Source organism: Vigna unguiculata, chromosome 7 (assembly GCF_037176805.1).
Source record: "Vigna unguiculata cultivar grain cowpea cultivar isolate G323 ecotype 2 chromosome 7, ASM3717680v1, whole genome shotgun sequence".
Lineage (NCBI taxonomy): Eukaryota > Viridiplantae > Streptophyta > Magnoliopsida > Fabales > Fabaceae > Vigna > Vigna unguiculata.
The window spans coordinates 39,611,585-39,878,215 of NC_140798.1; the positions used below are offsets into that span (position 1 = coordinate 39,611,585).

The 266,631-nt window shown below is 30.5% G+C and overlaps 17 protein-coding genes and 2 pseudogenes across 24 annotated transcripts in view; 10 read left to right on the forward strand and 9 right to left on the reverse strand.

The window, feature by feature from the left end:
* LOC114190125 (phenylalanine ammonia-lyase 2 pseudogene) overlaps positions 1-754 on the reverse strand; it is a 3,374-nt pseudogene extending 2,620 nt beyond the window's left edge. The window contains exon 1 of the transcript XR_014996728.1: positions 524-754. The product of XR_014996728.1 is annotated as a phenylalanine ammonia-lyase 2 pseudogene (transcript). The remainder of the gene's footprint in view (positions 1-523) is intronic.
* Positions 755-28,721: 27,967 nt separating this feature from the next.
* On the forward strand, positions 28,722-33,543 carry SYTC (Calcium-dependent lipid-binding (CaLB domain) family protein). The gene is made up of 12 exons (XM_028078697.2): positions 28,722-29,062; positions 29,230-29,328; positions 29,442-29,492; positions 29,578-29,701; positions 30,409-30,527; positions 30,634-30,735; positions 30,841-30,915; positions 31,288-31,364; positions 31,694-31,943; positions 32,465-32,836; positions 32,919-33,047; positions 33,167-33,543. The coding sequence occupies exons 1-12, from the start codon at positions 28,952-28,954 to the stop codon at positions 33,296-33,298; spliced, it is 1,641 nt and encodes a 546-aa protein (XP_027934498.1). The 5' UTR covers positions 28,722-28,951; the 3' UTR covers positions 33,299-33,543.
* A 12,121-nt stretch (positions 33,544-45,664) lies between these two features.
* Positions 45,665-50,273, forward strand: LOC114191759 (E3 ubiquitin-protein ligase WAV3-like). Its single transcript, XM_028081136.2, has 2 exons — positions 45,665-46,322; positions 47,876-50,273. The coding sequence occupies exons 1-2, from the start codon at positions 46,092-46,094 to the stop codon at positions 49,832-49,834; spliced, it is 2,190 nt and encodes a 729-aa protein (XP_027936937.1). The 5' UTR covers positions 45,665-46,091; the 3' UTR covers positions 49,835-50,273.
* Positions 50,274-52,369: 2,096 nt separating this feature from the next.
* LOC114191761 (uncharacterized) lies at positions 52,370-55,922 on the reverse strand. The gene is made up of 4 exons (XM_028081137.2): positions 55,722-55,922; positions 53,334-53,524; positions 52,901-53,027; positions 52,370-52,824 (listed from the first exon to the last, which is right to left on the reverse strand). The coding sequence occupies exons 2-4, from the start codon at positions 53,492-53,494 to the stop codon at positions 52,747-52,749; spliced, it is 366 nt and encodes a 121-aa protein (XP_027936938.1). The 5' UTR covers positions 53,495-53,524; positions 55,722-55,922; the 3' UTR covers positions 52,370-52,746.
* Positions 55,923-57,293: 1,371 nt separating this feature from the next.
* On the reverse strand, positions 57,294-60,106 carry LOC114191399 (BTB/POZ domain-containing protein At5g03250-like). The gene is made up of 4 exons (XM_028080570.2): positions 60,048-60,106; positions 59,469-59,538; positions 58,094-59,311; positions 57,294-58,012 (listed from the first exon to the last, which is right to left on the reverse strand). Exons 1-4 carry the CDS (start codon positions 60,104-60,106, stop codon positions 57,503-57,505), a joined length of 1,857 nt encoding a protein of 618 aa, XP_027936371.1. The 3' UTR covers positions 57,294-57,502.
* A 4,144-nt stretch (positions 60,107-64,250) lies between these two features.
* LOC114192259 (Ribophorin I) lies at positions 64,251-70,543 on the forward strand. The gene is made up of 9 exons (XM_028081920.2): positions 64,251-64,484; positions 64,973-65,017; positions 65,854-66,485; positions 67,403-67,550; positions 68,085-68,264; positions 68,369-68,437; positions 69,198-69,287; positions 70,045-70,193; positions 70,282-70,543. Exons 1-8 carry the CDS (start codon positions 64,263-64,265, stop codon positions 70,165-70,167), a joined length of 1,509 nt encoding a protein of 502 aa, XP_027937721.1. The 5' UTR covers positions 64,251-64,262; the 3' UTR covers positions 70,168-70,193; positions 70,282-70,543.
* Positions 70,544-75,322: 4,779 nt separating this feature from the next.
* LOC114190785 (protein ENHANCED DISEASE RESISTANCE 2-like) lies at positions 75,323-81,808 on the forward strand. The gene is made up of 22 exons (XM_028079818.2): positions 75,323-75,493; positions 75,578-75,748; positions 76,148-76,222; positions 76,355-76,408; positions 76,498-76,563; positions 76,638-76,699; positions 76,953-77,080; positions 77,152-77,198; positions 77,284-77,384; positions 77,492-77,587; positions 77,718-77,782; positions 77,883-77,954; positions 78,601-78,747; positions 78,846-79,132; positions 79,485-79,548; positions 79,633-79,808; positions 80,316-80,417; positions 80,529-80,579; positions 80,666-80,809; positions 80,912-81,007; positions 81,119-81,220; positions 81,475-81,808. Exons 2-22 carry the CDS (start codon positions 75,593-75,595, stop codon positions 81,565-81,567), a joined length of 2,184 nt encoding a protein of 727 aa, XP_027935619.1. The 5' UTR covers positions 75,323-75,493; positions 75,578-75,592; the 3' UTR covers positions 81,568-81,808.
* A 22,303-nt stretch (positions 81,809-104,111) lies between these two features.
* LOC114191074 (GATA transcription factor 8-like) lies at positions 104,112-107,845 on the forward strand. Of its 3 annotated transcripts, none has more exons than XM_028080233.2 (3): positions 104,112-104,258; positions 105,438-105,711; positions 106,587-107,845. In XM_028080233.2, exons 2-3 carry the CDS (start codon positions 105,460-105,462, stop codon positions 107,406-107,408), a joined length of 1,074 nt encoding a protein of 357 aa, XP_027936034.1. In that variant the 5' UTR covers positions 104,112-104,258; positions 105,438-105,459; the 3' UTR covers positions 107,409-107,845. The 3 variants fall into 3 exon arrangements, with proteins under 3 accessions (XP_027936034.1, XP_027936032.1, XP_027936033.1); XM_028080231.2 differs by lacking the exon at positions 104,112-104,258 and adding an exon at positions 104,519-104,788; XM_028080232.2 differs by lacking the exon at positions 104,112-104,258 and adding an exon at positions 104,821-104,951.
* Positions 107,846-124,545: 16,700 nt separating this feature from the next.
* On the forward strand, positions 124,546-127,875 carry LOC114191999 (auxin response factor 18-like). The gene is made up of 2 exons (XM_028081496.2): positions 124,546-125,966; positions 126,735-127,875. The coding sequence occupies exons 1-2, from the start codon at positions 124,893-124,895 to the stop codon at positions 127,485-127,487; spliced, it is 1,827 nt and encodes a 608-aa protein (XP_027937297.2). The 5' UTR covers positions 124,546-124,892; the 3' UTR covers positions 127,488-127,875.
* A 6,303-nt stretch (positions 127,876-134,178) lies between these two features.
* On the forward strand, positions 134,179-142,665 carry LOC114190654 (phosphoglucosamine mutase family protein). Of its 2 annotated transcripts, XM_028079619.2 has the most exons (18): positions 134,179-134,447; positions 134,769-135,005; positions 135,237-135,309; positions 136,496-136,679; positions 136,797-136,849; positions 138,218-138,306; positions 138,999-139,235; positions 139,448-139,512; positions 140,007-140,067; positions 140,150-140,267; positions 140,350-140,431; positions 140,536-140,608; positions 140,761-140,822; positions 141,138-141,233; positions 141,599-141,753; positions 141,836-141,932; positions 142,133-142,210; positions 142,300-142,665. In XM_028079619.2, the coding sequence occupies exons 1-18, from the start codon at positions 134,441-134,443 to the stop codon at positions 142,408-142,410; spliced, it is 1,878 nt and encodes a 625-aa protein (XP_027935420.1). In that variant the 5' UTR covers positions 134,179-134,440; the 3' UTR covers positions 142,411-142,665. The 2 variants fall into 2 exon arrangements, with proteins under 2 accessions (XP_027935420.1, XP_027935421.1); XM_028079620.2 differs by lacking the exon at positions 134,769-135,005 and having other exon boundaries at positions 134,183-134,447.
* A 126-nt stretch (positions 142,666-142,791) lies between these two features.
* On the reverse strand, positions 142,792-145,006 carry LOC114190656 (GCN5-related N-acetyltransferase 4, chloroplastic-like). The gene is made up of 3 exons (XM_028079621.2): positions 144,626-145,006; positions 143,541-143,937; positions 142,792-143,447 (listed from the first exon to the last, which is right to left on the reverse strand). Exons 1-3 carry the CDS (start codon positions 144,771-144,773, stop codon positions 143,171-143,173), a joined length of 822 nt encoding a protein of 273 aa, XP_027935422.1. The 5' UTR covers positions 144,774-145,006; the 3' UTR covers positions 142,792-143,170.
* Positions 145,007-147,905: 2,899 nt separating this feature from the next.
* LOC114190998 (Zn-dependent exopeptidases superfamily protein) lies at positions 147,906-166,692 on the reverse strand. Of its 4 annotated transcripts, none has more exons than XM_028080109.2 (14): positions 166,615-166,692; positions 165,803-166,165; positions 164,648-164,886; positions 162,252-162,408; positions 159,214-159,291; positions 157,123-157,197; positions 156,901-157,020; positions 156,201-156,365; positions 155,505-156,027; positions 155,267-155,423; positions 154,443-154,552; positions 152,816-152,928; positions 148,637-148,994; positions 147,906-148,458 (listed from the first exon to the last, which is right to left on the reverse strand). In XM_028080109.2, exons 2-14 carry the CDS (start codon positions 166,136-166,138, stop codon positions 148,157-148,159), a joined length of 2,733 nt encoding a protein of 910 aa, XP_027935910.2. In that variant the 5' UTR covers positions 166,139-166,165; positions 166,615-166,692; the 3' UTR covers positions 147,906-148,156. The 4 variants fall into 4 exon arrangements, with proteins under 4 accessions (XP_027935910.2, XP_027935912.2, XP_027935911.2 ...); XM_028080111.2 differs by lacking the exon at positions 166,615-166,692 and adding an exon at positions 166,443-166,573; XM_028080110.2 differs by lacking the exon at positions 166,615-166,692 and adding an exon at positions 166,443-166,558 and having other exon boundaries at positions 165,803-166,174.
* A 9,149-nt stretch (positions 166,693-175,841) lies between these two features.
* On the reverse strand, positions 175,842-177,203 carry LOC146884867 (uncharacterized). The gene has a single exon (XM_085676056.1). It carries the CDS (start codon positions 177,201-177,203, stop codon positions 175,842-175,844), a length of 1,362 nt encoding a protein of 453 aa, XP_085532182.1.
* Positions 177,204-195,022: 17,819 nt separating this feature from the next.
* Positions 195,023-197,879, forward strand: LOC114191091 (aquaporin PIP2-2). Its single transcript, XM_028080259.2, has 4 exons — positions 195,023-195,468; positions 195,897-196,192; positions 197,219-197,359; positions 197,459-197,879. The coding sequence occupies exons 1-4, from the start codon at positions 195,162-195,164 to the stop codon at positions 197,576-197,578; spliced, it is 864 nt and encodes a 287-aa protein (XP_027936060.1). The 5' UTR covers positions 195,023-195,161; the 3' UTR covers positions 197,579-197,879.
* A 13,151-nt stretch (positions 197,880-211,030) lies between these two features.
* On the forward strand, positions 211,031-212,206 carry LOC114190089 (caffeoylshikimate esterase-like). The gene has a single exon (XM_028078852.2). The coding sequence runs from the start codon at positions 211,146-211,148 to the stop codon at positions 212,118-212,120; it is 975 nt and encodes a 324-aa protein (XP_027934653.1). The 5' UTR covers positions 211,031-211,145; the 3' UTR covers positions 212,121-212,206.
* A 3,230-nt stretch (positions 212,207-215,436) lies between these two features.
* LOC146884868 (solute carrier family 40 member 3, chloroplastic-like) lies at positions 215,437-216,436 on the reverse strand. Its single transcript, XM_085675391.1, has 3 exons — positions 216,329-216,436; positions 216,117-216,230; positions 215,437-215,900 (listed from the first exon to the last, which is right to left on the reverse strand). Exons 1-3 carry the CDS (start codon positions 216,398-216,400, stop codon positions 215,838-215,840), a joined length of 249 nt encoding a protein of 82 aa, XP_085531517.1. The 5' UTR covers positions 216,401-216,436; the 3' UTR covers positions 215,437-215,837.
* Positions 216,437-217,546: 1,110 nt separating this feature from the next.
* Positions 217,547-225,915, reverse strand: LOC114186071 (carbamoyl phosphate synthase small chain, chloroplastic-like; annotated as a pseudogene).
* Positions 225,916-228,564: 2,649 nt separating this feature from the next.
* On the forward strand, positions 228,565-233,573 carry PLP6 (PATATIN-like protein 6). Its single transcript, XM_028079333.2, has 4 exons — positions 228,565-228,969; positions 229,074-230,366; positions 231,166-231,476; positions 233,058-233,573. The coding sequence occupies exons 2-3, from the start codon at positions 229,260-229,262 to the stop codon at positions 231,433-231,435; spliced, it is 1,377 nt and encodes a 458-aa protein (XP_027935134.1). The 5' UTR covers positions 228,565-228,969; positions 229,074-229,259; the 3' UTR covers positions 231,436-231,476; positions 233,058-233,573.
* Positions 233,574-245,051: 11,478 nt separating this feature from the next.
* On the reverse strand, positions 245,052-252,825 carry EMB1144 (chorismate synthase, putative / 5-enolpyruvylshikimate-3-phosphate phospholyase). The gene is made up of 13 exons (XM_028080745.2): positions 252,477-252,825; positions 251,681-251,831; positions 251,417-251,493; positions 251,274-251,332; positions 251,094-251,177; positions 250,909-251,001; positions 249,640-249,720; positions 248,625-248,756; positions 246,590-246,692; positions 246,393-246,487; positions 246,222-246,287; positions 245,895-245,979; positions 245,052-245,571 (listed from the first exon to the last, which is right to left on the reverse strand). Exons 1-13 carry the CDS (start codon positions 252,610-252,612, stop codon positions 245,426-245,428), a joined length of 1,308 nt encoding a protein of 435 aa, XP_027936546.1. The 5' UTR covers positions 252,613-252,825; the 3' UTR covers positions 245,052-245,425.
* Positions 252,826-266,631: the final 13,806 nt, after the last annotated feature.

Below are 266,631 nucleotides of genomic sequence, written 5' to 3' on the forward strand. Positions count from 1 at the left end.
CTCCATCCATTAACATATCCATTAACATGTGGGTGTAAGGACATGATGTTAATAATTTAATAATATTTTATTTATTTTCTACCACCTTTATGTAGAACCTTTACACAAACATATACCCCATTAATTGTTTGTTTCTCTTTTAATTTTTCATATAATGACCAAGTTTGAAATGAAATTATAAAATGGTGTACATAAACAAATGACGATCATTATTTTTATCTTCTACTAATAGTTTGGAGAGACCATTTTGTCTTTTTCTTTTGCATTTTTGTATTTAAATGATGACAATCATAGTAACAAGTATTTTGTATATTTTTGTCGTTACATCTTATTTTACTTTTTTCTTTATTTAAACAGCATGTTCTTTTAAGATAATTGTTGGTGTAAACTTTATACTTTCTTCTACAATCTTATTTGAAGGGAAAATTATATCCTTTCTATTACTTATAACATTATCTTTATGAATTTTGTATAAAGAAAGATTTATTAAAATAAAGTTACGAGGAATTACAGAAAGAATGACCTGATGAGTTCGTTTTGAAGAGTAACACCATGGTTGGTTCTCCTGTAGGAGGTTCCACCGAAGCCTGTGGTGATCCCATACGTATCAACGCCGTTCACCAAACTCTTGAGTCACCCAATCACTGCTACTTTTTACACCATGTCGGGCTTCCTCCGCCAGCTCCACCCTCACGCCGCCGTTAGCAACCGCCGCCACCTGAGACACGGTGAGGCTCTTCCCACCTACCGTCACCACGGGGTTACGGTATTCCTCCACCATGCGCTTCACCTCCTCAAGGTGGCTACCTCTCAAAGCATCCGCAGCCATGCCCCAGTTAAGTGGGTCACTGTTACTGTAACCATTTCCATTCTTGCATTTTTCCTTTGAATATTCCATCCTAAAAAACACTGGTCGGATATACAGAAACTGTATATAGCACGTGGGACAAATCGAATTAAGGTTGTTTTGTTCGTGATTTGCACAATGTGGGATTTTCCTGGGTATAGAGAGAAACAATGGCAGGTATATATAGAGATCCATCAATGGAGGCAGTGAGTGAGTGCAGTATTTTATTTATTCATCATTGATCAGGGTGACAAGGCAAACATTATAAAAATAAATTTTCATTAATGTATACCACGTATTCGTACTTGTTTTGTAATAGATTAGAGTGGATTTCCAGAATTTAAATTTGGAAAATTATACTTTAAATTTTAAAAGTTTGGATTCCAAAAAGATTGAAGTTAAAAGGATATGATACCTTTGACACCACTCAAAATTTTCGATCTCTTCCCACAACTATTTTTATCATTTTTTTAAGTTAAAGAATGGTTTTATTCATTGATTTTTGACCGTAAACTTAGAATTTATTCATGTTTAAAATTTTAATATATTTTAATTTTTAAAAATTAAAAATGAATAAATATGATTATTTTAATTTAATTATGGTAAATTCTTTTGCTATGTCAAATATATTTTCTTATATTATTTATCTTATTTATATTTAACATATTTTTAAAAATATATTTAATACATAAAAAAAATTGATTTAATAGGTTAAAAATATATTTATTCATTCTTAAAGTTCAAATATTAAAATCTATCCAAGTTGATGAAAAACAATTCGAACTTCACATTAAAATTAAAGAACTAAAATTATATATGATTATTTTTTCACATTAAATGAAGAATTAAAAGCATATTTGATTTTTTTTATTTGATGTTTTTTATTAAAAGATGTTAAATGTGTTTAATGAGAAGTAAAGTTTGTCAAAATAGTTTTTTTTTTTCTAAAGTTAATCATTTACAACTTTTGCACATAATAATAAAATAATAATAGTGGGTTGGGTAACCGATTTTCTGCCATTTGAGATTCAGTGAAATGAATATTTTGTAGTACAGTAATCTTGCAAATTATTCGAAGGCTTCTTTATTCAGTCGTGAAACTTTTCTCCTTTAGGCTACGTTGTTTTGAGAGGAAGGATTAGAAGGAGAAGGAGAGGAAGAAATGGGAATGATTAGAAGATGAAGTTGATGTTGTTCTTTTTAAGGGATTAGGAAGTGATTTTAGAGTAGATTAGAGAGTAAAATTTGTGAAAGTTTGTAATTGAATTGAGTGATGTGACATATTAAAAAAAATTAATAGATAAAAAAATGAGATTACCAAAATATCCCTAATGTTAAAAGTAATATAAAATGCTATATAAATCATTTAGAATAATTTATTTAATTTCTATTAATTGTGTGAAATAATATAAATATATTTATAAAAAAATGAATAATCAAATTTATTTGGTATGAAATTAAATTTAACATTTATCAATTTAATATTTACATGAAAAATAATTTATTTATGTTATATATATTTTTTGTTTTTAAGTCTTTGAAATATAATTTTTTTTTATTTGATATGAACATATTTTTTTAATTTGATTATGTTTGTTAATAATATAGGTAACATTTTTTAATAAATTTTTTTCTTTTTTTCAAATTTTATAGAATTATATATTGTTTATATATTTTTAACTTTTATATTTATAGATGTTTGTTAATAATAAAAATTTATTTATTTTTATTAATAAATTAAAACTAAAATTAAAAGATAAATTTATGTGAAGAAATAAGAAAAAAGACAACACTGTGTGAACACGTGTCAAAAAATTACGAGGATAAGAGAGGTTAAAAATAAATATGACGAGGATAAAATGGTAATTTTGTATCCATCACCTTCTAATATCTTCCATAGTAGAGGGATGGAATTTTTTAGTCATCCCTCTAATCCATCCCTGTCATTCCCTTGCATCATCCCAAAAAGAACAAGGTGATCACTCTCCATGCCTTCCTCTCCAATCCTCTTAAACAAGGATTAGGAGGAGAGGGAGAGGAAGAGAAGGGAAGGATTAAAGGGTGAAGTTGATGTTGTTCTTTTTAAGAGATTAGGAGGTGATTTCAAAGTAGATTAGATAGTGAAATTTGTGAAAGTTTGTGATTGAATTGAGTGATGTGACATATTAAAAAAATTAATAGATAAAAAAATGAGATTACCAAAATATCCCTAATGTTAAAAGTAATATAAAATGCTATATAAATCATTTAGAATAATTTATTTAATTTCTATTAATCGTGTGAAATAATATAAATATATTTATAAAAAATGAATAATCAAATTTATTTGGTATGAAATTAAATTTAACATTTATCAATTTAATATTTACATGAAAAATAATTTATTTATGTTATATATATTTTTTGTTTTTAAGTCTTTGAAATATAATTTATTTTGTTTGTTTAATATGAACATTTTTTTTTAATTTGATTATGTTTGTTAATAATATAGGTAACATTTTTTAATAAATTTTTCTTTTTTTCAAATTTTATAGAATTATATATTGTTTATATATTTTTAACTTTTAGATTTTTAGATGTTTAATAATAATAAAATTTTATTTATTTTTATTAATAAATTAAAACTAAAATTAAAAGATAAATTTATGTGAAAAAATAAGAAAGAAGACAACACTGTGTGAACACGTGTAAAAAAATTACAAGGATAAGAGAGGTAAAAAATAAATATGACGAGGATAAAATGGTAATTTTGTATCCATCACCTTCTAATTTCTTCCATAGTAGAGGGATGAAATTTTTTAACCATCCCTCTAATCCATCCCTGCCATTCCCTTGCATCACCCCAAAAAGAACAAGGTGATCACTCTCCATGCCTTCCTCTTCAATCCTCTTGAACAGTACATCCCCTCAAAAGAACGTGGTCTTAAACTTAGCTTTTCTTCTTCTATTTCTTTTAATTTCTTAGTATAAATCAAAGTGTTTCAAAACTAGGGAGTGAAACATGCCTGTCTAGGATAGAGGAAACATATTTCAGGGCTTCTTCTCCATTTTCTCGCCTTTTGGACTTTTACACATTACAGGTTTAAGGGCTTTGGTAAGTGAGAAGGACTTTATTGTAAAACTTAATAAAAAGTACACAATTTTTTATAAATTTATTATAAATGTTAACAACATTTTTATCATATTAATTATTTTTTTATTAACATAAAAATATGGACACCAAATTTGCAGGGACTTATATTTCCACTAGTACTGTATAAACAATAAACAACTTACAAAATCTCTGAATTTTGTTATGGTTTGAATTGTCTACGGTGGCTGATCGTTTTAGAGGTAGGGAAGGGTCATAATCCCCTCAAAATTTTGAAATTTTCTTAATTATATACTAGTGTACACACATTACATGTGCTTTCGCACATGTGTGTACACATTTTTTAAATATACATGATATTAAATTATATTTATTAATGATAAAGTGAAATATAAAATGAAAAGATGAGAGAATAACGGTGGATAAATAGAGAGAAATAGGAGAGTAGAGATAGATAACTTTATAAAAAAATTTGTAAAAGTAACTGTCAATTTTCAAAAATTTTATAAATAATTATATTTTAAAAGATAAAATTAATATTTTAAAATGTGAAAACAAAATAAGGAATCCCTTATATATATATATATATATATATATATATATATATATATGTATATATACACGTGTACATATATATATATATATATGTATATACATATACATATATATATATATATGTATATATATATACATATATATATATAGATATTTTGTAAATTAGCGTCCACACAAGGGTTATCGCGCTTGTGTATACACGCAACTTTTAGAGATATTTTTTTAGTTATGAATGATTGTATGTTAATAGGTGATAATAATGTGATGTTATTAAGTTAATATATAAAATAAATTTATATTTATTAAAAATAAAGTGAAATGAATAGAGAAATTAATTGTTGATGAATAAAAAAAATATATACAATTTTATAGAAAATAAGTAAAAATAACCATTAATTTTAAAAAATTTAATAAATAATTGTATTGTAAAGGATAAAATTGGTATTATGAAATGTGAACACAAAAGAGGGAATCCTCTTTATATATTGTTATAGATATATTTGAAATTTTTTAAATTGTAGGTAGTATATTTTGGGAATTGATGAAAATTAAATTGTGTATTTTTTTTTTATAAAGCACATCTTATGTTGATAGATAATTAAATATAATAAAGAATAAAAATATTTAGATTTAATTTATCTTTTGGTCCTTATTTTTGTCAAAAAAAGTGACACTAAGATTATGTTAATTACACCAACAAAGAAAACCATCCATATTAAGATTTTCAATTTTAGTGAAAAAGTCATTGATCAATTTCAATAAATTTAACGAAATTTATCATAAAAGATCAAATTGCATTCGTTTTTCAAAAATCAGGACCAAATTGAGACAAATAACTAAAGGACTAACTTAACATTTTTAAACAAAAACATGAATAAAAAGAGTAATTAAACCAAATATTTATTAAGATGATTTTTATTTTCCTTTTCATTGTCTTTTTAGTTTTTTACAAATTGTAGTCATCTCTCACTTTCATATTTTCTTATTGTTTTGAAGACACAATTTGTTTGCTCTCATTTCTCATTTATCCTATTCCTTTCTTGTCTCTTGTCTCGATAATGAAAATATTACTTTTTATTTCATGAGTTTTTTGTATATTCATTTTTTTTATAATTACGTGTCTTAATTTTTTATTGGATTATAATAACTTATTTTTTAATATTATTTACAACGAATGTATATCGATAAAGAATAAAAAAATAAATTCATTTTTTAAAAGTGATAAAAAAGAAACTATTAATGAAAACAAGATAGATCCTACTTCTTCACATACTTTGAAACATTATACTAAAGATAAAATTATTAAGTTAGAGAAGCCATTTTTTGAAACATTATATTAATGATCGAATCTAATAATTTTAAAATTATATTACTTCGATCCTTTTAATACTTTTAGTCAAGATCCATCATTATCAATCCATAAATGGCATGGCGTTGTTTCATCTATTTGTTTTTTCCTAACTTTTACCTTCACGTTTCCTCTAACTTCTTCCATGTCTTTGACTTCTTTTTCTTTATGTTTACGAAAATATTTAAGAGACTATGAACCAGCCATTAAAAAAATATATAGTATGTAACAAAGTTTAATTTCAAGTTCAATCGATTTTAAATATAAAATACTAACATTTATCTAAAATTTCTATATTAATCCTACGTGAGGTACTAGAAAAGTTATTTAAAGTCTCTTGACCCTAATTGCTAGGATGACAATGAATTGTTCCTCACTATTATTTGTTCAACAACCTTTAATCAGTATAATAAAAGTCACTCTTCATTATATAATATTCTCTAATTATTTGTATTAACTATAAATAGGAATATGATCGGATAAGATAAATTACACCTAGTAATCTTGGTAGTAGTTTCTCATACTTTACCCACTAAATAAATATGTATTGTATCGATTCTCATATTCGTACGGGTATTCATACATTTTTTTAATATTTACATATATTTGTGAGTATTTACAAAAGAAAAATTAAAATATTTAACAACTTATTTTAATCGTAAATTCAAATAAAATACAATACATAACATTCATAAATTTCAAACAAAATTCAAATAACTATTTAAATAATGTTAAATGACAATTTATAAAGAAATAGAAATTTTTTAAAACCAATTAATAAAAAATAATTAATTCAAAATCAATATGTTAATATTTAATCATGTTTTTTTATAGCAGGTACGTGTATCCATGGACGAGTACGAATACTATAATACTCGTACCCCGTTAACATGCGGATATAAAAAATATTTGTATTTGTTACCCGCGAATATCTATTTACAGTATCTATTTTCTACCTATTATAGGTTTTATTCGCAAATACCTATAGATACGGATTTTGTTTATATCTCTAATTCCGAACCTCCTATTTTTAATAACATAGAGACAAACAAGTAATCAAATTAATATAATAGGATAAAATAACAAACACGTTTATTAGAAAAATTAGTCTTCAAACATTTAATTAAAAAATATAAAATTTTTGAGAGAACTTGAAACTAAAAAAATAAGTAGAAAATATAGTTTGTTACGTCATAAATTAATCAATGTCATTAAACCAGCAAAACATCGTACATTTATTTATAAAATATGATATAAAATTTGTAAAAAAATTATTATAAAAGAGAAATTCAATTTTATTTCAAAGTTTAAAAACTAAAGTATAATTAACCATTATAAGAAAATTGATAAAAAAATTCATACCAATTTGTAAACATCAATTAATTTTAAAATTTAAATGTATTTTAAAAATTAGTTTTTTTTTTCAAATCACTAGTTCTGACACATCTTTTGAAAAAATGTAGTGAAGCGACTTCAATTCAAACTATTTTGACTTAGGACTATAAATGATTAAATCTAGTTGGAATTAGTTTGAAGAAGTGTTTAACTAACCATCTTACTTTTATAATTTTCACTAAATCATTATCGATTGTTTGTTTGATTCATGGAAAAGTTTTATCATCCACAAAAGAAAAGCCACCCAACCCTTTAACCCTTATTGAATGATCCACTATGTTCAAAATAATTGTAGGTTGTGATTCCACTTCCATAATTTTCTTTGAAAAGCACAACAACACAAAGCTCTGTCATTAAGCACTCAAATCTTCTAAACATCAAAACAAATTTCCTTTTATGACAATTTGTTTCTTCAAGCCTTTATTTTTCATCATTGTGCATAACTTATGTTTTGGACAACTTATGAACTCATAAGTGATTTCCAGTGTCAGAAAACACTCATCAACCCCGTTTTTATTTTAGCAAAAGTTGCTTTGTAGTATTTGATTGATAGCAGACAGTGGAGTGGATCGTCTTCGTCACGTGAAAATAAATCATTGTTCTTTATTCCCTGTTCAAGATTTTATGCCTCTGTATTGTATAACCTATTAATATTTTTGGCCATGGTCAGGTGGCTCAAGGATAAGCAGGTAGATTATTGATGTGACAATTTCTTTGAAGTGATTTTAGGAAGTTTACAACCGAACGGCTCGAGGATAAGCGGTTAAAAGGTTGTCCGCTACATAACCGATCGATTATAAGTAATTGAAAATCACATTAAGACCTTCTTAATGTAAGTGTCGACCAACAGAGGTTATGATTTATCATTTTCGTCCAACTATAAGGGGACAACAACATGGCCGACCGGTCAACCAGATGGACCAAAAGGTAAAACTTAAAGATTAAAGTAAAACAAGTCATTAAGCAATTGGGTCATGATTAACAATATCCTAATTATAGGCCCATATTGAAAAGGATAAATAGAAGTCCAAGGTAAGTTGGTAGGAACTTTCATTCCGCATTTATTACAACATTAATTGTTTTTACCCGAACAAATTTTGAACTGACTTAAGCATCAGAGCCTTATCGATATGTACACCAATCGGACAACCGAACAAGAGATAAAGAAGGAGATCGAACGGAAGAAACGACATCAAAAAGAGAATAAAGATAAATTTAGTATTTTAGATAGATGAGGTCCCTATACCCGAAACACCCTGTAAACTAAATAAAATACCTCAAAAAATAACCATGAACAAAACAAAGAAGTCTGCTTAAGAAAAATTACAAACACAATTTACAGAAAACGATCCCAATTTTTTAGTAAAATTTGAAACTAGAAAAGAAAGAAGACAAAAGAAAAGAAGGAAAAGATATGTTCACTAATCTTGTTTGAATATCTCATAATTGTTTATTTATAAAAATTATTTAAATAATTAGTTATATGTAACTCAATCAATTATGTAGAATATTTCAAATGTAAGAAGATTTTTTTTTTTTAAAAGGGATGGAACCAAATTCATTGTTTGAATTGGATTTCACTACCGACAGGTAACAGATGTGTATGAGGATCATAAATTATTTTATCACAAAACAAATGCATTTGGTTTGTTTGGTATTGGAATACCATCTTGTGAGGTGCATGTCTTCAGCAGGATCTAAAAATATTAATGGACCAAACTTTATCGATATTAGTTCAATATTTATTATAGATGTGTGTGTGTTTTATATTAAAAAAATTGTCATATTTTTGAAGATATTTTTTCGTTTTTATTTTTTACTTCACTTTATATTTTTGAAGAATATGTTTATTATTTCGTTTATTAAAGGTCACCTTAAAGATTCTGATAGGGAGTAAAGTATTATTATCCAATCCAAAATTGTTTTTTACAATTTCCCTTTGCTATTTCTCTTTACGAATTTTTAGGAATTGGACTTGCATATGTCATATCACTGTTAGACCATCACCGTAAAACAATGTTCACATTATTTATTAAAGTTTTATGTGTAGAAGTTTAGTTTTATTTAATAAAATTTGTTGGTCACGTTTGAAATTGATTTGAATTTGAACTTTAATGTTTTGAAGATATGTGTTTATTTATGAGTTTAGCAAGAGTTCAAGTTATATTCGAACAAATTAAAGTCACGTTGATATTTTAAGGTATATAAAAGTACAAATTGTTATACTCATTTTCTGAAAAGGTTCGAAAACAAGTTGGTTATGCCATCTAATTTTATGATATTTTCGCTAAAATGACATATTTTTGTTAAGCGAAAATATATTAAAATTGTAGTTTTTGTTATTAGCTCTATTTTAGTTCAATTAAATATTTTTCGTTCAAAGTGAAAATGGAGTAGAAATGTGTTTCTCTTTTCGTTATATTTTTGTCCAAATAAAAAGTTTTCACTCAAACAAAAATAATTTAGGCTCAAACTATAATTTTTTTTCTGTTGATTATATATAGAGAGAGAGATGTGTAATGAAAGTTTTTTCTTCTTCTTTAAAATAAACTTCTAGCTTACATTATTTGATTATTTGATGTGATTGTATTGTTTATAATTTATACTAATCATGTGTTATAAGAAAATATATAATGTTTTAAGAGAACAGTAATAAAAAATAGTTGAAGATAAAGAAAATAAAATTTACATTTTGTAATTGTTTACTTTCCACAAAAATAGTTAAAAATAAAGAAAATAAAATTTATATTTTGTAATTATTTACTTTTCACAGTAAAGAAAAAAATATTTTAAGCAAATTTTAAAGGATAATCTAAATTTATGAGAACACGGATAGTTCTTTTTTAATTCTAATTTGTAAATAACTATTTTTTCCAACTAAATAATTATCATAATTTATTATTCCCTTTGAACATATACCATAACAAATCATATATAATTATTGAGGTAACTATTTTCACAAGGGTAATGATGTGGGTCAGTCCGATTTGTTTAAGCATATCCTACATTTAGCTCATAAATGTAGGTCGGGTTTGTTAGTTCTATAAGTTATGGCATGTCGATTGGTTTTTTTTTTTAAAAAAAAATTATGATAAAGTTTTCAATGTTCAATAAATTATAAAATTTTAACAAGTTTACAAAATTAAATAAAGAATTTGATAAGTTTGATAATAAATTAATAATTCAACATTTTCATCATATTCATAATTTTACTTTGACATATATAATGTATTCTTCAAATTTTAGTACATGCATAAATACATAATTGTTGTATTTTCAACTTATACAAGAATTTGAAACGTTCACATAAAAGTCTATAAAGAAAGTAATCAATATACACAAGTGCAATATTTTTTTTATGCAAACGGAAGACCAGCCTACGTGGATTACAGGTTATATGGATCGAACTTCTGTAGACAGACAAATTCAGACTTATCCTGCATTTTTTTTATGAGCTTGTGGGTCAATTTGCCAAACCAAACCCATATTGTCATCCTTAATTATGCAACATCCATCTCAATTAATGGACATAGGAAAAGACAATACCCTATTAGTTGGCAACAAATAATCTAGTATAGAGTGGGGTTGGGATCCCCTAACTTTTTCTCCAAATTTACAAGACAATTCTTTTTATTAGGTCTCTAAATTTAATAATAAATTTAATGATTATTTTTGTATTAATAAAAAATAATAATTAAGTTCACTTAACATATTTAAAAAATATTAAAAATATGTATTTATGGAAAATAATATTTAGACGTAAAGATGTTTTTTTTTTAAATTATAATATTATATAAAAGTTAAAATTAAATTTTTTATATATTTATGTCTATAAAAAAGAAATATTTTTTTAATATATTTGAGTATGACAGTGAGACTCAAGTGTCAATTATTTATTTTTTTACAATGTTGTTATTTTGATGGTAATAATATATTATTTTCTTTTTAGATTAATATTTTATTTCTTCCATACAGTCTTCATTTTAGATATATTATTATTTCATTTTTGAAAAAAATGTCAAATTATTCTTTTTCATATTTTATTATAAGCCATCATTTTTATTTTAAACACTTTAAATAATTGTATTTGCAATCAACTTTTCCTATTAACAACCAACATTTTGTTGGTCTACTACCCGTATCTTTTTAAGCACAGTTTTAGTTTAGTATTGCAGATAAAGCAAATTTACAAATATTATATATATATATATATATATATATATATATATATATATATATATATATATATATATATATAGAGGAATGATGACTTAAATTTTGAAGTACACAATAGATACACAAGATTATATAATTAAGTTTTGGAAAAACATAATCAAGATGATAAAATAATACACATTATTATTGTGAATAATAATACATCGAATAACATAAGAAACTATAATGAAAAATATTTTTATCGTTTCTTCCGAAATAAACAAAAAGAAAAATAGGACATTTTCATATTCCCCTATTTGCGTAAGCTTTGTCATTTCTTTTTCCGATTAATTTCCCTTTTAAGTCTCACAATTCTTAGAATATGCATGCAAAAACTGAATTTTATTGAAATTTTGTGGAATTGCCAAATTGACTTTAGGGGCCTTTCTTTCCTTCAAAGAGACGCAATGGAAGCAAATGATCCGAGTATATTGGGCTATACAGAGGCCAGGTCAAGGCCCTGTTTTTATGGGCTTAGTCTTGAGAAGAATTGTATGAATGGTATTTGCATTTCGATTTGTCTTCCTACACTTCTATTATTACTAACTGCACTTCCATATTAATAGAAAAAGACTAAAATATTTTCATTTCACTGTACCACGCTACTCTTGCTCCAGCACTGTCAGAAGAAAAAAGAGTATTCATTTAAAAGAAAAAAAAAAGTCATTTTTTATAAAGCTCACTTTATAATACATATATTTTGAAAAGTTTATTTTGGAAAATTGTTCAGAAAGATATATCTATAACGGATTCCCTCTTTTTTGTCCGTATCTCATAATATCAATTATACCCTTTACAATATAATTATTTATTAAATTTTAAAAATTAATAATTATTTTTACCGTTTTTTTTTATTTATTTTTCTTTCTTTCTTTTTTTTATTCATCAACAATTAATTTTTTTATTCATTTCACTTTATTTTTAACATTTCATTTTATTTTTAGTAAATATAAATTTATTTTATATATTAACTTAATAACATTACACTATTATCACCTTCTAAATACTACTATTCATATTTAAAAAATGTGTATACATAGATGCGATAGTACCTGTGTACGCTAATATATATATATATATATATAATAAATATATATATATATATATATATATATATATATATATAATTTTTGTTCTGAAAATTTTTACGAGAAAATTTTGTTCTAAAAAAATTATTTTCAGAAATTATGTTCCAAAAAGTCTAAAAAAATTGCTTTGAAAATTTTCTACAACAAATAATGCTGGAACTCACTTTTACAAATGATAAAAATGATTATTTTGAAAATTTTTGAAGGTACAATTACAAATTATGGGTTGCAGTAAAGAAAAAGCTTTGCAGTTCGTCTCTTTTTTCTCTCTTTCTCTTTGCACCACCATTTTTTATAACAAAAAAAAATATTTTCATAAACTGATTTCCGAAGAGCATTTTTGAGAACTTGCAATTTAATACTCTGAAAGCGAAACTATTTTTTAATATGCAGTTTAACTACCAAAAGAAACTAGTTTCTGAAAATGACTTAATATGGTTATTTTATGTTATGTTCCTTTCTAAATAACTTAAAAGTTGAACAACGTGATAAATAAAACATGAGAAAATATTTTGACACAATTGCGATAAAAAAAAACACACACACAAAATAAATAAATAAATAAATAAATAAATCACACGCAAGCTTTCTTGTCAATATCTATATGTGACGCTATTGTCAATAAAGATGGTAAAACTAGAAAAATATGTGTTTTCAAAGAGGATGCGATCATCCTATATGTTTTACATGGTATAAGGTGATTTTAATGCACAGTTTTTCCCTATTTTCGTTTCTTTTTACAAAATATTCTTTCAAAAACTAGTTTCAGTTGGAAAATTGTGTTGGAGCACTAATTAAAGTCTTACATTAGACAAAAATAATAAGATGTAAAAAAACGACGTACTTATAACAAAATTTTAGTCAAAAAATCTATTATAAACTCTCATACAATTACTTATTAATAAGTTTTATTTAATTTAAGAAAAACGTTGTGAAATTAGTTTTTTTTAATGGCCAAAAAGTAGCTTAAGCGTGTAAAGAGGTAATATTTTTGGTTTTGTGTCGATGCATTAACCATTGCTGGCACCGTTGTCAACAATTCTAACCAAACCCTAAAAGTCAAACGTAACATGCTTTAAGGATGTTATGTTTTTAAGACTTGAGAGATGAAAATTCAATTGCCTCCATATCTGAGTAAAATCTGATGTCATAATAGAAAACTTGCACGCATCATAATATGAAAAATATTTTCTGATTCACTATGTTGCTAAATTATACTTTATATTTTGATATTTTTTTTCTTCGAGTTGCGAAAATTTACTACTATTATTAGTATTAATTAACAAAAACAGAAAATAAACCAAATACCATGAAAGATACGAAGTACACATGAATTTGATTACAAGTTAAAAAGCATGTTTACGATATCAAACATAGTGAGTGGTTCACCAACCTTAAGTGATTAAAGTAATAAGCAATAATAAATCCATAAACTTTACAATATTTTCAAACTTTTTGTTCCATTTGTCATTAGTTCATCGAAAGACTATTTTTTTTAATCAATATTTCACGTAGCTTGCCTTTAGGTAATGCTCGCAAATAAAGACCTAGTCAACATTACTCCAATAGTTCTACCCAGGTCGACACTGATTTACTTTATCATCATCATTAACATAATAATATTGCATATATATTTTTTATTATGTTTATTAGTAAAAGATCGTGTATTTAATTATTTTTCTTAATAAGTTTGCTTAAGATTGAGATTTAGTTGAACCCATCAAACTATTAAACCATCTATTACGTATGTGATCAGACCTTATATGATGTGTGAGTCATTTTATATTTGTTTTGGTTGAAAAACACATATGAAATTGTTATCACGTCGTTCTCTATATCATTTATTTAATTATTTCATCATTAAAATATTTTTTTTCCTCTATTTTTTGATTATTTTCCTTTTTTTTCCCCTCTTTTTAATGCACAAGCACAAAATGAAGTTTTTTTTGGGTCTAATACGAAGAAAACAAACAAGGGTTTGAACACATGCAATGAGATCTTAACCGAGAAGTAATATGACAACAATTATTTTATTTTAGGGGGAAAAAAGGAATATTCTTAGTTTCCCTTTTTCTGTACTTTGTTAATGAAGATCACCAAGGAATAGATGCTTGTTCATATACGCTACCGAATCAACTCGAAGACGGGTATTAATTAAAATTGTACATTTCAGGAAATTTCTTGCCCAAAATTAATGGACCATACCTTAATTGGTTATATTCTACTATAAATAATATATTTTCCAAATACCCTAACATGCCATCAATATCCATTACTTTCGTATCAGACAGCTGTGTCGGGGGCATTTTCTTACCAGATGACAACTATAGGTTTATTTTTAATAAATATTTGAATTTTAAATTAGTAAATATTATTCTTTTTTGAAAATTCAAAGTCCTTACAATACTTATCAGTTTCTATGAATTTCGTTTTTTCTATATATATATAGTCGGTCATAAACACGTGCATTTCGTTCCAGCCAAGATTTATTTAACGTGATCTTAAGGAAATGAAGTAGCTTGATTCATTGTATCCAATAATTTGTTAGTATGAAAATACTCGATCTCAATGTTATATTTATTTTGAAGGGATAGGTATGGAATTTGTCTTTCATTTACTATTTTTGTGACATAATATTTTTATGTTTAACTTAATACTCATCTTAATATTTATTATGTTAATTAGAATATCAAAATTAAAGTAAATATGGTGTGATATTAATAAGACTTAAAATGGGTGAAACCTACCAAGAGTTAAAACATATATTCATATTTATTCTTCTTTTATAACTTATTTTAAAAAAAAAAAAATTGGATGGTACTTACATTCATATTTATATCCAGATAATTTAAGTATTTTGTTATTAAGATATAATTAAAATTTTGTGAAAACTTATTCTTAATTATAATATTAAATAAATTATAATTTTAATAATTATCAGTCCAATTTTATTTTATTTAAAAGATAAAATTATTCACACACACACATATTTGTGTGTGTAATTGATAATTATTTAAACAAAAGAATTTTAAAATAATTAAAGAATAAAATAATTATATTTTAATATTGTTAAAAATCAAAATACAATTAAACATAAAAGAAATCAATAAAAAATAATAATAAAACATTGTATTTTTAATACAAACAATATTATGTTTACTAAAAAAATAAATAATGTTTTATTTTTTGTTAATTAAATTATATTTTTATTTTTAGTAATATTAAAATATATTTATTTTATTATTTAATTTTTTAATTTTTTAATTTTTTGGTGTAGAATAAATAAATTATCAATCATAATTAAATAATATTTATGAATAATTTTAATTTTTAAATAAAATAAAATTATATGAATAATTATTAAAATTAATATTTATACAATATTACAATTAATTATAATTTTTTTAAATTAAATCATCATTAATTATACCTTAAACAATATACTTTTCATTATTATAGTTCATAAGAGTTTATTGAACAAGTTAACTAACTTTCCTTTTTCTTAACTTTTTTTACATAGGAAATAAAAAGAAGTTTATCTCTGTTATTTTTCTATAATAACGAAAAACGTTATTGTTATTATAATTATTAGCAAAAACAATAGTTATATTGCTCCTGGTATTTTTTAATTTTTGTAGAAATTTTAATTAAGATCAATAAAAAATATATAATTAATTTTTAAAACAATCATTAAATGTAAAATTAGAAAAATAAAATATATATATATATATATATATAAATATGTTTTTAAGATAACAATGAAAAGATAAAAAAGATTATTATAACTATTTATAAAATAATTAATTTTTAAAATAATAATTAAAGATAAAACTAAAATAATAAAATGTAGACACAAATTATCTATATTTTCACAACTCTACTTTAAACTATAAAATTAATGTTTCTATTCCTGACTTCATCAATATATGTGTCTTTAACAAATAAGTTCAATTTTTCTGAGTTTGAAATTTATGTGAATAAAATATATACAATTTGTAAATAGAATAAATAAGTTAAATAGTGATATATAAAAAATTATAAATTGGTTTTAAATAATAACAATAGTAATAACTACTTGTATTAAAAGACCATTTGTATTAACATAACCTTTCCGTACATCTTCCTCACCATTTTTAATCACGTGTTTGATGTCATCCCAAATAAAATTACTTTCATTAAGAATATGTAGAAGTAGTCAATTTCAATGAATTTATGTTAAAGTAAGCCATAAAAGAAAAAATAAATAATAACAAAAGCATATTTTCAAAATATTTTTAATCTATATATAAGTTAGTTTTTTCAATGTTGGATGTAGAGTTTATTATCAATGATGGATAAAATTTAATCTTTTTTACTTAAAAGTTTATTTTATTTATCTTATCTATCTCATAAAATAATCAATCTCTTCTTTAATATAATATCACACATGTATAAAAAATAAGTGTAGACAAACGTTATTATACCTATGTTTATGTTAGTAAATAATAAAAGAAGTTTTCCTAGACCGTAGAAGTAGTCAATTTGAATAAGCTTATGTTAAACAAGTCATAAAAGAAAAAATAATAATAATAACAAAATCATATTTTTAAAATATTTTTAATCTATATATAAATTAGTTTTTTTATGTTGGAAGTAGAGATTATTATCAATAAACTGATGGATAAAATTCAATTTTTTTACGTAAGAGTTTATTTTATTTATCTTATCTATCTCATAAAGTTAATTGTAACATTTTAATTTATTGCATCAAAAAAATTCTTACAAATATTTTTTTTCAAATTTGTTTACTTTTATTTTTAAAACCTTAAAAATAAATAACACGAAAGTTACCTTAAAAAGTATATTGGACTATAATTCCAACAAAACATTTGAAAACAATTTAAAAATAATATGTGTATACTCGAAACAAAACTTCTAAATTTATAATTAACTTTATTGATATTCAATTAAGATAGTTATAAAACTCCAAACAACTGTAATTTTCTTTTATCAAGTAATTTTTATTTGGATTAAATATGTTTTTAATATTTAAGTTTTAGTAAATTTTGGAATTAATCTCTTTCTGAAATTTTATACTAATTTAGTCTTTTTTGTCAAAAAGGAATCGCATAATTTTCTTGTTCCTATATAATTTATATGCATGGGAATATGAATCTATCTTTCTTTTTCTACGTAACAAATCTTCTCAGTTACAGTTAAAAAAATTTCGCGTTTTTTTTGAGTGAATTTTTTTCTATGAAAAAATAAAACATCTTGTAGAAGTATCTACTAAGAATTGTTCATATACTTTCTTCTTCTTTAAGGATACTTTCATCCATTATGTTAGATATCAAGGAAAATCAATTATTGTTTTAAAGAATTCTCCTTTTTTGTTAAATAAATGAAAATACTATTTTATATATTTATGGCAATGTCATTTTGATATTTGGCTTGGACTAGAAACGATCTATATAAACGAATTATCTCAGTATTCATTTTACTTTTTAGACTATTTTTTAAGTATTCCACTGAATCTTTCAATAGTAAGTCAAATGTTGCAAAATTCATTTCTTATTAAAATTGTTATAAAAATACTTCATACAATAGTTTCCACTATTCCTTTAATGAGATCATTCGCTAAAACAAAATTTTGTAATGTAATGGGTCATCCTATTAGTAAGCCAATTTGGGCCAATTTATCCGATTTTGATATTATTGACCGGTTTTTGCGTATATGCAGAAAATTTTCTCATTATTACTTCATCTTTATAAATGCATTAATTTAGTCATTCTTACCAAATTTTGTTAAGTTTATTTGACATTTTAAACGCATTTTATGATAATATTTGAGTTAACATTAAGCAAAAATATGTCAAACGGTATAAACAATTCAAATACTAATTCCAAATTCTAAATTGAAGGACAAAAACATATTTAACCTTTTTTATTTTATATAACTAGATATGTATCAAATGAGAAAAATAAACAATTGTATGGTGATTTTTCCATCGGTGTTGTTCTACACTCTTGTTCATTGTAGGTCTTGTGTTTTTCATCATCTTTATTATTTATGAAAAGACACAATTTAAAATTATATCTTAGATTTATCATTTAAAATTGTTTTAACAACATGGAAGATGAGCCATGAAAGAGAGTTGGAAAGGAACATTCTTGTTTGAAATATTAAAATATGACACGTCCATTTACTTTCAGTTATTTGTATTAAATTAATTTATTTTTCAATAACTGTCCAAAGTAAAGTTTGGAGCATCTTCTCTCTTTTTTTTTTTTTTTCTAACTGCAAATGTTAACGTCCACATGGTACTGTGTATTACTGAAGAAGAGGAAAAATAATCTAAAATTTAGATAGAGAAAAAAAATAGAGAAAAAAAATATATACATGCAACTTGATTTCTTTTGCTTTCAAAAAGACAGAGAGGAAAAAAAGAATTGGATCTTAAGCTTATAAGATTGAAGTTATTATCTTCACTCGCAGAATAAGACTACTTCGATATACAATAACATTAGGAAAAAGTAAAAAATCCATCCACTATATTCAAACATTTATTTTTAAAATATTTTTATTATTTGCCATATATAATGTCAAAGCCAAACCACTAATATTTCATAATTTTACCACTATTTATTTTTGCTGGTATTTCTTAAACCTCTTATTGCTAAGAGTGATGCCTTTTTAATCAATTTCATAAGTACTTTAACCATTAGAAAAAAAATACCACATGGATTATAATCTTGGTCAACCATCATCTTCCTACAACGATAAGCATCATTATTTTTTTAATGCGTTTTTTCTTTTTCATAATTAAAATAATATATTACGTTTGACAAATAAAATAAATAAATACTTTATTTATTTTAATATTGCATATCTATTCATGATTATGTGATAGATTTAGTATAAAACAACTTTTTATTATACATAAAAATCGATGCGACCTGAGAACAATTCAATGTGTTAGTTGATATCTAAAATTCAAGTCACATGGTATTAGAAGTTTCATCATCCCTAAGCATGTGTCACCTAAGATATATCTCTAAAAGATATTGTGTCTGCATAAAGTTTTTTTTTCTCTCAAGGAATTTATTTAATCTATTCATTAATTGTGATGTAGCTTTACTAGTTTCAGATTCAATCCGCACTTTTTAACGTATTCAATGTAAATTGTAGGTTAGTCAATGACTATTTAATTCATAAAAAGTAAACAAAAAAAATATATATATTCACTAGTTAGATATGTTGACATTTCTAAAATCTTTAAAAATACCGTAATTAAAAAAAATATGAATATAACAATTTTTTTAACATATTTTCATTTATTTTTTTCAATTTTTTAATATATGAATTATTAAAAAAATTGAATGAATCGTACAAATTAGTGATTATCTATCTTAAAAGAATATAACACTGGTGTTTGTATTGTTGTAAATATTCACGGTTCAAAATGTTTTTTATATTTTTTATTTATAAAAGACATTATAAGTTGTTTAATGTTTTATTTTTATGTATTTCTGTTGTAACTAATTATAAAATAATCTTACATATTAGAACTTGAAGAACACAACATCATAAGTTTTCAAATTTGTTGCTCTGGAAAAAAGTAAGGCAAAAATTAATTCTTAGCTACTGTCTTACTTTTTATTAAGTAAAAAAAAATTCGTTTGATAAAACAATTTTCGCTTTAGTAGAAATAACTTCAGTGAAAATACAAAAAAGAATAATTATTTCAACAACAAAAATTAACAAATTAAATTTGTACGACATATCAATCTTGTTATTTAGCAAATTTATATACTATAATTGTTTTTCAAATCATAATATTTTAAAATTACATTACTGTTTAATTTAGATAACAACTTTCAAATGTTACTTAATGTAAAAAAGTAATATAAAATTGTAACCTTAAGTCTAGGCGACGATTAAATCACGAATTTTTAGTATGGTCATTGTTCTAAGACACCAGTTTTTTCTCAAAGTTACAAATGTTTTCGAAATTATTGTCTTAAATAATAGTTAGGGTGTAACATACTTAAGAACATAGTAGTTTAGAGAAAGAGACATTTATTTGAATAAGTAATCATGGGAATTATGGCATCGTTCCCGACTTTAATTATTAGAAGAACGTTAACCAAGTTTAAGATATAATTAAAATTTTGTAAAAAATTATTGTTAATTATAATATTAAATAAATTATAATTTTAATAATTATTAGTTCAATTTTATTTTATTAAAAATATAAAATTAGTCACAAATATATATATATATATATATATATATATATATATATAATTGATAATTATTTAAAACAAAAAAAAATCTAAAATAATTAAAGAATAAAATAATTATATTTTAATATTATTTAAAATTAAAATACAATTAAACATAAAAGAAATTAATAAAAAATAATAAAACATTGTATTTTTAATATAAACAATATTATGTTTACTAAAAAAATAAATAATGTTTTATTTTTTGTTAATTAAATTATATTTTAATTTTTAGTAATATTAAAATATATTTATTTTATTATTTATTTTATTTTATTTTTTTTGGTGTAGAATAAATAAATTATCAATCATAATTAAATAATATTTATGAATAATTTTTTTAAATAAAATAGAATTATATTAATAATTATTGAAATTAAAATTTATACAATACTACAGTTAATTATAATTTTTTATAAAAATAAACAATTATTAGTTATAGGTATAATTATTGATTTGGTATCCCAATTTTTTTATTAAGAACCGTTTCGTCCCAATACTTTGGCTTTGATCAATTTAGTATCCCAATTATCTAAAAGAATTCAATTTGGTCTTCTCCATTAAGTTGGAGTTAACACCGTCTTCGTACACGACACGTGTCAAACCGTGAAATTTTAATTTTTTTTATAAAAAATTATAAACTGCACATGTTAGTTTATCATCATGCCACGTGACACCTTACAATCATGCCACGTGACAGTGGTAATAGTTGTTTTCAATTTAGTCATCTATTTAAATTTTTTGTTCAATTTAGTATCCAAATTCTTTAAAATGATTTAATTTTTTTCTTTCCAATTTGAGACCAAATTAGTAATTAATTTTAATTATAACTTATATATATATATATATATATATATATATATGTTAAAATAATTGTTTTGAATTTATACATAAAATTACTACACCTAAACATTCAAATTATTTTATTTTTTATAAGTGTAACAACTTTCAGGTGTAAAAAATTACAAAAGGTAAAAAAATGTAAAAAATAAAATAATTTAAGTATTTAGGTGAAATTATTTGATGTATATATTAAAAAAAGTTATGGTAACATGTATATATAAGTTGTAAGTAAGCTTATTTACTAATTTGGTATCAAATTAGAGAGGACAAAATTGGATTGTTTAAAAGAATTGTGGTACTAAATTGAATAAAAAATTCAAATAGAGGACTAAATTGAAAACAACTATTACTACTGTCACGTTTCATGATTGTAAGCTGTCACGTGACATAATGATAAACTATCACGTGCAGTTTATAAATTTTTACAAAAAAAAATTAAAAAATAAATAAATAAATTTTAAAAAATTAAAAATTTCATGACATGTGTTCTGTACGGATACCGTGCTAACTCCAACTTAATGGAGAGAAGTAAATCGAATCCTTCTAAATAATTTGGATACTAAATTGAACAAATCAGAAGTATGAGAACCAAATTGCTTAACAAAAAATTAGGATACCAAATTAGTAATTATACCTTAAACAATATACTTTTTATTATTATAGTTCATATGAAGTTGACTAACTTTCATTTTTCTTTCTTTTTTTTACACTGGAAATAGTAAGAAGTGTATATCTGTTATTTTTTTATAATAACTAAAAACATTATTGTTATTATAATTATTGTTATTTTTTTATAATAACTAAAAACATTATTGTTATTATAATTATTAGCAAAAATATTCGTTTCTGATTATATTTTATAATTTTTATATAAATTTTAATTAATATCAATAAAAAATATATAATTAATTTTTAAAATAGATTATAAATGTAAAATTAAGAAAATAAAATATGTATAAAAAAATATTTATAAAATAATTGATAAAAGACAAAAGAGTTTTTATAACTATTTATAAAATAATTAACTTTTAAAATAATAATTAAAGATAAAATTAAAATAATAAAATATAGACACAAAAGAAAAGATATCTCTTTATATGTTATTTACAATTACTTTGAACCTATAAAATGAATGTTTCTATTCATGACCTCATCAACGTCGTTGTCTTCAACAAACAAGTCCAACTTTCATGAGCTTTAAATTTGTGTGAGTAAAACATACAACTTGTAAACAAAGTAAATAAGTTAAATAGTAATATATAAAAAATTATAAATTGGTTTTAAATAATAATAATAATAATAATAATAATAATAATAATAATAATAATAATAATAATAATAATAATAATAATAATAATAACTTGTATTATAAAAGAGCACTTGTATTAACATAACCTTTTCATACATCTTACTCACCATCTTTAATTGTTTGATGTCATCCCAAATAAAATTACTTTCAGTAAGGATACGTAGAAGTAGTCAATTTGAATAAATTTATGTTAAAGTAAGTTATAAAAGAAAAAAAATTAATAAAAAAACATATTTTCAAAATATTTTTAATTTATATATAAATTAGTTTTTTCTTATCAATGAGCTGACGGATAAAATTCGATTTTTTTTACTGAAGAGTTTATTTTATTTATGTTATCTATCTGATAAAGTTAATTGTAACATTTTAATTTATTAATATTTTTATTTATCGCATAAAAAAATTCTTATAATTTTTTTTTCAAATTTGTTTACTTTTATTTTTAAAACCTTAAAAATAAATAACACGAACGTTACCTTAAAAAGTATATTGGACTATAATTCCAACAAAACATTTGAAAACAATTTTAAAATAATATGTATATACTCGAATCGAATCAAAACTTCTAAATGTTATAATTAACTTTATTGATATTCAATTAAGATAGTTATGAAACTCCAAACAACTGTTACTTTCTTTGATCAAGTAATTTTTATTTTATATAACTAGATGTGCATCAAATGAAAAAAATAAACAATTGCATGGTGGTTTTTCCATTGGCGTTCCTCTACACTCTTGCTCATTATAGGGCTCGTGTTTTTCATCATCTTTATTATTTATGAAAAGACACTATTTAAAATTTTATTTAAAATTTTATTTAAAATTTATCATCTAAAATTGTTTTAACAACATGGAAGATGAACCACGAAAGAGAGTTGGAAAGGAACATCCTTGTTTGGAATATTAAAACATGACAGGTCAATTTACTTTCAGTTATTTGTATTAAAATTAATTTATTTTTCAATAACTGTCCAAACTAAAGTTTGGAACATCTCTCTCTTTATTTGATTTTTTTTCTAACTGCCAAATGTCCGCTAAAGCAACTTATTATAAACTTCCAAAGTGAATCATTTTCAAATGCGATGACAACTCAGCACGTGTTTTCCAACTGTATGAAAAAGAAATAAGAAATCAAAATAATTACTAAAATAAAACTAAAAAATAGTTACAATAATAAAGATGGAATTGTAAACCAAGATAATTACAGTAATAAACGTTGAACAAAATAAACTATATCGGTTTTTTAAGTTTTAATTACAAAAATAAAACTAAAAAAACAGTTACAATAATAAAGATAAATTTGTAAACCAGAATAATTATAGATGCCAATTTAGATTTGTTATACTAATAAACGTTGAACAAAATAACTTATATCCATTTTTTTAAATTTTAATTGCTATTCAATTGATTATTTCATATTATACTATATGTTTTGAATACGTCATAGATATATTATATTAAATTATTTTTGTATGTTTTTTTAAAACGCAACAAAATGTAAATAATATATTTTATAATAATGGAGAAAAATCCTTAAAAAAAATTATGTTGTAAAATTAAAAAAATGTAAATTTACTTAATTATAAAAATTCCTTAATAAGAATACAATTGAATTTTTATAAATTGTTGAGAAGCTCACCAACATTTTCAACACCAAATTTTATTTGATTTCTCACCTAAAAAAATAAGTCATTATTATACAATTATAACACTATAAGTTAACGTGGACACGCAACACGGAATTACGTTATAAAATTATAGTATTTCATTAGTATTAAAATTAGCGAGTTATAATATTGAATAATTTATTTAATCGTTAATATGATCACAATTTTAATTTGGTACCTTTGGTTTTAACTACAATGTAGGAAGTTTAAAAAATTCAATGTTATTCAAATTATTTATGAAATAAAATGATTTTATTAAATATATTATTATTAATTATTTTTAAATTGAAATTTATATTTTTAATTGATAAATAATTTGAAAAATTTATATATATTTACATTTAAAATTATAATTAATTTACATTTAAGTGGTACGTTATAATTTTTATTAGTGTAAAAGAAAAATATTTCATTAGAATTTAAAAAATATTAAGTATTTTGATAAAAAAATTTGCTGTAATTTTTCTTTTATAATAATTAATTAATTGATATTAAATAGTTAAAAAATTATACATACACGAGCATTCGTTATTTGGGGAAATAAAAATAAGACAAAAAATTGATAGGAGACAAAAATAATTAATATTTATTAAATGAGACAAAAGTAATTAATATTTATTAAATTTGGATATGTGAATAAGAATAATTTATGGTTGTTAGAAGATAAGTATAAAATATAAACATCAGTTTCTATTCCAGTGTCATCCCTAAACACCGGTCAAACAATTGAACGAATAAAATAGAGAAAAAAAAAAAACTAAAGAAAAAGTACCTGCTAACTATTTTGTTTTTTTTTTTTCATTTTTCTTTTTTGAGGGAGCAAGTTTAAAAACCTTCTTCATCTTATGATAACAGCTGTAACACCAAAAACAATACTATTTATATGCATAATAAAATATGTACATGCAACTCTTATTTTTCACAATTTGGATTACACAATTAGAACTATATTTTTTGTAATATAATTTTTACATAAAACTAAACCTAAATTTAGACGCACTAACAGTCAAGCCTGTCTGTGTCCCAACAAGTTATGTAACCATTTACAAAACACACACACACACACACATATATATATATATATATATATATATATATATATATATCTGAAACATTATGTGTATTTATCAACAATGTTCAACGAGAGTGTGTTTTCTCCAAATGAAACATGTTCTAAGTTTCTATTCTATACTTTTGTTGTCTTTCCTGATCGTACGCATCAACTTATAAAAAATTAAAATTATCTTATTTCATTATCTAGTGTTTAATATCATATCATAAATTTCAATTATTTTACTGCATTATCTAGTGAGCAATATCGATCTTTATGATGATTTATAATCTCTTTCCTTGTTTTTCTTCTTTAATTTATTCTTCTTTATTTAAGACAGTGTACTATTTCTAATATTTATGCGTATATAACATTTTTAATAAACTCTTGAAGGATCAAATTTATGTGAATTTTAAAAGAGGATGCGTATGTGGATTTTTTTTTCCCTGCGTTTGATTAAATAGCAAATTCAAAAAGGTTTAACAGATTTTGGGTCAATTTTACGTTTTATTATTTTAAATTTTAATTTTCGTGACAGGTTGATACATTGACTAAATTGCAACAAAACTATATCAATTATGATAAAAACGATAAATATCATGGTAGAAATGTGACGCTCTGGCTTGTCTTTTAGCTACTTATTTAAGAAACATAAATATATTTTTAATCTTTTTAAACTTATATGTAAATTAGGATTTACTTGTATCTAAATTTTGATATATTTTATTTTTATTTTCAAACTGTAAAAATAAATGATATAGTAAACGATGTTAAATATTTTTTTTTCAACTTAACAACGATTAATTTTTTTATGTGTATTAAATGATGTTTTAAGGTAATATTTAAATTAAGTTAAAATAACATATTAATTAATTTTAAAATTTGAGGACTAAAATGTAATAAAATTAAAAACAAAGATAAATTCTAAATTTGTATCTAAGTTTAAAAAAAAAACTTATTTAATTCTATTTATAAATTTATAACGGTATTACTTAAACACTAAACACTAATTGTGCTGATAACTTGAAAGAGAGATATTAATATAAATTGTTTCTTTTTTACAATAACAATAATATGTTTTTAGAGTGATTTAAAACCAAGAATTTTAGTTGTATTACTTATTTTACTCAAATAAATAAAAAATTATCACGATTAAGTTAATCTAATTAATTCTTTGTATATTATTCCTAAAACAACTTCGATTTAATGATTCTATTTTTAATGAATTTTTTATTTATGATATAAAGTTTCAAAATAAATGTTAAAAAAATTGAGTTGATATTAATAAAACCAATTCACATCAATTGATTTTTAATTAATATGAAACTAGTTATGTTCATACTATATTTGAGTTTAGAGAAAATATTTTGTTTAAAAAAGTTAATCTTGTTGGAAAAGATAAAATTCGAGGATGGTTGAAAATGCAAACAAATTTATGGGAATTAAAGAATGAAGAGAATTAAAACACACTGACTTCTACCATAGTACTCAATAATGGTTAAATTATGCTTAGGTTTCATTTTCGTAGAAAAATATGTATTTAGTTTCGTATCTATATTTATCTCAATTTAATCTTTAATTTGGAAAATTTGATAGATAAAGTAATTTTTTCACAAAAATTTTATTAACCGTGTTAAAGAGGTATCACATGGTTGTTTGTGATTTTCTTTTTAAATTCTTCTTTTGATTTTTTGTTTTGTTTTTTTAATTTTTAAAAAAATAAAAAATTTACCACATGTCAACTTAACGTGCCACGTGATAGTGATTATGTGATGTGGCAATAATAGTGTCATATGTCACTGCCACGTCATGAGTCATTATCTTAGTTTTAATTTGATTTTTATAATTTTATTTGTTCTTAATTTAGTCAATTTCTTTTAAAAAAATTATAATTTCATTTTTCTTCAAGAAAACATAAATTAGTTTTTATATAAATGTTATATAAATATTTTTATTTAAATTGACATTTTTATTTTATATTTTTAACAAAACTAAGTTTATTTAAATTTTTATTCTATATTCAATTTTATTTAAAATTATTTTCAAATTTCAAATTTATTTATTTTAAACGGTTATAAAATTGTTTTAAACTATTTTAAATTTTTACGGTTGAATTTATATATATTTTATTTTTAAATCAACTCAGACATTTGTATAAAAATTATTAAATTTTAAATATTTTTAAAATCTACAATTATTTGAAATATAAATTTAAATAAAAAAACAATATTAAAATATGATGTAATAAAATATTAATATAATTATTTGAATTTTTTCTAATAACATTATTTTCTATTAATAACTTTAAACAAATTTTAAATAAAGTTAAATATAAAATATAAATTTAAATAAACTTAATCTTTTTAAAGATATTTAATAAAAATAACAATTTTAATAAAATATTTGTATATCATTGATATAAAAAATAAATTCGGTTTTAATATGAAAAGGATAAAATTGTTCAATTTTTATGTAAATTAAGATTAAATTGAGAAAAAAATAAAAATACAGAACAATAAATTGAGAATAAAAGAATGACAATGGTATGCTATCACACTTTCACTGACACCACGTGACACAATGTCAGCTTGACATGTGACAAATTGTTTATTTAAAAATAAAAAGATGATAATATTTTAACCCACATTATTTGACTCACTCTAATCACCCTTCAATATCTATTTTTATTTTCTTTTGTAGTGATGTGATGTGATGATCTAAAGACGATCGAAATAGTAGGTTAAAAGTGAGTAAAAAAAAAGTTAAAATATCATTATCCTTTAAAAAAATAAAAATAAATAACTTAAAAAAAAACTATTAGGCAACACCTCTTTAACATTGGTAATGCAATAATAACATAAAAATATTAATTGTATTAAATTTTTTAAAATAAAAATCAAATAAAGACAAATTAAATAAATATTTTTCTATGGGACCACAGTCATAATTTAACTATTAATAATTAATATAGTTTGAAATAAGAGGAATGGATGACACATAAGACTGTAGGCACAAAAGGAAGGAGTTCTTTATTTAGCATTCATTGTTACATAGGCAAAGGCCTTTGTATTGTATTGCATTGAAGTGAAAACAGAGAGGGTGGTGCGGTGTCTCTGTTTTTTGGCGCTTTCATTCGTAATCTTTCTCAAACACATCGCACCCTTCTAGTTTTTCTCGCTTTCCTCCCAAACTCTTAAAATCATTTTCTTGGGTTTTTCTCCTCTGCTCATTTTCATCACCATTCACTTCTTCTTCTCCCTTCATCCAAAGCACCCAAATGGGGTTGCTCAGCAGTTTCTTCGGGATTATCGGTTTTACTCTTGGAATACCTCTTGGCCTCCTCGTGGGCTTCTTTCTCTTTGTCTACTCAGAAACCAAACACGTCAAGGTTAATAACTTCTTGCATGTTCATTCTGTTGTATTCTAATTCTTTACTCTGACACATGCATTTCTTCTGATCACTTCGGGGGAGCTGATTTTGGGGTTTAGACCCGTTTTGCGTTTTGATTTCTGGGTGATCTTCAAAATCTGATATTTTTTTATTTAATGTCGCAGGACCCTGTTGTTAGGCCGATTAGTGAATTGGGCCCAAATGCTTTGGAGGAACTTCTACCAGAGATTCCTCTCTGGGTGAAGACGCCTGAATTCGAACGAGTTAGTTTTGTGAATTGTGATATTATAAACTTTTTTTTTTTTGTGTTTTAGTTTTTTTTAAGGTTTACGACGATGATGGTGTTACTGTGTTATTGATTTTTTATGTTCTTCAGATTGATTGGTTGAACAAGTTTTTGTCGGATATGTGGCCTTACTTAGACACGGTATTTCAGTGATTCCATTTGGATATGGGTGTCATCGTGCTCCTGTTGGATGATTCTTCAATGATATTTTCGTTTTGGTGTACAGGCAATCTGTAAGATTATTAGAAGCACGGCACAGCCGATATTTGCTGAGTACATTGGGAAGTATCAGATCAAAGCAATTGAGTTTGACAAGTTAAGTCTTGGTACTCTTCCTCCTACTGTCTGCGGTAAGTCTTTTCTCACATCATCCTGATCTTTTGTGCAAATATTTAATTCAAATTTCTGTTCCGCAAATTCTAGTGTTTGTCTTATAACCTGTGAAATTTCACCATCCAAAATGGAATTTCAGATTAGAACATGGTTATTTAGGATAGTTTTCACCCAGGACAGTTTTAATCAATCCATTTCAGCAAAAGGTACAGAAACACTGATTGACATTAGTGTCATGTGTTCTATCTTGGAAATGGACGAAAAGGTTGTCTTGAGAGTCCCAGAGATTTATAAGTAATTGTAGTGCTTTTCTCTTTTTCTTTTTTTGCATTTTGGGTGCTGGAATGAGCACGCGTTTAGTGATATTACTGGTTGATGATACTAGGAAATGCAATAAACCAGAACATAAATATTTGATATCTCTGTTGTAATCTCACTGGCATCTGCCGAGAGTCTTTTGCATAAAAATGCATGATTAAGGATGAATCCTTTGGATGTTTGAAGTACAAATTCACATCAGAAAATAAATTTCACTTGAATAATTCCTGGTGAGAAAAACAGCATTTTATGGATGTGCTTTTCCATCGATCTTTACCTTATATAAGCTTGCAGAACATTTTATTGGTGCCTTTGCCATCTGATAGGTTATAGGAGGTATTATGATCTAGTTACTCTAGTACTATACTGTTTTTTGTCTTTAATTTCTACAATGGTAATTCTGCAGGTATGAAAGTTGTAGAAACAAATGAAAAGGAATTGGTGATGGAACAAGTTATCAAATGGGCTGGCAATCCAAACATAGTGTTGTCATTGTATGTGTCATCTTTGAAGATCACCGTTCAGGTCAGATAAGCCTTGAGGCACAATCCTAAATGGTAAATGTTTTTTCTTTTTTGAGATCCTTCTAGATGATGCTTTCCTTCTGGAAATTCATTTTGATTCTTTGCAGTTGGTGGACTTACAAATATTTGCAACACCACGAATAACTTTAAGACCTTTGGTGCCTACATTTCCATGTTTTGCAAATATTGTGGTATCTTTGTTGGAGAAGGTAAATGAAACACTGTACTCATGCCTATTTTCATTTCTTGCCTTTTCTGATGTTAGAAGTTAGAAGAAATTCTTTCTTATGTAATTAATTATGTTTAATGTCCAGCCTCACGTGGACTTTGGGATGAAAGTATATGGAGGGGATATCATGTCAATACCTGGTCTCTATAGATTTGTGCAGGTGCTTCCGTCTGTTTTTATACCTTATGTTTTTAATTTCTATTTGCATTAGAATATTTGTAGTATTGAACTTACTGGTAAATTAAACTTCTATTTTGTATTTTTCCTTTTCCTTTATATTATCCTTTAATCACTACGTTCTCGGAACATTGTGGCTCTAGTTTGTGCATAATCCATTACTCCTGTGCTCGTTTAATCTTCAGTTATTTAGTGATCTTCTGGATTATTTACACCCCTGCACAAATTTGTAAAGGGCTATTTTTGTTGTTGCTTACTTGTCATCATATTTTTCTTTCCTTGCATTTCCAATTTCTATTATATTTCATAATTCGATTAGAGTTTGAGACCTAACAAACATAGTTGTTGCATACAGGATACAATAAAAAAACAAGTTGCAAATCTCTATCTCTGGCCTCGAACCCTGGAAATTCCTATTCTTGATGAATCAATGTAAGTTTGTATCCAATGATGAGAGTTCTATGTGCTAACAATACTAATTTATCTGTGGCCTATGACCTTTGTAAAACTTTATCCTGCCTTTTAAAATTATATATAATCAGAAAATATTTCCTGCTCCTTATCTGAAGTTGAAGGATGACTTGTCTTAAAATGCTCATAAAGAGGATAACTTGTTATTTTTCATCTTACTAGAAATATGTTATTATTTAAAACATTATATGAATGTTGTTAAAAGAAATTCTGCCTTGCTGAAGTTTAAGTTCAAAATCTGTCTGTTGTATGAAAAATGATTCCTGATACTTTCCTCACATCTCTTACAGGGTGGTAATGAAGAAGCCTGTGGGGATATTACATGTGAATGTGGTTCGTGCTCAGAAGCTCTTAAAGATGGATTTGTTAGGAACTTCTGATCCTTACGTTAAACTAAGTCTTACAGGAGACAAACTTCCAGCAAAGAAAACCACTGTCAAGAGAAAGAATTTGAATCCAGTGTGGAATGAGAAGTTCAAGATTGTTGTAAAAGACCCTCAATCTCAAGTTCTTCAATTACAAGTCTATGACTGGGACAAGGTTTTCCTCTTCTTTCTTCTGTTGTTCAATTTTGACAGAAAAAGCGTACTATAAAAATCTTATCTATAATAGTCAAGTCGTGAAGATAAAAAAGCGTACTAAGATATTTGAATGGAAGACTCTCACCTAAATGCCCGTTTCTTTAAAGTTTCTTCAAGAAAATGGATAGTTATTTTAAACTAATTGGCAGTAGTTATATTATATCTTAGATGGACAGTAACTATAAAATCCTGTCAAATAAATTTGTTTTTGTTTCTACAAATTCTCAGTTACTTTTCAACTATTAAGGAACAACTGGATTTTCAATTTGAGTGCAGCTGTTTGTTTAATGGATTATGTATTTGTTGGTTTTGATAGGACTGATACATCAATGGTATCTTTCTTCAATCTTGTTCTTCATCTCTGTCCATTTGATCCATTGACATCACTTGAAGAAATCAAGTGCTTTTTTTGGTCAAAAGTTGTTGGTGAATTTGCAATTTTTCATGTCCATGATTTTTTTTTAATTGTATTCTTATAAGGTTGGTGCACATGATAAGCTGGGAATGCAGTTGGTCCCTCTGAAGCTTCTTAAGCCGTATGAGAATAAAGAGTTCACACTTGATTTACTGAAGGACACAAATCTGAGCGAAACTCCAAACAAGAAGCCCAGAGGAAAAATTGTGGTGGACTTGACTTTTGTTCCTTTCAAAGAAGATAGCAGCAAGTTTGGTGGACCTTCTGAAGGATATAGCAGAAAGGAAAGTGGATTTGATGTTGTATCCGATGATGAGGTTCAAGAAGGAGCAGGTTTGCTTTCAATTGTTATAATAGAGGCAGAAGAGGTTGAGGGGGAACATCACAACAACCCATTTGCAGTGCTGACCTTTAGAGGGGAAAAGAAGAGAACAAAGGTACACCTTTTCCTTCAGTATGCACCATTTTCCTAACGTTACATAGGATGTTCATCACACAATCTATTCCAAAATTATACAGACGATGAAGAAAACTCGTCACCCGCTATGGAATGAAGAATTCCAATTCATGCTAGAGGAGCCTCCTCAACATGAGAAGATACACATTGAGGTCCTGAGCAAGAGGAAGAACTTCAGTTTTCTGTCAAAGGTGCCAATTCATTGTTCTCATTCATTACAAGACATGTTTAGTGTAGACAGATTTATTGAAATTTTTTGCAATCTATTTATAACCGTTAATTAGGTTGTTTGATTGTGTATGGTATGCAGCAAGAAAAACTGGGGCATGTGGAGATTAACCTAAGGGATGTGGTGCACAATGGTCGCATCAATGAGAAATACAATCTTATAAATTCAAGGAATGGAGTGATGCATGTTGAGATAAGATGGAAGGTGGTTTAAGAAGCCAAAGTAGTAGGGTGTTTGTCAACACTGGTGTTACCTGTTGCTTTCCTCAGAGGCACATCACACACCTCATTCAGATATCTACAACACATTTTGTCTTTTCCACCAACATTTTTGGTACAGATCTGTGTATATAAATTCAATCAAGTGTTGTAAAACTTTGTCGTAAAAGGATTGTTTCTAATAATCTACCAAAATGTAAAAGTAGAAGAAAAAAACTAGACGAAAGATGGTTTTGAAAAGTATAATTTATACTTAAAGATAAAAAAAGTTAAAGAAACTAAGCATGTAATGGAAGTTTTTAAATTTTGGTGTTGATAGGTAAAGATTTCATTTGCGCACTAGTTCAAAAAATATAAACATTTGTTTTTAAAACACACTTTCAAAGCACAAGTATCAAATCTCTACTACGTGTAAATTGTATCTTGTTTTTCTCGTACATATATTCCAGTTACGACTTCATGATGATAATTTGAAAGACGCAATTGTTTTCGTCAATATTTCTTTTAAGTTTACATCTAATAATTTAGATGTTAGAATGAAAAACTAACATAAAACATGACACATTATATACTAGTCAAATGTTATTTGATCTTGGCATATGGTGAAATAATTTTTTACCTCTATTAATAATTAATTTATAAAGTAATTAAAAATATATTAAATGATTTTCCTCCTTCACAAAAACCCAAAAAAATAGACAACACACTCCTTTTAAACTAGAAAATTTGTCCATAATTAAAGTAAGTTTATTTTTTTGAATATGTTACTTTAAAACCATTTAAAGAGAATTTTATTTGGATTTAAATTGTATGGAAAAAAAATTGTTTTACTTAATACATGACAAAAACAATTTTAAGTATAATATTTAATATATACTTTTTATAAGATAGAGGATCAATTGCTAAAATATTAGTGCAAAGTCCAGAAGATGGTTTTCAGAGAAAAAAATAGTTAAAAGTATATTTCAATTTTGTGTTTTTTTTTTTTCTACTTTTACTGAACAATATATAGAGTATGGTTGATTTTAATTAGTTTATAGTTTTTTTTTTTTTCAAAGCAACACCAAAACTTACTACTTATTCTCTTTTTTTTTTCACTTTTATTTTAGTATTTTAATCAAATTCATCCCGGTCCCTCTTTCAAAAATTTAATAGTTGCAACTATACTAAATTAGTTTTTAGGGTGTAAGAGAATTGATTCACAATGGGTTGTAGATTAAGTAATGAAACATAGATATTTATTGATTTTTACAGCAAGTATATAGTTAATGAGCACTAAATATGTCATAAATGTTTTCTCTTTCTTAATAAAAACATTAAATATCTTTCTAAAATTACTAGTTAACCAGTATGGGATGGGACATAATATAAAAGATTTCATTCTTCTAATCAAGAAGAACTTCTAACTGGGAAGATTCCATTTTAAAGGCATTAGAAAAAATGAGGTTTAAAGTAAACGAAAAATAGTAATTATATTTTAAAATTTTAATTCTTTAATATAATTTTTCTTTATAACTTTATAATGACTTTTTGTTATTTTTTTTTCAGAAATTATTGGTTTGGATACTATTAAGGAAGTCCTATCTTGAATCAAATTTCAACTAAGATCAGTTTTGTATTTTCTTTAAATTTTGAGTTCTTTTTTTCTCATTTTTGTGCATATGCTTTAGAAATCCATCACATATATGATCACTTGATAAAAAAAATAAATAAACATTTATTAATCTAAGTTCATAATGATATATTTATTTGTTAGGTTTCAATTTTGGAGAGCAATTTATAAGATATTTGAGCATCCCATCTTAGTTTTTCTTCATGGATAGGGAATCTTGTATTTTTAAACCCTAACTTTACAAATGATTTAGTTATAAAGACTTGATTCGAAAACAATGATGAAGATAAGTTAAACTCTTGCACTAAATATAATGTAAGAATATATCTTTTAAACTTTATTTTTGGCATTTATAGTTCATAGTTGAGAATAATTAAAGAGTGGTACCAAAGTCAACATTATATATAAAATAGCTATCCTTCCTTTTCTTGGTTCTCTTTTCCATTTCTTAGTGAAATTGTTAATATTTTTTTTTTCAGTGTTTTATTGGTTCAACCAAAGTTACCAAAACTACATATAATAGTAACATGAATGAGTTAATATTTTTCTCAAATTCAATATTTATTTATAACTGTAATTTAAAATTTTAAATGTAAACCCATTAGCTTGAGTCCCTTTTACTTTAAGGTAGAGGTTGAAGAAGATGGAAAAGAGAAAAAAAAAAAAACACTGAAAAATCTTTTTATTAACAATTTCACTAAGAAATGGAAAAGAGAACCAAGAAAAGGAAGGATAGCTTGTCTAAAAAATTTAGAGAAAAGGAGGTAAAGAAATACAGGACAATGAAAATTGAAAGTGAATTGGTTTTGAAAATGTTTAGATAGAAATATTGTAATTGCTATGCACAATCCCTTCATCTACTGAGATCACCACTCCTCCCTTTTTGTTTTATATATGACGCAATTCATGAAGTCTAAACCAATAACGTCCATAAATACTATTCTTACTACCTTACAATTAAACATAATTATTAATCCAATAACATCTAAACATTTAAATAAATAATCCGCATAAATATCTTAAATTAACATTTAATTAAATTAAGATTAAGCATTTGTTAAACTTTATAATCATAAAATTTTGCCTAATACTTATATAAGCGTACCTAATAATATCTAAACTGATCCACATAGATATCGTAAATACGCATTTAATTAAATTAAGATTAAACATTTATTAAACTTTATTATCATGAAATTTACCTAATACTTATGTAAACATACCTAATGGAACTTCCATATCATTATTTTAATAAATATTTGCTTTAATAAATTCCTTCTAATTACAGTTAAACAAATATTTCTATATACAAATTACACAGTTCCTTAACTTTTTTTGGATGCCAGTTAGATAGTGTTTCAAACTAATATATTAGCAGAGATAGTGCAAATGGTTCATTTGACAAAAATATTTCATCCTTCCGATTTTTCCTTTTTATGTTAACTTATGCACTAGGAAAGTGAAAACAAGAAAAAAATAAGAAGTTATTTATATTATTTTGATATACTTTTTTGTGAAGTTATATGATTTTCTCGTAAGTAAAAACAGAAAACACATTATTGGCATAAGTTTTTAAGTAGAGAATATATGACATGTGATGAGAGAAACAAGATATCAGTCTAGAGGTTTTACTTTGATTAAAGAAATTTAACAAATTAATTTTATATGTGGTAGGGTGAAACTCACTGATAATGATTCTGTAAAGCAGTAGATGTCACTATAAGTGCACAACTTCGCAAGATCCGATATTAATGCTTGTATCTAATAATTGAGTTTTGTTTGAACCATTATATGTGGTACGCCTGTCTTTACGAATGATTTGTATGATTGATTAAGTATTAAAGTATGCAATGTAAATTTTATTTCTATCTTATGAAGAACTCTTTTGCACATTAGCTTACTTTCTTTCGTGTTTTTGTTTCGTGCTATTTGTCTTTTTTTCTTCTATGATTACCTATTCGGTGGGAGCATATGTGGTTGTAGGTTTAAAGACACATTTAGAGGATGAGAGGAATTAGATTAGTGAAAGGTCTTGGAAAGTTGTAGCAAGTGATTAGTCTGTTTATAAAATTTGGTTGTTCTCAGTTGGTTTGTATAAATGATTAGACTGTATTAATATATTTTATATGATGTATTATCTATTTTAAACACTATATAAAATATTTTATTTTACTAGTTTTATGTTGCTGAAATCTTTACAAGAATACAAATTTATTGAAAATTGAAAAGAACTTCACCGGTCCAATCCAAATTTAGATTAGATTATAGTTTGAAAATAAAAACTTAAAAAGCTATAGAGAGAGGATTTTTCTTCCTGCACCCCATAATTTGTTGGCACATCTCTACTATTTTTAAAATGATTATTTTATTTTTGGTAAAAGTGATTTCCAAATTACTTGTTTTAGAGTTTTTTTATTTTATTTTGGAACAAACATTTTAGAAATTTCAAAATATGACTTTCAGAACAAGATTTTTTGTATAAATTTTTTTATCCAATCTCGTATTTTTCTATCTTCTTGTATATTCTCATAATATTTTGTTGGTTGTGCAAACCAAATAGAATCATGACTTTGAGTTGTACCAAGTCTGAAACCAAGCAGATTTATTTTTTGTCCTATAATTCCCCACTACTGTACATAAAATTATATAAAATAATATTTTTTATTTATGTATTTTTTATTTATAAATAGATCTTTATAACTCATTATAGCTCATTGACTAAGTTCGTTGAAATTTCTATTATGACTATCATCGACTATCGTAAAATAAACTATTCAAAACATATAAAATACATTTTGGAGAGAGCTTTCCGAAACAAGCTTTTTTCTCAACTTTTTTTTTTCTCCTGCTTCATCCTTTTCAGCAGTGCAGCAGAGGTGACGACAAGATAATGGTAAAGAAAAGATATTTTAATCTTTTTTTATTAATATGGAGGTGCACTTAGTAATGATGGGGTGCAAGAAGCCAAAGACTATGCAGATTGTAAAATTTTTCCAGCTAGCAATATGTCCACTTCCGTTGTTTGGGCCTAAGAAAACATGGAAATCAAAGTTGGGTCTTGACACGTGTGACGTCATGTTTGGACTCAATAATGGCCCACATGTCACCGCCAATAAAGTGAAACTGGAGTTTCTTTTGAAGGTGGACCCAAAAACTTGACATCCCTTTTCCTTTTTCTATTTTTATGGTAAGCTTTTCTCTCTCTTTCTCTTCCCCAAAACAATTCTTGATCCCAAATAAATGATTGCCAGACTCCTCTTCTGAATTGAGTAGACTTAATTTCTCTATTTTGACTTATGAATTTTGTGAAAGGTTTCATAAGCAATAGATTATTTTTGGTAGGACTTTTTAAGCAACAGAAGATATCTATTTCCACCTTTAGTATTTTGTGAAAGGCCATGAGTAAAAAGGCTCTTTTTGGTTGTCAAAACTATGTTAATTTTGTTGGCAATTTTTTCCCAAGGCAATGATGTCAATCAATGAAAAAAGCTCCTAAAAATGTTAAGGAAAAAAAATTGAGTCTAGGGTAATGCCAACATGAGAATTGAAAAGAAGCCAATTGGATTTCTGTGTCAAAATCTACATGAACCTTCTTTGCATGTTTGTCAGGTATTTGATGTGTTTCAGGTACAGCTATGCAGAAAAAACACAAAGAAGGAAGCTAGCTAGCACACACTAACATTAAATAAAAGGAAGGTGAGAAATCTGGGACAATGATATTCAACATATGGACCCACAGAATGTATGGATTAGGTTTGACTTGTTCATTATCAACACATGTTACATCATAATTAACAAAAGCTACTGTTGTTTTGGTTCTTCCCTTTGGTACATCTGCGTGGTTGCAACTCCTTTTAATATCTCTCACATTTCCATACAAATAACAACAACACCACCACTAATAAGAATTCATTGGTAATAATATCATAACTTTATGGACAAAATCAAAACAACATGTAGTGCTTCAGCTTTATATATTCTTTCATTATCACCATCTCCAATCAGCGCCAAGAAAATTGTTATCCTTTGTACACATACACACAATAAACTAACTTATCTTAACCACGCTTCCATTAAGGATAAGCCACGAGCAGTGTCAAACTCCTCTCTCAAGTAAATATTTTAAGCTTTTCTTCTTCCAAGTTTCAACCATTTACTACTTTTTTCCTTCCAAGTAATATAGTTAAGTGATAATTACATTTGAGTTATTATGTGTTTTGGAGTCTAAAAATCTGTTATGGTTTTGTACTTTAAAAAGTCTCAGATTATTTTTGTCTTTGACTCTTAAACTATGTAAAACTATTAGATGTATCAAAATACTGTAATTTTTGACAGAATATTTAATTTGATTCTGTTGCATTTGTGTGAAATAAACTTGAAGTTTGGTTTGATGAGTTGGGTGGAGAGTGATGAATTAGATTTGAAAACATAAATATGGTGAAGTGAGGTAGTGTGTTGAATAAACAGAAAAGTGGGAGGCAGCATGAGAGGTGAGTTCTCTAATACACTAAAAAAGGTTGAGCTTTCTAGTTGACTTAGCATAAAGTCTGGCAAATTGGAGATAGTAAAGGGAATCCTATCCCCTCCCCACAAAGGGTTTCATGAGGATTCTTTGTTAATGCTTCTCCACTCATTACCAGGAAGAACCTCTCATGGCAAAAACCTTTTTTTTTTCTCTCTCTCTCTCATAGGCTCTCCCTCAAGAGGTGTGTGTGTGTGTGTGAGGCATGTGTGCCCTCAAAAGGAGGGAGTGAATTGAAAAGTAGTCACTGTCTTTGTTCCTTATTGATGGTCTCTTGTGGGGGAGAGGAATAACTTTTTGCATCCTAGAAAGATTAGGGTTTTTCTCTTTTACTTTTATGTATATATAAATAAAAGATGGTCTTTTGAGAGAGTAAAGTGAGTGGGAATAGGCAACACCATGATCATTTTTCTCTTCCTATTCTATCTCATACCATTATGGATTGATTCTTCCTTGGAACACCAATACAACAAAATCCTTTTGATTCTCCCAACACACCAATTACAGATATGTCAAATGGGAACCACAATTCTTCCATATTTTTTCAAAAGTATCTCAGACAACCTCACCACTAACTAGGTTTTCGATGCTATACATGCACATGCACTGTTCCACAAACATGCCATCTACACATCATGCACCAAATTTCAAACACATCCATTATATTTTCTAATGGTGGGCACAGAACAAATCAATCCACAAAAAGCATATATTCTTCTTCCCAACTTTCCACTCATATTTTAGATCTGGTTTCGTCATTCATCAACATGAAATGCTGATGCTTAAAGTTTGTAAATTAGAACCTTTTCTTAATTAAAGTCAACTCTTCTGGTTTGCTTCCAAGGATATGCTCTTATCTGTCATGCAGAACAAAGTACTGTAATTATTGATATGAGCTTGCAGATTGTTACTGCAGAAATGACGGAGTCAAGTCAAATGTGGAAAAATTGAAATCATCAAACCCTAAAATACTGTTTTGTTGGCGAGGGTTTTTCTAGAAAATCATGAAGAGAATTTTATATTGTTCTTGTATGTGCATACAATTGTTGCAATAAATCCTAGTTTTTTATTATGCAGAAATTTCAAGGCTCTAGATTTTGACCATTCATTTGCCAATTTTGAGGCTGTGGTTCATTGACCGATATTACCTTGATTTTTATAAGTTAGAAAATATGCAGCACGACAAATAGTTTGCCATGTTCAAGGAAAACTTTACAGAAGACTTCATTATTATAATTATTACAAGAGATAACAAATGTTCTAATACCAAACGGTCTTACTCAACCCTACTATGGAACTTCTTGTTTCCACTGTTTCATATTTCAGCATCGTGTGATGTGTTGTTGAAAGAAGTGAGTGATAACCAAAAGGGCGTTGATTTCGTAAAATAATAAGTTTATAGAAAATTGTTGTTTTAATAATGCCATAATATGGGGTTGAATAATACTATAAAATAAATGCTCTTTTGACGTATCAAAAGGTGCTAGAAAGCATGAAAAAAGTTATATACTTCATGTAACAAATTAAATTGCCAGGATTAAAAAAACCCTGACCTCAAAGAAGTTAATAAGTTGGAGGGTATGATTCATAGAAAGAACATTTGATAATCTTATTTAGTAAATAAGATAATCTATACCATTTATAACAGTCAAAAATATGATTCAACAATAATAATGTAGCTATTATTTAATTTATTTTATAAAATATTAATTACTCATTGATTTTTTTAAAATATTAATTAATATAGTTTATTTTTTTTAAATATTATAAAAAATTTAATTCAATAATTTATAAATTTGAAAAATTTAGAAAAAAAAAACAAATTGAAAACTTTTGACTTAATTAAATTAAACATTAATGAAGACGAAACCGAACCAAGTCTAATTAGAAAAATAAAAATTCAACTTAATCTAACTTGAAATTTCTTTGTTTGATTAGGTAATCGATTTATGTAAATCCAAATTAATTTGTCTTTTACACCAATAATTAGATAAATAAATTAATTACTTAAGATTTAAGTTGTTAGCTCTGGAAACTATACCATTAAAAAAGTGTTTGATATATCTTACTAACATTTAATTAACATTTATATAAAAATTTTATTTTTATTACATATATTTCGTAAATTTATTTTTGAACCTTGGTGTTATCAATATTTTCAAAAATAAAATTAAAAAATACATCTATTTGACTATTCTAAATTTTAAGAAAATTTCACCGTCTTGTAATTTTTTATTTTTAATTCTTAATAATTACAATTTTTTACTTCACTCTTTAGAATAAAATTCTTGCTATAAACTTTAAATTTATTTTAAGTAATAATTAAACTTGTCAAATGACTGTAGAAAAACATCAATATAATTAAAACACATAAATTAGATGTTCTATACATATTAACATACACATCAACATGAAAAAAATATATTTATATCAAATTGAGAGTGTGAGAATTACATATATCATTTAACAAGTTATAATATATAAAAGCACTTTGAACCCAGCTACAGGAACCAAAATGAATATACACCAAGCTTTCCCACTTGTAAAAGACTATTTTTTTTTCAGCAACAAAACAAAAAATGAGAGGAAGAAAAGTACACCAAATCTTAATTATTTTACCAATTCTTCTCTCTTATATTTTGTAAGGCTGCTATAAAAAAACACGCATTTTGACTTTCTTTTTACACATTTATATTTTAATTTTTTCAATTAACACATGACAAAGTACTAGTTAATAGAATATATCATGTAAACGGTGAAGAATCTGATTTTAAAATGTAAGGCTGAGTATTAAGCCAAGTATTAAAAAAAGGATTATTTATTACAGATACAAACATAATTTATTTTATATAATTTTAAACATTATTTTGACCGTACTCGAATAGTTAAAGACTATTTCGCTATATTAATTATTTATTTGGACTAAATAAAAGTTTAAATAAAATGAATTAAAAGTAACCAAGAAAAATCTTAAAATGGCAAACACACGGTCTTCAAGAAAAAAAGTGTACCTTTCCCTAACGTGATTTTGACTTAAAATCATTTTTGACATGTCAATTATCTTGTTAACAAATAACATAATTTGGGTACTTTAAGTAATATAAAACTCATCACTGTGCTGAATATGATTTGTGCAATTATAGATTTTGCACGCCAAACATTGGTTCCATTACCATCATATTGGTCAACCTCCTAAATCACATTTACCATTCATTGATTATTCAACTTGATAATTAAAAAAGCAGAAAGCAATTTCATGAACTGAAAAAATAAATAAAAATAAAGGTGAAAAAGAGGAAAGAAAAGAAAAGATAAAAAGAAATTTAAAGAAATGAATGGCATGTGATGAGATCCATTGGCAGGCACTAATGTCAACAGGGTTGACAAGGGCACCACAAAACAACTGCTGTGATGACATGCACGTGTGCCATATTCACCATCATCATCATCATCTCATGTGAGGGTTAAACAAATAAAAAATAAATAAAAATCAAAATAAAAAGTATGGGAATTCATATTTTGAATGATGAAGAAAATCCCACCATGTTGACTCATGCCAAATAATGATCCTCCATGATGATGATGCATGGGAGGGCCATGGTCATGTACACACTCAATTATGTGAAATACTTTTTAACATTTATACAAAAACCATGGTCTCTTCAAAGGATTATGTTATGCCATGTTCCCACTTCTTCCACTAACCTACTTTATTAATCTTGATTAGGCTGAGGGAAGACAAAATGAATCACTTATGGTGATGGACATTTACCAACTTACCCCTTTCACAAAAAATAAATAAATAAAGGTGAAGGGGCTTAAAGGAGGATTGGACTGAAATTGCAATAATTGAAAAGCTGTTTTCATCAATTAGGTTTGATTATGCCCACACTTGTCACTAATGTCACTGTGTTAGATTAGATTAGGTTTGATACATCTTCCCAGGGTGGCTTATAAGGACTTTGATTATTGATTCAGAATAGTAATAATAATGACATCCTATTATTACTACTAATTAGGATCTTAATGGACAGATAGAGTAGGAGTAATAATTGTTTTATATTTTACTTGTTTAATAAATATTTATTACGAACTTATATTTGTAAAAATATGTATTATACGAGTATTTGTATATTTTTTTTTAAATTTATGAGTATTTATAGATATTTTTTAAAAATAAAATTAATATTTAACAAAATATTTTAATTATAAATTCAAATAAAAATATAATGTATAGTGTAAATAATCCATTTAAATAATGTTGAATGACAGTTTATAAAAAAATGAATATTTTTTTAAAATCAATCGATAAAAAATAACTCATTCAAAATCAATGTGTTAATATTTGAATCATATTTTTTATTTTATTTTTAATTTAAATTATAATATAATGAATACAAATATCTACAGATACATATATTATAATATCTGTACCCATCTCATCATCCCATTAACATGTAGCTATACAAAATATCCATATCAGTTTAGCTACAAATATTCTCCTTGTTTTACACGTTAATAACAATTTCAATGTGTTTATAAACTGTACAAACTATTAAATGTTGGTTCCATAAACATGGAGAAAGAGGGTGGTGATGATCTGCATCGACAAATTCATTCTAAAGACAAATGTTGTAGATAATGCAGAGATAAAAGGAAGGAAAGAAAAAAAGAATGTGAGAAACAAAAGTTTATTTGACTTTTTGGTTGATTATTATGAAAGCTTCACGTCAACTAGGAGATAAAGGATTTGGTTAGATGAATTAAGAGAATAATTTAAATTATTGTGAAAGAAATGCTGTAACATTAGTTTGTGGAAAAGGTGTTTTTATTTTATTTTATTTTTCTTCTTACCATCCTTTTTAAGTATTTCTCAAAAAACAGACTAAAAATGTAATTACTTTGGAAGATAATAAAAAGGGATGATGTATAGTTTCTTAACTAAATTAGGTTTTACTGTAGTTGTTATTCAGTTCTTAAATTAAGTTTGCTAATTTTTATAATTATTTGAAAAAATATTAATTATAATTTTTTTAAGTATATTCAAACCTTTTAAGGGGATGATGTATAGTTTCTTTAATTATTTTTTTTCTGAGTTTTTGATAGAATTATTTCAGTGACTTTTTATTGCTTAGTTTTTATTTTTATTAAAACAAGGGTCAATGTCATTTATTCCATTAGATTAATATATATTGATGTTGGTTTAAAGATAATAATATGATAATATAATACATAATATCTAACTATTTTGGATAAACTTGACAATTATTACTCTCTAATTAGTGTTACCAAATTTAACATAAGGATTGCATTAATTTTTTTTAACAAAAAACAAAGACTACATTAAAAGAAAAAAATTAAGAAATCATATTAAATAATTTTAATAAGTACACAAAATTATTAAACTTTAATTACATCGCAGACAATGATTATGTTAGTTTTTCTTTTATATTATTATTACTACGCGAGAATCGACATCACATTTCTCTTGGTTTTCTTTTGCAACAAACCAACAACTACCTTTCTTTCACCAAGTCTACCAACTGGTCCAAATAAAATTTAACCTAAATAAATGCTGTTAATGAATTTAGATTTGGTTAACCTAACTAATGCTGCAATCGATATTCGAACCAAACTCAATCATAACGAGGCTGTCATAAAATGTACGCACTTTAGTTGATATTAATACTGTAATAGAAAAAAAAAATCTCGTACTTGATGCCAAAAAAATAGCTTTTTCAATACTTTCGTATTAAATATGCATCAGCTAATCATCATCTGCTATTTTGGTTACATATATTTTTATCTAATAACAGTAATAAAATATTAATGAGACTGAAATTCAAGAATAATTGAAGTTTCACCTTGTCTGAACAAGATAAACAATACAGAAACAAAAATGACCCAAGAATTTTTATTATCATGTAACTTGTTAATAAAAATTTTCTGAATTTTGAAAATAGTATTTAAATGAAGAATTTGAAGAAAATAGTTAGGTTAAAAAGGAAAAGGGAAGGAGCAATAAAAGAAGAAAGAGATGAAGATGATGACATGATATGATCTGATGGTAGTAAAGAGGAGATAATAAAGCAAAGCAAGGAGTGGAACCAACTTTTCCCATTCAACCAAAACGTGCTTTCTAAATATTTTTTTTTTATATAATAATAATAATAATTTGTTTGAAAATGATTTCATTTCATGGCTTTTACCCTGTCTTTAATCTTTTGGGTAAAGGAGCCTAAAAAACAGGTCAAAATGCTCCTCACTCACTCATCTCCAGCACACAGACACACACTCAGTCCATGGCCGCCAACAAAAACAACGTCAACAACAAACAACAACAACCAACGTAACATCCTCAATATTAACAACGACCACACCAAACCAAACACTTCCTTCTCAAACCATACCATGCTAGTGCTACATTATATTGCTTGCTAGTAGTACCTCTCTGCCATCCGTTTCATTTATATTTATTCATTCAGTGGCCTCGGTTTTCGTGCTCCCTTCCTACTTTTCATAAAACCCCATTTCTTCTCTCTCTGCAAAGCTCGAAGCTTTTCGCCATTTGAGATCTGGGATTTCCGGGCTGGAGCTTTTTCCTTTCTGGGTTGCAGCATTTTCGGCGTCAGAGAGATCCCAACGTCTCTTACCATGGCAAGCAAGTGGAAGAAAGCCAAGGTCGCGCTTGGTCTCAACCTCTGCATGTTCGTCCCCAGAACGTTAGACAACGATTCGCCGCCCCACACGGTGGTTTCCGAGCGCCTCTCCGACGCCGCCCTACTATCTCCGGCCAGCTGGAACACCAGCTCTTCCCGCCCCACCACGCCGCTTTCCTCTTTTCATGGCTTGAAACTTTCCAAAAGTGGCAGCAAATCCTCCAAGGTCCGGCTCTCATTCATTTCCAACTTCTTACTCTCTCTCTCTCTCCCTGCATGTATGTTTGTGTTTTTCATTTAAATATTTTGACAAGTTCTATTTTGGTCTGGTTGATTGTGAAAGTTTAGATGGACTAAAAATGAATTTGCGCAAAATAAGAAATTTTTGAACCGTGTTCAAATTAAGAAATGAATCCGGGTTAAACGTTGTTAACATAAAAGGAAATTAAATGTCTTTAAGGGTCTTTGGATGTTTTTTGTCAGGGAAGTAATGATTTGTCATTACTGGGTTTTGCTGTTTTAATGAACTGTCTTATGTTGTTCTTCATGAGAATGAAGTGGCATCTTTTTGGTGTCTGAGAATATCGGTTTTCTGTAACGTGATTCTGATATAAGGTTGGTGTGTGATTTAGTTGTGAAGTTCATTTGAATTCGTTGGGTAGTATCGCGGAATGAGGTGGAGCGATTTATTGAATTGCACGTGGTGTTGTAATTAAGGACTGATATTCAGGGTGGTGTTACCAATTTTTAGGGACCAAAATTCCTTTTTAGTTGTTGAGTTCCTTGTGTTAGTTTGGTTCTTTAGCCTACTTCTAGCGTACTGCAACTTGGGCTTAGAGCTGTAATTTATTGACTTGTAGCAATAGTGTATACAGGGGACAAGTGAGTTTGAAGTTTTGTATCAAGAATTCTACTTTTCATGTGCCTTGAGCTGATATTACTGTTTCCTGCATGTTTCAATACCCCTTTTATGCATAAGATTTTTCCTTCTTTTCCTTTCTATTGCCAAGCAATTCTTTTCTTCTAAAAGCAATCCTTATACGATGTATTGGTTGGCTTGTTCATTTAGTCAAGTCATAGTAGCAGTTTTTGATGACCGGTACACCTGATTTGCTGAATAATCAATTTTTTTATTGCAATACTTTTGGGCCGGTGTAAATCCTGTTTAGTCCCTTTCTGTAGCATTCAGGTGTGCTTGACTAGACAAGGTGATTAGGTTTTTCACCATCCCTCTAAATCTCTGTAATTGAAAAGCCTTATGCTTAATGGGGATCTTATGAATGATTGTTAAGCCTTACTTTGGCAACATGCTAGATATGAAAAGGAAATATCATAATGGCAAAGGGGTGTTTTAAGTCAATGTATCATTGCATTTGCCCTCTGTCGTTTTCAGAGTTGTTTGTTTCAATATTAAGTAACTTGGTAATATTCAAACACTACATATCTTCAACTATAGAAGATTATTTCCCACTGTGCATATTATATGTTGAATTAAATAGCTAAAATACTTAAGGTTGGAAAATGAAATTGCAGAGGATTTTTTTTTTTTTAAACTTCCGTATCAAATATGAGTACTGGAATTAAAATATTCTCGTCTTTTCTTATTTGTTTGACTTTTTCCTTTATTAGAACTAAACCTGATTTTGATACAGGTACTGTTTATTTACCTTGTGTAATCTGTTCATGAATGTATTTATTTGCATGAAGCCTTGAAAGTCTGTGAAACTATTTACATAATATTATATATGTTCTGACTAGCTTTTATTTTCAAACATTCAGCAAACCTGCTCAATATGCTTAACCAAAATGAAGCAAGGATCCGGCCATGCTATATTCACTGCAGAATGTTCACATTCCTTCCATTTCCACTGCATTGCTTCAAATGTGAAACATGGAAACCAAATATGTCCGGTGTGTAGGGCAAAATGGAAGGAAATACCCTTATCGGGTCCCAGTTTGGATCCTATCCCTGGCAGAGTTTCACCAAGTCCCATCAATTGGCCCCAAAATGATGCTTTGATGGCAGTGGTCCACCGTCTACCCCTACCTCATCCTCACCGAGATTTAAATAGGAGGCATGTTGTGCCACTTTATCAGGCTTCTGAGCCAGGCATATTTGACGATGATGAATCCTTGAATCATCAACATGTGTTTTCTGAGCGAAGTCCTTGCATTGAGAATACTGAAGATACTGAGGCTGCTAGAGCTATAGAGATTAAAACATTCCCAGAAGTATCTGCTGCTCCGGGATCCAAGACTCATTCTAACTTCACAGTTTTGGTTCATCTCAAAGCTGCTACTGCCGCAGACACAGCTGCAGTCAAAAGACAAAACCTTAGTAGAAACCAGGCAAATTTGGCACAGATTTCTCAGACTCCGCGTGCGCCTGTGGACTTGGTCACAGTGCTTGATGTGAGTGGTAGCATGGCTGGAACTAAGCTTGCACTACTCAAAAGAGCAATGGGGTTTGTCATACAGAACCTAGGCTCTAATGACCGGCTCTCTGTTATCGCCTTTTCTTCCACAGCTCGGCGCCTTTTTCCTCTGTGCAGAATGACCGATTCCGGGCGACAGCAGGCACTGCAAGCTGTTAATTCTTTGGTTGCAAACGGTGGTACCAATATCGCAGAAGGGCTGAGAAAAGGTGCCAAGATAATGGAAGATCGAAAGGAAAAGAATCCAGTTGCCAGTATTATCCTACTCTCCGATGGTCAAGATAACTACACTGTCAATGGCTCTGGAACTAACCAGCCTCGACCAAATTACCAGTTTCTTCTGCCCACTTCTATCAGTGGTGGTGATAGTTCAGGATTTCAAATTCCCGTGCACGCTTTTGGCTTTGGTGCAGACCACGATGCTTCACTGATGCACTCCATTTCAGAGATTTCTGGTGGCACGTTTTCTTTCATCGAGACTGAAGCCGTGTTACAGGATGCGTTTGCACAATGCATTGGAGGACTTCTGAGCGTAGTTGTTCAAGAGCTTCAAGTGGGAATCGAGTGTATACACCCAAATCTCAGTCTTGTCTCGCTAAAAGCAGGGAGTTACCCAACCCGTGTGGTGGGTGATGGACGCAAAGGATCGATTGAAGTTGGAGACCTGTATGCCGATGAAGAGAGAGATTTTCTAGTGTCAGTTAATGTCCCTGCTGCATCTGGCAATGAAACATCATTGATAAAGGTGAAATGTGTATACAAGGATCCATTAACTCAGGAAACAGCAACAATAGAAAGTGAAGAAGTTAAGATTAAGCGGAGTGAAATCTCTGGGCAGGTAGTAATGTCGCTTGAAGTGGATAGACAACGCAACAGGCTTCAAGCGGCTGAGGCAATGGCTCAGGCTCGTGTTGCAGCTGAACGAGGGGACCTGAGTGGAGCAATATTGATTCTTGAAAACTTTAGAAAGATGCTGTCGGAGACTGTTTCAGCGAAATCCAACGACCGTTTATGTGTTGCATTAGATGCTGAGCTTAAGGAAATGCAAGAGCGGATGGCGAGTAGGCATGTGTATGAAGCATCTGGGAGAGCATATATACTTTCTGGATTGAGTTCACATTCATGGCAAAGAGCAACAGCAAGAGGTGATTCCACTGATAGGTCAAGTCTTGTTCAGGCATATCAGACACCATCAATGGCTGAGATGCTTACTCGATCTCAGGCCACGTTACTAGGTAGTCCATCAGGGCAGAGGCTGCTCCAGCCACTGTTGTCGGTCAGAGCACAACCGAGCCCAAGGTGATTCAACAGGGGTTTTGGGGAACCATCTTCAGATTAAGCCCTTCCACTGATTTTGCCATTTTGGCTTATAAAATATGTGGGGGAGGGTGGTAGTAAACGGGAGTCATGAACAGAAGATTTCTTTGAGCTGTGATTTTGTTTTTTAATATATGTAAAAATGAATAAAATATTGAGGAAAGGGTGGAGGGTTACTTAAAACCAATGGAGAAAAGGGTAGTAGACAGGAATTTACTACATTGTGTTTCTTCTATTTTGGGGGTTAAAAGGTTTTCTTTTGGCTTCAGTTTTCTTTCCTCTGATTATGTCGTTTTTTGGGGGTGGTGTACATACAGAAGAATGCCTTTTCTTTTTTTCTGGGACACCTGGGTATAAAGCTTGTAGCTGTGCAAATGGTTGGGATGATCTCATCAGTATAATATATGTTTTCAATTCTTTCAGAACTTGTTCTTTTCAGTATTGTCTTTTACACACATCTCCATCTCTGGGCATGGAAATGCAGTCGAAAAAATGGCACATTTTGATTTTTATACCAAGACATTAAACATCTAGTCATTAGTTGTATTCAGTCATTGGAATTTTTTTACGTTTGATTTTTATACTAAAAAAAGGCAGTAATTTATGGTTGCTCTTTTTAAAAGCATGTAGCTAGCTGGTAAGCAGTATTTTGAGATGAGTAAAAAATATTAGCAGAAAAATCTTTATAACAAAATTTGCACACCTTTTCTCTTTATCTTTATGACATCACTTATCTCATTTTTTTTCTCTTCTCTTCATATCCATCTAGTTTGCGTTCACACTGTTGAATCATTTTCTTACATATGTTGAAAAAACTACGCTTTTGGGATTAGAAAATTGTTACTCCATCGCCTTAGAAGCAGTGGTATGATGTCTGAAGTGGTCCAACAGAATTTTGTTTTTTTCTCACACAGAACTCTAGGTTGTTTGCATATAGGGAGAAACCATGCAAGTCACATGTGACTAATGTAGTGCACTGATACAAGTCACGTGCAAGCATGTCTCAAACGACAAATCCAGTGAACCCATCCCTGCCATACATGGACATGTTTATAATTAGTTGTAGTGTGGTCCATCATTCTATTCTAGTTATTTGTGATCCCGTTCTCTTGCAGCATCGTAAACAAGTGTTCTTGCTTTTCGCAATGTGTTTAGATGATGGACTATGGTTCATCATGTAGACCAACCTTTTAGGTTGCAGACACTAAACTTAGTCTAAACCAAATATTAAAACCAGAGTTTAATAGTATGTCCATGTGTTGGTATCTGTACAACAAAAGCCAAAATATAGGTATTTGGATTGGGCATTAACGACCACACCGAAACCTTTTTATCTCAATTATAGGGTTCGCAACTTGAATATACCAGAGAACTATCCACTAAAAGACCAACGATTAACTTGCACAAAGGAGGCAAGTTCTAGTTGTCTTAGTCTATTTCAACAAGAGTCATCACTTGTCAGGGATCACGATTTCATGATTAGAATTTGGTAGCTGGCTTCATGCAAATTCTGTCAAATCACTAATAATTTTGCAGAATTTTGGAAAATTCTGAACTATTCTCTTGAAGAATTTAGCAGAATCCAAATAATTACTGTTCAATTCAATTATAATATTTCCGCTTCTGTTCAATTCAATTCTAGTGTTTCGGGTAAGGAATTGTTTACCAAGTGTAGTCACCTGCTTACGAAGGGTGACCACATTCATTTGAACCAATACCCGAAGAACAGTCTTCAATATGCATACAATCTCATGCTTCTGTTAAAAGTCTAGAGCATGCATAGCTAAGGGCAAAACCTCACATTACATTTTTTGCTGGGATGTTAAGCGGATATTGTTGTAATTCAAGTAATGATCATTGAAGAGATATGCAAAGAAAGTGACGAGATACTTTGCGGGATGCATCCCCCACAAACTTTATATCTAGACGGCCTAAAATTGGAGATCATTGGGTACCCTAGGTCACAAGGATCATTGGAAAAAGTACACTTTGATCATAACTTTCACCAAGAAGCTTAATTCGTTTCCTTTTGAGACCACTTATCGTGGTGTATGGATATTTTCGTCCTTGGCCTCAAAGTTGTGGATCTCAACAATATCAAAGATATAGTGCGAATTCTTTTTCTAGGTCATTGTACATATATTGGGGACTTTAGAATGTGACAGTGTTCTACATTGTATTTGCAGTTATGTGGTGGTAGTTAATACAGTAGAAAATTATGCATAGATGTTACTTTTAAAGCCATAATTGCAGTCATCATGCAATTCCTGAGAGTAAAAAGTTTAATGCTGCAGAGGCAGTTGGGATTTTAAATTTTAGTTTAAACAATGGATGGAATGTTGTACTCCGCTTGCAAACAAGTAACCACGTCCTTACAAAGTAATTTCAGAAATGTACTAATTTTTTTTTGGAGCCTATAGATATAAACTTTCGGTACAGAGAAGTAAATTCGCTTACCGTTTCCAGTAATTCTACGAGCAATTTTACTTGATAACACTGAAAATGAACCACGAGTGCTGAGTTTTGTGACGGCAAAAGTAGCTCCATCAGGATTAACGTTATAACATCCAATGTGCATCACTGCAAGATAGGTAAAAAAGACAAACTAAAACATGACAAGAAACATTTACACTTTTTCACCCTTATTAAAGTAGAACCAAGCGAGTACCTTTAGCTATTCCCAGCACCGTACTTGAAAATCCTTGGTACACAAATTTCAAAATTTTACCTCAACTTCAACTCCCATAATGTCGTAAGCAAAAGTCAAAACACTAAAGATGAAGGGCAATACCAACTTCACTAGCAAGATGAAATTGGCTTTTGACTCCATAAAAGTTTATTTTCAGAACGGTACATGAGAAATTCTGACAAAAGTTGTTTCCAATCCACAACTCAACACTAGTCTTGATTGCCTTCATTTGGTTTAGGAATTTTCTTGTATTCATAGCTGTTAATGTCCACCTTTTGTTGCAAAGCCTATCCAACAACAAATAAAAATTAAATCATGGGCAATCTAGACGACGCTGTATTGATAATGAAGAGGAAAACGAACCTTTAGCTCATCGTCCAAGGAAATCTGTTTTGGATTGTACGCATGCACTGGTCCTGTCCTAGACAATGCTTTTCTTGTTTCAATGATTTCCCACTCTTGATCATCTTTCACCCTTGCAATATCCTTGCTGGGCAGACAAAGTTGCATTATATTTTAGAATGAGGGCGAAGTAAAACAGAATGAGCAATGAAAAAAGAAGGGTTGAGTAACACAAAAAGTCAAATTTTTATACACTGTCTCTACAAGATATTTACATAGTCAAATAATAAGAAATTGTGGTAAACGTAAATTTAAAGATAGTTGTTGTAAAGTAAACAAAAATATGTGTGTGTGTGTGATTGAATGACAGTGAAAAATACAACAAATACAGTAACAATTCTAAACACGTCAACTATTTTCTCTCAAACATAAAGCTTATTGGGCAGTAACTAACCTGCCTTGCAGGAGTTGGGCAAGGCCTAGAGAGCCGAGGACAGTGAGAGAGATCATAGGAAGGCCATATCTCAAAAATGGGCTTCTCCTGCCCCATCTTTTGAATGCTTTCTCAGTTATGGCAGTTCCTTTTGCTGCCCCCTCGCTCTGGACTGTAGTCATTATTATTGGTCACAGAATTCAAATGTTGGCCTGAAATCTCAGCCGAGTGACATGATGAGTGAAAAGAAAACCCAACCGATTACCAATTCATTCATGCCACTGGATTTGGCATTCTATCAAACATGTAATGTTCAAGCTACACACAGAGCCACCAACCGATTTTCTATTTTTCTTTTTTGTAATTTTTTAATAATTTTCAAATATTTTGTTTCCTAGGAATAATAAAAATAAATAAAAATAAAAATAAATAAAATAAATAAGAAACAAATAAAAAATAAGTAAAAAAAATAAAAAATAAAAAAATAAATAATAATAATAAAAATAAATAAATAAATGAACGAAAATAAACAAATAATAATAAAAAAACAAAATAAAAGAAAAAAATAAATAAATAAATAATTAAATAAAAAGAAATAATTTAATTAAGAAGGGTGAGAGTGGGAAACAAAATATGGAAGTGCGTGAGTGATTAGTGGGAGGTATATGAAGTAAATGGGGTGTGTTTATTAAAGGTGGTGGTGCGGCTAGTAAAATATAAAACAAGCCCAAAAAGACAATAAAATGCAGAGGGGGTGGAGTCAGTAAACATGGTGGTGCGGATTAGTAAACATTGAAGGGTGTATGTACAGTAAAACAGGGGCTGCAATAGGTAAGCATCAACACAAATTATGAAACTGCAGAAATTAAAACAGGGGGTGCGCAGAGTAGAAATATCACAGGAACAACAAAATTAAGAGGAGGTGCAGGGATAAGCAGTGGGGATGCACGAAGAAAAGAAAGAGAGAAAAATAACATGACATATGGAGGTAGATGAAGTAAAAACAGTGGGGGTGAACGAAGAAAAGAAAGAGAGAAAAATAACATGACATATGAAGGTAGATGAAGTAAAAACAGGGGTGTATGTGGTGATGGAGGGGTGCGAAGAACAAAGATGGAGGTGCAGCGAGCAAAAGAGTTCAGCCCCATCTCTTTCTAAAATCAACTAAAACCCTAATCAAGATTTTCTCTACGCACGCAGCTCTTCTTCCCGAACGGCCGCCTCTCCTTCTCGACACCACCACAACTCCAATACGCCACCGCACGCCGGCCAGAACCCGCGTCGACAACGCCGACCACCGTGAAGGAGTTGCCAGCGCTCGAACCACTCTTCTCCTTCATTCTCCTTCGCGTGTGTGGCAGGGGCCGTTCCTTTGTCTATGCTTCACCGCGCCACCACCACAACTCCAAGCCCTGGGACCGCGTCTGCATTTTAGCCGCCACCAACGACCTCCGCCGGAGGCTCGACGTCTTCGTTCTCGCGCACCACAGAACCAGTTGGCTACTGCGTCTTTCTCGGCTCTGACGACCAACCAACGTCGCTGCCCCCACACCGACCACCGCAATTGGGACACGCGAGCACCATGGAAACCCAACCCCTGACCTTCGCGACACAGATCGCTTCCGCTGTGCCCCAAGCCTCTCATTCTTCTTCTTGCGCAACCCGAACTACTTCTGTGCGACACACAAGGTCGCTGCCATTAGTGCGCGTCTTCGTTCGAAGCTCCGAATCGCCGCCGGCGAGGGTTTCTACTCCTCCGTTCATCTCTCTGTTTTTTTTTTATATTGGTTTTTATGCAGGCGTGGGATGAAGGTGAGGGTGAGGGTGGTTCATGTTCAGCCTAAGAAGATGATGATCGTGGATTTAAAACAGCGGGGGAGATTGGGTGCTCTTGGGGTTGGAATGGGATGCCACGGGATTGGAGTGGAGAACGAGTTTGAGGTTGAAGTGAGGACGTCAATGGAGGGGATTTGCACGTGGATGCTTTCTTGGGTCTCTGTTTTATATTTTTGTGCAGGTGAATGATCAAGAAAGAGCAAGAAAGAGGTTAACTGATGATGGAAAGGAGCGTGACAGTGATGGGAGAGGCGATGGTGAGCTTTGGAGATGATTATTGGCGAAGAAGATGAAGGATGAAATGGCTTATTCGGAGGTTCTTGTTGGCGAAAAAAAAGTATGAAGATGGCAGGGATAGATGGATGGGGGTTCGTAAATGTGGTGGTTGAGTGAGCATATCATTTCTCGCATTCGAACAGCAACAGGGCATATAACATATTTGAAAAAACATATTTGAAAGACGCAACAAAATCTCATACACAACCACAACATGTTATTCAAGCGTAAGCATAGGAGACCAAACACAAAATCGTTTCATCATGCTCACTCAAGTATTCGTGTGTTGAAGCTTACCTCTTAGGCCTTCCTTTAGCTTTAGCTTTAGCTTTGGCTTGTGCAGGTGCTTTGCGGGCTCTGCTCTCCTTCACTCGCTCCTCCCTTTTTCTCTAGCCCGAGAGATCTCTCCTTTCTTTCTATCAAAAATGAAAATAAAAAGGCTCTGGTGTATAGAGAGGACCGGGTCATTTCTAACAAAAATCATAGAAAGGAAGGAACCCACCAATTCATTATAAAAATATTTGTCCTATTTCATTTACTATTTTTATTTTATTTGATATCTAGTATCTATACAATTTCTGATTTTGAGGTTAAATGTTTAATATAAAAAATCGTGGTTGGGGCAGGTATAGTAGCAAGAGCCGTTGGAATTTTTTTTTATATATCGAAAGAATCCATTTTTGTTATTAATAGACTAGGAAGAAAAAAGAATAACTGAAAAATTAAAAAGTTATTCCTGAAAATATCATTTATTAAATGACCAGAATTAAATGAGGATGTGTGTGATGTCTCTTTGTTATCTCCTTGTGTTCTCCTCCTACCCCCGAACCAAAGCCTCCCCTTTTTCTTTCATTCTTTGTATTTTTTGAAATAGCCCGCCGTTGCCTCCCAACCACCCTACGGTTGTAATCTGCATCCCTATGGCTGATGTCGCAGTGATAAGTTGCCATCTAAACACTTCCTTTTTCATGTCAAGACCCAAAATCAGAGAAAAGTATGCAAGGTGACAATCTTTCTTTGGACGAGAGTAGAAGGGTCAGCGGGAGTGCAGCAAGTGTGGCAGCTCTAGCCCCATTGACCATTTCATTTTTTTTTATATTATTATTATTTTTTTCCTTTTAAAAAGAATAAAAATAAAACGAAAATAATAATAAAAAAAGAAATAAAATAGGATAAAAATTCAAAATAAGATAAAATAAATGTAAAATAAAACAAGATAATAATAATAATAATAATAAATAAATAAATAAAAGTAAATAAAATAGAAAAATAAAAAAATAAATATGTACGTGTATATATATATATAAGAAATACAAATAATAAAATAAAATTAAAAGTAAAATAAAAATATTTATTTATACTCAAGTCAAGGTTCACCTTCTTTTATATTTTTTTATTTTTTAAATTAAAATTTTTATTTTTTACCCGGATGAAATTGGGTGTTGACAAAATGTGTCTCTTTTTAAAATTCTAGAGTACAACTCCCACTTGATAACATTCATGGATAACCATGTCTAGACATTTTTTCAAATGTTTTGTTTCAAACAACATATAGCCAACATTCTTTCTCAGTAATGAAAAAACATACTGTTCAAATTTTTCTACTTCCAACTTTAGATAAAAGCAAATTTACTAATAGCAAATTGGCCACATTTTTATAAGATTAGTTAGATAAAAGGCTGAAAAACGTTTAAGAACAGCTAACATGAGGGTTTTGCAAGTTGTAAAGTACTAAACATGAGAGAATTTCAACTAAACTATTTTACTGATGTATTTCTCCTCTTCATTGTGCAATGAACTACTCTTAAAACTTGAATGTTCAAATATTCTTCTTTGAATTTGGAGAAAGTGAACATGAATGGAAGAACACAGACAATAGAAAAGCTTCTTCAGTTTTCCAACTAAACATAAACGAGGGTATGGCAATAGCCATTTATGCTGACTAGAATGGCCTTGCCAGAAGAGAAACTGTTTCCAAGTTCTAATGTCTAAGTAGAATAAAGCAAGCAACTAGATGATCTTAAAACTTCAAAAAGAAAAAGGAAAGAATTGCAAATTGTTTTTCAACTTGAAGTCTTTCATTTCACTTGCATGGCCTTTTCTTCCATCTGGGCAGTAGTTGCCGGTGATATTTTGGACTTCCGGCATGGCTTGGAGACATTGGCATTAGAGGGTTTAGGCACAAGCTTCCAACCCAATTTCCTAAGGAACATGTTCCAACCTCCCTTTGACTTCATCATTTTTTCCAAATCATGCTTCATGCTCAAGTACTCCTTCTCAAGTTCAGCCACTCTCTCTTTCACGTTATCAAAAGCCACAACCGGGTTGTGTGGAATGCTGCCATCATTTCTCATCAGAGACAGATTTGCATTCATGTTTTGTGAGTTCTCAACGTTGTCAGAAGCAAAAAACCAGCCAGCAACAGATGTGCGCAGCTTCAGTTGTTCAAAGAACAAGACTTGGACCACTACACGAAGTGGTAATCTCTCATTTTGAGCTGCATGTGTGCTAGCTTCCAATGACAGCTTCTGGCAATTCATGAGCCTGCAGATTTGTTCCTTCTCAGAGTCTGTCAGCCAATGATGATTCTGAAATTTTGAGTCCGTTAGTATCATTATTATGCTACCTTTACAAGATAAGGAAAGAAAATTGTAGATTTTATTTTGTACCTTGAGATATATATCAATGGCGCGGTATAAACCATCATCCAGGGTCCTGACATGATCAGGAATTACAGTAGCAAGTGACTGAAATTTTGGTAGCTTCACATTTACATCAGCTGCAACTTCAGCTAAATAAGAATCTATCAGGTTAGCCACTTTTGCCATTGGGCTCAGAGGTTGAGAACTTCCAACTATGCGCCTTTCTTCCTCTTCTATATCATTAGACGTAGTATCAATTAGATCATGCTCTACAATCATGAAATGGTCAAGCATTCTTTGGACACAGTCGATGTCATGAATAGTTTCCATTGAGAATCCAATATTTGGAATCAAAAGATCTTCTAAATATGCTTCATCTAATTGAGAACCAATCCTTTTCTCCAAGCTTGAGCAGCAAGATGAACTAGCATATAAGGCCATTGCTGTCCGCAGACACCCCAACAAAAACTTGGTTGGTGCTATGTCCTTTTCATTTGGCAGCAACTCCACTATTTCCTGAATAAGATTCCTCTGATCTGCTTCAGAAGGGGTAGAAAGAGATGACTTAAGAGAAGACGAGTTTCCACTCAGTGAATTTGTTTGACTTCCCAATAAGGGAATGTGCTTTTTTGCATAGTAAATAAGTGATCCAGCGATTCTCTTAGGTTTAATGTTTCGTGCACTAGCACCTCGTATGAACCTTTTGTACAATGGCAAACTAAGAGAAGATACATCATCAAACCACCAATCTTCACCTGATGCCTTTGGTGTCAGGCTTATTCCATTCCACACTTCTGCATCTTCTGGACTCTGAGCAACACTTGGACCTGATGAGACAGGCAAATTAACCAAACTTTGATCTGCCACTTTCTGCACCAAAGAGTTTATGCTACGTGAAGCGATGTGAAGCTCTTCAGCCATAGGTAAAACCTCTTCACATGTTTTAAGAGCAATGAGAGTGTCTGTCCAGTAACCAAACACATGATTAAGGAATTTTTCTGTCTGCATGATGAGATTCCCCTCTCCATAGTTCTCACTCATTTGCAGATACTCTGCTGCACACCTGAGACCAACCACATTCGATGCATTCAACTCCATTTTGACACCATAACAAAACTTAACAACATGCAAAAACGCCTTGGCTCCTCCAGGTAGACCAGGCAGTTCCAAAACAGACTTATCAGGTTCGCATGGTACTTCCCTCATCAAACTTTCTAGCTCTCTGCTTCTTGATATCAGTGGAAACTGGTAACGCGGCAACAAACGAATTAATCATGCAATGTGACTGGTAATGACAACAAACAAATATATAGGTTGAAGCATAACTGATACTCTTATTGTTTTGTGATGCATTCAGTGATATATCTTCAAAACGCATTGTGTAGAAAGTATGAAAACACACCTTGTGGAGATGGAAAGATGTATCACCAATTTCAATGATGATATCACTTGGAAGTCCAGTTGAGCAAAGCCTAGAATAATCATTTGGAAGCCAACAAGGTTACTGATAACTGATAAACTATAACAAGATTTCACTGATAAATAAAATGATGAATTATGTACAGAATATATAGCCACTGTTGATGTAACCCTAAGAACAAGTATAATTTAATTGAAGTTATAATGTTCTCAATTGTGAATTCGATTTTGAACATTTGTTGGGAAAAACACACGACGAATGGAATCATCCACGCATACAAAAGATCTTTAGATGAAACACACACAGAGGTTTATCATGTTGGTTATACAACCGATCTACTTTGTTTGTAACAGTGAAAACATATTTCACTGCCATGCATGTATTCATCAGCCACCAATAGACAAGACAGAAACTTCCTCCGATTAACCAAAACTAGTGTTTTAAGCTTGTCAAATGATGAAGGAAACATGCTATAACAGTGACACAAAAAAGGGACAAAGATCACTTATGAGATTATAGAGATGTAATTAAACAATAAGAAAGAAGTGGAAAAGAACTGACCAACTTTGGCCATAGAGGTAAAACATTTCAGATTTGGATCCCAGCTTCATGCACGCCATTTGTGGCACTTAATTAACGTCAAAATGTTCCTTCAAAGTGGCAAACAAAATTAAAAGCTACATGATAGCTATTATCCTTTTTCTCTTTGTTTCTGTTTTGGGTACTGAGATTTTTTCCACGTTTTTCTCTCACAAAAATAATTTGTTATGCCAATGTGTTGTAGTGTGTATACTGATTCCGGTTCTAAAGGTGGAAAATTTAGGAAGAAAAATAAGCTACAGTTGTTATGCTAATGTGTAATGAGAAGAGTGATTCTCTATTGAGGCTGTTAGAATTAAATTTCGTTATCGTAATAATAAAAATAAAACACTATATCATGGTTGAGTTTAACAAAAGTTCTATGTGCTTAAAGCATGTTGATGAATGCTCCATTTATTATTAGATTCTATTGTCAGTAAAATTTATCAATATATATATATATATATATATAGTATTAAAGAATATATTCATTAAATTGTAATAAATAATTGATTTAAGCAAATCTATTGAATTTTATATTTATAAACAATAATAGATCACGTTAATAAAATGTATTACAAGTTTCTATCAAGAAATTATTATAAATTAAGTATATATTAAAAGAATTACATCTAAAGTAAAAAAATTATTATTTTGAAAAAAAAAATAATATCATATGCATATTCTGTTATCTATTCGAGCTGATATTTGATTTTATAAAAGAAAATAAATTTTTGGTAAAAACATTTCTCACAGTGTATTTTTGTAAACATACATTATATTATTATTATTATCCTATATATATATATATATATATTAGTATAAACATAAAAAAATGGATAATTAATAATTAAAAATAAATACACTTCGCACTTGAAAATTATATTTTACTAATTTGGTATGCAAATCTAATACGGAGTTTCATAGAATATGTACAAAACTTTAGTAGAAAATAATTTTCAATTAGATCATGCCTAAATTTAGGTTAAATTAATTTATAATAAAAAAGGAAGTGAAAGGGAAAAAACTATTGAATACTTTTTTTCTATTCTTATACATTTAATAAATGAATCAGTCATAGTGGTATTTTCACCCATGAAATCCAGGTAAGGAAACCTATGATATATGAGAGTCAATTTATCATACTTTTATATTCTTATATATTTCTAATCACATGCTTTTCCATAGATTTAAAATAGCTCCAAATTTTTTTTTCATTGACTACTTTGTATACACAATGTTTAAATGTTCATGCCAATAATCTTTAGGATGCTTAAAGTATAAAGTATAATAAATAGTATTATAATTTTTTTTTCTTAGATATAAAGGTATATATATATATATATATATATATATATATATATTCAATATGTTCTTTCTAGCAATACTTATATTTATTTTAAAGTTTGAAAATTTAATTTACCATTGCAATAATATATTAATTCATTTTCTTTTTAATAATATTTGTATGTATTGTTTTGTTATTGGTCAATTAGACACAATATCATTCCTGAAACTATATCATCTTTTTAGGTTTAAGAAATATATTATTTATGATGGCATTGAATCAGGTATTTTTTAATTATTTGACAAAATTTTAATACAATTTTTAAAATATACAAATATTTACTGGATCCAGTAGTAAAAATTAATCAAATTCAATATAAACATTGTTTTGTTGCCTAATAAATTAGTTCAGTCATGATTAAGTTACATGTTATTTTTATTGTAGAATAATATTTTTAACAAATGTTCATCGAATTTAAATTGTCAAAAGGAATGGTTTTATGTGAATCAAAATTGACATACTTTTAAATAGAAGTGACCAATGATGATAAGTAAATACTTTTGCATTATAAAAGGAAACATGTGTTACCTCTCAATTTTCATTTTCAAAAAAAGACATTAGAATCAACTTTTTTTTTATCATGTAAAAATATTAAGTTTAAAATAATTATTTTAACCTAAGTTCATGCCCAAAAGAAGTTCCTGTAAGATAGATCCAACACTTTTATTTTTCACATGTATAAAAAATTAGATCAGTTTAAAGTGAGAAAGTGGTGATCTATTATTAAAAATATCTTATAAGCTTAAACTATCTATAATCCCTCATTTCCTCACTTCTTGAAGTTAAATCTAGTGAGTATTGGTAACAAGAAGAGAAATGGATTGGTTGGGCTGATTGGGCCGGGTCGACTTGAATTAACATTTATGTGATGAAATTAAATGACAGGAAATGACGCACCTATTTTTTGTTCCTGCACCCATATATGTGAGGAAATGACAGTTTTATCCCCTATTTTTTCCTTTATGCCTAGTCTTGTACCATTTGTCATCGATCAAAAAATAAGGAGAAGAAGAAACATAAAGGAGGAAGGAGTGAGAAGAATAAGCATGGTGGAGGAAGGAAAGAAGAAACATGGGGACATCTAATATGAAAGAAGGGAACACGCGATTTGAAAATATTTCTGAAACACTGAATCCAAAAGGTTTATTTAAATGTATTTCAAAACGTACTTACAAATTTAAAAACACTTTTCAAAATGTTCATGTAATTTTATTAAATATATTTTGGGTTATGTAATCCAAAGGTATTTTGAATATAAAAATATGTTTTGAAATGTATATTTCAAAATGTATGGTTTTTAATATATTTCAGATTTTACGTTATGATACATGGTTTTGCATTTGAAAATATTAATAGCACAATTTTAAATTATTTTAAAAAATAAGCATATTTATTCAATTTATCAATCATTGATGCACAAATAAATAAAAGTTTCAAAAGAACGGGAATAAAGGACTTTGAAGGAGGACTGAAAAACAAAGAACATAACGAAGAATGTAAAGATGTAAAATGAAAGAGGAAGAGATGTATGAATAAATAAGAATGACAAATAAACTTGACACCGTAGATATTGTTTAACCTTGTCTCCATTTTGACAAAGAATACTCATAGTGTAAGGATAATATCAAAATTTTCATTTAGGTATAGAGATTTGGTAGGAATGTACATACCCTCTCATTCCTATTCACATACCTATCCTAATAGTTATTTCGCTTAATTTAAATTGCCAAATTACTGTATTTATTAGGTAACCTAATTGATATTGAAATAAAAACATTAAGTAAGCTAACACCAACTCAGATATTAATGTTTGTGTACAAGTATAAAAATGAGGATAAATTATTTTTTTTTGAGAGGAGTATAAGGTAATTAGGGATGACAACGTGTCAGGTCGGGCACGGATAGTGCCTACCCGACCCGCAAAAAAAAAAAATTGTTCGCTACCCGGCTAATAAACCGACGGATATCCGTGGATACCCGATATCCGCAAATATTTTAAAAAAAATTATTTTATAAATTTTTTAATATTAAATTATACAAATAAAATATAAATTAAATTAAATTTTAATTATAATTAAATTTGACATAATAAAATATACTGCTAATTTTAACTTTAGTTAAATTTAACTTAATAAAATATAAATTAAATTTTAATTTTAATTTTTTGCGGGTAATGGGTACCTACGGGTACGGATAGTATGATACTCATACCCGATCCGTTTATAAGCGGGTATTAAAATACCCACTACCCGTTATCCGCGGGTAGTAACTATCCGTCGTGGATTTTATCTGCGGATATCCATGGACGCGGGTATTTTTGCCATCCCTAAAGGTAATAAAGTTCGTTCTGCTCCCACCTTATTGTTTATATTTAGGGATAACATTTATCATTTTATTATTTATAACAATATATAAAGAAAATTCCATATTTTGTGTTCACATTTCAAATTTCTAATTTTACCTTTTAAAATATAATTATTTATTAAATTTTTGAAAATTGACCGTTATTTTTACAAGTTTTTTATAAAATCGTCTATCTATGCTTTTTCTCTTTTTTCCTATTTATCAACGGTTCTCTCATCTTTTCTGATATATTCCATTTTATTTTTTATATAATTTTATTTTATATATTAACTTAATAAAATTACAATATCATCACCTACTAATATAATATCATGTATATGTAAAAAATGCGTATACACATATACGATAGCGCTTGTGTTTACGCTAGTAATTTTAATGAAGATAATTTGGGGTTTATAAGTTTTGTGGGGTGCGGGAAGAAAAAAGGGGAGCAGGAAGAAGAAGCAGCAAATCTAGAAAACCCAATTGTTTTGATTTGACCCAAAATGAGACTTGCATCATCTACGGTGAATCGGGAGTTATTACACTCCAATCTAATAAACCCAAAATTGCAGTGTAGACTTCAGAGTCTTCCTCTGCATCTGTCAACAACTGCAATGGCAATGGTCCCTCAACCTCTGTTAATCCTTCTATTCTTTCTCTCCCTTCTTTCAATTGTCAACTCCTCTCCTTCTCAACACATTCAGATCGTCGATGCCGAACGCAGGGTAAGTTTTGTCTTTTCTCGATAACATGCGCGTCGACTTTCGCTCAAGATCCGTGTCAAAATGGGAAATTTGTTCTCCTGCGCTGATTAGTGCCTAGAAAATATGAACTTGCAACATGGGTATAACAATGAGTATCGTAGATTCATGTGAATGGGTAATTCTTGTGTGAACAATGCGTGCCATCTGTGTTTTGTTGCTTACTCTTGTGTTTTTTTAGAGTTCTGGGAAATTGAGATTACATTATTCTAGCTGGTTTGTTAAAAAGATTTGTGGTGTACGATTTGGAGCGGATTTAAGTGGACTAGTTTGTCCTTTTTATGCAATACAATTTTTGATAAATTAGATAGATATTTTTTTTCTTCAAAACAATTGTTATATTTCTGTGTTCTTTTTTTGAGGAAATGTTGGGTGTGTTCCACTATATTTGGCGCCGTCCAAAATGCTCTTTTCTATATATTGCATGACTAATATGCCAACGATCCTTGCAGATTGACTTGACCTCTCACATTATTAAGGTGTACTTGACATTGAAGGTAACCTCTCCATACTATTACTTTTTTGATAGTAGGATTCTGTTTGGATAATTTTTCCCTCGAGCATGTGTAGGAGAAGAAAATTAGAAGAAAAGATGAAATAGGTTTTCTCAATGGCTAAAGTTAGTTTATATACAAGTGAAAAGTCAGATTTTTGAGAAGCGAGATCTTTTTATAAATTAGTTTGTACACAAGTTAGTATTAACTTAAGGATTTCTTTTCTTAGTTTCTTCTTCTGGAAATGTTTATCCAAACAGGTAAATCTGGTGTTTGTATTGGTTTAAGTTATGCATATCTGTAAACTATGTTCCATGTTCAGCTGGGAATAGGGACTTGGCTTTAAGTATAATATCTGATTAACTTACTGGCATGTAAAAGTCATGTTTAAGTTGGCTAGATGAATTTTATTTATTATAATTTTGTGAAAAGTGGTTTGAACCAAACTTATGTCTATACAAACCAACGTAATAACACATTAGCACATCTCATGCATAGAGTTTTCTGAGTTTCACTTTTGAATTTGATTAGAGTTACCTTTTGCAAACACTTAGGGCATGTTTGGTAAAGGGGAACCTTATGTGGAGATTTATTCTTTTAATGGTAGCCATCAATACATGAAAAAATATTTGGGGGGGGGGGGGGTGTCGGGTCTATGAATGTTTGAGTCTATTGAAGTCTATAACATGTTTTGGATTCTTAGACCAACAAATCAGTATTTGTTTGGACCAAATTTTAACTTGAAATTATTATTTTTTATTTCTTTTCGAAGGATTGTGCAATCAAATAATCATTTACAAAATTTGTTGATTTTATATTTCTGAGAGTTTTTCTTTCAGGTTGAAAATTTGGGGACATCTGCTGCTTCTGAAGTACTTTTGGCCTTTTCGCCCACTGAAGTTGAACATCTTGCATTACTCAAAGCCGCTGCAACTTCTGGTAAGAGGAAGAAGAAAACTTATGTTCCTCTTGATGTCAAGTCTGCTAAGCAGCCTGATGGACCAAATGGAACTAAGTTTTTCTCTATAACTTTGTTAACTCCACTAAGTAAAGATGAAACCACGACATTAGAGGTTCTTTACATGTTGACACGGTCTTTGGAACCTTTCCCAGTTGAAATAAGTCAATCAGAGTCACAATTGGTTTATTTCCGTGATAGTGCAATATTATTATCTCCCTATCATGTCAAACAACAGACAACTTTTCTCAAGACACCAAGCACTAGGGTAGAATCATTCACGGTGGTGGACCCCACTAAACGTGCTGGTACAGAGTTGAAATATGGGCCATATGAAAATCATCCCCCGTATTCATATTCTCCTGTACTTGTTCATTTTGAAAATAACAATCCATTTGCGGTTGTTGAGGAGCTAGAACGTGAAATAGAAATATCTCACTGGGGAAGCATTCAAGTCACTGAGCGATATAGCTTGGTCCATGCCGGTGCTCAACATAAAGGTGTTTTTTCAAGGTATATTTGTTATCTCGCTTTTTTACTTGATGCTTCAGATCTGCATTCAGTTCTTTGGGAAACATATATATCCGTTAAAATTTGGAAGAAATAAAAAAAATTACATGTCAAAATAACAGGAGGAAATAGTTGTTAGTTTAAGATTTTGGAATGACCTTTTTCTAATATTTTTATTTATTTGTTTATGCTTATTATTCTTATGTGTGTTGTAATTTGCCAAAGTGTTCTCATCTCACCTCTAGAAACATTATATAGTTTCTCACAATTCTTCCTGGTTTGATAATTTGGTAGTGTGTTGTTTGTAGGATATTAAGTTTACTACTAGAAGCTCTTAGAAGCTGTTAGAAGATTCTAGATTTCTCTCTGTAATTATTACTATAGAGTTAGAGTTCTTTATATATAAAGGCTGATGTAATGTTTATGTTTCAAATTAATCAATTGAATAAAAATCTTCTTTCCTTCATATTAATCCTTTCAAGTGGTAGTAACTTCAAGTATTGTCTTTTTACTACATGTTTTAGTGCAACATGTGATGACAGCATCCATGAATATTTTTTAAAAAGTAGTTAACTGCAGAAAAAAAGGATCATTTTAAGATTTTTATCACATCCAGGCAAGAACAGATAGATTGGCACTTTCTTCATAAGCACCCTGGGTTATTTATTCTATATTTGTATAGATTGGCACGGACTTATACTGTAGTTTTACTCCAGTATTTGAACTTCCGAGAGTTGAAATGGCCTCAGTTTTAACATGTACTTTACCAATTGTTCAGCTGGATGAAAGTTAATGAAACATTAACTTATAGTATCTCTTGGTTTATATGTTATATTTATATTCTTCTACATTTATTCTGCCATTTTCCCCTTCATATATAATTTTTTCTGTGTGCATAACTGGAGTTTTTCTGTTGGCAGGGTTGAATATCAAACTAGACCAGCTGGTACTGGTGTTTCATCATTTAAACATCTTTTAGCAAAACTACCCCCAAGGGTCCACTCAGTATACTACAGGGATGGAATAGGAAATATTTCCTCTTCACATCTTCGTACAGATTCTCGGAAGGTAATATATGTTATCGGGTCTTTAAAAAAGATTATTTTTCTCCCATCCTTCTTGGCATCATCATGCACCATTTCTTTTCTTTTTCTCCCTCTTTCTTTTGCAAAACTTGGGGTGAAGAACACTAGAAAAAAAGTATACTGCTGTGTCAACTCAATAGGTGACCACATGGCTGTGTTCATCATAAGTGAGACATGATGCTTTTTCTGCTTGAAAGTAATGTCATTCATGTCAACATAAAGAGCATCGTCATCTTCTTTATTTGGTCTATATTTATGCTTTACTGGTTAACATCAACTTCATAATGAGTTGATAGAAACTGAAGTATGAATTATGAATGGAAGGGATGACTTCTTCATGGACATGCTTCTATATTAATGAAGAGTAGGCGATATAAGGGTTATTATTGATGTATATAGATCACCAAGGGGTTTAGTCTTGAATGACAAATAGATCATTTTCGTTATTCAACATAATCGTTTTTGTAAAATGTCATGTTTTCTGATTCATACTTATTTACACGTTTATTGATTGCAGTCAGAACTTGAAATTGAACCTCGGTATCCTCTATTTGGAGGCTGGAAAGCAACATTTGTCATTGGCTATGGACTACCATTGCAAGACTTCCTTTTTGAATCACCAGATGGCAGAAGATACCTCAATTTTACTTTTGGTTGCCCTCTTGTCGAGACAGTGGTTGATAAGTTGATTGTAAAAGTGGGTTTGTTATGTAGATGAAAACTGTTCTCCTTGCTTCAACTGATTTTGTATGCAAACGTGGAGGTTTAATTTACCTTTCTTGTTGAACCATTAAAATTCAGGTTGTGCTGCCGGAGGGATCCAAAGATCCCACAGCTGAGATTCCTTTTGAAGTAAAGCAGCATCTAGAGGTAATTTTCTCTTAAGATAATGATTTTCGTTCAACATTGGTTTAGTTTCAACTTTCGACTGCAGTCAAAGTTTCATCTGCATTAAATAGATGGAACATGTGCACTTGTGACTTTTAATTACATCAGCTGCATTTCTCTATCTTATAATCAGGGATCAATGTCTATAATAAGCCCTCTTCTAAATAGGGCATTTCAATCAGTACCATGATGATTTGAGGATACAGTGTATGAATATATTAGATATACTTCTTTACTGCGTGGTCAAATTGCCATCATACATGATGATTTGACCTTAACTTGTGCATTACATATTTATATATTGAGAAAATCTCCTAAAAGTGGGCTCTGAGTAGAACGTGTACTTGTTGTAATGCTCCAGTACTCAACTTGATTAGTGGTGCAGTGATTTGTACTATAACATACATCACGTATAATATAAATTATTCAGAGTGTCTTCTCTTACCCGCCACGCTCCCCATCCTATAGTTTCAACAGAGTACTAAAAAATCAGAAGTACACAACTTATTGCGAAAAGGAAAAAGGGGGTGGGTGTATCAATATGTTAAAGAAATATTTCATTTCGTAATCTTTGACTAAAATAGTATATGGTCTAGATATACAATTTAACTTCAAGTTCTCCAAGATAATTCATTTTTGTTCTCTAGTTTGATTCTGCTATTGAAGAATTTCACTTGCTGTGCTTGTAGCATAAAGCATTTGACTCCCTGCAGCTAAAATGGTTTTAATTTGAACTTTGCAGATCAAGTATTCATATCTTGATGTTGTCGGCAGGACTGTGGTGGTTCTAGAAAAAAGAAATGTGGTTCCTGAGCATAATATTCGTTTGCAGGTATTTACCAATCTAATGCGAAAAAAATAAATAGAAAATTATAAAGCTGGTTTGGTATGTGAGCATTTTACGAATTCTGAGATAATAATTTTGCTTATTGCGGTCCAAATCAGGGACTAACGATACTTTTGTTTAAATGTGATGATGATGATGCAACAGAATTTGTTGACACCATGTTAATGACAAAAAATGATTCTAGAGCATATAGAATATCCTGTATCCTATATTTCCTAGCAATGCAAGTTAATAAACGAGGCATTTTAAACAATGTGGTGTTTATGCAAATGGATGGAGGTCTTATTGCAGATGAAAGTTGTGTTTTACTTGAATCTGTTTATTTACTCTGTTTGGTAATGTTATGCCTTCAGTTCGTAATTTTGGGCTTAAAGCTTACAAACGATGAATGGAAAAATTCTTCTTAGATCCCCTTTTGTTTGCCTTTCTTAGTTGTAAAATCCAAGAAAAAATGTTTTTCTGGTTTCCACAAATAATTTTAAACAAAATTCTCTTTGCCTTCTAATCTCAGACGACAAAACATGTAACAGAGCGTCCTCTCTCTATCACTACTTAATTTACTAAAAACATTTACCGCTGCCTTTCATATCTGCAACTACAATAATGGAAGGCATAAAATATTTTATAGTTATGAAATCATGGACTTATTTTCCAAATATATTTCTACGCAACTTGTCAATGACTACTTGAATTACCTTAAAGTCTGGTATGGTCTAACCAATTTTGTTTTCATTTTTGGTAGGTATACTATGGTTTTAACCCTATATTCATGCTTGCTGAGCCATTGATGCTGGTATCTGCATTTTTCTTGCTTTTTGTTGCTTCTGTGGCATATCTTCACATTGATCTTTCCATACGCAAGTGAAGAACATCTAACCAGTTTCTTGAAAGGTAATAAATCCCTCTTCCAACTATTTTTATGATTAAAACATTCTCTTTGGCCCTGCCCTCTATTGAAGTATTGTGCCTTTCTTAACAGGCAGTGACTGAGCAGATCCAAGGTTTCCTTAGTTTTGGAATTTCCTATTGCATTTTTGGAAATATTGTGTGGAGTTAAGAGGACTGATTGCAATTATAGAGTTTACTTGCTTGTACAATTTTCCAATGGCAATTTGATCTTAGGCACTTAATTGTAAGAAACCTGTAAGATTTTACTATGTAGGTATTAGAAATATTTATGTGAAACTTAGCAATCAATATACAAACTTGAATTAAATTGAAAAAAAAAACGTATTCAGTCATCTATGTTATAATCATTTCGTTAAAAGGTAATCCGCACTTTTTGGATAGAGGAACTTTTAAGTTAAAAGTAGATTTTCCCAGTTAGTTTTGCTTTTTTCGCTAGGCTGTTGTAAAATTATAATATAGCTGCAAAATACAAAAATAGGCTTGTTAGTCAAGCTATAAGTTAAATTGTATAGCAATGCTTCTTGTTAAGGCTTGGTTTGGCTTTGTAGTAAGACATTAGGCTTTTACTTCCTGCACCCCACTCTTTCTTTGCTCACCTCCCAAATTTTGAAAATAACATTTTACCTTGTTACATGTTTTTGAAATTTTTTGGAACAAGTTTTTTAAAATTTTCAGAATAAGATTTTTAAAACGAGATACTTAGAATTGAATTTTCAAAACACATGAAAAGCGTTGTTTTGAAGGACCTAAGCGTCTTAGATAACAACTTTACATTTTTAAATAATCTAACGGAAGAATGAAAGTAGGCTATCATATTTTTAAAATTTTATAGTAACACTGATTTGTTTGATAGGAGTTAAGGTTTGACTTAGGCTTTGTTTGAATAGTATTATGAACGTATACTGACATGGAGAAAAAGAAGAGGTAAAACAAATTAAAGGAAAAGAGATAAAAAAAATATTAGAAGAAAAAAAAGACAAAAGAAAATAAATTTCTTTTAGCAGTTGTAATTAACCTATACATAAGTTTAAGTCAGGTTTTAGAGAGGGTAATTGAAATTTTTTTCTTAAATTAATTTGTTTATAGCAAGATATTGACAATAAACTCGTCCTCGTGAGGAGTGAGGATTGCCCGAACCCGTTCCCATTTTGACGGCCGACTTTTTCAATTGGGTATGATGATGGTTATGAGTATGTACATATCTCCGCCATAATATCCGTTCCCGTCATATTTCCGTCATCATTTAAATTATTAAAATATTCATAATTAATTAAGTAACCTATATATATATATATATATATATATATATATATTTATTTATTTATTTATATTTATTTATTTATTTATTTTTCAATTTTTTATTTCTTCTAATTATTTGGTTTGTCATAAAACTCATTCGCATCTCCAATATATTTATCATCTTATCATAACATTTATGTAATTATGTTAAAATGACGGATGTTAATTAAAATTCTTTTATGTCTCATATTTGAATATTTTTATTATTTTTTAATATTTTTATTTATTGTATGTTTTCCTTTCACATAAGTATGTTTAATACTCTCAATTTAAGTGTATAATAGCATAAACCTTTCCATTTACCAGATAATATAAAAAAAATTTACTTATTTTTATTAATTTTTGTTTCATTTGAAGAATTCTTTTGTTTCCCTAAAACAATTATTTCTCAACCATTGAGTATATATGTTGATATTTGAAAAGTGTTCTTAGATGTCTAAAGTATTTTTCATCTTATCATACCCTTAATGATACATTTGTTTTCCTTTGTGTGATTTCTTTCAATAGTTTCTCAAATTGTTTCTAAGACATACATTTGTTAATTTTTTAATATTTTTATTTGTTGTTTATTTTCATCGTGTAGAATATTATTTCAATATATTTTATCTAATTATTTTTATTTTCTAACTCATTATATCAATCATACTTTAATTTTTCACTATAATTGTATAAATAACTTTTATTTACTACAATATCAAAATTTAATGTAATTGTCATGAATATTTTTTTATCACCATCCAACATATATTGGAGTTCAAAATATACAATAATCATGTTAAATTTGTTTTATTATGTTTATTATTTGTTATTTGCATCATTTTGATTAAATGATGTATTATCATTTTTATTAGTGTATAAAAAAAGAGATTAATTAGAATTTAAAAAATTGAAGTAAACAAACATTTAAAATATATTTTAATTTGAATATTTGTTTTCCTTTAAGTTTTTTTAAAAATATTTTTAAATTTTATCAACTATGTTTCATTAATGTTTGTAGTTTGCAAATTTAATAAATGTTTTAGTTCTCATGAAATTTTATTTGGTATTCCAATCTAAAATGCAAACAATTATAATTTATTTCAAAGTACTTAATATCGAAGAAACAATCATCCTCCTAATATTGAATATTTGATAATATTATGTTTCTTTTACCGTAATTTTTTATTATTTTATAAAAATTAATCAAAATTTATATTGAAGTAGTAAGGAAACGGGTACGGGTATGGGTACGAGATTATACCCGTTACCCGGTGGGGATGAGGATGGGGATGAGATAAAACTTTGATACCCGTTGGGTTTGGGTATGGGGATGAGGATGAATTTTTTTTACGGGAATGAGTATGGAATAGTGAAACCCGTTTCCGTCCCGTCCTGTTACCATCCCTATATATTGTATATACTTAATTTAGTTTTCCAACTAAGTTAATAATTTATAACATATCTTTTAATTCGATTAATAAATATGTATCACAATGTAATAAAAAAAAAGTTTCTCATGTTATATTACCATATGATAAAAAAAATTTGATGAAATGTAAAAAAAGAAAACTATAACCATAAATAGGAAATTTCTTCTTGTACTTCCATATTTTCATCCTGCATTCTCACTTTTAAAAGTTTCAATTATATCCTTGATATAGTTATAGTTTCAGATTATATAATCCAGAATGCACATAAATTGTAAAGTTCAAAACTTAAATTACACATCTTTTATTATTGATCCTTATATTCTTTTTTACACTTCATATTATTATGATCTTTTCATTTATTTTAGTAAACACTACTAGATATTACTTAGGGTGAAAGTAGAAGAAGATAATGTTGATTTCGAGGAAGAAGATGGGGTGAAGATGAAAATGGAGATGAAGATGGAGGTGGGAAAAAATGGACTCGAAGACAAAGATAGGATGAAGTTGAGAGAAGATAATGAGGTTGAGATAAAGAAAAATATGGAGGTGCTATGGGAAAGGAGGAGGGCAGATGAAGAGGGCAAATTTAACTTTCTAATTTGCTTATGAGATATAGTAAGAAAATATGGGAGTGCAGGGAAAAATTTCCTCATGAATAAATTTTAGATAAATAAAAAAAATAAAATGATAGAAGTGTTACATAGAAGCGCAGCAACATCGTCTGTTGCTAATAACTGTATAAGATTTATTAATCGTAAATTTGTTCTTTGAAATTATGAACCATATAGAAATGAACTATAATATAATTTATTAAAAGTAAATTACTTATAAATCTCGTCTACATAATATAAAAAAACACGATTATCCTTAATAAAAGTAAATAACTTTTTTTTAAAGAAATAATACTTGAAGTACAAAGAAACTGGTCTTATATTTAATAATCACTTCCAAAGTAATTAAGAAAATTCTCTTTAATATTTTGTGTTTAGCAGTGAATATTATTAAATTTTAAAAACAAAAATATACACATACGTAAAGCTAGAGATGAATGGAACTGGCTTTAAAGAAAGCCTTTTTTGTCGTCCCATGATTAATGCAAGACAACGATTCCCCGCAAGTCATGTTTGAAGGTTTATTATCTCTTAATTTCATCTTAATAACAACAAAATCACTGTCTTGCCTCACAAACAACCTCTTATCTTCTTCCTATTCAACCATAACACTTCATTTACCTTTTTGCCCTCTATCTACGCTGCAAAAACATCTTTTAACCATTTACTACCCTACTCATTAATAAAACGACGATGAAAATATATTTATTATAGATACTGCGACTAGGGATCGCCAAGTAAAAAAATCTGTATCCACTGCTAATAAAATTTGTAATGGATAAAAAATAATACTATAAATGGATATTCGCAAGTAATAGATACGAGTATTTTTAATATCTGCATATTAACGGGATGAGTACGAATATCATAGTATTCGTGAATATCCATATCCGCTATACTATACTTTAAATTAAAAATAAAATAAAATTACATGATTAAAATATTAATATATTGATTTTGAATAAGTTATTTTTTATCAATTAGTTTAAAAAAAATAATTTCTTTGTAAATTGTTATTCAAGACTATTTAAATGAGTTATTTGAACTTTGTTTAAAATTTATGAATGCTATGTATTACATTTTATTTAAATTTATGATTAAAATATGTTGTTAAATATTTATTTTTATTCTTTTGTAAATATCCGTGGATACTCGTGGATATCAATGGATATTAAAAAATTATAGAAGTACTCGTATAACGGATACGCGCGACGAATATAAATACGGGTACGATACAAGTATTTATCCAACATATAGGGTATGAGAGAGCTATTATCTGTATTCTACCCGTCCCATTTACATCCCTAACTACAACTATACTTCAAGATACTCACTTCATAAGTGTATTACGTTATATTTATATTGTTAGTCTTTAACGAGAATTGAAATTTTACATCAATATATGAGTAAAAAAGAACAAATTTCATTAAATATTGACATAAACTAAATGAAACTTTAATTTTGATTATAAAAGACACACACATATATTCCTACTTAATTGATAGTTTACAAAAAATTTACGTGGCAATCAAACTAAAAATAAATGTAGAAAAATATCGGGATTTAAAGTTTTGATAAATGAGATAAAATGTGAGACTTAGTCAAATGAAAAAAGAAAGTAATTTTGATGTAATAGAACGATATAGTAATTGATGAAGAAAGAAATGATGTGATTTTAAAAGAGGAAATGTATTTTAGGTAGGTGGGTGAGTAAAAAAGTGGTTTTAAAGGTAAAAGAAGAAGGGCAAGAAGGTAAATTGGGATTGTAGTATATGATGTGGTATGAAGTAGAAGGAAAGACGCAGAAGACGGTTATTGATGAATTGATGAAGCGGGAACATAGGAAATAGAACAAGAAGAAGAAGAGCAACAACAACCACCGTTGTCACTGCCCTCACAATTTCGATTCTCTGATTCCCTTTCACGGGGTCAGGGAATCGCCATCGTCGATCCCCTTTCTCAGGTTCTTTTCCTTCTCTGCTCGCATTCTCGTTCGTTCCATTTCATGCAGCCTCACGAATTCGAACACTGTTTTCTTTCTTTGTAGCCGATTTTCTTCCAAATGGGTGTTCTTCCGCAGAGTGAGAGGAAAATGGAAGGGTGGCTTTATCTCCTTCGGGCCAATCGCTTTGGTCAGCATTACTCACGGAAGAGGTACTTTATTCTCAAAGACAATGTCCTCCGAAGCTTCAAAATCCAACCCGCTACCCCAACCGAGGTAAATACTCCACGTTCCCCCATTCCTATATAACGTTCTTCTTCTCACTTTAAGTGTGTGATGAGGAGTTTGATCTCAGGTCCTTCTCTATCAAAAATATTTCTCCGAACAGATCAATTTCTTGAATGGACCTCACTCTGTTCATTGGTGTCTGTCTCTATACATGTTATTTTTAATATTTTATTTTGATTAATGTTCGAGTAACGTTTCGTTACCACGTTTGATTATTTGATGTATCCTGGAACGGATAACGTTTTTAAGGCTTTGGATTAATTTATGTCTATACGTGTGGTATGTGTGTTCTTCGATTTTAATGACAACAATATTTCTGAAATTTCCTTTCTTGCGATGGTTGAGTTGTCAAATTGTGATTAATGAAAGCATTTTATTAATTTTCAGGAGCCAATTAGAAGTGCAATAATTGACTCTTGCGTTCGGGTTAATGATAATGGAAGGGAGAGTATGAACAAAAAGGTAAGCAACCTGCGGCTCTTTCTATGGGACAACACTGGAGGCTTTTTATTTTTTACTTATTTGACAGAGCTGCATTGTTTCCTGGAACATTTAATAATTGTATTTACGATACGAGTTGTTTGCATTGTGCAGGTGTTCTTCATGTTTACTGTTTATAATGCAACAAACCAGAGTGATAAGCTTAAGGTGTGTTGAAATTAAGAATCCGAGCAAAATATTTCTGACAAAAATTTTCACTGATTATTCTTGATCTTGTATATTTCATAATTTTTTAGTTAGGAGCAAGCAGTTCAGAAGAAGCTGCAAAATGGATACGCACCTTGCAGGATTCTGCAATGAAGGTTGTACTCCGCTATCTTAATGAGTGGATGGTGTTCTCGTTATAAGAAGCATATTTTATTGTTTTTTTTTTCAGGAGTGCCCATCTCCAACAAAGAATTTAGTGGCTTGTATTAGAAGAAGACGTTCAACTTTGAGGTACATTAACTACTTTTTAATATTTAGTCCAGCAATTTCTACTTCTCCTTCTGAATATCTAAAATGCTTTAAAATTAACATAATCACACTCATCAGTCCTTTTCTTTCTGCTGTAACATTACTAGAAGGCAGTGATAATATTTACGTACCTACAATTCATTGAACTTCCTGTACTCTTTTATATTTATCTAAAGTTAAACTAATCATATTATGGGTAGTATGCTTTTTAATGTCTTAAGTTTCGTTCAAACAGAAATGGAGGCTCAAAAAGCACAGATTGGAAATACATCAACTTGAATCTTCAAACAGAAATAGGCACTGAAGCGATTAGCTCTGATGTTGTTGCCCCTTCACCATGGAAGATTTTTGGTTGTCAGAATGGTAAAGCTTTAGCCCTAGACCACATGGTTACGGCACTAATCTGTATCTCATATAGCTCATTCCTTATGCAGGACTAAGGATGTTCAAAGAAGCCAAAGATTGCGATTCCCTTGGAAATGTAAGTTGCTCCTAACTGGATAACACTTTCATTTTAGTAAGCGGTCAACTCTTCTAAAAAATGAGAAGTTGTTTTCCTTGTTCAGCATTGGGGTGATCACCCAGCAATAATGGCAGTTGGTGTGGTCGATGGAACTTCAGAAGCCATCTTCAACACTCTTATGACTCTTGATCCCTCAAGATCGGAGTAAGTCTTATTCACTTGAAAAATAGGAAATGTGGAACCACTAAATAGGAAATGTGATCCACATGATTTAGTATAGCTTTTATATTAAGTCACCTAGCTTTTTGCAGATGGGACTTTTGTGTTTATCGAGGCAGTGTGGTTGATCACCTTGATGGACACACAGATATTGTTCATATGGAGCTGTACAGTGATTGGTTACCATGGTAGGATATATATATATATATATATATATATATATATATATATATATATATATATATATATATATGAAACCTTGTATATGATAATTCAGTAAGCGAACATTTTTAACATGTCATTATGTCACATGTCCAGGGGAATGAAACCCAGAGATTTGTTGTTACGAAGATACTGGAGGAGGGAGGATGATGGATCATATGGTACTGTTAATAAAACATTTAGGTTGTTATACCATATGTTACGAAGATATGGTTCATTTTAATCCGTCTTTTAACTTTTTTATCTCTGATTCTGTGACAGTGTTGTTATACCATTCTGTGTACCATTCCAAGTGTCCACCAAAGAAAGGCTATGTCCGAGCTTGCCTTAAAAGTAATGTATGCTTTAAATTTGAGATTATTATTTTACTTATCGATGCCGCCAAATAACTCAATCCTATGGCAGAGGGATACAGGAAATGCTGCAACACCCTAAAATAAGAACCAACATCCAAAGATAAAGAGCATTTATTTTTTATTTTTTAGTGTGTGCGGCTTTCAGCACATTTTAACAATTATTATCGTATATTTTTAGTTGGCAATATTTTGTCTTAAAAAATTACATAAATTTAGTACTATTATAAGGTTTAACATAATTCAGTGTTAAGTTTAATTTATTTTCGTAAGAAAAATTGAATTAATAAAATATATTTAAAAATCATTGTGTACTTAAATTATCTTTTCAAATCTGTTGAAAAATCATATTAATTAAAATCATAAATAATATACAAATTTGAATTAGTTTTTTTTTTCAATTAAAAGTTTTTCTTTCTCATATAATAAAATATGAATTAGTGTATCCCAGGCACAAACTATAAAAACCGGTTTATAAATGACTCGAGGGTGATAAAACCTCACTCAAATCCCAATCACTGCTCTAAAATAAATGTTTCTTAGTTTTCTCGAACCAATATTTATTAGTTTCCTAAAATGCGGAAAAATGCCAAGAATAACCAATAATGGTTTTGAACACTCTGCAGGTGGAGGATTTGTAGTGACTCCTGTTAACAAGGGAACGCAATCAGTGGTGAGACACATGCTTGCTATTGATTGGAAGTTTTGGAAATTGTATTTGCGCCCCTCATCTTCAAGGTCCATTACTATTCGTATGCTTGAACGAGTTGCAGGTATGTGGCAGACTTCAAAGTTCTGCCATCTATGTTGTCTTGTCACATTAGTTATAACTGGAATTTTACAAGCTTTTACTATATTCTCCTTTTCGCAGCTCTTCGGGAATTGTTTAGAACCAAAGGTGGAAATTCCTCCTCTGAACCTATGACAAAAGAAATTGGATTGCCTCTTGGTGAAAAGGAGGATATTAAGTCGGAAGTTTCGGACGAGAAAAGCAAGTACGAGGAACCTCTTATTGTTCTACAAGATGGTGTAGAACCTTCCGGTCGTACAAATTTAATGGGATTGAATGATTCTGATGAGTTCTTTGATGTTCCTGAACCAACAGAGTATGATCACTTCGACAATCAATGGCATACTGACTTGGCTTCTGATCAGATGGTACTGTTGCTTACCAACATTCATCCTCTAATTGGTTTTTGAATTTCTATTTTATTTCTTTTTGTATTTTTCCGCGTTGCTAATTTTAGACAATTTTACAAGATGTTTTTTCTTATATAAGGAATCTAAGTACACATTAAGATTTGGTGTGATTGCGTCATATTTTTTTTTTGTTTATCTAAACAGTCTTTTTATGATTTGTACTTTTCCTCGTCGATAATTTTAGACAGGTTTACAATGATGTTTTTTCTAATATAAGGAATCTAATTACACATTAAGATTTTGTGTGATTCCGTCATATGTTTATTTTGTTTATATAAACAATCTTTTTATTGAACCAATGGATGCACAGGGTATGTCCATCCCCAGAATATCAACAGCTGTTGGTTTGGTAAAAAAGTTACACGACATTGCAGGTATAATTTAAGTTCTTACTAATATTTTTTGGGATAGAATGTGTATAACATATTTCTTTTTAATATATTTTACATGCGTTTCAGTTCAGAAAAAGGGGTATATGGATTTGCACGAAGCTAACAGGGACGAAAGTTCATCATGCCCTTTTGGTGCCACTCTTCAAAAGGATTCAAGTTGTTCTTTACCCTGTACCTGGACTGCTTCTGATCCATCTTTGTTTCTGGTTCGAGGAGAAAATTATTTACAAGACCATCAAAAGGTATTTTAACCTTTCGGTGTGTTTTATGTTTTTACCTTAACTTGATGTTACCTCATTTTTACATCTTGGAGTTATATTCAACATGTAAAAGGAATCTCTAAAAACTTTAAAATTTGTTTTGACTATTTTGCACACTTAATCGTGAACACAAAATTAATAAACTATCCAACATTGTTACAATTACTAGTGAAAACATACTAGCCGAATGGTAATACACATTTGCGCATGTATCACATTGAAAATATGATCACCAAATATATGATTTCTTAATAAAAAACAAAAAGTCTCATTACCCTCTCCTTTCTGCATAGCCAAAGGTTAAACCCAGGAGACAGAAAGTTTTATGCCCCGAATTCATTTTTATACGAGATGAAACTGTCATCATAACTTTTATTTGTGAAAGGCTTCAGTGAAGCTAGATGCTGATGTTTCAAACTATACTAAACAAATTTATGCTACTTTTTTCATTTGTTTACTTTAAAGGGTAAATGAATTTCTGTTTTCCAGATCAAGGCACACGGCACCTTGACGCAAATGGTTGGTGCAGATTGGCTTCGTTCGGACGCAAGAGAAGATAACTTAAGTAGTCGTGCGGGCTCCATAGTTCAGGTATGTTCCCTTTTTCTCAATCTTCTATTTGTGTATGTGATAAAACGATCCAAAATTTTGTCACAAAATAACCGATAACCATTGCCATTTTGTGCTTTTGGATTTATTCAGCAATATGCAGCAAAAGGTGGTCCAGAATTCTTTTTTGTCATCAACATACAAGTGAGTATTACCTTATCTTGATTGTTACATCCATCACTCTTAAAGTATAAGATTTGATAACGAATACTATTTTGATGATGTATCAGATGCCTGGAACTCCTATGTATTCCCTTGCACTTTATTACATGTTGAAAGGTCCTTTGGAAGACTATCCCTTATTGCAGAGCTTTGTGGATGGAGATGATGCTTACAGGAACTCTAGATTTAAGCTGATACCATACATCTCCCAGGTTCATTTCTGCTTAAATGTGGCATGCAACAAACAAATAAAAATTTCAGCATCAAGATGAGTATCTAATGGTTTTCATCCCCACTTGATTTGTTTCTCCCAGGGATCATGGATAGTAAAGCAAAGTGTTGGAAAGAAAGCATGTTTGGTGGGGCAAGCATTAGAAGTACTTTATTTCCGTGGGAAGAACTATTTAGAGGTACATTGCCAAATTTAGTAATACTTGGAAAGCATTAGTGATTTTGCCGTATTATTACTTTCAGCACTGGTGTTCTACATGCTAACCCTTAAATTATGTTTGCCTTATTAGCTTGATATCGACGTTGGATCCTCAACAGTTGCAAGAGGGGTAGCTAGCCTAGTTCTTGGCTACCTGAACAATTTGGTGGTAGAAATGGCGTTTTTGATACAGGTAAAAGTAATGGATCAATGTGGTTCTGTTAGAGCATAAGTTTGATCTCCATAATCCATGAAATAGAAGTTTATATTACTTGAATTAACAAAGTAAAACTGCATTTTATTATGATTAGATAGCAAAACAAATAGCACCTATATAACTGTATATAAGTTTTCTCCGAAGTAAAATGTGTATTGGACTTACTGTGGTACCTAACAAAACAACTTTGGTTATCCTTACAAAAATGACACATCTTAAAATGAGTGCAGAGCAACACACAGGATGAGCTACCGGAAGCCCTCCTTGGAACATGTCGACTAAATCATATGGATGCATCGAAAGCATTTCTGGTGAATTCATAATTTTTAACTTGACAGTGGAGTCTTTGAGGAGCAGAAGCTGATACTCCTGCACTTGCAAAAGTTAAGGAGTAGAAGTGTCAGATGTTGTAGAGGTTGTTGCCCTGCATTCTTCATGTTTTGTCCAACCAGTCAAAATTGATACTGGTGCTGGGAGTTTTCCTGTGATTTTTCCCCCAGGGCTTCAGTTTTTAAAGCATTTGTTCCTTATCTAATTTATGGTTACACAAAAACTAATTCCTTAGCTTGTATCAATGTCACGGTTTAACATAATATGCAAATCACAAGCTAAAAAAAGAATGAAAACAGGATCCCAAATTTAAATTATAATCTGTTTTTATTCAAAAGTTACATTCATATGCTAAAAAATGCTCTATATTTGCATCTGTCTAAGGAGAAGAGTGGGTAATTTTTTGACAAGGAGAGAAAGCAGTATAATATCGATATTTTTATGGATGATGGAACTATTATTTCCAGGTAATAAATTTTTAGAACATAACTTTAACGCGATATTTTTAAAAAATGTATTTTTAAAAAATGTTATATATACATTAATATTATAATTGTGTCTAGTACCTACGATAATTTAATTTTACTGAAAGATGACGTGAGAGAAAATAGTGCATACTATATATTATTATTTTTTTAATCGTTGTATTCATATATATTATTCATGTTTCAACCTGTTTTGCCATGATTTTAATCTTGATTACTTAATTGAAAGTCGTATTACTACTATTGTATCAACTAATCCTGATAGTAGTATTATATATTAATAATAAAATAAATATATTAAAACACGTATTCTCTACAGTGGCTTCGTTGGTACGTTATGGTTACATGCCATGTTGTCTACACCTTTCTCCAATAAAAATGAATTTTACCTTTTTTTTCCTATGATTGGATAATAAAACTGTTGCAACTTATCGACATGCATCCTATAAGCAAAAATAAGGTAAAAATAATATAAAAAATGGTTATATTTTTGTTATTGGATTAATAATATTTAATAATAACGAATCTTTAAACAAGTTTATGAGGTTTCTCTACAATTAAAAGCATTTATTTGTCCTGGGCTCAGCCCACATTTAACGTGAAGTCCATGGATTCATAACTGTTAAACGCACCTCCCTTTTACTTGTTTCTACAAGGTTTTATAGTGCTGAACTTAAATTCCAGTATACACTTTCGAAACTCTGATTTTCACGAGGGCAATGGGGTGCACTGATTTTCAAAAAGATTTTTTTTTTTGAAAAAATAAATACAAATACAAAAAAACTTGTATAATTTGGTAGCTCGCAAAGTTACTGTTAAAATGCATTGCACAAAGTTTTACACTTCAAATAGAAAAAGATAAAATGGAGATTATGAGGTTAGGGTTTTGGCACATCTGTGACTTATCTTTTATCTTGCACTGCCCTTAACTCTGATAGAGTGAAGACAAAAGACATGGTCTTGTTCCTGTGACCTCACCACCACTCTACTTTTTCTCTGCAATTATTATCAAACACTCTATTCCTTCAAAATCAAAATACTATCTCATAATAGAGTCATACTGCACCATACTCTTACACAACCATCATAATACTTCCCATGCATTCTTTCATTTATGACTGCCCATTCAAATCTCTTCATTTTTTGTTTCTTCTCTCTTCAATCCAATAATTAAACCTTTCTTTCATCTTCAATCCATCAATCTCACCCGTAACATGAATATCATTCACTTTAATCTTCTTCAGAGCAACAAGCTTGAAATGGATCCATCCAATTATGTGGCTAAAGTTTCATAAAATGCATAAAAAAAAATCTTAAAAGAGTATGGATCACAAAACATTCTCTGTATACAAGACTATAGTTGAAACTTGAAACGCGTGGCTCCAAACAAATTCCTACAAAATTCAAAAAAAAATTGAAAAAATAAAAAAAAAGTGTCGGTCATTGGCGTGAATGATTCCATTAATTTTTATTGCTTTGTTTCTTTGGTGTCTTTTTGGCATTTTTGTGGTTTATGGGTGTGGGCCAAGTTGGTTCGTAATCAATTTTCTACATAACTCCAAACAGGGATTGGGCTTTGGGACAAAGTTGCCTCTCTTATTAGAACTTGGGTAGGCCCACAAAAGTTACTATCCAACCTTCCCACAAAAACCAGTCCCCATATAAGAAAAATGCAAACAAAATTGAAGACAAGCCACAACTCAAAATGAAATTATTACACCTTTTTTCCTATTATATATATAAAAAAGAGTCAATATTTAATCATAAAATGGGTCCAACCTAAGTTGTGAAAACGATTATCCAACTCTCATTGTTTTTTGATATAAGTGTTTTATAATATATGATTGTGATTGTGATTGATAAATAGAGTGTTTTGGAGTTGTGTTGTGTTGTGTCCCCAATGCCCTTCATAAGGAGTGGGTTGCCACTCTCCAAACACTGTTCAATTTTTTTTTTCCACGTTACCTTAAATGGGAAGCACCCTTAAAACCCTTAATTTTGGTTCTCCCAAAATGCCCTTGTTTCATGCACCGACAAATTCATCGTACGCAGGGGCAACACCGTAATTTGAGCACACATAGAAATGAGAAAATAACAACGTTGTCCCCACGTTGTGTTATGTAATTGTGGCACCCACGTGGCACATGTCCGCATTCAAAGATGTTGTGTATTGCTATGCCTCATAAATCTTCCTTGTCTTTTGAAGGAGACACTTAATTTAATAATTCAAACTTTGATTTAAGACTAAAAGCATTGCGGAAAAGACCTTCTTAGCCCCACCTCACATGTAACTATCGCTTTCCTTTCCCTATTCTCGGCGTTTTATTCGGTGATTCACAAATGTTTAGTTTTATAATCTTTTTCACAGATTAATGTATGCATTCCCACGTGACACCATCACGTGATTCCTTTATTTTTCTTTTCCTGTGTCTTAAGAACAAACAAATATTATGTCTCCAAAGTTTAATAATAAATAAATGTTAATAACAAGAACCTTGTATACTCCTATCAGGAAAACAAAACAAAAATCGCCAATTATACAATATAGTCACAAATTCTGACCGTTGCAATATGGTCTTCTTCTGCTTTGGATAATACACACATAATATTACTTATTGGGGCTTTAAAATGAAGCAAGTCCTTTTTTGTTATATATATATTTAGAGAATCCATTTTTCTCAATTTGTGTAAATACAATCAAACTTTATTCGAAAACATGAAAATAATTTATGGTGATTTTCATTCTCATATATAAATATGTTGAGATAACGAAAATTGGTTTGGGAAAAAGGAGTTAAAAGCAAGTCAAAATAGTACGCACCGACGGCGAATGCATGGGATTCAGCTCCGTTTCCCTTCCTTAACCGGTAATCAACCTCTTTTTCCCGGTTACCCTGTTGGTGCCATAACTGTCGGCACCACCAACATGCCACATTTATTCCGGTCGTTTTCCTTCATTTTTGGTATTTCCATTTATGAAATCATAATAATAACTATTATTAATAATTTTATGAAATAATTATAATTATTTTCTATAATAATAATAATAATAACATTTGAAGCGGTGCAGTATGTTCCTTTGGACGTGCTTTCACTGTCAGAGGATATTTTTGCCTTCGAAATTTAATATCCGGTGACGTGGCACGTGCCTTCAAGAGGTGGTGATTACTAGGCTGCGGTGCGGAGCACGATAGTAGGGTCTGAAGTGAAAGATGTTTATAATTATGTGGGGACCAGTATTTCCTAGCGTGTGGTTGCAAGTACCGGATCAAGCTCCCACGTGACTTACAACCAATATTCGCTAAAAGGCATGCGAAGCCAAGAAGTGGTAACTTAACTACTAAATAACTATTAGTACCACTCACGTTCAATAAATAACTGAGTAAGTTCATATGCCACCTTGCATTACATTTACTGTACCATTTTTTTGGATAATTTGTACAAGTTTTTCACCGTACAACTTTACATTTCAAACGTCATAACTGTCATAATATTACATCATGTACTCAGATATTAGCAGAAAAAACGTTCCACACGTTTTCTTCTATTTTTATAAAAAAATGTTTTTGTTACCTACTGTAGGAAAACAAAGGAAAAATCATTTCCATTTGTTTGATTTTTTTGTATGAGTGAATTATCTCTTTTACTCGAGTTTGTGAAGCAATCATTTTTAAGTTTATTTGAATCCGCTACACTTTTCAAGTATTATTTCACATGTACATACTATCTAATTCGGTTTTGTTCCATTTTAGTGCAATTTTGAAAGGCGAAAAACGTGTGAAAATGAGCTTTAGTTCATTTTTGGAAAAGCAGTTTATTGTGTATTAGTTTCTAAATTAATTTTTACTTATAATTGATAGAACCAAACATAATGAAATATCTCATTGAGCCCCTAATGAATCCTTGAAAAACTTTTTTTTTCTTTTGAAAATTACTATGGAATGCTTATATTAGAAAATGGCAACACTAATTACAAATGTCGGCGGAAGTAGTTTCCATCACAAAGGTGTATAGAAATTTTGGGAAATATCGAAATGGAAGCATTTACTTGATTACAAATGAATTATCTTAAGTTTTACTTCTTGATGTATTCTTTAAAGGAAAAAACTTTAATATATTTCTGATATTGATTTTGTATCGATAAAAAAAAAACATCACAAAATAATATACAATTCAAGCTAATTTTAGAAATTAAAAAGAACTATATATATTTCGAATTACATGAGATAATCAAATATGGAAATTTGTCACTTATAATCTATCCCGCAAGTTAAACAAAATTAAGAAATAACATTTTTCACGCTCTTTAACTTTGATTATATCTTCTTGAAATATTACTCTTTCAAGACACTCCTTATATATAGATATGGCTCGCATAAACTGGTCTAAGAAAAAGATTCACCACATAGTTGCATACCACTCAACAAGACTAAGCAAAGAGAAGAAAGATAGTACACTACCTATACTTTGATATATATCATTTACAAAGACTAATAAAAATTTGTCACCTATCATATAATTTAATTAAGATAAGAATTCTCCAAAGTAACGTTCAATGTGAATAGGTTTTATTATCATTACTGATATATAAATGAGCACCTGAATTTTACTTACATAGAGTGTGGTGGAATTAACCAAACAATTCCTTTCTCTAATTCTATATCCAAATAAAGCATGGAATAGAGTGGGCATAACTAACATATTCATCTTCTAATATAACTCAAGTTAAGCTAAAATGTGAAAAGTTTAATTTAAGTTTAGAACATCACATTATACATAGATAATTTTACTCTTTCACAAGGTTGGGGTCAATGCTTGATTGCTTGATTTTTTTTTTCTTTCTAAGTTAGATTCAAGGTGTATGACATGACTGAATAGATAATCGAGAATCTACATAAAAATTTAAAACTAAAAAAAAGTTTAATATCTAAGTTAATCCTCTAATTTTATTCAAATTTTAAAAAAATCTTTCCATGCATATACAGAGTGACTCGACACAAAAAAATAGTAACATTGACGGCAAGATAATTGAAGAGCCTTGATGGTACAATGATTGACAAGCTTAAAGGTGTGACGTATAACAAGGTGGAATGGTGAGTTGCACAGAGAAAAAGTGGGGAAGAGAGGAAGATGTTACAAAAAAAATTACAGTATGAGCAGGACAATGAAAAAAAAAACTTTTTTTAAAGTATGATTTTGAACTATAGTTTATCACAAAATCGACAATCTAAGACTTTAAATGCCGATTATCCATAGAATTATCATTGTATGCCTTGGTAAGATTTTAAATAAGGTTCCCCAATTAATTGTTATTAAAATATAATTACAATATTACCATCACCTATTTTTACAAAGTGATCCTATAAGTGTTATTAATTAATGTCATAAATAACTATTTTTAATAATAAGTTAACAAAAATAGTTCATGCTTAAGTCAGTTATAATCTTTATATCATGTGTTTAGTTGTATTCAGCGATGGCAAATAAACCCGTCCCCGTGGGTATTGCCCGAACCCGTCCCCGTTTTGACGGGGAATCCCCGCATTGACTGGGTATGGGTATGGGTATGGGGAATCCCCGACTTTTTCAGTTGGGTATGGGGATGGGTATGGGGATGTACATATACCCGTCATAATACCCGTCCCCGCCATATCTCCATTCTCGTTTAAATTATTAAAATATTCACAATTAATCAAGTAACCCCTATATATATATATTTTTTTCTATTTTTTATTTCTTTTAATTATTTCATTTGTCATGAAACTCATTCTCATCTCCAATATATTTTTTATCTTATCATAACCTTTATGTAATTATGTTAAAATGATGTATGTTAATTAAAAAAAAATTATGCCTCACATTTGAATATTTATATTATTTTTTAATATTTTTATTTATTATAAATTTTTCTTTCATAATGTTTATACTCTCAATTTAAGATAATATAAAAAAAATTCTTTACTTATTATTATTATTAATTTTTGTTTAATTTGAAGAACTCTTTTGTTTCATTAAAATAATTTTCGTTATTTTTCAACCATTAATTATATGTTAATATTTGAAAAGTTTTCTTAATTCTCTAAGATATTTTTCGTCTTATCATACCTTAGTTATACATTTGATTTCCTTTGTGTGATTTTTTTCGATAGTCTCTCAAATTATTTCTAAAACACACATTTGTTAGTTTTTTAATATTTTTATTTATTTTTTTTATTTTCATCATGTAGAATAATATTTCGATATATTCTATCTAATTACTTTTTATTTTATAACTCATTATTAATCATAATGTAATTTTTTCACTTTAAATTCTGTTTGAAGTGGTTAAAATTTTATATATATATATATATATATATATATATATAATGATATTTAGGAATAGTATATGATAATTCACTACAAGAAAAACATGAAATGGTGACTGATTTAGTCAGTAACCCATATCAGTCACTATTTTTCGTCATTGGTGGTAGTAGTTGATTTATTGTCTGAATCAATGACTAAATTAGTGACCGATTCAATGATCGAATCTGTACTTGATTTAGTGACCAATTTAATTACTAATTTATATGTAATTTAATGACAAATTTTTTGGTCACTAATGATATTTCTATTTAATTTTAACCACTTCAAACATAATTTAATAATTAGTTCTGTAAGGTATTTTTCATTTTATCATACCTTAATTATACATTTGATTTCCTTTGTGCGATTTCTTTCGATAGTCTCTCAAATTATTTCTAAAACACACATTTGTTAGTCTTTTAATATTTTTATTTATTGTTTATTTTCATCATGTAGAATAATATTTCGATATATTCTATCTAATTATTTGTTATTTTATAACTCACTATTAATCATACTGTAATTTTTTCCACTTTAATTGTATAAATAACTTTTATTTACTACAATATAAAAATTTAATGTAATTGCTATGAATATTTTTTTGTCACTATCCAACATATATTGAAGTTCAAAAGATACAAAATCTATGTCAAAATTTTATTATTATGTTTATTATTTGTTCTTTGTGTCATTTTGATCAAGTGATGTATTATAACTTTTATTAGTGTATAAAAAAGAGATTCATTATAATTTAAAAAATTGAAGTAAACAAACATTTAAAATATATTTTAATTTGAATATTTGTTTTCCTTTTATTATTATGTTTATTATTTATTCTTTATGTCATTTTGATCAAGTGATATATTATAACTTTTATTAGTGTATAAAAAAGATATTCATTAGAATTTAAAAAATTGAAGTAAACAAACATTTAAAATATATTTTAATTTAAATATTTGTTTTCCTTTTATATTTTTTTGAAATATTTTTTAATTTTATCAACTAAGTTCATCAATGTTGTAGTTTGCAAATTTAACAAATGTTTTGGTTCACATGAAATTTTATTTGGTATTCTAATATAAAATGTAAACAATTATAATTTATTTTAAGGTATTTGGCATCGAAGAAAATCCTCCTAATATTGAATATTTCATAATATTATGTTTTCTTTACCGTAATTTTTTTTCTTTTATAAAAATTAATATTGAAGTAGTTAGAACACGGATACGGGTATGGGTACGAGATTATACCCGTTACCCGGTGGGGATGGGGATGGGAAAAAAGTTTGATACCCGTTGGGTTTGGGTATGGAGATGGGGATGAATTTTTTATGCGGGGATGGGTATGGGATAGCGAAACCCGTCCCCGCCCCGCCCCGTTGCCATCCCTAGTTGTATTCCTAATATAGACCTAATATGATTAAATTATATAAATATCTTATTGTCATAATAAATTAGATAAGTATAACTTTAGAATGTGATTATCATTCCACATATTAGATGTTAGGTTAAATTATTTCAGAGGTTCCCATTTTTGTAGCGAAATCTCAAGTAGGTCCCCCCATTTTTATTTCACTCAATTGAGTCCCTATTTTTGAAAATTCGTTGCAATTATGGGCCACATGTCAGCACGTGGTTTTTTATTTATTTTTTTTAAATTTTTTAAAATTTTTTTTAAAATTTTTTTTAAAATTTTTTTTAAAATTTTTTTTAAAATTTTTTTTAAAATTTTTTTTAAAATTTTTTTTAAAATTTTTAATTTTTTTTATAATTTTTAAATTGCCACGTATCAATCTGACATTGTGCCACGTGGCAGAGACAGTGTGATGTGGCAGTGACAGTGCCACGTGTCACTATTGGATGTGAAAAGTCTCGGTGTAGTCCCTATATTTGTTATTTTGTGTCAATTTGGTCCCAATTTTGTTAAAACTGAATCAATTTTATCCTGTATCAAATTTAAATTTTATATAAATTATACAATGGTATTTTTATTATAGTTGATATTTTTTTAAAAATTAAATTTATTTAAATGTATATTTTACACTGATATTTATTTAAATTTTATTTTAAATATTTATATATCCATAATTTATAGATAAATGTTAGAGTGACTTTAAAAATAAAAACTTTATCAATTCAAATATAAATTTTTTCAAAATGAATTATAACAATTCTAACATTTGTCTATAAATTATTGATATATAAATATTTGAAACAATATTTAAATAAAGTTCAATGCAAAATATACATTTAAATAAACTTAATTTTGTTAAAAATATCAATTATAATAAAAATACCATTGTAAATTTATATAAAAATTAAATTTGATATAGGGATGAAATTGATTCAGTTTTTAAAAGATTGGGACCAAATTTAGATAAAATAACAAATACAGGGACTACATCGAGACTTTTGACATCCAATAGTGACACGTGACACTGTCACTGCCACATCACACTGTCTTTGCCACATGCCACAATGTTAAATTGACACATGGCAATTTTAATTTTTTTTTAAAAAAATTATAAAAAAAATTTTAAAATTTTAAAAAAATTTAAAAATAAAAATAAAAAATCACGTGTTGACATGTTGCACATAAGTAGCACTGTTACTGGACAACTAACGGAAAGGAACCAATTGCAACGAATTTTCAAAAATAAGAACTCAATTAAGTCAAATAAAAATGGGAGGACTTACTTGAGATTTCGCTACAAAAATAGGGACCTCTGGAATGATTTAACCTAGATGTTAAGGTCGATGTAATCGCTTTCAAATGCATGATATTTTTAACTTGTATTTGTTAGTGTAAATAATATTCCATTCTTTAATTAATATCGTATATATTTAATACGAATAGGTATGACTTTCATTTCTATTGTTAACTACCAAAATATTATTCTCAATACTTCAGCGTGGTATCAATTAATTCACACTAAACATCAATCATCACATTCTACTCCATTGCAAATATCTTTCGTTTGAACGATTCTCATACCTTCTACTGCATCTCTAAATATTATCAAAAGGTTGACTTTTTGGCCCAATGTTTTCGATAATTTTTGTTTTCGCTTAATCTGATTATAATAAATTTTTTATTTTCTCTATCAAGTAGCGTACCTAAAGTTTCTATCAGCAGCTGATCTACTTTGATTTCACTGTATAATAATCTGTCGGCCTAATGTTGAATAAATATGATAGTAAAAACATATACTTCGTTAAGGTTAAGAAAATGTATACAGTAAAATTATAAGTTTAGAGGTGACAACAAATGATTGTCCACTTGGTTAGAAAATTTATTGAGATAAAAGGGGCTAAGAATAAATTAAAAGAGGGAACTAACATTAGGAATAAGAATGTGCTTTGGGATCCAAACCCTGGTTCTGAAATACTAAGCATGTGTATAGTACTGTAAAAAAATATGATTAAGTTCAATGATTTAACATTAAATTAGTAATAAATTATATATAGTCAACATACACTTAGAATCGTGCTCTTTCACCTCGTTCGTTGCTTCTTCCATTGTCGTGTTTGTTTAAGTTTACAGCTCACTGCATTCTGCCAGTGAGCTGCACACCCTGAATGGATCAGACATTCTTATTATCTTCTGTTTTTTTCTTGTAACATACCACCTTCCAAAATTCTCATTAACTATTCCTCTATTATTGTTACACCAAATCAAGTAATTTTTTCACAATTTCAAACATATCAAGAATAGCACAAAATGAATCTATGACAACATACTCTCTCTTTACATAATTATTTTCAGTGTTAAAAATTCATTTTTTTTTACTGTCTAATAAAACATCCTAGTGGGTTACCTTAAAATTATTATCTATTTCATCTATAACATATTCGGCCAACTTGTCCTCAGTATTTGTAGTAAATTCAGTGAGGCTGATTTGATAATGATATTAATAATTGAGTGATTTCATTTGATACGTGATATGCTTGGTTACATTAAATATAACAATTAAAGTGATAATGGTGCCGTAATCCTAAATTAAGGACTGATTTGTGGGGTAGGCATTGTTAGGGGCATGACCCACAAAACTCCCTGAGAGATCACATTTTGTCCCGGACCATGTTTAGGTACGGCACTACCATATGTGGACCCCACCGCCACATGATGCATCCAAACCAAACTCTTTAAAAACTGTAACAACAGAAAATATCTTAATACTCTTTCGTATTTTGCTTCTGAAATAAAAATGTAAAACAAAATGAAATAACAGGTTAGGGGTTGCTTTGACGGAAAAAAGTCAGCAGGAACATGTGGCAGTTTCCGATTGGGGGAGTGGAGCGAGGTGACGAATGAGAAGAAGCGATGGCAAGGTCACGTGAGGGAAGTCCCCACGTCACGTGGTGTTGCTGGAATTGAGTGGGTGGGGTAGTAGTCCATATTCGCCACGTTGATGAACGTGTGGACCGAACTTTCGAACATGAAACGCGGGACCCACCCCAGCATGGAGGTAACATGCCGACATTTCATTGGGAAGGTTAATTAAGGTAAAACAAAGGTAAGTACAATGGTTAGGCTTTTTTTGTTACTAATTCCCTAATTTTCTCCTTCACCTCCCTTCGTCTTCTACATCATTCCACTTTTAGATGCTATTTTTTTTCTTTTTTTACTTATTTCACGAAATGTACAAATATTTGTAGTTCTATACGTGCAAAAATTCTTTATATAATGAATTAACATTATTAGTCACTTCAAATATAAAAGTATTCATTTATTTAATTATTTTTGGTGTTGCTTAGCATAAATGAGAAATTTAATCGTGTAAACACATTCTATTCTTTAATTATAGAATCAAAGATCATGATCGTGTACGTGTGCGTGTGTACCTGTAACCCTTAACAATCCATATGTTGTAATTAGTAATTTATCCAATTCAAAATTCACATGTTCTACTTCGATGGTGCATGCCTTCAGTCTATTACAAAAGGAAAAAGTAGTTAAACTTTCACTAATTAAATTATTTGTATTATTTATTTTTTTTTGGTTTATTTTTTATAAATATTATGTGGGATAAAATGCGGTCATATTAATGTTAATATTTTCTCTTTAGAGATATTAATTTGGCATTGAATCTTTGTTTATACATCATGCATGCTTGCACAATAAGGATACAAACCCATGTGCCATTCTCAATAAGAAAAAAAGTACAAGAGCATTTTGCTCACTGTACCGACACACCATAATTAATTTAAGAAAGCAACTTGATTAGCTATCTAATCTTAATTATCTGTATATCACAGGAAACACATTAGCGTGAATCTATGATTTAATTAATTCCTAGTCTTGAATTTAAGTCTTAAATTGAAAACAAATTTTTTTTATTATTCGATTTTTTTTTTCAGTGGAATTATCTTATGTAGAAAAAAATACGCGTTGTAAAAAGATATTTAGCATATATTTTGAAGACTTTGACGTTCAATCACGTCGTTCATTTAAATCCGTTACATTCGCATTTAGTTAAGGAAGTGACTTGAATAAGTGATTTTTTTGCAACTTAGTGAGAAAAGCGTCGGTGCGCAACTTCGCTTTCATACTCCTCCTATTGTTTAAGATATATTTATGCTTTCCAGTTTAGGGATAGTCTTCTCTAGAAAAGACAATTGACAAACAATTTTCTTCGATGAGTAAAAACATTTGTCACACGTTAATTCTAAGCCTCACGTTTTATAAAACTCTTTATTAAATGTTATTAACTCTATACTAAATATCTAAATTAAAGAGGAAAATATTAGGCATGATTTAAAATAAAGAAACTAAAATTATAATCATTTAACTCTTGCATTTAGTTTTGTTCACCGTGGTTACCTTTTCGTTGAATTATTAAAAGAATAAAAGTTGCGTGGTATAAAAGAAGGAAAAAGGAAGTTAAGAAAATAAAATAAGAAAGTTGCTTATGCTAATTGCTAAATGAACTGTGTTTGGCATGTGAAGTCAAAAAGTATAAAACAGTTGTATTGGGGCGTATAAGCGCGTTGAAATATATGAAAAGAAACAAAATAAAACTCTTCGTTTTCTCTCCCTCTCTCTCTGGCTTCAACCCAAGTTTTGTTTTTTACTTTCCATTTGATCCAATAAACACAACCTTCCAAATCTTAACATGATGCCAACCATGATTTGTTCAGAAAATAGAAAACACCGTCTCATAAAGTAAATAGTTAATTAAAAAAAATGTTAGGGCAAAACGGTGAAATCGTAATTATGTTAGGGAAAGTTAGAGTTGTTTCCATAAATAGCGTGTAAGGCACTTGGTGTATTCCGGAGTTAATTTATATATTTAGAATTCTACAGTGTGGTGATGGTTACGTTGAAATGTAGCATTGTTACCTAATAAAATAAAAGCTTTTGTTGTTTTTTCAACAAACTTTGAAGGCTGCGAATTTGGGATGATTAATTGGTGCTAAGCCTAACACTTAGAGTGATTGAAAATGTATCTGGGTTCAGAACCAATAATAATAATAATTGCTGTATTTTTTTATTCAATTTAAAAAAAAAAAGAATAAGTGTTTCAGAAGAAAGGGATTGAAAGAGTGGAAGCGAAGTTAGTTAAAGAAGTAAAGGGTGAATGGAAGTAGCAGCAGCACTGCAGCACCTTTGTCCCCTTTCAACAGATTTTGAAGAGTGAGTATTTTTGAAGGAATTGATTCAAAGAGTGTAACTCAAGGTAGTTAACAAAACATAAGAGATAGATAGATAGATAGATTTTGAGACCAAGTGAACCCATCATTTGAGTTTGACCTAAAGCCGAACACACTTCAGTTGTGCAGTCACTTTTGTCAACCTTTTTCCTTTTTATTTTTATATAAAAAATGTGTTGCTTCATTTACTACCTTTTCTAATTTTAAGAATTAGGAAGACAAAAACAACTTAAGTATACCTAGTCAATAATGTTTTTTTTTTTCCTTCTTAAATTTTGCTAAAATTATTATAAGAGATTATTAAGCGTTTAATAAATTGGGGTATGGTTCATGAACCTACAGAAAGGTCAATGTAACTGACACAGTTAAAGTTTTAAACTCATAAATTTCACTATAAAATAAGTAATGTTAGACACATGTGGTAGTCAAACAGTTGTTAGTGGACATGGAATTAATTTTCTCATGAAGTTGGTTAATTCGGTTCCAACTCTTTTATGGGTGCTCCAATTTCAACTTTTTGTTAGTTGCATGTGACCAAATAATATAATCAACTTTTTTTTTTTTTCCTGCAGTCTGAATTTCAAAGCACGGTGAAGGTTATTTATCTTACAGAGTCAAACAGTTTGTTAACATAACATAAAAACAGTTTGTTAACATAAGATGAAAAATAGGTTAAAATACTTCCTTGGTCTATGTTTTTGTTGAAAAATCTCAAATAGGTCCTAAAATTTTTTTTAGTCTCAATTAGATCCATATTTTTGAAAATGTGTAACAATTAGGCCCATTCCGTTAGTATAGAGTTAACGGTGTTAAAGATGTGCCACGTGTTAGCTCCACATTTTTTTGAATTTTTTTAATTTTTTTTAATTTTTTAATTTTTTTTTTTAAATTATTCATACCACGTGTCACATCAGTATTGTGCCACGTGTCAAGTCAGTAAGGTGACACGTGTCAAATCATTGTTTGAATCTCAATTTGATCCATATATTTGTTATTTTTATTACATTTCAGTCCATTTTTCAAAAATTTTTAAATATGTTTATTTTAACTTTTTACAAAATTGTTTTAAAATTTTATATTTAAATTTATAAAATTGTTAATTTTAAATCAACTCTAACATTTGTATATAAATTATTTAAAACAATTTTGTAACAAGTTAAAATAAATATTTTAAAATTTTAAAAAAATATATAAAATAAACTTAATATTATCAAAATGTTTAATAAAAATATCATTATAAAATTTATATAAAAGTTAAATTTGATCTCCATTTGGAGAGGACGAAATTGAAAATTAAAAAAAAAATGGACTGAAATATAATTAAAATAACAAATATATGGACCAAATTGAGATTCAAACAATGACTTGACATGTGTCACCTTACTGACTTGACACGTGGCACAATATTGATGTGACACGTGGCATGAATAATTTTAAAAAAAAAATAAAAAAATTCAAAAAAAATTCAAAAAAAATTCAAAAAAATGTGGAGCTGACACGTGGCACATCTTTAACACCGTTAATACCATACTAACGGAATGGACCTAATTGTTACACATTTTCAAAAATATGGACCTAATTGAAACTAAAAAAAATCTTAGGACCTATTTGAGATTTTTCAACAAAAACATGGACTAAGGGAGTATTTTAACCTACAAAATAATAATACTATGGCTCTCACATTTTTATTGTTATTCTTTATTTTTGGATGTAGTTTAATGTACATTATTAATTAATATATTATTATTTAAAAGAAATTAATGATCCACACTAAATTACGTTATGAAAGATGAAATGAAATATAAAAATTAAAATTAGAGTTTTGATATAATTTTCCTAACATAAAAAGATACTGATTGTTAAAAGATTGCAAACGTTAAAACATTTTAATAAATATAATTCTATTTCATTGAAAATTAATTAAACTATTACTTTAAAATTGGGATTTAGGTTAATGGTGTAATGTTTTGAGATCTTATCTTTTCATACGTTTTACGCTGATAATTAAATCATAGTGTTTAAAAGTAAAAAGAAAAATGCATAATGATTTCTTATAGAAAGACAATACAGACTTATTTGTAATGATGATGATCGCAACTATTTCTCATAATTCAGTGTTAACCTTTACAATATCAATTAATAATTGATGTACAAAATATTAAACTTACTAGTATATAATTATTTCGTTTTATTTTCTCATGTTTTAGAGTTTAACTTTCACGCATTAACAATGTAAAATGTTTTTACATCTCCATCCATAAAATAATCTCTGAAAGATATTTTTAAAAAAATACTCTCATTTATTCCTTTAATTCTTATAAAAAATTCAATTAAATATTTATATTTTATTTAGTTTAATTTAATCCTCTAATTTTATAAAATAATTCAATTTGATATTTTTATTAATTGGTATTAGATTTTTGTTAAAATTAATACATCAAATAATCTCACTAATAAGAGTAAATATTCAAATTAATTTTATTTTATAGGTAGAGTGATATTATAAATTATAAAAATATTTTAACGTAAATTTAATAAAAATGACCTAATTAAATTATTTAAAAAAAATAAGAAAAATAAATTGAATAAAATATAAATAAAGGATCTATTTAAATCTTTTTCTGAAAATTAGAAAACCAAAGAAAAATAAAATAGGTTTTTAACCTATTTTTGTTATAAAGATAATAAATCGATTCATTAACTTTACTGTACGTTGAAAATAGGTTCGATAAATTGATCCCACCAACACAAATATTATGTTAAATACTTTTATGTCTGTTCTTGGTCGGATACAATTACAGAAGACATCGATTTAAGTTGGTTAAAATTTCAACTTAAATTTACATAAGTTAAAAACATAATACAAAAATTTATTGAAGAGACAACAAACTTAAATTTTGAATTTCTTTTGTTCAGAACAATTTAAAATTATTTTGGAGACACCAAAAAATACTCATTTCAAGTTTTTATCTTAGTCATTAAACTCGTTAAGCACTTTATTCTACTTCACAATGATTAAGATAAAAACTTGAAATCAGTATATGTATATATAATTATAATTTTATAATAATTATTATTATATAATATAATATATATATATATATATATATATATATATATATTTATATATATTATAATCACAATTTTTTAAATATTAAGAATTATTATTATAATAATTAGTATTATATAATAATATTATTATTATTATTTAAATAAATTTTTTTTGAATATAAAATAAATTTAAATAAATGTGGAGATATAAATTAAATAGTTTATATTATAAATTATTTTAAATTATCAGTAAGAATAATAATAATTTATTTCAAGTTACTAATAATAATATAAATAAATTATATTTTTTTTAATATTAAATAACATTTTTAATCTTATTTTAATATTATTTCTTCTATTTATGATGAAGGGTAAAATAGTGTAACGACCCAATCTAATAAAATGATCCTAATAAATAAAAATGTTGCATGATTATAGTATAAAAATAAAGCACCCACAGAAAGTATATCAGAATCAGTATAGTTATCTGCAAGTAATATACTGAAGTAAATACCAAAGTACAACCCAATGCCTTCTACTTAGACTACACGTGAAATAGTAAACAAAAGGTTGCTCACATATGAAGTTAAAATAACATTTCAGAAGGAGAAAGGCTCAACGATGAGCAATAAAGAATCCAGTAAACCTAACTAAACAGCAGCTTCCCCGCCAACATTACGATCACCGATAGTCTCCACATCTACTCACACCAAGGAAGTGGTGTTCATCGCGAAAAGAAAATCAAATAGAACACAAACACATAGAGAAAGGGTAAGCTAAAGATAAAAATAATTTTCATCATATATGTATACCAACAGATTTTTAAAAATGCATTTCAGTAAGCACACAAGACATGTGAAGGCAAATAATGCAAGACCCTCAAACTCAATTATCCGGATAAATATAAAAATATCGAAGTCACTGGATGCTTGCACTTGTGTTGGCGTCTACTGCTCTGCAGAGCCATTGTCAATGGGATTCACCCTACCACGAACAAGGTTAGTCCATGATCATCTATGGTCATTATCCTACCAAAGACTTGGACCTCCTGCTACTCTAGCCACTTGAATCAATATGCTCTATGTGAGACTGATTGATTCTTTAGAGTTTCAGATGCAACCTTGCTTAAATCCTTATCTGATTATATACACTATAACATCACCATGAAATCTCGTCAAGAGACTCATGGAATTAATTCTAGCTCATACCAAAACCATGTTTCCACACCAAGTCCACATCTTGTCTCAAAACATCATAATCTCATGCTAATGCACCACCAACCAACCCATTCATGATTCGTTTCATACCAAGCACAACAAAAATCTCATTCTCAGTATATCACATAAAACATACAGGACATCATACTTCATACTTTTAAGGTAAATCACTCAATCATTGAGACAAGCAACCAAATATAACATTACGAAAGTACGTCCTTACACCAGTCTCCCTCAAGCTAGAAACTAGAACCCTTCACCTAAGCAATAGAAGTCTCTGGCTTAATGAGACAGAATGGAATTAGTGAATGGTTGGAAGGAGTCATGGATAGACAACTGGACTGGCCTTAGGCCCTCTATTATTAAACCAGGCCCAAGACATTTTACGAAAAAAGTGAGTTTTATAAATGGTAATCATACAATTTATTCTATTAAAAATTATAATTTATTAAATTTTATTAATCACATCGAATACAAACTTTCATCAACTTTCCACTTATATCCCCTCAAATCATATTATTTTTCCCTTAATTCAAACAATCTTATCTTTACCTATAAATCAATTCAAATCAACACAAATCCATTCTCCAAAATTCATATCTCAATCCAAGCACAGCATAAGGTAAGATCATGTACTAAATGATTGAATAAAGTAACCATATTTTATTTTGTACATTTAATGCGACACACAAAAAATTTATATCGAATCATCTTGCTATGAAGTTCAGTAAAATCTTAAAAATATTTAAATTATATATATATATATATATATATATATATATATATATATATATAAAAGTTATTATCAATTTAAATTGTCGTTGTGTCCATAAATTTGAGTGTCACATTCTAACTGTATAATAAAATATGTAGATAGTTTATACTGATGACTGTTATAAAGTTATTAAAGCCAAAGTTTTGACCCATTCTTCTTGTATGTTACGTTTCTCCTTTATACTAAACTCTTGATTAAAAGGTTTTTTCCATGAAAATAAAATTGGTTATTTGGTATTTAACACAGTAATAGTAACTTACCAAAAGTTGTAGTATGATTAGTATTTCAAAGCTCTAATAATTTTTTTATATATAAGCTAAAGTCAATTTATTTGTTCTCACATTAGATTGAAGATCAAGTCACATAAAGTGAGAGAGACAGATTAACTAATTAACCACGTGCATGGCATTGTTCACACTATTTTTTTCCCTTATTAATACTGTGGGCATCCATAAATATATTCAATCTTTTAATTAACAATTGTGATTCATTTAGGGATTGAGTTATATTGTGGTAAAAAAAAGCTCACAAGGAAAAAATTGCATTTCATAATTGTGAAGGGTTACTCCATAATTATAATGTATTGTTTAGTCAATTACCATGTCAAATTATTTATGATAAATTATTGACCATTACTCCTTGAGTTCCAAGTGAGTATTTTCCTTATAAAGTTTGGTTTGGTATTAACTCAAATTAGTGGTTTAAATTTAGTTAAACTAAAATATATTGTCGAATGAGAAATTTTGAATTTTTTTTAGTAGAGTTTGATGTTTAATACTGTATGTTGAAAATTTCATAGCCATCATCATGAAATAAAGAAATTACAATAGTTTTTGAATAATTTTTATATGTTGCAACTAAAAATTATCTTTTATATACCTAAATGAATCAATGTTACTTTAAGGGGTTTATTACTGTATCTCCTACTGCTGCAAATTCAAGTTAAAGAATCTTTTTAACCTTTTTGCCTAATGTATTTTTAAGTTGAATCATATAAATGGAAAAGTGGGAGAAATTTTATTTCCTCAAATTAATTAATGCACATGAGTGGTTTTGACTCAATTAAAAGCTCATGCCACATCTAATTTTAATGTTTACTCTAAAGATAATACTTGTGTTGACTGTTTATAATGTACGCCAAACTGAAAATAGGATTAGATTTTATTTAATTTGATACTTTATTTATTGTTACTAAAAAATGTCAATTCTTAAACTTTAGATTTGTAAACTTTCTTTCATTGAGAGCGTTAGTTAGTTTTTTGATATTTTTTACTTGTTTTTTCCATATATTTTTCACTTATTGATATATGATTGTTGAATGTTAGGGAATTAGTTTAGTCTGCGTATTAAAATTCATAGTAAAACTTAGTATGTGAGTTTTTTTAAATCTTATCAATAACATTTTGTTGATATTAGGAAACAAGTAAATAAATTAATATTTTTTATTTAAATTTACAGAAACGAAAGAAAAGAGAAGAAAGTTTATTTTAAGTAACTGGTTACATATAACAAAATGAAAAAATAAATAAGTAAAATCATGTAAATTATCAAAAATATTTTTTAACTAAAATGCAAAAAAAATAAGTATGAATTAAAATTGAAAAAATATATATAAAATTCATAATAATGGTAAAAATTATTTTAAAAAATAATTAATTATAAAATAGATGTGATTTTTCATTCATATATTAATTTAAAATATTAAAATATAATAAAATTATTTTACAAGTTAATTAATTAAATAAAAAAAAGTCTCACAAAATCACATGTAAATATCAAAATATTGAACTTCACAAGGTATTAATATTTAAACTATCTTATTTTATTCATTAAAATATTCTTATTTTAATTTTTATTATAATATGAAACATAAATATGTAGTTATATTTACGTAAATATAATTGATTATATTTCTCAATGTAATTTATTATTATTATTATATATATATATATATATATATTATAAATATTTTTTTTATATTTCAATTTATTTTTTTAATAACATAAAGAAAATTAAGTGTGAAATTGTTTTTCCATATTTAAAATTTTCATTTGAATTTTTTCTTATTGATTTTTTTTATTTCTTTTTTTCTTATGTCTTTGTCGGTATAAACAAACAGAACTTAAATGTGCATAAAAGGAAATGGTTAAATACTAAACCTTTTAAATAATGGTATACAGAATATAATCACCGTCTACATTTTTTTACTACAGATATTTTAACTATAAATTAGTGTTCCAAGGTTTTTACTCGTTTTATCCTGAACTAAATTATGTTTATCTTTAAAAAATGTGGAGTTAAATGTCTATATAACATGTATTTGATATAAAAACTTTAAACTAGCAAAACTACGGTTATTCTAACTTTTATCCTGATCAGGATAAAAATGGTTAATTATCAATTATATGATGACAATGTTTTCTTGAATGACGATACAATATTTTTTTTCATCTTACAAATTACTTTTGCAGAAATAAATTATATATCTAAATAATAACAATAACCCTCTTAATATTATATAAAATCAGTATTAAAATTAAAATGTTGTGTTTTTATAATTTATAAGTGGAAACTCATTGCGCTCTCTTTTTTTCTTTCTTTTAATTTGTAGATAAATCACGTAAATTATTTTTGGAAAAAATTATGACTAAAATTGTATATAAAGTTATTAACAATTCAATTGTATCCGTATTTAATAATTGATTGAGATACAAAAGAAAATCCACCACACATTTATAGTTAGAAGTGATAACTTTTAACTTAAGAGGTCGTCAATAAAGTAGGTATAATTTCTTTATAGAGTTTGTTTTCATGTCATTCTACTTGAGAATATAAAGTAATTGTCAATAGCACGATACACAGTTGTTTTATTTTAATTTTTTAATTTAAATACAGGATAAACAACCATGTTAAATAATTCGTAATAATATTATTTCATTAATTTTTTTTTAAGTATTAATAAGACTCTTTATGAAGAAAAGAAAAACAGAAAAATTTATGAATGTGATAGATAATGTTTTTTCCTTTTTTTCCTTTAAGGAGATTGGTTCAGTGGAGTGAAGATAAACACAATAAATAGAAATAAAAATGTAAGTAAGTTTTTTAAAAAAGTAAAGAGATGACTTAAAAAGCACAATGCAATAAATACAACATTTTTAAATGGTTTACATTTGATCTGAGCCAAATGGAATGCGAGTTGGGATGTTATAAGTATAGTTGTAATAATACGTGTTAAATTAAAGAAGACAGTGAAGTAAAATGTTGTTTGAAATATAAGTTTATATAGTGTTGCATGTAAAGCATGAGAGCCAAGTGTGATAAGGCTAATAAAAAGAGTATAAACCATGTAAATAAAAAGGAAGAAAATGGTACACGTTATTATTAAAAGAATAATAGTTTTAGTTGTAAGAATAGAAAACAGTGTAAGAGGAACAGAAAAAGAGGTAGTTTGTTGAAAAGAATTTCTAGAACTGTTTTTGTTGGTTTTGAGCTGAAAACAAAGAATTTTCAATTTATATTCAAAGTTGGGATTTCCGAAACTCCCACACTTGCCCTATTCAAATTTGTCCTGCAACTAATTTCATGGGAATGGGAATTGTCTTTTTCTAAATTTTTGAAAGAAGAAAAACAAATAAAAATTTCCACAAACGCAAACTCACGATTTGTCAATCGTGTGGTGGGAGGGATTAGGTAAAATTCAAAGTTGGTAAAAATGGTAATTAGTGGGAGAAAGAAGGGAGAAAAGAGAAGTGTATTAATTTATGTTTTGAGTGGCAACGCGTAAATATAATTAAAATAATAAATGAGGCTATCCAAAGTTACCATATCCAGCGTGGAATAGAAAAGAATCATCGGTTTCCGAACCCGTAACAAACACTTGTACATGTCGTAATAACGCTTTCCGTGTGGCTCACGCGCTTCGAGGAAGCTCCTAAACTCTGACTTTTCTGCTTTACTGCAAACCCAGGCAGTAATTTTGTTTTGTTTTATTTAAGAAAACAGAGACTAAGCAGAAAGAAACAACAGTGTTTGAAACAACGGCGGTTAAAAAAGGCTGACAAAACACAACACAACCTTCTCTTGTTCTATTTATGCGAACCCTGCACCATCTTGGCTTCTCACTTTTTTCTGTCTCCGAAACCCAGCGAAGAAGAAAAGGTAAAGACTTCCATTTCCATGGCGTTTTTTTTTTCTTGCTGTTAATTATTTTTGAGAATTTGGTTGAGGTGAGGGTGGTATGGGAAATGGGACTGGGGTAGATGAATTGAAATTGAAATTGAAATGAAGATGGAAGTCCGTGAATGGAGGAAAGGAGAGAGAGGGGTGGGACCCATGGGTAATCTGAGGAGAGAGATGAAGGGAAAAAAAGGAAGAAGAGAGAAAGAAGTCTTCAACATCACGACAGTGGAGGTAGTAAAAGACAGCTAGCAATGATGAAGGAGCCTCACCTACCAGTGCCCATCACATTCTCTTTCTCTCTTCTCCTTCTTCATAACCTCCTCTTTCCATTTAAACCTTCTTCACTCTCCTCTCTCTCCTTTCAAAAACCCCTTACTCCACCACCACCTCTCACACCTCCTCATTTCCTTATTGCCTCTTCTCTCCACCTTTTCCACCTCTAAAGATTGCACCTTTTTCTTTCAGTTTCACCTCATACTGCATACAAAGATACCACTTTTACCCTTCAGGTTTGCTTTCATCTCCTTCCCACCTTCTAATTTTCATCCACCATTCTGGGGAATTCCATTTCAACAATTATACAATCATAATGTTTCCAACCATTACATGATTTTCTGTTTATTTCGTTTTTTCTTTCTCTGCCTGGAGTTCAATTTTCCTCAGTTCAACAAGGTTATCTTCAACTTTACCTCAATTTTCAAAATGTTCGCATTCTGTTTAATTTGGGAAAAAGAGGTAGCCGAAATGAGGTTTCGTTTCGTATCTTCGATTACTTCGGAGGAAAAAGAAAGAAAAAAGAGAGAAAGTGAGGGTTTTTCTGGATAAAATCAAAATGCCATACTGGGACCGGCTCATACTATCATGCGCCGCACCACTCATTGCACTCACATGCTCAAATCTTCAATTTCGGATTTTCATTTCATCAAAATAAGTAATTAATAATAACAACGCATGTCGGTTACCTTTTGTTAACTTTTTTTTTCTTCCCTTTCTCTCTCTAATAATTCCAAAGAAAAATATTAATTTTGATTTACGCAACAATGGCTACAATGGGCCACAATCTCCCCCGTTCAACAACAGCTGCTGCTGCTGTGATATTTTCTTTTCCGTTTTCCCCTTTCACACTCTGATTTTCTATCCACTTTTGAATTTTCTCAGGGAATTTTCACCTGCCGAGAAAATGGTTGGACCTAACTTCATGGATGAGATAGACTGCGGTAGCTTCTTTGACCACATCGACGACCTTCTCGATTTTCCTGTGGAGGATGTCGACGGTGGCGCCCCAACCTTGCCCTCTGTCGCCGCCGCTGCAGCCGGAAACTGCAACTCGCTGGCAAGCATCTGGCCCGCCGGGGCCGACTCGTTTCCCGGTTCCGACTCGGTGTTCTCCGGCAACAGCGCTTCGGACCTCTCCGCCGAGCTCTCAGTTCCGGTTAGTTGTTAGAAAAAGCTGCAGTTTTTATCCAATTTGTTGTTTTGTTGAATTTTTTGGCGCGTTCACATGAATTCCGTGAACTGCTCTGTAATTATACGTCATAGCGCCACTAGCTTCCTATGTTGCTGTTGGATTACTTAGATTATGACATCACAGTCTCGTGTACGGTTCTGATTGTGTGTCTGCCGTTGCCAGCCTGACACACCACGCGCATTTGATAGCATGAAATTTTGGTTCTAGTTGTGGGGAGCATTGTTAAGTGATTGTCTTCATTCCATAAATGGCTCATAATTTTTTGAAAAAATAAAATCATAATTTGTAGCCATTGTAAAGATAATAAATTTCAAAATATCTTGACACTTGACAGAACAATATTTTTTCTGTATATATATTTTTTAATTGAAATTTTTTGAATTTAAATTCAAGCTGGGGAGGGAGACATTATTAACCCACCATTATTATATTGTATTTCTTTTAGAAAAGTCATTTTAGTAATTTAAAATGACACTTAATTTTGTCGGTGACATGTGGCACAGCACACCCCCTTACCTCTCCATTATTTGAACATCATTATTGGATATCATGTGATTTTGCATGTGACAATCACATGATGCAACGACCAAACACAAATAATGCGAAAAGTTGGTCACTCACTCACTCGCTCACTCACTCACAGTGAGCACAAATTCGTATTCCTCATTCAATTTGAAGAACTCGCATATTGTTCTGTGGAATATGCTAAACATAGCACAACTTGCATTTCACTGATTGTAGTATTAATTGTAGAAAAGAAAAGAAAGAGATGGAGTAAATGCATTTAAATTTTACAAGGCAAAGATATGATTGTGATGAATGTGGTGATTGCATTGCAGTACGAAGACATTGTGCAATTGGAATGGCTGTCGAACTTTGTGGAGGATTCGTTTTGTGGTGGGAGCTTGACCATGAAGAAAGTGGAAGAGCCATCGTGCACCACAAAGGAGGACTCAGTGCACAACCAATTCCACACATCAAGCCCAGTTTCTGTTCTTGAGAGCAGCAGTTCTTGCTCCGGGGGAAAGACGGTTCCGGCGCCGCCACGCAGCCCGGAGGTTTACATCCCTGTGCCGTGTGGACGCGCACGCAGCAAGCGTCCACGTCCTGCCACCTTCAATCCCCGCCCTGCCATGAACCTCATTTCCCCTGCCTCCTCCTTTGTCGGGGAGAACATGCAGCCAAATGTAATTTCATCGAAGGCGTCTTCAGACTCTGAGAATTTCGCCGAGTCTCAACTTGTGGCAAAGATGCCAAAGCAAGGGTGTGGAGAGCCAAAGAAAAAGAAGAAAGTGAAGGTGACAGTTCCTGCAGGAGGTGGCGGTGGTGGTGGTGATAGCAACCAGAACGGGTTGCAAGCGGTTAGAAAATGCATGCATTGTGAAATAACGAAGACACCACAGTGGAGGGCAGGGCCAATGGGGCCAAAAACACTGTGCAATGCATGCGGTGTTCGTTTCAAGTCCGGGAGGCTGTACCCGGAGTATCGCCCAGCGGCAAGCCCAACCTTTTGTCCATCTCTGCACTCCAATTCCCACAAGAAGGTGCTGGAAATGAGATGCAGGGGCATCGAAAAATCTGGTTTTGCAATGAATAACGTAGCTGCTTCACCCGAACTCATTCCGAACACTAACAGCAGCCTCAGCCTGGAGTACATTTGATGTTATGTGAAGGAGGAATGGTTTCTCTTTCGTTGCTGTCCTCTAGAGTCTTCTTGTCTTATGTTATTTCTTATTGATATTTCATTTCTTTGGTTCATTGGTTTTTGTACAGGGTTGAACTCGGGGAATAGGAGCAATAGGTGATGATGATGATCATGATCATCATATTTTTAGCTGTTAGGGGAAGATTGTAATCAGAACTGCGGAAAAAAGGGTAGACATATGCAAGTCAAAAAGGGTAGGGTCTTAGGTCTAGTAATTGTAGGTCCCTTAAGGTCATTTAGGAGTCGCTGTCTCGCTTGTTTTTTTTGTTTCTTCGAATTCTTTTCATTTTTTTCCCCTTTCTATATATATCCCTATTTCTGGGAATTCTTTTTGCAGTTCATTTGTAGCAAAAACTTCGAGTTGAGTAAGAAAGTTTTCAATTTGTAATGCTACCTTGCTTTCTTCTAACCATTAACTGTGTGTGTGTGGGTGAGAGAGATATAGGTAATTTTCTTTATGAGATAAAAAGATGGTAGCATTGCCATATTGCCCATGTTTTGTGCTTCGCAATAAAACGTAACATAAATAGGCATTGACACCTACCATTTTCCTCAAAGGACAATTTGCTCCTTCTACAAATTAGAACATAAAAATGGTGATGCGGAGAAGTTTTCTCTGCAGTGATTGCACATGCGAAGTTCAGCTGAAAACAGAAAAGAAAAAAAAAAAAAGGTCCGTTTTAACGAAGGAATGGGTGGTTTAAGAAAAAAGGAAAGTGGAGATTAGTTATCTTTGGTTATAAATTACTGAAGTTGGTAGATATGTTGGAAAAGTAAAAAGATGTAGAGGTTGAAGAAATGATGATTGTTATTGGTGAGGCTGGTTCGTGTTTTGAAAGGAAAGGACAATGCTTATATATAAATCTAACTACTACTTTGAGGCTGGTTCTATAGGATTTGGCAACATGTCATTATCTCTCACAACTTCACAACAAACAACAAATTAAATGTTGATGAATCATTTAAATTTCACTTGCTTCAACCTCTCTCTGCCTCCTGTCATAGTCTTTCGAATTCATATTTTAAGGTACGTTTAACTGCTAATTTCATCAAATTAATATAAGGACCAACTTCTCCATCTTAGTTTTTTAAGTGTACTCTAACGTGACCCGTGATTGCTCTGCCTCACTCAACCCTTCATCAAACACACTCACACATTTATATATATATGAATGAGATCAATTTCATTACCAACCCCTTAGGTCTAACGAATCTATTCTAATAAAAGTTTGTTTGAAGTTCTCTATCAGATTTGGGTGGCTCTCACAAGATTGAGAGCAACTTCTTCCAACTCTTTCGATACAAAATTGTTAAAGGTTAACTCTAATTTATAAAAGTTACTTTCAGTTTTTTTTTTCTTCCTATTAGTTAGTATTTAAGGACAAGATTATCTAAACATATAATTGAGTCTATTTAGTAAGTTGTAATGTATGATTCATGAGACTGCAGAAAGTTTGAATCCATTTGTAAAGATTAAGTAATGATTTTAAAATATATGAATATAGTTTGTGTATTTAGGTGATGAGTCTTGCTCTAGAATTAGTGTAAATGCATCAAGCTACTAAAAAGTTATGCAGGAAGAGAAGAAATTGTGGAGAATAGCATAAATAGAAACAATCTCGTCACTCTCGAATTGTTACAGCACAAAAGAGTTGGTTTTGTTCAATTCATGCATTAATGTAAAGATTTTGAGAATCACATGCTTCTGGTTGGAGAATTTACAGTCACTTATTGAAAAGACCAATCATAACATCACTCACACAAACTGATGCTTCTCACTCACCGTTTAAATTAAAAGCAATTTGATGTTAAGAATGCTTTTTATTGGTAGAAAAAGAATCATAAGTCTTGAAAATAATCACGAAATATTTTACGAATAAAATGAAAGGGAATTAAAAATGAGTCTGCTAGTGTTAAGAAAGTTTTAGATACGTAAATTTTGCATTTATTAAAAACGTAGATGCCACCCTTGAATTTCCTACATTTAGACATGAAGGAAAATTTTGATGTTGTCATTTGATTAGAATCTTAAAAACATATATACCTTGCCACATGGAAAAACACAAACCAAACAAGACACAATTGATCACGTGATAAAAATGGACAACAACTTTTACTTTGTTGTACTTCTATAGCTTCTTCATGCACCTCTATGAGTGTCATGTGCTTTCTTCATACCCAACTATGAATATATGGGAAATTTCAGATCTTCACAGCAACAAGTCACGTGAAAGGATAACGATGGAGGTTGAAGGTCCTTATAAAATAAAAATGGGCATTTTTGAAAAATAAGGGTAAAAAATTATAAAGATCCATAAAGGCTCATGGAGGTTGAATGTTATTATTAAATAAAAAAGGATAAATTGACATTTCAAAAAAAAAAAGGAGGTAAAAGAAAAAGTCATGAAGAACTCGTGGAGCGCCGAACGTTAAGAGCCAAAATTAATATATAAGCCCACAAAAGTGTTACTGTTAGTGTAGCCGTTGCGATTCCATGGCAATTCATACTTAAGAATTTCTTCCTGCACCCCCATTTGCCAGAAGAGCGAGCATTTTATTTATAATATCTCCGCTTCAGGTTTTCCCTTTGACCAACTGTCCCTTTAATATCACCCGGGTTCCCTTCGGCGACTTGACCCACTCGTGTAGTTATTGGGTCAGGCCCACTTTTAAGTTTGGGCCATGTTCATCTTCCAGCTCACCTTTTGGCCCACAATGATGAACTTCGCTGTTCTCAATATGAATGATTTGGAGTTGGCCCAAACCGGAATTGTGAGGGACGAGCACCCTTAGGCGGTACATATTTACGGATTGCACAGTTTGGACTATAATTCCAGTAGTAATGTGATTGGAATTTTCAAAAGTAAGGGGTACAGAAAGAAAATATGGGAGTGTGACAATAAATTCCCTAATACTTTAGTACTATGTTATAAAGGGAACGTTAGACCTCACGATTTGGGCCATTTTGTAAGAATGGGTTGTGGGCCACTTACAATGTATTGGGCTGGACGTGTTCGACGGCTAATAAGCGTTGGATCAAGCAAAGGCTTCCTGCATCTCTTCAAATTTCACTTCCCACCCAATCAAGCACTTTCCAAAAATATTAATTTAGGATTAGAAATTATTTATACCAAATACAACCTGAACTAATAACCAACTTTCTTTTGAAATAATTTGCTTCGTACTCAATAAAAAAATAATAAACGATAGGAATATTATTAAAAAAAAAAGTAGTTATTTTTTACAACTATTAAGCAAAGTGTATTATAAAATTTGTATATATTACGTAAACAGTTTAGTCCTATTTAACCTCTGTATTTGTTGTAACTTTTCAGTTTGCTCAACTTTGTTCTTTATATCCACAAAGCTAATTTAAATAGTAAACATTAAATAATCTAGTATTTAAGAGATATCCATAAAGAGATATCCCATAAAGAGGTACTTACATGATTAGTTAAAAAAATGGTATTATAAATTACATCATTAATGCCTCACATGCAATTGGTCTCAACCTTAAAGATGAAGGTATTTTTTTCCATTTTTTTCATATGTTTTATTTTTTTTAAATATCTTCTCGAAACACGACCTGTTATATTTTATTTTACAATAAATATACGCCAGAATTTAAATTTTATTAATAAAAAACAATTAAGAAAAAAAATCATCTATTGTTAACTAACCGAATTTCCTTAAAAGATTTGGTTAAAATAAAGTTATCACATACTCTTGTGTCCTATCTCATATATTTGACAAATTCAACTAATGAAAAAAGTTCGTAAAATTTTGATACCAAATTATGAGTAACTCTAATACCATATTAAAACAGTAAAACCTAAATTTTACTTAATCTCACAAAATTAATTTAGTGAAATAAAATTTATTTTTATATATAATGAGATTTGTTTTAATACTTTGGATACATGCTGGATATATGTCCTCATATAAATATCTTTAGTATAAAAAACTAAAACATATATCAAAATAAAAAATAGACATTAACAAGTAATATATATAATCTATTCTATGAACGGTAGCAATGTGTTCAGGTGTCATTTATCTTCAATGTAAAAGTTAATATCCTTTTTTGTCTTCAATATATCCAATACTCATCAAATTAGCGTCGTATGAATATTTCCATGGTAATTAATATATCCTAGTCTTATCCATAATCATCCAAATATTCATTAAATATTTGTTTAATAAAAATAAAATCAACACTACATAATTGCTGATGTGAGTTTATTAAAATTATAGTTAATATGGGAATAAAAAAATGTATCTTTAGAAGCTGACTGAGAGTTGAAGTGAAGAATTTAATTGCACAGAATACAAAAAAATAATAAAATAAAATGATCACTTTTCCCGATCAAAGAAACAAGAGAAGCGACAGCGACGGCCACGGCCAACGGTTCGGCGTTAGAGGAGCCTCCGGCAGCGTAAAATCACGTGCGCCATTAATCAACCATTCACGTTCTTCATGCCAACCATATTTCAATCAATATTATCGGACTCCACATTCTCCTTTTTTCTATAATTGTTTTTAATATTTATTTAAGAATAAATTTGAGTGTAATATGCAATGATATTTAAAGTTTTTACCCTTAGAAATCTCTCCCACCATTTTGCACTTATGCTTACCATGATGAAACCTAAAGATGGACTTTGAAATTTGATGATGTAGATGTTTAATGAATCAGAAATGGTTTAAATATATTGTTAAAATGATTGAGTATAAAGTGAGTATGCCAAAATCTTCTTACAACAAATTTAAACTAAAGTTATAATATAAATGTGATTAAACGAAAGCGTTTGATGTAATGTGAAGTAGTTGATTGATTGTTATATGAGTCCACTAGAACACAACATAGGTGACTCCTACTACCTAGTGAAGTGTCTTACTCTGAAAAGACGGGTAGGGCATGGAATTGCAAGAAAAAAGAAACTTAATTTACTAAAAAAAATTGAAATACTGATACTAAATAAATAGCCATATATGTTCCTAACACAGTGGTACTGCATGCATGTGACAGCGAATGAGGAAGAAAGGAAGTGAAACATTTCCAGTTTTTTACCAGACCCCGACAACCAATTCATGCCACCGCAGACAAATGTCGGTTGTTTCTCCAATGATGCCTTTCGTGAACTGGTTTTCTCAACCATCCTCTCACAAACACAACCATCTTTCAACACATGTCAGACATATCCACGTACTGCTTTCTTCGTGCTTCCTTCCTTCTGTTCATCTTAATTCTTTTTTTAAACAACATTATTATTTCTTCAAATCAGATTCATTTTTTACAAGTCATGACAAAAGTTGGTTGTTTTCTAAGTTATGGATGATGTAATAGTTCGAAGTTCTTGTTCCAGAAGGAAGTTAAAGCTTCTTGGTTAAGATGAGTGTTATGTTATGTTGAAAAAAGTAGGTGATGTACTTATGAGGGATGTTTGAATGCAAATCATGCTTCACATTCTTACATAACATTAAATATTAACCAGCTTCAGAAGCTTTTGGCGTGAGATTCTACCACTTCACTGCACACTCAGAATGATGAGAGCCTACTTTTCATACTGTAACTCATTACTCCACCCCGATAAATTTATTGTGTTTCCTTAAATTTGGTGTTTTCACTGTTCATCCACAGTAGTAATCACCCAAGTGCATGCATGGATAGGTAACATTGTTTTTACCTTTCTAGCTATATAGAATAAGTGTCAACTAAAAAAATTATGAACTTTAACTGCATTAACTTATTAACTTTTAATCGGGTAATCGGGTATTTTATTTAAACCTAATTCATTCATTCAAAGGTTGAACGGGTGGTGTAATAAATAATTTAGAATTACAATTTATGTGATTTTATTTAATCATTGTTGTGACCCGACCAACTGAGTTTGTTAGTATTGTTACAAACAATGATCGCATTCTTTTTGATATATTGTCTACTTTTTGAATGTGAAATTCTATTACGATTTTTTTAAGACATCTCAAATAATAATGAGAAAAAATGAAAATTTATTTGGTATACGAGAACAATCCTAATAATTTTAGGATTTTATTCCACAATATTGATGATTTTAATGTGCCAGTATCACGCATGGAATATAAAGAAAAATACCACATAAAATGTTACCGTCTTCCAATTTTGCGGGTTAACTATCAAAAATGATGAAATTGGGTAAATTTTAATTGCTTGCTATACTTGTACAGTGTTGTAAAGCATTGTTTTAATTTTTATATTTATAATCCAAATATACCACTTAATACACTAAATTACCTTCTTTATCCCAACATACATTATTATAAAAATAATGATACATTTTTAATAATAATTTCGTTGGGAAAAAATATTTTACAAATTAAAATGAAAATTCTTACTTAAAATTGGCAAAATTGAATAAAATTGCCTTCTAAGATCTAATAAGTAATTTTTGGAAAAAATACAACTTAAATAAAATTATATTAAACTAATTTAAAATTAAATTAAACTACCAAAGCAATTAACTAGGTTGCCTTTAATTTAGTCGTGCAAACTTGCTGTTGTGTGTGTGATTAAAGGCCTAGAAGAAGGTGACTTGTAATAACTCACATTTAAGTTTCGAACTTAACTTGTAATGGATTATTACTTACATAATATTTCATAACAATGGTCTTTTCTACTATTTATATAATATATCATTCATTTTATTTAATCTACACGTTTTTCCTTTTTTCTTTGTTATGTTAAAAAATACAGGTATACATTTCAGTAAATTTAATGCACAGACGAATATGTAGCAAAAATAAAGGCAGTAAATATAATTTTTAAATCTAATGACGTGATAAATAAACAGTTAAAAAAAGTTACTGTATATTTTATTCACAATTATTACGGAAGTCAAGTTTTTCAATTAATGTAAAATGCATAATTAAATATATAAGTGTGTTTCATTTAAGTTAAATATAAAAGTAAATTAAATTTTTAAAATGATAATTTTCAAAAGCCAGCATAATCATTTTTCAAGTTTAATCAACTTTTTTTAATAAATGTATCACAGTCACGTAAAATCATATTTATCATACCGATTAGTCAGTGATGTTATCCTGTAATCCAGCATTACTTATAATGTCACTGTATGTATTAGATATTTACTTTTTAAGATCTTGTTAAATATATTTTTGGTATTTTAATTTTTAGTTGAAATTGTAATTAGTCTTTTTTTTTAATTTTAAACTAATTTAGTCATTTAATTTTGTAAATACGTAGATTTAGTCATTTTAATAAATTTTTATTAAGTTTATTTGATGTTTCAAATATAATAGTATCTTAGTTTATTTATATTGTTTGTTTGACATATTTTTGCTTTCATATTAGTTGAGAAACGTATTTGAATCCTCAAACAAACTTTAAAAGTTTGGTTTAAAAGATTAAATTTATATATTTTTAAAAATAAAAGATTAAATTAATTTAAAATTTTTAAAAAGAACTAATTCTATTTTTTTTTTAAAAATGAAAGACAAAAACATATTTAACCTTTGTTCTCATCGTTGTATTATAGTTTGATAGTGTTAGATGGAATGTGAAATTTTAAACATTATTAGGATTATGTTGAATTATGCTGATGAAATAAAAAACATAGTTAAGAGTTTGGGCTAACTTAAATAAATGTAGTAGCTAAACAACACTACAGAACAGATTGCCTACCAAAAACTGTTTGGAGAATGTAGAAATATTACACAAAAACCTAAAAACAAAATCATGTTCTTGGAGGACAAATATAGCATAGTGTGGCCCTTGCCAATCTTTTAATGAGGACAATGAAAAGACTTAAAAAATTGTGCACCTCACCTATAAAAGTCACATTATTTAATGTAAATCATAACATTTACAGTGTTATTATTGTTCATAATAAAGATACGTGTACTATTTCTAGTTAATTTTTTCGTTTGCGTTAAATAAGACTTTAGTTTTTTAATTTAATTCGAAATTAAAAATTAGTATTATATCAAATTTTGATATAACTTTTAAAAATACATATATATATAATCATTTAAATTTAATTGTGATAAAAATTTTAAATATCAATCACTTTTTCAATTGACATAAAAGCAAAAGTATATCAAGTCAAATGATATAAAAAATGCTAATATGAAATATGTTTAATAAATAATTAATATAATTGAATTAAAATTATTATATTTATCAAGTTTTAAAGTTTAAAAATTATAATATATCAAAGTTTGGATAAAAAATTGAAATTTTGTATGAAAGTTTAGAAATTAAAAATACTTTTTTTTCCTTTTATATATACATATAAAAACAAAATTGTAGTTGTCAAGTATAAAAGGAGGGAGAAGAGTACAGAAACTTTTGGTAACTAAGATATTGAGTTTGCATTGATGGTAGTTTTTATCACTTTACTGTAATTCTTACATTACAATTGCATAACTGTCAAAACGAGTGAGAATCACCTCTTTTATTCCAACTACTTTATAAGTTAATATATTTAGTTTTCCTTTTATTTAACATGTAAACTTTTACAAATATCAATTCGTTAAGTCCATCACGGTTAATGGATCAAATACACTGCTATATGACTTTATAGTCGAGAATTTAAGAATATATAGTACTTCTTTTGCTTGAATCACTCAAAAAGTTATCTTACCAGTGACTAAATTTAAATATAAAAAGTAATTAATCATTATAATTAATAATCAATTTAGATATCAATTTATAAACTAAAAATTATTAGTAACTAAAATAATTTTTAGAATGGTCACTATAATAAATTAATTTTTAAATTAATCATTAACATTAGCTATAATGGTTTTAGTCAAGAAAAAATTAATCTCTAAAATTGTCCTATTAGTAACCAATTTAAATATAAATTTATAGACCAAATCATTGGTAACTAAAATAATTTTTAAACTGATCAATAGTTAATTAATTTCTAAATTAGACATTAACACTAGTTACCAAGGTTTTAGTTACCAAAAAAAATACTCTCTAAATTTGTTTCATTAGTGATCAATTTAGATACAAATTTACAAATCAGTTTTTTTTTTAGTTAAAACTTTGGTATCTAATGTTAATTCACTATAATAACCAATTTAAAAACTAAAAATAATTCGTAACAAAAATAAATTTTAAACTAGTTACTATAGTGATTTGATTTCTAAATTAGGCATTAACAACTACAAAGATTTTAGTTACCGAAAAAATTAGTTTCTAAATTTATTCCATTATCATTAGTGACCAATTTAGATACAAATTTATATATCCTTCTTTGTTGTAGGTAAAACATAGGTATCTAACGTTAGTGATGAATTTAGAGAACAATTCACTATAATAACCAATTTATAAATTATTTTAATTACCAATAAGTTTTAGTTTATAAATTATCTAAATTGGTCGTTGTAGTGACTAATTTTTTTTATCATTAAAATTGATGACTAATAAGAGATTTTCTTATAGTAAATTTCAAAATTTTAAAATTTAAATACTATTTTCCATTAATTATATTTTTCCACATAATTTATAGTAAGTTAAAGAATTAAAGTTTTAATTTAATACTAAAATTCAAATTATATGGTTTTTATTTTTTTTATTGTGTCTTTAAAATATACTAAATGTAATATATTTAAAATATTAAAATCAGTGCATATTAATATGTTTTAAAATCACAGATACTATTAAAATTTTGTAAAAAAAATTAAATCAGTAGTTTTTAAATTTATAATTACAATATATGTAACATCCCGTTTTTATAGTTTTTAAACTATTAAACAAAACATTTAAATTTCAATAGTTCAGAAGCAGAGAGTGACATAAGTCAGCATAATCTAATACAGTCATCCAAAAGAAGTACATATACTAATCAACATGTACAACCCACATCACTAAAGGTTACAAAACATACTAAACATTCATTAGAGAAATAGGTGGCTACTACAGCTGGGAAACGTCCTGGAAACCTGTTCAACGTCCGCCTGGGAAGGGTGTACCTTCATCTGCGCTTTTATCTGCTCACGTCATTCAATGAGGACAATCATTGCAAAAGTAGAAGACACACAGAACACCATAAAACTAGAAGGGTAAGCTAACTTGAACAGAGAGCAAATCATGCAAATTTTTATACTATATCAGAAAATAGACTTGCATTACACGATCAATTAAAATCCTCCAATTAATTCTGACTACCACACCACACCGTATTCTAGACTCGATATCCAGATTATGTAAGTGGCATTGGAGCTCTTGGTGACTTGCACTTGAGATGGTTCCTAAACTCTGCAGAGTTTTAGGCACAAGGGGTATTCACCCAACCACTCTCAAGGTAAATCCCATCACCTCTATGATGGATCGAAATCATAGACCAGGACCTCCTGTTACTTCCCCCGACGTAATCCATCATACTCTACTTGAGTCTTAATGGTTACTGGAAGCGTCAGGATATCACCAATCTGAGTCCTCATGCCCTTTACATTTACTAAACCACGCACCTTAGGATTTCCCTTGAAATCCTAACTCTACATACTTCTAATCACATCAAGTTCACACTTAATTTCTTCATACAGTTTAACATGCATAAGGATCGCCTACATTATCAACCATCATCATCTTAAAGCAACCAATCAAGCATCAAGAACTCAAAACAGTGGGAAAAACCCATCTTCTGCAAGGAATCTCGCTTGGGCTAGAGGGTCTCGCCTAAGCTAGAGAGGTTATCTCGCTTAGGCGGCCTACTCTCGCCTGGGCGAGAGCCCTTACAGTGGCAAAAGAAATTCTGGACGAACTCTCGCTCAGGCGGAGCTGGCTCGCCTAGGCGAGAGGTTGTCTCGCTCATGCGACTCCAACTCGCCTAGGCGAGATTTCGTGCAGTGACAGGGGTGCTCTTCTGATATTCTCGCTCAGGCGAGAGCAACTCGCCTAAGCGAAACTATTAGGAAATCCTCCCTGTTCTTCACATGCAAACTCGCCCAAAGTTATCCCCCGCCCAAAACCACACACCAGCAACATCCAACACCATTTCAACGAATAAACATGCAATTAAAACGTTCACAAACACAATCCACATCAAAATGAGCTAAAGAGTTAGCTTCCCTTACCTTCTTGCCAAGAACTTAGTTGGTGGAATCAAGCAAATTGCAAGACAACAGAATTTTCAGTTTAACCTAGGAGAATCCATCACCATGACATGGAGAATGAAGAATTACATGATCAGACTCAAAATTCAGAGATTAACTAGTGAATTCTAGCTGAAATTGAACCCAATTTAAAATGAAACCTACCTAGGAGAATGGAAGCTGAGGGAGGAAGCTGGTGGGGTTCCTGTGGGTTGGTTCTTCCAGAATCTGAGTGTGAATTATGGAAACAGTGAGATATGGCAGCAATAAGGAAGAGAAGTTGGGAGAAGGGTGGATTGCAGAGAAGTTGAGAGAATGAGGTAAGGTTTCTGTTTTTAGGAAAATAAGAAAGAGGGGTTTCACAATATATATATATATATATATATATATATATATATATATATATATATATATATATATATATATATATATAAACTTATACTTTGTACAAAATAAAATCCAAACATTTTGTCAATTTTAAAAAGAATCTAGATACAATTTAAATTTAATCTTTTAAAATTATAACGTAACTTTTTTGAAAACAACAAAAAAAATTGTCATTATAAAATACTTTTATAAAAAAGCAGTATAATTTTATGAGAAAAACGAAAAGACGATATAAATATAAAGTATTTTTTATGACTAAAGTGTATTGTTATGAAGTGGGTGTGTACTCAATTTTACGACCACAAGTTTGATCGGTATCGATGGACTACTAAAGTTATTGTTGATGGAGTTGGTATGGTATCTATTTCATTACAACAAGTTTTATTGATATTTTTATTTTAGGTTCAGCCGTCAATTTCAGGTTGTTTTTTTTGCTGCATCTTCTTCCAGTGGTTACAATTTAATATACACGTGAACATAAAAATCATAAAATACATTTTCTGCCCAATCAAATGCCATTAAATTAACCTCTTCTCTCATCATTTATTTCATTATCATTAATTTGTAAGACAAATAATATGACATATTTCCTGAATTCACTTAATGTAAATGGAGAGAAAAAAAATCTTTATCCATTTCCCTTACAAATAGGGTGAGATCGATAAAATGGATTGATTAACTTTAATCTTAAACACACACTACACACATATCTCTAATTTAATAAAACATAAATATATAATATATGAGTTATTAAGTTATAAATTATTAATAAAGCACAAAAAATGAAAATGAAACGTTACATTATGCTAAATGATTTTAAAAAACTAAATAATGAATAGAAAATATAATGAATAATTTTTAGTTGTAATTTTTTTATGAAGAAAAAAAAAATTGTTATACTTAAGTTAATGTAAACTTGTAATTAGCTCTTGGTTTAAATTCTGAAGATACATATCGGAATAATAAGAATAATTAGTAATTCAGACTAAGAAAACTTGGTATATAATTCAGTTATACTTATCTCGATTAAATTTTAGAAAAATTATACTTTGACTCTCATCTTTTAATTATTGATGTTACTAATGTGGATTATTGATTATTTTAAAAAATAGTGATACATTAATCAATGACATACATTAAACTACATCAGAAAGTAAAGGATAAAAAAAAAAAATCATAATATCATTGTCCTAAATTTTATTTTAAACTATTAAATTTATCACCAACAAAAAATAACCATTAAAAAACAGCTCAATTAAATAATGTTGGTTTAGATATGCTTTTGTTAAACAAAATAAAATAATTGAAATTTACTATATAACAGTTTAGCACCTTCTTAATTTCATTTTAAGGAAAAAAATGAGTTTATTGCTTAATTTTGCTATCATTTATTTATGTCATTGAACGTAATACTGGCATATTCATTTAATACACCGAATAACGAAAATCAACGAATTAGAATACAAAATAAACGAATGTTTCAAAATTGCGGATTGAATTAAAATTACAAGTTTTTATAAATTTGCAGAAAAAAAAATTCAAAGTTGTTTCACCCTAAATTGCTTAAAATAGCATTGTTATATGATCACTGTATTTACAAGATATGTTTATTTTGAATTTCCGAAACTCAATCACATTACAAAAGGTATAAGTATAAATATAAATAAAATAAACAGTGAAATTATTATTTTGATTAACTGCATAACGACATATTTTGAAATTAAAAAAAATGTCATTTAAAAAAATAATATTTGAACTCATTTATTTATTTTTAAATCAATCACTTTTAAATCATCGTAACATGTTAATAAGAAAGATCAAAATAAAAAATTTAAAGTTGATTGAAGAAATAGATTAAAATTATATTAAAAAGGTTAAAAAAAATGGATGAAAATATATATAGAGATAAATGTAATTTTTCCATAATTAAATATTTTGACATTTGTTAGGAAGAAGAAAAAAAAGTGACAGCAGCATTTGATAATAGAATGTGTCTTTTGTAGTTGGTTTTGTGTTCCAAAGCAGGCCTACCTCAGTAACTCGCCGTATATTTTGGCTTTTGCATGCAACTCTAGTTCCTGTCTTACAAACATTATTTCTACCCTTTAACATACAAACATTCAAATTACTACTACACTCATTCAAATAAATGCCTGCAATTCATAACAAATTCTTCGCAATATTTCTAATTTCTTTTTATTAATAAATCTAAATATTTGTTATCCATAGATGTTTGATGAGTAAAAAGGAGGACATATCGTTAATTTTTTTTATTTAATTGAAGAAGATTTCGAAAATATCATTTCAATAAATTGATAAAATTTATTATATTTTATTTTTCCCTTTGCCGCTCCTCATATCATGGGTCTAGGAATCAAACCCCACTTTTATAATTGTGTTAGGCCTTAGCCTTGGGGTAGGACCCAGGAGTTAGAGCCTCCCCTTAAAGCATCTCTTTTTTGTTTTCCTTATAAAACTGATTTAAAATAATAAATATAATATTAACTTTTATCAATATTGAGAAATGTAAGATAAACGAATAAAAAGAGAGGACAAAAGGGTGAAATTTTCTGGATTCAATAATTTAAAATTCTTTTAAACCAATTAATTTTTTGGTTCGGTAAAGAAATTGAGTAACAAAGTTCGTACATTATCTTAATTTCAGATATATTTAAATCTCCTTTTGTTTTTATAAACTTTTTTTTAATCAACAACCAGTGTAATCAGTTGCCATGCTAAATGTTCGTACACAAATTCTTGGATGTTTCTGTTCTCTGATATTTGTTGAAATTATTTAATATTATTTTTTTGGTTGTGTTATGTGAGTAGAGCTGGATTCCCTTTTGACCTAATTAATATTCATGATTTCACATTAAAAGCTTCCTTTTCTTATTATACGATCTGCTGCATGTGTTACATTTAAAGCTTGATGTTTTGATGAGTATTGGCATTAAATAGAAGTGGTAGTATCAATATTCGCAACTTTAGGTCATGTCTTTATTTGCATGTGGTTTCTTATCGTGGTAAGAGCGTCTCTGCTTTATTTATTGCAGCGTTTTAGATTGCTAATTTCTGCTTAAAGATATCAGGAATTCAAAATTAAATTATTCAACATTTTATATTAAATGTTTTTTCTTAATTCTTTTTTTCACAGTTTTAATAAAACTATGTACCGCATTGCTTTAAAATAATATATACTGAAATTTTAATCATGGGATTTTATCCTTATATTTCACATTTAGTATTATAAATATTGCAAAATTAAGCTATCGTTGAACAACTGTTAATGAATTAAATAACTACATTATTGTAATAAATTTATATTAATTTATCACATAAAAATATTAATAATATGATTAAGTAGACTTAACAATTTTATATAGTAAGAATAAAAATTGTATACAACATATAATATGTGTACGTGTGTGTGTGTGATGTGTTTGGGATGATAGTGTTAGGCTGTGTTCCTTTTTATACATTGATTTGGGCGAGGGTGGGAGTGTGTGTGTGTGTGATGTGTTTGGGATGATAGTGTTAGGCTGTGTTCTTTTTTATACATTGATTTGGGCGAGGGTGGGAGTGTGTGTGTGTGTTTGTGTGATGTGTTTGGGATGATAGTGTTAGGCTGTGTTCTTTTTTATACATTGATTTGGGTGAGGGTGGGAGGGATTTGTAGGTGATTTTGGAGTAGATTAGAGAATAAAGTTTGTGATTAAATTAATTGATGTAATATATTAAAAAAAAATTAATAGATAAAAAAGTTAGATTACACTAATGTCTTTAATGTTAAAAGTAATAAGAAATGATATATAAATAATTTTTTTTTTAAATTTTATTGAATGATTGAAATTATAAAAAAATGAATAATACAATATATTTGGTATGAAATAAATTTAACATTTACGTATTAAATACTTACATAAGAAATAGTTTATTTATATAGAGATTTTATTTTATTTTTAATAGTAGCGAGAATAATTTAGTATTTTTTCCGTCTAATCTTATCATGTATAACAGAATGATATCTCATAGGAATCATGTTAATCCTCTCTCACCATCTCCCTTTATCATCCTGAAAAAAATACGTAAAATATCTTTTATTCCTTACTTCGGTGATATTTTTGCATAATAAATTTGTGCAAAAAACACAATATTAATGTCTTTGTGTGTGGAAAGACGACCAACTTGTTGATCGTTTGTTTTCATGTATGTTTATTAATTTGGAGGATAGTAAAAATAAACTTTTATCCATTTACCTTTTAATGCAAAAATCTGAAATAATTTTTGCTTACTAAAACAAACTAACCCTAACTTTATTTTAAAACAAAGTATGCAATATATACACTTAATTGTATACGATATATACAATATATATATATATATATATATATATATATATATATATATATTAATTTAGTTATTTAATTTGTATGACATAATTATAATTTAGTTAAATTTAATTTAATTAAAAAAAACGGTAACTTCATATTATTTTTGTGACATGTATTGTATTTCATTAAAATAATATTCGCATATTTTAATACATACAATTTTAATTACTTGTTTTTAGAAATTAACTTCATTTAGTTTATGTTTAAAAAATACAATAATCATAATTTAGTTAATTTATTCGTAATTTATTTTATTTTTCCAATTTAATATTTTTATTATAATTAATAAATTAAATTTTATTTTAATATAATTTCCATCATTTATATTATAATTTATATCACATTTCATCATAGAGATAAATTGGTAAACATAATTTTGTATTTGTTAAAACATTTTTTCTAATCTATTACATTCATCGTATCATTTATAAACTTCCATAAACTTTTCATTTAAATATCTCTATTCATCCCTTATTCTAAACAACCTTACAATATTTTTTTTATCCTCTCAATTTCATTTATTCCTCAAAATTATTCTTTTCTGATTTAAACACTACCTTAATGCTTTAAAAAAACATCTAAATATACACATCTAATTAATATAGAGTTTATATAAAAAAAGACAAAATTTAAAATTAGTTTTTAAAAAATAAAAAATTAAAGGAAACCTCATAATATTTTGTGAATAAAAATATATTTAATGTTTGAATAAGTGATAAGTGACCGATTAAAACAGAAAATTAAATAAAAGAAAAGAAGAAAAAGAGAATAACTTTATTAAGAAAGAAAAAAGGTTGGTTTACTAGATATTTCATAATTAATCATTGGCATTTTTTCATATTTTTTAAATAAAAATAAATCAATATTTAAAAAAATAAATATATAATAATAGTAAGTTAAAAACAAATATATATATATATATATATATATATATATATATATATTTCAATCAAATAACTATTATTTTTTATTTTTCACTTTATTCATTTCTTTACTAAACGAAAATAAATCATATATATTTATATATAATTTGACAGTGACATAAAAAAAGATATTATTATATGGTTTTATCATTTATGAGTACGTGAGTTGTAAACTGTAATGTCGATTTTCAATTCATGTTTGTGTTATGGTCGGCAACTGAGAGAACCACATACGCGTGTGACAGTGAGAGAGAGAGAGAGAGCAGTGTGTCTTTATGTACTTCCAACATCCCACTCTCTCTCACTCCCCACTCTTCTTTTCTCTTCTCTTCTCTTCTTCCACATCACATATTCTCTCTCTACTTTTTCTTCTTCCACCAATCACCAACACATTCACCTTTCTCTTTATTTACAACAATCTTCTTCTCCTGCTTTCATCAACAGTCACAATCTAACCACCTTCTCTTCTCACATACTTCAAACAACCCTTTTCTCCTCTCTGCATCTCCATCCTTTCTCCTTCCATACCTTCATCTGTTGGCCACTAGAAGAAGACACACCTTATTTCCTTCAAACCTTTTCTCTGGGTTGTCTTTTCTCGTGGAAAGCGAGGATATTTAATATTTTGCATTGAGATGTTTAAGGTTATGGAAAACATGGAGAGGGGTTCAGAAAGGTGCTTAGATTCTCAACTGTGGCATGCCTGTGCTGGTGCCATGGTTCAAATGCCACCTCTCAACACAAAAGTCTTTTACTTTCCCCAGGGCCACGCGGAACACGCTCATGGGAAAGTAGATTTTGGCCAAACCCGGGTTCCACCACTCGTCCCTTGCAGACTCTCTGCCATGAAATACATGGCAGACCCTGACACAGATGAGGTGTATGTCAAAATGAGGCTGATCCCTTTGAGGGAACATGAATTGGATTTGGAGGATGATTGTTTCTTGGGGAACACTGGAGCGGAGGGTCAAGAGAAACCTCCTACCTCTTTTGCCAAGACACTCACACAATCTGATGCCAACAATGGTGGAGGTTTTTCTGTGCCTCGTTACTGTGCAGAAACCATCTTCCCGAGGTTGGACTATTCAGCCGAGCCTCCAGTTCAGACAATCATCGCCAAGGATATGCATGGACAGTGCTGGAAGTTCAGGCATATCTATAGAGGAACGCCTAGGAGGCATCTTTTGACCACAGGATGGAGCAATTTTGTGAATCAGAAGAGGCTTGTTGCTGGGGACTCCATTGTGTTTCTGAGGGCAGAAAACGGGGATCTTTGTGTTGGGATAAGGAGGGCTAAGAAGGGGATTGGTGGAGGGTCTGAGTTCTCTTCCGGATGGAACCCTCTCTTTGGTGGGGTTTCTGGATTCTTGTGTGGGAGTGAGAACAACATGATGGGTGGTGCAAAAGGCGGTGGTGACGAGATGGTGGGAAGAGTGGCTGCTGAATCTGTTCTTGAGGCCGTAGCTTGTGCTGTCAATGGTAGGCCCTTCGAGGTTGTGTACTATCCAAGGGCTAGTTCCCCTGAGTTTTGTGTTAAGGCTTCTGTTGTGAAGGCTGCAATGCAAATTCAGTGGTGTTCTGGGATGAGATTCAAAATGCCCTTTGAAACTGAGGATTCTTCCAGGATTAGCTGGTTCATGGGCACCATTTCTTCTGTTCAGGTTGCAGATCCCATTCGTTGGCCTGATTCTCCTTGGCGTCTTCTGCAGGTACACTACACCCCATTATGGATTTCCTTTTACTATTACATTAACATGATAACTTGTTCAGATCCCCTTCCTCAACTTGTCTTTGCTCAGAGGCTATACTTTTATTCTCTCCGTGTGGTACTGATTTGACCAACAGTGACATTGCTCCATCAATGGATAAACTGTTCATTGGATTTCCAGTTTACTCCTTTTCAACCTCATTCTAAAACTATTCAATGCTTAAAAAAGATGTAGCACAGTATACACTTTGTCAGACAAGATGATTATTTCCTGATGCAATGTTTTTGTTTATCTTTCTTATTTATGTGTTGTGCGCCTTTCCTGTTAAGCAGTTGCTGAATCATACTCTGAATTGTGCAAATTATATGTGCTGTGTTCAGCAGCATTTTAATTTAAAATATATTCGTTCTCTATAAACGGATTTTCTTACTGTTCTAGGACCATTTCAATTAAAAATAACGGTGAATAGTAATAACTGTTGAACTACAGTAAAGTAGCAAATCGTTTTTCATCATTTTAAGCATGTCTGTTCAGTGCTGACAAATTCTTTCTAGCAAGTACCATTGTTGCTTGAATTAGGCACTGTCTCCATAGAGTGCTTTTGATGATTGAGCTTTACTTTTGGAAGTCCGAGTTACCTTTACCTTTTACCTTTTAACAATACTATGGGAGGATGTTTGTCTTTATTTTTTTGTTGGTTGGTACTGTTTTGGCTTAAAGTATGGTTAAACATGAAAATAATCCATAATTTGTGATGTCACGTTTCAGGTGGTATGGGATGAACCAGATTTACTTCAGAATGTGAAGTGTGTAAACCCTTGGCTGGTTGAACTAGTCTCTAACATGCCCAGCTTCAATCTCTCTGCATACTCACCTCCTAGGAAGAAACAACGCTTCCTAAATGACCCATATTTTCAAGTCATCAACCAACTTCCAATGCCATCTTTCTCTAGCAATCTTCTGAATTATACCAACTCTCTTTGTAACATTGAAAATAATAGTTCTGCAGGCATACAGGGAGCCAGGCATGCTCAATTTGGACTATCTCCATCTGATTTTCCCTTCAACAAGCTCCCAGCAGACATGCTTCTAGGTGGTTTCTCTAGGCTTGACCATGCAACAAAACCTGTTAGGCCTCCTTGTGGAACCTATAAGAACACCACTTCTAATACTACCACTAATAAGACCAATGTTGACATATCTTGTCTGTTGACTGTGGGAAATCCCAACCCGAATTTTAAGGAATCGAATGCAACAAAAGCACCCCACATCTTGTTATTTGGAAAACTTATTCACACCGAGCAACACTGTTCAAACACCAGCTCTGCAAGTACAACTGGGAATAGTGTGTCTGAGGGGAATTCGCTCAAGACTTCTAATGCTTCTGATGGCCTAGGTTCTGCTTTGCACCAAAATAGCCCAATTGAGAATAACTCTGATGGAGGGTCTCCCTGGTACAAGGATCAGCACAAGGCTGATCTGGGATCCGACAACGTTAACACGTTATGCATTGCTTTGTAACTGATCAACTTATTTTCAGTTGCTGCGCCAGTGAGTTCTTGAAGAAATCTTGCGGCTAACTATTTTTAACATATTTCAACAGCTCTAGTGCTTCCTTTGTTGTATAGGCGTTGTTTTTCCTTCGGCATAATTGTACTTAGGTGCAAGTTAACAAAAATATTACCCATTTCATTCAGAAACATCATAACTATTATGAGTTGTTATTCCAACTGAGTAATCGTGAAAACTAGAGGGGTAATATTTTTGTTAACTTGCACTCACTTAAGTTTTCTGTCTTGCTACATTTCTTTAATGAGGGAGAATCCCTCTTCCAATTATGGGATATGATGTAACTCATCGTAGAGATTGTCTTCTTCATTTAATATTCGAGTTTCCATAAACTTCTCAAGGTGATCTTTATCCAAAATTATCAATTCCTTTCTGTTTGGACACTTTTATCATTCCTGAAAAACCAGAATTCTGAGTCAGAGTAGTTGTCCTACGCAAAGCTTGAGGATTGTAACGGTCAGCAAAAAACATAAATGTCGGTGTTTGAATTTGACAATTGAAACTTATTGCAAGCCAAAACGCTTGTCCCCGTTGCTTAGGAGTATTTCCTAAATTAAACCTTAACATGAGTTAGGAAAACAAACCATCTAAAATGAAGATACTTGGCATAGAAACAGTGAGAAGTATCTACTAAACTTCACTTTCTTGATGCATTGATTAGTTTACCTAGCAAGATGAAGAAGTGGTCAATTGATTAGTTTCCTCTTTGTAGTTACTTTAGGGGACAATGAACTAATCAACAAGTGCAGTCCCAAATAAAACAAAAACGTTCTTTGTTATTTGAATTTCACAGTGGTATGGCCCACGTAGCGGTGGTGATCTCAGGATGAAGATACACATACACTCACTGCACACGAAGTTTTCTGGGACATTGGAGCATTAAGACAAGGATATCAACTCTGAATATAAAATGGAAATACAGAGATTGGGTAAATATGATATCAAGTTGAAGTTGATAATCACAATGCAGGCAAAGATATAGCAAGTAGGGAACAGCACCTTGTTGTAGACTCCGTTTGCCGTTTTACCTCACAATTGGACAATAAACCGTGTGCCTTAGGTGGAAAAGTATCTACTTCACCAAGATTCTCCATAACCCTTTCTCCCAAAAATAAAAAACAAACACAGAAAATGATGATGTTACGTGGTAACAACTGCCAAATATTGCCAACATCAATCATGTTCGGAATAATTAAAAAACAAAGACAGTTGTCTCACATCACCAAATATATTCATTTAAATGGATCTCAAAAAGGTAAACAAGTGAATCCATACAAAAATTACTATGTACATATATATAATAAGTCAAAACACACAACATTTTAATATTTGACTTTTGTTGTTAATCTTTTTTACTATCGGACTAGCGTAATACAGGTGCTATCGCACCTGTGTGTATGTATTTTTTAAATATACGTGATATTATATTAATAGGTGATAATATTATAATGTTATTAAGTTAATATATATATTAGAATTATATTTATTAAAAATAAAGTGAAATATATCAGAACAGATAAAAGAATAACCATTAATAAATAAAGAAAAAGCAAAGACATCTGATTTTATAAAATTTTTGTAAAAGTAACGGTCAATTTTAAAAAATTTAATAAACTGTTATATTTAAAGGGTAAAATCGGTATTTTGAAAAGTGGACACAAAAAGGGGAATCCCCTTTATATATTGTTATAGATAATACCCAATTTTTTTATGACTTAACTCTTATTTTTTTACTATATATAGTTATTTTCCCTTTATTCTCTTCTCAAAAGCGCAAGCACACGCTTTTTACCAACTGCATTGAAAACATTACGAACAAGTTAATATATAACACTTAGAACAAATTGAATCTAAACAATGCAAACATTTTTCCTCCTGAAATATAGCTTAAAGTATAACAATTATATATTCTTGACTATTGTATCATCTCTAAAACTACCAGTTAAGTTTTTTTCTCTGCACCAATTTAAAATGGCAAAACTATTGCCATCAATAATAGTTATGTCGTTCGTCTTTTTCGATAAATATCCTAGTGGTGAAGCAATAGTTAATCCTACTACTGTTATCATGTGAAGCAACCTGCATCTAATTTCCCAACCATCGGTTAGTATATAAGATAAGGTTGACTCTGATGGGCTGGCATTCATAAATTAATTCTACAAATTCTTATAATATTTTTTTTTTATTTACCAAACAAATAAAGTATTCAATGTTTTTTTTTAACGTTTTACAATAAAAAACACATCAATTTAAATTTTCTATTTCATATAATAATGAAAAAACATAAGAAAAAAAAATTCTAAGAAGATACAATATTTCTCGATTCACAAATCATCATCACAGATCTAGCAATGAAATCCATATTTAAGTGTATTGTAATTGAATTTCCCCTCCACCTCCTCTTCAACATATGGGTGTCACCCGCCATTAATTAAATCTATAATTCATTCATATAATGGTTGTTGTGATGGAAAGATCAGTCTTTGATTATGTGCCTCGTTAGATTTTTATTTCTTCAAAGGAAAAATATATACACTACAAGGTTTCAGGTCGTTGAATGTGAAAGAAAAATTGGCAAAATTCATTAATAATTAAATTCAGTCTATTCTGCATATGTGAACTATGTTAGCCACTTGTGACGAGCAACAGGTTCAGTCATATATATATATATATATATATATATATATATATATATATATATATATTGTGTGTGTGTGTGTGTGTGTGTTAGCTGGATGGTATACCTAAAAAGTCTACGAGAGAAGAAAGTGGTAAATGGTACAATATGAAACAAAAGACAATAATTTGGAGAGAAAAATGCACGTGAGCCTCTTATTCATGAGAATAAAAAAAAGTTACATGGAAATGGCGTTGTTTAACTGTTAAGGTTGGACATGCTTTATATATATGAATGACCGCAAATAATTGGTAGTTTAGTATTTATAAATGACTTGTGTTGTATGAAACACTATATTTACTTCTAACCTAATTTTCTTTTCGGTGTATGAATATGTAGGGCTGTTTCACGATAAAATTGTCTTAGGTGCTTTATATATAAGATATGTGACAGATATGGTAAGATTATTAAACTTTTTACACAGAAAGTGCAGTTTAAGTATTGATTAACATATAGCTGTAAATGATGAAGTCAGAAAAGATAATTTTAAGTAATAAATGGTGGTGTTTGGATATAGTTTTAATCTGCATAGGTACGATACCAATACATTGACCAGTAATTATACTGCAAAAAGTTGGGCACATTTCATTCTTCTGTAAGTTGCTATAATCAATGGAAAGAAATAAAGAAATGGCATGCAGATGATAAAATATAGAAAAAATAAAACAAAAGCTACTGTTCCGCCTATAAAATGGCGAAATGAATAGCTTAGTAATCCACATTACGATCCCCAAGTATGGCGCAGTTACAGGAAAAAGAGTAAATGATCTCTTGGGATCCCATCCCAGATATATGAATTTTTTTGCCCTCACATGAACTTCAGATTATGACTTACTCAACTGTGTGTGGGTGCGTGTGATGTTGTTAGTATAATATATAGTTATTTTTTTCCGAAGCAAAGAAAGATATAGAAAGAAAGGTCAAGAAACACAGCTCAATTCAAGTATTTGATGCCCCCAACATCGGCACAATGTGTGTTTTTGTGTTGGACAAAGATTATGTATGCACACTTGTTTAATAATTTAATATAAGGGTGTAGGGTTTGCATGTGAAGGTTAATGAAGGTTTATTATAATGGCTGGAAATAGTTGGCTAACCCTGCCATGTTAATTTTTTTGGATGAATCACAGATCCCGAGAGGTTTCTTCGTAAGTCAACTAAAATGTATCAGATTTCCCACATGGGGATTGGGGATTGTCCATGGTCAACTTCATCTGCTTCCATGTCTTGTTTTTTGATTGCTTTTAAAACATATGGAACATCGAAATTGAACAAGCTGGTTGCATTTGTTGGGTCAGAAAAGTTGGTATTCCAACATTAAAAAGTCAAAACCACCATTTTCAAACATGGATGTATGTGTGATTGTGAAATTGCTCTAGTAGTTGTCATCTGTCTATGGAGTTGACTGTATCTAGCCCCATTTACTTCAGTGATCAAAGTGCAAAACTTCCTTCATGCAGTGATTTCTACACACAATCTTTTGTTAGTAAAATTTACTAGCAATGAAATCTTAGTAGTACCTTTTTTTTTTCATGAATGATAACATATAAAAATCAAATAAAATCCTTAAATCTCAGTTTTAGACTCTGATATTTTCTGGGATTTTGGACTAAATTGTTTACCTTTTTAGAAGATTGTACGTTACTACCAACCAAATATATTTAGATTCATTTTGAAGTATTTTGTATTTTGTAGTCGATCTACTTTGAAGTATATGTGTAGTCTTACATCGATCAATATAGTTTTTCTTAAGAAAAAACTTTTACATTATACAATTTATATTTTAGTATTTTAAACTTTTCTGCTTTTTTTTTTCACTTTTTCGTTTGTGTTAACTTTTTATCCGTTGTTCCTAAATGTAATTGCTTATGTATAGTATCGAAATTCTTTAAGAGATTGCAGGTAAAATAATTCAAATGTATAAAATAATAGCTACATAAATGTTATATATTAACTGAAAATAATATTAATAATTGAAATCACTTAATTATTGTTAAAAATTATGAAAGAATACAAAACATTTTACAGTAATATTAATTTGAAAATTTATATTGTAAGCAAAGCATAAAATAAAAATTTAAAAATGTAATAATTTTTTTAAGCTAACCCAGTGACCTCAAATGAATCAACACAATTTTAGTCAGATAAGTGCAATTTGAACTATCTAACTTTTGTATAGAAAAAAAAAATTAATGAAGCGAATCTAATTAAATTTGATTTTAAGGTGGAACAAAACCAACTAAGTTATAAATAACCTCCCATTAATTTGTTGTCTGTGGGGGTTGATTTTCACTCAAGGCAAATGTTTGTCTAATCGGAGCCCAAAAAGTTAAACTAGTACTATTGTTTCCAGCTTAAGGTCCATGATTGTATGGGCCAGGCAAGATGGATCCATGAGAAAAATGAATCCATTATTGCTGTCATTATTATGGGATGTTTTCTACTTGCACTCCCCATTACTACTAACTTCACGCCCATATTAATAGAGCAAGATTTACTTGTCTTCCTTTACTGTACCACGTAACTGCTGTTGCTATTACTGCCACCGCCCCTGTGCCATCGGCATTGTACCATCGTCTTCTACTGCACTCTTTGAGAATAAGAAAAACAAAAAAGTGTTTATTCTGAAAAAAAAAAACTGATTTTGAAAGTTATCATTTGTATTCTATAATGCATTTTATAGAAACTCTATTTGGAAAAGCTCATAGTATGGAAATCTTGTTTTAAAAAGACTCATTCTAAAATATATCATATATTTTAGAAAACTTATTTTAGAAATTTCATTATTATAAAAAGTTCGTACTGGAAATATTATTTTATCAAATTTGTTCCAAATATCTTATTTTCAAAATTCTATAAAGCTTTTCCAACTAATGGAGGTGTAGTTGAAAGTATATGAGTGCAGAAAGTAAAAGCCCTTATGAGATACCTTAAACTGGACGCTTTGCCGAATCGATATCTCCGAAGGAGTATACATCTTGCTAATTTACATTTCCCTCTTTCCTTTCACACCACTAACTCAAATTTTTGGGAAAATGACCATCAAAGTACCCTAAACTTTTACCTTTTATAAAAAAGACACCACAAATTATCATTTTATCTTCATTAGAACTTAAAATTTTATTATTGCTTTAACAAAATTAATTTTCATTGTGAATATATATATATATATATATATATATATATATATATATATATATATATATATATATATATATATATATATATATATATATATATATATCACACGTTGACGACTCTTGCATGAAATAGCTGCACGCGGAATATTTTTTATTTTATTTTTAGTTTGATTGAAAAATTTAATGGAAATAATATTTTACGTATTCTAGTTGAAGTAAAAGCAAAACTAATTTTTGTTAGAGGATAGTATTTTTAACAGGTTAGTGGGTAGTTAGTTTTTATTTCTTTAACGATATATTTTTATTAACTCGTTAAATAATGTATTTAATTTAGTATTTGATTTTATGTTTTTTTAATAAGTTTAATAATTCGATAGCTCAAAAAATAAAATATTAGGCATAATTATTTGACAAATTAAAAAAAATAGTATATTTACACAAATAGACAGAAAGAGGAAAACATAAATCTGAGGAGCTTAATCGAAAAGACGGAAATGATAAAGCAACTATTTGGATAAAATCTAACCGGTTTAATTTAGTACATATTTATTTTATTCCGTGTGTTTATTGTACAAGTTAACGAACATTAAACACACTTCTATATTTATAAATTACTCAGAAAATAAACACAAAATAATTGTGTTCATCTCAAATATAATAAATATTTTGTTGAATAAAATAATATTTTTATTTATCTAATATGAATAAGATAAATTACTTTTATATCACAAATATATTGGGTCAGTGGATGAGGATGCTATGGTACAGTTTATCTGATGATTGTGCAAGACAAAAATTCAATCTCTGTCCCTGTTATAGACAAAACTTGAAAAATCAAAGGAATAGGAATAGGAATAAGAATAAAAATGGGAATAGCAAATTTGGAATAGTGAGATGGGTGTGAGTGAATGGTAACATGAAGTCACGTGTGCAAGGTTTGTTTGTTGTGAAGCGAAGTAGGTGGAACTGAACTAAACTGAAGTGGAAGAAGGTTACAGAAAAAATTGAAAACACAAACAGGTTTGCACTTTCTCTAGTTCTCCGTCAAAGCAATTCAAGCGCCATCTCTGCAACTTTGATCACGTCACATGGCAGGTCTTATTCTATTTCAACCCCTTACTTCTTCCTTCATTCTGTTCATCCATTCAATTCAATTGCGTGCCGTCGTTGTCGTTCTTAAATTGCTTATCGAATTAATTATTCAATGCTTGACGATAATAATGATGATAATAATTGGAATCGGAACGTGTTGTTGGGTGTTCGTACAATCCAAGTTTCATGAAATTTTGCTTTGAACAGCTAGAGATAGAGAAATAATTCACCCCACATGATGACCAGAAAGATGTAATCGGTGGAGAGTTTTTGTTTACCTGGAAATCTAAATGATCTGATAAAGGTGTGAATGTTTATATGCAGCGACATCAGGGAAGATTGTCCAAAATGTTTTTGTGTCACACAGCTTCCAACAGAATACACAGTTGTTCGCTTCACAGTCACAGGGTCGAAGGGACTATTATTTTGCCCCTTATCCCCGCAACTCAAACCTTCCCTCTCCGCTAGGGAAGTTGGCATGGACTGCCTCTTCCATGCAATTGCGCACTTTATACAAACCCCAGAATCATTTTAGTGTCCAGAGAAATTTTCACTGCAATGGTCTGTTCTAGATTCTAATTATACTGGTTCATATGAAGCGAAAATACTCATACGTTTAAACACTTTTAAAATATTGCTCTTTTTAACCCTTCATTTACAGGCTTCTTAGGTGTAAGAATATCGTGTTAGTATCTGTATATAGGCATATCTTCAACCTTTTGTTGGTTTTTAACTAGCATGTTTTGTAATAGATGCTTGTTCCTTACATTTCATTTGGACTTGTGGTTGCAGCTTCTTCGTCTGCATCTGCTACTGCTTTGCCATATCTAGACAAGACAGATTTTCTAAAGCTTCAGAATGGCAGGTGAAGATCACTTCATTAAAGCAATCTTGCTAATAAGTTTATATTTCTACAAAATCTGCTTCTTCAGCGGACTATCTGCCCCCTCCTTTTTCTCATCATCATAGAAATTTGTTTAGGCCTTCGTTTTTTTCTTTCCATACCTTATTTTAGTCAAATGATGGTTGCCTCTGTTAATTATTTGGAGAGACAGAGAGAGAGACTAAGTGAAAAGGAAGAGATGAAAACATCAAAACAGGAAGCGAAGTACTCTGTAAAGGTTCTGAATGGTTAAAAGAGGAAACGAGATGAACATGGAATATAGTTGAATCATCTTTGCTCCTTTCCTTTCCATTACCTTTTCGATTGATGATTTGCGGTACACAGTCTATGTTGTGTATGTCTAGGCATTTAGACAAAATAGAACAACAAATGAAACTTATTGTATTCTATTTATTTCTGAAGAGGTTACTTTGCTACTTCACGCAAAAATTAAAAGTGAATTATTTCATGTAAAATATTTTGTAATTCGAATATAATCTTTTCACGTTCAGTATAATAATGACTTGTATTATATTTAAAGAAAGCTTCTAGCTAAAATATCCCATCTTCCTTTTCATTAAGATGGCTAGCATTTTTACAAGCAGATTCAACTTATGAAGCTGAATTCTTGGGTGTTACTCAGGCTTTTGATATCACTCTTCAAAAAGGTTGAGAGCTCTTTGGGTGGAGATCCATTTTTTGCTAAATGTGAAAGCTTCTTCTGATAGTTCCTGAGTTCCTTGGAAGTTAAGGAAAGATATAATAATGTTTTTGGAGTCTATTAAGAATATACACTCTAGATTTTCACACATTTTTTGGGAGGGAAATAGGCCTACGGATTGTTTAGCTGCTGATGCTTTTAGAATTTTAATTTTTACAGGGTGAGATGAAGTACCTATATATATTGTCTCTCAATTTTGTACACATTTCGGATTCCCTTAGTGGGTTTTGGTTTGGTCCCCCACTTTTGTATTTCTTTTTTCTATTAATTGTATAACAAATGCTGCATATGATTGGTGGAGGTTGTAGCGCTAACCTGGTTTGGATTGTAAACTAGTGATGCAATAGCATATTTCCCTTTTGATTAAAAAAAGATGTACAAGCATTTATTGGGCTTACATCCTGCACACTGACTCATATAAACTTATAAATGAAATTAACTTAACAGTGACATACGTGGTGTGGCTATTGATGGTGTCGAGGGAGAGAAAGTTAACCTTACTGAACCTGTTGCTGAGGCAATAGGAGCTGCTTTTGCTGCATGGTTGATGGAGAAAAAAAAAGCTGATTCTTCTCAGCATTTGAGAGTTTCTATTGGCCATGATACCCGAATATCAGCCAAATTATTACAGGTTAGATTGTTCTGTATAACATTTTTTTTAACACCCACCTTTAAATAAATTGATTGTTCATTGTGTTAAAACTCGGATGGTTATGAAACTAAATGTTTGTCCATTGTCAAATTTCAGAATGCAATTTCTCGAGGTCTTGCCGGTGCTGGCGTAGAATTTGTCCACTACGGGTAGGTGATACCAATTTTTTCTTGAAAAATATTTGCATTTTTTGTTTGCATGATAAAGTGTATTGGTTTTAAACCCCCAATGTCTGCAATTACTGTTCAAGCATATACTATTACACTGATACTCTTGTTTCAAGATAATATAATCAGATTTGAGCATGGATATTCAGTTAATATGATCAAACTATGCGGAAAGTTTTGGTTTGAAGCTGGAAACTGTGAAGAAGGTGAATGACAAACTCTTAGTACATTATAATTTGAGGATGGCAATAGTGATGGGTTTACTTGTTGAGAAAAAAACTAAAGTTATTGGGAGACATGCTAGAGTTTGTAGTGCGTTTGTACCAAAAATTGGGATCAAATTTGTAAAGTGGTTTTGAGTGTTAGCACTGGACCAGTAACGAACTTCTGTCATTGATGTAAGATAACCAATAGAGATTTTGTTGCTTAAGGTATTGGGGAAGATAAACAAGATGTTAGCGCTAAAAAACAAGATCGAGTTGTTTTGGAAATAATTAAAAGTTGCTTACTAGTAACTATTGTGTTAATGAGTTCACTGTTGATCACCGAAAAACTCAAAATAATTACTTAGTTTTAGGGGCTTCTTGTGCTATTTACTAAGGAATTACTCAGTTTTTTACTGTACTTCTATATTGTTGTTGAGCCTGGTTTTCACCTGACTATCTGGTTATTTTATTGTCTAATCACCTGTAGGAAAACTAACTTGAGTGTATAAGCTGTAACTATTAAGATGCTATTGTAATTTGCATATCATAAGATTATTGATAGTGACTAGTTCATCTGCTTCTTGGTTGCATCTTATATGCGTAACCATTTGATTAGCTCATTTTTTCTGATATGATAATACTTCCCTGTGTTTCTGTTTCAGCATATGTTATTTTGTTTGATAAATTTTACCATGGATATTTGGTATTATAAACGTAAATATGCTTCTAGTCTCTGCAAAATTAGCGTTTTGATTTTAATTCTTAAAAATTGTTGAAAATCTTATTTCCAGTCCCTACCGTTATGTGACACTCTTCAATTACATATGTTTAACAGAAATTGACCATCCCAAGTAATACTTAAGTACAATGTCTAACTCTAAAATTTTTTCTAAACCCCTAAATTAAATGTTATTTATATACCTTGATACGAACTTTATAGACAAAAAGTGATTTTATATTTTGGAAACAAAAATATTTAATAAAGATTAAAATCAAGACTTGCATAATTTCAAAATATACATTAGGACAAAAGTCAAAACCATGTTTGTTTTACAGGAACTAAAAGCAAATTTCAGCCTAATATTATTACCCAACTGTTTTCATGGCCTAACTAATTTATTTAATACTGTCTTTTCCTTTCTAGATTAGCATCAACACCGGCCATGTTCAATTGCACACTCACAAAGGATGAAGCATTTTTGTGTCCTGCTGATGGATCTATTATGATAACAGGTACATCATAAAGTTCTAAATGGCATTGTTTTAACTTTTAATATTTCGCCAACTTGCCCATTTATGCAAAATCCATTTTAGATTGATCTATAGAGACTATGGTATCATTTTTCATCTTAAAACCTATTGGTGTTAAGTGAAGCTGTCCAACTAATATATAAGCCACACTCCAAGAATTGAGGCAGACCATTTGAGACTTCCCAACACCCCATTCCCTCAGATATCTGCCAAACTAGGCTAGTCTATCAAAATAAGCAACTACCAAAATGAGTTGTAGGCTTTGATACCATGTCGGATTTCATCTTAAAATCAATTGGAATTAAGTGATGTTGTCTAACAGATATATAAGCCGCACCTAAAAAATTGAGGCAGAATATGTAAGACTTCCCCATGTGTGGACATATCACAACCTCCTTTTACTAAAAATTTAACGAATTGCGTGGAATAGATTTACTTGAAAGCTGAGACACTGAATACCAACAGCTTTGGTTTTCATGTGTATCCATTTTATTTTGTACTGTATCCACTTATTATTTTGCATTTATTGTTTGTTAATGTCCATGAATTGTGAATGCTGTTTTTTTTTTTATGTTTCAATCTGACTTTGATAATTCGTAAATTTATTTTTCGTTGATAAATGAATTTGGATGCTGGTTTGTCTACTAACTATTAAATGTCCCGTATGTGAACAGCAAGTCATCTGCCTTTCAACAGGAATGGATTCAAATTTTTCACTAATGCTGGTGGGCTTGGGAAGGCTGACATCAAAGATATCTTAGAGAGGGCTGCAGACATATACAATCAATTTACCCCAGAAAGTTTGAAGAATTCAGAGAAAAAAGCTTTATTAACTTTTAAGAAAGTTGATTACATGATTGCTTATACATCTGATCTGGTAAAAGCGGTTCGCAAGGCTGCTGGAAACATAGGCATGACTTCACTTAAGTATTTATACAATAGTCAATATATTTGGGGATATAATTAATGCATTGTTCTCTAAATGAGGAGGAGGAATAATGCAACTCTATTTGGGAGACCTGTTTTTATTATTCAAGTTTTTTCTGTAAAATTTGTAGTTTTTCCTTTTGTTTTCGATTTCCTGATCTTGTTTGCTAAAGTTTATTGCATTGTTTATACACAGAGAAACCATTGGAGGGTTTCCATATAGTTGTTGATGCTGGCAATGGAGCAGGAGGTTTTTTTGCAGTACGTTATATTTAATCTCCTTAATTTTATTTTTCTGTTAATAACTTTCTAGTATTATGAATTTCACTTGAAATATAATATCTACATAAAATATTGTGAACATTGTACTCTTCTAAAGTGAGAAATGTTCTTTAAAGGGTAAACTAAAAGGCAAAGTTATAACCGCTGATTAAAAAAAATAATGGTGTTTCTGACATACATGGTGTTTCGGTAGGATCTTTAAAATAAAATCAGCTGAGAAAAGTGTTGATGATGACCTTTTTATATTATTATATTATGCATTTAGATAGATAATTTTTCTAGATAGAATTTTAGTAGTTTTTCTGAAATTTCTCATTTCTTTACACTGGGGAAGACCAGTTCATAAATTAATTAATGGATTAAATTATTGTGTATAATTTGAAATCATTCAGAATTTTAGAATGTTTTTATCTGGTTAAGGTTTTTGGCTCTTGCATCAAACTTGATCTTTGATATTACTTTTCGGTGAATAGGAAAAGGTTTTGAAACCTCTGGGGGCAATAACTTCTGGTAGTCAATTTTTGGAGCCTGATGGTAATAACTTCTTCTGGAGGAGTATTTCAGCTGGTTATGGTACATGCACTGTTAGTAACAGATGGATTTTGTATTCGTTCAGGCTTGTTTCCAAATCACATCCCAAATCCTGAGGATAAGACAGCAATGAAAGCTATAACCCAAGCTGTCCTCGACAACAAAGCTGATCTTGGAATTATCTTTGATACTGATGTGGACAGGTAAGATTCTTATTACTAAGCGATTGCAAAGAAATGGCTACCGTTTTCAAATTTATTGAGCATCAACCACTTCCATCTGTAGATCTGCTGCTGTGGATTTCACTGGTCGTGAATTTAATCGCAATCGTTTGATTGCCTTAATGGCAGCTATTGTTCTTGAGGAAGTAAGGCTTTTAACTTTAGCTTATTTCAGACCTTGTTTCTTAACCTCACATTTCCCTGTATCAATTATTTCTCATCAGTCTTTTCCTTCTCTCATTTTCTGTAGCATCCTGGAACAACTATTGTCACAGACAGTGTGACTTCCGATGGGCTTACTACCTTTATCGAGAAGAAACTTGGTAGGAATCTAAACTGCCATGACCTTTTAGTTGACCTTTCTCACCTTCCTTTAAGATTTCACCATGAACTAAAACACTTTTCATTGAATTCGAATAGCAAATTACTTGGAAACAGATTAGAGTTAATAACTTGCTGGTACTATTTTTCTTAGGTGGCAAACACCATCGGTTCAAGAGAGGCTACAAAAATGTGATTGATGAAGCTATTCGTTTGGTATGATGAGAGCTTGCCCATAATTCAATAAATTATGGATCAGATTAGTTATGCCTGGTGGCCTGTGCTTGTCTGTGCCAGTATTTCAAATTTGAAGCTTGCACATTTTAGCTAAATTTATTCAAAATGGGTCCTAGTAGTAATACCTGGCTAAAATGCAAAATGAAAGCAGTTTAAGAAATAATTTGCGTTTAGATACCTAGCTTCCATTGCGCTTTTTTCATCTTGTTTCTTTTAATATATTTCTTCAATTTTTCAATTTCATATTTTCATAAATGTTAAATATTTGACTTGTGGTGATAATATTGCTGACAGAATTCTATAGGAGAGGAGTCACATTTGGCAATTGAAACCAGTGGACACGGGGCTCTCAAGGAGAATCACTGGCTTGATGATGGTGCTTACCTAATGGTATATTATAATAGTCACATTAAGTAAACGAAATAATCACCCAATTACTTGCTCTTCATTAATCAATTATTGATATACGCACTCAGGAGTTGAACCGTTCAACTATATGATGAAGATATTAGTAGAGGACCATAGACAAAGCATATGTACACTTCTTACTTGAACTAAATTTCCCATGACTTGACACTACGCTGTAATAGATTGTGAATATAACTGTGTTGTAGAATCAAGGTATAGATCAGATTGGGTGAAAACAGGTTCCATTGATGTGTTATCATCCTGCTGTACCGAACTAAGCAGGGTCCAAGATTAGGTTTAATATTCAAAATTATCACAAAGGCCTTGATATAACATTTATTGTGCAGGTTAAGATCTTAAATAAACTTGCTGCTGCAAGAGCTTCTGGAAACGGTGGTGGAAGCAAGGTTTTGACTGATTTAATAGAAGGGCTTGAGGAACCAGCTTTTGCTACAGAACTGAGATTAAAGATAAACCAATTCCATCCAGATCTTAAAGAGGGGTAAGCTAGTGTATAAAGATTCTCTGTTTGTGTGCATCCATCCATTATTGTCATTAATTCACTGACATGTCTGAGCTTTTAGATCTTTTCGGGAATACGGAGAAGCTGTACTGAAACAATTGGAGAATTCAATTGGCTCTGATCCAAGTCTGCACAAGGCTCCCGTGAACTACGAAGGGGTATGTTTGTCCCTGCTTATTGCTAAATTGTAAGCCTATTTAGTTAGCATTGACGATGAAATTTTCAGTGACAAATTATGGAGACAATTAGGACTAATATGTTCCAAAATTGGAATTTGCATACAATTCTGCATTGATTGGTTTGCTGACTTTCTGCTCCCAAAATAATTTATTGCTTGTCTGACCTAATCCTCAACCAGGTCCGAGTTTCTGGCTATGGTGGATGGTTCCTTCTTCGATTATCACTCCACGATCCTGTACTTCCCCTTAACATTGAGGTAAAGGCCCGCACAGCACGTATTGGGGAGTTTATATGCAACTTTTAAGCAATGCAACTAAATCAGAATTAACAAAATTGTGACTGTAGGCACCAAGTAATGACGATGCTGTGAAGCTCGGACTTGCTGTGCTTGAAGCTGTAAAGGGATTTGGAGGTTTAGACACATCAGCCTTGAAGAAGTTTGTTGGAGCATCATAATTCAATGCTTCCTACAAGAATCGAGTTCGGCGATGGAAATGCTTTCGCTTCTATTTTTTCGTTATACAACGAGGTTCTCTATACTTGCATCAGCGGCAACAGAGGGTGAATTAAATTATTGTCATGAGAATGGTGTGTTGTCTTGTGAATTACAAATATCAGAGATCTCTATAAAAAAGAAATTTTAATGACATCAAGATCCACGGTGTAATTTTTTTGTGCTTTGCATTTAATATTAGTGACGTTTTTCTGATATACTTTTGGACCATTAACCAGACAGGTGCTGCCTTTACATTTTTGCTGAAGGAATCATCCATTGGCATCAAATTCTGGTGACAAGAAAAAAACGAAAAGAAAGTGAAAAATGAGAAAACATCAAAATTAAAAAAAATAAAAATTGATCGGACAGTCCCTCTGATTATAAAAGTTTAATCCATGAACAATAAAACAACTCTAAAGACCTTGGCAACGTGTCTTTTATGTAAAATTTGATGGAAGGAGTTAACATGAGTGTGGGGTTGGACAATTTTAACTCCAATTCTGCATTGAGATGCAAAAGAATGCCAAGTGATATACAAATGTCTGCTACTGGAGCAATCTAAAAGGTTCTCAAGTGATTTTTTTCTCTAATTCTTTTGTATTTTCATGTACACAGTTCAATAACAGACTGTTTTCTCCATGTGCATTTTTTTTTTTCTTAAAAACATTACGTTTCAGAACATAAATATTGCCTATTACGCATGTCTAATTTAGAAGCAACTTAGTTGTTGAGAAGCTTCATCATGAAGTTGAACTTTATATCTGGTGAGGTCTTTGGCTGAGGCCAGTTAGCTCCTTCTGGAACCTTGATAGACCTGAAACCTTGACCTTGGTATAACTTCGTGGCAGCAGGATTTTTGAAATCACAGTGTAATGCAATTGCACGACAGCTCCAACTTCTGGCTTGTGATTCTGCCTTTGCCACCAAGAGTTTTGCTATTCCCTTCCGCCTAAATTTTTCCCTGACTGCCACATTTGATATGTATGCAATTCCAGTCCTACCATTATTTTTAAAACAACAGAAATTACAATAATCAGCAGAATTCAGAAGCAATGTAATGTGTTGTGAGCCAAGAATATGAAGAACTCACCTTTTCTGGCGCAATGGCCCCTTCCTAGGTAGAAAGTCAGCAACAGTATCTACTGTTAATATACCAGCCACATATCCCTTGTTGAGGCTGAATTTCCCATCAAAACCACCAACCTTGAAATCATCACTTCCAAACAAGAAAGTTTCAGTGAGTGAATTGCCAATAACAGCAACCAAACAGCTTCTCTTGCAACCGTTTGGTAAAGTAAATCCTGCCAACATGGCCACCAATCTGTCCATTCTGAGAACAAAATCTAGTGGGAAGGAATATTCAGGGAAGAAGGAGCTGCAGTGAGTCTCTGCAACTTCCCAACAGTCCTCCAACCTGGCCTCACGCACAATTATTTCAGGAGACACAGTTGGGAACAAATCTGCTACTTGACTTGCTCTACATATTCCTACAGAATATAACAAGTATCAAGGATCTATCTCCTCTAAAACTACAATATATATGTACCCTTGATTTGAAGAGCATTAAATCAAGAGTGAATACACCCTTTAGACAAACTGGATCCGATGAATATGAAATGTTTCATCACTCTTTGACTACTAGACCAAAACAAGTATTGTTCTGTATAAGGTGAAATCAAAATCCTTAGTACTGAGAATGGGAACCTGGATAAGAGTTTAACCATGCTTATATAAGATGCTCCTCATTGATGATCAAGGTATAACTAAATGAAGGGCAAATAACTTTGAAGAATGGCACTGCCGTTTTCTTTTTGCTTAAAATTACATTAAATATTATTTTAAAAAAGCATTTTCTTTTTACAATCATGTCTCCCCAGATTACCCACAGGAAATCATTTAGCTTAATCCTCCTCCGATCACCTGTCTTCATTTTCACCACAAATTCTATAGCCGGTCTTCCTAAGACAAGTTGACTAAATTCTCAGACATCACCAGCTTCCAAGAATTGAATAAAATTAAAAAAAAAAAAAAAAAACCCATTAATCCACTTGATATAATAAAATTTAGGGTTTGACACAGAAACCCATCTACTGAATTCCTTAAAAAAAAAAAAAATCAAGCATACATAATCCAGCAGTGAAACAGAGTTTTGGAAAAGAGCGACAAAGCAGGCACCTGATTGTGAGAAAGAGAATTCATGAGGAGAAGTTGAAGCCGATGATGGAAAAGTGGGTGATTTCTTGAAATGAATGTTGAAAGGTGATATTTTTGAGGTGTTAATAGGAGTAGGAGATAGTGAAGTTCCCAGAGGAAATGACCGCATTTCTTGGAGGGTTGTCTTGCTCACTCAAAGAATCCTTAGATTCTCTGTGAGATTGAATCATCACATAACATGAGAGGGTGAGTGAACTCAGAACAACTTGGTTTAGCAAAGCTGTGCTTGCAAGACTTTCCAAGCTTGTGGGGGCCACCTGATTCTGACAACCAGACTCACAAAGATTAGAGTTAAATATTTCTCTTCAATTTCCATCCATGTCTTTCAGATTTTTTTTTCCTGCATCTGATAGATACAAAGGTTTAGTTTTAGATAAACTTCACTTTTTATTCTGTAATCCTTTTTGTCCAAAATTAGTTTTGTTGAAGTGATTAGGATAAACTTGTTGCTTTAAATAAAAAAGTAAAAAAAGAAAAAGAAAAACAAGATTGAGTGGTTGGCTTTCTGGCCAAACTTGTGTTCCTGGATGACTGCGTTTTTGTTTTGTTTTTGACTAAGGTAATTTGAAATTGGAACAAGACATGTTGCGTGGAAGTAGAAACACCTTGCATTTCTTACTTCGCTGGATGGTGGCTGAAAAAGAAAGTGTATGTGCATTATTTATTATCTGTGCAAGAATTTCAGATATTCTTGTATTCTAAAGTTTTGTACCAAGAAAAACAATGTACAAGTGTAACAAATCATCCATAGCTCCAAGTTAAGTGAACATTATATAATTAAGTTTGGAACACTTAATAAGTCTTATATTATTTATATATTATTTAGAAGTTAAAACAAACTATGTAAAATCCCTTGTTCTGATTTAAAAAGGTTTTGCGTCTGACTTTACTAGAGAGTTCACTGTCAGCTCAATAGAGATCTTCATAACTTCCTTTCCAGTCACAAACTCTTATTTCTGTCTACTTTTCAAAAACAATCTATCTCTTTTCTCCCTTGTCTGAAACAAAAGTTCTTCTGGAGCACAATAAGATCCTCCATTGAGCTTACTGAAGAGCTAATAGAACTTTAAACTCTAAACTCATGTTCCCTTTCATTTATTTTTTGTTTGAAAGCTTCAGTTCCACTTTAACCTCTGCTAGGTCTCAGCTTTTACCTCATTTAGTTCTATTTTCCAGTTCCATATCTATGGGTTAAAGAATTTTAGGTAGTTTAGAATGCAATTGGAATGAGAGATATTAATTGTTGCAATTATTCAGTTTGATATCATCTATAAACCACTTTGAAATGAGTTTGAAAATATAAAAATGCAAGATACCAAGTTGTGCAATGGGACAAGTCAAAATCTCACAACCAAGAAGCATATGGTGTGGCGTTACTCATTTTCCTACACTACACACTTTTTGTAAAATGAAGGTTTCTACTTTGTTAACTGTTGGATCGAGTTGAAATTTTAACAGCTTATCCTAGACACATATTTCTTGACTTTGACCGGTCGGATCTTGAATCGGAAGTCTGTAATGAGAGCAGTTTTTATCGCAAGGTCCTTGTAGTTTTGATTGTTGACAACATTGATCTTTGTTGCTTACTTGGTGCATAACTTTCTCTAAAGTTATTCAATTAAGTTGGTTCTTTTTGAATTTGGTTCTTGATTCAATCATCTTTAATTTGAATGTAAACACAAAATTTTTGGAACTTCACACAAGCTGCAGTTTTATTTCTAAAATCTCATATTGTTTGCATAATGTGTTTAAGTTGGATTGAATAAAAATTATAAGAATTAGTTATTTTCCAAGAGAGACATATGTTGTCAAATGCTTGTGTGAGAATATAGGAGATTCCATGAGAGAAATCCTATTTGATTTAATTAGTAATGTGTTCATTGATGTAAGGATTTAGTACCGGAGGTTTATTCTGATACTCTAATACTCATTCAAGACTCATGTAGAGTGGAATGAGTCACGTGATGAAAGGGGCAGGAGCTCTTGTTTTTAAGAACAGCCATAGGATTCTTATGACGGTTAAAATGACTAATCTTGTGTGGTAGGGTGAAACTCATTGACAATGACTCTGCAGGTAATAGAGGTCACCACAAGTACAAAAACCACCAAGAATCATACATCAATGTCTAGATCCAGATAATTGAGTCAAAGAGTGTTATTTTGTTAGATGGGTTAATTGATGTTGCTTTATTTGGTGTAATTGGTGCGTTATTCTGCAATTCTTTTGAGTGGTAAGTGTGTATATTTTTTTTTTTCAAAACGCAGTTTAAATATTCTTTTTTTTTTCTAATTTTTTGAAGTGTCTTTTAAAAATAAAATTATAACTGAGTAAAGCTCTAAAACATACAATAGCTTTGATACTATGAAGCGACTTGAATGGGATCATAACAAATTCTATATAAACCAAAATTTGGACTTCATTGTTATAAATTTTGGCAGCTTAAAACTCAAGAAAAATCGTGCATACTTTATTTGATTGAAGTGGTAATTTATGCGTTAATTTTTATTATTATTTTAATTCAAAATGTGCTCATAGTACACTTTTTTTTTATAAAAGATAACAATTCAGTCTTTAATACACTTTTTTTGTTAATTAAAATTTATTATATAATCATTATATGAAAAGTGAAAGTCAAAATTTTTTATAGTTTCTAATAAATTTCAATTTATAACAGAAGGCATATTTAAAAGATTATATTTAGAAAATATTTGTTCACATTTCTCTTTGTTTTACTTTGTCAAAATTATTTATTTAGAGGAGGAATAACAGCAACCTTCCTAACCTCCAGGGCTTAGCTTTTTTAATCAAAAGTTAAAAACTAATTAATCGATAAATTGAAGGATTAGATATAATTATGATTAAAACCCGGGTTAGTTATTTTCATTCACATATGTTAGTCTTCAAACTCCAAACTTGTTGGGTACCAGGCTAAGGAACACAATTATAAGTGACCTCTTACTGGTTTCATAACCAAAATTTATCAGCTTTCTCTCTTTATCATTTTAAGTTTCAACATTAAAAGAATTTCTTCTTGACTAATAAATCTTGTGCATCGTGTCAAAATTTATATCATTCCTCTCAAAACATAATCAAAACATTATTCTCAAATGAAACATGGCCTGGTTTTTTCTTTTGTGGCCGGTTCCTGTTAGTAAAATTACCAGGAATAAGAGAAATATGAAGAACACGTTGGAAAAACAAAATATATACTTAGCTATTGAGCGAAATTGTGAGACTCAATAAATAAAAATAAGATCTCTCACATTATTCAATAAATTCTACATTAGATTAATCTTAACAGTAGAGTATGTTAGAGCGCACTGTTAAGACTTTTCATAAAATAAATGGGCAGAGCAAGTAGTGCAGTGCAGTGGGATAAAATTTAGTTACTGACAAACTTGTTAAACACATCATTGTCAAAAATAGAATCAGTACTCCTACCATATGAAGATTTTAAGACTTATTCTATAAAAGGTCACAGTTTCAAGTAACTAAAAATTAACATACAGATTTCTCAAGAAAGCAAAGGTATAAGGAGATATAGACTTTCCAAACAAAGAACACCAACGAGGAAGCTTCGTAAGGACTCGTTCGGTTACTGGTGTTAATTTGTCCACATCAGTTCTAAGCTTAAGAATAGGAGTATCAGAGTTATGAGTTGAACCTGACCTCCAATGAAGAGTCAGATCAAACAACTTGGGTGCCTTTTTTCCTCCAGAAAACTGAATAATATGCCAACCATCCACACCATTCTTTTTGCCAACTGAAATCAATTCTTCAGAATCCCTTGCATCTGAGGTTGAGTAAGAAAAACAATACTTTATATAATGAAATATCATAATATAAACAATACTTTAGATAATGATAGATTGATAAATAAACAGTATTAAGAATTTGACCAAGCATGGTGCCAGCCAATTTTTGGAAACTCATGCTCAAACTGATGATTATTTAGAAACACAACTCGATACCTTTAAGCTCAAAATCTTCTATTTCTTCTGTGTTGATTGCAAGAACCCAACGGATAGAACCCTTTGTATCAATTGAAACTTCTGTTATTCTTCCATTTCCTTTAGCATCACTAAGGACGTGCATTGTAGGAATATCCATCTCAGACCAGCCACTATTGGTGTCATTATAGGCCCAACAACCATATTTGACCGAGAAAGTCACAAAATCAACTGTTTTGTCTCTACCACATACAAAACCTTCGTTAATCTGTTCAACTTCCTTGTTCAAATTTCCAGGTGTAGTAGAAAATAAAGATAAATATGATTTAGGATTTTGTCCTTCATCGGGTTTTCCTGTGGCATCAACAACATGTACAACCTGAAAATAAAGACAAATTTTTAATTGTTATGCTAGCTTTACTAGGTAATTGTCAAATTAAATGGTTGTGATAGGGAGGGAGAAAGACAAATAAATTAAATAATAGGATTAATGACATTATATTCGTATGGTGTGTAATAATGTGTTGCAATATACAGACTTTTACTGAAAGGTCAAATAAAGTAGTAGCGCTAGTACAAGTCCAATCCCTATTATGGTAAGAAAATTTAGACTGAAAAAAAAAAAAAAGCATTATGAATAGGAAACAACTCATAATATTACATCCTCAATTAGATGACTAGTTGATTCTAAACCCGCAGAATATATTCTATAAAGCCTTTAGGATATTCAATAAGATGAAGTGGATATATTGACTAAACAACTTAAAAAGATCAGGAATCAATATTCTCCATAGTAAGTACAAAGACCAACGTTCAATGATAATTATATTTACAGGTAATGATCGCCAAGGCAATCAATAGGTTTTGTTGCCACTTTCAGATCAAATATCTTGCAGACTACGACATTTCTTGGAATAGAGGTGGCACAATCCAAGAACAGTATTGTGAGCTGCCAAATAAAATATTTGATGGGCATCCAAAAATATTGATGAGTGCTAAACCTGATGATTCTCCTATCCAATGAATCCTAATGCCAAAAGCGAGTCATTTTTACACCCATAAAGGTACAAAAGACCAGTTAGGAAACCGAACTATTTGATTGTCATTTGTCCAGGCATCTCCTTTGCATTCAATGTAACAATTCAATTTCTTAGTTCTCCATGTGAAAATCTCAGAGGTGCAGTAGTGCCCAACTTGAAGTATATTGAAGGAGGTCTAAGAAGATTTTTTATACAAAGACAAAGGCTATATCTAGACTGCAGGATATGGGAATGTACTGTGACCATTTAATCTTTATTGGTAATAATCTGATTTCAAGGAAAAGCAAGGAAACAAATATAGTTGCTAGGCCTAATGAAATGGAGTATCGAGTTGAGAGCTTATCTGGCTCAACGAGTTGCTCAAAGAGATTTATGGAGGTTACACAAATGCACTCATGTGATAACCAAGCACCTTGCATGATGCCCCAAATATAGATATAAATCCATTTAATTAGAGAGGAATATTTATCCCAAGACATCACCACTAGCTTTGTCAATTCAAAAGACCAAGGATGGCTGTTTCAACTAAGTCATTATTAAGTCCTTAATTTTGTTATATGTGACAAGCTTGGTGAATATGGTTTATATGTTCCAACTTGAGGAAGAGAGTTAAAAATATGTAATTATAGTAATATTGCAAATACATTACATCATATTCTTGTGATTATTTCTAGTTATCCTTGTATAGTACTTATGACAATATAAATATTTGCTCCGTTATGTACTTCATACACCGATTTATTAACATGTCCTCTCACTTCTCTCTCTTTAAACACAAATTAACAATTATACTACTTTCAGTTTTATGCAGAAGAAATAAATACCCAACTCATCATGACTAATACAAATTGTTAAATTAGTTCATTTAAATTAATAATGTCATAAATTTAAATTTATTGCTAGAAATACCCATAAAATTAAATAGTTTATGTGGTATTGATAATGTTCATTTTTACATGTTTTGGTGTGTTTTAGTGAATAAAGTCAACTTTTCCTAACTTTTACCTTGTTTCACCACCCTCAAGATTATCTGGTTTTTGAATTTTTTATGTTTTAGTTGTTTTATGTTTGTTTTGTCACTCATCTCTCTTTTAAGTGTGTTAAATAAGTGAATAGGAAGCAACTATGGTGGAGGAAAACAAGCTAGACTTCAAGGAAGCATGATTGGACAAAAAAGTATTGATTTTGAGGCAAATACCAACGTCGAGCATCATAGGAGACACGTCTAGTGCTACAAAGTCAGAGAGTAAGTTAGCTGCAGAGCATCAGAAGGTTAGGCAGAGGTCGGGTCGTGGCCAGGCCTTAGCTAGTTGCGTCGGGCGGTGTCTTCACATAAGCTGTTGTTCCACATTTTAACTAATAGTGTCGAGCGATATTGAGCTGGCGCCGAGCGGTGACAACGCATATGTGTCAAAAATATGGTATTTATCCATGCTTCTCGCGAGGGTTAGAGGAAATCCTCACTTGAACGATAGAAATCACTTTTAGGTGCTTGGAAGAGCCTCTTGGAGGTTGCTAGGGGTGTTGGGAAGCTCTCCCACTCCTCCTTGGGTCTTCTCCTCCAGTCATGGTGGTTTTCCCCCTTTTCGGGTTTAGAGAAGAAGATGGGCTACAAATGGGAGATGTAGACGCGAATGGGAGGCACAATTGGAGCTTGGAGCAGTTGTCAAGAATCTTGGAAAAGGGCTTGCATCTTCTCTTTGGTTTCCATTTCTTCCCTATCTCTTCTATTTGTAAACTCTAGGTTCTCCACCATGGAGAGCTAACCCTATTTTTTGAGATTAGATGTAATGAACTAAATTCTTGTGTAATTTGTGTTGTTAATATATGTGTGTGTGTGTGTGTGTGTTTAGTATTTAATTTTTATGCTTAATGCTTGTTGTGCCTTGATCACCCATTGCTTGTTTGTTGGTCTTGAGATGTTGGAAAATGTCTTTTGAACCTAAAAATGAAATTGAATGCCTAATGGAGCTTGTACCTAGGGATAGAACATGTTTTCTTAGTAATTTAAGATTCTTGAACTTAATGCATGGTTGCTTGTTGAGGATTCAAGGAATTGGAACTTAATGAGTTATCATAGGCTCAAAGTTACTAGGTATAGGATTTGAGTAATCTTGTGAGTTGATTTTGACTTGAATATGGAATTGAGATGTTTGTGAATGCATGAGAATGAAGGGAATGAAATCTAGTCTTGACAATTGTATATATTGTATGTTAAATTTATGTTGCACATCATCAACTGTTTGATAAAATTTATGTTGCACATCACTATTGGCATTAGTACACACCCTCCTCCGTAGTGAGAGAAAAATCCCCATCAAGTTCTATACCCTCACCACTCTCTTTAGGAATCAATTTAGACATCTCCAATCAAAAGCAACAATATAATAGGGATCAAGATGCAAAAACTTGTCAATTTAGAAGTCACCCAATCCCCAGGCATTAACATTTTAAGTTAGGATAGGAAACGTATAGGCTAAATGTAGGAGTATTTTTCTGTTTCCATCGAAGAACCACCATAGTAGAAGGAATGAGATGACATTTAAAGGAAGGTTAATATGATAACATTGGTATGACTTGGCATTTTACATGTTGATACTAAAAGATTGGAGGGGAAGGAGGGATAGGTTTTCCGAAGCACATGAAGTTCGGGTTGGAACTAGCAAAATTTGTTGTGCCAATACACCAATGACCATGTGTGTTTTAAGTTGGAAACTTGTATCTCTAAATGGCTTAATAGGTTTCAGGGGTTCCTACATAATTTGTTTTTTTACTATGTTTTGTTGTTTGGTGCTTGGAGGATTAAACTTTTCCTGTAAAATTTAAGCATGTGAGTCTTAAGTTATATGTTTTGGTAGATGATAAGTTTATGGAACGCTTTGTGCTTTAATTTCCCTTTGTACATATTTCAGATTCACGGATAGGGTTGGAGCACCCCAAGTGCTTCATTCATTTATAATTTTTCTCTCTTGCTGATAAAAAAAAGAAAAAGAAAAAACAATATAAACTACACTACTAGTGGACAAACATAATTCAAACGAGGGAAGTTCTATGTGTATTCATATTATATGAGGTAGAATAAGTGCTTCAATTAACTATTAACTATTAACTATTAAGTGACCAAAAAGACTGTAAAATATATATGCAAATAAAAACTTACATTCACAGCCCTAGCAATGTCTTCTGAAAATGGAGGAACGACACCCGATACTACAATTGCAAGTGATGAAGCAAATAACATTAAGGTAGCTAGGATGATAGCCTTTTTTGCACCTGGACATCAAATTACCAATACAAGAAAGAACATCATTTAATATTTAGTTTCAAAATACCTAAAAATCATCCTTTATATTTTACAAAATGTGACATTTAATTATATTTCAAATATATAGAGTCAACAATTCCTCAATAAACAACAATTATGTGTGAAGACCAGACCTTTGAATTATAGAATCAAATACCTAAAAGTTTTGATCCTTGATGTTTGCTTTTGAAGGAATAAACATGATCAAGCCAAATATGTTCAAATTGATAGACATTTCATAAAGGAGAAAGCCACCACCGGCCTAATTTGCATTCCTTTTGTTCCTACTTCTCCACAAGTAGTTGACATTCTTACTAAAGGATTGTGTAAGACCAACTTTGAGTTTCTTGTAACTAAGTGGGTTACGTTAGACATATGTGCACCAACTTGACATGGAGTGTTGATATATCAAAATTAATTAGACATATGGAGAGAGAGACCATGATATAATCCAGAGGGAATAAATATCGTTTTGAGTTTCCTTGGTAATATTTATTATGTTTTTTTAATTAAGCGGCTGAATGGGAAGATCAAAAACCATAAGAGAAGATGGGAACTAATGATGCATATAGTAGGAATTATAGGCAGCACTAGTAGGAATTAATTGCCAATGGACATTAAAAACTACTTAGTAATAGTTAAGTGGAATTTAGTGGGCCTTTTTATGGTTGTCTAGAGTGGAATATAATTTAGTCTGTACAAGGATGTACTTTTAATGCAATAGAATATTAAGTTTTCTCTTTGTGAGAAATTTATAGAGTTCTGAGTTATAAGATCCCAAATTTTGATCTTATCAAGATAATATGTCACAATCAACCCTAGAACTTATCACTTACTTGTTCATCTTTCTTAAATGTTGGACAATATCCTTTCCCAAATTGAATATTGGAATGGTCCCCTTTCGTTTTCTCATCAGGCCAGGAAGGACATTAGAAGATTTGGTCAATATGGATCTTAAGGTTAACAATATGTTTGAAACTGTGATCTTTAATTGAGTTGAGTGGTGTCATGTGATCTATGTAATTGACGGCACCTAGCGGGATAAGATTTTGCTGTTGCTATCGCAAACTTGAATGCTACACTAATACCTTTTTGTAAAACCAAACAGTCGAAACACGCTCTTTTCATTCACCCCACATGAATTTTGTGGTTCATATGTCCCTCTATTTCTCTCATTTTATATGATGAACCTAGATACTTAAATTGTGAGACTTTTTCTAAAATACGCTCTTCAAATCTCTAACCAAGAGTAATTTTGTGCCTTTAACTAAATTTATATTCCATATAACTGCCACTTAAACAAAAACAGTCCAAGGAAAAAAGAAAAAATACATGTCAAATTTTATGAGGTTAAAATAGGATGTCAGGTGACAAGAAATTCTTTGAAAATTGGCAGCCATTTATTAAAAAGTAAGTAGCATCCCCAGTATCATAAATACTAAGACTAAAGCATTGCTTGCAAATGAACATACAGTAAACAAACCTGAAAGATGGACATATGAAAGAAGGTACACCAAGGTCAAAGATAGAAGAGAAGCAATAAAAGCAGCAATCACAAAACCTCCCAGCCATTCAGGAGTACCACCAGGATTCCTGCATGGTAAAGAAAAGTAAATTAGATGCTAACTGTAAAAGTGAAAATTGACCTGTGAAAAAGATTAATGGTGCTCATAGTAGTAGTGAGTCTAAAGACAATGCCATTGGCAACAATAGACAAGTGAGGGTGAATGCAACTGACTGAACGAGGCAATCTGATAGCAAATCAGTAATTAAGTGTATTTCAGAAAGTAATTGGGCCACAGCTAAATGGGCCCATTAACACTTCCAATCATGAATCCTATCCTAACACATCAATGATACCAATAAATAATCAAACAATTCTTGTTGAACTTCATTTTCATGAAAGATTTCTTATTTCCTTTTTACAATTCAATTTTCTTCATCAACAAACCTTATTTTATAACAATAAATGGTAGTAAATTTGCATAAGAATGGCTTCCAACATAATTAAAAGATGACTAAAAATAGAAATTTCATTTTAAAGTTTAATTTCAGCACTGGCTATACCCCAAAACGTTTTCAGATCCCTCTTGATCCGTTTATCTGCTTCCATAATTTGTCTTTTATGTTTCTATTCTTACCCTGCAGTAGACCTTTGTAGAATACAAACATGTAAAACCAAAATAGGCAGTAACACCCGCACCACAACAAAAAATGAAAATAAGCATCATTATGAAAGCACTAAGCAATAGACTTAGCTCATTACAGGTCAGTCCACATACACCGAATAGGGGGAAAAGGATATACCTATCAAATCGAACCATACCCCCTATGAGTATGGCCGCAAGCCGAATAAATATGCCTGCAGAGAATAAAATTGGTGTGGCTAACCCCAGAATTAGCGTTATCAGTTTGAGTGGCTTTGGTAACCTTTCTGAGGTTAATGTTGCTTCGAAAAAGCCATCTGGATAATTCAACCAAAATTTAGTAGCATGGAAAAAAAATGTTGTTCTAACAAAGGAAAATATAAGGTAGTGATAGTTACATGCAAATGCCGGAGAAACTAACCAAACAAGAGCCACGTAAGAAGAGCCAATTTTAAAATAGTTTCCCAAAATGAGAAGTATAAGCCATTGAAATGATCCAGCTTTAAAGAGCCATCTTTCAGCCTCCATCTTGACAACAGCAGCTTTAATAATGGGGGGCAATTGCCTTCTCTTTGAGTGTGCATTCAGAAGATATTTTTGAAGTAGAAGAAAACCCAAATGTTGACCAATCAATGCTCCGAGAAAAGCTGGTGCACCAAATAATCCAACCACCAATAATGGGCTTGAAACATATGGTACTGGTGATGAAGATATGAAAGGAAGGAGAAATGCAACAAGGAAGGAGAAACTTAAGGCAAACACCCACATGAGGAGAACACTCAAAAACGACAAAGTCAACGAAACTGCAGCTGGTATACCACCCATAATTAAGGATGTAATCCAAATTAGAAGTGACTGCAATATCACTGAATTATGGAGCATATTAGCGAACTTTTGACGGTATACAACCATATACATTCCCTGGAAAAATACGACATTTACAATGTATCAGGGGCCAATGGTATGACAGTAGCATACTACGCTACTACCACTGCTATATGGAAAATAGTACATGATTGTACACACTATAGCATAGAATTGGAATATGATTCGCAAATCAGAAATACCAAATTTTTTTTCCAGTAATAACTTACCAAAATGTCAAAATATATGGCACTGTTCTTTCTTATATCCTCCTCTGCTTCAGTTGAATTGCCTTCTGGAATATGAGAAGACGCCCCAATATGAAGCAAGAAAGCAAGCATATTTTCCCCCAGATGTTGAAGAGATCCAGTCTTCAAAAGCTCTAATTTATCATTCTGCTCAAGGAAAAACATAACATTTTTGTCATTGGATATGAAAATAGGTCAATAAACCCCTTATTTCCCCCACGATATCCATGCACTTCCACCACTCATGATGTCATTCAATATTGCAGCAGAGTCAATATATTGCAGGCTATAAAACTATTATTATTTTCAGAATTTAGGATTGGATCTAACTCATCCTTACAAAACAAACATGTGAGATGAGAGTTGCTTCCTACATATACACTCATTTGTCCTTATCATTAGTTGATGTGGGACTTCAGTTATTACCATATTAGCTACAAATACGGTATATACACAAGTGAGGAACAAGCATCATCTCGTAAGTCACAAGTCGGTTTTATAGGATTAAATTAAACACAAACTTAAATTTTAAGAAATTACTAGTGTTCTAGCTCTAACTTGAAGAGTTGATATGTTAAGTCTCATTCTTCCCACAAAACACAATGAATTTTCATGTTAGAAATAAAATGTAGAACAAAAAGCAGTCCAAGTATTTCATAAAAAAGTAAGGACAGAAGGAAACCTTGGTATGATATACAGCAGTGTTATCTACATATGCAAAATCAAGCCCAGAAAGGCCAGCAACCTCTTTGTACACTTGGAAATCAGTTGCAGATTTTATAGCCCCAGAAGCAAACACATCCTGGAGGACAAATATTGGAAGATTTGAGTGATTATTCAAAAAAAAAAAAAAACAATATAAAATCGGTAAAGGTCAAACGTACAATTAAAGAAACCAACAAACCTGTGCCATAACTTGAGCAGATGGGTATTTTGCTACTAAAGCATAATTCTCAATAGCCCAAGGATGAGGTCCAGCCTACTAAATGCAAAGCCATTAAAAAGAGACATGAACTTGTTACAAGAACTAATAAACTGCAGAAAGAACAAGATTCAGATACTAAATAACTGGATAATATTTCTATTTTATAAGTCTCTAGACAAGATTGAATAACAGTTTTTTAAGGTTCAATATCGAACATAATACACGACAAACCACCAAAAAATGGATGACTTGTCAATGGAAGAATGGAAATTATTTTTCACTTGATTGTGTTATTAAAATCATGTGAAAATGAGCAATTGTTGACAACTCAAGTCTATGGACGTACAGAAAAGGAAAACAAGACCATTAAAAGTTCCAGTTAAAACGGACTCATCAAACAATGAAGAATCTGGGAAATTTGGGACAAGACAGCACAGGAAAGTATAAGTTTTTGTAAAACAACTATATATCCAATAACACATTGTATGAATAATTTTGTAATTTGAATATATTTGTTTTAATAGAAAAAGTATTAATTTTCAAAACAGTAAACATGAGGCAATGATAGGTAGAAATAATTATTTTGATGAAATAAGGCATCTAAACAGAAGTAACAAGGACCTGGGGAATAAAAGATAATCTAAGCTGCGCAACTTCTGCTACTGTCAAATTTTATTTTAAACCTTAAATGGTTGAAGAAGTTTATTTGATATCAAGCACTTACAGGTGCCACTAAACAATGCTCCTAAAAGGTACGCAGTTAAGTGAATGGGCAGATTAATTTTATTCCTAACTCAGTCCCTCACATGAGAGCCCTTTGGTCTTGAAGCACAGCCAATACTCATGCCAACTAAACATTGTTTTGAAATTCAAATGTATTTAGGGGGAGGGGAATGAAGATTGAATTTAGGAACATTCAGTCATAGTCTATGAAGCCCAGACACGCCATATCAATGGTGTATCCCGTGACACTGTCGGACACCGACGTACGTACATACTCGTACGACACACATGTCAGTAAAGTGTCCAATTTGAAAGACATTTTATTGTCTTTGACATGATTTTGACATGACTCCAAACAATGTTAATAACAGCAAATTCAATTATTTTCTAAAAAACCCATAAACTTGTAAACTTATCACATAAGTTTCTATTATGATTATAAAAATAAGGAAAAAATCTTATATCATCATTATTTTTCACTTTTTTGAATATTAGATAGATACGTTAGATTTATTTTTGTATTAGTTGACAATGTGTTAGTTGAAAGTTTGAAACCAATATGTATATATATGTCGTGTCTCATGTCCAATGTTTTTTCAATTTAGCCGTATCTCCGTGTCCATGTCCGTGTTGTATTTGTGTCCGTATTCGGGCTTCATAGCATAGTTTTACTTACAAAGGCAAAAGATTACAATGACTAGGACCAGGTATAATCAAAAGAGACTGAGATAAACAATGTTCATACCAACGAAGGTAGAAGATTGCTTTTATTCCCAACACAGGGAAGATTTTATATTCATTATGGTCCAACTGAGACAACAACTATGAAAGCATTAACATATGATCTTTATTCCATCTATTTCAATAACCAAAGACAATTTTTGCCAACAAACAAATCTAAGGGCCTGTTTGATTTGAGAAAATGTTATATATTTCATTTTCTGTAATTCACTTTTGATGATAAGATTGTCACCCTATTTTCACTTTTTTACGCATTAATAGAAAAACAGAGAGTAGATGTCCACTAAGAAAAAGTATTTCTTAAAAGTTACTTACAAAGAGAAAAGATACAACTATTTCTAGAAGATAGTTATCCTCAGCAGGAAACATAAACAAAAGTAATTCCTGTAACAAACATACAGGCCCCGTAACAACTAAATCTTCAAAACAAAATAGCTGTCTTTTAATAACTATATTTGTACCACGAGAATTCAGTGCTCTAATACCAATAGAAAACAAGATGAAAACAACGTAGCAATTTGGTAATTTAAACTGGAAACAGAGAAACATTTTCACGAAGTGCACACTACAATTTCATAAAAATTTAATAGTTATCAATAAACACACCTGGAAAATGCTAGACTTCCCTCCAATGCCCATGGCCTCCAAATCAATAGCCATTCGAACAGTTTTGCTCCAAGGATGCTGATAAAAAATTTCGTTTATTGGTGATAAGGATTCTATACAACAAGTGTATTTTAGATACTAATGACAGCTTGAGAGAACTTCTAATGCTTAACAGATTGTGAAGAAAAAGAGGAAATAGCGCATTTCAGGCCTCACTAGGCAGAAAGTACAAGATTTTTCAAGCATCTATGCTTTCATGCAGTAAGTTCAAAATCCACAATGGAGAACAGAGTACAGCGGAAACTACAGCCAAATAATGGAGAAAACAATATTAGGGATTTTGAGGATGAGGAATCCTACTTAACAAAAAGGGAAAATAAGAACAACAAAGAAAATAGAGAACATCAATGAAGCAAGGTGTGTGATTCCTCTGCGTATATTTTAGAGAAACCCTCATGAACAGACCATGTGCTTTACACCAAATACAATTCTAAAGCCAAAATACAAGAGGCATACCCTAATGCAATGCACCAAATAAAAGCACAGGTATTGCATATAATTGCTAACTTAAAACCTTAAACAATATTAAAGTGTCATTCCAATTAAAATATGTACTTAGAAATTGAGTAAATTACACTCTCCTCTTTAGACTAAAACATAAAGTGTAAACTCCCTTAACCTGACAAGTTCCAATATATGACATTTTACTCTGTTTTAAATTTCACAATAAAATTGTTAGCTTCCGTTAAAAAACTACTAGCAAATTATTACCATCGCCTAACAAACACCACCTTCCCCTCTTTTGTTGTAATCTTCCCTTTACAAATATATTAAACTTTATTCTGTTTTTAAATTTTCATTAAAATTAATTTTATGACTAAATATCTTGTTACATTTACTACTACGAAATGTAACTATTACTTTTCTGTTTTCATATTTTAAAATATATAGTTTTCTCTTTTAATAGATTAGAACACACCACTCTTTTTCACGATTTCTATATTTTCTACAAACAATCTAATAACTTTCATTAAAGATTATTTATAACTAAATATTTTCTATTAAAAATATATGATACTAAGCTACTTGTTTCATATAATACGTGTTAAGTAATAATGTTTTTTCTCCATTAAACGTCATTTCTAGCCATTTATAGACTACTAACAATAAATTTGGTTAAATTAAAGGTTTTGTCACTCTCGAAGCAGTTTTACTTTGCCTGCAATCCATTACAAAGAAAAGCAAAATTAGGGCATCAAATGACCAAAGGCTAGTTTGGCAAATTAAAAATATTTTTGGTATATTTTAGCATATTTTAAATAATATTCTTTTATGGTGTTAATTTAAAATACCTAAATAACAGTTAGGTATATTATAGCATACTTTAAATGCAGTAAACTATATATTTCAACATAAGAGCGGAGGATAACGTTAATACTCACATTTCGTCGGAAAAATAAGTGTAATTACTTTCACAATATTAACTTAAAAGAAGACTAAACTACATATTTCTTCATAAGAAAGGAGAACAATCTATAATGTTCACATCTCTTGGGAGAAGAAACCTGATTTACTCTTAAAAAAGTTATAACAGATCCGTAAGCAAAAAACAACAGAAACCTAAAAAAAGTGTTTATCTCAAAAGCTAAAAATAATAGTTGGGGAGGAATACTCTACAAAAATGCTGTATAATAGAATCACTTTTTTTAAGCTTAAATATACAAGTCCTAATTCTTTTTAATCGATAGTAGGTGCTCTCTTCATGTATGAGCAAATTCAAAATAACAATACCTTAGCAATCCAGTCACAATAAACCCAAACCCATCATCAGGAACTGATATTCCTAATAGAAGTTTAAAAATGTCATCATAGAGAAACGCAATGAAGTTCTAGATTTGCTATTTTCTTAGCATACTCCTAATTTTGATATTGTTGGTAAGAAAATTGCACACTTCTAATGTAAAGAATTTGAAAGTCAAAGTGTGCATTATGATAATCACTATTCAGATAAGTTGACAGGTTTAGGCCTAGAAATCAGAGAAGGTTTTAAATGGTACTCGGGTTTTGCCTCCTGCGATAAGCTTTGATTTTTTTCATAATAAACTATTCTTCCTATGTTCAAGTTTGTATAGGTTTTCTTGGCAGTTTTTTCTATTTGTTGTTTCTTCCCATATTCAGAATTGTACAGGCTTTTTTGGAAGTTGTTTAATCTGTTTTACATGAGTTTGGTTTGGTCCCCATGCTTTTTGTTTATTCGTTTTTCCTTTTGTTTAATAAATTTTCATGTGATGACAAATGATAGATATCCTTTGGGGTATCAGTATAACTGAGATGCCAAGACCTAACATGAGTTTAAAAAAAAAAAGTCTGACAAATGAACCATGTGATTGGATAAACATAGACATGGCAAACAGTTTTGTAGTCTACTATACTTCTTGTTTATTTTAATTTGCATTAATGATAAATAAACATAATAATTAAAGTTTTGTATTAAAATGCTTTCAAAACTTTTTAAGCTTACAAAATAGAGATGCTTGCTTCATTTGAAAATAAATTTTAGGAATTATTTTAAAAGGATATTGATATTAGAATATACTAAATGCCAATGTTTTTCACTAAAAATTTGGAAAAAAATATCTTTAAATAATGCACGAAAAAAAATTGAATTACCTAATATGTTTTACAAAAATTAAGAATGAAAATGCAATGTAAATCTTATTAACATGACAAAAAATAAAATAGTATATTTTTCATTCACTTTAAGCATATCTTTCAAATAAGTAATGGGAAAATTATAATCATTAATAACATCACATTTTCCAGGCGAAACAAATGAGGCAGATGAAAATTGAAATATAGTCCATTATCTTTTTTTCCAATAGATTTAACCAATAAATCTTTATAATTTAGATTTCTTCTAATCCCAAAACATCAGTCCTATAATCAGCAAATTTAAAAACCATATTTTCAAAACAGATGAGAAACAAGAGAAATACTTAATATAAGGATGCATTAACAAATGGCAAACAATTCCATACCTGAGTTATGAAGCTATGAGCACCATTAAGACCCTCCTCCTCACCTGTATTAAATAAGAATATAACAGCTCTCTTCAACCCATGAGCCCATTGAGAAACCCCACGAGCAAGTTCCAGCATAACACCTACACATGAACTGCAGTCTCCGGCCCCTGCTCTGTTAAATCAATGATATGTTTTTAGCAGAAAATGGAGTGCGCTTCACTGATTTAAAATTTCCAAATATTCAAATGAAAACAGAAAATTTTAAAGTTGTCACTTTGCATGCTTGCTAGGAATTGCAGAAGCATAACACCAAGCAATAGCATAAAGAGATTCTAATGGAAAATTTTAACAATTGATGTTTACTAAAAATGTTTGATTGCAAATATTTCTCAATATGATGAAGAATTCTTATCGATGTCACCTTTACAATCTCCAGCTAGTAGAAAAATGTCACTTCTCAAATGTCCTTCCAGGACCAATATGCTCCTACTTTCATAATTTTATCACTCAATGAGTTTAATTTTGATCCACAATCAATGTTATAAACTTCTTTGCAGTTCCATCCAACCACGTGTTGCCAAATCTACTAAAATTTTGGCCTCTGTTGCAGCACCACATGCTTGGACATATGCAAGTTTAATTTTGACAAATAATAATAAACAAACTCTTATTAAACAGTACTCAACTACATATGATGTAGAACAGATGTGAAAAGTCACTTAACTTTAACTAGCATAAAACAATAAAATCAGCATATCAAAGGAAGAATTGAAAAACATTACTCTATAACCAGTTTCATATAATTTTTAAACCAAAGATGAGATCACTTTTTTGTTTTAGATCCCTAGCTTGTATTCAAAAGCCAATTTGGACCTTAACTAATTTGACACCAATTAAGAGGGGCCATATAGAGGGAAAAAGCTCTTCTACTTCAGATAATAGGAATCTGAGATACTGGCTAAGGGGAACCAAGCTCCCTGCCTCACATCCACAAACACTAGTACGTTGCAATGTAATGACCAGAACAACAATAATAAATAAATGCAATGACAACATAACAAACAGCAACAATAATATGCCAAAACATTCATATTATAGCATATAAGAATGGTCCAATCTCCAACCATACCATATCATATCATCGGCCATGTTTAAATGTAACCATATTAAAATTTCAATTTATTAGTCCATGGTCGTGTACAAAAAGTATGTCATTTTGTTGTTCCATGGAGAAAAAAGAAAGTTTTCGCAAATATAGTATTTTACCATTGACCTATAGATGTAAATCATAATCACATCAAACTAAAAGTAGCTGCACCTTGTGCAATCTTAATGCAGCGTGTCAAGTCCCACCAAATCATTATTTCCCTTTAATGCATAGAAAAAGTATACAGTTACGCATCAGCTATATCAACCCCAGGCTGCCAGCTGAGTTGTTGTTAGCTCTCTATATAAGAACTTGACACTGATTTCACAAATTAGCATCACAGATTCTTTTACTGATAAGTCTAGTCTGGTTCCCTACATGTACGAGAAAGAGCATTCAATAATCATTTCTTCTTGTTGAGATCTTATATAAACTAGAAATATGGTCAATTTATAATATATATATATATATATAGGTGGATGCAAATCTTACCAAACAAATTGGTTTTATGAGGCTAAGTTGAGCATTTCTAAGATGGTAGAGTTTATCCTAAAACAGTTTGTTGAGTCTATATTGTCCCTCACTACTAGGTCGTCCTCTATTCTCAAACTCGATGATCCATCCTCGGCGTGAAAGGATGTATTGAAAATCTCACACCCATTAGATACATTAGATATAAGGAGATGTAAACCTCATCTTACAAGTTTATTTTATGAAATTTATTTACGCTTAAAGTCTACCTTTCTAAGCCTATTAAACCCAAAATTTTAAATGTGCTGCACCACCTCTAGTAATGATCCATGCTATTTATTGCTGACTAATTAAGCATGAAAAGAGCATTATCAACAGGAATATTTTAAAATTCATAACAGTTGTAAGGATCTCATTAATAATTAGAATAAGATAGTGTTTTTCTCCAGCCAATATTGGGGTTCCTGTATAATTATTGTCCTGCTCTTACTGAACAAAGAACTTAATATCCTTTTATTAAGAACTAATGCGAGGATATTTTAAAAAAGCCAAGTGCTCCCCACAATGAAATCAACCCCCTACCCTCTCCAGCAGCACACCAAGTAGAGTCCTATATTAGTGGTCCTTCATAGGCCATAGATTTACAAAATTACACACACACAAACCCCCTTGTACGACACATTTATAATAGCATATCAGGCCACAATGATAAGCGCATCCCAGTAATAAAAAAGACAAAAACAATGATTGATTAAAACAGAAGTGTGAAAGCAAATAGATGAAGAGAACATACGTTGAAAAAACAGTATCAATATGAGAAGAGACCAGAATAGATTCCTCTCTTGCTTCAGATACATATTTCGGCAAGATTCTTAATACGACATAGTTCAGATCTGAATAAACAAGTGTTCTCCCTGAAAGCAAGCCACTGGCTAGATCATTTGCACCAGACTTTGCATGAAAAATATCCACTTCAACATCTACCTCCCAGAGAGCTGTTTTCTTAATACTTTGACATGCTGTCAAAACGTACTGCAGTAGGAAGCTTATCAAAGTAAACATATAATAAACAGAAAACAGGCTAATAAATTACCACAATCAGTTGTATAGGTTGTTTGAACTGCTGCTCATTCTAAAGTATAGTGAATAATAAAAAACCACACATGTAATAACCTATCATGAACTTAAAATTACATAAAGGATGTTTACATCCAGAACGTAAGCATGTTTGAAAGAATGTAAGTATAGCGCAGCGGACTCAGCAAGGAACAAAGGTGGATGGTCGAGATAGTCACATCTGTGACATCAACATTACCTTAAACAGGAAGGAGGATGGATACACAATGGGTGGTGTGTATTATAACGCCCAGCCCATGGATACATGTTTATTTACAGAATTTGCATTTTATTAAATAGAGTCCAAATTCTCTATTAGGTTTTTTGTGTTGTCTTCGGTTGAGCATTAAAAATATACTGATGTTAGTACTTTAAAAATCCTTTTAATGTATTTTCAAACATCAAAATCAATACCTATCACTACAGTTTGAAGACACAATAGAAAAACAACACAAAAAACAGCACCGAAAAGTCCAGAGAGTCTGAATTCACGTTTTTTTTAGAGAACAAAACACATAACAACATTTATGATGCTAATATAACATTGATTTCACATATACTCCCGGGTCTCATAGATTCTCGCTACCCTATTGGATAGCTGCTAACATAAATGGGGACGGGTAGAGGGAAATCACTTCTCACACCCACCCCACCGTACTGGCATCCCTATACAATTAATTGATTGCCATATTTCCTTTTATCTATTTCCTAAGAAAAATCGTATAATAGACAACATCTTACTCTTTATGCGTGTGATCCAAAGAACCAAGGATAACTAAGAAGTAAGAACAACAACAATGAAGGAAAAGATTAACAAAGTTGAAGAGTTGACCTGCACAGCAAGATGCAGAGCTTCAGAACCAACTGGATGAGGCCCCACCTCAGTTAAGGCCTTGACATGCTTGAATGCTTCGATCTCCGAAAATCCCCTCTTGCCAGCCTCATCTGCTGTAAGAGGCACGGGCATGCTCTGAAACTGATAATGGTAAATGGATGAACAGCAATAAATGATGATCAGCAACAAGGCCAGCCACACAAATGAAGACCTCCTTGGATTTCCAATATGAACAGTGGTTCGGCTTTCACCGCCATGACTGGACTCTTCACTTGCTTCTCCACCGATTGACCCTTTAGATGCAGCTGAAGCAGTTTCACGCCTCTGCCTCATCTCGAACAAACTCTATGGTCCAACTACCTGCTCAAGCTTGTGAAAAGGCAAATGCCAAATCATCAATAAAAAAAGTCACAGTACAACGGCTCCCCGCAAAATGAAAAAATTTAAGATGCCAAATACTTGTTCATTGCTCAATGCAACAATAACTAAAAGGAGACTCAGATGGGTTTCTCAAATTAAAGCCTAATTGCACAAGACACAGTAAGATTAGCTGGAAAACCAAAATGCAACTTTAAAGCAAATAAGATTATCCAATTGGTCAAACACAAAATAGCTGCAGACAAATTTCAGAACCCACCCAGAGGAAAAAAGATAAACTTGATCCCGTGTATATGTTTATTTCTAATTCCAAAATATACCCATTGTCAGGCTATGAATTGGGCAGATAAAGTAAGCAGAAAAAACATTATATATATCGTAACATGTAGATTGATTGACAAAGAAAAAAAAAAGGTGAAGTGAGCAAGAACCTGTGTAGGTGGATGTGAGATGAAAATTGAAAAAACATTCGGCGGAGAAGTCAATAAACTGTGTTTGGTATAAATAAGACGGAAATAGAGAGAAAATAAAATAAAATAAAAAAATAAGGGCTTTTTATTAAAAAAGGTGAAATAATTATTATTAACGATGATTTTATTTATTATTTCTAATATTATATTTTAATTATTATTATTATAAAGAGAGAGAGAGAGAGAAATGCTTCCAATGAATTATGAGCATCAAAAAATATTTAAATTGAAATTATTAATTATACACGCAATTAAATTATATTTCAACTAGAGAGATATTTCAATATATATATATATATATATATATATATATATATATATATATATATATATATATATATAAAAGTAGCTTTTGAGATTGTAAAGAAAGATAGATAATCTTAATTTACTTATTTTCAAAAGGGGAAATGTAAAAATTAAAGCAAAATAAAGTGCGGCTAAGAGAATGCAACCCAAATAAGTTAAAAATAATCCTAATGAGACACCTTTTTATTTAAATAATCATTATACAGGACCTTTTGTCCTTCACTTTTGTTCCCAAATAAATCATATATTAGTATTTTGCATTATTTTCATATTAAAACATTACATCTTATATTTTATATGATAATCTAATTATTATTATAATGTAATAATTGAATGGGATTAAAATTAACGTCATTGTTAAATTTAACATAATAGAAGTTAAAAAATATAAAAAAAATTACAGTATAAATTTTGACATGAGATATGTTTATTTTTTCAGAGGAAATTTTAATTTTAATAATTTTAAAGTATTGTTATAACATTTAAATTTTATCATTATAGTGGTCGTCACACATTTATGATCACATCCAAACCACTAAATGCATACACATTAATACCTTTATGTATTTCTGTTACCATTAAAATAAAAATAAATTCGTGTTAATTGAATTAGTTTTAAAATAAGGTTTGCTGGTAAAACTACATTTGCATCAATAATCAGTCAGAATTCATTTAATCTTATGTCTAATTATAATATTTATGTCGGAACTCATTTAATGTGATATGTAACTATAATATTCATATTTATTAATTATTTTTAGTCAATGTTCTAAATCAAAATCTTTAAGATATCAGTTAGTATTCAAAAAGTTCATTTTATGATATTATTATTGGAATGGTGAATTATAAATTATAATAGATTTTACTTTCATTTTTAACAGTTAAAGAAATCCTCAAACGCGAATTTAGGAACTTTTTTCTAAATATTGAAATGATACTTACGAATATAGTTATTGCATATGCACGTTGTGCTTTGGTGTACTTACGTGTTATGTTAATTTTCTTTAAAATAATATATTTTTATAATTAAAAAGAGAGAATGTTACATTCTAAATATTAAAAAGAAAACTGTTACCTAGGGTCAAAAATAAATTAAAAGAGAGATAAGAGGACAAAATCGAAGTGAAAGAAAAACAATAGAGAAAAAAACAGAGAAAATAATATAAAAACAATAAAATTATAAGGGAAAAAAACTACTACATTACATATATGATATTGAGTAATGATAAAGGTTGTAGTAATATATAAAATATTGTAATATATATATAATAGGTGGAGGGACACTTAAAAATATATAAGTTTCGTCTGTCTATATTTGTTTTAAAAATATGAGAAGATGTATTATTAATCGTATAAGTTAGAAATGATAAATAAATTTGTCTCTATAAGTATTATTAATCGTATAAGTTAGAAATGACAAATAAATTTGTCTCTATAAGTATTGTTTGAATTCGTATCCGTTTTGATGGAGAATTCCTGCATTGATTGGGTATGGATATAGGTTTGGGTATGAAGATGGGTATGGGGATGTACATATCTCCGCCATAATATTCGTTCCCGCCATATTTTCATCATCATTTAAATTATTAAAATATTCACAATTATTTAAGTAATCATATATATATATATATATATATATATTTTATTTAATTATTTGGTTTGTCATGAAACTCATTCGGATCTCTAATATATTTTTCATCTTATCTTATCCTTATATATGTCAATTAAAAAAAAAATTATGTCTCATATTTAAATATTTCTATTATTTTTTAATATTTTTATTTATTATATATTTTCCTTTCACGTGAGAATGTTTAATACTCTCAACTTAAGTGTTTAATATCATAAACCTTTCATTACTATGTAATATCAAAAAAAATATTATTTACTTATTAATATTCATTTTTGTTTCATTTAAAGAACTCTTTTCTTTCATTAAAACAATTTCCGCTATTTCTAAACCATTGAGTATGTATGTTGATATTTGAAAAGTTTGTCTAGATTTCTAAGGTATTTTTCATTTTATCATACCCTTATATATATATATATATATATATATATATATATATATATATATATATATATATATATATATATATATATATATATATATATATATATTGTACCTGATCGATACTATTTAGGTGCGGAACCAGACGGTCTTAAGTACCCTCTGTGTCGAACCTCCTCCTGCTCCTTCCTGGACTCCTCCTGAGCCTCCCAGCCGTCTGCACTCCGAGGGTGGGGGTACCTGCAGGCACTCCGACGCTCAAGTTAGAGAGTGATTGATATGAGTAGCAGTAGGTTAATCAGAAGTGTCTTTACCTGTTCACTAGGCCTTAATTTATACTAATTTCTTAATGGACCTGTTATTAATATTTGCGGGCCGTTTGTATTTGAGGATCGATTCCTTCCTTTTTGATTGAGGTTGCACGTATCAGCTCTTTCCATTCCAGAGTTTGTTCATCTGTACATATCAATTCCTTCCTTTCTTGGCCGTCTGTATTTTTCCAGTATCATCTCCTTCCTTTCTTGACCGTCTGTATTTTTCCAGTATCATCTCCTTTCTTTCTTGAGGTTGGATGGCATGATGCCCCTCTGTAACGTGCTTTCGGCCTGCTGCCCCTTAGGCCGGGGTGTACTCGGCCACGAGGACGGGAAGTACACGGCCACGCCCTTACTGGGCTGCCAGCGCTGCGCTGGAACCAAGCCCTCGTGGTTGGGCATCGCGTGGGGATGCCCCTATCTGGACCGGGATGATCCCGGCCAGATTTTCTTCTCATTGGGCCAAGTACTACTCGGCCATGTACGTACACCAGCCCCCCTAGGCTCGTAATGAACGAAGTTCACAAGAGGCTATGATGTGCTGCCTTTGGAAATGGTGCCGAGACGTTCCCAACCATATGCCTTTATGAGTCTTGTTTTTATTACGAGGAAAGGAGAAAATATTAACTTGGCTCGCCGTTCAAGGCTGTCTTGTCATAATGAGGTGGTTTAGGTGGGGAGTTTTAAAGGAGATGTGCCGATAACCGTTGGATGTAGCGAGATTTTATGGTGATGAGGGGGCTGCTTTTGTGAGAGTGATCCACTATAAATAGAGGTGGGGTCCTAACATTGTGAGACAAAGGAGTCATTTAGGAAGTGAGCCACCACCAGCCTAGTCCTTCCCGTCTGCGCTATCTCAGGTATGTCGTCCTCCTCTGCTTATTATCTTTCCAGTAGGCATAGCGACTCTGAGGAGGAGGGGACCTTGTCGATTCCCCGTGTAGTAATAGCTTGCAGAGGGATGATGAGGACTCTGTGGGTGCCGAGGAGTTCTCGGCCCTGCGTCATCCGGGGTACGAGTGGGTAGACCCCCGGGTGAAACTCCCGCTGTCTAGGTTTCGTAAATCTGCCGCCATAGTTGATTTTCGTAAGAAGTATGATATTCTAGCTGATACAGTAGACGATCGTGTTATTAATGTAGAGCGAGCCAGGAGTGGGGATAGTGTGTGTCATGGTCGAGAAGGTCATTCGCACGACTTTTTCTTCATGTATTCTACCTTAATTTCTGATTTGCATGTGTGCCTTCCCTTTGATGATTTTACGATGGGAGTGCTACGGGTGCTGAATGTAGCTCCCTCCCAGCTGCATCCTAACAGTTGGACGTCCATTCAGGCATTCCGACTAGTCTGCCGAGTGTTCCATTTGAGACCCTCCCCTCAGGTTTTCTTGCAGTACTACTGTACGCGTCTAGGGGATCTGGTTAGTTGGTTGTCTCTAGTGGGTCAAAGCCACCAGTGTCTACTCGCGTCTTACACGCAATCTTTTAAAAGGTTTAAGACTGATTTCTTTAAGGTTGTCATCCGGTCCGCTGGGGCTAGATACTTTTACTTTGAGAATGGCGAGCCCAAATTCTCGTTCTACTGGACCAAACATCCTACCCCCTATCGAGTTTGGCCGAGAGCATCCCTTACCCAGGAGGATCTGTATGTGCTATCTTATTTGGACCAATTGCCCACGAAACTCTCCTCCAAGAAAATTATTGGTGTGTTTAGTTCCTCTCGTCCGCGCGACGATCTTTTCGGTATGTATGTTCGTTTGACTTCACATAGAGATGCGTCTGGTATGTTTGGTCTAACACTTATTTCGTTTTTTGTAGATATCATGGCTGCTGCTGGTCCCTCTGGCAAAGAAGTCTTTCTGGAGCTGAGGAGGAAAAAATTGGAGGAGGAGAAGAGGAAAGGGAGTGAAGGTGCTAGCCGTGCTCCCGCGGAGGCGCCTTCCCAGAAGGGCGACATGATGCCTCCGGCCGCGGCGAAGAAGAAAAGCAAGCGTAGGGATTGTGCCGCAAGGCCGAGTACTCCTCGGTCATCCTCCCCCAAGAAGTCTCGAGGCACTTCCTCTGTTGACAGTGCGGCTGATGCTTTGTCTGTGATGTTTGATGCACAACTCAACATTAACCAAGGCATAGAGGTTTCCTTATCGTCGGAGGAGGCTGAGATTGTTTCAGCCATGCGTCCTGAGACTGTGTTGTACGCGCTGAATGAATTTCACGCCAGGGCGATGGTGATGGGTCGCCATCTGAACACAGTGTTAAGCCAACTGCCAGAGACAAGCAAACTAACTGCTGAGATAGAGAGTTTACAGAGGGATTTGGCCGAGTCCAATAGCAGGAGACAAGAGGTTTCACTTCAGTTGGGAAGTGTAAAAAATGAACGATCTCAGCTGCTAGCAGAGCGTAATGTTTTGAAGGCGCGCTGCAGGGATTTTGAGAAGAAAGATGAGGATTCCCAAGCGGCTTTGGAGCGTCTAGAGGAGGAGCTGGCCGCTGAGAAGAGAGATTATGCTGAGAAGGCCGGCCGGATTTACCAATTGGAGGGGTACGTGATGTCCCAGCACGAGGAGGGTTTCCACAAGGCCCTGCGCCAGGCTGCTCACTACTTCAACTTTGACGCTGGAGATGAGCGTTTCAATATTGATGAGGATGTGTACCAGGGTTCCGTTATGGCTGTGGAGGACATGCCTGTGGCTGAGCAATAGAAACCTACCCCGGAGGATTGATATGTTACTTTGTATTTTCGTACTTTAAAAACTGTTTCGCGAGTTTTACTTTTCTATTTGCTGGACATGTATTAACACACATTACATGCTCGAATGTGGTGCTTTGAACTTTTATTTTAGTCTTTTGTGTTTGCATCTGTTGCGTGCGCCTTTTTGTATGTTGCTATTTGTATTTGCAGGTGAAGGTGAGATGCGTTTTGGCCACCTTGGGCCGTGATGTGGCCGACCACCATTGGCCGGGATGTGCTCGGCCGTACCTGGCCGGGATGTGCTCGGCCACTTCTGGCCAGGATTGCGTTTTCTTTAACGTTTTCTGCTCCTTAAGCTTTCGTTTGTGTATTTATCTTAGGTTTTGGCTTGTATGGGGGGATCATCTAGGGCGATGAAGCTTCCTTTCCCATTGGTATAGGTATGGGGGATCATCTAGTTCGATGAAGCTTCCTTTCCCATGAGAGAGTGTGAAATTTTGCTGGTTTACTTGTTCTTGATCAAGATATATGTTTTTGACAATAAACACGATAATTATAGGAGAATGAAATGATCATGCTTTATTTATAACTATGATGCCTCGTCAAAACCTTCTTGACCAAAAACCCTCCTTAGGGAAAAAAGATCAAGGTAGGAAAGAGTACATCATTTATTGCGCAATCGAAATCACAAAAGAGTCTGAAAAATAAATGTTTGGCAAACTAACTGTAATAAAACTTGAGATGTGAGGCGTTCCAGGTGGCCGGGACAGGGGCGCCGGATAGGTGCTCCAACCTGTATGTGTCGTTCCCCACGGCTTCGTTGATTCGGAATGGTCCTTCCCAATTGGGCGAGAACTTCCCCTCGTGCTTCCGAGCGGCACTTGCCATACGCCATACTAGATCTCCCTGGTGAAAAGATCGGGGTTTGACTTTAGTGTTATAGCGGCGTTGAGCCCTTAGTTTAGATGCTTCCTCCCGAATGCGAACTTGATCTCGGAGCTCTTGAACCAGGTCCAGGCTTATTAGCATACTTTCTTCATTAAGACGTGCGTCGAACAGGCGGCGCCGTAAAGAGGGCTCTCCAATCTCGACTGGAATCATTGCGTCCACTCCATATGCTAAACAGTAGGGTGTCTCTTGTGTTGTTGACTGAGGGGTGCAGCGATAGGCCCATAGGACTTCTAATAGCTCGTCAGCCCACCTTCCTTTGGCATCTCCCAACCTCTTTTTAAGTTCTCGCAGTATGACCTTGTTCGCTGCTTCGGCTTGCCCATTTGTTTGTGGGTGTTCGACTGAGCTGGTTATATGCTGTATATGGAGTCCCTTATAGAACTCAGCTAGCCCCTTGTCGATGAACTGTCTACCATTATCCGTTATGACGATGCTTGGTATGCCAAACCTGCACACTATATTCTTCTAGACAAATTTTTGTACCTGCTGGGCCGTGATCAGGGCCAGTGGCTCCGCCTCAATCCATTTAGTAAAGTAGTCTATAGCTACCAACAAGAATTTTGCCTGACCTTTCCCTGGGCTGAAGGGTCCTAGAATATCCATGCCCCACTTGGCGAAAGGCCAATGGGAGGTAATACCGTGCAACTCCTCTGACTTGAGATGTATCATATTACCGTGCTGTTGGCACAGGGCGCACTTCCTTACGTACTTCTCGCAGTCTTCCTTGATAGTCGGCCAATAGTATCCTGCTCGTAATACCTGAGCTGCCATGGTTCTCGATCCTGAATGTAAGCCGCAAATTCCCGTGTGTAACTCTTCCATGATATACTAGGCTTGGTGGTTTGTGACGCATTTTAACAGAGGGTTGGAGAAACCCCGTTTGTACAATTCTTCACCAACCAAAGTGAATCGAGAAGCTTTCCTGCGCATGATAGGGTCATCAATTCCGTCTGTGTCACCGTGCTGAATGAACTGTATAATGGGAGTCATCCACCCTTTCTCCTTTGGTGCGACTGTCTCAGTGGTATTGCATTCTGCCAAAGTTACAGTAGGACGGTCGAGTGTGGCATGGATCACTGTATGATGTTGTCCCTTGACTTTGGTAGTTGCTAACTTTGAGAGCAAGTCGGCTTTGGCATTTTGGGCTCTATCAACATGCTTTACGCTTGCTGCTCTGAATCTGTTCAACATGTCCTGCACAACGTGATAATATCGTAATAGGAGGGGGTCCTTTACCTGGAAAGTGCCGTCCAAGTGTCCTACGACCAGTTGTGAGTCGGTTCGGCATGTCACTGTATCTGCTCCTATGTCTGCTGCGAGGGTCAACCCTGCGATCAGTGCCTCATATTCTGCCTGATTGTTAGAGGGTTTAAAGCCAAAGCGCAAAGCTTGTTCGAGTAGTAAATCATTCGGTCCTTGCAAAACAATCCCAGCGCCCCCGCCTTTCGCGTTTGAGGAGCCATCCACCGACAGGATCCAACCTTCCTCGCGTACGTCAGGATCTCCCGTTAATTCGTTGACAAAATCTGCCAGGCATTGCCCCTTGATCGGCCCTCGGGCTTCACATCGAAGATGATACTCAGATAGTTCCACGGACCACCCGACCATTCGGCCGGCGAGGTCGGGTCGCCTCAAGACTTTGTGTATGGGGTAGTCAGACTTGACTATTACCTCGTTCCCCTGAAAGTACGGTCGCAGTCATCTGGTTGTTATCACAAGTGCTAGGATTACCTTCTCCACTGTCTGGTACCGCAGTTCTGCATCATGTAGGGCTTTGCTAACAAAGTATACGGGTTGCTGGTCCCCTGCATGATCTTGTACAATGGCCGCGCTGACAGCATTGGTAGAGATGGCTAGGTATACTAACAGGGGTTTCCCCTTGCTAGGCTTTTGTAGTACTGGAGGAGAAGACAGATATTCCTTTAGTGACTGGAAAGATTGCTCGCAAGCCTCATCCCATACGAATTTTTGTGCTTTTTTCAGGAGCTTCAGCATCGGCTGGATTCTATCTGCTAATTTAGGCATAAAACGTGACAACGCAGTTAGCCTTCCTACCAATCTTTGTATCTCCTTGATGTTGGATGGACTCCTCATGTTGACGACCGCTTGGCACTTATCGGGGTTGGCCTCTATTCCCCTGTGGGTTAACATGAAACCCAAAAACTTTCCGCCTGCAACCCCGAAAACACACTTTTCTGGATTCGTCTCATGTCATACTTCCGTACAGCTGCCAAGACCTCCTCCAAGTCTTTGACGTGTTGTTCGAGTGAATCTGACATGACTACCATGTCATCGACGTAGACCTCCATACATTTACCGATGAGATGACGAAACACTTTGTCCATTAACCGCTGGTATGTGGCGCCAGCATTCTTTAGCCCAAAAGGCATGACTTCATAGTAAAAATTAGCCTCTTCCGTGATGAATGCCGTTTTTTCTTTGTCGGGAGGAAACATTGGAATCTGATTGTACCCAGAGTACGCATCCAGAAAACTGAGCACCCTGTGTCCAGTTGCACCGTCTACCAGTCTGTCGATGCTTGGGAGAAGGTATGTGTCTTTAGGGCACGCTTTGTTGAGGTTGGTGTAGTCTGTACACATCCGCCATTTTCCATTTGCCTTTTTTACCAACACTACGTTGGCTAACCAGGTCGTATAGGTGACCTCCTTGATGAAGCCTGTTGAAATTAATTTATGTACCTCTGCTCTGGCTGCTTCCCTTTTTTCTCCACCCATTTTTCTTCTCTTCTGTGCAACAGGCCGAGCTTCCCGAAAAATAGACAGTTTGTGACTGGCTACTCTTGGGTCGATGCCTGGCATGTCAGCCGCACTCCAGGCGAACAAATCAACGTTCCTTTGTAACACTTCCCGCATCTCGGGGGTCTCTACAAGTGTCCTGCTTACATGGGTGTATCGCTGTTCATCGAAATGGAATTTCTCTGTGCTTGATTGGTTCCACCCTCTCCTCGCTGCTGACCCGAGGATCCAGGTCTACTTCTGCTTCCCCTGGGACCTTCTCAACGTTATTCACAGCTCGTCTGGGAGGAGACTCGGGTCTTTCTCTCAGGCTATCCGCGTAACACCTGCGAGCAGTTGGTTGGTCTACATGCACTGTGATTATGTCTCCTGAGGCGGACGGAAACTTCATGGCCAAGTGATATGTGGAGACTACTGCACCAAGCGTATTCAACGAGGGTCTCCATAGCAAAATATTATAAGAGGTGTGAGCATCAACAATAAGGTATCGGATTTTTACCGTTCGTGTTACCATTCCTGTTCCGAACTTGGTGAATAAGTCGACGTAGCCTTTCGTATTCACTCGCTCCCCTGCGAAGCCCACGATCGGCTCTGAGTATTGCTGGATCTCTTCTTCTGGAATTTTCAGTTTCCTGAGAGTGCCCCAGTATAGGATGTCCACCGAACTACCTGGGTCCACCAGGGTTCTCCTGACCGCGAAGTCCTCGATCTCTACTGATATCACCATTGGGTCGTCATGCTGGGGGTCGATCGCTTGGAAATCGTCGTCTCGAAACGTGATGGGTGGCATGTGCCGCCTGGGACATACTGTCACGGCATTGACACTCTGGATTGCTCGCACATACTTCTTTCTTGCAGACGTAGTGGCTCCACCTCCCGCGAAACCTCCGGAAATGTAATTGATTACTCCTCTTAGTGGCCTCTCTCTCGTATCCCGCTCCTCATCTTTCTTGGGTTCGGCCCCTCTGCGGGCGTGGTCTCCTTCCCTATCTCGGTACTCTGACGTCCTTCGTGGTCGCTCCTCGTAGCGCTTTTCTCGTTCTCCCCTTGAGGAGAATCCCCCGCCTTCCCGCTTTACGAATCTTCTTAGGTGCCCTGCCTGTATCAATTCCTCGATTTTGTCTTTCAAGGTAAAGCATTCCTCTGTTGTGTGCCCATAATTTCGGTGATACCGACAATGCTTGGTGGTATCGGCGTTCGGGGGAGTCGGGGCTGTTATCAAATCGGTGTTCAGTGCTTCTTCCAGAATTCTTGCCCTGTTGGACACGAGTGGTGTGTACCTGTTGTATTTCGGCTGTCTAGAGTCTTTGAACCTGTGGCCGGATCGGGGCGCTAACGCTCGCTCCCTATCATGGTGCCTTTTCTCATGTGTGTCCGATCGAGTTGTATTGCGAAACTCTTTCAATTCCTCCATCTGCATGAATTTTGTGGCTCTGGTCCGAAGTTCGTCTAGATTGTTCACGGGCTTCTTGCATAGACTGTCAACAAAGGGGCCAGGTTTCAGCGCTGTGATGAGGTGGTGCATGGCGACCTCAGGATTCAAATTGGAGATATTCAAGGATATCTTTCCAAATTGTTCCATAAACTCTCGCAGAGACTCTCCTTTTTCCTGTCATATATTTACCAGTGCCAGGGAAGTAAGGTGGTGTGGCTTACTAGTGGCGAACTGTATGCCGAAACGGGTGGCCAACGTATCGAAGCAGTCAATAGAGTTGGGCGGCAACCGTGTGAACCAATTGAATGCAGGCCCTTTTAGGGATGTTGGGAAAACACGACAAAGGATTGCGTTGTCCGAGGTATACAACCCTGCCTGGGTGATGAAAACATCCACGTGCTCCTCTGGATCAGTAGTGCCATCGTACTGGCTCATAGTTAACCCCTTCCAGCGCGCGGGAAGTTCCGCTTCCATGATTCCGTCCACGAAGGGGTGGCGTCTGGCTGCTCTGGGCCTTGCTTCTGTTTGGTTCGTGGCGGTTTGTGCTCGGGACTCGTCTCGTCCGGTACCATCCCCTCCCCCTTCATTGCTGCGGGATTCCTCCCTATGGGGGGGATTCTGCTCAATTTGCGCTCGCATCCATTGGTTCTCCTCTCTTAGGGCATTCAACTCTTCCTGGTTCTTGCGCCTTAACTCTTCCAACTGGCGATTCATCTCTCGTTGCATCTCTGCTGCTACTGAATTATGCTCGACTGCTGCTCTTGTCGACACCATCCTACTTGAGAATTGTCTGGTCCCACGGTGGGCGCCAATTGTACCTGATCGATACTATTTAGGTGCGGAACCAGACGGTCTCAAGTACCCTCTGTGTCGAACCTCCTCCTGCTCCTTCCTGGACTCCTCCTGGACTCCTCCTGATCCTCCCAGCCGTCTGCACTCCGAGGGTGGGGGTACCTGCAGGCACTCCGACGCTCAAGTTAGAGAGTGATTGATATGAGTAGTAGTAGGTTAATCAGAAGTGTCTTTACCTGTTCACTAGGCCTTAATTTATACTAATTTCTTAATGGACCTGTTATTAATATTTGCGGGCCGTTTGTATTTGAGGATCGATTCCTTCCTTTTTGATTGAGGTTGCACGTATCAGCTCTTTCCATTCCAGAGTTTGTTCATCTGTACATATCAATTCCTTCCTTTCTTGGCCGTCTGTATTTTTCCAGTATCATCTCTTTCCTTTCTTGGCCGTCTGTATTTTTCCAGTATCATCTCTTTCCTTTCTTGACCGTCTGTATTTTTCCAGTATCATCTCCTTCCTTTCTTGAGGTTGGATGGCATGATGCCCCTCTGTAACGTGCTTTCGGCCTGCTGCCCCTTAGGCCGGGGTGTACTCAGCCACGAGGACGGGAAGTACACGGCCGCGCCCTTACTGGGCTGCCAGCGCTGCGCTGGAACCAAGCCCTCGTGGTTGGGCCATCGCGTGGGGATGCCCCTATCTGGACCGGGATGATCCCGGCCAGATTTTCTTCTCATTGGGCCGAGTACTACTCGGCCATGTACGTACATATATATATGCAATTCAAATACTATATATGCAGATATAGAAAACATACAAAGTTTCTAAATTCAATTAATTTATATTTGTTCAGGATCTAACGTACTCGCCTAGCGTATCCTCTCATTGGGCAAAAGACATTTTTCGACCAACGACCAGGTTGTTCGCTCAACGAGTATTTCAGTGGGAGTCTAGAGGAAATATTCTTTAATAATTCGTCGAATGAGTGGGGCTCGTCAAGCGACTCGCAAATCAGTGAACTCTTTATTCATAATTCGCCCAACGACCTCATAAAGTGAGCCCCTAACTTGTAACTCACCTAGCGAACTCATACTCGTCCAACGAATCTGCATAATTCTACATATCAACATTCTGCAAAATTTTGCAAATCAGCTTTTGACTTTGAATTCGCCTAAGAGTCTGCATAATTATGCATACTCAAGCCAATACAAACAACCCAAAAACCTTTTCAGATGCCCATCACATATAAAAAATCAAGTATAGTACAAACATCGATACCAATTGACCTAATTGTAGTATTAAACATGAACATTTATATACAAACAAAATTAAAACACTTAGATTTTATAGCTTTTACATATCACATATCATTCAACGGTTCAAATAAAACAATCAATCACGGTTCAACCATACCATCTATAATTCTAACATGGTTGTAACTTAAAAATAATGAAATCAATTTCTCTTACATATTATCCTGTTTAGACAACTCTATTAACGCCAAAACACCTCTAACTCTACAAAATACTCTATTTACACATAGAAACATCACAAGAATGACCAGGGCACACCCGTTATGATCATTGGTCAATAGAGACTCACACTGATGGTTAAAACTTCGCATGGAAGTGGAAGCTCACATACAACAGGAAACAAAAATAGACCAAAAAGATGGCAAAAACTTAACTTACACGAACGAATAAACTGGTCTGTCCAATTTGAAGAGCTCGTCCAGATGATCAATCCTACTATCTCAATTCTTAAATCAAACGACCATGAAGACAAAACTCTTAAAGAGAAGCTAGAGAACTCTAAAAAAGTGATTTTTAGATAGATTATGTATTTTTAAATTATGAAACTCGTTTATAACAAAATTATTTATACTAAAATTTTTTAATATTAAAATAATTGAATCTCACTATTTTCAAACCATCATCACTTCTAAAATGTTATTTTCTACGATTTTACAAAATTAAAATCTCAAAATGCTTCTAAAAAATGTTCTACATTCTTGTCTATTATACATTTTAATTATATAATAATAAATTTAAAAATATATTCACGGTTAAGTATAATCATAATTATATGCGAACCAGTTTTTTTTGTTAGAAATATTTTAGTTACCATGAAAATAAGAAACAACAAAATGATAATAATTCATTTTAGCCAGTGTATTGGGCCTCCATGTACGGAGTTTATGGGCTTTCCAAATGTAATACCCCGAAGGCCTTTATTTAGATATATGCTCCCACAAAAAGAATACTAATTTTCTGAATCCCAATATAAAGCTTTTTTCATTTTTTTTTTATTTGCGTTTCGAGCTTGTGTTCCGTTTTTGTGAATATTGGTGTTTTACTATCCCAGATTTGGTGGCCGATAGGAGCACGTGAACAGAGTGGTATTATTAGGTTATTGTCGTAGCTTTAGCCTCTGTTTCATTTATATCCAATTTTATTATGTTTGTTTTGGCAGAGAAAAGAAATAACATATATAAATTTAAAGTTGTGAAAAATAATGAAATTTGAAGTTATATTATACGAGGAACATAGAAAAAAAAAATAATCAAAGAGAAAAAATACTTTAAATACACAATTATATCCTACATGTCTGTTCACTTTCCCAGCTAAATAGATACTAAAATAAGATAAATAATATCATGAGTTCTTTTCTTAAGCTCCTACTCTTCAACTATCAAGCATATTAAAGATTCAAAGCCCATAATAACATACATGTTTGATGAGAACGAAGTTATTAAGTATTTGTATTTTAAATATAAATATACAATAATAAACTATATATAATTGTTATATCTTTTAATATAGATCGCCACACCTCAAAATACTCTGTATAATTAATCTTTTTCGTAGGTTATAAAAAAATACAATCAAAATCTTGGTTTACAAATTTATCTTTTCTTTTTACGCCAGATTCTATCCAACTAAACAAACAAAAGTTTATTTTAAAAAAATACAATTATGTCATTGCTTGGTTGAGATGTATTTTAACGTTTCATTAATAATAAGTATTTCTGAAATAGTTAACCCTACATATTCAGGATCAAACTCAAAGCAACACATTAATGTTTAATGACTACACATTAAATATTGACACTTTACATAAGGATGACAATAGGTCGGGTCGGACACGGATAGTGCCTACCCGCAACCCGACTGTCAAAAAAAAAAAAAAATGCTCGTTACCCGTCCGTTTACCCGTCGGATATCCACTTAAAAAATACCCAAGGATATTTTTAAAACCCGTGGATACCTGATACCCGCAAATATTTAAAAAAATATATATTTTATAAATTTTTTAATATAAAATTATAAAAAAAATATAAATTAAATTAAATTATAATTATAATTATAATTAAATTTGACATAATATACTATTACTTCTAATTTTAATTAAATTTAACTTAATAAAATATAAATTTATTTTTATTTTTATTTTTTCGCGAGTAACAGGTACCCGCAGGTATGGATAGTATGATACCCGTACCCGACCCCATTTATAAGCGGGTATTAAAATATTCGTTACCTGTTATCCGCGGGTAATAAATACCCGCGGATAATAACTATCCGTCGCGGATTTTATTCGCGGATATCCGCGGACATGGATATTTTTGCCATTCCTAACTTTACATATTAATATGTGAACAATAATTTTTTATATTTTAAAACTTATTCTTGGTTATTAGATATTTTTTAAATTTACAACTCAACCTTCTCTCCACAATATAATTTTAAAAAAAAGTTATTCCATATTTCAAATTTGGTTCATCTTAAAGTGAATTAGATTAGGTTTACTAATATTTTTTGACTTAGTCTGTAAATCAAATTGACTCATTTTAATATGTATAAGTATTTGTTATAATATTTTTGCTAGATTTATCCAAATATCAAGATAAGAAATATATAAATATTTTATTTTTCATTTATTTTTTTAGTCATTGTGTAATATATTATTGTATTTGAATTTCTTATATTTTGTACATGTTAGAGAGTAAGTGGCATTTCCATGGATACTTAATCGACCACGTTAACATAACAACTCTAAACACCTCTTTTGGTAATTGGTAATTTATATGTAATGTTAAATTAAACATTGAATTCAACCACTCTTAACACATGTCTGACATTATATGTTTCTCTGTCTTGTTGACCTGACACCTTTGTTGACCATGGCAGGTCTCTGCATTGCAACTTGCAAGGATAGAGGAAGAGCGGGAGCCAAAGACAAAAGTTTAGTAAAAAACCCACAAATATTCATTCATTTCTTGCATTTATTCAATTCAGGATTTAGAATTACATTGTACTAATATATAGTAATAACAAGGGTTTAATATGTTTTGTTCTTCACGTTTCAATGAAATTTGGAATTAGTCCCTATTTAAAATTTGATATCAATTTAGTCTTTTATCTTTATAAATGTGTGAATTTAGTCTTTCTTATCTATTTAACATTTCAAATGCATTTTATGATAATATTTAAGTTAACATTGAAGCGAAAGTGTATTAAATAGTGTAAATAATTCAAATACTATCATGAAATACTCTTGAAACATTAGATAAATTGACCAAAATTTGATAAAAAAGACTAAATTCATACATTTTTAAAGATAAAAAACTAAATTAATATCAAATTTAAAACAAAATTAATTTTAAAATTCATTAAGAAGAAAAAAAACATATTTAAACCTACTTGAATCATAAAATATCGTGCACATTTATATCATTTGTTGTGCTTAGTCAAGTAGGACCTATGAGCCTTCTCCAACATTTTCCATCAATCATGTTACCTGTCTTGTCCAACTTCGTACATACCTGTGATGTGAATGTAATGAGAGATTATCAATCCATCTCACTTCTTCCAACCCAAATGTTTCTCATTAATCACAAATCAATTTTGCAGCAAGTCATAACATGAAATAGACTACACAACACCCAATCAGAACAGAAAACACTTTTTTTTTTCGGTCACTACTCATCCGGAACAGTGAATGAAACTATATTTTATTCCGTGTTGCAATTTGTTTCTTACTCTATTCAATCTCAGAACATAAATAAAGCATACAAAACTCGTGCCGATATTAAATTATCCAATCAAGTTTTAAAAAAACAATCTGACACGTCTCTATTATCACAATTGGTCTCAATTTAAAATTTAAAATATTAAAAATATTTTTTTAAATGTCAGATAGGTACCAAAATATATAGTACGATTTTATTCTCATAGTTTAAAATCTACTTTTTTTCTTCTTCAAACTTTTACCATCTGAACAATACATTATATATTTAATTAAAATTAAGTTAAATCCCCTTTTGTAACGTGCTCAGTCTGTGGTTGGTTTTCTCTTTTCCTAACTGTGTTTTTCTCCTCAGTTCTTTAGTATATGTTTATCAAATGATGTTATTGTCCATCACCACACACACAAATAATTAATTAATTGATTAACAAAAAATGCTAATGCAAAGACAAACATTTGTTATGACAAGAACATAAAATTGTTTAAGTTTTCCTTTTTTTTTTTAAACAATGTGTAAATCATTCCTCGTGATTTTGTTTATGCCCAATTATGATTTGAAGTTTGTATACTTAAAAATAACAACTGAGGTTTCTAAAATAAATTATATATTAAATATGAAAAAAAAAGATGCAAAATATATGGATGATTACTAGTCAATGTATAAAAGAATTTAGCATTAAATATAATTAAAATACATTTTTTTAGAAGTCATACTTTATAAACACAGTGGAAAAAAATATATTAGTAGAATTAAACGAATTGAAAATCATGAAACATGGTCAATAAAGGGCACTGAAATGGACGGTGGTGGTGTGTGTCAATGGGTCACATTGATGATGATGGTAGTTCTGTGGATGCAAAGGATACGTGGCACTCGCTCAAGTGATCAGGATATTCCACTATAGCATGGTTCATTGCATTGTTATTTTTCCATGGCATTGGTGTGGTCACTATGTAGACTTTTTTCTTTTTTACAAACTATACTGTGCAGCTTTTCCAATTTTTGATTTCTCACTACTTCACTTTGTTAAAGTGAATTTTCACCAAATTAAGAAATTAAAGCTATGGTCATTTCATTCAAAATAATACTAAATTGCGGTACTTTTTTTTTCATAAAATTATATTTATTAACTACCATAATTTATAAATCATAAAACATCAATCATAAATTAATAGCATAGACTGTCAGCTATATCATATCATATCATATCATTTTATTTTATATTTTATATTTGCTGGGTCAAAACATAATATACAAATGAAGTAAATTTTATTTTATAAAAGAAACTTATAAAATTAAACTAAACTTAAATTTCACAGTGATAATATGCTATTAGAGTTATCTTAATTAAAATTTAAATTTATTAAACTTTCCTCGATTTTCATATTCAAAGTAAAAGAATGTAATTTGGTGCACAAATAGATTTGTTATAAACATTTAAAGAATTCAAAATTTTCATTATTTGTGCAATTATTTGTTCAATTCTAGTTCTAATAAAACTTAACATTAATTTAAAATAATATTACATTTCAACACATCTATTAACCTTTTCTAAGGTTAACCTATGACATATACAATTTATTCAGACTACTACACTTCTAGTTCACAACTCATTACATAAAAAAAAAAAAAAAACTAGTTATAATACTTTTAAAGAAAAAGAAAAAAAAAACTCTAAAAAAACATATTTATGATCAAAATTAGGATGGACTTACATTAGTTTAATTGTCTTGGTCTATTAAAAGAATATGAACTATAAAAAATAATAAGTGACTTTTATCACTTTAACAAGAGATCACGAGGATCAATTCAATGGTGAAGCAGAAAAATGTCTAAAAAAATGTCTTAATTTTTTTTGGTTCAAACCCTTATATTGTTTATGTTTTTTTCAAACATTTCAGTTGATCATCAAATTTTATGTCATCTCAATTGGGTTTTCATTTTTAAATTGTGTTATAATTTGGTTCTTTTCGTGGGTGTTGTACTCATATCGTCAATTAATGTGTGATGCGTTAGCTCATTGTTTTTTCAAATATTTTTAAAATAAAATTGTCACATGTCAAATTAAGGCCCCACCGCGTGATGACAATGATAATGTAACCTGACAAAGACAATGTCACATGTCATTGTTGATGTGAAAATTCTCAATTTGATTTATGTATTTGTTTTTTTATCTCAATTTAGTCATAATTTCTTTTTAATTTGGAGTAATTTCACCTCTCTCAAATTGAGATGAAATTTAACTTCTATATAAATGCTACAATGTCATTTTTATTTTAATTAATATTTTTAACCAAATTAAGTTTATTTAAATTTATATTTGCATTAACTTTATTTGATTTTTTTTAAATATTTATATATCAGTAATTTCTAAACAAATGTTATAGTTAGTTTAAAAATAATAGGTTTATAAATTCAAATATAAAATTTTAAAATATTTTATAACAATTTAAAATAAAGATATTTATTTAACAATTTATAACATTTTAAATTGTTATAAAATTGTTTTAAAATTGTTGTAAAAAGCTATTTTAAAATAAAATTATTTAACAAATTATAACATTTTAGATTGTAATAATTTTTTTTTAATTATACATTGAAGTTGTTATTTTTAAACCAATTCTAACATTTGTCTATAAATTATTGATATATAAATATTTGAAATAAAATTTAAATAATGTTCAATGTCAAATATAAATTTAAATAAACTTAATCTCGTTAAAAACATCATTTTAACATTTATATAAAAGTTAAATTTGATCTCAATTTGGTTAGGGATGAAATTGATTTAGTTTAAAAAAATTGAGAATAAATTGAGACAAAATAACTAATGGATAGACTAAATTGATATTTTTCAATTGATAATGAAACATGACACTATCTCTGTCATGGCACACTGTCTCTACCATGTGGTAGAATCCTAATTTGACACTTGACACGGGACAATATTTTTTTTTTAATTAAAAAAAATACGAGTTAACACGTGATACATCAGCTAATGTCGTGAGTATTGCACTAATGAACGAAAAGAACCATATTGAAACATTTTTTTCAAAAATTAATACTCAATTGATACAACTTAAAATATGAGGACCCAATTGAGATATTGAGATTTCTAAATAAAAACAGTGACAATCTATGGGTTGTAATTGATTTTTTTTAAAGAAAACCTAAAAAAAATCTATTAGTACTAATATACCTTTATTAAATTAAATATAAAATTATTCTTAAGAAAAAATATGCCTAACTTTTTTTAGACTAATTAATATACCTAATGAAATTAATTATAATTTCATTTTGAGAATAAAATTTAATTAAATTATTATCCATGTTTATTAATTTTTATTGGTATTAAAAATGATATTTTACGAGTTAAAATCTTTTTTCAGTGAATTATAATTTTGATAAAAAAACATCAGTTATTTTTATTATCTTATCATCAATTTTTATTTTGTTTTTGTCTTTTATTTTTCTGACTTCTTATCTACTGATTTCACTCATTGTCCCTCCTTGTTTACTTATATTCTAAAATTATTATTTTGAGGGTTTTAGCATATTTAATTTATTGAATATCATGCAGATAGTATGTACCAATTTTTTTGTCCTCATCTATGACTAATATGTTTTTATCTCTACTTGTGTTTTTATTATTTTTATTTTATTTGTTGAATTTGTATCATGATTAGAGATGATTTTTTTTTGTCTAATTTAGTCTTTCAGTACTTTTCGATTTATATATTTTAAGAGTTTTTTTTTTTTATATATTTTCTTATAACAACTACATTTTTTGTGTTTGAATTGCATAACTATTACGGTTAGATTAAGGTTTTTTCTATTTGTAGATAATAGAGATAAAATCTCTAATAAAATAATTGATGAATACAATTTGAAATTAAAGAACAATGTAGAAGTTAAATAGAATTAATTACAATAATTTAATAGATGATTTTATATAAAAAATACTTGAATTTTTTTTAAGTAAATAATTACGGTCTAAATTTTGCTTGAGTCTTAAGTTCATGAACTACTCCAAAAAGTAAAAACCATAAGGGCTCTTTAGTCATCGTACATGATGAAGTCATAAAAAATGATAACAATCTCGTATCAAACACATTTTAGCAAAATCAAAGGTGAAAGCCATGAGAGTTCCTTAGTTATTGTACATGGTGAAGTTATCATAAAAGATAGTAATCAAACACATTTTAGCAAAATCAGTAAAAGTGATTTGTCATTTTACGCGAACAAGCATTATCTTATATTAACTGTCAAATCTCACTTATTAACTTAACTAATCAGATGACGAAACAAGACAATAATAAAATTATTTAGTTAATTAAAAAAATTAAATAACACAAACTTAATTAAAAAAATATAAAAATTGAAATATTCAATAGAATACAAAATTTTAATAACAACTAAATTAGTAATACCAAAATTTACGGAGACTTAAAAGTTAATTAAATTTATCTTTTATATATAACACGTGTTTAATTTGATTATTATATCTATAGTGTATTTTTAGTTTTGTATCTGCATTTTCAGCACACAAAAGAAAAGTAATATAGTATATATATATATAACAAAGTTAGAATAATGTTAAACCAAATATATTTAATATTTTACCTATAATAAACTGCATGACCTGTTAAATATTTTCCAAATCATAAAAGTGATCTTGATAGGAAATTATTAAATATAAGTTAATTATGATATTGTTACAACATTGTAGAAAAAGTAGAGAAAGTTAGAGTCTATGAGTTCGCCAACAGCATGTCATTTTACATTGCATAGCTGTACACAGAACACACATGTTGCCAGCATTAACAAACCGTTCCTAACTGTAGCAAACTGGTCCACAATTCCATTCCAGGAGAAGACATCTTCAATTCACACAATTATTATCTTAAAACTACACCTTATATAAATACTTTGCATTCCAAGTCACATATTAATTAGGAAAATATTTATCGTGCAAATAAACTCGACAACCATATCCTATCACAGTGCAACACACATCGACAAAATATAAACAAATCAATTCTAAAATTATTAAATTTAGGTCTCAGGTGACTTTCTTTGCAAACTTAAAGGCATCTCGGTACAACATTGTAGAGCCATGCACCTAGGCTTAAATTGTTTTTCTTAAAAATCGATGGATATTGATAAATATTACCATAAATAAATGTTTGAAGACAAATTCTAGCATAGAGGTCAAAGAAAGTGGGTTTCTGTGGCAATGTTTATAACAATGGTTGAAAGTGCTGTGCTGGCTCCATCGATTTCGGGTGCTCAATCTTAACATGACTTGTCTGTCACTCGTTAGAGTGGAAATAATAATAATAATAATAATAAAATAGATGTATAAATAATTAAAATGAAATAACCTTTGTGCAGTGCCAAAAGCCAATGTTCGTTGCAGCGCTTCTTAGTGATCCATTGTTCTTTTTTGGAATGTGATCTCGATTTAGTGGCGGAATTTGATACTGAAATTTCACTGTCGTTCATCAAAGTTTTTTTTTTTTTTTTTTTTATGTTATTGATCAGAAACCACAATTCTTGGAGTCTACTTCAATGCTCTTGGGGTGAATGGAGAATCTTTGCACGTTAAGATTGTTGTGCCTCTATAACATCAATCACTGTCACACAAAAACGACTGGAAAAAGACCCAACGTAAATGCAACAGGGTTAACGTCAATTTTTGTCTTTGCTTTGAGTTAGAATGTCCATCTATATATCAAGTACATTTTCCTCCTTTCTATTTTTCTCATTAATACTCATTTTATCACACATTACAAGGCTGGCGTACTTACTGCAAAAGAGTTAAAACAATGTTCACCAAAAAATAATAAGGAAAAGCTTTAGATGTTAAACAGAATATGAAATTTTTTTGATAATATTTGTTATTGATTGATGTTGTGCACCACATAAAATATTTAGGTCAGTTCTTAACGAATCACGAGCTTCATTTGTGCGATGAAAGGAAGAAGGCGATGCGTGCATGTACTGCTTCATTATGAGCAAAGCTTTGAAAGGAATCGATATCTTTTCACGTGATTACGCCCATATTCCAGCACAGACAAAGCGACGCAAACCCAGCCATACGTGTACACACATTTCTTAAATAACATGTGAGACAAAAACTATATTATTTATCATTAATTATATCATTGTAATTTTTATTTTATTTTTTTAAATAATGGCTTAGGATAAACCATTAAACTATTCACGATCCAGCTAGAATCAATGATAGAATGCCATTGCATTTAATATAACTATGTTTTTTATTTTAGTAATCATGTGTCGTGCTAGGTTATGTTAAATTAAAACCTGGTTAATTATTAGCGGACTCTAATATTCTCGTTGCTTTTAATTTTCTTAATGTTAATGATCAGAATATTGCTGGCATTGCAATCATGTCGTTCCAAACCCAATCATTAAACAGTGTTCATCAAACCCCTTGTCGTAGCCCACTCTTTTTTCTCTTTTCAAATGTTGCATTGTCATTTCTCAACCTCTAAATCCAATCAAACTTTTATCTTTTTCTTGGAATCTATTCAACAAATCCTGCACTCCGTAAATAACAGAGTTGGCCAAAAGGTGGAAAGATCCAGAAAGAAAAAAGTTCCGTAGATAAAGAAAATAACATAATACTGTAGATGTTTTTTTTTTCAAAATAAATTGATGCAAATAACTGTATAAAATAGTTCAATTTAAATAAATTTGATTTTTTTATTAAGGACTTGGTTTTGTTTCTTTTTCTGAGTAGGTGTCCGAATTGAACAATTTGACCGTTGTGAAGTAGATATATAGAAGAATGTATCGCTATCGTGAAAAAGAAGGAGCATTCTAGAATTTTCGAGGACCCCGTCGTATAGTATCCGTTACTACGAGAACGTTAGAAAGGGAGAAAAAAGAAACCGTTACGTGGAAATAACGGGTCCTGCGTGCAGGAGTGGGTCCCATGGGTAGTGTTCACGGCAGAACCGCCAAGTGGTTTCGGACCATAACTTTAGGTTGTCCTGAATGGCGTGTTTTGGTTACTTTTTGATTTCCTTTTTTAATAAAAAGGTTGTGTGGCTGTGGGTCCACCACGTGTCAAGAAGGTGTACGATAAGGGGGTATGGACGCCCTCCTCGGGGTTGGCGTTTCCAAAAAGATTATCCTATCTGTAGAGGGCAATGGGATCGTGACACGTGTGTAGGGTGTCATTAACTAGGGTTAGGATCGAGTTCAGGTCCTTTTAACCCTGTGCTGCACACGATTCTGAAATTTGGAGCAGAATGATGAAGACTGGTCGAGAGGGAGAAGACCAAGTTGCCATGCTCCACACTCCACTAACACTTCCTTTCTTTTCTTCTTTTCCATATTTAAAATGCACCATTTTCTTCACACTAACCAATGCTATTTGAATGCAATTTTTAAAAAAATAAATTTCTACACTCAAATATAAAAAGTTATTAGATATCTTCCTCTCGTCAAACTCATCACAATATCCATTTTAGCCGATATATAATTAATTAAATAAATAGCAGAAAATTAATTTCAGCTGCAATATTAAAAATAATTTTTCAGAACTTTGCCGTAATTATCTGCATTTATGCATAAAGTATATAATGCTCGTCGTCATTTTAATATATCTTAGTTTAGTTTTCATTAAGGAAAAAAGATGAGAAATTTAGAAAAGTAAACATGTTGATGGAGCACGTACATAAAGACCAAAACTGTGCTAATGAAGGGATGCCTGTGCTTAATTTTTACTTCATACAACTTGTGACACATTATTTATTATTATTATTATTATTATTATTTATATGTTTTGTATCGGTTAAAATTAAGCTTTTAGCATTTGAAACATGAAACCAAACATATAATGAACCATTAAAAAATAGGGAACCTAAGAATATGTCTAAAGAAACATATTGAATGATGCGATGGCAATGGCATGTCTCACATTTAAGTTTAATTCATTGATTCCAAGTGAATTCAGATTCTTCATTGTAATGATTAAAAAAAAAAAACTTAGCGTTAAAGCTATGGATGAGTGTGGTAAAGTCCCAAAATGTCAATTACATCTAGAAGTGTAATAAAAGGGAAAACAATAGTGTATTATCTGTCCAGTTTTAGAGTACTCATGTCCATTAATATTACCAAAGCAATGAATTTTTTTTTGTTCAGCATTTAACAATTATATTATAATGTGTTACACAAAGCAACGTTAATAAATAAAGGAAATGAATGTATTTGATTAATTTTAATTTCCAATTTTAAAATTTAAATAATGTAAGTTTTTTTTGTACAATGTAATTAATATAGAGAGATGAAAAGGATATTAGTTTTTTTGTATGACTAAAGATTTGATCCGAAATTGGTTGATATTACTGAAATTATTACATTTAAAATAATATATATTTAGACTATCAATTGATTATATTTATAAAGGTTGAACAAGTATATTTAAAAAACAAGACACATCTAACATTATGGTTATTTATTTGTTTATGATATTACTGGAAAATGAATATTTGAAATTACATTAATAATCTTTAAAAAAACTTTTTTTATCAACATTAATAATCAAAATATTTGAAAAAAAAAATCATAACTACAAAAAAATATTAATGTGTCTTTATTTTTATTTTTTTAAACCTCATAGTCATCTATGATTTCATCTTCAAAATTCAAAAGAAACAAATTAACAAAAATACAAAAAAGTAAACAAGGAGTTAAAGATAAATTTAATGTTAAGAAATACCATTTTATGAGGAGAGACTTTCTTTTTAATTTGATAACAAATATTTGGTTTTAAAACATTTATATAAAATAGTGAATGAGAAAAATCTTAAAACATGTTTACAGAGTCTAAACTATGAATGACTAAAATTTATAACATAAAGAAAACTAGCATCATTACTTAAAATAGTTAAAAATAAATTACACTGGTATCAATTTAACTAATACTGATTTAAATAAGTATAAATATCCAAATTAAATAAAATTAATGTTAGTTACATTAATACCACTTTCAATATGTATTTTTTATTTTTATTTTAATTTTATAATAGAATTATTTTAATCATACTCTATTAATCCCATCAATTAATTGATCTATTATGTGACTGTTAACAATTAGTGGAAAAAACATTATTATGGATAGTTGAATAACACCACAACCAAGCTTATTGCACCAAATAAGTAAATGTCTAAAACAACGCCTTTACGACGCTGATACCACATTGAAATTGAGATAACCAAAATAAAAATGGTTAAACTAGTTGAAACTCAATTCATTCATAGGTTTCAACTAGGAGAATAAAACAGTTGAAAGTAGCACAACCACAAGACAAAACAAAAAGCCTATAATTAATGACTTAAACAACTAATTATGACAACTAGTAACACAATTAACCGATTAAAACATAGTCATTTAACAATGATCATATTTCCCTCAATTATGTAGTCCACATTCAATCCATTATTCATTTTCAATTAATAGTTTGGCAAGAACTTCCACAACCTACTACACCAGAAGTTGTTTTACTTTACAATAGCAAATTTTCTCCCTCACTACGTCAACCAATAATTAAATTCATAGGTTTGGTATTTGCTACGAGGTCGTAGATATATCCAAGCATATAGATTCCTATAGGTATTTTTGGGGGAACAAAAACTATTCTCATACATCAACATATCAGAATTTCACCTCACACTTATTAACAAAAAATATATTAAAAATTATCCGATTTTTAATATATTGTCTATTTTAGAACATTGAATTTTGTTGTGTTTTATTTTTAAAAGACACATCGAAAAAATAAAAAGAGAAAAAAATATTTAAAATACATTTGACATCGATTCCTAAACAATATAAAATTCTTATTAGGTGTACTGGAATAAATTAATTTTCGGTTTTACTTACGTATCATTTATTTTCTTCTAATTATTCAAAATTAGACACTTAATAGGTTAACCGTTGTTTATGCAAACGAGAATCAACGTCTTGGGAAATTGTTTCAACTTCTCTGATTCTTTGGCGTAAAAAAACAGTGCAACGAAAATTATTAATGAAGGTATATGGATCAAGTCATTTTACCTTAAAAGGTGGGAATTTCTTAAATCAAAACCCTATGTTTTTTTTACGCTAATATTTTTCCTTTACATCCTGAGAAGCGGAAAAAGGAACACCATGAAGGAATGTCTTACCTTAAAAAAAAAAAACAGTGAAATGAAAGAAACTTAAAGTCCACGATATTTCTATATTTCTCGTAATTAATTCAAAGTTTAGCAGGCACATATGCAGAGAATAAAAAGAAGAGAATTTTATCAGCAATTATTTCCGAGGTCGTTCTTTTATTATACTTATACCAGTATAGTTAAAAATAACGTACATTAATTTGCAAAGAAATTAAATGCTCAATAGATTTTTTTTTTTTTTTTGGAAAAAGCAGAGTCAATAGAAGTCATGTAATAATAAATATAAAACATAACATCCCCATATATGAGTTAGTTAGTGTAAAATTATTTTTACGCAAAACATAGTGTGTAGCCATTGGAAGTTTGAATGATAGTAGGTATCTAGGTAGGTGGGGGAACTAAATTTAAATATATGAGTTTGATGAGAAAACTACTCTTACGAAAGACAATTTATGTTTATTCAAGAAAAAAAAATTAAGACATCTCATTTAGAAAAAAAAAAAAATTAGGTTTTGACTTAAAAAGGTCAAGCCAAACATACACTAAAACATGTACCCCCATTTTGGGATAGTTGGTGTAAAGATATTTTTACACAAAACATAACTTGTAGCCATTGGAATTAGTTTCAACGGTAAAATATGCCAAGTTCCTGTGGGGAATAAATTAATCTCTTTTAAGAAGGCGTCGATATTCTCTATTTAAAATACCACTTTTAAAAAAACATAGATAATATTTAGTTTTAAATTATGGATAAATTAACAGTTCTAATATCTATATAATCATTTAACCCATGAAAGTAATTATTAAAAGTTTAAAAGTTTAATAATTAAACCGCGAGCAAATTTTAATTGAGTCTCTAATTAAATGATATTATTGCATTTTTTTAATGTAATATACTAAACAATATAAAAAACAGCATAATATTAAAAGTCAAACTTTCTTATGGAAGTCATTACTCGTAATTCATAAAATGCAGCTTTCAAAATATGCCATAATACGAAAATATGGTATTCAACGATATAATATTCATTGTCAAGGTATTGAATTTTGATTGCATTTATCGCCAGTTTTAGTTATAGATTTTTTTTTTTTAATTACTGTTTATCCAGAAACTGCGTCTAAGGCAATTATTATCACTTATCTCCATTTTGAACTGATCTGATTGATTTTGTTGTAGTTTTGGTTTACACGTTTTTTTCCTAATCGTATCATTCTACTAATGACAACAACTTTCATCTTTTATAATAAAATAGTTCTAATGACAACAACTTCGAATTCCAAATTGGATTAGAAACCCACAGTTTACGTTGAAAAGATGAATTTAATTACGTTCGGGATGGTATTGAAAGATTCTAAACAAGAGTAAGAATCTTATAATTTTGTGTTGAAATCTGGATTTCTTTCTGAATAACTGTCACACATGTGTAACAAACATAAGAGGACAACATAAAACACAAAACAAGTTGCGATGATAAGATGGGAAGGGTAGAAAAATGTACAAGTTGTAGAAGTTTGAAGAAAGGGTGAAAACCCGTGATTGAAATTCAAGAGCCAACCACTATGCTCAAATGCAGATTCTGAAGAGACGAAAGATGACAAAAACAAGAGAAATAAAAATATTGAAATGAAAAGGAAGGGAGTGGAGTGGGGGTGGTGTGGTGTGGCAAAGTGAGGTGGAGTGAAGGGTCGGTGAAATGAAAGCTAAAAGCCTAACACCAAACCAAACGAAACCAAACCTTTTTTTTTTTTTCTTCCAAATTTTTAAATTTTTTTGTACTATATGGCATTCCTGCCAAATTGGACAGATCACATTAACACCAAAATAGAAAAGTTTTTAGATAAAAAGAAAAAGAAAAAATTGCTATAATCCTGAGGGTGCACCAGCATATATACCCCTTCTCTTGTAAGGCTCTTCCACACTTGCCCATTACCAAAGTCTCTTCCTTTCTTGGCTCTTTGCCTTCTCTGACAACCTAGGTTCCTGTCTGAGCTTGTTGTTGCAAGAGGGTAGTAGTAGTAGTAGTATTCTTGTTATCCTATGGCGAAGGACGTTGAGGTTACCGAGCGTGGCTCCTTCTCTGGGAAGGACTACCATGATCCTCCTCCTGCACCCCTCATTGATGCTGAGGAGCTAACAAAGTGGTCCTTTTACAGGGCTCTCATTGCTGAGTTCATTGCCACTTTGCTTTTCCTCTACATTACTGTGCTCACAGTGATAGGGTACAAGCACCAGAGTGACGTCAAGGCCAATGGTGATATCTGTGGTGGGGTTGGCATTCTTGGCATTGCATGGGCCTTCGGTGGCATGATCTTCATCCTTGTTTACTGCACTGCTGGGATATCAGGTTCTTCTCTTCTCCTTTCCCCAGATCCTTTTGGTCTAAATGAACAAAAAAATTACCTTGTCATGTTGGCTTCATGTTTTGCAAATTCTCATTATTTTTTACTTTTTCACACTTTTCTGTGTTGGCTGTCTGAAGAAAAAAAACCGTTTACTTGCAGAGGATTTCTTGTTGTTTTTGAATTTTTCGTTCTACGCCTTCCAAGCGTAGAAACTTCCTCAGTTTATGCCCCGTTTATTCAGACGTGTTATGCGAAACAAAAGGGATTTATTACTTGATTTCCTTTGTTTTTCTTTTTTGCTCAAGTTTCCTAGACTCTGTAAAGGGGTTGTTGCTGTTTTGGACTGTGTTTTTTGTAGCAATTGTTTGTTCAGGATTACCACGAAAGGTTTAGCTCTCATACACGAATATTTTGTTGATTTGGTTTGCAGGGGGTCACATTAACCCAGCAGTGACATTTGGGCTGTTCTTGGCTCGCAAGGTGTCTTTGATCCGAGCCATCATGTACATGGTGGCTCAGTGCTTGGGGGCTATCTGTGGAGTTGGGTTGGTGAAGGCCTTCCAAAAGTCTTACTACAACAAGTATGGTGGTGGGGCTAATTCCCTCGCTGATGGGTACAGTACAGGTACTGGATTGGGTGCTGAGATCATTGGCACCTTTGTTTTGGTATACACTGTCTTCTCTGCCACTGATCCCAAGAGGAATGCCAGAGATTCTCATGTTCCGGTACCTTCTCAATCATTTTTCTTATTATTAGTTTCTGTTTCTCATCCTGTGCCCTTGTTTTAATCGTATGTATGAATAATATATCAACTGTGGAACACCAATTGCTGCCTGAGTCCTGCTTCAAGGGAGTAGTATGTTAAACGTTCTGAAATAGTAAAGTTTAATCTGGTTTGCATTTTAGTCTTTCCTTAAACTATGGTGAATAGTTTTTAAGACAGTGGTTTCGAATTGCGTCTAGATGAAGGTAAAGAAAGTACTGTGCAGCAATACTCGATCTATTTATGAGGCATAACGTGTACCAGTGTTAAATCAGATGACTTTTTCCTCAGTTTTCTTGCTTTGCTTGTTGTAGCCTACGTATTCGATTGTTAGTTTTCCAAAATTGAATGAGGCACATTTAATTTCTGAGTGGATACATACATCATTGATTTGGCTACGAGCATCCTAGGGTGATGAAACTATCTCATTCCAATACCAAATTTTCTGAATGAAATGATTATGCTGAAGAAGTGTAACAGTAGCGTGCGTTTGTGGAACTTGGGTCCCCTTTGCCTTTATTCAAGAGTTTGTGGTGGTGGTTGAATTTCTTGCCCCCCCACATGAATATGTGGTTACATAATTTCTTCCAGTTCTGAGAAAAGTGGATTCTACCGCATCCATGTGACAAGTAAAGGACTTGGAGTGTCTTGAGTTTAAGATAAAAGTGTTCATGATTGTGTCTCTAATGCATGAGTCATTTTCCCAAGGCTGGCAATTCTATTGGAATGTCCAGCTACAACCCCAATGCATCAATTATAAGCTTGAGCTCCCTAATAAAGTTGCCTTTTACTGCTCATTCTAATTAAATAGGGGCTTCACATGTTAGCATGGCCCCATCTGTCACAACTCAATTGTCTAATGTTTTATCAGTACCGAATTCTTTTTTTCTGGTTATTTGGATTCACGTGTTTGGAATAACTTTTGCATCAACGGTGTCTACTTTAAATCAATCACATAAGATTCTTATTATGCATTATTCTGTGATAGGTTTTGGCTCCACTTCCCATTGGATTTGCTGTGTTCATGGTTCACTTGGCCACCATCCCAGTAACTGGCACTGGCATCAACCCTGCTAGGAGTCTTGGAGCTGCTGTTATCTACAACAAAGATAAGCCCTGGGATGACCATGTAAGTAATATACATTGCTTGTCAGTTTATGAACTTGGATATAATTTATAAAGCTATAGCTTTTATCTGATATATTATTATTCCCTTGTGTCTGGTCAGTGGATCTTTTGGGTGGGACCATTTATTGGGGCAGCCATTGCAGCTTTCTACCACCAGTTCATCTTGAGAGCAGGTGCTGCTAAGGCTCTTGGATCATTCAGGAGTAACCCCCATGTTTGAGTTGTCTTTCTCTTCATGATGGCTCTTTTGGAAAGAAGATAATTGCAGAGATGGAGTTGATATTGCAAGTTTAGTTTAATAATGGAAAATGCTTTTGGCTTGTATTTGCAACGTTTCTTTAATCCTCTCAATCATGTCTTCAAGATTGTGGATAAGTGTAGATTAAAGTCTCTTTCATGACAGGGGGAGCCTTTTGCACTTTCCTCTGTGTTGCCTTTAGCGTGTCATTTTTCTTTTATGTTATTCTCTTCTGTCATCTTTGTACTCAGATATATTTATGGAAAAAAAAATAATTTACCTACTTCATCCTTATTATACATCAGACTAACAAAGAAACTAACGTTGTAAAACACAGGACAAGAAAGAAAACAGCATTATGGCAAAACCATTAAAACCAGAACTAATTTTAAGAAAAGTTAGACATTGTTTAAGAAAATTTACCTCAGTTACTGCTCTCAAAAACTACTAATATATCTAAACTGTATTGTAATTTCAAAAAATGCTTCTGAAGTGGTGAGCATGTTACTTTTACTGAAAAGAAAACCTTGGTGCATAGTCTAGTCATGAATATCTCAGCATCATACTGCATCTTCAATCCTCTTCCTGGTCACTGTTAATTTAAGACTTTTAAACGTTGGAACTAGAAAATGCTGGTGGAATCTTGTGACCAGGCTTTGAAAATCTGTTGCCACATCAGATACTACTGTATAAGAATATTAGAGTCATTGAAAATCTTTCCCTGCAAAAGTTTTTATTATGACAAGTTTAAAATTATTATTTTGATTGTCGACAATACCATTACATTTTGAAAGCTACACTTTTTAAAACACAGTACCAGTATCTTTACCGTTAGAAGAAGCAAAAACTCAAGTTTTGGAAAACACAAGTGTTTCACGATTTGGGTCGGTTTCAGAAGTAGGAAAAAAACAGAAGCATAAACGTGTAATGAAAGGAAACCGGAAAATAAAGTCAAGAAAGAGGACAGAAAATTTACTACTAGATGAAAAGAGACGATGGAGACCTCAGTTTCAAACTCACCATAAAAGAAGGTGCATAAACAAATAAGAACAGAGAAGTAACTAACAGAACCATAAGATACCCAATTTTAGAAGTAATTCAGATGTCGACAAACACACATAAAACTAATGTAATATAATTTGTACAGTTCTAAAATATCAAATTAGAAAGTTTAGTTTTAATATAAATCCTAAATGTATACCCTTTTTGATAAACAATGCCACCCAATTTTAACGTAATGAGGCAAGTATATAATGAAATAAAATTTAGATTTTGTTTTTCATAAATTTCTCGATAGGACATATAACATAAGAAATGAATAACAAAATTAAGTTTTAGATATCTTTATATCAATTGAAAAAATTATTCCGACTTCTAAAGAAATCTATTTTTTCCATCTCTCGCTAATAAAGAAGATTGTTTGAATATGTTGTTAAGGTGAAATATGATAATATAAGTTTCTCTATAAATATTTTTAAAAAATAAAGTACGTTTTTATAGATTAAAATTATTCATTACAAAATACAAACCTAGAAAATAATATAAGATATCTTATTTAAATTAGTTTTTCATGCGTAAACTAATTTTATTTATGAATAATTATTTATCTTTTATAAATATCTATTGAAAAAGTTTTTCCGAAACACCTGGTTTGAACTAAATTTTCCTTCACAAAGTGCAAACGATGGATATTGTTCCCTTGATTAGTCAATTTACGTTTATTACAATTTAGAAGGCGTGGCATAATAAATTTCATGCCATATTTGGAATGAATAAACTTTTATTTCACCCTTGGTTAGTTCTTTGGTTCAATTTGAAAGTAATTAAGAATTGCATAAACTTTTTCGAAAAGTGACATTATTTTTTTTGCCTTTGGTATTGGTGACTAATGACTATCCAACCACTAAAACGTTCTAAATGTATGATTTTTTTTAGTGGGAATAGAACAACTTATTTAATTTAATTTTATTATGTATTTAATAGTTTAAAATATTTATGTATTATCTTTCAATTTTTTTTACCTATAATTGTCCTTGCATAATTTAATATACAAGTATTTTAAATTGAAAAAATAAAAAATATAAAGATCTAAAACTAAATACAAATTCAATATTTTAAATAAAATAACTTATTTAAATCCAAGAGACGTATATAACTTTTAATAAATAATTAGAGACACTAAAAAGTTTAATACAAATTTAATTATTTACAAAATGTAAAATTATAATTATATATTAATATATTTAATTTATCAGTTTGGAGTTTATCCACTACCCCCAAAAATACTTCCGGAAGTCAAAATATATGATTTTCGGAAGTCAAAATATATCACCAGAAGTCAACTTCCGGAAGTCAAAATATATCATCGGAAGTCGACTTTCGGAAGTCAAAAATTATTACCGAAAGTCGACTTCCGAAAATCAAAAAACATTACCGAAAGTCGACTTCCGAAAATCAAAAAACATTACGAAAGTCAACTTCCATAAGTAAAATTAAATTAATTTTAAACATTTTAATTTTTTTTAAAATTTATATTTTCTAACTTTTATTTTATTTTAAATTTTAAAAAACACGTATTAAAAATTATAAAACATATAAATTTTAAAAAAATTACTCTAAAAAATAAAAAAATAAAAAATAAAAAAAGAAAAATAAAAAATAAAAAATTGAAAAATAATTTAAAATAAAATAAAAAAACTTTAAAGTTAAAAAGAATGAAAATAAATATATATATATATATATATATATATATATATATAAACGGAAGTCGGACTTCCGTATATATATAAACGGAAGTGAAAATCCGTTTATATATATATCACGGAAGTCGACTTCCGTTTATATATATATATATATATATATTTATATTTTTTTTTTAATTTTAAAGTTATGTTATTTTAAAATGTTTAAAATTTTTTCAATTATATATTTTTTTATATTTTTAAATTTAAATTTATTTTTATATAATTTAATAAAAATAAAAAACAATTAAAAAATCATATTTAAAATAATATATATAAATATTATATAAATAATGACATTTAAAATTAATAAAAAACGTATATATATACATATATTTATTTTTGTATATATATTTTCTTTTTTATTTTTTTTAATTTAAAGTTTTATTATTTTAAAATGAATTTAAATATTAAATAAAATTAAATGAAGCAGAATTTTTTTTTTGTTTTTTTAATTTAAAGTTTAATATTATTTTAATTTTACTTATTTTTAAATTTATATTTATTTTTCATTATATTAAATAAAAATAAAATTATATATATAGATATTAATATTTTTATATTTTAAGAAATATGAAAACATAAAAAATAAATATAATAATAAAATGAAAAATCATTAAAAGCTAAAAAATATAAATTTTAAAAAGAATTAAAAATATTAAAAAAAAAAAATTTACCTTACGGAAGTCGGAGAATTTTTCTTTGACTTCCCGGAAGTCAAATATTTTTTGACTTCCGGAAGTCGACTTCCGAGAATTTTTTTTTATTTCCGGAAGTCGACTTCCGGTGATACATTTTAACTTTCGGAAGTATTTTTGACTTCCGAAAATCGACTTCCGGTGATATATTTTGACTTCCGAAAGTTATATATTTTGACTTCCGGAAGTCATATATTTTGACTTCCGGAAGTCGACATAATTTTGAGGGTGTGGTGTCTGCGAATTTTCTTAAATGGTCAAAGGATTTTTTGGGAATTTAAAAAAAGTTTGGAGGTGTAGAAGAAATTTTGGAGGTACAGGAAGAAATACCCTTTCAGAACGCAAAGGACAGGACAGTGTATGGTTTGCGTTAGTATGAACAACAAACGAGGATGTCTATGGTTTGGTTGGTTACATTTACAGCCATGTGGTCCTCTAAATGATGTGGTCACTCATGCATTCATCCCTTCATCGTTTTCGCTGCAATAAACGCTGACGCAACGTGCCATTAAACATTCACCACCTAGTCATTAATTGCACTTTGGTTGGATGTAGCATTTCGAAATAATTTTTCACTAAATATCTTAGTTTTTATGAAGATAAAAAATTGCTAATTTTATTGTGGTTTGTAAGACTAGTTATGGGTTTAAAATTTTCGTCTTTATTACTCGATGTGTATGTTTTGTTTATACTTTTAAGTTAACTTCTATTGCTTTTGTAAAGGCGTGTCAAACATAAAAAAAAAAACTAGCATCTCTATGTAATAAATTAAGCTTTTACAATCGTTGTGGACAATGGTTTTCACTTTCTTCTTCAGATTCAAACGTGGTAACTTGTTATACAATATCAAACAAGTAAAATTGTTAATGACTCTGGGCCACTCATGTTTTAATTGTCCAAGACTTTTGTGTAAAGAGATTCCCTCAATTGGTGTAGAGTTGCTTACTTAATGAGACAATAGCATCTATAAAGAAAGGAAGATAATTTAGTTATATTTAGTCAACTAGTGTTAAATTAGAAGTTGAAATGCACTCTTAGTTGGATAGATTGAGTGTAATTATTTGGAAAATATAGTAATATTTGAATTAGTTCTTACTAAATTGAATTTAGAGTTTTAGATAACCATTTTGAATTAAAGTGATTTATAATAATCGTTTAATGAAATTTTAGTGTTTTAGATGATTAAAAGTACAATACAATTCTTAAAATATAATTAGAATTAGAATACATAAAAAAAAAGTGAAAACTTTAAATTTTGGACAGGTATTGCTTGGTGATTGGTTTGTCTCAAAATAATTAGGAATTATTATAGGTACCATACAAAATCGCCAAAATGTTGTGATGGACGCTGAAATGATAATTTTATTAAATTAGTGTGAACTTGATGATGATATTTGTTATAATTATGGATAAAAGGAATTTATCCAAATAAGGACTATTGAGATAGGGAAATGATACTATATATTCAAGAAAAATTATATATGTACATACATAGAGACAAATTTATTGTTATTGTTTTTTGCTGTGCTTAATATGATATTATGACCCAAAGATCGTACAATAAATTATTATACAAACAAGATATCTTAATCTCACTTTATATCACATAGCTTAATGAGAATTTTAAACAAATTTGTCCATCAGCTGGTTGTTACAAACTAAGTGCAACGTTAAATATTATGGTATATATGAATATCATTATGATATGGATTTCCGTATAATTAAAGTTAATTATTCAACATATAAAAATTAATTAAAAGTACAATATATATATATATATATATATATATATATATATTTGTAAAGAAGTCGTTAATTCATCTCCATCATAATAATGTTTTAAGACGAGTTTGAATTATATTTTTGGATTATTTCAACGCACTATGCTACTATACATTATTCTAGATAAGCATATTTTTTGAGAAATTATATACTAATAATAGGACATCTTGACCTAGTTAATATTTTATCTTAATGATATTGTAAAATTACATCTTACAACATATCCTGAAATATGTTATTATATTTATAATAGTACATTTTTTTTTTTAATTTTACTTTTTTACACATTTTTAACATAAATAATTATGAAACCACACTTTTTTAATTTATCAGTTAAACTTAACAATTTTATTCTTTTAATTATATAAAGATAGGTACTACGTAAGACTGATGTAGTCTTTATTTCTGGCTACCGAAATACGAGAAACGTGAGAAACGAAAAACGACTATAAAATATGAAAAGTAAACAAAATTTTACTTTAAAATTTCTACAACAACTAAAAAAAATGCTCGTTATCAATTACATTAAAAAAATATTAATATTAACATAAATTAGATTTAAATAAAATACAATATAACATTTTTTTCTTTTAAACAAAAAATATTAGAATAAAAAACAAAATAGAATAATTTAAATTTTCATATTTAATGAAGTAAATTATTTCAACATTTGATAATTAATTTCATGACTTTTAAAAAAAAAAAAGATCAATTAACTTATGAATTAATTTTAGTATGCATATATTTCTTAAATTGATATACGAAAGACAGTATACATTATTTAACGAAATTAAATTTTAATTTGAATTACCTTTTAAAATTATTTTCATTTCATAAAATAATTACTTCATAATTAATCATTTTGCAATTCTTATCACACGCATCTTAATTAATATACTCTAATAATTTTATATTATGTAATCCACGGTCAATTCAATAATTTTATAAATTTTTATCCTTATATAATATTCCTTTTTAATATATATGTGAGACTTGACTCATACATAGAATTTTGACAATAATTAATTTCTTTTCATTTCATCAAATGGATAAAAACAAACTAGAATCTGTAATTTAATTTCCATTGATAACCCAAACAATCTAATTATTCATTTTTTCCCTTTTTCTTTCTCCAATCAAACTAAATCAATAGAAAATCTTATCTAAATATATAGAAAATTTATACTATAAATTTCATTATTTAATTCTCATATCATTCATTTTCTAACGTGACTTAACGAGAATTATTAATTCTTTAAAAAAATAATAATACATTAATTAATAACACATTAATAAACGTTAGAAAATAAAAAATAAAAATCAGTAAAATAGGAATCTAATATCAGAAAAGTTGAAGTGTAGGCAGTGGTTTCTGTTTGTGATTTGTTCTTTTTGACCAACCGCTTTGGGATTTGGCTACATAACATAACTTCAGAATCCACACTGGTAATTTCCGTTGTTGTCCTCTTCTCAACAACGCACTTTACCCACCAAACTCATTTTTCTTCTTCTTAACCATTTATGCATTGCAGAGTCCTGGCTTCACTCTCCTCAAACTTTAAGGAACCTCTTCAATTGTTTTTGCTCAGAAGATGGCACCCATCACCACCTACTTCCTCATGCTCATCTCCTCCGTCTTCTACGTCTTCTCCGACGCTCGTCTCGCCCTCGAACAGTTCACCGCTCAAGATCATCTTCTCTTCCCATACTCTTCACTGGGTTTCACCGTCAACCACCATGAATATCCAATCCTTCTCTGAATCATACTTCCTCTCTCTCTTCTCACTTTTTATTAGAGGTAGAAATGAGTGTGTTTGTAAGATCTTTTTATTCCACTCTTCTGGAGTTCAATCAAATGCTGTTTATTAGTTATTTCTGTTAATGCATTTCTACGTTATTTCAATGGATAAATTTATGTAATCTCATTTAGTTTTAAGAAATGTGAGTATGGTTTATCTGTAAGATATGATATGACTGGTTACCTCTGCTAGTTGGAAACTGAAAGTGTTGGAAGAAAAGCAATAATTTGCAGTCTTGATCTGGACCGTGACTGTGAAGTGGAATTCTATTGCTTCAAGACAAAGTAAGGGTTGGATATATTTTTTATTCTACAGATATGATGATTTTTTTTTTTTAAATTTTATTAATCTAAATATTTAAACAACTTTTGGCTATTAAAACGAATAAACTTTTATCAATACTATCTATAGTTTTAGGGATAATGTATAGAAGTAAAAAGTTATTTATACAGTGTGATAAGTGTTTCTAATTAAAGTACTACAAGATTTCTTTATTGAGGACGCGGTATAACTGTAATCAATATAACGAAAGTCGGGTAATTGTTATTGAACTTGATTCAAGTTTGTCTTAATGTAGATTATAGTTTTGAATTTCTTCGTAGTGACGAACAAACAGCCACCAGGTAATGGAGAAGACAATACATATTGTTTTTAGGAAAATTACCTCTTGACAAAAAAACTTTGACAAATTTAACAAAGTTTCTAAAAATAAAATTAAAACAGATTAAATTTTTATTTTTTAATTAAAATAAAATAATTAAATAATATTTTTTTACCTGAATAGTTAAATTTTCTAAAAAATTTTGTTAAAAACTTTGTTAGACTATCATAACTCTTGTTTTTAAGAAGAGGGTTCCCACTTAAAACGATAACATTAGACGTGTGACGTCACTCTTTTCATGAATGTTGTAGACATTTCTTTTTATCATATTATAACGACTCGGACAAACAATTTTATTCAATGTTTAATTAAAAAAAAAAAACACGAATTTATCAGCACCCAAAGCTTGTTTTTTTTTATCATATTATAAGCATGAATTATTTATAGAAGAAAAACAGTAATAATCTCTTCCAACTTTTTGCGTGTTATTATTTCTTTTGATTTCAATTTTCATAAAATTTTTTGATATAATTTCTTTCACTAATTGTACAGTTAGAAGCATATGATATTTTGATAACTCAATAATTTATACATCCATTTGATATTATTTTTTCATAATTACAAAATCTTATTATTTTCAAAAAAAATATATGTAAGTATCAAAAATAGTATTTTTGTCCTACAAGTTTTTTTAATATATTTATGTATGTATATGTATATCTTATCCCTTCTGTTAACAGTTTTCAGATTGATTATTGTATTATAAGATTTGAAAGATTAGATGTAATTTTATTTCAGATTGAGATAGGTAGGTAACACTAGTATAAAATAAACTTTTTATACCTACATTATTATACCTGTTCAAATTCATCAAGTAAGGCAGACGACAATTTTGTAAATAATGTGAGATCTTTTATGTCTATTATACTTTCAACCGGTATAAAAATTAATACGGTGACATTTTTGTAATATTAAAAACGACTTTTTATACCAGTTATATTTAGAATTGGTATAAATTTCGTGTGTATATATATATATATATATATCTATATATATATAAAAATTTTTAAAAGAGATATTATAGTTGTTAGACCTCGTAACCGGCATAGTATGTCTCCATTTCCCATTTCTTTCGTTCATTCCCTTTCCTTAACACTGTTTTTCGTTTCCAAAACATAGTTCATTCATTTCTTTGTCGCTCCCGCTTCCCAGCTTCCCAACAGTGTTAAGGAAAGGGAATGAACGAAAGAAATGGGAAATGGAGACATACTATGCCGGTTACGAGGTCTAACAACTATAATATCTTTTAAAAATTAATATATATATATATATATATACACGAAATTTATACTAATTCTAAATATAACTGGTATAAAAAGTCGTTTTTAATATTACAAAAATGTCACCGTATTAATTTTTATACCGGTTGAAAGTATAATAGGCATAAAAGATCTCACATTATTTACAAAATTGTCGTCTGCCTTACCTGGTGAATTTGAACAGGTATAATAATGTAGGTATAAAAAGCTTATTTTACACTAGTGACTACATAAAGATTTATGATAAGATGAAAAATATATTGGATACAAATGAGTTTCATACAAACCAAATAATTAGAAGAAATAAAAAATAGAAAGTATATTATATATATATATATATATATATATATATATATAGTTACTTAATTAATTGTCAAGATTTTAATAATTTAAACGGGAATTGAGATATGGCGGGGACATGTATTATGGCGGGGATATGTACATCCTCATACTCAATCGAAAAAGTCGGAGATTCTCCATACACATACCCATACCCAGTCAATGAGGGGATTTTCCGTCAAAACGGAGACAGATTCGAGCAATACCCACGCGACCGGATTTATTTGCCATCTCTAGCTATGTACAATATCTGTCTATCTGTCCAATTAAAGTTAACTAAATCATTCCGATTATTACAAAAAGTGGTAGAAAGTTTTGAGATATAGAAAATCCATTTTATGGTAATAAAAATATGTGGAGTTGGGTATTTTTTAAAAAATTAAAAAATAGAAGAAAATATATTTCTTATTGAGCTGTCTTTGTTTGTCGTGCTATTTCTGCAAAAGACACACCTTCAGATAAACATCAAATCTATTTTCTTCGTTAATAATTACGATAGAGATAACACGAAAATTTATCCATGACTCGTTTTCTTTTGGATGATGCAAACTCTGTATCCATGACTTGTCTTCTATAATATGATAGTGGATTAAATATGTTTTTATCCCTTAACTTGTAGTTAATTTTAGAATTAGTCCATTTTGAAACTTTGGATCATTTTTGTCCTTCATCTTTTGAAATATGTGAATTTAGTCATTTTAATCAAATTTTGTTAAGTTTATTTGTCATTTCAAGCGCATTTCATAATAGTATTTGACTAAACATTAGAGTAAAAATGTGTCAAACAATATAAATAACTCAAATATAATCCTGAGATACCTACGAAACATCAAATAAACTTATTTGTTAAATGTGTACCACTTATTTGTCTATCTGTTTTGACCTTCATACATTCAATGCAAGCAATACGATTTTTGTGACTTGATATCAAATTCGAGTTACATAAGAAGTACATCCAATTGGATAACAAACAAAAGACTGATTAGTAAGTTTAAAAAATTGTACAAAAAGTAATATGCAGTTCTCCACTCATTTGTTCATTATTCTCACATGCGTTGTAGATATGATTTGACCTATTTTTTTCTTCAAGCCACCTTACGCCATCAATAAGGGTTAATTTGTATAACTTATAATCAAATTCATGGTACATAAGAAGTACATCTCATTGGATGACAAAAAATGATTGATTAGTAAATTTTAAAAAATTGTACGAGAAGCTCCCCAGTTATTTACTTATTGTGCCTCACTTATTGACCTATCTGATTTGGCTGATTTTTTTCCAAGTTAGTCATTCAGTGTAAGCAATAATGATTGATTTTTTTATTTTTGTAACTTGTAATCAAATTTGTGGTACATAAGAAGTGCATCCCTTTGGATGATAAATTTTAAAAAATTGTACGAAAACTAATACGCAGCTTCCCACTTATTTGTTCACTGTGCCCCACTTATTTGCCTATCTGTTTTGAATTTTTTTTTCAAGTCAGTCATTCAATGCAAGCAATAAGGGTTGAGTTTTGTGACTTGATGTCAAATTTGTGGTACATAAGAAGTACATCCCATTGAATAACAAATCAAAGATTGATTAGTAAGTAAAAAAAAAATTGTACAAAAAGTAACATGCAGTTCCCCACTCATTTGTTCACTATTCTCCACTTATGTTGCAGATATGATTTGACTTTTTTTTTTTAAGTCAGCCACCTAGTTCAAGCAATAAGGGTTGATTTGTGTAATTTATAATCAAATTTGTGGTACATAAGAACTTCATCCAATTGGATATCAAACAAAATATTGATTAATAAGTTTTAAAAAATTGTAACGAAAAGTAATATGCAACTTTCCACTTATTTGTTCATTGTCCCCCCACTTATTTGCCTATCTGGTTTGACCTTCATACATTTAATGCAAGCAATACGATTTTTGTGACTTGATATCCAATTCGTGGTACATGAGAAGTACATCACATTGGATAACAAACAAAAGATTAATTAGTAAGTTTAAAAAATTGTACAAAAAGTAATATGTAGTTTCTCACTCATTTGTTCCCTGTTCCCACTTATGTTGCAGTTATGATTTGACCTATTTTTTTCTTCAAGCCAGCCACCTTGTGCAACAATAAGGGTTGATTGTTGTGACTTGTAATAAAATTTGTGTTTGGATGATAAAAAAAAGGATTAACTAGTAAATTTTAAAATATTGTACGAAAAGTAATATACAGCTCCCCATTTGTTTATTGTGCCGCACTTATTTGCCTGCAAGGGTTGATTTTTGTGACTTGTAAGTTTTAATCAAATTTGTGGTACATAAGAGATACATTCCTTTGAATGATAAAAAAAAGATTGATTAGTAAATTTTAAAAAATTATACCAAAAGAAATACGCAGATCTCTACTTATTTGTTCATTGTGTCTCACTTATTTGCTTATCTGGTTTAGCCTATTGTTTTCAAGTCAGTCATTCAATGCAAGCAATAAGAGTTAATTTTTGTGACTTGCAATCAAATTTTTGGTATATAAGAAGTACATCCCTTCGGATGATAAAAAAAATTGATCAATAAATTTTAAAAAATTGTACCAAAAGTAATACGTAGATCCGCAGTTATTTGTTCATTCTGCCCCACTTATTTATCTATCTAGTTTGATCTATTTTTTTTTCAAGTCAATCATTGGATGCAAACAATAAAAGTTGATTTTTTTGACTTGTTATCAAATTCATGGTACATAAGAAGTACATCCAATTGGATAACAAACAAAATATTTATTAGTAAGTTTAAAAAAATTGTACAAAAAGTAATATGCACTTTCCCACTTATTTGTTCATTATTTCCCATGTTGCAGATATGATTTGACCTATTTGTTTCTTCAAATCCCCTGTGCAAGCAATCAGGGTTGATTTGTGTGACTTATAATAAAATTTGTGGTACATAAGAAGTATATCTCATTGAATGAAAAAAATATAAGTAATACGCAGATCCTACTAATTTCAAGTCAATCATTCAATACAAACAATAAGCGTTATTGTTGTAACTTATAATTAAATTTGTGGTAAATAAGAAGTACATCATGTTGGATGATAACAAAAAAAAGATTGATTAAAATTTCACGAAAAGTAATACGCAGCTTTTCACTCACTTCATTGTCCTCGGTTATTTGTTTATTGTCTATCTGGTTTGGCCAATTTTTTTAATATGAATTAAAAAATAAATAAAAAACTGTATTTCATTTATTGCTATGCTTTCTAAATATTCTACCCTGTCCATTTACCGTCTATGGTTTTCACATTTTAAAAGTTTATCAGAATTTTAGGATTTCACACGACCATAAAATCTTCTCCTTCAAAAACTAACACTGCATAAATTTATAGGCAATAGAGAGACGTAGTTAGTGAGGCTGTATGTACAGGTCCCATAACGTGCAGGATATTAAAAAGAATAATGTTAATAAATGTTTAGATCAGATCGTCAAACTTTCGAGCTGGGTTGCGTCAGCTTGTGGCCCAAGTGGGGACACCAGACTGAGGGAACATATCTGAAGCCCATTGGGCTGGGCTGGGCTTTGCTTGCAAAATGTTGGCCTGTCCAATCTAAGTTGAGAGTTGATCCATGTGAGTTTGGCGTAGGCCGAGGGTTCCAGTAGAGGGAGAACGGGCTGCTGCGACCTTGGCCCACTATAGCCCAGTTAGCAACAGCTTGGATCCTCTCTCTTTATTTCATAAAATAAGTATAAAGTGGATAGCCTTTTTTACATTTGCCAACTACTTTCCTCATCCCTAATTAACTACAATCGCTGTACTTCAACCTCCACCTCTCACGTCACTTTAATGTCCTCCTCTATGCTTATACTTCTGTTACTGCTCTCTTTCACACCTAAGTCACCACTACTCATAAATATACCCTAAAAACTTAAATCTATACAAATATAAATATATATCACTTGGAATCAAAATTATAAGAATATTGCTTCAGAGATCTAACTATATACATTTGGTGATCGAGTAAATGTAATTGATAAATTGATATACAGAAACCTTTATACAATAAAAAATTTATTGTTAAAAATGTTTAATAAAAGTAACATGTTAATTTTTATTCCATTAAAATGTAGAATAAATAATTATTTATAATAAGTGTAGTAATAAATATGGTAGGATAAATAGGGGTAAGAATAGCACAAGGATGGCATTGTCATTGGCTGGTGTATAAGTGTAAGAAACCAGTATCTAACTCTGCTCCATTCTACACTCTAGGGGAGCACACACTGCGCATTTTAGCCAGAATGGTGCACCCAATAGCGGAGGCAAACGAGCACAGCCCCTTCGGTCAGCTAACCCCAGACGAGTTCTACGCGCGCCACTCAGTGAGTCACGCTTCCGAGTTCATCACCAATCCTAGGGGTCTCAAGCTCTTCACTCAGTGGTGGACCCCGCTCCCTCCCACCACCATAGTCGGAACCCTCGCCGTCGTGCACGGATTCACCGGCGAGTCCAGCTGGCTCCTTCAGCTCACCGCCGTCTACTTCGCAAAGGCCGGCTTCGCAACCTGCGCAATCGACCACCAGGGCCACGGTTTCTCCGATGGCCTTATCGCTCACATTCCCGACATTAACCCCGTCGTCGACGACTGCATCTCCTTCTTCGAGAGCTTCCGTTCTCGCTTCGATCCCTCACTCCCTTCGTTCCTCTACTCCGAATCCCTCGGCGGCGCAATCGCGCTTTTAATCACGCTCCGCCGCCCCGAAATGTCGTGGAACGGGGTTATCCTCAACGGCGCCATGTGCGGGATCAGCGCCAAATTCAAGCCGCCGTGGCCGCTCGAGCACTTCCTCTCCCTCGCCGCCGCGGTGATCCCAACGTGGCGCGTGGTCCCCACCCGCGGCTCCATCCCTGATGTCTCGTTCAAGGTGGAGTGGAAGCGGAAGCTCGCGCTTGCTAGTCCGCGGAGGACGGTGGCGCGTCCGCGCGCTGCCACGGCACAGGAGCTCATGCGGATCTGCCGGGAGCTGCAGGGGAGGTACGAGGAGGTGGAGGTGCCCCTACTGGTGGCGCATGGCGGCGAAGATGTAGTGTGCGACCCCGCGTGCGTGGAGGAGTTGTACGCACGTGCTGCGAGTAAGGATAAGACGCTGAAGATATATCCGCGAATGTGGCACCAGATGGTTGGGGAACCTGAAGAGAACGTGGAACTAGTTTTTGGGGATATGCTAGAGTGGCTTCGAACACGCGTCCAACGCGCCACCGGTTCCGCTGCTTAATTGCAAATGGTATAGTAATTTGTTTTATTATATCATACATTATTATATAATAATATAATATAAGGTTAGTTGGTGTTTAATGTTCAGATATGTATGGCTTTCACCTCATCATTAACTAGTTATATTTTTAGTTAAATTTCGAAATATAATTTTTCTACCAAAATAGAAATAGAGCAGATTTCATTACGAATTAATTTAAAATTATTTATGAATTTTAATCCTTTACTTAAAAATTTTATCATATGAATTTTAATACTTTATTTAAAAATCATTGGAGGGATGAGTTAATCAAATTTAATTTATAATGAATCAAATAACTTTATTTAATTTACGTTTTAGTTTTAAATAAATAACATAAATATACTTACCACGGACCAATAGATCTCAGAAATTAAATTAAATATGATCGACAATCCTTAAGTTGTTTAAATGAGAAAAATATATTCTGAATACGGTTATATAAGAAATAAATTGTAGCAATGCATAAATGTATCAACCTCAATGTTATGGGATATCCGACATTACATATCACAAAAAACATGACTCACCGAATTTCATTCTTTTATTTCTTCTCTAACACTAAATTCTAACAAAAGAAACTATCGTGTTTACGATAAAAACTTGAACGAAATAGAATTTATTTCTTTTTTTGATGTGATCGACTATGGAATTAAAAAAAAAAACAAACTATTAAGATGCTTAACTTTTGATAACTTTAAAAAAATCCATTTAAGTTTCTTGGTTAAGATCTTTAGCAAGACTAGTATTTTTAAGTTCGAAGAATTTTATTATTCTATCAAGATTTTAACTATTTAATTATACTTACAAACTTATCATAATATTTTTTAAAAACTTTCAATTTTTTTTTCTTAAACTTTTCAAAAGTAATTGTTATTAGATTGTATCCACACACTTTATTTCTAAACAAACGAAATATAAGCACATATGAGTAAATCCGATTATATTTAGCATTCATACAATATTGTATAATATGTTTTCATATAAGATTTTAAAAATATTTTAAACTATAAATAATAGTCACTAATTTCACATCGTAATGACAACCTTTCACGAGTCAGTGAAAAAATTAATTTTGCTACTTTTTCTTTCTACAAAAGTTGTTATCAATTATAGTAAAAAATCAGCTAAATTGAAGAACGATTTGATTTAAAGGTTTTGAAAATAGAAAAAAAGTATTCTATTTTAACAAATCTATAATTCTAAACATAAATTAACGTAAATACGCAATCTTTAACGTGTGCATTTGATATTGATACCGGAGATTTGTTGCAACTTCGAAAACAATAAAAGAACACGCGATAAAAATAAAAAAAATAAAAAAAAAAATATAGATTAATTGTTAATAAAATTTAAGTTGCTGATAATGATATTTGTAAGTATTTTCCCATTTACAAGATTAATAAAAAATATTTAATTTTCAAATAAATATAAAAGAAACGTTAATAATAAATATAAAATGTGTGTTATAATTCTACTATACTCCTTATGAATACTTGAATAACTTACTGTGCTCAAACTTTTAATTCTTATGACCAATGGATTCATCTTTTAAGTGCAATCTTCACCTCTGATAAGAAATAAGTAAAATGTTGGATTTGTATTAACAAGGATATGTTGAAAATTTAAAATAGGAAACTAATTTGTGACCAGTCAGCATTCAAATTTTGTTCTATTAACATACTACTATTATACATTATTCCTTGTTTATTGGAGCAAATTTATAATAGAAATTTAATTTTTTTCATTATTTTTTCCTGTATAAATTATTTTCCCACTGGTCACTATTCTGTTATTCTAGGCATGAATATTTACATTTTATAAACGTGTTATAATAAAAATAAAGGACCTATTTTTTTTTAAATATGTTTTGTATTTTAACCACACAAAAAATACATAAATATAACTGGTGTATAGAATGAGAATCATCTTAGAACTATAATAAAATTTTGTTAGTTTCCTTCTTTTGATGGTATGGAGTTTGGGTAGCAATAGAAAAAAAATGGTATTTTCATTCTTTGGAGATGAAAATTTTAAAAAGATTAAAATTAGTAGTTGACAGCTGTTTCCAAATTGCACTCAAGGCCCAGTATAGAAGATTCAATCTTTGGGCTGGACATTTTTTTACGAATGTAAAGTATAGCTTGCAGATAGTAACTACAGAGGTGCATGAAGCAAAAGCCTCCATATAAACTCAACAAGGCCCAGCTATTGGCCACCTTAGGTCACTATTTAAACTCTAAACCAAATGCTCCGAAATAGTGATATAGGGGTCCTAATAGTAATACCCAGTTCAACCTGATAGCAATGAGGAACCCATGACACAATTAGATACGAGGTTTGTTGGGCGCTTCTCCTGCACTTTCAAGACTTCTTCTATACCTCCAAAATTTACTATTATACCCTTCATTAATATACAGGTGAAAGTGGGTAACGACGCAGTAAACGAAATTTACTGCGTTGCCAACTTCTCTGCACCCCCAAAATAATTTCATACTATTTCTTCTTCCGTTTCTTCTCCGTCTCATTACTCATTACTCATTACTGTGCCTTCATTTAAATTTTTCTCCATTTCATTCTGGTGTGGTCCCTGAGCTTTCAGCTTCTGTCCAGGTTAGCCTTAATATTAGCTTAACTTTTTTTTTCTGTTTATGATGTGAAACGGAATTCGTATTCCGTTTCAAAATGTATGAAACAGCTTCCACATTCTGTTTCAAAAAAACAACACAGAATCTTTATGAAAGACATTCTGGCATCCGTTTCACACCAATTTGAAACAGAATACGTAATCCGGTTCGGGAAAAAATTGAAAATATTTGGGAAACGGAATACGAATTTCGTTTCATAAAATTGTGAAACGGATTCTGTAATCCGTTCCAAAAAAAATCGAAATTTTTTTTCTTGAAACGGATTATAGAATCCGTTTCACAATTTTATGAAACGGAATTCGTATTCCGTTTCCCAAATATTTTCAATTTTTTCGCGAAACAGCTTATGTAATCCGTTTCGTAAAGATGTGAAACGAAATTTGAAATCCGTCTCACCAAAAAACAAAATCTCAAATTTATCGTAATGATTCATACAAGACCAAGCAAGTTATCTCGTGGTTTACATGAATTAATGTCGGACTAAGAAAGGAAACAATATGACAAGTACCACACATGTTTCCCCACTAAACAGTTATGTCATAGCATAAGAAAACATCAAACAAGGGTCAGCACTTCATGAACAATTGTAGATAGTAACACAAAAAAATAATGCTAACAAAGGATGAAATACTAATATAGAGAATGAATACTTGCACAGGCATCAAGGTGAGGATTATAAGTAAATGGACAATTTTGTTGCATTTTACATGGTAGAGATGTAGGTCACAGGAAAAATATGCTCGTAAACTACAACTGATAAATACAAGGGATACTTACATATTTGTCAAATTGAGGATTATAAAAAAAGAGGTTCCTTGGTTCATCTGTTGGATTCAACAGCAAAGAGGTTCTTTTGTTCATCTGTTGGATTCAACAGCCATCTACAGAACATCCATGCTGCACCAATAACCGATAGAAGAGACAATAAGGCCAAGCATCCAAAATGAGAAGGATCATTTGCAATTATTGCAACACCAAGCATTATGGACTTCGCCAAACTAGCAACAACAATCTCTGTCGTTCCAATGAGATTTGCTTTGGATGATGGGATTCATGTCTGGAGAATCTGTGCCCCTACAACATCATATGACATGTGCCCTAACCGCGATAAAATCTGAACAGACAGAAGCACAACAGTTTATGTTAACAAAATTCAGTTTGAACAAACTTGACAAAAGTTAATTTTACATTAAAAATACAGTTTGAAATTTTCCTACTTCTGCTGTTATAACAGAATTCCAATGACCTGTTGCAACTTTTTTCAAAACTGATATCTTGTACTCATCTTATATTAGTGAAGGTTCAGACACTTCATACTTTTGTGACTTACAATCAGAAATAAGAAAGTAATAAGAGGACTCTGATGAGAAATTGATCCACTCAAGTATACAACAACAGCCATGCTGAGAAGTAAAGCTTGAAATACCAGCCCAACTGCCCCAGCCTGGTACAGGGAAACAATAATTATCTTAATAAAAAAGAGTGCTCAAACATTCCCATGTGCAAGAGTAAAATTAAAACTACTAAAGATAGAGAACAAACCTTTAAAATGCCAAATTGCTCGACCAGAGTTGAAGACACAAATGTTGCAGCAACACCCATGACAGCACACATTCCACTGAACCCTCCTATGATAGATGGATGTAAGCCTGCATAAATATTGGGAAAAACCAAAAAAAACACCGAAACGGATTCCAGGTTCCGTTTCAACCGTCTAGGAGACGACTTCCACAATTCGTTTCAGTTAAAATAAAAAAAAGGAAACGGATTGTGTGTTCCGTTTCAGCTTTTTGCGAAACAAATTTCACAATCTGTTTCGTTAAAAAAAAACGGAGTGTGTATTCCGTTTCACGCATGTTTGAAACGGATTTGGAAAACCGTTTCTTATTGCTTTATTGGGGTGCGTTTTGGGGGTGCAGAGGGTGAGGGTGTATGGTTTTGGGATGCAGAGGTGCGATGAAAAAGAGAGAGTTAGTAACTCTTAATTTTTACCATGGACAAACATGGAAATAAATTTGGTTTTGGGGGTACAAGAGAGATTATTGGAGGTGTAGGGAGAAGCCACCGGTTTGTTTCTTTAAATTATGCCATCAAAGACAGTTTCTTACTGTTTCCCCTTTTTTTTTCTTTTTTCACCCTCATAGGTGTAGTAAAATGACAATTTTATCCTCTATTCTCCTATGTCTCACCCTGTACCTGGCGGCGCACCTCTTCATCTCCATTGCCACAGCTAGATCCATCGTCGTAAGAAGCATGAGAGAGGAAGGAGAAGAAGCATAATGAAGAAGGGAGAGGTGCAACAATACCTTTTACCTTTTTATTATAATTTTAATAAAGGTAATTTGGAGTTTATAAATTTCATGGAGATGCAAAGAAAAATAAAAGAGGTGCAGAAAGAAACGTCCGTGATTAGAAAAGAAAATGTGACTCATTTTCTTAAACGAGTTGGGCCGTTTGTTAGGTTTGGTGAATCCATTGTGTCATCTTGGAGAGAAGATGACAAATAAGTTGTTGTAAGAAAAAGAGAGGACTTAGAATAAAGGGGGCTTCTCCCTACACCTCCAACAATCTCTCCTGTACCCCCAAAATCAAATTTATTTCCATGTTTGCCTATGGTAAAATATAAGAGTTACCGTCTCTTTTTCGCAGCATACCCCTGCACCCCAAAAGCACCCTCACGCTCTGCACTCCCAAAACGGATTCTGGAATCCGTGTCGGATGCTGAAACGGAATACACAATCCGTTTTTTTTTCTTTTTTTTCACAGAAACGGATTCTGAAATCCGTGTAGTAGATGCTGAAACGGAACATGGAACCCGTTTTGGTTCCATGTAGATATTTTCTTTTCAAGTTTCTTGGTCTTCTGCTGCTTCATTAGTTCTATAAATTCCCCGAAAGCTGCATAATGAACAACAATATTTGTAACGATTGCAACTAAAATAATTATAGCAATAGTTTATATTTCATACCGTAATCAGAATCATGAGGTCCTGGTGAGGCTTCAGGATGGTATTGAAGAGACATTATTCTTTGAGCAGGGAAAGCAAGGCCTGCACAACTTCCATCATTAAGATTAACATGTGTAACTTCGACTCCTTCTGGCAATGTAGCAGGGTCAACGGCATAGTTGTGGTTTTGCCATTATTTTGAGATCAAATGTTACTAACCTCCTTTTTTTTAGTGTAGAAAGTTCATTAGATGGCATACCTGAGCACTAATTTCAACATGTCCTGTTCGAAGGTTACGAACCGGATGATTCCTTCTATGATGGCCAAATTTCATCTTGAAGGTTTTGCCTCCTAAAGCCTGACCCAGCAATTGATGGCCCATGCAAATTCCAAAAACAGGCACCTTTCCCAGAATTTTCTTCACTGTCTCAACTGCATAAGGAACAACAAATGGATCTCCAAGGCCATTGTTGAAAAGCACCCCATCAGGATTCATCTTCAAAGTTTCTGTTGCTGGCCACGTCGATGGTACAACAGTGATTTTGCAGCCATAAGACGCCAAACGCTTAAGTATATTATGCTTGATTCCAAAATCATAAGCAACAACCTGTGATTCATTCAACGGCATTAGATAAGGAATGTGGAAGTGCCTAAAGAATGCTTCTTTCTAACTCTTACGTGGAAAGTCTCTCCACTCCCTCCAGAACTAAAATCCCATTCTTGCTTTGTTTTATCAACCCATTCACGCACAGTTTGACATGACACTCCACTTATTAAATCAATACCTGCAAAATGAAACAACAGTCACACGCTTCTACAATGTTTCCAGAGCCTCAAAGATTCATATTCTTACCAACAATGTCCCAAGAACGAGACATCTTAAGTGGTTCCTCATCTGTTATAGAATTGTCGGTACTCAACACACCAATGAGGCTGCCATCTTGCCGTAATCTGCGTGTGATAGCCCGTGTGTCAACATCATCTGTTGCATCACAAAGCATCACCAAAGTTAAAGGCAAAAGCTACAAACGAATTTATCAAAGTAACACTTGTAGGGTTTATACATTCGTATAAATTACTCACAAATTCTCATGATATATATATATATATATATATATATATATATATATATATATATATATAATATTTATCGGAAGTATCACTATTAGTTTATACAAATAATTCAAAAGTTTATCCTAAAATTACATTAAAATATATACTTATTATATCATTGGCAAGATGTGAAACGAAATTCAAAATCCGTTTCACATCTTTACAAAACGGATTATGTAATCCGTTTCGGGAAAAAATTCAAAATTTTTGGGAAACGGAATACGAATTCCGTTTCATAAAATTGTGAAACGGATTCTGTAATCTGTTTCAAAAAAAAAATTCAAATTTTTTTTAAACGGATTACAGAATCCGTTTCATAATTTTATGAAACGAAATTCGTATTCCGTTTCCCATAAATTTTAACTTTTTTCGTGAAACAGCTTACGTAATCCGTTTCATAATGGTTTGAAACGGATTCCATAATTCGTTTCATAAAAGATTTCGTGTTGTTTTTTTGAAACGGAATGTGGAAGATGTTTCATAGTTTCTGAAACGAAAAACGAATTCCGTTTCACATCATAAACAAAAAAAAAAAGTTAAGCTAAGGCTAACCTGGACAGAAGGATGGGAAGTACCACACTTGGAGGTTACTCACAATACAACCTTCCTTCAAAGAACCAACAAACAGAGAACCTTCAACTACAGGAATCACAACGCACCGTGAGACACCGAGAGAATAAACAAGAGTCCTTTAAAAAAAATGAATGAAAGTTATACAAACCTGGGAAGTACCACACTTGGAGGTTACTCACAATACAACCTTCCTTCAAAGAACCAACAAACAGAGAACCTTCAACTACAGGAATCACAACGCACCGTGAGACACCGAGAGAATAAACAAGAGTCCTTTAAAAAAAATGAATGAAAGTTATACAAACCTGGGAAGAGGGACCACCACCCACCAGAGAATGAAATAATGAAGCTCAGAAAAATTAAAGCTCAGGAACTTCTTCAGGGACCACATAGAATGAAACTGAGAAAATTTTAAATGAAGGCACAGTGGAACGGAGAAGGAACGGGAGAAGAAATAGTATTGGGGGGGCAGAGAAGTTGGCAATGCAGTAAATGAAATTTACTGCGTCTCTACCCACTTTCACCCACTTTCACCTGTAAGTTAAATAAGGGTATAATAGTAAATTTTGGAGGTACAGAAGAACTGTTGGAGGTGCAGGGAGAAGCGCCCAGAATAAATAAGAGCACCGGAAAGAGTCTCGAACAAAAACATTGAAATGCGTACAATTTTTGAATGAGTAAAAAAAATTAAGAATATAATGTTAAATTAGTAAATAAAATAAGAAACAGAGTGATGCCACAATTCACCATGAACAGTGACATGACAAATACAAAATAGTTTTATTTTTGCTAGATGCAATGAATCTAATTAAAATATTTATATGCGAGGAACTACTAATAAACACGCAAAAGAATATATATGAACCATTATAATAGTATATCTATGTAATATTATTCTATATAATTTTATTTAAAATAATTTCACTCTTAACAAATTTTCAAACATGACTATTTCTTTTTTAAGTTTTATATAAATTTTCTATTTTTTAAGAAAATGTTTTTGTTTACACTTCTAGAGTTTGTGGCTAGAACATTCTTGGGTCACTTTGCTTATAAAGAGATGTATTTTACAAGTTCTAATTAATTGTCATTACCTCCGAATCTTAATTAATATTATTTAATTATTAATATTTGTATTTTTTAAAATCAATTTTTAGAATATTTTCATAATTTTTCTATAATTATGATTTTCCTAAAATATCAATCATTGATTTTACTATTCTTATGTTACCGTATTAAATGTGTAGAAGATGTTAGATATGTATATGTCATCATGAGAAACATGTACAATAGGTGTTTGATGAAAAACAATTAAAAGAAAGCTTTTATGCTTTTCTTATTGAGATCTATTAGGAATTTGTTAAATACATATAGTACAATATCTTATGATATAAAAAGGAAAACTAAAACCTAATCTTCATCAATAGAATTAAAAATATAACAGAGAATATATAGTAATAGTGGTTTTTCAGGTTGATCTACTAGAAATTTGTTCAATACATAGCGTACAATATTTTATGATATAAATGAAAAAGTAAAATCTAATCTTCATAAATAGAATTAAAAAACCAAGAGATATAAGGGAATGTGTTTTTCATTTGATACCATGTTACACATGTATAAGTCATGAGGTATTTTTCATCTGATACCATGTTAGATATGTATAAGTCATGAAAAGAAAAATTATGCATAATAAGTGGTTGATGGGAAACAACTTGGAGAACTTTCATATTTTCCATGTTAATCTATTATAAATTTGTTCAATATATAGAGTATAATATCTTATGATATAAAGAAAAAATAAAACGTAATGTATCACCATAATACAAAATATTTGATAACTATAAAAGAAAATAAAATATATTATATCCTCATTAATAGAATTAAAATAAAGATATATATAATATCTCTAACAGATAAAAATCAAAGACTTCGAACAGCTTAAAACTAATGAGAAAAAGATTACAAACTTTTAAAGAATTCTCTCCCACGTATCAAGATTTATAAAATCACAACAATCCAAATATTATAACTAAGTACCGTAATTTTGCACCAACAATCATTTTCAGTAAAACCATAGTACGGGTTGGTTTTGTTGAATTTTTGGGTGAACACATTTAATGTCCTGTTGATTTTATTTTATTTTTGGGACGATGCCTTAACTGCATATGTTTACTGTGTCCGAAAACATGGTACATATACGATAAAACCACATTAATTCACTCAAAGATGTTGAAGTCATACCGACTAACATTACAAAATATAAGAGAAACAAACCACGTCGATAACGTGTGATCAAACATGTGTCGGTACATGTTTGTTAAATTTTCAGGCGAAGTGACGAAAATAATTGGTGAAAACAAGAAAATTTGTTTGGTAGAAGCAAAATGCAAATTGGTTTAAGTGACATCATTTTTAAGGGGTCAACAAAGTAACATCATGCATTGAATAAAATTTTCATCCGTACATTAATTCGTGGAGCAACCTACATGGATCCACAGATCCTAAAAGGCCTATAAAAGTTTTGAGCCCACGAAGTCCCTTTCGAGCGGGGTGGCATGGTTCTATTGTAGAACTTTTTTTGTTTTTCCTTTTGCGACTCGAAAGAACCTACGTACGTGCACGAAACAAATATAGTGTTGTAAACAACAATTTGTACCTGGATGTCCTTGATTAGGGCCAAGTAATAAGAAGATGATTGTCCTCTTATTGGGTCTGTTTATTTATTTTTTCTTGACTTTGATTGTTTGAGCCAGTATTTTGTAAAGTTCAAAATTTGACCAAAGATTTTTAAAAGCACGCAGACATCAGAGAAACGTAGCCACGTGAGAATCACGAATATTCAAAAGAGGTAAGGGGAGGCACGCAAAGCTTGAATGTTGGTGTTATTTGCAATGGAAATTACGTAAAGGGTGAAAATGGAGTGGTTGGAAAAAAGGGTAGCATTGGATGCATCTTCATTTGCAAAGAAAGAAAGTAAAACAAGTCAGTGTCTGAGTGAGGATGTCTTAGGCCATTTATAGAGAAAAATATAATGGAGTGGTGGTAACAATCAAAGTAATCCAGATACTATTTTCACAGTATAATATGTTCATCCAAGTAAAGTAAAACATTTGAAGATGTGCCAATAAGAATTAAGGAAAATGAGTTTTAAACTTTGTCGACGAACGAAAAAGGGAAAGATTTCAATTTTCAGTAAAGATCACGCGTATTGATACTATTAGTTGATTGTTGTTACGTATTTATATACACATGTAAAGAATCTTTTAATATAAATTTATATCAAATAATATTATGAAATAAAATAAGTTGATACCATGTAATATAGTTTCAATTTTAGATAAAATAATTTACAGAGAGGAAAAAGTTGATTTTAACTTTAATTTAATTTTACAAAATTGATTTGTAAGATGATACTTGTACCTACTTCTACATTATGAAATTATTTTATCTTTAGTTGATGAAAGATAGAGATATCAAAATAGGTTTCAACTCGTAAACTAATCTGACTCACCACGGGTTGAAGCCGGGTTGGGTTGATAAAAATTTAGTTTTTTCAAAAGTGGATTGAATTCAACCCGACTCACTTATAAATAATTTTTTCTAAATTAACATGACAAAAATGTGTAATATTAGCCATGTTTTCTTGGACTATATGGACACTTTTTTGGAAACAATTCATCATATTTTGGTAGTAAGCATGATGAAAATATTGATTTTTTATTTTATTGTGATTGTCATCTCATGGGTTGCTTAAAAAATTATTTAAATATTTGAATACTTAAAATAAATACATAAATAATTTTTTTATGTGAGTTGGTGAGCCAACCCACTTAACCCACTAAGCCGTGGTGGGTTGAGTCAGGTTGCAAAATTTTTGGCTCACCATAGAGTGAGTCAGGTTGGGTTCACTCATTTTCAACCCGGCTCTTAGTGAGCCAATCCGTATGAACCGGATTGACTCACTTTGACATGTCTAATGAAAGATCTCTAACACACTCTTATGCGGATAGTATGATATGTCCATCAAACAACAAATAACTTGATAACGATTGATATAATAGACACAATAAATAATAAATCTTATTATGATAGATTCAAACACATTACTCTAATACTGTGTTAAGAAGTACATTTTTAAGTCTAACTCAATCTTACAAATCTGACTTATAAAAATAAATTTTTACTATTTATATATTATTTAATCGTTTTATCTTAATTGATATGAAATATATACATTAGCGAATTATATTGAATTATATTGTGAGAAAAAAGAAAAGAAATGAGGATTTTTGAGATGGAGAGAAAACGAAGTGAATGGTTGATTGTTGAAGAGATGCCCTGGCATGGCAGACACGCATGCAAAGAATTGGGAGATGACAAGAACAAACACAAAAAAAAAAAAAGTGTATTATGATTTACGAGAATATCTACATTGACATCGTAAAAGTTAAAGGAGTGGTTTATTATAGGTGGGAGTGTGAGTGGTGATTCAAATGTCTTTCAATCTATTCAAACCCAACTTGCTTCCTCATGTTGTCTTTTTTAATCACAATTGACTTATAACTCCACTAATCCTATCTTTAAGAACCTCGTTTTTATTTATCAAAGTCTTTGTGTTTTCCTATTTAATCTCTATGGCTAATCACCAAACTTCAACTAGTGGACCGTGTTCGCCATTGTGGACTTTCTCACAGTAATGGACTTTCAATCACAATTAGGCAACTACATCATTCATATTAAGTCATCACACATCACACATAATACAAAACAAAACTAATATTTTAAAACTATTATTACCAATATATAGTTAAAACAAAGGAGAAATAATGGAATAAATATAACTTCTTGCCAAATTCTTCCTTCGTTTTGCCAAATTCCCACACTTTCAATTATTGGTATCATGAAAATATATATTTTTTCTTTCTAAAAGGTGCCCTTTATTGATAATAATAATAACAAATAATATAATGGAAGAATGTCTTCAGTGTTGTCCCATTTAAGTTCATTAGAGAAATTGGTTGGGTTTGGAGAATCTTTATTCAAATCCGACGTTATTAAAATCAAACGTTCATTCATGTGGTTAGAGGATTGAATTATTGGGTCATTCATTAATATGTTGATTCAGTCTACATTAAATATATATATAATATAACAAATTTAATCATAATAATTTTCTTACTGAATAAAATATTAATATATAGAATAGTAAATAAAGTTCAAGATAATTCAGTTTCACGATTCAACTTTCAAGATATTACTAGAGTAAAATAAGTGATATTGTTCGAGTTTGTTTTCACATTTAAATTTTAGAGTTAAGCTTTTTTATTCCTATAACTTGAAAAAAATAATAACTTGTTATAGCTCTTCGACTCAAATGTCTTAAACATTGATAAAATGAATGTTAGAAAGAATAAACATGTGGTTAGATATTTAATAATAAAAACATTAAATAAAAAAAGATTGTCGTATTATCGTATAACGGCTTGTAATGATCAGTCATAAGAACAAAATTTTTAACGAATAAAAACATTCTTCGAATTACAAATAGTAAAAGTATTAATTTTAAATTTAAAAATTACTTCAATTTTAAAAACTAAGAACGTATTTAAATAATTAATGAGATTGTAATTATAACAAAAGTTATATTTTTGTTTTTTTGCTTTTTTTTATTTATTTATTGCGATTTAAGTCACGAATTTTGCTTTTTTAATTACAATTTTGTAAAACGTTTCATTTTAAATTCGACATGACTTACTCAATAATATAGTGACGATAAAAAAAGTATTTGGTATGGATCTAGCGAATCAAATTACTTAAAAAAAAATAAAAGTCATACAATTAGAGATGAAAATAGATTTTCATCAATGATAACTACATGTCTTGTTGATAATTGTTTGCATAAGGTCTTGAAAAGTACAAGTGCATATTCAAAAACATTAATTAAAATACAACGTCCATAATCCCATAAATATCAAATACGTGATAAAATAAATAAATAATTAAAACATGAATATGATATGAATATATATATATATATATATATATATATATATATATATATATATTGTTCTTGCTGATGTCTATCCGACTTGGAACCGAATAAGTGTCTAATAAGAGCAAAATTCTGTGTGTCTCGCCAGTATTTTTTCCTGAGCCTTTTATATTAATAAGCGTGTCAGTTCTTAGGACTGTCAACCTGAATATCTAGTAACGTGGCGAAGTGGTTCTGCTGTATGGGGATAACTAACTATTGTGGTATTTCACTCGTTAGTTCCGCTTTGCGAGGGAATCACTTACCGTTGTGGCATCTGGACGTGTTTGGGTCGACCTTAGGGCTTTTGATCGGGTAAGTGATTTTAAACATCCAGTGGCCCATTAGTATTATAAACGAGTGAAATGCCACAACGGTAAGTGATTCCCTCACAAGGCGGAAGTAAAGGGTGAAACACCACAACCGCCAATTATCTCCCATGCAGCAGAACCACCTCGCCATGTTACCGAATATTCAGGTCGGCAGTCCTAAGAACAAACACACTTTTTCTCATAAAAACACTAACGAGACACACAAAATTTTGCTCTTACTAGACACTTATTTGGTTCCAAGTCAGATAGAAATCGACAATATATATATATATATTAATCTGATATTTGAGAAATTGAATATTACTAAACATTACCGTATTGGATGAACATGAACATTTCCCTCAAAATTGATACGACAATACAATGTAGCTCAAATGTCACCCTATTTTTTTCATGATACTCTTACCAAATGCGAGTTGAATTCAATTGAGAGAATTGATACCCATATGCATATATACAGTACATTTTTTTTATCATATACAGTACACAGATGGACGAAATCCTTTGCAGATATTTTATCATATAAGGTGAATAGTGAGAACAACATAGTTACATGGGACATTTTGCTCAAGTACCAAGTTATATATTTCATTTCACGACAACTTAATTGATTATCATTTGAATTTGTCATAACCATTCCAGGTACGCACACCACGCCAATTTTTATACTGTTGCTTTTCTTCCTTATCATGCACTATGTCATCTATATTATGTGTCAATATATTTATCCTATTTCTTATCAATTACTTGTAGTGGTGATCCACACGTTAGTCACCTTTAAAAAAATAAAATAGAAAGAGAAGTTAAATGATGGATGATGAGAAGACATTAATTAAGTAATTGTAATCAATTAAAAGAATTAATTACTTAAGAGTTAAGTTATAAAAATGACTTTAAAAAAAGTTGTGTTGTGAGAAAGGTAATTTGTAGTAAAATAAAATGGGTTAACGTCTCAGGCCATGAGCTGAAACTTCTGAAAATAACAGCTTTTATTCTATTGTTTTCTATTGCAATCAATCACAAACGTGGAATAAATTGGTTATTGAAAAAAAAAAATTCCTAAGAAGTAAGGCAAAATCAGGGCAAACTATCTACGTTGAAAGAAAACAACAATGTAACGTCGGAATAAATTTTCATTAATACCATTTTTTCAAGATGTGATATTTACTATTTGCATGATTATAACGGTGTACATAGATTAGTATAATCTTATTCTTAAGTTAAACTTTAAGATTAAGTATACAGACTCAGTTTCGAGGCAATACTTAATCTATAAAAAAATATAAGTAATATAGAAACTGTTAATTTATTTTAACAACGCGATATATTAAAAGAAGATCAATGAGTCAACATTTACACTTAAATAGCCTATTTTCCTGAAATTTGATGATTATATTTTAAATTAAATTTGAGAACAAGGATTTAAAGAGTAAGATGCTTTTAACCAAGATGCACTCATGGCTTATAATTGCTCCATTTTGTGGGATGTTTTTACGTTGTTAGTTCTAGCAATAGGGTTGTAATTAGGTTGCACCTTAATTGATATTTTATAATAATGCCAAGTTCATCTTATCTTTTGCATGCTTTTAAAATAAGTCCCCGAGTGTTATTGTACTGAGTATTCCTAAAATTAGTGGAAATTTCTCTGAAGTTTCATTCTCATGAAAGTTATGTATACTAAGATTGATTAAGACAATAAGATTTACATGGGGAGGGAGATCAAGATGGCCATAAATTAAAGTTTATAACTTTCTTAATTGTTTCATAAAAAATACAATGTTCGAGTAACTCTAACACAACGTTTTCCATTATCTTCTGTTTCCTTATACGATATTTGAAGAATTTAGAATTTTACTGCCAACCGTTAGATTAAACAAATGTTAAGAATAAAAAACTACAACTCTTGTTTTTATGTTTAATGAATTCCATTATTTATTTGCAATTTCAAAGAGAAATTGATGGTAGAAGATTATTGAAACGAAGAAAAATGAAATGTTTTTAATTAATTTTTGCAATTTTTGCACCTGATGACCAGAAACTGTCTCCCTGTCCCTGCTGTCTTTTGTCCACTGTCCTTCCTCTCCTCTCATGTATGCCCAAAAGAAAGCGAGGTGGTCCCCACGTCCCTTCGCAAGGGCAATGCCCCCAGCTCCATTGCCAAACTACCCTATTCCTTCTTCCCCCAACAAATGCACCACTGTTTAAGAGAGGCGATGTGTTATTTAATTTATCATTTAATGCAAATTAGCAGAGTACACTTGGTGTTGATAATGCGTCATTAAGTTTTTAATTAATAAGAAAGGTGTTGCCAAGAATGAAATTGAAGTGTAGACGTTAGAAATAGGGGAAATGAAACGTTGATCACGGAGCAATAGTGTTGGTGCAATCTGAGCCATGGATGGCGAGCACCACGATTGACGGTGTACAAGTGTCGGTGGCTCATTGGTGATGACGCTCAATTGCTCCAACACAATTCCTACTGTGGGACCCATCACCTGTCCCACTTCTCTAATTCTCTATAGTTGAGTTGAGGAGGCCACAAACACAAACATTACATTACACCTCTCTCTCTTCCTTTCTCTTTCTCTTTCTCTTTCTCTTTCTCGTTTCTTATTATTTGTATTTGTTTTTTCCATGACCAGAAAGGCTAAACTGTAGAAGCCTAAAGAACAGTGAATAGTTGCGATGGTAAAAGAATAAAAAAGGTGAAAGAATGAATGGGTATATATATGTGTGGGAGTATACAGATATAGATATAGATATGGTGGTGCAGCTGTGGTGATTTGGCATTTTCTGGTTTTTGTTCGGTGCTTGTTGGTTGGTTGGCTTGTTGGTTCCACTTGGTGTTTACATAGAGGAGCTAGCTTAGCTACTTTGGGCAAAAGAAACCCAGAGAAACGCAGACCCAACTGCACCTGCTGCTCATACACTAGGAAAGAAGAAGCCCCCTTTACGCTTTACACACAAAACCCCTACTTTTTGTACCACGGAATCATTACTCTCACTCTGAGTTTCAGTTTCAGCTTCTCACTCATACCGAGTGTTGCAGGTTTTAGTGCTCAGACAAATAATATAATTTGCGTTTTGGGCGATTGGAGAAGGAACTCCAGCAGAGCGATTGCGAAATCAAAAATGTTGTTTTCCAATTGTCATCTTGGTTGGTTCAGCATTCTTGTCAAATGAGGTATGTGTTTTTGGAATGTTCTAATTCGTAGCACGCCTTCGAATCTTCCACGCCCAAACCCCCCTTCTAGAATAAAATTCATTTTCCGCTTTATTCTTTTACAGGTTTCCCAGGTGATTGTTTTTCGACACGGAGATTAAATTGCATGCAATAGACGCGCAAGATGTTTTAAACACCATGCGGTGAACCCCCTTGTGCTGTTTTGAGAGGAAAACAAAAGAAAAAGAGTTGCGTTGTTTCGTTGATTTCGAGAAAAAAATTCCTGTAAAAATTTGAAGCAAAACAGAAAAATGGACTGCGATAATGAGTTGGAAATGCAAGAACCGAGCATTGAGACGGATAAGCTTAGCTACGAAATCTTCTCCATTCTCGAAAGCAAGTTCCTCTTTGGCTACGACGATCCGAAGCTCTGGTTTCCCAAACAAGTACCTTCCAAGCCGGAATCCGAGGCCCCGCCGAATGTCACCGCTGTGGACGGCGTCTCCTCCGTCAAGAACCAGCGCGGAAAGATATGCATTCTCGCCATCGACGGTGGCGGCATGCGCGGGATTCTCGCCGGAAAAGCCCTGGCCTACCTGGAATCAGCGCTGAAGAAAAAATCAGGCGACCAGAACGCCACCATCGCGGACTACTTCGATGTTGCCGCCGGCGCCGGAGTAGGTGGCATCTTCACTGCGATGCTCTTCGCAACGAAGGACCACCAGCGGCCGATTTTCGCCGCCGAAGACACATGGCGGTTTCTCGCGGAGAAAGGAAGCAAGTTCTACCGCGCGGGTGGCGGGGGCGGGTTCTTGAAGAGGTTGCTTTCCGGTGGTTCAAGTTCGGTGGCGACGGCGACGGCAGGTTTGGAGAAGGCTGTGAAAGAAGCGTTCACGGCGGACAAGGGTGGGAGTTTGACGCTGAAGGACACGATAAAACCGGTATTGATTCCGTGCTACGACTTATCGAGTACGGCGCCGTTTTTGTTCTCACGTGCGGACGCGTTGGAAACGGATAGCTTCGATTTCCGGTTGTGGGAGGTGTGTCGAGCGACCTCGGCCGAACCGGGTTTGTTTGAACCGGTTCAGATGCGTTCCGTGGACGGTCAGACAAAGTGCGTGGCGGTGGACGGAGGGTTGGCGATGAGTAACCCAACGGGGGCGGCAATCACGCACGTGCTGCACAACAAGCAAGAGTTTCCGTTCGTGCGCGGCGTCGAGGACCTTCTGGTTCTGTCCCTCGGAACGGGTCAACTCTTGGAGGTGAGCTACGACTTTGACCGCGTCAAACGCTGGAAGGCGAAGGATTGGGCCCGGCCCATGGCCCGCATTTCTGGCGACGGGTCATCGGACCTGGTCGACCAGGCCGTCGCCATGGCCTTTGGTCATAGCCGCAGCACCAATTACGTCCGCATTCAGGTATTTTTAATTTTTAATTTAAAATGTTTTTGGTGGGGTCAGTTACTGAATTTTGTTCTTAGTCAAATTGTGAATTGTCTAAATGTCACAATTAGGCTTTGAATAATTTGAATAAGTGGAAATGGAAACTGTTAATGGGTGTCAATTTTATTTTCTCTTTTCCGGTAACTGGTTGAGTTTGTGAACTCCATCAACGTCAATGGTGTATTAAAAGGAGTCAATTTCACACCAGCCGGAGGGTAGGGGGTGTGGGGTTTCCGTAGGGGATCTGTTGTGTGTTGTCTTGATGTAGCAAGTTGATGAGTATGTATGGGACAGCATAGCTGGATTTGGACTTGTTATGGGATATCTATTGATGGATGGGTGTTAATTAATGTTGTGCTTTTTGTTCATTTTTATCTCTGTTTCCATTCTCGAGCAACTTGGATTCGCTCATCAAATGGATACACATTGCATTTTGTCAGTTGGATTCATCGAAGCAGTGCCCAATTCAGACTCTTCCTTAAATAGAGCCGTGTCGTGTGAAGCAGAAAAGCTTTTTAAGTTTAAGCAGAAAACCATATGGGTTGGGATTGCGATCACCAAAAGTTTTTATTTTAATTTGAATGAATTTATGCGTGTGTCTGGTCATTTAATTTCCTTTATGGTCGTTCATTCTGTCCTTTTCATTTGAGTGTGTGATGGTGGGTGGCATTGAAATCTTACTGACACCGTCCATGATGTAGAGATGAATGTAATATTTAGCAGGGTATATTTCAGTTTTACACGATGGATGTTCTGATGTATTGTTATGTGACAGGCAAATGGGTCGAGCATGGGGCGTTGTGGACCCAATGTGGATACAGATTCAAGTCCCGGCAACGTAAAGATGCTGGTTGGAATAGCAGAGGAGATGTTGAAGCAGGAGAATGTAGAGTCAGTGCTGTTCGGAGGAAAGAGAATTGGGGAACAGAGTAACTTCGAGAAACTTGACTGGTTTGCCGGAGAACTTGTCCAGGAGCATCAGAGGAGGAGCTGCAGAATAGCTCCCACTGTTGCTTTCAAGCAAGCTACCCCAAAAGCGACTTAGGCCAATGCCCAACACTACCAAGAATCAACCAAAAGAAAAAGGTAACCACTCTTTACTGTTTTCTTTTGTGTTTACCTCAATAATTTTTATAGACATCCTTTCAAACAAAGAGTTTTAGGGGACCCGCTGAATAAATTACCAAAGGGAAGAAGGGAAGCCATCCTGATTAAAATAATGATGCCGATTAAACACTACTCAGGTGTTTTTGTTTTCACTTTTACTAAATCAAACATGCCCGACAATACATTCTCCAACTAATCCCATTTTTTAATACCTCCATTTGATCAAAATCACACCAGCAACATTGTTAAATTCTTTTTCCTTTGAGTGAAACCTTCCTATTTTGTTTTTATTTTTTTTTCTGTTCACTTGGGAAACGGTGGTGATGGGTGAACTGTTGAACATAGTATTTGTAAAATGAATTGGTGGGGGAGGATCACCTACCTGTGGATGTCTTGTAGTGAAATATGATACAGGCTCATCCTAACTACCCCAATTGATTTTCATTGACTAACATTGAATTGTTATCAAGAACAGGTGCTGAATTTGTCAGCTTCTGTGTATGCGTGGACGTGAACTTGTCTAAGGCGTGTCCTTATTAGCTCAGTATATATTATGAAATCTGATAACAGGCAATATGTCGTATAGAAGGAAGATGAAAGAACATAGGTGATGTCGGGCCACCGACACTCGTTGTTAGAATTGGGAAAGGGCATTGTGGTCAATTTATTTGAAAAGGGGAAAAGCGGGATGGGGAGTTGGAAGATGTTAATAGGGTATTTTGATCATAAAGAATGAGATCATGGCGGGACACCCTTAAAGGTATTTCCGTAGTCCTGAAAAGGTGCTTCTTATGTCATCATGCCAAGCCCGGTTGACTATTAACTTTGTGCTTCAGGGTAAATCAGATTAAGTATGGAGATTCTTAAAACCAGTTAACTGCGTGTAGAGAGGGCATTCGGGTCATTTTATTGAAATTCTGATATTCACTAGTTGTAGGTCATACCCTAATGAAGTAGCTTCCTCTTTTTCCTGAGGTTTGTCGTTTCTTGTTTCCTCCTTCCTTCTATATCTTTGCCAACCAAAGATGGTAGTTTTCTATGCCATAGAATAAATGACCCGGCCTAATTCATTTTTTAAAGTTACTGTCAGATTTCCCAGAAACCAGTTTTCTTACTTTAATAAGTATGTTTCTGGGGTTGATATGGGAAATTAACTTTTTTACATAATTTTGACCGAATAAAGAACATTTGTTTGGGCAGTCAAAGGGAAATTGGTTCAGGGGTGCAATGAAATGGAGACAACATTACCAGGCATGAGCACTTGAACAGATCTTCTTTTAAAAAAAGAAAATAACTGAACAAAAGGTATTCGCTGCTCACATGTCCCCTATAAAGGGAGAGTGTTCAATCATTTTTCTTTCAAACTCCGGAATGATTATGTTTGCCAACCCCAATGGCCAATGGGGACTCTACGAAATTGAAGTTCCAAGCAATATGATTATTTTCACTCTGTCTAACTCTTGAAGTATAAAGAAGTTGATGTTGTGAGAATTGCAAAATCCTTGTATCTGATGCGAATTGTATGTAAAAGATTTTGACGTGCGGTTTGATTTGTTGCAGGGAAAAACCGATACAGGAGGAAGAAGGAGGAAGGGAAAAAAATTAAAAAAAGAAAAGAAAAGAAAAAGGCAGATAGTAGTAGTAGTAGTAGTATAGCAGCTTTACTTTTGAGGATTAGACAAAGAAGGTTAGGGAGTCGAGTGAAAAGGACAAGTGGTGTAAAAAGGGTGGAAAATCTTTGTGGGATACTTTGCTCTCCGGAGGACAGACATTGTGGTGTCCACTCTACCTTTCTATTAGGGTAAGAAACCAAGAAAGAAAAAGCCAAGTGTCTCAGTTTAAGCTTTTTAGGGTCAAACATGAATCAAGTGTGAATTTTTCATTTTTAAAATCAAAATTCAGGGTGCCAAGTTCTTCTCCCTCACATTCTTCCATTCTAGTTTCCTTTTTTTATTCAATCATGTCTTGTAAATCTCTCCTATATTTTAAAAAGTTTCATCACTGCTTCAAAGAAACTATGAAGGTGGTGGGCTACATTGTTATTTTAAATTTCAGATATGTGCCCATTCTTGTCTCCGACCACAGATTCATTTTTCTTCTTAAGCTTTTTCAATTTCTTACGACCGTTATTTTTGCCAATAATGTTCTGTTGGATTTAATATTGATTATGAAATTAAAAGTAATAAAATTATGTCATCTTCTGATTGATGATAATGCTTTTGTATATTATCAATAATACATGATTACTCATCTTACGTGACATAAAGGATTTCAATTCCATTCACAAATTACACTTTATTGTAATTACAAACTTATCAATATTGATTTGTCTACATCGACCCGGTTATTGATTTCGTTGCTTAATTAAATAAGATTCATATAATTCGAAAACAACAAACTATCCCGTCACTAAAACAAGATATAGACCAAAATAAATAAACTTAACTAAAAGTATATTTTGGTCATCATAAAATTTGTAAATTTTTATTTATTTATGAATTTAAATCATGGTCTCTTCATTCATAGTAAGTTTTTCATTTTTACAATTTAAAAGCATGATTTTGTACATTACTAGATTTTATCTTGTAAATTATGAATGGATGTTCTGTAATGAGTTTTAGTTTGAAGTTTAGAAAAGTGAAATGGCTAACGTTGGTGTCTGTGTGAAGTGGTAGTTATAAGACAAGAAGCCGTTATTCTCGGGGCTGTTTGCATTGTGTGTTGTGGAACCTAACTGGGGCGAATAACAACTAATGAAAATTTGAGGTGGTCTAATCCATGCGCATGCTATGAAGTCATGCGCTACTGTTTTATCTGCTTCTGAGCAGACCAACAAACTTATCCAACATCCAACATCATCGTCAAAATATCATATGCTATAAGAGTAAGATAAAGTAGCAATAATATAAACACTAATTATTAATTTTTTACTTGTATTATGATAAGAAATCAAATTTTAATATGTTGTGGTAATGGTGATAAATGAAATATAATAATGAAAACAATGACATTAATCACGTAATATGATTACTATGATACTAATGACAACAACAAACAGTTATACAGGGGATTGTTCATCACGAGTTGAATTAAAAAAAAGTCAGTTCAATTCCGTTCACTTTATGGTAAGTAGAAAGTTTGTAACTGATCCAATCCACCACGGATTGGTGGATTAGTGAGTCAACTCACTTATGATTTTTTTTATAATTTATTTTATATGTTTATTGCATTTCAATTAGGGTGAATTGACTTAATTTATTTTTTATGATAGTGAAATCAAAGTGTTTATCTAATTATTGAAATATTGTTGTAAAGATATTACTTAAATATCAAAGTATCAACGTATATAATTTGACGATAAATTAATTAAACAATTAAACATTTCAACTATTCAAATATCATTGAGTAACATGCTAGCATTTAAAAATATGAAAATGTAAATCTCTGTATAAGTAGAAGTAGTAAATAATTATCTTTTTGAAAAAAATTATAAATAAATATTAGTAGGTTAAGTGGGTTAATTCACCTTCAACTCGATTCGAAACTCGTTTAACCCATGAATTAAGTGAGTCGGATTCAATTTAATCTACTCTTAAAAAAAACAAAATTTTTCTAAACTCAATTTAACTCAAATCCATGATAAACCAGATTAACTCACCATTAAACACTTGATGGCACGTCTAATTTCATTTAACTTCGAATTTCATTGTGGAAACAATAAACAGCTTATTATAGTAGGATATAATATTGATGATATTATTTATTATCCTGACTACTAAAGAGATATTTAACGTTTATAAATTAAATAAAAAAGAACTAATAATGTTTTGAGCAACTTATCTTTTTAAATCAATGACCAATTATACGAAGAAAATAAATTAAATAAAGTTTATTTGTTTATAAAATAAAATTATTTCAAGTTATTATTTTTAACTGAATATATATATATATATATATATATATATATATATATATATATATATATATATATATATATATATATATATATATATACACTAAAATTACATATTTATTACACCAAAATTGTTATTCACCCATGTCGTTAAAAATATACATATTTCTACCTTTCCTTGAAAAGAGCACATCATTTTCATTATCCTTTATAGTCATATATTGACAAAATTCAGTGGTCATAACATGGCAGTTGGCACAAAACTTTTTGAATGACTATTCGATCTTTGTATCAAATCCTCTAAATTTCTTGTACGCTTCCTCGCATTTTTCACCTGTATAAAACAGTACATACATAATTCAGGTAAATTTTTAAAAATAAATTAAAAGATATTGTTAAGAGGTGTACAAATTAAAAGATATAGTAAAGTTTAATTCAACTTTATATTATGAAATTTCTTTATTTTTAACTTATGTGTAATTTTCGATATACTTTCCTCAAGAGATGATATATACATCTCAAATATAATACTAAATATTAATGGATGATCTAATAATAGTTTGATAATAAATATGGAATAACAAGTCCCGACAAACAACAAATATCGTTAGGATAAGTTTTAATATATAACTCCTTTGATCATATTAAAAAATAGACTTTAAGATTAATTCAACTCCACTAAATTGATTCATAAATTGAGATTTATATTCACTTTTATAATATAAAATATCTTATTTTTAAGTTGATGTGAGATCTTGAACAAATATAATATTTAATTTTTTATAAAAATATATAAATTAGATAATGAATAAGTGAAACTTTAAAATGTAAAAATATATTTTAATATACATTTTGGGCGATAGTATTGAAAGCCTAACAGATAAGAAACAAGAATTGAAAGCATAAGAGTGAGAGAAGATGATCTGGTGGGCATTACTTTTGATTCTCCGTAATTTAGGGTAACCTGCCCTACCTTTTTTAACTTTTAGGACTTGTTGTTGGGCCTTTCCTTTTGATTTGTTCACAATTTTGCTTTACACTTTGATAGTGTTTGAATTTAGTAACCATCCGAGAGAGTTCATTCTGAGAACACGATTTGATAATGATCCACGAATGCCATTTGTACGTAGTGAATTAGTTAAACCAAAAATTCTAAATTCTTACAAAGGAAAAGACAATAACAAGCACACACCAATTTGTTATTTACCCGATGCATGTGTCATCATCATCATGAATCCATGTAATAAGATGGTGTAAAAGACTAAAACATGACCCTACCATTGTTTCACATGCATGAGGAGACAAGAAATATGTTCTACTGTTCCAGTGAAAAAGTTAACGTTGACAGTGTCGACAATACAACAACTATTCAACAGTTCTTTTTTTTACAATTTTGAAGTGATCATGAATCAAAATCCTACACCATTACTGTTTCATCCTTTCCGTCCTATCTTTCACAAAGATACTTTTCCCTTATCAGTTTCCCACCTAATTAAATCCCCATCTCCTAATCAAACAGACATAAAGATAAAATTCATGCATTTTTGTCTTCCTTTTATCGCATTTAGCGTCTCATAATTATTAGTACGATGCTTTCTCCATCTTTTCCACTATTCATTGTGAAAGATACCCTGAATTTGGCAAAACCAGCTTATACACACATCTTATTAGAAAAATAAAGTATATCCATTGGTGGAAGTTCTTACTAAATTCCCTGTTTGGAAAAATGGGTAAAAGAAAGTGCAGAAAAGTGAGTTTTAAAGTGATTGTTGTAGCTGGTGCAGAGTCGTTGTTTGAAGAAAAATAATAGTGGGTACGTTGCTTTTTGTCATGTTCATTGTGGCTATTCATCTTTTCCGTGTACATGCCATTTGTCTTCATAACCTACTAATATTATAATCTTCATATTAATAGTGATGCTTTTTTTGTTTGGTACTGCCTTCAACCACAGGGCTATAGTTATCTTTAATTTGGCTAATTTGGCATATGGTATCGTATAAATTTAATACTATTCTGGTCTTTATGTTATGGATCACCAAACTTCATAATGGAATCTTTCTTATAGTATTCTAAATTATTGGTTTATCCTCTTCCATTTGGCCATTTTCCCTATCTTTGTTCCCACCCGTTTTCATTATTAATGGGATTAGCATACTCCTAGGCCCCCAAACACGACTTCCTACTAAACTCTTTTTAAATAATTACACTCAAAATCATCACAATGATAATGACAAATTCCACTAATTCATAAAAATAATATATACTTTACGTCACTAATTGCTTTTTTTTTTCTCTTCAGTCATCATGTGTGAACTGAAACACAATGAAAAAATAATAGAAGGATTGCGAACTGAAAGTGATGACACAAAAAATAATAAGAATTTATATGCAAATAAATGAGATTAAGTCCCTGTTTAAGTGCCGTGTTCACAGAAACTTCTTCTTTGGGTTTGTTATCAGAGACTTCAACTTCAACATGAATTGTATCTTTTTCCTAACAATTGCCACAATGAATTGGAATGAGAATGATGGGTACCTCCAATTCTAAGGTGCTTAACTAATTTACCAATAATAATTATTAGTGTCTCTTAATTTTTATTAGCAGACACGGACCAAATTAACGGAATATTACTATTAGGCAGTTGTTGATTTGTTGGTGAAAAAGTGTAGAATTTAAACTATATGATTAGTGCGTTTGTTCGTACTAATTAAGATGTGCATAACACCTGGTTGTCCTAATTTGTTACTAAACACACAATAAATAATCATGACACTAGTACATGTTTGTGTACAGTATTAGTTTTTTTTTTCAAAAAAAAAATAAAAAAAATAAATCTAGAATTCTTATTTTTATGAGCAGAATTATAATTTAAAGTGGCACCAGAGATTCATTAGTGTGGTTGTTAAAATATTAACCAAGTCAACATATTGGTCAAATAGCCTTCTTCAATTTGTTTGAAAAAACAGTGTAGCATCATCACATTACATAAAATATGTTATTAGATTATGACTAAGAATGACTTTTTCACTAAAACATTTTTACATTCTCGTCAGATTTTATATATGCTCACAAATATTCTTAATTTTAATTGGAAATGACAAAATAATATCTACTCGCGAATATTTATAGCTAAAATTTGCAATAAATATTCAGATATTTGAATAAATACGAAAGAGTTATGAGTACTGTGTATTCAACTCGCAAATATTTTATATATGTGTACATATTGTGAGCTATTTTTATTAGATATTTTACTAAGAATTAAATTATTAAAATAAAAATATCAGTAAAGATACATTGATGATTAGTTTGTTGTTTAAAATTTGATTTTATAAATCTATGTTTCTTTATTTAAATTTATCAAATTAAATAAAAATTAACTTTACTTAAATTTCAACTTTCTTGTACAACTTATTTGAAATAACCCTTTACAGAAACTAATTTTAATTATATTAATATTTATTTAAGTAACTCTTTTTATTATACTTTAAGTTTATATTTTCAAGAATTAATTTTAATGATCTTATTTAAAAAATCATGAATATTAAAAATTTACAAACGCTCAACTAATAATACCAAGACAGGTAAGTATTGTCATTTTTAATGATGACAGCATGATTAGTTATATTATAGTAAAAATAAACTAATTTATAATTTAATAGATCGAAAAGATAAAAAAAAATATATTGCAACTAATAATAAATATATATCTCTTAAGAAAAAGAGCATTGGGGGTTATTTTTGTTCGATAATAAGATATTGGAAGGTTATTTATTTACATATACTTTTATAAAATAAATTGTTTTGGTCTTATTTTATTTGAATGGAAAGAAAGGTCCCATTAACCTAACCATTAAGAAAGGAATGGTTTAGTTTTAGATAGCTTCAATAAATAAAATAAAATAGTCACATAATTTCACCAAATAAATAAAGCTGTCATTAGGCATATCTAATCATATATTCCATGCAGATCCTTCAGTTTCAACGACCAGATTAGTTAACAAATAAACATTAATTATTAAAATGTGACACGTGACTAAATTTAGTGAAGAACTTGATGAAGTTCCAACAGATAAACACAGTATATGGTGAATATAGCAATCTAAAATCATGCAAACAAGGAACTAACAGAAATTGAGCAAGAATATTATTATTAATTATTATTATTAAAGATTAAAAGAGATTATGATAAAGTAAAGTAGTTCAAATGTGTATTAAAGTCAAATCATGCAAATACGACATATCACAAAACTATAAGCTGTCGTCTAAATGAGTCATCATTGTGGATAGAAACAAAAACTACAATTTCAAAGCAATTATATTTGTGAAGCAATTCAATTCTATTTAATTTTTTTATTATGTATATTTCGTTTGCTAAACATTATTGGTCGTTAGTTATCATCAATTGTTGAATGCGATTGAAAGATGATGACTGATGCATTGTTTCTTTGGATAGATTTTAGAAATATTCCTTTAAGATTAACTATGCTTTTTTTAAGTATTTATAATTCTAATGTTGAAATTTTATATAAAAAGAAGTAATCAATTAAAGAAAAAAATTAAAATTTTCGAATCTCAATCAATTAAAGGAGATTTGATCATAAATATCTAGAGAAATAATTCATTATAAATAAAGAATTTAAGACGGAAGAAAAAAAAATGTAATGATATTTCGTGCCCAAAACTCCTTGATAGAATAATAATAATAATAATAATAATAATAATAATAATATATTTACTTTATATAATTTTTATCTTTGTAAAAAAACAAAAAAGAAAAAACGTTTGGCAGATTTAACTTTTATCATCTACATAAAATTTCTCTTTTTATGTCCATAATTTTTTTTAATTTTATTTTTTAAATATTTTTTATTTAAAATAATTATTTTATTATATTTATTCTTTAAGTAAGCTTTTTCTTTTAATTTTTTCTTTATTTTATTTGACTTTTTTTTAAAAATTTTCTTTAATCATAAAATTACCTACACAATAAATAAAACTATTTACAATAAAAGTATAAAATTAATTATATTTAATTTTACGATTATAAAAATAACATCATATTTTAATTTTAATATATATATATATATATATATATATATAATTTAAGAAAAATTACCTGTAAAATTTTAAAAAAGTTATTAAGAACCTTATAGTAGTAGAAAATTTTAAAAGTGTTTATTTAACTTTTTTTTTTCTACAGTTAACTGATGTTGTAAAAGTCATGACTAGAAGACAAACGTGATGTTTATTAAATAATAAATGTTAAAAAGAATATTTAATGTACATTCTCTTTTTAGTAACGGTGATATTGGCATCCAAATTTATGGAAATTTCTTCTAAATAAATGGATTTGAGAATATTTAGATAAATTTGGATGAATTTTAGTGTATAAATTTGTGTATTTTTTCGAAGAGATTTAAAAATATAAATGAGTGAAATTTGAGAGGATTTTTAAATGATATGATTAATAATAAAATAAATTTTGATAGATTAAAATATAAGATTATCATTTTGTTCTTAAAATAAAAATTGATGTATTATTATTATTTATTATATAAATAATACTATTGTTATAATTATTATATATAATATATTATTATTATTATTATTATTATAATATAAATCTAAAGAACTAGTTACGTAATCAGTTCTTCATCACCATTCCCAACAAACTTAAATACTCTCTGATTGTTTTACAATAATCAATTTTTAACAAGAATAGTGGTAACAAGTGTTTATCTAAAGGAATATTTATCAAATATATTGGTAATTTGATTTTTGAGTTTTTTTATTTGTGATAAAAAGTACATACAAAGATAATAGTAATTAGATTGAGCGAAATAAGGGTTATAATTTGATTTTATCTCATTTTTTACTGTACAATTACTGTCTCGTTAACTTATTAAGTATTTTTTTAATGTTTTAATTAGTTTTCTTTAATTAAGCTTTATAATTCTTATTCTTTTTATATAGAGATTTGATTGCGTTATAATTCAATTTTAAAGAGTTCTCACAATAGTTGAGAATTGGTTTTCAATTAGTATTTAGAAAGGAGTAGGATTGATAGTAAAATATTTTAAAATTATTTCTGAAAGTAAATTATTTTCTTAAAATTCATCAATCAGACACGAGTTTTCATAACTTATTCTTTTTATTTTGAGAAAAATGTAAAATACTTATTTTTGAGACAAATGTAAAATACTTATTTTATGATTTTATAAATTATTTAGTTATGAAAATTTAGAAATATTTAAAATTTAAAACCACCTTTCATTATAAAGTAGATATCACTTTACGAGAAAAAGATTAAAATATGATGATATCTAATTAAAGACAAACCAGCTAAGATACTTTAACAACCTATGCTAATTAGATTGGCTTACCTTTTAGGACTGACAAAGTCTGAATACTCAGTCTTAATCAAATTTTAACCCAAATGATTATACTAATTATTTATTATTTGACTAAGACACTTGTATGTGATCTCAGAGATTCATTCACATTTGATTTGGGGATATTCTCCCATTCTTTGTCTTCAAATTCCTACAAATCTTTGAGAATTTCAAAACTGGAAAAAGCATAAATAATATATGTATTGATAAGCGGTGATATATTTGTTCATTTTCATTTTTTCCAATTTTTATCTTAGAAATCTTATTAAATTATTGTTATTAGCTAATAGTATAAAAGTTTTATAATAATAGCGCATAACTATTAAATGTTTTTAAATATTAATAATATCGAATTTCAAACAATAAAAAATATAAACTTACATATTTGGTTAAACTTAAGTTTATAATAAATTTATAATTCTAAAATTAATATACAAAATTATGTTAAAGGAATATAGCTTAATTAATTAGTTTAGCATGGTGTGTAAGTTATTTTAAACTCTTTCATGTGTGTTCAATTTCTACGATTCAATAAAACTATTAAAAAAATACATATGTATATGGAACCGTCGGCACTGTAAATTGTACCTTGCATAAAATAAATATGAGTTATATTTTAAATTTACAATGACGATTTAAATTGTGAAGTAATTTCATTTTTAAATTTTAATCAATTCTTTAATGTTGAAGGTGACAATAATTGTCCTGTGATGGAGGTCGGGTAGACTGAGTCACAATTGAATCATGGTATTTGGGTTCATACGCTTAAGTAAAAAAAGTTGTGCCGTCCTGACTAATAACTATAACTTTTGGCTAAATGGTAAGTGTTCGAAAAAATAATTGGTATCATGAGTTTGATTCACAACAAATAATTGTGTTGAGGGTGACAACAATTATGACGGAGGTTGAGTGGACCGAATCACAGTCAATATGTTGATAAGAAAATAAAACAAACTCTAAATTATGGATCTAGTTTAATGTGTTTGCTTAAACTTTTTGAAGAAAAATCAAAATCCATTGTTTAATAATAATATGTCTGATTATTTGCAGAAGTTATTTTGAGTTTTTTTTTTTTTTTACATAAAAAAGCTGAAATCATAACCAATTTTTTGAAATAAAAAGTGTTTTGTCGGAATTGTGACTAAATAAAGTACTATTTTTAAACAACTACCCTAAGCCTTCAGTTGGAGTGAACGGTAAAACCCATCAAGGGACGACTTTAAAATTAAAATAAGTTGGGTTCGTTCTCAATTTGCCTTTACTAACCATGATTGGACTTTTAATATTGTTCGTGCTCCTTTGTTAAGAAACAAAATGGATGAGGCTCGGCTTAAAATAAAGTAAAACTGAATATACGTGTATCATTCATTCAATTTAAAATTTTCATAATGTTAACAGCATACACTTTATTTTTTGAAAGATCTATTAAATTGTCCTTTCAAATATTAAACGTATATGTTTCCCTCTCTCTATTTCTATATACTATTTCACTTTTAATTTCCAAGTCATGTTAACTACTATTTTACAAAAAATCACTAAAAGTATCTTGCAATTTATTTTACCAGAAAGATGTGAGCATCAACCTGCCAACCAATGCGTGAATGTACTTATACTCCCTGAGGCAGTGTTTATGGGAGCGATGATTTATTAAAGAAAGCAAATAACTCTATCTTCGTATAGAAATATGATCTGCATTGATTAACTGCAGTATAAGCATAACATTACCCACATGTCTTTGCTTTCTTTTTTTCTTCTCTGCAACGATCCATGTATGGACAATTAAATTTGGGTTAAAGGTTTTTTTCCTTTAACTTTTATGAAAATTAAAATTAGTCCTTCTTCAAAATTTTAGTCTAATTTAGTCCTCTAACTTTAGAACTGCGTAAATTTAATCTTTTTAACAAAATCTTGTTAAATTTACTTAACCTTTCAAAAGCCTTTTATGATAATTTCGTAGCTAATATTAAAACAAAAATGTGTCAAACAATGTGATCAACTCAAATGCTATCATGAAATGTGTTTGAAACGTTAAATAAAATTAACAAAATTTGGTTAAATGACTAATTCACATAGTTCTAAAGTTGAAAGATTTAATTAGGCCAAAGTTTTAAATATGGACTAATTCCAATTTTCACAAAAAAGTTGAGGGACTAAAAACATATTTAACACATTAAAATTCTATGCATAAAGTTAATCCACATGTTACTTTATATTTAATAAAGATAAAATTAATTAATATTATTAACTTTTAATGTAATATATATTTAAAACTATATATTTTTTTATTAATTTTAACTAAATAGTTTAATTTTCTATCATTTTAACTACCCGTACAAAAGAGAGTAATCTTGAATTTTAATATATTAATTCAACTTTTTAATCTATCACATTAACAAATAATTCACAAATTTTTACAAACATTCTCTTCATCTATCCCTTCAAACAAGCAACACTATAATTCTTTTTCACCTTCTCAAATTCATCCACTCACTGTTTCAAATCTTCTCCCCAATCCAAACACATCCTAAAATATATATCTACCTACGTTTTGGTTTTGTTGAAATAATTCAGGGCTACAATGTCATTATTATTCTTTTCTTTTAAAAAGACTTTTGGTTACTAGAAAATCATTTTGTCTTCGTTTCAGACTGATTATTTCAAAATATTAAATAATTTCCCTCCTACATTAACCATTATTTTTAGTGAAATTCTAAAAATCGTTCTTATTGAAAAAAATAAATAAAATAAAAGAGACCTGCAATGTTAAAATATATGTATGGATACAACAAGAATGACTGAAACCTTCTGTTGCCACTATTCATGTCCATATTTCAGACAGCATGAAAGAAAAAGGCCACAGTTTTGTTAATTTGAGTCAACTATATTGTGATATTAGGCCACAGTTTTGTTAATTTGAGTCAACTATATTGTGATATTTTATGATTTAGTGTGATAATTTGTAGTGGTACGCACTTATGTTCTACTTCTTACATACCAAATAGCTTATGTTCTACTTCTTACATACCAAATAGCTTATGTTCTACTTCTTACATACCAAATAGCTAAGTATTTTGTCCAGATTATATTTGAACAAGTTAAGGAATCTGTCACCGCTACTATTGTAAAATTTCGCCAAAAAATTGTGAAGTTTAAGAACATATAAACAAGCAAAAAGTAACGCATCAAAGTACAAAATTGCATTATAATTAGCAATCACAGTGCATAATATATTATGAACAGCCAGCTAAACTTCCCAAAGCTTTCATTTATTGAAATGCATAGCAACACTTGCTAGACCAAAAACTGTTACACTTCTCAGTATATAATTCCAATTCACTTTAAGGATACATCTCGGTGCTTTTGCGACCAGGTTTTCAAGAAACGATGTTCACCCTCGAAATGAAAAAAGAGAAAATAAAAAGAAACACAGATTAACTTACACTAATACAAGAAGATAGATTGCATTCGCCAAAATAGCTGCCAGGAGGCGAACATACAGACTAGGAGACGGATCCTCGCAAGAGGAAACTAGAACTTTCATCAAAATGAATTTACCGTCAACTAAACACTATAGCCAGAAGGCAGACAAATACTGATTTATGTACCCTCTTCATATTCTTCAGAATGGTACTTCTTCTGGCTCTAATTCGGGCACCAAGGGTTCTTGCAAATCTAAGTTTACAGGAAACAGATTACACTGTGCATATTGTGCCATCAACTGGTCCACAAGAACCAAAGCTACCATTGCCTCTACCATGGGTACAGCTGCAAGCCCAATCCAACAAAATTTTCAGAGATTTTATTTTCTAGTGATTAATATTCAAGCAAGAGTTAAAAACTTAAAATGTCATGATTGAAAATCATGCACACACATAATACTCAATTGTCCTTTCTTTCTGACATTAGATTTAGATCTCTTTTAAGGAAAAGTTGTCATGTAACAAATTATCTTGCCCTTCAGTTCAATGTTAATAGTTCTAAACACTGTCCTCTCAGTAACTTAGATGAATTATATTTGAGATGAAGTTAAAATAATGAATTAAAGATAATACAAACAGCATTCTAACTAAAAAAGCAGGGTTATCAACCTCTTGGGACAACACAAGGATCATGGCGACCACGGGCTATCAGCTCTGTTTCCTTTTTATCCCGAGTCACAGTATGTTGCTTCTTCTGCAAAAGTGTAACACCATGTTCACTTAATATAAAATACACATGGTAATACAAAAAATGATGAAATACAAAAATCACTGTTAAGAGATTACTAAAGTTACTCTAAAATATCCTAGATAGTCTAACAAGAAAAAATACTGTGAAAGATATCGTGAACATATCAGATTGGCTAGGCTAGTAATGTGTTTTTAATGGATGGATGGGACAGTGATGAAGATAGAAAAAGACGAGATTAAACTTACTCCAATAGTCGATGTTGGCTTGAAAGCTATTCTCATATTAATGATTTCCCCATTGGAAATTCCACCCTGATTGTCAATACAGATAATTTAAGTAACACAAATATAGACACATGACCATCATCGTGCACATCTAGAAACAACTGATTAGTAACTGTAGAACAGCACAAATACCTGTATCCCACCAGAGCGATTTGTTCTTGTTCTTGTCCTTCCATGTTCATCTATATAGAACTCGTCATTGTGTTCACTTCCAGTCAAAAAGGTGCCTATAATGATTTCATTAAGCCGTCAAAACACACCTCGGACACAAGTTATCAAAGAAACGACGTTGTTTAATTGGTACCAATAATACAAGCAAGTTCCAGTACCTGCAAACCCAGAACCAAACTGAAAGCCCTTGGTTGCAGGCAAAGACATAACAGCTTTAGCCAACTCAGCCTCAAGTTTGTCAAACACTGGTGAACCAAGACCCTGAGAAATAATAAGGTCATGTTTATTCTAAGTGGAAAATTAATAGAAAAAATCGAATAATATAAATAAAAATTACCAGGTGCTAGGATGAGAACTAAGACGTGCCTTAAGATATCAAGGAAGATTCAAAGTTGCAAAAAAACAAGCATGGTTTCAAAGCAGAGTGTTTTTCTCTCAAGCTAATTATTAAATTATTGTATAACCGGGACAAAATAACTTAGAGAAATCCGATATTTATGGACGTAAGCTACAACTTAATTTTTGCAGAAGTAAATTATACTATGCAAGGAAGGGAAGTTCCGAAACTCGTAGATGACTAAAGAGTAAATCTTTACAGAGTCTAGTAATGGCCAAATTTCGACCATATTCTGCACAAGATTTCATGTCATGTGTATTTATTAGATTCATTTATTATCAGCAGGCACTACTACAGGTAGGTAGGGTTATCGCTAAAAATTAGAAATATTCTTTGAAAAGAAAAAAAAAGGCTTAAATACCTTATTATATGTTCCCAGAAAATTTAACAAACGTTGACTTTGATACCTAAAAAATGTTTACCATTTGAACCCGGATTTTATTAGAAATACACATTTAGTACCTATCATTAGAATTACTCCCTTAAAGTGACGATATGAAATGACAAGCGGATCATTGACATGTTGCACAACTTGATCATGCCTCAGCATCACTTAACAAAGAAATCGAATGACAGGAACTAAAATCATGTATTTCTAACCAAATCATGGATTTAACCAAAGAAATGAAACAAAACCAAAATTGGTTAATGCTTTGCATTCATTTACTTTTTTCTTTTAATAAATTTTTATGTTATAACAAATGATTGATGTAGTTTTGAGTATCAGTATAGTTGAGATATCAAAATTCATAGCAAAGCCTAATATGAGCTTATTTGGGATTAATCTGTTGAGAAGAAAAACATATTTAAGCAGAGTTGTCAATAGAAAATTGTGGAAAATTATGAAAAGTTTAAAATGAATTCTTCACAGAAAAGTGATGATACGAAATGACAAACGGGTTATTGACATGCTCCAAAACTTGATTATGCCTCAGCATCACTTAACAAAGCAAATCAAATGACAGTTACTAAAAATATGTATTTCTAACAAAATCAAGGATTTAACCAAGGAAATGAAACAAAAACAAAATTGGTTAATGCTTTGTATTTGTTTTTTTTTTAATTAATTATTATGTAATAACAAATGATTGATGTACTTTTGAATGTCAGTATAGTTGAGATATCAAAATTCACAATGATGTCTAGTATAAGTTTATTTGGGATTAATCTGTTAAGAAGAAAAACATATTTAAGCAGAGTTGTCAATAGAAAATTGTGAAAAGCTTAAAATTTACTACTATGTCATACAGTGGATGGCGTCACAGGCAAATAGCAGAAATCACATAGTGGGCACATTTTTATTGTATAAGAGAGAATAAGAATATGAAAAAGAAAAAAAAGAACTTGAAATTTGGAAGAAAGCGTTGTTAAAAAAGAGAAAAGTAAAAGAAGGGAGAGATTAAAGAACCAAGGGGAAGATTTAAGAAAGGAGAAAACAAAATTTTTGAAAAGAGTATTGTTACCAGTAAAAACTTAGGTGTTGACTGAAAGAAAATATTTTGAGTGTTTAGAGTTTTGGAAGAGAAGGGTTGATGTCTAAGTTTAAGAGGAAAGAAATTTTAGTCATAGAATAATACTCAAAGGTTGCATGGCCTGGAAATCAAAAGGCTAATGTCGGGTTTATTTTAAAAGTAAAGAAGTCCAAGTTAATAAGTAAAATGTAAAAACACGAATAGCATAAAAAAACAAAGAGACCATTAAATAAAAGCACTAGACACTAATATTGCGTCACTATAACCCGATACTTAGCAGCACTGTATTTATTTCAGTTGATAGAGAACGGTTGAAAGACTTACACGAGGACAGTTCCTAACAATGCATGTTACAACTCCACCAACAGAATCACCTCTCACTCGCACAGCATCAATTGCAGCAATCATCTTCTCTGCATATTCAGGGTCTGGACATCGAACAATGTTACTTTCAATCTGAAAATTTTCCCAACAAGATTGGCAAACCAGGAATTTAGTTTCATAATTGCAAAAATGAAATAATGATAGTTACATCAATAAAAAGCAATTTCAATATAAGTTATAACAATAAGCAATTAAATTGGAGGACATCATTCTGAACAGGACAGTATGATGGCACCTGTTCAATAAAAGTGGCAAACCATAAATTTGGCCCCAGAATTGCAAGAATATAATAATTATAACAAGACCAAACAAAAGTATTGTCGATAGAAGATATAGCAATAAGCAATCAATTTGGGAGACTTCATCCTTACAGGACAGTATGATGACACCTGTTCAATAAAATAAATAATAGGATATTCACATAATGATTATTTTAAAAAAGTATTAGTTTATTTATTTTCTTGGTTATTAAGAACAAATAGATTTCACATGTAACTCTCAATAACTTATCATCAGCTATTCATGGACTAATTATACATTTGTATTCTATAATTTGTTGTAAGATCAAGTTTACTAGACCAATAAATGTGCATGTGCATATTATTGACCTGAAATTCAGCTTTGGCCTTGAGATGGTAAACGTATTTATCACCCATTTCCTTAGTAATGGTAAAAGTCATTTCCTTAGTAATGTTTATGGCTAATGCTCGGAATGTTGAAGTTTCAGTTTAAATCAAACAACAAACATAAATTGCAAAATGTACTCCATTGCCAATAAGCAGGCTCAATCAAAATATTTGATAGCTGGCTATATTCAAAATCCATTAAAGAAAACATAAAAATAAAACAGATAGTCATCTCCATGTTTAGAATACACGACATTCACTTCAAACAGTTTTACAAAGGAAACACTAAGGCCACCAGTGCACGCATAAATGAATATTAACTTTAATACCTGATGAAGCGTCAGAGTGTCATGATCAATAAGGTCCTCGGGAAGAATAACCTTATGAACTTGAGAGACGTATGCTAGAATCTGAAAAATAAGGAACCTTTAGCTAGGATGTTTCTTAAGGAATTGGCAAATAAAACTTGTTACATGTATGTAAATTGTTATATCTATATCAACCATCCATCGATGACTAAAGATTTGCCTTTTGTAAAAACAAAATCAGAATAGAGAGAGATTGATCTGGCAAAGTTAGGCCCTGACAGACAGATGCAAGCTGACCTTACATATGATCAGTAGGGATAGGATGCCAATTCAGTGATCAATGTAATCCATGTTAGTCTTTGGAAGTTCATTTCTTAGGGTAATGTTTCTTTAAAATCATCAAACTCACGCAAGTATATGTGCACTCAATGAAAATGACATAAAGATCAACATGGATAGGATGTCGACTCAGTGATCACTGCAACTTACACTAGTCATTTAGACATTTATTTCTTAGGTTCATGTTTCTTAATCATCACTTCCTCTAATTTAGGAGATAATAGTCATATTGCGTTTCAGAAGGAATTTTGGGTGAAGAATGTTTACTTCGTTGAGGCTTTTGACACCTTTATCATCTGTTTTCCGTTCATAAACAACCATTGAGAACTTTTGTTTCATTCAGGGTCCAAATTTACTTGGATGTTGGAACTTTCATTTCAGCAGAAATCCTTTATACTTCTATGTGAATCTACAACTGATCCGGAGGGAGGGATAGCACTTTGGATTCTTCTGGTGTTATTTTACATCTTTTTGGTTTCAAACTAAAAATCATGAAAAATTCCTTCTTGACAAATTCATTTGCATCTCAAGAGGTCCTTTAAGACAAGTCTTTCACTTTAATGGCAGTGTTTGACTTCTGCAGCTAATAGGCCTCACCGAGACATGTTATGTGTAGATCTAATTTAGAAATAGAAGGCTTCTTATTTTTGCATAGATGGTTAAATTCCTATGAAAGGGTCTTGGTGGTCAGTGGGTGCATCCTCTAACTTTGGGACAATTATATCGTGATTAATTTCAAAAGCTAAAACTTGTAGCAATCTATGGTTTCTGCAGTTCTAGAAGCAAATAAAAGAACCAAAACCCATGAATTTGTAAAAATTACAATACAAACATGGATATAGAAAAGCTAAGATGTACTTAAAATAATATATCCTTCTTGATCAGTTATAAAACAGAAAAACAAAAAGGACTGCCACAAAGAAGAATAAACTCATGAGACAAGTAACATACCTCAGTTCCAGAAAAATCTTTAAGAATTTTCTTAGCAACAGCACCAGAAGCAACCCTTCCAATTGTTTCTCTTGCAGAAGATCTACCGCCACCCTTAAGCATAATAGAGTTCAGATGTATGAGTTATTAAATATACATATCACATTGAAAAAATGTTGGACTCATTACAATAAAAAAGTCAGCACCTGAACTGATCTGACACCATACTTCATGTCATAGGTGGCATCTGCATGGGAAGGCCTATAAGCTAATGACATCTCACTATAGTCCTGAAAAAATTTCCCATAGTACAATATTTTAGCAGCTTGAATTATGATAGTAGTTTCTTTGCTTGTCATAAACAAGCTCTAGCGTTAGATACTAACATTTCCTCTTTGATCTGTATTGGGTACAAATACATGAATTGGAGTTCCAGTGGTAAGTCCTGCAATTAACAGATTATACTTCAAACCTAATTTCATGAAACATACAATTTTCCAAGCTAAGAATAATCGGAAGAAATATTCACCTTCGGAGACTCCTGAAAATATTTTACATGTATCAGTCTCCTTTCTAGGAGTCGTAATTCGGCTCTGACCTGGCCTCCTATACATGAGAAATGACGCAATTATTTTAAGACATGTTGCATCAGAAGCAATCACGACCTATCATTGATAAATGTCATATTCCCTAACTAGCAGTTTAGCACAGATTTTCAATCCAAACACCAAAGTGTTTTCTCACAGTGCAAGTAGTTCAATGAAGCTAAATAGATGGTTTGAGAGACAAATACCTTCTGTCAAGATCCACTTGCATGTCAGCTTCAGAGAGAGGTATGCGAGGAGGACATCCATCGATGACACAGCCAACACCTCCTCCATGAGATTCTCCGTATGTAGTCACACGAAAGTGATTCCCATATGTACTCCCAGCCGCCTGTATCTCTGTAATATGTCAACAGTCTAAGAAAGTTAAAAACCATCCATCTCAATTCCATTACTTTAGAATTTATCATATACTTCAATCCTACTTATTGAATTCGAAATTATAATGAAAACCGAAAAAAAAAACATGGTTTAAGAAATATTAATTCCTAGCAGCTAAAAGAAGATATGAAACAAAAGAAAATTCAGACTACACCTACATGAAAATGTGAGCATAGAAGTTAAATAGCAGCGGCACCAAAAGGTATGCAATACAAACAACGGAGGTTTGAGAAGTGTGACATCCAATTTCATTTAAAACGATTTGTTTTCAGAAATTCTTACAAAAATTACTTAATAACAATGTCACAACGCATTCCTTGCAACAAATTACAACCGATACCAGAAACCTAGATGCACGAATTCAGCGAATGATTTGAAATATACAGCAGATAAAATCGATTCAGCTAAGCAAATGAACGAACAGAAAAGAGAAACACGAAAAAAAAAACGAGGAGCAGATTCTAGTAGCTGATTTATCTGAAAATTAATTCCGAGTGATCACCTAAATCAATAAGAATTAAAATATAAGCGAAGAAGAAAAAAACGCAAAACTAAGGATTAGTTGAAAATGAAACTATTAACGGACACAGAGAGAGGACTGACGGAGTCTCTTAGGAAGACGAGGACGGAGCGAGAGCCGGAGATAACCGGGAGAGAGAGATCGGAGATCGGAATTGAGAGAAGCGAAGGCGGAGAGAGCGTCGGTTGAGAATGGTTTGGTGGAGAGAGAAGACGCCATTGAAACTGGAATTCGTAACACGCCACAGAGAATTAGATTGAATGAGGAACAAAAGCAATTACAGTGATATGATGTGATCCTATCAAGTTTGGTTGTTGAGCTGAGGAAAAAGAAGAATAGAGGGAGGTTGGTGTATGGTTTGGTTTGGTGGCAATGGGTGTAATTATGAAAGGTGAGAAATACAAGTGGCCACCACCTACCCACCACCCTTCGCGCTTCGATATCGTGTTTGGTGTGCGGGTACGGACCCGCTTATGTCCATCTCTAGTGTTTGGTATAATCCTAACATTGCTACTTGCCATTCCAAATTATTAATTACAGTTACAATTTATCAGATAGGCTATGAATTATTTAAGAAAATATTTTTCAGAAGTAGAAAAACTGAGCTTCCAAAATAAATAAATAGAAAATGTTAAATTTAATATTTTAAGTTGATTTTAGATTTGGTAAGAAATTCGATTCTTGAGTTGAAAATTGAGAGAATTGTGATCATTATAGATCAGAAATTAAATTTATATTATAGATTTTGAATTTGGAACAACTATTTGTATATAATTAATATTAATATTTTATTTATGAGTTCTTGGATTAGTGGCGTTTTGAAATTTATGGTTAAAGTGCATGATATATCGATGGTCCGATAGAGTTAAGTGAACCCACATAGGTCCACTCATGGTTAGCCCTAACCTATGGAACTTTTGGGCTGGTTTGGTCCTGTGAATTTTTTCTTATGTGTTTGTTTTTTTTACAAAATTGATACCTTCTGAATGTGGTCAAGTTGATAGTTTTACAAAATGCAAGTTATTTCATTTCGCATACTTAGGTTAGAATTTGACAAAAATAAATTTTCTTATGTTGTTAAATTTTGTCTAAGTGAGACTGTGTTGGTCAAATAACTTATATATATGTTGGGATTGTTGGATTTGAAGTTGAAAGGTGTCATGTGTATATCAACGTATTGAAATATTTTAAGATGTTATTTTGTATGAATATTGGTTTTTTTCAGTTGATAATTATTGATTGAAATGGAATCTAATATGTTGAATAAAATCCTTCGAGATCAAATATTTACAATGATATAATAATAGTTTTTTTTTTAACATTGAACATAAAAACTTTTTATTCGAATAAATTATATTATTTTAAAGATGATTTAAATTATATAGATTAAAACATCACATATTGTTAGAAGTTGAAAATTTATTTTAACCACTTATAAATCTCAAGTGCTTACAGTAAATAACATTTTAATTTTTTATTTTGTGACATTGATTATTTATTTTTTATTGTGACTGTATTTTGTACTTTAGAAAATAAATATTAGCCTGAATAGATATAAGCACCTAGTACAACTTGAATATATATATATATATATATATATATATATATATATATATATATATATATATATATTTGTTGTGGTACTTTATTTTGTAAATATAAAATAAATTATATGGAATGTTACATTTATAGCTCTAAAGTTGGTTTAATTGATATATCAACGAAGAGAAAGTGAGTTGTAACTTTGCATTATTTAGAAATGTTTGTATTTTCAAAATTTTTACTCGATATATTGATGTTAAAAGGTTTTTAGTATTTAGAAAATCCGATACTCTTGTTACTCAATGAAAACAATTACTCTGACGTGTTGAACATAATTCCAAAAACAAGTTGTATTATATATATATATATCTGAGAATACATCGGCCACCAAGATTTGAAATGTTTTCAACTTACATATACCGGGTCAAAATGATATCATGCTGGTAAGGACCGGACCTTTATATTATTGACGTAGGGAACCATGATCTTTTTTTATATATATTTATATAATTTAATATATGATTTCAATTTTTTTAAAAATTTAATATATTTTTAATATATTTTATTTTTAAAATTTTTATATATCTATATTTATATATAAAGTAAAAATTTTCTCTTTTTTGTTCACTTTTGTTTTTCAATTTATTTTTTAAACAATTTTAAAAAATTTAAATTATTATTTTATTAATTTTTTAAGTGATCATTTGTTTATTTAACTTTTTTTTCAATTTGAATGTTTTTTTTTTAAATAATCATAATAAATGAAATTTATTTACAAGTTAAAATATAATTAGCGGTTACAAATTTACAGTAAATCAACTTTTACATAATATCATAAATTAGGGTGAGTGATTCCTAATTATCAGGTGCGGACTCAATAATATAAATACATATTATGTGGTCTTATTATACAGACAGTGCATTTAGAACATATACAATTCTTTATGGTATCAAAGTCCTACTTAAAGTTTATCCCATAAATATTTTTTAGACACTCTATCTTGCTCGTTATCGGGCCATTATCAGACCATCCAATTCTAGATTCGCGTACGGTATGTATATACCTCGACGTGTGTTGGAAGTCTCACATCAACTAGAGATAAGGTAATTTTATTAGAGCTGTGTGTTAGAAGTCTCACATAAACTAAAGATAAGACAATTTTATACTATATAAATAGAGTGCAAACCTTATCTTGCAAGTCATATTGGTTGGGTTGAGTTAGGCTTAAAAGTTCACTTATTAACACAGTAAAATTATAAAAATTATTTACATTTAATTTTATAATTATAATAATGATAATAATAATTTTATTATTTTTTATTATAATAAAAAATTAAATACAATGATTTTTTTTGTTTATATAAAAGTTACTTTTGGTATAATTACTATTTTGGTTCTTATTTTCATTCAAAAATATCAAGTTGATCCTTGAGTTTTTTTTTTTTTTAGTTTCAATTTGATCTCGATTTTTTAAAATTTTATACAATTTGATTTTTTTTTGTTAAATTTATTGAAACGGGTCAATGTTTTATCATCAAAATTGAAGTTGTGAGTAAGAATGATTTACTTTGTGGATGACATAATCCTGGTGTTAATTTTGATGATAAATTATATATTCGCTTTAAAAAATTTAACGAAAAATTACCAAATTGCATTAATTTTTAAAAAATTGAGACCAAATTCAAATATAAAAAAACTAGAGAACCAACTTGAAACTTTTAGATGAAAGTATGGACCTGAAAATTAATTCAACCAATATTTTGACACTTCCAAAATATTAGTTGAAGATCTGTCATCAAGACAAAATAGTAATGATAACAAATAATTAAGTTAGGTGATAACCAAAACATAGTAACATAGTATTAAACAAAGTTGATCTAGATTCGTATAGGTAAAACACCCATAAATATAATACAAATATCATAATACACAAAGTAAATTAATTAGGTTCTATTTTTTATTAGAACATTTATTATTATTTGACTCACTTAACTAATTTGTACACTAGATATTTTTCTCCAAACACACTCCTTTCTAAGTTTGATGAGACAAAACCTAGGACATCGACTTGGAAGTTAAAGAACGTAAAAAGCGTTCATGTTTACATCTTTATAAGATATATTCGATGTTACGATAAAAGTACTTGGTATTTCCTTAAAGATACACCGTTATTTCTAGAATACTAAAATCATGCTTATAGATCAAAGTATTCAATGTGTTGAAAATTAAAACATTCAAGAAAATATTTCTTCACAAGACTTGTCCATAGATCAAATACTTATGATTTTTAGTAATTAATAAACTTTTAACTGTAAGAATGGTATAAACGGAACCGATGAAATTGTTTTTTTTTTTCTTCTGGATTCGAACTTTGGACAAGTGTTCTCTATATATATATATAGTAAATGAAAGTGGAATGGACTTCCAATTTCTACTTCTTAAAAGTACTCACTGGATAATTTTATGTTACTGTTTCTTCCTGCAACCATCAAATTTCTTAATGCACCCCATTACAGAAATATAGGTTTTCGAAAATTTTGATCCAAAATAAGGATGGTATGGTGGGAATTTGGTATAGGGAACTTTCATGAAAGAGAATCCTCAATACTATTGAATGAGTATTTTCCGAAAATATATTTCTGGAATTGATCTATTGTGTTTCAGAAAATAAAGTCTGGAAATTCACATATTTATGGGATGTAGGAAGAAATTTAATGGGGGTGCAAGAAGAAACAACCTTGGCCTTTTATGTTATTGCTTCTGTATCTCATAATTACTACTCACATTTCACACTAATCTTTCACAACATCAGGCCACTGCTGGTGGCAGGGTTTATTGCAGAGGAGGAGAGAAACCATGAAAAAAACTTGTTTTGAAAAATTATTACCAAGACATATTTTATATATTTTGGAAAAAAAAATTTATAATGTATTTCATGTGAGATATTCTGGAAATTTTGTTTCTGAAAGATATTATATGTATTTTAGAAAATTTGTTCTACAAATTTCACTGTACAAATTTTGTTTTGAAATTTTTGGAAAACTTAATTTAGAAAATTTTCAAGATATATAATTCAGGAATCACTTTTACAAAAGTTAAAAATGATTATTCTAAAAAAGTTTGGGAAGTGCACGAAGATATTGTAGAGTTGCAAAATGTAAAAGCCTAGTCGTCTTATGAAATAATTACAAAATATTTGTATTCAGATTTTGCAAACACTTGGAATGAAAAAATAAGTTTAAACAATGCGTCATAAATTATTTCAAATGGGCCTCGATTCTTTCAAGGGCCACCTTCTTTTATATATTAATTAACCTTTAATCTCCATCATTGAATAAAATCAACGGTCCACAAACCAAATGGAAGAAATCAAAAGACTTGGCTGCAAAAAAACACATCAAAGTACATATATTAGTTTATTATTTTGAAAAAAAAAACATATCACCAATAACAATCTAGCCTAATCACAGATTTCAAATGAATTTATCAGTTCCATTTTTAAAAAGACATTTTTATTTAACTGTTATTTTTAAAACTTAAGAGATATTAATTACTCTTTTATTATTCTTACCATTGATTATACCTGATCTTTGATAGTTTATATATATTTATATAAAAAATAAAAAGATAAAGTGAATTTTTTGATAAAATATTTTATTAAAGTTAATATCATACTTAATTGTTTATAGAAAATCTAAACAACATTTTAAAAATAGGAAGGGAACAAAATGGAAACTCAAAAGATGAAGACAAATAAAAAATTTCATAAAATGTTACAAACATCACATACAAATCATCTACAATTATTATTATTATTTTATTTTCTTATTTTAGCTCTTCCTTGTGATATTAGCATAGTATGTCCAGTGGGAGTTGGTGGAGGCCGCACATGCTAATGGCCAATTAAATGGAACTAAAATCTGCCACACTACAGTCCTGTGCTTTAATTATTATTATTATTATTAATATTAATATTAATATGTTGAGATCTGTATTAGCAATACCTGATCAGTAGTAAGAAGATCTATATTCTAAATATAAAATTTATATTACTATTATAGCAAATAAACAATCTTATATTTGAATTTCATACATATTTTTTTCAATGGGTTGTTGTAATGCTTCACAAATTATTACACATTAGTGATACATTCATATAATTAGATACAAAATTATCAAACCATATATAATATATTATTAGTGATACTGAAAGTAACCGTTAAACTATTTCGGCTGGATGATCAGATACATATAACTACTTGTGAGCCTAACCATTGTGGACTGCCATCATGTTAGTGGCAGTTGGAGTGATTGCTATGGAAAAGTTATATGTGTATATATATATATATATATATATATATATATATATATATATATATATATATATATATATATATATATATATATATATATATATTTGTTTATATTCTTTATATTATTACTTTTAATTTTATCTTTTTATGATTTTTTATTATTTTATTATGTAATAAAACTAAATATAGAGAAATATAATCAAAATATAAAAGTTTGTATACCATTATTTTCATTTTTAATTTTAATTTTTCAATGATTTTTAATTACTTGATTATTTAATTATTTTACTTTTTTAAATTAAAAAATGAATGTAAATAATTTTCTAAATTTTATTATAAATATGTTTTATTCATTTTATAAATAATAAAGACATTTATTTTATTTTATTTAAAAGAAAAATTAAATGAGTGGAACAATTAAATCTAACCAAACCATTACTTAAAAGGTAAAAATGATAAATTAATTATTTTAATTTAAGAAAAGCAATATTTATTTAAGGATAAAATTTGAAATAGAATTGTGATTAGTAATCACGGACTTTATATGTAAAAAACATATATTTATTAAAAGGTAAAATTCAAAATAGAAACGTGTAATTAGGGATGTCAACGGGGTGGGTAGGGTACGGGTAGTAGCTCCCTTGCACCCTACCTGCTGGATAAATATTTGCTCCGTACTCGTATCCATATTCGTGGGTATCCGTTATGCGGGTACCCGTTTATTTTTTTCATATCCATGGGTATCTACGGGTACCTGCGGATATTTACAAAATTATTTAAAAAATAAATATTTAATCACAAATTCAAATAAAATAAAATAAAATACATCATTGTCATAAATTTTAAATAAAGTTCAAACAAACTCAAGTCCATACATGTCCAAATAATCATAAAAATAAATATAAAATGACATTCAACACAATGAAAATTCTTTAATTAGTAATATATATATATATATATATATATATATATATATATATATATATATATATAGTATTTTTGTGAATTAAAGTTTAGCGGGTACGAATATCCACGGATACGGATACTATGATACCCGTACCCGCTCCGTTAACATGCGGGTATCAAAAATACCCGTACCCGCGGGTAGTAGGTATCCATTTTTAATATTCGTTTCTTATCCATTGCGGGTTTTATCCGCAGATACCTGCGGGTACGGATATTTTTTACATCCCTACGTGTAATTATGGACTTTATGGCTCTCTTCACATGGAGAGATGAATTTGGGAGAGAGTGTGAAGATAGATTTGTGTAGATTTGTATGGATAGATATGTGTGGTTTTTTGTGTGAATTTATAGGATAAAGTGAATGGATTTGAAGATAAATTTTGTGAAAGTTAGTAAATGATTGATAGATAAAATAAAAAGTTATAATACATAAAATTTTAAAATTACTAAAACGTCCTTGATAGAAAAATATATAAAATCATTTTTAGATTAGTTAAAAATATTAAATTTTAAAAACTATTATTTAACAAATTTTATTAAAAAAATCAATTACACTAAATTATTATTATTATTATTATTATTTTCATAATAATTACTATTATTTAAAACTATTAATAATAGTAATAATAATAATTGTTATTATTATATATTTTATTTTTATTATATTTAATTACTGTACATATACATTATTTATTATTAATTACTATATATATTATTTATTATTATTATATTATATATTATTATTACAAATATATTATTAATTTTAATAATATATATATATATATATATAATTTAAAAGGATATTATTGTAAGTTACTGTGCATTCATTTCAAAAGGTAAAATTGAAAATATAATTATGATACTAAAATGGAATATCCCTCTACATATAAGAAAATAATTATTTAATAAAAGATAAAATTAGGGATAAAAATGTAAATAAAAAAGTGGAATATCCTTTTTTATATGTAGGTATAGATAGATAATAGGTATAGACATTTATTTTGTTGACATGTGTTTAGACATTTGATATTGTTAAGTTTTTTTATTTATATTTACTTTGCCACGTGTGTATAAAATTTATTTTATTATTATTTTTTATTTGTTCAAATTTTATTTATTTTACTTTTTTATCTATTTGTTTAATTTTTAAGTTAATTAAGATATTAAGAGATTTACTTTATTACAAATATTTATTTTGTTCACATGTGTTGTAATAGCTATTTTTTAGTCATTTGATATTGTTAATTTTTATTTATTTATATTAATATATTATTTGCCAAACATGTGTATATAAATTATTTTATTATTTATTCTATTTGTTTAATTTTTATCTATTTTACTCTTTTGTTTATTTGATTACTTTTTAAACTAATTTGCATGTATTATTTTTATAATTTCTAATTACTCGGTCGTTTAATAAATTATTAAATAATAAATTATATTTAAATTATTATTTTTTTATATTTTTAATTTTATCTTTTTAGGATTTTTAATTACTGGGTTATTTAATGGATAAAAATGTGCATTGAATTTAGTATATTATATTATATTATTTTTTCTATTTTTTATCTATTTTACTCTTTTATCTATTTGTTTAATTTTTAAACTAATTTGTCCTAAAAATCGGAAAAAAAAATTATAATATATATTTTTTATTTTTAGTTTTATCCTTTCATATTTTATAATTACCTCGTCATTTAATAAATTATTAAAGATTAACTTAAAAATTATTAATTTTTTTATACCATTACTTTATTTTTTAATTTTACTATTCTTTATTTCTAATTACTTGCTTATTTATAAAACAAAATTTAGAAAAATATATTCAAAACATTTAAATTTTATTATTTTTTTAAAATTTTATCTTTTATGATTTTTAATTACTTGATTTTTTAATAAAATTACTTTTAGAGTTTTATTTCTCAAAATAGCATTATTTAAAAAACAATATATATTTGTTAATAATACAAATTGTTTACACTATGGTATCAAAAATAATCTTTCTACAGAGTTATTTTACTGTTCTATCAATTTAATTTTTTTTAACTGATTTAACGCAATAATGGAAAAATAATTCTACTCTATCCTATCAATTATTGTTTTAGTTCTTCAATTCAATAGATGTGCTAGTTTCTCAAATTAAAAATTTCTTATCAAATTCTAAAACGTCAATTTTCTAAAAAATTGAGATTATTTTGTTAATTAACTTAATCTATGATATGCATTCATAAAAAGTATTTTAAGGATCAGTTGGTTTTTCGAATAAATAAATAAATATTTTTTTAATGTGTATTATAAGCACATTTTAAATACTATTAAAAAAAAATTTCTAATGTATTTTCAATATATTTATTAATAAAGAATAAGTTATATTTAAGTATTAATTATTTGTTTATATATTATTTTATTCATTCTTAATTTTATCTTTTTATGATTTTCAATTCATATAATAATTATTAAATAATAAATTATATTTAAATTATTAATATTTTTTTACTATTTTTTCATTTATAATTTTATCTCTTTATGGTTTCTAATTATTTGTATTTAATAAAATTAAATTTAAAAAACTATTTTTTAATTTTGTTTCTTAAAATAATACTACTTAAAAACTAAAATATATTTATATTTATTAATAATACAAATTATTTATATTATCATATTGTTTTTCTAAAGAGTTACTTCACTATTTGATCTATTTTGAATTGTTTATAAACTATTTTACTATAAAAATGGAAATATATTCAACTTTATCATTGCATATCCAATAAATTATTATTTTAGTTCTTAAATAGCACTATAGGTTCTCAAATTTAAATTTTTCTCATGAAACTCTAATACTTCCTTTATCTGCAAAGTTATAATTATTTCTTTATTTTATTTAATCCATAGTATGCAGCCTTAAATATGTTTTAAAAATTGATTGGTTTTTAAAATAAATAAATAATTACTTATTTTAATGTGTGCATTAGACACATTATAACCACCATTAAAAGCTCTCTTTTTTTTTGTGCATTTTCAATATATTTATTACTAAAGGATATCTTATATTTTAAAACGTTTTTTTTGCTTCTATAATATTTTTTTTATTCTTAAATTTACCTTTTTATAACTTATAATTATTGGATCATTTAATAAATTATTAAAAAATAACTTATATATAAAGTTTTAATTATTTTTAATACTATTTTATATTTTTAGTTTTATCATTTTGTGATTTTTAATTACTTTATCATTTAATAAAATTAAATTTAGAAAAATATTTTATTTTTGTATCTTAAAGTAACGTTTTAAAAAATAATGTATATTTATTAACCATACAAATTATTTACACTTCCATATAAAGAATTGTTTTTCTAAAGAATTCTTTAATTTTTTTTTATCAATTTGTTTTCTTTTAAAACTCATTTACAGTAAAAGTTGAAACATATTTTAACTCTCATTTAATATATAATTAATTATTATTCTACTCTTTAAATAGCAGTAATAATGTTTCAAATCTCAAATTTTCATATCAATATCAATTATGTTTAAAGTTGGAACTCTTTTATTAATCAATTTAGTCCTATCTCTAAAAATTATTTTAAAAGTTAGTTGATTTTTAAAATAAATAACTAATTATTATATTTTATGTGTGTCGTTAGATATTTTTAACCATCATTAAAAGTGTTTTTTTAATATATTTTCAATGTATTTATTAAAGAAATAATTTATATTTAAAGTATTAATTATTTTTTATACTGTTTTTTTTTTTCATTTTTAACTTTATCTTGATTTCTAATTATTTGATTATTTAATAAAATAAAATAAAAAATATATATATATTTTACTTTTTTTTAAAATTATATTTTAAAATAATATATATTTATTAAAAATATAAATTATTTATATTACCATATAAAACATGTTTTTTTCTAAAGAGTTATTTTATGATTTTTTTACGTAGATGGTTCGTATTTAGTCAATTATTACCTAAATGGACAATTAGAAAAAATGAATTAAATATGTTTTTTTTCTCTGGAGTTTAAGTAAAAGTTAGAATTAGTTTATATTTAAAACTTTGACTTAATTTAATCTTCTATCTTTAAAAACGCAAAATACGCAAAATTAGTTTTTTTAACTAAATTTTGTTAAGTTCATATGACGTTTTAAATGTCTCATTATAGTATTTTGATGGAACTTAGGAATGGTAAAAATACTTGTACCCGTGGATATTCTCGGTGAATAGTTAGTACTAGTCGGTAACAGATATTTAAATACCCGTTATAAACAGGTTAGGTGCGGATATGATATTATTCGTACCCACAGGTATTCGTTACGTATACAATTTAATTTATATTTTATTAAGTTCAATTTAATTTAAATTGAAATTTAATTTACATTTTATTAGGTTGTATTTAATTTAATTTATATTTTGTTTTTTATAATTTAATTTAAATTTTATTTAACATAAAATATATATATTTTAAAATATTTGCGAGTATGCGGGTATTTATTGGTACCCACGGGTTTTTTTTTTTTTTTAAATCTGCGGATACTTTTTAAATTGGTAGTCGATTGATAAATGAGAGGGTAACATGTGTTTTTTTTTTCGGGTCGGGTAGCAGGTAGGTGCTTGAGTTGTTTATACGATTTAACATATTTTGGTTTCAATGTTAGTCGAAAAACATGCTTGAAATATTAAATAAACTTAATAGAATTTATTTAAAATGATTAAATTTATACATTTTTAAAGACGATTGATCAAATATTGCAAGTGACATCAATTGTCCCTATGGCAGAGATCAAGTAGGTCAGATCACAATCGATTCATGACACTTTGACTATTACGCTTTTAAGTATTTAGAGTTGTGCCTTAACTGATGTTTATAGTTTTTTTAACATTAAATTGGTATAAAATTTCAAAAAGTACAAATTTTATCTTTTTAATAAATTAAGAAATAAAAAATATATTTAAATATGAAAAAATTATGATGAGTCACGAAATTAGAAAGAATGAAACAAAATCACAGTGTCATAACAACTCTTTCACAAATATATAAAAAAAAGTGAGATTATGAAGACTGAAATCACAAATGACGACTTCTAATTACGTTAGAGAATTAAAAAATCGTCATGAATTACGACGGAAAATCATATTGAGTATTTACTTATTTAATTTGTTGTTATGTGTTTATTCGTTATGACCTAAACCTAAATGGGTTAAGTATGTTTTTAGTCCCTGAACTTTAACCCAAAATTGGAATTCGTCCCTCATCGAAACTTTGATAAATTTTGGTCCCTAAACTTTAAAAATGAATAAACATAGTCCTTTTAACCCAATTTTGTTAACGGTCGGGTGATAACTCCTTGTGTCCAACTCTGCAGAGTTTGGGAACCGTCACAGGTGCAAGCCACCCAGAGATCCAATGTCGCTTACATAATCCGGATATCGAGTCTAGAGTAATATATCTGCATTGTGGTTGTGGTGGTCTATGTGATTCTAGTGAAAATGACAAAGATTGCATGATTTCTGTTTATAATTGAACTATATGATTCTTTTAATCAGATTAGCTTACCCTTGCTTGTTGTGTGTCTGTCTCGTGTTGTATGTTTTCCCTTTTGCGATGATCACCTATTCGGTGGGAGTAGATGTGGTTGCAGTGTCAAAGGCACTTCTGGAGGATAAAGAGCCATCGTGTTAGTGTTGAAGAGGAGGTTTCTAGTGGGAGCTTTAGCAGTGGTCAGTAGTACAGAGTTTATTAGTTTAGTTTAAGTGTATAAGTGATATATTTTTATAGTCATACCTTTTGTAAGACTGTATTAATATATTGTGTACACTGGATTATCTGTTGTGGAACTATGATGAAACTCCCTATTTTTATTAGTTTTAATCCGATAAAATTGGGATGTTACATTTATGGTATCAGAGCAGTTCGTCCTTAGGATGACCTGAGGGTTTTGGGTTTGTCATGTCTTGTTTGTGTTAGACTTCGAGTTTAGTAGAATTTGTCAATGAAACCAAAAGTATTAAGAACAGAAAACGTCTTGACAAAGTAATGAGGGTGCACACTCATGACTAGATCAAAGATTGTTTTCCATTCTTAATTTTACTGGTTTGAGAAAATAAGAGAGATAGAGAAAAGTTTTGGCTATCAATAGATGTTAGAGTTTTGCTTTCTGTGTCCATGTTTGTTTTGTTGCACCTCTGTGGTTTGCGTTTAGTGTTTATAGTGATAGAGGAATGCAGATTCAACGTCAACTTGACATGCTTACCTTTGTGAGGGTTGGATATAGCTTTTGAGATAACTTTTTGTCTTAAGGATATAGGTTTGTTGTATGAAGTAGATCGATGAGCGAGGAAAGTTAAGCTTTGGGTTAGTAGACTGGATTAAGAGGTTAAAATTTAGCATCAATGTTTAGACTAAGGAAGCTTCAAGGGCAGGCTCACGAGATCAAATATCACCAGTTTTTCAAAAGGGGTTGAGTTCAGAGGTTAGAAATATGGAAAATATCAGTGTATGCCAGCGCAACAATGTTTGGGGAAAATCAACTTGGTTCTACATCCCGACAATTCTGAGGTTCAGAGTTATCCAGATACATGCAATGTTAGGATAAGTGTCATTAGATATAGTCGTAAGACCATATCTAGTGCTTTATTGGATTGGTGGAAGAGAAACAGTTGGTAGATCCTAGGTTACAGAAAATAATGAAATTGTTTGGCATCGAGCAAGCTAAGAAAGATAAAGATCGTGAAGTGTAAAAAGACGACAAATCCCTAGTGGGAAGTTAAGACATATCAGAGTTTGCGGATCAGTTAGCTAAGGTGATGTTTCCTAAGTAGAAAAATAATATGTGCATAAGGATGAAATGGCATAAAGGTTTCATATTAGGTTCAATAATCAGAAGGAGATGCTTGGATCTTTTCAGTAGATAGCAGGATGTTTCAAGGAAAAGTAATTCATGAGCATAAACATTGACTTTGGGCTGAGGTATAGAAATTCAAATGTGGGAGGAAGAAGTGAACTGTTAAGTTCGATCTTGTGGGAACGATAAAAGCTGGAGAAGGCATAGTATCGTAAATAATTAAAGGAGAAGAAAAATCCTAAATAGTTGGAATTGTGTCTACGATAGTTGGTGCTAAGCTATTAGTGCAAATTATCAAATTCAGAAGGTGGTGTTTGGGATATGAGTTTTGGTTTCGTTCGTGATTATAAAACCTTGGTGTCGTCAATATGGTAAATGAGTCATGGTTAACTACAAGGAGGAGTTGGAGTTTGAGCTGATAGTTTTTCTTTTATGGCGAACAAGTAAAGATTTCTTGGACGTGTGGTACGTTTCGGGGTGACCAAAGGATTCAGATTCAAAGTTAAACTTAAATTGTTTCCTTTACAAGGTTTGGAAGCATAAATCTCAAAGGTGACTTGGTTGTTTTCC

Coding starts and splice junctions, on each gene's coding strand:
- SYTC (XM_028078697.2), top strand. CDS start 28,952: ATGGGGTTGCTCAGCAGTTTCTTCGGGATTATCGGTTTTACTCTTGGA. Junction 32,837..32,918: donor GGGAAAAGAAGAGAACAAAG/GTACACCTTTTC, acceptor AAAATTATACAG/ACGATGAAGAAAACTCGTCA. Junction 33,048..33,166: donor ACTTCAGTTTTCTGTCAAAG/GTGCCAATTCAT, acceptor TATGGTATGCAG/CAAGAAAAACTGGGGCATGT.
- LOC114191759 (XM_028081136.2), top strand. CDS start 46,092: ATGGCAAGCAAGTGGAAGAAAGCCAAGGTCGCGCTTGGTCTCAACCTC. Junction 46,323..47,875: donor GTGGCAGCAAATCCTCCAAG/GTCCGGCTCTCA, acceptor TCAAACATTCAG/CAAACCTGCTCAATATGCTT.
- LOC114191761 (XM_028081137.2), bottom strand. CDS start 53,494: ATGACTACAGTCCAGAGCGAGGGGGCAGCAAAAGGAACTGCCATAACT. Junction 53,028..53,333: donor GCCCAACTCCTGCAAGGCAG/GTTAGTTACTGC, acceptor TTGTCTGCCCAG/CAAGGATATTGCAAGGGTGA. Junction 52,825..52,900: donor CCTTGGACGATGAGCTAAAG/GTTCGTTTTCCT, acceptor GTTGTTGGATAG/GCTTTGCAACAAAAGGTGGA.
- LOC114191399 (XM_028080570.2), bottom strand. CDS start 60,106: ATGGCGTGCATGAAGCTGGGATCCAAATCTGAAATGTTTTACCTCTAT. Junction 59,312..59,468: donor CATCTTTCCATCTCCACAAG/GTGTGTTTTCAT, acceptor CCGCGTTACCAG/TTTCCACTGATATCAAGAAG. Junction 58,013..58,093: donor CCATTGATATATATCTCAAG/GTACAAAATAAA, acceptor TCAAAATTTCAG/AATCATCATTGGCTGACAGA.
- LOC114192259 (XM_028081920.2), top strand. CDS start 64,263: ATGAGACTTGCATCATCTACGGTGAATCGGGAGTTATTACACTCCAAT. Junction 68,438..69,197: donor AAGTAAAGCAGCATCTAGAG/GTAATTTTCTCT, acceptor TGAACTTTGCAG/ATCAAGTATTCATATCTTGA. Junction 69,288..70,044: donor AGCATAATATTCGTTTGCAG/GTATTTACCAAT, acceptor CATTTTTGGTAG/GTATACTATGGTTTTAACCC.
- LOC114190785 (XM_028079818.2), top strand. CDS start 75,593: ATGGGTGTTCTTCCGCAGAGTGAGAGGAAAATGGAAGGGTGGCTTTAT. Junction 76,223..76,354: donor GGGAGAGTATGAACAAAAAG/GTAAGCAACCTG, acceptor TGCATTGTGCAG/GTGTTCTTCATGTTTACTGT. Junction 77,588..77,717: donor TACAGTGATTGGTTACCATG/GTAGGATATATA, acceptor TCACATGTCCAG/GGGAATGAAACCCAGAGATT.
- LOC114191074 (XM_028080233.2), top strand. CDS start 105,460: ATGGTTGGACCTAACTTCATGGATGAGATAGACTGCGGTAGCTTCTTT. Junction 105,712..106,586: donor CCGCCGAGCTCTCAGTTCCG/GTTAGTTGTTAG, acceptor ATTGCATTGCAG/TACGAAGACATTGTGCAATT.
- LOC114191999 (XM_028081496.2), top strand. CDS start 124,893: ATGTTTAAGGTTATGGAAAACATGGAGAGGGGTTCAGAAAGGTGCTTA. Junction 125,967..126,734: donor CTCCTTGGCGTCTTCTGCAG/GTACACTACACC, acceptor GTCACGTTTCAG/GTGGTATGGGATGAACCAGA.
- LOC114190654 (XM_028079619.2), top strand. Junction 139,236..139,447: donor CAAGGCTGCTGGAAACATAG/GCATGACTTCAC, acceptor GTTTATACACAG/AGAAACCATTGGAGGGTTTC. Junction 142,211..142,299: donor TACTTCCCCTTAACATTGAG/GTAAAGGCCCGC, acceptor TTGTGACTGTAG/GCACCAAGTAATGACGATGC.
- LOC114190656 (XM_028079621.2), bottom strand. CDS start 144,773: ATGCGGTCATTTCCTCTGGGAACTTCACTATCTCCTACTCCTATTAAC. Junction 143,938..144,625: donor ATTCTCTTTCTCACAATCAG/GTGCCTGCTTTG, acceptor TATATTCTGTAG/GAATATGTAGAGCAAGTCAA. Junction 143,448..143,540: donor GGGCCATTGCGCCAGAAAAG/GTGAGTTCTTCA, acceptor AAATAATGGTAG/GACTGGAATTGCATACATAT.
- LOC114190998 (XM_028080109.2), bottom strand. CDS start 166,138: ATGAGGCAGAGGCGTGAAACTGCTTCAGCTGCATCTAAAGGGTCAATC. Junction 156,366..156,900: donor CTGCTGTATATCATACCAAG/GTTTCCTTCTGT, acceptor TTCCTTGAGCAG/AATGATAAATTAGAGCTTTT. Junction 155,424..155,504: donor AGTTTCTCCGGCATTTGCAT/GTAACTATCACT, acceptor TGAATTATCCAG/ATGGCTTTTTCGAAGCAACA.
- LOC146884867 (XM_085676056.1), bottom strand. CDS start 177,203: ATGCACCACCTCATCACAGCGCTGAAACCTGGCCCCTTTGTTGACAGT.
- LOC114191091 (XM_028080259.2), top strand. CDS start 195,162: ATGGCGAAGGACGTTGAGGTTACCGAGCGTGGCTCCTTCTCTGGGAAG. Junction 196,193..197,218: donor CCAGAGATTCTCATGTTCCG/GTACCTTCTCAA, acceptor ATTCTGTGATAG/GTTTTGGCTCCACTTCCCAT. Junction 197,360..197,458: donor ATAAGCCCTGGGATGACCAT/GTAAGTAATATA, acceptor GTGTCTGGTCAG/TGGATCTTTTGGGTGGGACC.
- LOC114190089 (XM_028078852.2), top strand. CDS start 211,146: ATGGTGCACCCAATAGCGGAGGCAAACGAGCACAGCCCCTTCGGTCAG.
- LOC146884868 (XM_085675391.1), bottom strand. CDS start 216,400: ATGTGTGCTGTCATGGGTGTTGCTGCAACATTTGTGTCTTCAACTCTG. Junction 216,231..216,328: donor AGCAATTTGGCATTTTAAAG/GTTTGTTCTCTA, acceptor TCCCTGTACCAG/GCTGGGGCAGTTGGGCTGGT. Junction 215,901..216,116: donor TTACTTTCTTATTTCTGATT/GTAAGTCACAAA, acceptor CTGTCTGTTCAG/ATTTTATCGCGGTTAGGGCA.
- PLP6 (XM_028079333.2), top strand. CDS start 229,260: ATGGACTGCGATAATGAGTTGGAAATGCAAGAACCGAGCATTGAGACG. Junction 230,367..231,165: donor CCAATTACGTCCGCATTCAG/GTATTTTTAATT, acceptor GTTATGTGACAG/GCAAATGGGTCGAGCATGGG.
- EMB1144 (XM_028080745.2), bottom strand. CDS start 252,612: ATGGCGTCTTCTCTCTCCACCAAACCATTCTCAACCGACGCTCTCTCC. Junction 248,757..249,639: donor ACACTCTGACGCTTCATCAG/GTATTAAAGTTA, acceptor GAAAATTTTCAG/ATTGAAAGTAACATTGTTCG. Junction 245,572..245,894: donor TCCTTGTGTTGTCCCAAGAG/GTTGATAACCCT, acceptor TTGGGCTTGCAG/CTGTACCCATGGTAGAGGCA.